This window comes from Pteronotus mesoamericanus, unplaced genomic scaffold, assembly GCF_021234165.1.
Source record: "Pteronotus mesoamericanus isolate MK-2021 breed Mesoamerican mustached bat unplaced genomic scaffold, CSHL_Meso_final contig_100, whole genome shotgun sequence".
Lineage (NCBI taxonomy): Eukaryota > Metazoa > Chordata > Mammalia > Chiroptera > Mormoopidae > Pteronotus > Pteronotus mesoamericanus.
The window spans coordinates 16,803,680-17,008,734 of record NW_026554999.1 but is presented as its reverse complement, the minus strand read 5'-3'; the positions used below and the strand labels follow the sequence as shown (position 1 = coordinate 17,008,734).

The 205,055-nt window shown below is 37.6% G+C and overlaps 1 protein-coding gene and 3 pseudogenes across 1 annotated transcript; 1 reads left to right on the top strand and 3 right to left on the bottom strand.

Moving 5' to 3' along the window:
* Positions 1 to 10,982: 10,982 nt before the first annotated feature.
* On the bottom strand, positions 10,983 to 140,235 carry ARIH1 (ariadne RBR E3 ubiquitin protein ligase 1). The gene is made up of 14 exons (XM_054563530.1): positions 139,712 to 140,235; positions 86,489 to 86,556; positions 48,458 to 48,602; positions 40,578 to 40,670; positions 40,021 to 40,076; positions 31,428 to 31,494; positions 29,184 to 29,290; positions 27,227 to 27,269; positions 26,663 to 26,734; positions 23,580 to 23,710; positions 19,631 to 19,688; positions 16,196 to 16,456; positions 15,039 to 15,151; positions 10,983 to 13,265 (listed from the first exon to the last, which is right to left on the bottom strand). Exons 1-14 carry the CDS (start codon positions 140,075 to 140,077, stop codon positions 13,181 to 13,183), a joined length of 1,665 nt encoding a protein of 554 aa, XP_054419505.1. The 5' UTR covers positions 140,078 to 140,235; the 3' UTR covers positions 10,983 to 13,180.
* LOC129062600 (40S ribosomal protein S29-like) lies at positions 35,425 to 35,615 on the top strand (annotated as a pseudogene).
* Positions 140,236 to 184,839: 44,604 nt separating the features above from the next.
* On the bottom strand, positions 184,840 to 197,015 carry LOC129074365 (monoglyceride lipase-like; annotated as a pseudogene).
* Positions 197,016 to 200,800: 3,785 nt separating this feature from the next.
* On the bottom strand, positions 200,801 to 202,613 carry LOC129078904 (PDZ and LIM domain protein 5-like; annotated as a pseudogene).
* Positions 202,614 to 205,055: the final 2,442 nt, after the last annotated feature.

The following is a 205,055-nucleotide window of genomic DNA, read 5'->3' as shown; positions in this document are numbered from 1 at the left end:
AAATCTCTCCTTTGACCCCAGATTTTAAGCAAAAGATAGAGCACTTTCTGTGCAAGGGCCTTTTTCATAAGAAAGTATGCTGGTTTCTCAAACTGCAATAGATAATTAGAAAAATCCCCTCAAAAAACACAACATCTTCACAGAAAATCCCAGAATCACTTAGATAATGTTTCTTGTGTGACACATGAGTCTTCATTTCCCTTAGAAATCCTTGCTTATCAGGATCATTCAAGTCATACAGCTGGGTAAGGCATTCCAAATAATATGGTATTTATCTTTTCCCCCATGGGAGGAGCTGAGAAAGCATAAGAAGAATTAGGCACTAGTAACTTTTTAACACCCTCAATGTATATAAAGAAGTTTTAATTAATTGAGTTTCTATGTTTTAACTATTTTACTATGTCGTTCCTACTTGATCAGGCCTACAGCCAGCTCTGTCCTGATAACCCTGCCAGGCAACTCTCTAGCACCTTATGCCTCTTTGTGGTGTACAGCCCCCCACCCCCAAAACCCAGACCACCAACTCCTGAGAGCCCAGCCAACACCTTGGGAAACACTTTAGAAATAATATGAAGCTCTAAGGGCCCTCATGAAGCACTTAAAATACAACTATTTCCAATACTATAGCTATATTCAACAGTGAATGTGGACAAAGACATATCTACTGCATTGTTTGTGAGAAAAAAAAATACAGGAAACAATCCAAATGTTCATCACCAGGGATTGTTTAAATAAACCAAAGTAGTTCCATCCTAAGTCATATTTTGTAGTCTTCAAAAAACTTTAAATTTTTATTTACTGATTTATTTTTTTGAAGGAGAGGAAGGGGGTGGGGAGAGGACAGAGAGAGGGAGAGGAAGAGAGGGGGAGAGAGAGAAAGAGGAAGAGGAGGAGAAAGAGAAAGAAACATCAACCACCGTTCCACCCATCCATGCATTCACTGCATGTGCCCTGATCAGGGATCAAACCCACAACCCTGTGGTACTGGGACAATGCTTCCAAATGAGCAACCCAGCCAAGGCTAAAAAAACTTTTCAAGATGATGAAATAGTTATATGAGAAAAGCGAAGTTTAGAAAATATATTTGTGTTAAAAAAAAATTAGGATAAAGACAGTCACGTGTTTTACAAATAAAATTTTGAGAAGAAATTGCAAGAAACTGGTAATGATGTTTGTCACTATAAAGAAAGTAGAAAGGACTGGGGGACCTAGAATGAGAAAGTGACTTGCTTTTCACAGTTTAATATATTGTCAAATTTAACTTTTTATTATCCTTATATTTGTAATTTTAAAAACTAGTAACATAAATGAAACTATTTTTAAACTCCTATTCTGAGAATTCACTTCTGATTTGGATATAGAAAACAACATAGCTCCCACTCTAGCAAACAAAGAAAAAGCCAGATTAGCTAGAAAATAAAAAAATGTTTAACTCATTAGAAAGCTGAGGACATAAAGAAACCTAAATAGAACAATCTCCAGAAGTACTAAGTAGTCCTTCATAGGATAAAAGAGACCGATGGCTGCTCAAAGTTCTAGCTGAAAAGAGGAATCCAATGTAGGGGAGTAAAGAGAAATCAGTTGAAATTTAACAAAACCTTAACAGCCTCATCAGGCTAGCATGACTTTATAATCTAGAGGACCCAAATCCACAGAAAAAGCTTGCACCTACCCACCAATCTTACCTTCTGGATTGTAATCAAATACAGTGAGGTAATACATCAAAAGCGGAAAGGGGGTGCATAATATAAGAAGAGTTGAGCCAGGTTACCCCTGCCCATGAGGAGATAACCCTTCCAAAATAAGTGGTCAAGGCAGGAATGCTGAGAAATTCGTCAGAGGCACTCTCGAAGGCCAGGAATGGGACAGGAGAGCTGAGAGGCCCATCCCCCAGGCATTGTGGGCCTTCATCCTCAAAAGACTAAGGGTAGGGCACACATGAGAACTGAGAGAAATACCTCCTCACTCCTCTATCCCACTGACAAAAAGACAACCCTCTCCCCCTCCACTCCCCGCCCCCCCCCGCCAAAAAAAACCCGCTTGGGAGCTAGGCTGTAAAGCAGAGATCTCCCACATTTCCAAAGATGACAGCTTGGCTATGAAGCAAAGTCATAACTCTTGATATCTTGCCAATACCCCAAACCCAGGCTCCACTGAACGGAAAGTTCTGATTCTGCCTTCAAAATATTTGAAGCTAGTGGTTAACGGAATCACACTAAAGCTGCAACAGGACCCACAGATAGGTCAAATATACAGCATTGACTGAGACACTACTCAAGTGGCTGAAAGAAAAATGGGTATGCCCCATTTTGAAGGTAATATTTACATTAGTCAGTCTCTCCTGTTTTTTTTAAATACAAAATATCCAGTATACAAATATATAAGACATGTGCAAAAGCAAGAAAATGAGATCCATGTTCACAGAGGAAGGGTTCAATAGAAGCAGAAATAGAGATTCTCCAGATATTGACTGAATTATCAGTTGGGATTGTTAAAATAACTTTGCTAAAAAATCTTGTGGAAAATGTGGATAATATGCATAAAGAAATGGGAAATCTTAGCAGAAATATAGTAACTATACAAACATAATGACATGCTAGAAATGAAAAATACAGTATCAGAAAAAAAGAATTCATTAGATGGGTTTAACAGAAAAGCATCAGGTAACTGAGCACAGCTAAATGGAAAGTATCCAAATTTAAAACAAAAAGAGAAAAGAATGGGAGAAAATTATCTGAGGTCTGTAGGATAATATCAAATCATCTAATCTTTCTGCAACTGGGGAGTCCCAAAAAGAGAGGAGAGGTGACAGAGTATGGAACAAAGAAATACTTGAAGAGATAATGGCCAGGAAATGTCCAATATTAATGAAAGACATCAACATAGATCCCAAAGTTTCAGTAAACTCCACACAAATTAAAATATACCTATACATATCATACTCAATCAGCTTGAAACCAAACATAAAGAGTAGATGTAACCTGGGGGAAGAAGAAAATCAATAACATTACAGACAAGTAAACAAGTAAAAATAATGGATGACTTTTCATGAGGAACAAATGAGATCTGAGGGCAAATAAATAGGTTCTTTAAAGTACTGAAAGAAGAAATAAAAGGTCAATATAGAATTCTATATCCAACTAAAATGTCCTCAAAAATAAAAGTAAAACATATTTTTCTGACAGGATAGAGCTAAGAAAATTTCTCTTGAGACACTGCAAATGGAAGAAATGCTAAAATAATTTCTTTAAAGTTGAATTTATACCAGATGGAACCTTAGATTTGCTGAAAAATATGAAGAGCAATAATAATGAAGTATTGTGGGGACCACAACAGAGAGTCTAAAAATAACTATACATAGTCAACTGATTTTCAACCAAACTGCTAGTCAATCTAATGGACGAAGGAAACTCTCTTTAAACAACTGTTGCTGAAACAACAGGATATTCATGTTCAAATAAACCTCACTCTGTACACAAAAATTAATTTGAGCTGTATCACATACCTAAAACTCCAAACCATAGATGTCAAACCTAAAAGCACTAAGATAAATCATAGGCCACCTATGATCCAGTCATAAAATTTCAAAACACAAAATTCCTAGAATATGTCCTTTGTGATCTTGGGGTCATAAAATCATGAAAAAAATAATTGGTAAGGTGGATTTTATCAAAATAAAAATTCCTGCTTGTCAAAAGATCCTCATAAAAAAGTGAACAGAGGCCCTGGCCAGGTCGCTCACTTCATTGGAGTGTCGTCCCAATGTGCTGGAGTTGCCAGTCAACCCTACAAGTCCCTAGGTGGGGTACATGCGGGAGTCAACCAGTGGGACCATGAATGGGTGGAACAAGTTAATGTTTCTAAAAATCTGTTAAAAATAATTTTAAAAAGTGAACTATAGGCTACCAATAGAAAAAAGAAATCACAGCATTTATACTTGTCAAAGGAATTGTATCCAGAATTCACAGAATAACCACCATAAAAAAGAATTCAATTTTTTAAATGGGAAAAGATGTGAAAGACACTTCATGAAAGATATACAAACATAAAATAAGCATATGAAAAGTGCTCAACATCATTAATCATCAGGGAAATGTAATTAAAATCACAGTGTTATTTCATACCTACCAAAATGACTAATATAAAAGGCACTGACAACAGTAAATGCTGACAAGAACATGGAAAAACTGAAACTCTCATACCTCATTGGTGAGATCACAAAATGGTAAAACCACTTTGGAGAATAGGAAGGCAGTTACTTAAAAAGTTAAATGTACACTTACCATATGACTCAGCAATTTTCTACACTTTAGGTTTCCAAGAGAAATGAAAACATGTATCCACAAAACAAGAAAACAAAATCATATAAAAGAATTTTATAGTAGTCTTATTCATAATTGCCCCAAACTGGAAACAGCCTAAAAGTCCATCCATAGGGGAATGTATAGACAAATTGTGCTACATTTATAAAATGACGTGCTACTCAGCAATGAGGATTTTACCAATACATACAACATGGGTGTCTTTAAAGCATTATATGGAAGCAGCCAGATGCAAAAGACTACTTATTATTAGATTCCATTTACATGAAGTCCAAGAGCAAAATAAATCTTTAGTAATAAAAATTAGTAAATGATCACTGGAGTAGGAAGGGGAGCAGGAATGATTTGAAAGATGCACAAGGTAACTTGGTATGTAACGGTAATATTCTGGATCTTCTTTTGGGTGGTTATCAACAAGGTGTATACAATTATCAAAACATCAAACTGAACACTTAAGATGTGTGCATTGTACAATATATGTATTGATTTCTATAATCAACCTAAAGATGAGTGGAGGACTTCTATTTCAGGAGCATCTTTACCCAAACCTTTACTGATCTGTTCTCAGCGTGACCTTTGGGCTCTAATCTGTTCAAGGCTAGGACCTTGATTATGGAATTTATCTTAAAAAGCACACTATCCATTGTCCCATTAAAACAGTATTTAGAAATCTGTGATGCAATTTCATTTCCATTGGTTAGTGAGCAACATATTTGACCACTGTGTAAGGCACTGACTTGTACTAACGTTGGATTTAACATGAATAGATTGAACACTTATTCTATTGCAAGCTAGTCAAAATAATGGAGTATATATCAGTTCTTCAAAGGTATGTAGAACACGTATCATTTTTCACCATTCTCTGGTATTTACTGCTATGACCTTTACAGTGCTCCAAACCAGTCGGAGGATTTCTGGATACAAAAATTGTTTCTTATGCACAGGCATCTTTTCCAAAGTGGGGGGGGGACACTCAGGTCTTACCACCTCCTTTGTTAGGTAACACTTTAGTATTTGTCCTAATTATGCAGAAATGGACCACAACTCAGGATCATACGGTAGGAATTTATTAACAAGCAAACAACTTTGTTCATACCAGGAAGACCAGCAATTAGGTTATAAATGAGAGCAGGTGCAAGAACTTACAATTTTAGAGCATTCCATTAGAATGGCTACTGCCCAAGTAGGCCCACAAGCAGTGCTCCATAATGCTGGTTATCATTTTATGCTGCACTCCCTCTGAGAAAACGATGTGACCTGCAGAGGTGGGAATGCACACAAGGAGCCTTGCAAGAGGAAGCTGGTAAATTCAATCCTGCTGTGTGTATGTTTGTTCACTCCTCAGGAATCCCGGCTTGGCCATTTGATTCGAGAGAGCCAGATCCTCACTGCACAAGCCTGATTCCCAATAAGAAACAGCCATTTAATGTGCACAGAAGTGGCTTCAAGGACACTGCTTTGTTACTATGCATACAGAAACCAATTTTAGCCATCAAAAGGAAATCTAAAATCTATACAAGCAAGTTTTCAGAACTTCCTGGAGAACTGACTACTATAGATAATATTTTGTATTTTTATAATCACCTTCCAAATTCCCACCCTGAATACCCCATGGCAAAAGGCAGGCAACTTGAAAAGACCAAGCTTTTACACAGATGTAGTCGGTGAGGAGAGATATACAGGTGCCAAACAAAACACCAAGTCAGGAACTGTTACTTTGTGCATAAGAAGCCAAGTCATTAGCTCAAAATAGGCAAGATTGGCCTTTTGAAGAGGCTTGGAAACATGGGACTTGCTTCTTAACTCTCATTACATTGTTAGGGTTGCTCTCAAATGTGAAGGAGAAAAAGGCATAGGTTGGGTCCTTCGTAGTATAGTATCTCAAGTCTACAAAAAAGAGAGATGTGTGTTCAACAGCTAAGAGCCAAAAACAAAAATTGGTGAGTTCCAAGGCAATCTAAGGTTTAGGCCCCCACCCTGCAATCAAGCTACCTAATTTTAGCAGGTACTGTTGGAGGGGCTGTTTGAAAATCGGCAGTGTCATGAAAATATAGCGTAGTGGTCAAAATGTGCCTCCAGCTCTGCGTGCGATTAACAGGCAGACATCGGTCAATTCACGCATCTCAACGTAGAATGAGGGTTGTTAAGAACTTCAAACCAACAGACCCTTTTCATTCCTGTACCTCCAGTGTCCAGAACAGTGCCTGACACTTTTGAGTGTTGACTGAAGGAATCTAGGTTTGAATCTTCATTCTGTCACTTAGAAAAGGATGACCTCAGGGAACTTCCATGAGATGAAGATGGTAACTGTCTCATAGGATTGTTTTAAAAAGATGGACATGAAGCATTTAGTAAGACTAAGTTAGCTCATAATTATTATATAGTATTCCTTACATTTATTTCATTTCAGGACATTTCAGTTCTGTTGAAGACATCAAATTTTGTAGTGTTCAGTCAGCAAACGGTGGTCTCCAAGATCTAACCCCCAACCTCCAGGGGTCAGCCCCCAAGAGCCACATTTCTACCAATGGGCTGGTCCCATGGCTCTGTTTGGTTCTGTCTGCACGTGTCTGGAACAGTTAATGTGTAATGCGTGAAATTATGGGGTAGCTACAGGAAAAGAAAAAGCTGTTACAACGATGTGATGGCAAACAATGTTCTATCAGGAGTTCAAAATGGCTTTCTAGTTCCTGGATCCAATCTCATGCTGCCTTTAGGAGTCTGTGAGAACTCTCTGTATCCTTATTTTTTGCCCAAGTTAGTACTAGTATGCATATTATTTGTAAGGCTTTGTTTTCACATTTTGGATCCTCACAATATTCCTATAAAACAAATTAGCAGGACAGAATGAACACAGGAAATCAGGCATGACCCTGCCATATTTTTCCTGTAACTTTTGAGTTAATAGCCTATGAACCTGTTTTCTCATTTATAAATTAGGAGAGCAATGCCTTTGTTTTAGGGCTGCTTAGAAGATACAAATAATATAAGTAAGGCATCTAACAAAAAGTACTCGACAAAATATAGCTATTAGTTTTCCTATTTTACAAAAAGGAAAACCATGGCTGAGAAATGACATCTTTTCCAGTATACCACATAGGAATAAAAACAGGAAAGTTCACTATCTTAACATAGATCAAAAGAATGAAGTGAGAAATTTGGGACTCGTCAGTGCTCTGAACTTTTAGTAATTAAGTGGAACTGTGCATTGACCTGATGCAAATTACTTAATGACAGCTTTGCTTATAACCATTCAAGTACCTAGGCTCAGACTCTACTAAATTTCCTTTCCCAGGTAGATTTCTCTCTCTTGAGCAAATATATCGCCACTTCATGTGAACATTCTACTCTGCTTGTCAGTTTTACCGTTCTGGTTTTGTGAATTTAACTTTCTCCAAGGTGAACCAGGTACTGGGCATTTCACACTAGACCCTTAGGAGGCACCACTCCACAAACCCCACTCAGCTAGGGCCTACAGTGTGGCCTTTCCTGAGCTTGTGAATTTGTCTCTAGTCCTACTGTCCCTTATGTCCTAGAGTGCGCACCTTTAACTCTGAAACTATAGAATTGTCTAGATCAATGGCCTAAACTGTGTCTGCAGGTCTCAAACTGCATTGTACAATCATTGGGGATGCAGGTGGGCATAAGGCTTTAAAAAGTTAATGCCCAGGACACAACCCCAAAGCAATTAAGTCATAATCTCTGTGGGGTGGGAACTGGGTATTAGTTCTTTTGTTTTCTCTTGAAACCTCTCAGTGATTCCAATGTATGTCAAATGGACAGAGGCATAAAGTTGCAAGCTAAGACTGCCAACATTTTAAACTTGAAAGAATTCACAAAAAAAAGTGTTATTTCACAGGCTCCTCTCAGAACCCACTTGGCCAAGGAGAGCCTATTAAAATATTTACCTGACTCTTGCAGACATCTGAGTTTGAGACTCCTGAATTCCTGTGGTAATAAAGTTGTGCTTTTGATATTGTTATAGCTGCTACATATCACTGTGTAGTTGATTTATTTACTAATTGGCCCCTACTCTAAAAACAGCCCTAAAAATGCCTATCTATGGTTTAATCATATTCTGAAAAATGCTTTTCAAAAAAAAATTAACTTTCCCCAGCCTAAATGCTATTGACTAGAGAAAGATCAACAGTTGCCTTGAAAACTGGATTTAATTCCACAAAAAAGAAAACTCAGTTGTCTTACTGTTTACTCCTACAGTAGGCGCAATTTCATTGTTTCCAGTTGAGCACTTCCAAGTTAGCTATTTCATCTTGGGTAATTAAGTGGAAAAGCAAATTCCCTAAAATAAACCAGAAACACACCAGCTTTATCCCCAAGGAGATGTGAAGGGACCATATTTTTTCCTGTTGCTGAAGGAGCCAAGATTTCCCCAAAATGCTCACTGTTTCTGTTCTTAGAGCCCCATAGGAGAATGCTGAGAACAAATGGGTACCAGCAGTTCTAAAATAATCCTGTAACGAGTTCTAGACAACTATGCAAAATTCTTTACATTGGAAATTTGAATAACTAGATCAACAATCACAAATTCTTGGCCAATATTTATCAAATCAAATGATGTTGAACAATCTACTCTCAACTATCACATGCAATAGTTTTCTAACGAGGACTGTCCCAACTGGCAAAATGGGAAGGGCTTGTATCCATCCTGCATGCCTGGTTTCTTTTGACTAGGCAAAACAGAGCCACATCAACTGCAAACTCTGAACCAAATTAAAGATTAGAGATAGTATATAGCATTCCTCTAACATTAGCAGCAATAGGCATATGTGTATATACAGATATATAGTCTTTGATGTAGTTTAATAGTACAACACCATAGCCAAGAACCACCTTTCCTGGTACTGAATGCTAGGTCATTCTGAGACCAGATTAAGAAAATATGATACAAAGAGGTAGTACAATGTTGACTGAATCTCAGAAAGAAGAAATTGTGAAATCTTGGGCCATTTAACCTCATTGAGCCGTATTTTCTTCTTTTGTAAAAAAAACAATTCCTACCCCACTTGCTTAAACTGGTAATACAAGTTAAAGTGCTCTGAAGTTAAAAGTGATAAATGAACTCTCATAATTATAGATCCAAATAAGACCAAATTAAATTGTCCTACCATCTGGACTTGGCTAGCATATCAGTGACAAAGATCTCCAACCTGGGACCTTCTTTAAGACAATTCTCTCCATACCTTTAGGAGATACAGCTTCTAAAAGTGTGCTAAATGGAAGTAATCAGAATTTTGAGGTTGAGAATGACTCAAAACATTCTATCTTTAAAAAATTGACAAAGATCTACTAAGCATCTAATATGTATCACTGTTAAAACACAAACAGCAATTTAAATTCAATGGTCAAGTCACAGAAATTGGAAAGCTTTCAGAAAATGCTCTGAAGGCTACACTGACCAAGTTAACAATTAATTGTTGGGGATGGTCTCATTCACAGTTCCCCGCAAAGAAACTGAACCAAATCTTAACATTTTATATTAAGTAGGAACAGTGAATAAGGCACATAATACAGGTGATTGTTAGGTCACCAGTATGTTTTTTTTTTTAACTATAAAAATAAACATAAGTAACTAATGGAATAACAAAATAAAAGTTTATTTTATTAGAATTAGGAATGTTCTTTCCCTCTGGGCAACCTGAACAGTCCAGTTACAATGAAAATCTAAGAACAGTTATTTCCACAGCACAGGGTGCTCTATGCACAAAATTACAGGGTTAGGAGCATTTAATAAATTTATCGATCTGATTGTCTCACCAACCCACCCCCTCCCATCCCCCAAGTGCTCTATACCCAGGATTTGCAACTAAAAGAGTTTGTTACATCAAGTCCTTTTCTCTCTTGTACTAAATTTCAGTTCCTAATTATGGCTGAATCATATTGTACATTGCAGATTCAACCATTTCAAATCAAGTCAGTCAGTCTTGGATCTGTTATATGTGTTTATGTATACACATGTGTATTTAATGTATTTATTTAAACACACATAAAACACATACAATCTGGGTTGCAGCGAATTACACAGAATTTAGTCTGATAATATTATATGCTACTCAGTCTTACCACTGTGGTTTGTGTCCTGAGCTTTGGATCAAAATTTTACTATAAATCATTTAAAGTCCACCTACTGCTCAATTAATTGTTCAAATGAAGCATGCACTTTTCAAAAAACAATGTAACTGCCCTCAAGAAGACAGGGAGACCCTGGTGCTTACCATGAACAGAGCCCTCTTGACAGACTTAGATAAGTGATATGGGGAAGCTGTCATACGATATGGCTTGCCTATATTCCAGCTGGGGCCACTGAAGCTACTAACAATGAAAGCAATGAACTCAGGGAATACTGTCAAATATGGAGATAGTTGTTAAAAGATTGGAATTTAAAAAGGTCAGTTCACCTTGATCCATCCATACAAGTTAGGGAATGCACCCACCACTGTAATATCCTCAGATCATATGCCAAGACAAACTAGAAAGCATCTCTAAAAAGCACTGTTTGTCCATGGGTAGGGGCTGATACTATTAAGTGCACATACTGTGTTTGGATACTTGTTAAAAGGGGAGTGTGTAGTGACACTTAAACCTAGATACCGCAGTTAACTGGTTAGAATTTTTTAAAAAACACCACACATACACAAAACATTTTGATTAAGGGAGCCACATATATCTAGATAGCAACTCTGGCTGCATTTCAAAGTTACCAGGGAAAGGAACTTATTCAAGCTTTCTTTTTAAAAAAAATCCTTAGTTTGATAAATGCCTTTTAAGATTGATACAGTCATTTAAAATAAAGTGAAATGGATGTAAGGGGAGAAGAGGACACAGAAGAAGCAGACATTGAGTTCTGATCTACACCTGAGGTGGCAAGGGAGAAAGGATTAAAGGTACAGGTAAAGTTGATCCTAAAGCGACAAGAGGTTTAAGGAAGCAGCATAATATACTCAGCAAACATTCACTAATTTTTGATGGGAAAAGAACAGTTGCAAGTACATCTCATGTAACCTTTTCTAAAAGGAAAAGTGGGTTGATTCAGCAAAGCCTAACTTAGGCAAAAGGCCAGAGGAAAGTGAACCTACTTCCCAATGGAGTAATACGATGTACAATGCAAGAGCAGACGAAGCTGCCTCACAAAAGGTAAACCCTCCCTAGGCGCAAGACATTTAAAGGAAGACAAAGAGGTCCTCAACCCAAACTGGTATTTAATATTAAGACCTCTTAATCTAGTTAACAATTCACCCTGCACTCCTGTATAAAACTGACATATTTAGGGATGTTGACCTGTTGAAAAATACCACAGCCAGAATGGCCTAAACAGGTATATAATTAATAAAACCACCACCATCCTTTACTTTTAACATAGCTCTTAGTAGAAATTTCATAAAAATGGACATGACAGCTATAATGGGTTATTAATTTTCCTATCTGCTGACAATGAAAAAGAAGCAAAGTCAGTGATTTCTGTTTAAATGCACTAGATGGGAACATGTTCTAGGGATGTTTGCCTTCAAACTGAACCCACAGCAACACACACAAGCAATTTTAATATCTGCCATTTTAAATTCACAATCTGAAACTAAGTCAATGGCTATTTATTTTTATTTATATTTATATTTAAAGCAAAAACATTCTATTTGATACCCTAATGTAAAGAAAGGGTGAGAGAAGAGCCATAACCAAAATCTTAAAAGGCTCAAAGCAGCAATTAAAGGAAAAAAACTGAAATGTTTCCTCTGGATGGCTAGGAGCCTAGGAAAACCTTCACCTGTGCATAACATAGGCACATGAAGGCTTCAGTAGATGCACGAGGCCATGAAAGGGAAAGGGAGGCTGGGGACTAGGTTATTCTTGAACTGTAGCAACTAAGCTCCCTGTTGCAGTCCTTACCAGGCCATAGTGTTGTCAGGGCTTGATCTCCCTGGCCCTGATCAAGCCACTGGGTATGAGACCCATGGCCAGCAACAGACATATGAAAACCAGAAAGGGCAAGTAATCTCAGGAAAGGGAAATCAAAGAGTTCTCATGTCTTCCAGAGGTGCTAAACCAAGAGGTTTTTTTTTTTTTTTTATCCCAACCTTCAACTGTGGAAAGTTCAAGAAAATTGAAAGAAAATGCACAGCAAATAGACATAATGTTGAAGATTTTTAAAGAATAAATATTTTTTGTAATTAAACATTATGCAAACACGTGCCACGCTTGCTTTGTCCATGCATATGTGCTATATACAATTTTGAAAAATACTGTGTTGTCCTCTTGTTTTAAAAGTCATATACAAAGTTTTTTTTTTTTTTTTGTCGTTTTTTAATTCTTTTTGCTGCCTACCCACTTCCCGCCCCAAGAATTTTCTTTACAAGGAACTAAACATCATTCACTCATTACCTTGGGGTATGAGAGAAAGAGAGTCAGTCTCTGTGTGTGGGTGCATTTGTATGTGTAGGGGAGGAAGAGGTCCTTTACCAAAGTACAACAAAATGACTGGTTTGGGCATGAAAAGCAGTGTCAAGGACCTGTTTCAAATTTTAACTGTACTACACTCAGGAAAAAGAAAAAAAAAAAAAAAGAAGTCAGCTTTGAGAATGAAGCTACGTTACAAGTTAAAGTTGGAGGGCTTTTAGTGTGTCTGTCACACTTTGGCGGCCTAGAATACTGTTGTACAATGGTTTATCTACCTTTTTTTTATTACAATATAATTTACTTAAACTTTCTGTTAACAAAACAGAATTCTGGTACTACAGACCAGCAGTATCAGAATGGGCTTAGTGCCTCCTTGTTTGTGTTTGTTTTCATTGCATGAGCACTCTAGATGGTGAAGTTTTCGGAGTTCATTTTATGCAGGGTCATTCTCAGTCCTCAATGTACTCCCACAGATCTTTTTCATAGCCTTCATGAACATGCTGTAACAAAACCCTTCGTCGACTCTCACAGTATCTGTAATCAAAGAGAAAAAGAAAATGTTAGCCTCCAGTTAAAAAAAAGAAAAAAGCATTTACTTATTTTTAGGGCCCCCCTACATTTTATCAAGACTTGGAACTAAGCACCTGTTTTTAATAACACATTTGCATGTCTACTGTTTCTAATTTTAAAAAGGTGTTTTTTAAAAGCCATGATTCCCAGTTTTGGCAATTTTAAAGCAATAAAATGTTAGAAATTCCTAAAGGCCTTAGAAATTACCTGATTCAAGCCTGTCATTATTCTATCATAAGTAAACAGTTTCAGGAAAAAGTAACTTCAGGGGTTACATATTCACATTCATAAAATCTTTATTAACTGTAAAAGTATCATAAACACAATGTACTTGTTAAGGGATGTAAAACTACTACTTAGGAATAAATCTTCAATTCTTCCAAATTCCCAACGGTTTCTACCACTATTAAAAAGGTATTAGTATTTGCTGGGAAACAACTTTGCTTTCTGAACATGGAAGTCTTTCCGCCAAAGTTCCCCCAAACATTTTGCATTCTTAGCTTAAGAAGTAGCATATGCTGCTTGTGTATCTCTCAAAATAATGCCCCTTTCCTTTCTTGGAGGGTGAGTAAAAATATTATTCTTTATACTTTCTTCTCTTTGTGAATTCTTTCACAGTTCACCTCAGTGACCACCCTAACATTCTGGTGTCCCGTATGGGGACATTCTCTATTTCTCCCTCTCCTCCAGCCTCCTGAGACTTGCAACTCTGGGAGCAGTGGCAGTGGAAGATTGACCCGGGCTAACCCCCTAACCCTGTCTCTGCGAGGTTCAGAGAGAGAGGATTCTAATCCTTCTCCATCTCTCTGGACTCTGCAGACAGCCTCCTCCTCCCTCATCCATATTCACAGACGGTGATCGATGTAAGAAAAATTTGTTTTTTCCCTAGAACAATTTGTAAATTATACCCTCATAAGCAATACTGAAACATTTATATTTTTCTCTCTACCTCATCACTCCAGAATTCGGCAACTCTTACTAAAAGACCGGAAATTACTGGAAAGCAACAACAGAACGAACCACTCCCTATAGCTACAAGCAGAAGAGAACATTGGAACAAACTACAGCCTCCCAATAGCCCAGGGGCCTTACAACAACCCCTCCACCATTTTTTTTAATCCAATTATAATCCCATAAAAGCTCAAAGCCCCTACCCGTACATGCTGGTGCATCTCCCCACATCATGCCCCTCACCTTTCTTGGAATAACTTTATTTTCTACCAAAAAACCCCCAGAAAACAAAAAACATAGTAGTAGTAGTAGTAGTAGAGAATCTTGAAGTACCATCTACCTCTAGAGTAAGGTAAATATCTCCTTGCCGGGGGGGGGGGGGGGGGGGGGGATCTAATAAAAACTCTAAAATAAGTAGTTCACTTGTCAACAGCCACGATTGCAGGATCCCCAAGCTGTGTCCAGCATCCTAATCTCACTCCTCATCCTAATGGTCACTTGACCCTTTTAGGCTCTTACTTGCAGAGCAGCAAGTAACTAGATAAAGTTGAAAGGGAGAAACAATCAGCTGGTGGGATACATGGCTGATTTCCTCCACTATGTTTAAATAGCATTACTATGCAAACTGTGGCCCAAAGGACAGAAGTCATGTATGAAAAACATGGCAGCAGCTCAGCTACTGGATATGCTAAACCCAAGTTTCACTATTACCTGACTTCACCACTAAGGCATACCGGACTACAATGGCAGAATCTTTTGCTCAGAAACTATTTTTTAAAATCTCACCTGTACTTATCTTGTACTTTCTGCTTTATATCCTGTAGAGAATCTTGGGAAATATCTCGTTCAAGGTAGCCCGAAAGCACCTCTGTGGCATTCTCTAGATCTGCTTGGTTATTCTGCAACAGGAGGAAGATATATAGTAAATTTTGGCTTCAAAAGAAAGCTGAAAGATAAACCATCGTAGCTGCTTCCTTACCTAGACTGCTTTCAACACAGATTCCATAATTTTCACAGGTGGTTTTAACTGTATCTGTAAAGCTCTTTATTGCTTTCTCCTCTAACCACTTGTTCTCTCTTTTCAAGGACAATTCATTAAATGTTAAAAGAACTAAAGGTTCATCCGTTACTTCTGAAAGAATATGAAGGACAACTTGAAAGGACTTAAAAAAGTCTTTAGGAATCTTTTAGTTCTGAGAACTGCTATTTGCTAAAACTAAAAGGGACACTTGAGAAATAAATAGAAACCCGTTTTTGCTTACATCTGGTTTGTACCCACTTCAACACTGTGTGGAAGATTAAAATTTTATCATCATTCATTGCTATGGCTAGTTCTGTACATTTATCCATCTAAATTCCCATCTGCTGATCAATGTTACCGTCTATTCATTTATTGACGCCAATGTTTCATGCATCAATTTTAAATGGACATACCTACCTGAAAAACTTTTACTGCTTAATGCCTATTTTAGTCATTATATAACCACATATTAACTTCTAACACCATATAGTAGCTTTGCCTGAAAAAGGCTTTTATTAAAAACTATGTTGTGCCAGGTTCTATGTGTATAGGCAAAGTACATGGGCTGTCTCACTTAAACCTCATAACATCCTAGAAAAGTATTATTGCCATTTTAAAACAGATATAGAAGAAGTTAAGTAATTTGCTCTCAGTCAACAGAGCTAACAACAAGTGATGAAGTCAGGATTTCAATCCAGGGCTGCCTCCAGAGCCTGCACACTTAATCGCTAGCTGGTTAACTCACATCAATTTGAATGTAGCTTAGGACAAGAAATCTAAACTTATTTTCCCAATAAATACATTTCTGATCCACATTTTCTGAGCAAATAGGAATGTTTAAACCTATATATCTTCTCTATGAAAGACCAAGTAGTCCTATGACACAAGGTGGGCCTTTTTCCCACTCAGTAACTATTCCTACCTCAAAGATAATGGACTGGTTATTCTTTTTGAGGTAGAAAGCGAAGACATAAGTGTACATGAGTGTGGCACGACACTGGCAGAGGACATCAACTGCTTTCTTCAGGAATTGCACCTCAATCCAGGACATGTTGTGCTGTTGCATCTCCTCCATTTTCTGCTTCACCTGAGCATACAGTTTGTGCTCAAAGCGTAGACTTTGCATGTGGTTCATATAGCGATTACAGTAGAACAGGTACCTCTGCAGGGCTGCCCTAGATCGCTGTTCCATTAAGAAAAATTAAGGTTACATAATTATGACAAATGTAATATATAAACAAAACTGATATCATATTTACTGATGAAACAGTATAAGAATTTGGCTAAAATCATGAACAAACAGACATCTACTTGCTAGCTTTATCATTTAACACTGCTTTGAATGTCCTATAGCTGTACTTTCCAAAATAACTAAAGAGCCACTAAAATCATGTAGCTATTTAAAATTAAAAATTCAGTTCCTCAGTATTCAATATGTGGTCAACAGCTACCAAGTTGGACAGCTGAAATAAAGCACATTTTCATCATTACAGAAAGTTCAATCGGATATCACTGTTCTACAGTATGCAATAAAGTGTAAAACTAGCAAGAAGCATCAATATTTTGAAGCAGAAAATAGAGCAGCAACCAGACATCATATAACTCCTAATATACTGCAGTACCATTTCACAAGCTAAGAGTTTTGTGCCCTTTTCATATCCCGCCCACCCCTCATCTCCCACCAACTGAGTCTCAATTTAGGTATCTAAATTAACCATTAAGTTTCAGGAAATACTGGGATAGAAGAACCATTAAATGACACCAGAAGTTGCAATCAGCAAAATGTAGAATATGGAAGATTCTGTATGGCAAAATAATTTAGTTTCCTCAACAAACAAATGGCAAGGAAAAAAAAAGGAAAGGAAGGACTTAAAAGATTAGAGGAGACTCAAGAGACATCAATCAAACCCATTTTGTAGACCTGTATGAATCCTGATTAAAAGCAATGATTAAAGAAAACTTGAGGTAAGTGGGAACATTTGAACCCTGGAGAGTTGATGATATTAACAAAGTACTGATGTCAAAAAAAGTATACAGTATACTTATAAAATAATATTATATTATATAATAAATATATACACAAACATAATGTTGGTATTGTAGTTATAATAGAAAAAATTTAAAGATATATGAGGTATTACCAAAGAAGTATTATAGTATCTAGTCTAGAATTGTTTTATATTATTTATCACACTGCAAAAGTAATTTATATAGGTCTTTCCCATTACACTGTAAATCTCCAGAGGAGACAAGACTTTTTAAAAGCAACCTTATTATGTTTACTTAATATGTAGAAAATGACTAATAAATGCTGTTAAATGCAACCGCTATGAAAGGATTTCTTATCACATACATATTTTTCTTTCACTATCATCTTCTCTTTCTCATGTCTTAAAGCCAACAAACAGCTCAGTTACTACTAGGCCCTATGGTTGGTCTCTTGGTTAGAAATACTCTGAACCACAGAATTAGCCAATTACATGATCCAGTATCATACAACATTGAAACATTTTAAAAAACCTATACAAGCCATGATGCTTCAAGAGTCAGGTAGATATCAAACCAATGCTCCTACACTGGAAAACTATGCCAGTTATATACATGTGGAAAATAATCTGCTTGGAATTTTATTCTCCCCAAAAAGCACTAGTATTTTTAAGCCCATTGTATTCCCAAAACGAAACAGATAATATAAATCACCATATTAAAATGTATATTAGGGGACTTAATTTAATATGACCAACAATTCGAAAAAGCTTCTTATTAAAAAAGCTCTAAAAGTCAATATGAAAGAAAACCCTGGTGGGAAAATGGAGACAAGTGTACTTGAATAACAATTTAAAAAAATAAATAAATAAAAATAAAAAACCCATACCATCACGGCAAGTAAGACCAACTTTTATATCAAACACCAGACTCTGGGTTAAGAAATGCAATCAGTGACAAACAAACAAACAAACAAACAAAAAAACAACAACAATTTGGAAAACAAACACTTGTCTGCTTAGAACAGGGGTAGGCAAACTCTAGCCTGCATCGTAAATCTAGCTGCTGCCTGTTTTTGTAAAGTCAAGTCTGTGTTCCTAAGACAATTTAAGTTTTTTCCACAAAAAATCCTGTTTTCTCTATCTTCTTCCTGTACTATTTTATTTTGGAACCTGAGAATAATAATCAGCTTAAGTAATGAGCTCTGTTCATTAACTTTTGCTTTACTGAGTCATAATACACTTACTGAAATGCAATAAACTATTCATAACCTTGAAAAAAACAAAAGCCCAGCCACACATAGCAGTCTACCAACAACAATTTTATTTTAGGAAACAACATCTGTCAAATTAATTTGAACTTGAGTTTCACAGGTTTTGTAGTTCTCTAAGTTTGGCTCTATAGTTGTATAAAAGCACAGGGGTTTATAGCTGGTTTTATGTTTAAACATATTTAAGTAAATTATAATGAATATAATCTAAATATTGGAATTTGTGGGGCTTCCTTCTTTTTAAAAGGACCACAAATATTGTGAAGTCTTGAAATGCCATGCATCATTTATAAATACAAAATATAATTTCCCAGTCTTTAAAAAGCAGACACAGAACTTTCACTTCTAACAATATGACATTCTAGGTTAAGTATATTCTTCTGTATTTATGGTATTTTTAATAAAAAAATAAATTTCAAGGGGATGTTTAAAAAGTGAAACAAGATGAAACAGATCATGTTTTAGATTATATCAGGCAAGGAAAACCACTTGGAAATATTTTTGGGATGACTGGGGAATTTCAATATAGGATAGATGGTATGTAAGGAATTCCAAGAGTCTACAATTATGATAGAATCACTGGCTGAAAGGAACTTAAAGTGCTGTTGAATCTCAATATACACCTAGTGTCTGAATCCCTTCTACAACAGTGGTTGTGTTCCCCATCGGGTGAAAGGAAATTTCCCACCGCCTGAAGCAGCTTACAATCAAGCATAAGAGCTTCTTGATGAACAATGAGGTTTAAAAAAATAATACAGAATTAAAAATAAGTGAGACTGAACACAAACAGCAACAGTGTTGTTTAACAGTTACTGTTCTCTAGTCTCCTTGCTGGAAAGGGAAAATCTTGACACAACTTCTGAAACCTGGAATTGTACTACATGTCTAGATTAATTAAAAGAAAACAAACCAACCTATAAATAGGAATGCTCCTGATACATATTTTGGATGAGATTCTCTCTTTAAATTTACAGATACCCAGTATTACTGGAGTATATTTCCACAAATCTTTCAAAATTGAAAACTCCTGCTAGTTTATTCCCTAATAAACACACAATGCCACATCCTGTTCAGCTGTTACCGCTAAATAAAAGCACTCACCTCCTGTGCGTCTCTTGCTGCCTTTGCATCATCCTCATTATAGCGGTTACAGTTGTACCTTAAAGTAAAGAGGATTCCATAAAGCCATAAATCAATGAAAAAGAGAACCAATCACAGAATTTGAGCCTGGATTTAGATATTATCTAGAACCAATATTCTGCTTTATACACATAAAATGAGGTTAAAATAAGCAGGATTCTATCATTATAACGATAGTTACCATACTGAAAGGCACTCAAGTGTTCTACCTAATCCACACCTAGTGCTTGAGTCCTCTCTGTAACAGTGTCAGTCCTCTATCTAGTAACAGGGAATTTCCCACTTCCTGAGGTAGTCCACTGATGTTTTCCTAAGTTTACTGTTGTCCTAGCTTGACTGTTACTTAGGCCAAATATTCCCAATAATTTCCAGAGTTACTCACCTTCTTTTCTTTTATAAACCCAACAACTGATGAACTACACTATAATATTGGGTTGACCAAAAAGTCTATTTAGGTTTTCTTGTAAAATAAAAGACATATTTTTCACTTTCAGAAATAACTATATTGATTTGGATATTTTGAGGCTGTGGTATAACATTGATTGTCCTCAATTAATGTCTCAATTTGATCACTATCAATTTCAACAGGTCTACCCGACCACGGAGCATTGTCCAGCAAGAAATCTCCAGCATGAAACTTTTTCACACGTTTGGTCAGTCACAGCACCTTCTCTATACACTGCACAAATATTTCTTTTTTGCGTTTTAGTTGTGTTTTCACCTTTTTTGAAATAATAAAGCATAATATGCCAAAAATGTTTATTTTCTTTCATCTTCAGTATTAAAATGGCTACACAAAAATCCACCAATTTTGGTTAAGTTTTTTTTAAATGCACACTGATTGTGACAGCTGTCACAATACAATCTAACAAAACTGTTTCAAATGAAGTTAAAGACTAAAACTAAGTGCTGTTAGAGACATCTTATAAAAACCAAACAACCTTTTTGGCCAACCCAATAGATGCTATGCTACATCCTCAACATGCTATTACAGTTTACAAGAGTCACTCAAAATTGAATGACATACTAACTGAGGAGCTGGGAGAAAAATCTGCCCGAAGAAGTCAGCTCAGAGCAGACATGAATGAGACTGGCACGTCCCTTGTCCTGCTTATTTTCTACTTCTTTTGTGGGAGCCTAATTATGGAAGTGGCTGATATTTATTGAGTACTTACTATATACTCACTTACTGAGTACTTTAAATGTATTATCATATTTAATCCCCTCTATCATCTTATGAAATGTGTATTATTATTATCCTCATTGAGCAGATGAAGAACTAGGTTTCAAAATTAAAAACTAGGGTTTCAGAGCTGGGGATTAAACTCATGCATATCTGACAAATGAGGTCCGTACTCTTAACCAGTGAATATATTGTTCACAAGCTGCTGTCTCCAGAATCTCTTAATAGCGATCTCTGTAAAACTAAAGAAAGAATTTTCAATTTAAATCTTGTTAAACTGGACCCATTGTTTTAGCTTCTCAAGTTCTTTAGGATTTTAATGATCTACATATTCAGTATTTCTCTTTGATGTTACCCCCAAATGCATGTCAGATTCTCCTATCAGTTTGAGAACATCGTCAATAAAACTGACCAGAAAAGCAGTCAGTATACACTGTGTGGCAGGAGGGGAGGCTGGGGCAGAGGATGAGGACAAAACCTTTCAGCAAACCAATAAAGCATTCCATTAGTGTTAGACACAAACCCATTATCTGTACTCCAACAAATCATTCAATTAATCGCAAATATCCCTCCCTCTCTGTAGTCACAGCCTAGGCCACAAACTTCTCAGTCCACATTGAAGTATTTTGCTGAGATCTATAAAACATTCCCTAATCCATCTTCCTAACAATACCATTGGATTGTGGGGTTTCACATAAGAGAAATAAGTTATGTGGATCATATACAGTTTGTGGAATTATAAAATTTGGAAATATATTTTGTCTGTTTCCAGGCACTGGTACCTCTCTACTTTCCAACATTACTCAGAAATAACCAACAATGACTCACTGATCTCATCTTCAAGTTTTTAAAAATAACCCAGACTATAATTTATCCAGGTCAGGAGATTAATTGATTTTCCCCCAGTTTAGGTTACAATCCTCTCTTCCCAATAGTTACACTACTCAATTTAACCCAAATATGACCCCTCCTTGCCTTCTACTGATCAAATATTAACACCTCTTCCTATTTGATTTTTTTAAACATATTTATAAGCCTCGATTCATTCTATGCTTTATTCTAGTATTATTAAGAATTTTAAAGCAGGAAGGCAACCAGGATTCATCTATACTTCTAACTCAGGTAACTGACAGTGCTACTTGGAATACTATTTTGAAGATGCTGAGGCATTTTCAGGTTTAAACAAGAAAGCGGAGCATGATTCAACGTTTCTGGCATCCCTGAACCAGGCCATTCTTTATTCTTTTGTATCCACTATTTGTTTTGTAACCTTTTCAGTTTTCAATACAGCTCCTTTAAAATTTAAGTTGTGATCAGAGATTACTTTACACATAAATATCTAACTCTTCTTCTACATTCCCCATCCCCTTCACTAGGCTTGTTTAAATATATTAGAGTGAATTCAGTTTCTGGGAACATTCTGATCATCCAGTTTGCCTTCATAAAATCCAGAGGACCTGTCCAGCTAAAACCCAAAACACCCCTTCTTGGCTCTGACTGTGGCAAAATAATTTTCTTTACTTCCATCTAGTTTTTACCTATCTCAAAATTAATTTCAGACAGGCAATCCCTCATACTATTCCTCTAACTAATGAAACTAATAAAAGTTCCAACAAAACTAAAAAGGAAGACTTGCCACTTTTTAAGTTCGCATCTTCCTTATCTTGTCCTAAAACCTGGAATTTATTCCCCCCCCCTTCCCAGTCTCTACAAAGCAGCCACAATTATGAGACAATGTATATAAAGAGCAAATCAGACAGCCTTCTTCTCATCTAAGTAACAGATCTGATCATGTCACTCCTTTAAAATTCTTCTGATAATGTCCAAACTACTTAAGGTCTCCATCTATGTTCTCTTTTTCTATTATCCACAACTTACAAGGTGCCACAAACTCAAAGGCCAATAGGGCACAGGCAAGGAACTCATGTCAGTGAAACAGGCCATTTGCAAATAACAGCAGTCAGAAAAATTTTTACTTTTACTAAGAGATATGCTAGCTCCCATTTTTCTCAATATTCAAGGTATCCTCAGTCTAACTTGCATTTTCCCAAATAGATAAGACATATGCATTGAGCAAAGGTATATATTTCTATTAAATGGGATTAGTGCCATCATGATACATGCAAATACCATTAAGCTTCAGTCTTTGGAGAAACATAACAAACTGGAAAGAAAGAGTTAGTAATCAGTTCCAGGTGACTGCTACCAAGCAGAAATACAGGCCCGTTCCTATGACTCAAAGAGAAACTAAAAATCTGGACTGCTTTGGGCAATTTTCCAGTTTTTAAAGTTTGGGACAAATTTTTTTTTTTGGTCAAATGATGGGCAGGGTAAATAAAACACAACTTCATTCTGGGTTTTATCAGTAGTCTCTTATTTTTCAACTACTGCCTAGAGACATATTAGACAATGCAACTCTTCTCTGAGTAAGTCATGTACATTCACATCATTCTACCTTGGTTCATGCTGCTCCTTTTGCCCTGTATATTTTTCCTAACACTTCTTCAATCAATGAATTCCTAGCCCTCCTCTGTGAAATACGCCTAATTAATCCCTCTTTCTGGATATCCTGCATATACCTCTAACACTAATCACACACACTTATTTAGCAAGCTCCCAAGTTAGAGGGTGATTTCCATGAGGCAGAAACCTTATTCAAAATATGTGGCATATATCACATACTTTTGTGAACATACTCTACCCTTCATTTCCATTTCCCCAACCTACCAGGCAGATCCATGTGGTTCCCAAGGGCCAAGACACACCCAGCAAAACTCTGCTTTACAGTTCTGGTTACGACAGACCATGTGATTACAACCGCCATCCTTCTCAATTGTAACATGGCATTTGGGACATTCCTATGAAGAGAAACTATAAAGTTGGTGTCAATGCTACACTGGGTTGTATTACTACCACTGAGGAGGAGCCAATTCTAAATTTGGTTTATTTTTAAATACCACATTCACTATGATTAACACATGTAAAGCACTTAGAACAGCGTCAAACTCTTAATAAGTACTACTGAAAATGAGCTGTTGTGATTACTAATTGGCTTTTGAAAAGTATGACAATTTAAGAATTTGTTTTAGTGGAGTTGGGGGACAAAAATATTTTAAGTATTTTAGCCATACATGTAGTAGTAATAGTTTTATGGAAGGTAAAATATTTTGTTTATTTAAATATAATAATCTAAGTCATTGAAAAATAATTGAGTACTTCCTGTATCTCACACTTTTCTCAGTATTTTATATGCATTATTTATAATCTTTATAGTACAGCTATTCTTATTTCCATTTTTCAGATGAATAAACTAAAGGAGAGAAAATTAAAAAAAAAACCCAACACCACACTAGTCCATGGTCACAAAGGTAGTAAAGGGCAGAGTCAGGATTCAAACACAAGCAATTTGGCCTAAAAATTCAGGAAAGTGAGATCGGTAAAATCTTTTTGTGGATTCTGAGTTTCCCAACTTACTTCTGCCAAATATCCTTGTTTTTATTTTTATTTTTTTACTTATTGAATTTAGAGGGAGAGAAAAACAGAGATGGGGTAGGGGTGGGAGCAAGAGAAACATCAATCTGTTGTTCCACTTATTTATGCATTCGTTGGTTGATTCTTGTATGCACCCTGACTGGGGATTATACAAGGGATGCAGCTTTGGTGTATCCGGGATGATGCTCTAACCAACTAAGTCACCTGGCCAGGGCCAAATGCCCTTGTTTTAAATTCTTCTTGTTATGGTTCATTTCTGTCTGTGCTACAGAGATCATGATTCCCATCTCCCCCGTCTGCATCATTTTCTTGGTTGCTAGTGAGCCAAAGTTACTACCCTGCAGGTCTATTGTTTTTCTCTTTTGAAAAACCTTGAAAACGCAAACTTATTCATTATTTTTAATATAATAAATAAGATAGAAAGCTTGTATTTTTGCTGTATTTGTGTTTGATGTCTGTAACTACCACAAGGGAGAAGTAGTACCATTATTATTTGCACAATTAAGCCTCTACTACAATGCCCATAAACCACAGTAATTTTAAATAGGTCAATATGATAATTTTTAATTATACATTTTAAGTCAAATTTGTGAAATGACATGCATAAGAAATTTTGCATTTTCTCAAAGAAGCAAGTTCCAGGCCTAAAATATCTGCTTTACTCTACATTTCTTGATAATTAACCGAACAGTATTAGGCTCTCAAAATGTTAAGATACCATCAACGATCTGCAAATCTGCTTAAGGAGCTGATAACAATAATAAAGTTTCTGAAACCTCTCAAGAGAAAAACTCTTCAGTCTCACCTCACAACTACCAAGTACATAACTTTGTTATTACAAATTGCCATTTTTCCTCAATAATCTACTTTCTAAACAAAGTCAAAGATATTCAAGATTGTATTCCCTATTTTAAACAACTTGGAGGTTTAGAATATTTGTGATTTCTCTAGATGAAGAAAGAGGATGAAAGTTTACTCAAACTACCTAGTGAAAATACAGCTGCACTATTTTAAATGCTTAGTTTATAGAGCATATTTAAGGATTCTGGTGGAGAAGTCAATTTTCAAAATAGGCTAGGCTAGGAAATTATTTTTTTAACAAAAATAAACATAAGTTTTTATTAGTGACATGCCTTATGTATATTATGATGGTTTTAGAGAGCACAAAAATATTTCAACCATACGTTTCTTAAAGATGTGGGCATCATACAATGTGACAAGACTTGCTGTTTCCCTGATAATGATTTCTGAGAAACAGAAATAAATATGTATTTTTTAATCATTTTGGGTAGAACAGGGCACTAACAGTACAAAACTATGTGTTAGCCTTTATCATTTAGGAATTCCATATTCTTACTGTCTTGTGATTGAGTGACGACAGCACACAAAGCTACAACACTAGTCAAATAACTCTATTATTTAAAGCATGATCTTCATATGTGAAATACTGAAAATGAATGGCCCATTAATAACCCTATCATCCATCACCCAAGTCATGTCTTATTTGGATGGGATATAAGATTAAATTGAATAAAAACTGGATATTTATACAATTTTCAATTAAGAGATTGGGTGGTACATAGTTGGGATTCAAAAGCTTCCTTATTAGTGAAAGACCACAAGGGTGTTCAAGATTACTTTCATCGGTAAAATTTTGTCTAGCGTTAAAGAAGTGGTTCAAGACTGTAAAGAGACTGAATTTTGGAAATAGTATTCTGAGCAATGCACTTCAAAAACAACAACAACAACAAAAACCCCACAGGATACCCATATTACCCCCAAACTTCTATTTCTCAAGAGTCAAGTCTTTTAATAAATCATATTATAGAAGTTTGACATGTTAAAGACATTACATAATAAAAAGTTACTCATTTACTCTGACTGAATGCTACTCTAAAACCCCTTGGAAGTTAGAAGCAGAAATGCCAATTGGCCTAATAAAAAAAAGAGAGGTGGAATAAACTCTATATTTGTATACTAAAAGGCAGCCAAGGACAATACAAGCATTATAGCAAACATCAAAGTAGAAAAATTATCAGCTTTGTTTTCTATAGAAAAGTAATGCTTTCCAATAAAAGAAAATTTCTAAAATAGAGCACTGTGCCTATTACAGTATAGTCCTCAGTAAAACAAACTCAAACACTAAAATAAAGAAGAATTAATAGGCAATCATTCTGGATAAAACAAAAACAAACCTTAAAATTGAGTAAAAGGTAAAACAAGGCCTTAACCAAGGTAAACTTACTGCTTTTGCTAATGATGATGTGTGCCTGTCCTTATCAGTTCATTACCACAGTTTATTGAAGAAAAATACCAACCTTTGTGTTGGCTGCAATCCAATTAGAGGTTTCACTGTCATCATCACACTTTTTAATCCATTTCTTCAACCACTGTTTGGGGAAAAAGAAAAACCACACAACCGTTAAGGTACAACGAAAGACTTAAGAATAAGAATAGCAAAAATTACTTCAATACTTAAATTCAGTCAAGCTTAAATATAAAAGCCAGAGACAAGATTATCATTAGATATACTTCCTTTTAAATCAAGGAAATCCTGTAATTCTTATATCTAGTAAATACAAAAATCAACCAAAGGAGAACTTTCTCTGGCTCACAGTGGGAAATCTACTGCCTGACTGAATAACAACTCCAAGGCGTGCCATTCTAGGGTGCCTTAACCAAAATTATCCTGATAGTATCAGGAGCTGACTTATTCCTAAGGAATGCTCTCTAAATAATGGCAATGATCATCTGAAATAAAGGCAAAATAAGATCTTTTATCTACTAAAAGATAAATAACAAAATTGTGGGCTGTAATTTTCAGTTACCAAGTCTTAGAAGTGCTCTACATTATTTAAAAATAAAAAACAAGACCAACTTACCTTACATTTAACTGGATCATGCCAATTTTCTCCACAGTTAAAGCTGTTAGGTGAAACAAGAGTTAAAAGAATTAAGTCCCATCTACTATTAAGTATGCAAACATTTGTAGTTCCTCAGTATTATCATCAGTTTCTAGAGACTGGCAAATATAAAGATAGGAACCATGTCTATTTTATTCTTCAGTGAATTGTTTAGAATTTAGTATTATGATCAGCATGTAATGGGTGTGTATGTATGAATGAATAATGACTATTAGCATGAAAACATGCTTAGATGACAATTTCATAATAAATGGCTATCTAAACAGTTATTAAACTCTTAAAATAAAAAATCAGTTTAGTTAGATCTGTATTTTTCTGATAGTTTTAAGACGGTTCCTTGTTACAACCACTCTCTAATTGAAGCCAAATTGAAATCATTTTCATTAATTTCAACTTAAATTTCAATCATGATTCATTAGGATATATTAAATCTTTTACTTGACACCCCAAATAAAGAATAAAAGTGTAGCTTTGTAGGGTACTATATAATTTAGTACTAATGTGCAGTAAGCAATGCACAGAAAGCAAACAGGCCACAAATGAACCTCAGTCCAGCAGAGATAAACTATACCAAACAAGGTGTAAAATCAAAGTGTGACTAAATATTCTCTAAGAATATAGTAACTAATGTCTTTTCTGTTTTCTAGGCAAATGGTACATACTTTTGTGGAAAAAAAGTATAAATTAAGGACAAACACAAATTTCATGAACAGGTAACCATGGAATGGCTAATCAATTAACTAATAATGTAATCTAGGAATGCAAAAAATCCTTTACAAATGGGAGGAACAAAGTGCTATTAATTTAAATTAAGTCAGGATAACAGTTACTTCTGAAAAAGATGATAAGGAATGGGATGGAGAAGAAAACCAAGGGGTTTCAAATGTGTCTGTCATGTTTTATTTCTTAATAAGAACAAACAAAATACTGATTTTGATTTAGCTGGGTTGCAGCTTGTTAAGTATTCATTGATGTTATTCCCTATAGTTTGTATTCAAAATATTTCATACTAAAAATATATTTGAAAGTAGGTATGCAATGAGAATCCACTCTCTGTCTACCTGGTAAACTGAAACAGTAACATATTTACTAATTACCAAAATAGCATGCTTTTTACACATAACTTAATGTCTGCAAGTTTACCTGCTCTTTTTGAAATATCTAATATTAATGATGTTTAAGGCTAATTTATGTAACTCTAATACTAATGATGTGTAAGGCTTGACTGGTTTCTTGTTCCTAACAAATCCACAAAGGAATGGAAGATCATTTCCACTCCCTAATATGTGGTATTACTGGAAATTCCCTGGTACGTTGAATCTAGAATACAAAGGCTGAAGAGAATGCAATAGAACTCCAAGAACCCACATTACCAGGAAAACTGGAGCCAGCAGAGCCAAATATAAATCAACCATATTTTGCCTTTCCAAATTTACCTGTACAATTTTTTCCTAGGGTTAAGATTAAACTTGTCAGAGCAAAGGAAACATTTTAAAAAGTCCTAACTGTGTATTTTAATCCTAAGGAATAACTTCAAAACACAGCAAGAGTCATAAAGGAACCAAACATAATTTTACAAAACAAGCAGTCAATTAGAAATGAGAGGAATTAAGTTCTTATCCAGATCTGTAAGTTTGCTCCCATTTAAGTTGTATCAGAGCACACAAGACAATGTGGTTATAATGGCACTTTTTCCCATAAAACATATCTATCTACAGGTTAGAAAAACAGGAAAGAGAGGAGAGTTATTTAAGATGTGACTTTTAAAACTACTTCTTATCTAAAACAAATAATTTTAATCAATATCACGCACCCCCCTCCCTACTTAAGGTAAAAACATTTTTTCCCATTTAACTGTTAAGAATAAATAAAAAAGCTATGTGCACTATTCCAATTTAAGAAATTACTTGCTTACCAAAACTGACGCCCACACTTGCAGCGAACAGGTTTAGCATCAGGATATTGTACTTTAACAACATGGTGGCAATCTGGGGCAGGACACCACTTTAATAGTCGATTGCACTGAAACACAAGTTAGGAAATATAAAACAATAAAGTAAATCACGATGCAAGATTTCCTAGCACACCAACCAATTATCTGTATTGCTTCCCTAGCATAAGAGGCAAAGGGGGATTAGTGACATAAGCATATAAAAACCTGCCACCAAGAGTTAAAGTCTTCTATAACAATGCTTATGGGTGCACTGCTTTGCTCTGATTATAGATCCCTCGAAGAGCTGGTTTTAGAAGACATAAGGTTTGTCCAGGAAGTATCCAGCCATGTACTATGAAAAATAGAAATGTTTATTGACGATATAAGATACAAGAATCATGTACAGAACGATGGCACCTCAGTCCTCTTCAAAGTAGGCACCTAGAGACCTCACAGTTTTCCTAATCGCTATCAGCTGTCGCATTATATTTTCCTGTATCTCACCAATGCATTCAAATCTCCTCCCTTTTGAAGGTGATTTTAAGTTTTGGGAAGAGCCAGAATGGCAGGGTACCAAATCTGGGCTGCAGGGGGCTGAGTCACCTGGACGATTTGATGCTTTGCCAAAAATTCTATGTGAAATGTGATGCATGAGCGGGCATGTTGTCGTGATGAGGCTGCCAGTCACCAGTTGCCCATAGCTGCAGCCTCCTGAATCACATGAACAGTTTTCGCAGAGGAATATTCAAGCTTACTGCAAAATTGGATGCAGATTCCTCACTCTACTCTCTTGGTCATTTTGAATGGGATGGCCACACAGTACACATTCTCACTCAATGGCATCTACCTACCCCTGCCACTGACTAGTACAGTGGAGTCATCATTGTTCACACATGCACATTCCAGTCCACTCCCCTCGACTGGCAGGTTACATCAGTGTTGTGCAAACCATTCTCATTATATTAACAATGGTTGGACCTCTTCTGGACAAACCCCTTATATGAAGTACTGCTTGTTCTGTCTTCAAAATACCACTGAGAAACTTTAAAATAATTACCTATTATGGTGTTTAGATGACACAGAATAGATTGAAACTAGCTATGGGATATATATGAAATTTCTCCTTTTGACCATTGAAGGTGCTAAGAACAAAAGGCAGTTTCTAAACTATGGCACAGATCACATCTTAGTTCTTCAAAAGGAATTAGAACTTTTTGAAACATTGTTACAGAACAAAACATGGCAAAACACCCTACACTAGAATTGAAGTTCACTGAACATTAAAAAAGAAATAAGTATACCTAAAATATGCTGTTTTCTATAAGAGCTGACCTTCAGTTTAACCACTAATAGAGACAAAAATTACTAGAAAATAATTTAACTCTAGAACAAGTTAAAATATCTAGTTACACTAATGCTCTTATATAGGGGCTGGCAAACTTCTTCCATGAAGAGCCAGAAAGTAAAGACTTTTGGCTTTGTGGGCCACAATGGCCTCTTTAGCAACTACTCAACTCTGTCACTGTAGCACAAAAGTGGTAGAGAACAAATGAGTATGTTTAAATATATTTTCTTTTAGAAAAACAGGCACACTATAGTTTGCAAACCTCTTTTCTAATAGAAGAAAGACATTTGATAAAAATATATAACCACTTCGTTCTTTAACAAAGCTTACTGGTAATGGAAGCTAAAACAAGAAGAAATATATAGCAGAGTTAGAGTACCAAACATAATTAAACACGACATCATTAATAATCAGTTACAATTTCCTAGTAGAGATCAAGAGGTATAAAGGAAGAATACTATAAAAATAATTTTATTATCAACCTCAAGATCTAGCCCTGGCCAGTGTAGCTCATTTGGAAAGCCATTCCATATCAAATGGGAGAACTGACATCTCTCTCTGTGTCTGTCTGTCTCCCCTGCCTCCCTACCTCTCTGAAAGCAATGAAAAAGTGTCCTTGGGTGAGGATTAAAACAAACAAACAAACAAACAAACAAACAATCCCCCAAAACCACTCAAAATCTATAAAGAGACTTATGGGTCTGTCACATTCCTTTGAGAAAAAAAGGTGTTTCAGGATGCTTCATAAATAAAGTCCGTAACTCATGTGATGGTAAAGATGTCTCTTATTGTCCAGAGTATTTAAATAAAAAAATTAGTATTTCTATTAATGAACAGATTTACTTTTATTAAAAAAGGAAAACTTAAGAGAAATCACTTACCTCTACAAAGCTATTTGTTATTAGATGCTGATACTTTAATTTAACTTTTGAATCTGTGATCAGGCGCCTGAAAGCAAGAATAAAAATAGTTTACTAGGTTGTTTCAGTCAAGAGTACTTTCCACATTTATAAAATAAAACTTCAATGCTCTGGCTATAAAATTGCCTTAAATTGAGAATACTAAAATGCACACAGGCTATCAAAAAATGTAACAGTAGTAATCAAAACAATAATTTCAAAGTTGCTGTAGTTTTATTTTGGGAAACATTTCCCCCACATTTCTTACATTCTAAGTATTCTGTTTTTACCCAGATTGTATTACGATCTAGCGATTTACCAACCACTGCCAAATTTAGGCCCCTTGCAGTCTTTTGACTCTGACATTGTGCCTTCAAACTGTTAATTCTCTGCCATATTCCCTCAGACCCACAACCAAAAATCAGTGTGAGAAATAAGAGATATTGATAGAAATGGTAACAAGTGGATCCAAACATTACTATAAATAGTTTTAAGGGCCTTCTTCTTTGGAGAGCTTTTGTTAATTTGTAACCATAAATACTTACTGGTTGCAACCTGGCTTCTCTTGTCCACCTAAAATACTCTATAATTCATAACAATTTCTAGAAAACACAGGAACCCATGAAAGTGAAGAACCTTGAAGCTTAAGTTTCATTAGTTTTAAGGGTAAAAATTTTTCTGTGTGTTATAAGGAAATGTCTCAAGTAGAAAAACATAAAGCACTCACAAAGCCATTAAGAACTGTATCAAACAGGAATATAAATCCAACCTCATTAAAATCTTTTAAATGAACACATTTTTGTACAATCTGGCCTCATCTAATATTTGAGCTTCTTATTCCACTGCTCTCTCCCCCTGTCCTGTGCCATTTTCAGTGTACACCTGTCACATACGTGTTCTTTCAAAACAGTAAGCACCACCCTTCCTCAGAGGCTTCTGCTAGGATAGGAGAGGAAAAAATATGATGGTAGGACCACCTAGATTTGAATACTGGCTTAAAAATTTACCAGCTATGAACTAAGGGTAAGTTCTTTGCCCTTTATATTTTTCAGCTCATTCATCTGTAATATGGATAGCAAAAACAGACTTGTGAGACTACAACAGTACCTGGCAAATAGTAAGCACTCAATAAATATTAAATGCCATCATCATCATCATTATTATTTTTCTTCAAGGAGGCCTTTTCTAACAATTCCTTACCCCACTCTAGATGTAGAGCCACCCTCAGTTCTCATGGCACCTTATGGATACATCTCTCCTTTACAGAATTTGTCGTTATCTGTACAATAATGTGTTTAGTATCTGCATTCCTGCTCCCCTGTCCCCAACTAGACAGTAAGTTCCATGAAAGGATCCCTTGTGTCCAGCATCAGTGCTGGGCCTAAAAAAAGCATTCAATAAATTTTTTTTAAGTGAGTAAACTTCCATATTTCACAGATGTTGAAACTGAGGTCTAAATATTTTTGGTAAAAAATATATATACATTTGGTAATTCCTCAAAAGTTAAACACAGAATTACCATATGATCTAGCAAGTTCACTCCTAGTCTATATATCCAAAGAGAATTAAAACCAGGTGGTCAATAAAAAACCTGCCTACAAATGTTCATATAATAATACAAATATTTTCACAAAAAGCATAAATAACTGAAATATCCAAGAAGTGATGAATGGAAAAAATATGAAATATCCCTATAATGGAGTATTATATAGCCATAAAAAGGAATAAAGCACTGATACATGCCACAACATGGATGAACATTCAACACATTTTGATAGGTGACAGAAGCCAGAAACCAAAGATCACACATTGTATGACTCATTTAAATAAAATGCCAAGAGTAAGTAAATCCATATAGACAGAAAACAGTTGAGTGGCTGTCAGGGCCTAGGTGGAGCAGAGAGTGGGGAATGACTATTCAATGGATATGGAATTTCTTCTGGGGGTGGTGAAAATGTTCTGGAATTTTATAGTAGTGATGGTTGCACATTATGAATGTATTAAAACCTTTTGAACTGTATACTTTAAACAGCTAAAATGTAAATATTATGTGAAATCGACATCATTTTTAAAAAGTTAAGAACCAGACCCACAGTCAAATGCTTTGATTCCGAAATGCATCTTATACTTCTGTTACCCGTTAATAATTCTCTGATATGACAAACCCTAATGATTTCTTACAGTTGACGCAAGCCGAAGCAGCTATCTAAGCCTTGCTTGGCCCACCAGAACTGGCAAGAACACATCAGCCATAGTTCTGAGGTCAAGGTTATTAGGTTTTAGTCATTAAGCCATAGTTTATCTGGTGAAAGGGGCTGAAAAAAGTGAACTCTCATCCTTGAGAATAGCATTCAAAAAAAGCAAATGCCATCCTGACCATATTAATAAGTTAATTCTCTTGACAAAGACCTGCTGCCATCACTTATGATGAAAATAGTTATTATGTCAACTCTCATAGGGAAGGCATCTCTTTGTAGACGTGGACAAAATGACTTCTACTGAAGCCTACTATACATTCTGAATACAGTGTTAGATGCATTTAACCATCACAAAAAACCTTGTATTTTGGGATAATTCTCCATATTTACAACTGAGGTGACTGGAGAGCTATAATTTGAAACAAAGTGATTTTAAATACAAGGATTTTAAAATTTTTATCGAATTTATTAGGGTGACATTGGTTAATAAAATTATATAGGTTTCAGGTATACAATTCTCTAATACATAATCTGTATATTGTGTTCTCCATTCACTACCCCAAGTCAAGTGTCCTTAAGGATTTTTTTTAGAATGCCAGGTACTAAACTGTTAAGAAATGCCCTGCCTGGTTTCAGGGACTGTCGCCCCTCCGACGAGAAAGGGCCCCAAGGCTGGAAATAATCAAGCAGGCCTTGGGAAAATAGGCCACTGAGCAGGAGAGAAAACCTGTCCCCCTGGCAGGGGTGCAGACCCTGCCTCCCTCACATCACCCTGCTTGGTCCTGTGATGGTCGGTTAGTCAAAGATGGGTAAGATCTCTCACAAGGAGGGGCAACCTAAGCTAGACACGGCCCGTATGGGCAGCAGACAAGGACTTGGGGGACATGGAAAAAGGGCAAAAAGGCCCATACCCCTCGGCCTGGACATGGCCAGAGTTCTCATTCTATCTGAAAAAAGTCTCCCTATCTCTTGGGGGCTCTGCCCTGCCTGTTGTAGCTCAGGTTTGAAACAATACTAAAGGCAGGTACAGCCCTAAACTGGATAGGGCGGTTCCGGGGGCAATCAGGCCTAGAAGTAAGTTCCTGGAAGTACACTTTGTTCTTCCCTCAAAAGCTGTGAAAACCAGTTCATAGGAAAGGAGATTTACATTATTCGTAGACCCTGACCTGAGGCAGTTCTCTTGTGTGCCTTCAATTGTTATCTATGATCTCTATTTGTTTTCTGTAAACATAGCCTTTTGACATTGATTGATGAGCTTTGCATCCATACCCCTGTGCTTAGGGTTCTCAATAAAAGCCTTCTCCACCAGGAGGAAGAGCCCTGTTCCCTCTCCTGGCAAACAGAGAAGTGTTTGCCACGACTTGTGTTTATTCCCCGCATCTGTGACAACCCCAGGACAGGCTCTGCAGGATTCAGAGCCCCACTCCGTCCTCAGCTGGCTCTGGACAGTAGCCCTCAGATCAAGGAGCAACCCACGCAGTCCTCCCCACGACACTAAACCATGCTTTCTGCTCATATAGCACCTTGAATAAATCAACATTATGCTTCAATTTAGGAATAATGATAAAATATCTTTCTTAAAAAGAATTTCCCCTGACATACCAATTATAAACAAGCATAAAGAAGGAAATAAAAATCACGTGTAACTCTGTCACTCAGGAGGAGTAACACTACTCAACATTTTTATGAATCTGGACCACTTCTCTCTCTTTTGTAAATGTATGGTATTTAAATATTTGCTCAAATTTCTGGTCATTAAAAATAAATATAGCTTTTTGCCTCATTGCATCTGAGAAAGCAAGATGGATCAACAGCAGCTCTCCTAGAGCCATCTGAGAAAATTCAGCCAGGGTTTCTGGTCTTGCCACATTTGCTCAAACCGGTCAAGTATAATCAGGAAATACAGCCTCAATGTGTGCTGCCAGTATTTTCATCAGTACACCAAGGATAGGGCTTCATTAAGTTGGACTAAGCAGACTGCCTTGAATGGGATATTCAAGACATCTACCTTGCCACAGAAATAATGCTAGCTCTTTGCACATTAAAAAATATATTTACCATCATCTGAATTAATCTGATCACAAAGAAAGGTCAAAGTGATCTTACAGTCATGTCGTTCTCTGATACCCTGTTATCTAACTCTGACTCTACCCACCACCATCATCTCTCACCAGGATTCCTAACAGTCTCACAATCTCCCTGCTTCTACTTATAGCAATAGTATCCACACCAGCAGTTAGAGCAATCCTCTCTTGATCATGTTACTCCTTTGCTAAAAATCCTCTCATGGCTCCAAGAGTAAAAGCCAAAAACCTAAAAATGGCCTGTAAGGCCCTACACAATCAACTTCATGCATCCTTCCCACACCCTTCTCTGCCTCCCTTCAATCTATGTTTGCATTTATAGTTCGACAACATTTTTAAATTTTGAACTAATAATTATCAGTAATTTATTCTCTACTGTATACTTTGTCTTATTAACTAATAAAACTTGATAAATCATTTTTCATTTCATTGACACTAGGAAATTATTTCAGTATACAATGAGCTCTGATCCCTTAAGCATGTATAAGTATTCTACAGCTTCTGTACCAAATTTTCTCCCTAGAATACTAAAACAGTGCTCTTCTCTTTCAATGTAGAGGAAGGATCGGACAATTCAATTTATTCCACTATAAGACACAGAACTCTAAAGTCACATTGTTGAAGAATTCTCCACAAAATCTCAGTGGTTGCCTTAAAAATACGACCTTGGGATAAGCAAAGATTTCTTAAGTAGCAATAATCGTACATGGGGAAAACTGATAAATTAGATGTCATTTAAAGGAGAACATTTATTTATCAAAAATCTTTGAGAAAAAGGAAGCCACATATTGGGGAAAACAGTTGTGATACATATACCTAACAAAAGACTCATTATCAGAATATTTAAAGAATTCTTACAAAGTTAATTAACAAACAAAGGTACAAAATTTTAAGGATGGGCAAGCATCTTGAATGAGCCCTTCATAAAAAGAAATACCCAAATAGCAATGGGAAGGTGTTTGACACAATTATCCATCAAGGAACTGCAAATTAAAACCACAGTAAGATATTCCTACACATCCACCAGAATGGCTAAAATTGGGAGGGAAAAAAAGGTGATACAGGTGTAGGTAAGGCCTACAGAGAGCAGTCATTCATAACTAGAAGTGAAGGCTCAATGACTTTGGAAAGCCATTTGGCTATACCTAATAAATCTAAAAATCTTACTTATGAGTATACACCCAAAAGAAATCAGTGCATCCCCATCTCAAGACACATATAGGAATATTCTTTGTAGCTTTTTCACAGAAGCCAAAACCAAACAAATCAAAAACTCCAAATGTCTATTATCAGGAAAATGAAGTAACTATATAACAGCAACAAATAAACATATAAACATAGAGTTATTTGGCAACATGCACATATCTCAAGACATTAGTTAATTAATTGAAGCAGATACTCATAAAAAAAATTTTAAAAAAAGAACACACGCTTCATGGTTCCATTCAAATGAGATTCAAGAACCAGAAAAACTAATTGACAGTGATAGAGGTCAGGACAGGTAGCAGAGGTGAGATGGATACTACCCGGGAAGGGACCAAAAATGAACATCCTGGTACTTAAAGTTTTATACCTTAATCTGGGTCGTTAGTAAAACCACCCAGCCTATTATAATTAAATAGAGCCTATTTATAAATAAGTAGACGCTATAAATATAAAGAGCCGATTATAATTAAGAATGATGTTTTTCCACTGTAAAAAATGAGATGCTCTACTATACTGTGATTAGCAGCACATTTATCGAAGTTTATTCTATCTCTTGCCTCAGATGGTTAGTACAAACCATATGATTTCATATAAGGGTCTAGGCAGCTTCACAACCCTATTCATGATTTTTATGATACCAACAATGTTAAAAATAATTATCTGACTTGAATGTTTGGAGTATCTTTCTTGGAGCAACATAGACTTAAACCTCTCTGTAGATCAATTTAACTACTTGATTTTTATGAAATATTAACATAGTTATATTATTAAAGTACTAGCTTACAATTTTATGAACAGACCTAATGCCAAAACATGAAAGAAACTATTTCAGAATAAAAAATAATAAATTGAGTTGGCCAAAAAGTCCATGTATTATCTGTTACTAAGGAATAAAATGGCGAATCCACTGACTCACTAATCTTAAGAATTTGAGTCTAAGAAGCACTGAGAGTGAACAAAGACTTTCAGTGGTATTTCCAAGGTTAGAGCCACATATCCTAAATCAAAGTAAAAAAAGGATTCAGTCAACACAAATAGAGTACCTGGGGTCATACAGCTTATACCCTAAGAAAGTATACAGACAAGAATATGGGAAATCACAAAAATATACGGTAAGGTAATATGGGGGCGGTAAGGAGCACATAGTATGTCTGCCCAAACCAAAATGAAAATCTAAATTTAGGCCTGAAGAATGACTAAGATGAGTAGGTTAAGATAACTTACAAAAATAAAAGAGTACTGCATGTAAGAAAGTCAGGAGACAGTAGAGAAAAAAGTAACAAAATCCAATCAAACCAAATGCAAATGAAATGCAAAGTACTTTTAATCAACCATGTTCTACATGGCTAGAATAGAGAACATGAGAAAAGGTAAGGTGAAAGATGAAGCTGCACTGGTGAGCAATATAAAAAAATGGGAGTCATTTCTGGAAAGCGATAAAAGTGGGTATATAAAGAAATCACTTAGGGGCCACTTGCAGGTTCTCACCTAAAACATGGTATGACCTGGATCAGGTTCATAGAAAGAACAAAGAAATGGATGGGTTTAAGGGTAATTAGGATCTGGAATTAACAGAATTTGGTCGTGCAAGAATGACACTGGGAAATGCAAGAAAAAAAAAAAGAATGAGGGGTATCATCAAAGTTTCCAGTTTAGGCAAGTCTTTAATACCCAGTGGTTCCCTGGCCAGTAGCTCAGTGGTTTGGATGTCATCCCACAAAGCAGAAGGCACCACTTTGATTCCTGGTCAGAGCACATGCCTGGGTTGCAAGCCAGGTTTCCAGATGAAGGAGTATGAAAGACAACTGATCGAAGTTTCTCTCACATCGACGTTTCTCTCCCTCTCTTCCCCTCTTGCTAAAAATAAATAAAATCTTTTAAAAAACCTAAAAACTCAAAACATTCAGTGGTGCCATTCTTTGATACTGAAAAGCAAGAGTGATTTTGGTGGTGGTGGAAGTAATAAGAGCGTTAGCCAAATAAAGCCTGAGGAATATACAAAGATGCCTGAAAGACAGGCAGATATATGGATCTGAAGCTCAAAAGAGAGTTGATCTAACAATATAAATCTGGGAATTTCCAATGTATGCCTAGGAACAGTGTATAAAGTGAGAAGAAATAGTGGGCTGAACAGAACCCCAAGGAACAATATTTTCAGAAGAGGCAGATGGATTTTGCAAAGATTTCCATTAGAGCAGACCTGGAGTCAGCCTAGGATGGTGGGTTGGGGTAGGTGGCTGGATAAAGGGGATTTCACTGGAAATAAGTAGATCATAGTAATTAAAGGCTATGGCAGTGATTCTCTAACTTAAGTATGCATCAGAAACATACTAGGAGAGATTACTGGGCCCCATCCCAGATGTTCTGATTCAGTTAAATTTGGAGTTAGACCTGAGAGCATAGATGATTTCTCTTTTTTTTGTGAGGTTGGTGGATGGGGACGGGGTAGAGAGAAGTGTAGCCAATGGAGGGTAACACACAAGAGAGATAAAGACACAATTTGGAAATAATCTGCGCCTCCCATTCCCTGCTTGCAGGAAACAGGTGGACACTGAGGAGGGAGGGCAGGCTTGCTTTAAAAGGAGAGAAAGGATGAGGATCTGGGGAATCTTTAGATGAACAAGGCCTAGAATGATGAAGGGGACCCATGATTCAGGTACCAGCCTGCTCACCAAAGCGCTCCTGTCAGTTTGCAGGATTCTTGGTCTTTTGTGTGTGACACAAATTGAGTGAAGGAAGGAGAAAAATCCCTTCAATCACTGGCAGGTCAGTGTAAGGATATAACTGCCTCAGGTCTCTTGAGGGTGGGGATGGGAGTGTGTACAACACCAAAGCTTATATTAGGGTTCCAAAGCAGCCTCACCCCAGAGAATGTGCATTCTTAACAAGTTCCTAGGTGATGCTGATGCTGTTGGTTGCAGGACTCTATTTTGAGAACTGGTAGGCCTTTCTACTATAAAGGAATGTAGATTTGAAAATTTCTTCAAACTTTAAAAATCCCACCTCCTTAGAGGTGCTCAACAAAAATTAATTTGGTTGAATCAATTAATCAATATTTAACATGCAGAATCTATCATAAATACTTACATAACTGTGTTGTCATCCACTAAGATATCACAACCATGAGCAGGACACGAAATAGTCTGAAAAAGATTGAAATTTAAACTGTCTTCATTCAACAAATATTTACTGAATGCTTACCATTGCCAGGCACTTTGCAAGGGTTCTGAGATACCTCAACATTTATAGGATCTTAATTGTCCCCTTTCTATTAAAGGAAATGTATGTACATGAATGTGTTTTACCAACATAAAGTAACTAAAACTGTTGACCTAAATTGATTTTTCAATATAAAACTTGAAAAGCAAAAGCAAGAGATCTGACAATATTGCTCAACAAGTTTAGTGTGATATACACAAATGTTAGTGCCCACTGAGAAAACATTACCTGAATGAGACTCCAACTGGAAAGTTACGTTATAAGTAGGAAAAAAGCCTCAATTTTCTTTTAGTTGTTTTAATCTATAAAAAAGTTCTCATGCAATTTGTAACACAGAACGCTTCACCTGTTTACATTTGTACGTGGGTCTAAACACTGTAGGAAATGCAACAAAAAACTAAAATTTAAAAAAATGGCATCTTTACCTGTCCCATGCCTTCCTCCATTATCTTGGTAGTTAAATATTCACTCCAACACTGCATACAAAACTTATGTCCACATTCAAGGCCAGTGAAATACTGCAACAAAAATAATACATTGACTTTTAAAAGATATTATAAAAAAAAAAAATCACTGTATTACATAATGACTTAAAATAAGGCTCTATTAGGTCACACTTCTCACAGTGGCTGAAATGTGTAATTTGACAGGACTAGATAGGCTCCTAAACGAAATTCTAGGTTGTGAATCTAGACAAGCAAATAAATTGAACATAAAACAATGAGAAATATATCTGTAGTGCATATTTATAAATTAAGAATTTTTGGAAAGACAATTTTGTATTAAATATAAGAATATGCCATATACCAATAAGTGTATGAAAAGATGCTCAATATCCTTAGCCGCTAGCAAAAATATAAAGCAAAACCACCAATGAAGCACCTCTTCATACTTACTGGACAGCTATAATAAAAAAGACAAGATAGTAACAAGTGTTAACAAGTACATGGGAAAACTGAACCCTCACACACTGAGGTGGGAATGTGAAATGGTGCAGGAAATTTGGAAAACACTTTCTCAAACTGAACACAGAATTACCATATGACCGAGCAATTCCACTCCTAAATCATAACCAAAAGAATCGAAAATGTGTCCACACAAAAACCTATACACAAATGTTCATAGCAACATTACCCATAATAGCTCCAAAGTCGAACCAACCCAAATGTCAATCAACTGACAAATAAACAAAATGTGGAATATCCATATAATGGAAGGTTATTCAGTCATCAAAAAGAAATAAAGTAATGATACACATTATATAAACAAACCTTGAAAGCATTATGGTAAGTGAAAAAAGCCAGTAATAAAAGATCACATATTGTTTGATCTCATGTATATGAAAGATCCAGAATGGGTAAATTCGTAAAGAAAAAAAAAAAAAAAAAAAAAAAAGGATTAATGGTGCCTAGGATTGGGAAGTAGGGAGAAAATGGGAAGTAACTGTAAAAGAATGCATGAGTTTCTTTTGGGGATTAAGAAAAGTTTCTAAAATTAACTGTAGCAATGGCCTCACAACTGTAACTGTACTTTAAATAGGTAAATTGTATGGTGTATGATTTATCTCAACAAAACTGTTATAAAAAAAAATATGCCACCCTGGTCAGTGTGGCTCAGTTGGAACATCGTCCCCTACACTGAAAGGTTATGGGTTTGATCTCAGGCCGAGCCTATGGGAGGCAACCAATTGATGTTTCTCCCCACCTCCCCACCTTCCTCTCCCTCTAAAAGCAATGAAAAACATGCCCTCAGGTGAGGACAAAAATAAACAAATAAATAAATAAAATGCCACACAAATATACAATTTAATGTAGTTGCATAGAATAAAGCTAACTTAGAAAATAAATAAAACAGTACAGAAACCAAAAGATTTATTCACATAGCTAAGAAAAATAGTAACATTTTGGTCTAATGTTACATGATTTTAAAAACTATTATTTGAAGGCTGGCTAAATAAAGCATACTATATTCTATAATGAGGTATGAAACAAATACATTAATGAGTCTACAAGACTATATTTTAAGAAGATAAATAACGGTTACCATATTATAGTTTAAAAATATTTTATAATATTCACTACTAAATTATTTTTAAATGAGTAAGTAATATAGACTCATGGTTAAAACAATTATTTAGGAGTATGAGTTTATTTTGAAAAATAAGTCTCTCTCATCACTACCCTTGTCGTCTCCTTCTCTACACAGAAGTAATCACTATTTCTAGTATTTTACAAATTCTTCCAGAGATGTTCTAATGTATACAGGTACACACAGTAAAGTACCACACACTCTACTCTGTATCATAGTTGTTTTTTTAAAAAATATTATTTAATAGATTTAATAGGCTATTTTTTGCCTACTATACTGCATTGACTATATACACATCTTTGTGACCATATGACTCTAGCTTAGCACAAATTTGTATTAATAAAATAACAGGTACACATTTACAATTTGATAGATTATCATCAGGCTTTGTTCAAAGAGGTTGTAGCAGTTTTAAGACAACTTGGTTTCTCATACCCATGTCAACAAAGTATACTACTTAAGTCCTTAATCTCTGCCAGTGGAACAGATAAAAATGAATAAACTTTATTAGTTTTGGTTTTAATTTCTTTAATTATGGGTAAGTTTAAACATTTGAGAAGATATTTAAATCTATTTTTTTTTTGTGTACTCTCTTTACCTATTTTGCCCATTGTTCTATGAGGTTTTTCTTAACGATTTAGTGGGGATCGTAACTGATTAAAAAAATTGGCCATTTATAAACATGGAAAAGTTATTTTCTTCCAGTTTCAATTTTGAATGTTCACATTTTGTTGCCATGCAGAAGCTCTGTATTTTGTAGCAAAATGCATTAGTTTTAAAGTTTATGGTTTCTAAATTAACTAACTGGTATAAGGAGTTAGGTAGAAATCTAAGTTTCCACCCCAGATGGTTATCGAATTGTTCCAACACGCCATTTACTGAATAATCCACAGGATCTGAAATGCCGTCTCTATAATACACTAAATTCTCTCCATTAATCAATGAGTATTTGACTCTATCCTGTTCCAGCACACTTTCTATTCCTGCACTGGGTAAGGCAAATTCTCCCCCATCCCCAACAATCTATTCTTCCTTTCCAATATTTTATTATTATTCATCTTTCCAAATTCTCAAGTCATCCTTTACTTTTCTTTAGCATTTAGTTTTCTTCATACAGAGTTTTCACATTTCTTGCCATCTTTATTTCTAGCTTTTATTCTTTCTGTGGCTCTTATAACTGATATTTCTTATTCTATTACATTTTCTAATTAGCTGTCATTTGAAATATGATTATGAAACTTCTGATGTTTATATTAGATGCAAACAGAATACAAAATTCTGTATTATAGCACATCAACTACATAAAAAATGCCTAGAAGCAACTATGGAAAAAAACGTATACAACTCCTAAGACAGGTTTTACAGACCAAATTAAATGGAAAATATTTATCAAGTTTCAAATACAGTGCTATTCAGATCGAAAAATGGTTCTAACTCATTCACAAAACAAGTGAAGGTAGTTATTTCCGTCATTTATTTTTGTGTCACCACAATGTCCTGGCTGATGCTCCGAAGAGCATCAAAAAAGCCAAAAATGCCCCACCCCCGCCCCGCAAAAGCAAACACCAGGTTCTTATGAGATTGTGCTCCAAAGTTATCTTCTGGTTTCTAACTGTGATGATGAAGCAAGGTTACATAAGCAAATTTGAAATTATTGATGATCACAGAGCTGGGAAAACTGTTGTAAACCTCATGAGCAGACTAAACAAGTATAGCGATCAGCTCCTGTTTTGATGTGTAACTCGAAGACCTAGAAAAATAGCAGAACAAACTGCTCCCATCTAATCAGCTTTGTTTCACTGTACTAAGAACCTCAGCAGACATCATGGATCATGAAGAAGCAAGAGGAAAAGACAGGAGAGAAAATTATGGGATTCTTTTTCTAGAGATGTAATGCATACATGAAAATAAAATACTTCAAAGCATTAAAAAGAAAAAACAACCAAGAGAAGGTATATACTTGGGAAATCAGTGCTCTTATCCACCAAAAAAAAAAAAAAGAAAAACAGTGTGTGTGGGGGGGGGGGGAGTCTGGGAAACGAAAGAATCTATTCTCATTACTCCCCATCAGTGAAGGAGATCTGGCACTAACTTGTTAACAGACCATATAAAGAGTATTTGATTTTCAAACTAGAATGAGACAGGGTATTCTGTAAAGGAAAAAATACAGTAGAGTAATAGATCAACAATTTTAAAATGTTTTATTCATAATTTAAAAACACACACATTCTCATGTGCTATACTGTTTTTTTTCAAGTAAGAATCCTTAAGACTGAGAGATTAAAGGTCACAGTGTTTACTAAGTGATGACTACAAGCAGCATCTCTACCTTTGGGACTTCATACCAGGGTCCATATAAGATTTAAAGATAAGAAAGCTTTTTATTCTTTAAAGACATTGTTTCAATAACTTTCTAATTAAATTGATAAGACTAAGATAAACATGAAAAATAAATCACACACACATCTAAAGATAAAACAAAAGCTAACCTGTGGTATAAAGACATATTCATTGTGCTCAAGAGTTGTGTCATTATTAGATTGGATATATCTGAGTAGCTTCCTGTCTGTCTCTTCCTTTTCCGTCCTTATCTTTTGACACTCTTGTCCCTTAGTAACTTATGCTTACTTACTTGGTTCCCTGGGTCTTTCTCTGACTCTGGGGATCAGACTATTTTTTCATCAAACTTATCCCTGTTTACTTCTTGAATAAATATATCCACTAACAGTAAAAATATACGAAATATTGCCTACAACAAAAATTAATGGTCCTGAAGAAAAAGAACTGAAGAAACAATACACCCTCTTAAAGGTTTCATTTCTCTCCACCATTTCATATACAGCAACTAATATCAAACAGCATTAAGAACATTAAGAATTCTCTTCATCAGAAGCTGCCACGAAAGCTGAAGCAGTTTTGTTTCTAAAAACAGAGCAAATAATCGTAATATCACTTCCCTTATCTGTAAAATGTAAAGAGTTAAAAGGAAGACAGGGTTGGACTGTCATGTTTTCAGTACTCAGGAAAAAAAGAATCAGAAATGCTCAGGTTGGGGGCAGAGGATAGATTACCCCGACAATCTTCAACTTTGCTTCTATCAATTTAACAAATCTTATTCTTAGAAAATACAAATTCTTTATAAAAATGAGATATTGTGGCCCAACCTATCTATTGAATATATTTTCTAGTAGAATGAGGGGTTAGTACAGCTAGATTTTACTGAATTGATTTACTATAAAGTTGCCATGGGAGGTGGGGGAATTGGGGGGTGTGAAGAGAGAATCCATCAACTTACAAGGTGCTCCACAGTCTCAGGTAATTCTTTTGATCACCCAAAACAGTTAACTCCAAAGTATTATATAAACCAAGCTATCAGAATCATTTAGTAAAAAAAATTTAAAAATCCTGTTTTCAGGCGGCACTACATATAAAGGTGAAGTTGCTTTCTAGATAGATAAAGGTATTGAAGATATAAATTAATAACATACAAATATCAGTGTTTGAAGAGAGTAGTGGAAATGGAAACATGAAGAGCTATAATACAAGTAAAGAAATCACCCACCAATAATAAAGCTTGAATGAAGAATCTCAGGTGACATTTCATGACAAAACTGAAGAGGTTAAAATTATCCTTCTATATAGTCTAAAAACTATGAGAAAAGAAGTCCTAGTTTTATCATGATTATATTTTTATAATGCTGGCAGTTTCCATAACTCTTTCCAACCCATGTTGCTGTTTGCTTTCTTGTCCTGCCACTTACAGAGCCATACTTTCTTCTTTTTTTTCAAATTTTCTTTAAAAGAATAACCTGTTTATATTTACTGCCTCTACTTCCTTTTCCATCTTCATGTCAATGACCATTCAGCCAATGCAGAATAGGTTTTTACATCTCACCACACTACTAAAAACAACTTCCCAAAATCATCAACAAGCTTCATGTTAATTCCAAATTCACTTTTCAGCTATTTTCACTGAAGCTTTAGCACTGTTTACTATTCTTGGAAGTATATTCTCTTCTTTGGCTTCTGTATTGCTTGCTGCCTTTTCCCTAACTACCAGCAGCATTGGTGGTATAGTGATGAGCATAGCTGCCTTCCTAACTAACCATACCTTCAGAGCTTAGTTCAAATGTCAATCCCTGTGTGAAATCTTCTCTGATCCAAAATGAGTTTAGGGGATCTCTCCAACTTGTTCCCACAGTATCATGCCCTATTAAAGTGCTTACCATTCTTTCTAATACAGCATTTTACTTATCTACCCAACTAAACTGTTTATCATCTGAAGCAGGCATTATACCTGTATTCTCCACTGTGTTTATTAACACTTAGAATAGATCTGTTGTGTGGAAGGAAGAAAGGAGGGAGGGAGGGAGGGAGGGAGGGAGGGAGGGAGGGAGGGAAGGAAGGAAGGGAGGGAGGAAGGAAGGAAGGAAGGAAGGAAGGAAGGAAGGAAGGAAGGAAGGAAGGAAGGAAGGAAGGAAGGGTTCTCTGTCATCAGCTATAAAAGTACAAACAAAATTTACACTGCAAATCTCCAGTCACGATTTTCAGTCCTAATTGTCTGAGAGTGTTAGACAATACCAAAGGCATTGAGAAAGTTAGAAGGGATATTTGTAAGCAGGTACCTTCAGTACTCAAATTCTATTTAAGATTTAAACTAAGGAGAAGCTGGCTATAATAGAGCAAAAGGAGAAATGCCAAAGAGTAAGGAAACTTTGTATAACCTGGGGCAAATTATTTCAGTCTAAGTATTATCTCAGACATTTTTAAATTGTAAACAGTACATAAATGTCAGCTGGCAAAGAGAATCTGTTAAGGATAATAAAATGGTCAAAACATGAATTTAATGTTATTTTTAATAATAATGCTAATTGTTCTTTTTATACTCAAGGCAGGATTGCGATTTAAGAAGAGGGAATATATACAATTCTCGGGCTGAAAGATCTGAAAGAGCATCTTATTCAACCCATTTGAAAGATAAAACTGAAACTCAAGAGATTAAATGACTTACTATCCAAAGTCAAATACCTATTGTTAGAGCTATGAACAAAACTTGAATTTGGAAATTCAATTCAGCACTTTATCAACTAAATTATTTTAACACATGGTTTTTCTATTTTTCTAAGAGTTCTCAATTTTCTTTTAAAATCTCTTTTCTAACACTTGCACATGTGGACAAATTAGCTCCCTGCAAATGAACCTCCTTAGAGATACACATATAAAATTCCATATAGTAAATGTTAGAAAGAGATGCTTATCTATTAAAGCAGAGAATATAAACAAGATAGTTATAATTATTGTAGAATTATGTGATTTTTTTTTAGATATCTTCAAACACCTTAACAGGTTATTAATAAAGTATGACCTTCATAGGAAGATTGCTTACTGAAGCTTAAAGCTTTTTTTCTATACACTCTAAAGTAAATCATCTAAATTCAACAGGTTTTAAGAGGGATACTTTTACTTAAGAGGAACATCAATTAATTAGTTCTAGTATCTGCTCCAACTCTGTCAGCGCTTGCTGTAATTAAGAATCTCCATTAGAATGGGTCTGTGTAAGTGAAAATCTTTTGTTGTGAAAACCTTGTTATTAAAGCTCCGTAACAGAACGACATTAAAGACATTTGATAAGTGTTCTAGACATATATTTTATTTCTTTCTTTTTTTTTTATTGATTGATTCTGGAGAAGGGAAGCGAGGGAGGGAGGGAGGGAGAAGGAGAAGGAGAGAGAAACATCAATTTGTTGTTCCACTTATTTATGCTATTCATTGGTTGATTCTTGTATGTTCTCTGACTGGGGAGCAAACCTGCAACCTTGGCGTAACAGAAAGATGCTCTAACCAACTGAGCTACTCAGCTAAGGCTGGATATATATTTCTAAAAACTTAGTTTTAAATCTGTTTTAATTCGGAAGAAAAATAATTCCACTCACTGCCTGTCTATTATACAATTCTTCCAAGGTGGTAAAATAAGCTCAGAAAAGATTTAGATGTGCAACGACAACTTAGATAAATTATTGTTTTAAAAAACAAAGAAGGAGAAGAGGGCTAGAACAGGATCTATTCTTTCTCTTTCTTTCCTCATCCCTAATAATGTAATACTAGGTTACTGTTTTATACAATCCCAGACTCCCAGATCTTCCTTTGTTTAAGTTATGAAAGGTGATTTACCCTTTGAAATACAGTCAGTGCTGGCCTTAAACTACCAGATACTCACCGAGTTAGGGTAGTTCAAGTAGCAGATCTGACAAGGCATATCCTGTGCTGATGACCTTGTATTCATCTGGCGTGTTCGAGACTTTTTACTTGGATTAATTACATGACACTCAGCAAAGAGCTTCTCCAGGTTTCCATCAAAGTACCTGCATTATTTAAACAGAAAGGATGAGAGCCCAGCAATAGCACACTGTTAGAGCTCTCCAAAAACCTGATTTTCTATAGGGAAAACCAATGAACTAAATTAAAATAAACCAAGATCATAACCTTTTATGCTCAGAGGAAATGAGCTGTGTGGCTACAAGTTGTAGCAAATGGACTTATATAAGTATGAAAGCAGACTGAGTTTTTGTTGCTATTTTGATATTTCTTATTTTGCTTTTATCCTGGGAAGTCAGGCTATTAGTATTTTAACAGTACTACAACTAAAACTTAAGCATGAATGTTGTACTATCTCTAGTGGTACCTTATGAGGAGTAATGCTATTTTATTTTAAAAGGCTAGGCTATATTTTTTACAAATCATTTTATTAATAATCTTAATTATACCAGTTTAAATACATTAGCAAATAAACCACCAAGCACACCTCCCCCCACAAATTTAAAAAATGAAATTATTTACAGGATTCTCATTTTGCAAAACAGACTTGCTTTCTAAATACTTTTTGAAATACCTTTTAATTCATTAGAAAAAGGGAGAAAAGAGAAAATAAGTATATTTTAAAATATTTCTATATCAAATAGTCTCTATGTCAACTTTTCATAAAACATCTATCTATATACACAGAAGCAGTCACTACTTAAGATATCAAGAAGCATGACATGCCAAGTACTACCTACAGAGTTTCAAGTAAACTGCAACTGGCTTGACAGAAGATAGTGGTAAATACTTAGCACAGTATGTCCCATTATGTCAGCCAAGAAATAGTCTCTGTTCTCCTTAGTATCTTAATATTCTAAAGGGAATGCAATAGGTTAAAAAACAACCACCACCACCTTTCAATATTTAAATCAATATAACCAGCATAACTATTAATACAGAATCTGGTCATATTTTTTAACTTGTAAAGATTAGGTTTCAACAACTACCATGTTCTTTACAAACAACAAATGCTCAGGTTTAAAAAAAAAAAAATCAATACTTATGAGATTTCCAGTATTTTTAATAAAGATCTCGTTCAGGCTTTGTGTCAAAGCACTTACTGTATCTCCAGAAAAGAAATCATTCAAATGGGAACACTCTCCTAAAACTAATACATATCTTTTTATAAATATGTATTTTGATTACAGTCTGTTTCAATAAAATGATAAATTTATCAATCTAGATGTCAACATTATAAAAGGGGAACTCATATAAAGTTAAAGTTGTCCCTGATGATTCAGCTAATCAAAATATAAGGAGCAGCACTGACTGGTGTGGCTCAATTGGCTGGGCGTCATCCCACAAAGCAAAAGGCTGCCAATTCAATTCCCAGTCAGGGCACGTGTCTGGGTTGCAGGTTTAGTCCCTGGTTAGGGAAAAGCAACCAATCGATGTTTCTCACATGGATATTCTCTTCCTCTCTTTCACTCTTCCCCCATCTCCAAAAAGAAATAATCTTAAAAAAATATATATGGAGCAAAATGTGGAGTCCTTTCCTACAAATTTTATCTCTGAGAAAGCCTAAGATATTAGGTTTTATCTAAACAGAAAGCATATGAAGCTAACACTAAATATAAATAAACAAATTAAACACCTGTAAAAAAATACTCATACAAGTCATGCAAAACTTGACTATACAAAATCAGTGACTCCTAATACTTTGGTAAAATTTCTAGGCAGCAATCTATGCATACACAGCAAAACAGACATGTGCCTATAATTTCCTAAAAAGTGTTGCATTCCAGATTTATAGCTTGCTTTCTTCACTAAACAATATTAACAAGCATCTTTGTCAATGAACACTGGTCTACATTGTTTTTTCATTGTTGCATAATATTCCATAGTAATATACTATGGACTATAATTCCATGTACTATAATTAACTTTATACTGAGGGACAATCAGCTGTTCCACATATAAACAATCCTAGATTAAAATCTTGGCTCATCTAATAGGGGAAAACATATCTCGACTTAACGTTCATCTCTTTACTAGTGAGGCTGAACCTATCTTTTTATGAAGATCATACTATTATTTTATGAGTTCAGCATTTAAACAGGAAGGGTAACCTTTGTTTAATGGATTGCTTTCACCCCCAGTTTCTAACTTGTCTGGCCTTCTTTTTTAAAGGTGTTTAATAGCCACTTAAAATTTTTATGTAGGCAAATTATCTTGAAACTTGTTATGATTTCTGGATTTTATATCAATCTTTAAAAGATTTCTATATCTAAAGATTATAAAAACTCATCCATGATGTAGGCCTTTCCTTTAAACTGTTTCTATCAAGACTGTTGATTTGCATGGAAATTTTTTTGTGTAATAAGGAGTACAGCAATGGTTATATTTCATTTTAATCTAAATGGCTAACCATTTTACTGAAAGGTGTTTCTTCTACCTTTAGTTCTCAGCTTAAACCTCACTTTCTCAAATAAGTCTTCTTTGACAGTTCCTCCTAATCCCCCACCCCTCAATTAGGTAACGTTCCCTAGTGTTACATTTTCTTTGTACTTCTGCCAACACCACACTACTAGCCCTGTAATCACTATTTGTTCTATGTTTTCTCTGCTAGAATGTAAACCTCATGGAGCTCTTTTATTTTTGTTGTAGCCCTAGTGTCTAGAAGAATATTATACAAGCTTTCAATTTTTTTAGAAAGTAATGACAGTACCTTCTCAAAGATAAATGCCAGCAAAAAATCTGAATTCCTCTGCTTTAGGCATATTTCTTAAAGATAGTATATATTGGAGTTTATAGCTTTTTGATTCTGGAAACTACCAAAGAATTTTCAAGTACTGCCCTGATAAACAGAATGGGGAGTTTAAGAATCCACTCTTATTACTGGGCATAGTAGGCCTACAAATCTTTTTTATTAGATTAAGTCCCATTTTACAAGAAATGTAACATTTAAAATTTTGTTTTGCTTTTATTTTTACTACACGATCTGTCCATCAGTGACTGTGTAATGGTTATATGGAAGATAATGAAATCTAATGTACTTTTATTAAATGTAACAAAATCAATACTTAAACCTATTTCTTGATTTGTCAACTTTAAGTAATACATTGATTGCCCTTGTATTAAATGACCATACCCTTAACTCTTGAATTGTGAATGAAACTACCTGGACCTTTCCCCAGTTGATTATAATTTTATATATATGTGTAAAAAATATATATACATATAAAATTACATGTGTAAAATTTATATGTATATTTATTAATCACATTATTTTTTACGTTATATTTTTTCAATAACTATTTCATAAACTTGATTATCCCAATTACTTAAGACATAATTCAAACATTTAAATGTTATCAAATGCTCATTTTGGCCAACCATGCCTCCCCACCCCCGCCCCCACGTTCTCCCATCAATACTCTCTGTATTGACAGCATCTGCTTTCTTTTGGTACCTGCTGTTACTTAAGTTTATGGTCAAAGTAATTTCCATTTTATAATTCAAATCCTTTTACAGCTATCACATACAAAGGTTTGTTTCTTCATTCTAGAAGTTTTAAGTAGTTCCATAGGGTTTATCTTAGCATTTAACTTTCTCTTTTGAAATGACATTCAGATCTTAATTACTTCAAGATCCTTTAGTTTTTAAGACTGTATCCTGCTTGATTTGTACCCACCCCAGTGTTTTTTAATTTGTCCTCTGTGTCTATCATCTGCTAATTCTTTGTCCTGTTCTTGTCTTACATGTCTGTTCTTCCTAGTATCTGCTCTATTTCTTGCTGTTGCCACTGTGGTTTTAGGTTCTTCACACTTTTTTTTTAAAGTTCTGTGAACTTACCTTTTCATGGCACTATACTGTTTTATCAGTTTATCTTTAATCTCTCATTTCTTATTGTCTCTGTTTAATTGCCTTAAGAGAACAAAGAAGTGCCCCTCCCCTCAATTATGATAGTTTTATTAAGGACTGCTATGCTCAAGAACACAAGCAGATTCTTAACTTCCCATACACTGTTTACCGCATCACTATTTTAAAGTTCTTTCAGCTTGCTGGCTTTAATGTACACCCTTGCTTGTGAAAAACAGACCAAAGTGAAAAGGGACTGGACTGATTCAGTGTGAAACACTGCAGTTCAAGAACCTCTCTGCCTCACTGACTTTGGTACACAGTGGCAAAGCATATCCTGGGATATTGCTTCCCTCATTTCCCGCAACCTTTTCCCGTCCTTCTGAGAAAACCATACTGGTGAAAATTAAAGATTAACACTGTGGTTTTTCCTTCAATCCAGCCATTAATCAATGGAGGAAGGGCACAATTAGAGTCTTGTCACCCCAGGTCTGAGATGACCTACATTTGACAGCAGAGATTAAATAAATCCTCTTCTAATATTCTTTCTGTTCAGTTAGTATGTTTACAGAAATATAAACAAACTAGCACTTAATTAGCCAACTCTGAAGAATATCTAGAACTTAACTTTTCATTTTTGTGACTGTTAGATATATACAAGTAATATAAATTAAATTTCAAGGCAGGAACAGTTACGGCCTAGAAACTATGTTTGTGGGAAGGGAAGATTGGCTGAAATGTTACATCCTTAGCCAGCGTTTCTTTTTTTGAATTCTGAATGATTACAGAATCATTGTTTGCATGGAAATCAGTATTTAATTTTTTGCCATTAGGAATTTTTTTGCAGGAGGGGAGTGAAGGGAGGAAGAAAGAGGGAGAGAAACATCAATCAGTTGCCTCTCACGCACACCACAACTGGGGACCAGGCCACAACTCAGGCATGTGCCCTGACTGCCAACTGAATCGGTGACCTTTTGCTTTGTGGTAGGATGCCCAACCAACTGAGCCACATTGGTCAGCGCAGGAATTTATCTTAAAAGCCACTAGGTCTTCACCCTTCATAAAAAGACCACTGTTGAAGTACTTATTTTCACAACAGAATCAGTAAAGCAAAAACATTAAGCTAATTTAAAGTTATATAGTAGGCTTTTCTACTGGGTATCCTTCGGTATCAGAGTTCAATCCTCTTTATAGGTCTTTAATGCTCACATATATTTATAACAAGTCAATAGTCTATTGCTCTAAGCCTGATAGGGAGCGAAAACACACACATACATGAAAAAATTAAAACTCTATTTTACACTAGGTAGCTATCTCCATGTGTAAACATGCAGGTATACATACCTTTACTTCTAAATGACCAAATATTTTTTATTTTACCATTCTCATGTGGCATTTTATAGGTATCAGCCTTCAATTTCGAAAGACTACAAAACAGTCACAATTATTCTACACCTTAATTATCATTCTGGCAAAGTGCTAAAAGAGGTCTGTGACACCAACATCTGTTCTAGAAACTGCCATTTCGACTATCCTTCAGCCCCATTAACCTGCTTCTAATGATGTACTTTTTTCCTCTTTTAGAAAAGGTTTATTTAAGGAAAAATGCCAGAGGAGCAAAGGAACAGATTAAGTGATTTAAATAATATGAATGAATAAGAACTGTCATCATATTGATAAGAACAAAATAACAGGTAAGGTGTGAAAATGACCATCTTAAAACAGCACAAAATAGAATGAGGGGAAGACACACAAGGAGAGGGAGCTTTCCCCAGTTTTTACATGTAGATATTAGTTTCACAGCTTAATCCTTATTTTATAGAAAGAAATTAGTAGTTGTAGTATAGATGGCAGTATAAGCAAGTTATTATGAAAAGCAGTTCTTTCTGTTGTGGAGAAAGACTGAAACTCAGGGCTTAAAGCACTATTTTTCATTTATAATCCTTGTAAAATTGTTAGACTGTAAAAATAAAAACTATAAATGCATTACTTTGATAAAAATTTTAAAAGGGCTCCTGAAATAGAATGTAAATTTTCATACAAATTGAAAAATTCACTGAATCCTTTCTGGTTTTTAAAGCTATTCTTTCAAAAGAAGGACTGAAATTATTATTTAAGATGACTGGCACACATACAAAGTCGACAGAATTCCACAAAGCTAAAAATAAGGACTTAGGGATAGAAAATTCATTCTATCCCTTTGGCATTCATTAAAAAAAAAGAAATCTAATGAGGACTTATACAAGGCTATAAGAACTTGCTTTTTGGGTTTTTCTCAAAATGGGTCAAAGACTTAAAACTCCTAGAAGAGAACAGGTAGTAAAATTTCTGAACTTTCTCTTAACATTTTTTTCTGATATCTCCTCTAGCAACAAAAACAAAGGAATAAACTAATGGGACTACATCAAGTTAAAAAGGTTTTGTAGAGCAAAGGAAACCATCAACAAAACAAAAAGATAACCTACTGAATGGGAGATAGTATTTGCCAATGACTTATCTGATAAGGGTTACTATTCAAAATTTATAAAAAACTCTTACAACTCAACACACCCTCCACCAAACAGTCTAATTAAAAAATGGGCAGAGGACACTTCTCCAAAAACATACAAACTGGTCAATAAACAGATAGATGAATAGTTGCTCAAAGTCACTGATCACTAGAGAAATGCAAATTAAAACCACAATGAGATATCATTTCACACCTGTCAGAATGGCCATCATCAATAAATCCACAAACAAGTGTCAGAGAGGATGTGGAGGAAAGGAAAAGTTCATGCACTGTTGGTGGGATGCAGACTAGTGCAGCCACTATGAAAAACAATATGGAGGGTACTCAAAAAATTAAAAATGGAACTGCCTTTTGACTCAGTGATTCTGCTTCTCAGAATGTATCTGGAGAAACTTAAAACACTAAGAATTTAAAAGAATATATGTACCCCTATGTTTATTCAATGCAACTTCACTTACAATAGCCAAAATATGGAAGCAACTCAAGTGTCCATCAATGGACAAGTGAGTAAAAAAGCTGTGGTGCATATATACAGTGGAATATAGCTCAGTCAAAAAAAGAATAAAATCTTACTATTTGCACCGGCATGAATGGACCTAGATGATATTCAGCTAAGTAAAGTAAGTCAATCAGGGAAAGACAAATAAATACCATATGATTTCACTTACATGTAGAACCTTAAGAATGATACAAATGAAAAACAAAACAGAAACACACTCATAAATACAGAAAACACGACTGACTGTTGCCAGAGAGGAGGGGGATTGAGGGACTGTGTGAAAAAGGTAAAGGGATTGAGAAGTGTCGATTAATAATTACAAAACAGTCATGGGAATGTTAGGTATGGGAACAGGAAATAGCAGTAATATTGTAGTAACTATGTATGATGCCAGGTGTTTACTTGAAATATTGAGGGGATAGCTTTGTAAAGTATGTGATTGTCTAACCACTCACTATGCTGTACACCTGAAACTAATATAATAATAAATGTAAACTTTAATTGAAAAACAAAAATATAAATTGCCTTTTATAGAGATAAAAACAGCAGAATATCAACAATTTATTGTGGTTTATTATGGTTCAACCAAAAATAAATTAAGTCATCTTTTTATCATCACTAAAAAAATTTTTGGGTTTTTTAATGCTAATCTAAAAAATAAATTTATTTCATATTTTAGTATTAATGTATACATGTGGTTTACAGCTAAGGAAACATACTGATCATGTGTTTTTAAGAAAATGTAGAATACTTTTTGAAATGGATATAAAAATTTTCCCTCATTGGTGAAAACTCAACCTAGTTTAAAAAATAAAAAAAGCAGCATGATAATAAAATCGCCTGAAGTTGCTAAAGCAAGAGACTTGGACAAAGAAGCTACTAAATACTACTACTTTCAAGTTGCAGTACAAAAATCTTATTGCATAATTTGAGAAACTTTCTGCCATTTGTTTGCTCCTCCATACTTTATCCTTTTTGATTCTGACTCATGATGAAAGCAAATATATAAAAGAAACCACAGTGAAACAGAGGTATGATAACCCCTTCTAGGCTTGAATTAGCAAAATTATACCATCTTCCAAAAAGGCTGTCACATGCACTTAGTATAGAAAAATTTATTTATTTATTTATTTGAAAAATTTAAATACAGTCATCCTTCACTATGTGTGTGTGTGTGGGCAGTAGGGGGGGAGAATGATTCCAGGACCTTCCATGGATACCAAATTCTGCAGATGCTGATGCCCCCCATATAAAGTGGTGTATTTGCACATAACCTACACATACCCTCCTGTGTACTTTAAATCCTTTATAACACCTAATACAATATAAATGCAATGGAGAGTTGTTATATTGTTTAAGAAATAATGACAAGAAAAATAGTCGCTACAGATGCAGCCATCATAGGCCTAACTAGGCAGCACACGTGAGCAACAACATAACATATTTTTTCTAAATATTTTCAATCCACATGTGGTTGCATCGTGGATGCACAACTCATGAATACGTAGGACCAGCAGTACATATACTGTTCTTCTGACCCTCTCAAGAACAGTATATTGAACTCCTACATGGCTACCCACAATCCAGCTTTAACCGTTATCAACATTTTGCTAATCAAAAGGCTTTTCTGAACTAAGATTTTATTTCATATGAACATTCAATGTAAATTGGAAATTATGCTAGACATTTTAAGAAGCTAATGACTATTCCCTTCATAACAGAGAAGAAACTCCATACTAGAGTCTTCAGAAGACACAAATACTGGTTTCACAGGTGTTTCATCCACACTTAAAGACACATGTCTCACTTTCACTGGTAGGTGTCCATGTTCTCTGGCTTGATTACGATTACTTCAATTTACCAAATTCTTCTAACCTGAAGTCCCTGGAACTTCAGCAAGTGTACAATGTTCAAACTTGTAACTTATTTACAAATGTTCATCCCCCCACTCCTCGGAGAGGCTCCAGCTTTTATTTCAAGAGACTATAGCCCCCAAAATGACAAGAACCACTATTATTTTTTACTTCAAAGAAAATTAATAGAGTGCCTTCTATACCCCCTGTCCAAATATGTGCATGCAAAGGAAGTCTCCATCCTCTGCTCAATGGTCTTGTCTTTTCGCTACACATGAGCAGCACAGCTTAGCAAATAAAACTATACAAACTACTTGTTTGTTGGACTCATGTAATAGTGGATCTCATCACAATTAAAGAGAAAAATGGTTTCTTCAAGTACATGAAAGCATCCTTTTAGTCTTTTGATAATGGTGTTTCAATATATTTAGTGGATGTTAAACGCTGAGAGCCTTCAAGTACGTTTAATCTAGCCACGCTAAAACTAAGAATGAACAATCAAAATACAAGCCAGTTATAATTAAGATCCATTTGTACATAGTTCCCTCACAGAGTAAGCAACTATGTGGGAATTATGCTAGTTAGTGGCAATATTAATTGCTTTCAAGGAAAGAGAGGGACAGCTACTTACAATATGATATGCTAAGCATGCAACAGGTGGGAGGGAAGTAATAGAAAATGCAACTACACTAAGTCAAAATGACAACAGTAAATGTGGTAAGAAATGAGAGAATAAAGAGATCCAGAGGGCATCACACAAGCTGAATATGATGTACAGAACAGTACATAATGTCTGTGAGCACAACCCCAAAGTGAAATAGTATTGATGCTCTCTGAATCTGTGGAAAAGATACTGCTCTTGAGGAGACTGGCGCCTGAAAAGCTATGGGAATCTCCACGAAGTGTAAAGGAATATGTACAGACATACAAAATGAAGTAAAAAGTACATTAGGATTTCAAAAGTCAGACAGTATACCTTTGAAATGGTAGGAATAACCACGAAGGTAGTAATGGTTGATAAAATGAACTGACATGATCAAAGTTAAGTTTAGGACAGATGTAATACTAGGACCTAGAAAACAGTAAAGAAACTGTCTTGGCAAAATGCTATGATTTACTTGTAATACACCAAAGTCACTATTAATTCTACATGTCAAAAAAAAAAAAAAAAAAAAAAGCTGAACCTTACCTTTTAAGATTGTTCCTTTTCCTATGTCTGTGTGTCTTAAAATTATTTTTATTGTGAAATAACACAATCCTAGAAAAGTTCATAAACATAAATAAGCAGCTTACAAATTGTTATTAAGCAAACACGTGTGTGTAACCGCAACCCAGGACGAGAACACTGCTAGTACATCCCTTCTCAGTAACAAGTTACTCTTTCTCTGAGAGATAATCATCATTCTATTTTTATTTATAGTTTTACCACCTAAATATGCACCCTTAAAGCAATAAAGCTCAGTTTTGTTTTATGAAATTCATATTAACAGAACCATATATTAGACAGGTGGTTGTTTTTCTGATCTTTCAGTATGATGGTTTTGAAGATTCATTTTCTAAATATGATTTGTAATTACTTATAGCTCTAGTTAACTTTTTTTTTGTTGCTGAATGGTTACTATATAAATATACTGTAACTATCTATCTATAGATATTTTGGTTATTAGTAGGTTGAAGCTATTATGAACAATGCTGCTGTGCACATACTTATGGTAGGTATATGACTCTTTCAAGTTAGACAAGCTTATTTCTTTTGGGTATATACCTGGGAGTAGAATTACTGGGTCAAAATAGATATGTAAATGATGAGAAAAAAAGATTTTCATATCTCTTCCTAATATCATTTATGTTAACAACTTATCTACAGACTCCTTTAGGTTTTCTATGTACACAATTCATATCATCAGAGAGTATTTACTGATTAACATCTCTCTCCCACAGTTGCACTTCATTTTTCCTTCTTGGTATACTACTGGCTAGGATCATCCTCAGTACAATGTTGAACAGAAGTAAACATATTCATGTCTTGGACTCCCTCAAAAAGGGAAATCTTCAACATTTTAGCATAAACTATATCTCCTACAGATGTTTTTTAGATTTATTACATTACAAAAAGCCCCTTTTGTGTCTCATTTGTTAAGAGTTGCTTTTTAAAATCATGAATGGCCACTGATTTTTAGTAACTTACTCTCCTCTGAATCTACTGAAATGTTTTTTCATTAATTTGTTTAAGTGACCAATAATATTGAACTGTTTCAGGTTAAATCAATCTAGCATTTCTGGGATAAATCTGAGTTGGCCATATTGGTATATATTTTTACTATACATAACAATATACATAATTATTTTTATTGTGAAATAACACAATCCTACATAAAATGTAAAAATACATTTTTATGTATTGCAGAATTCAACCTGCCAGTATTTTAGGTTTTCTTCTTCATTTGCATCTATGTAATTTTTCTTTGGGTTTTGGTATCAAGGTTGTAGTAAGATTCATAAAGGTGAGGGATCCTCTTTTACTATGTTCTAAAAGAATACCAAGACTAAAGACTGTAAGGCTGGAGTTACTGTCTAATTAAATGTTGGCAGAACTTACCAGTAAACCAATCTGGACTTAAGACTTTAATAGAAAAATTTCACTTTATAGTTATAGCACCACACAGATTTTTCTATTTCTGTATCAATTTTGGTAAATTGCAAATTTCAAAGAATTTACCCATTTCATTTAAAACTTTAAATCTGGACACAGTTATCCACAATATCTCATGAGTTTTAAAAAAATATCTGCAGGATTCAAAATGACTTTCCCCCCCCAGTTCCCGATATTGGTTATTTATGCTTTCTGATCTCACCAGTGTGTCAATGTTATCAGTATAAAAAAACATTTTGGCTTCTTGATAGCCCTCTCTACTATAAGCTTATTTTTTTATTTTATTAAATTCTGCTGTGTTATTTCTTCTTGTATTGTCTCTGTGTTTACTTTGTAGCTCTTTTTCTATCTGGACACGTGCTCATTACTTGAGACTTCTAAAATAAATTCTTAGCTCATGACTTTCCACATATTTAAGGTTATAAACTCCACCCTTAAGCACAACTTATTCTGCATTCCACACTCACCCCGCCCTTCCCAATAACGTCCAAATACTTGCTTAAATAATTCTGAACATTTGAAACTTCAATTAACACTGATAGTACCAAGGCCAGGTATAACATAAAGCCATATAATAATTAAAAGATAGCACTGTTTGTGAATACATTTCCCCGAACACAGTATTCTAGGTTTGTATTTATTTTCCCACCATTTACTGAGGTATCATCTAGCTATCATGTCCATGGTTGCTGTTCAGAAATCAGCCATTCTCTAGAAGAATGTAAGTATAACGTATACTCTATATTTTTTCTCTACATACATTATATATATGACATATACTTTCACTCTTTGAAAGTAATCTCTTGTATCCTATTGGCTCTAAGGTTTTCTATATTTTTGTTTTTGTAGTTTTACTATGATTTAAAATGTGGGGTTTTTTTATACCATATTTCATAAAATTTTGAATTGGTATTGAAATTTCACGATCTTATCAAAGTGAAATGGGAAAATTTTTGCTTAAGTTAAAATTTCAATTTTGTTGGACTATGAGGTGTCAATATAACTGAAACGTATTCAGATTTCAGACAAAATTTCAAATGTCAAAATGTGAAAAGTCACAACTTAGGATCAATGAAATTGTATTTATTATAATGCATGGGAACTGTTTGGCTTCTTGAATCTGTGGCACTTTTGTCTTTTAGCAATCTGGAAAATTACCAGCCATTATACTCTTCAAATATTGCCTCTGCCTCATTCTCTCCTCTCTTAGACTCAATGAAATCTTCTTGTGGGTCCTCTTTATTTTTTAACTTCTCCTGTGTATTTTAGCCAATGCACTTAATTCTGGATGGTGTTTGCTCTTCTAATACACTAAACCTCTCTTAGCTGTCCAATATGCTGTAAAATTCATTGACTTTGCTTATTTTGTTTAGTTATAGAAACCATCCCCCTCCCCAAATCTATATGACAGCTCATACTTTCAAGTTTCCTGCTAGCATTCCCATTTTAGACTAGGTCTGGTAATTCTAATAGCTGGACTCTGAAGTTATTATGTTTTAATTAGAAAACTAATTTGAGAAAGTAGTTTGAGGCCTTAATGTTCTTTCTTATAAAAGATACACATTTGCTTCGGTCAAGTGCCTGGACACTTCATTAAAGTATGTGACCATCTTAATCCAAGTTCAAGTCTTGAGGTTTTCTGGGCCATCCGATTAACAAGAATGCTATCTCCAGTCTTTTTAAGAGCTAGCTGATTTACCTAATTCTTACTCTTGGTGGGCCCAGGACTCCAACTTTTCTTCCCACTAACCAAAGGACCTACAAAAAAAAATCAGCTTAGTCTCTTCTTGATAAAAATATATTCCAGGACACAGCAGGGTGGAATGCTTGGCTCATTACTTTAGATTTCCATATTCTCTTAGGCCTTAATCCTCTAATTTCTATTTAACTAATTCTTTCATGTCTTGTTTTTTAAAAAAGATGTTTCAATATTCCATCTTTAGTGCATGGAACAGTCCAAATTATCAAAAGGTTCCCACAGTTTCCTGTAATTTCTGTCTTCATTAAATCTCTCCCTTTACACCTCTTCCATCTACACTCTGCTTTTAATTAGCTGTCACCATCCTAAGCCAGGCTAATGTGTGTTTTTTTTAAACCTGACTATTAAAATGGTTTTTCAATTAGTCTTACTGCTTCCAATCAGCTCATATTGTTACTAGATTCCGCCCCCCCCCCCGCAACAATAATGCTCTTACAGCACATTTCTCCATAAAGCAACCTTTAAGGGCTTTCCACTTAACAAAAACAAAATCCAAATTCATTTGCTTAGAATTCAAGATCTTCCATAATGTGCTTCCTATTAAACATGTTCAATCATTTCCCTTCTATTCTTCATGTATTTCAGCCACTCTAGTGTCATTGCCATTCAATGTATGTTCCTTAAACTTCCACGCATCATTTGTTTTCTAAACCTGAAATGTTCAGTTTCCACATCCCCCTGCTCTTTTGCATCCAATCAAATGCCATGTTATCAATAAATCCTTTCCCGTCTAGGTCAGAAATAACATTTAATATATTCCCATAAGCTTTATTTTTAAGTACCTTGGGGCGGAGGCAGAAATTTTGTATGATACATTGTTGTGTGTATCTCATCATCAAAAGTCTGCTCAATGTCTTACAGCTGATATTTAAAAAAATTCTTGAAATTTATGAAGTATTGAAATAGCAGGGAGATTAGAAACAACAGAATAGATAAAATAAAAATAACTTCACATGAGGTAACTAAGAGGGCATATTACTCTATGTTCAAACAGCAAGTAAGTATTGGAGCAGAGATCCCATGTTTTAACTACTTTAGTATAGTAAGATGCATTTGCCACTTTCCATACACTGCTCCCCAGTAATACCTGAATTTTTTAAACAGGAAAAAAACCCAACTACACTAGAAAAGAATAGTGGTAAGTGCCATCACAAAAGCCAAGTTTCTGTCAATCAAATTTACTTTCACATCTTAGAAGTTAATCTGTAAAACAATATATTACTAATGTGACAACAAAAGTCCCATACTATTTTAATAACACACAAGTCCTAACTCCACTACCTATTCACTAAATGGGTATTAACACTTCAGAATGAAAAGTCAAAAGCTATTTGCAACATAGCCTGTGATAGATTGAAATCAATTTTCAACATTCTTTGATTACACCTATTAAAAGCAGCTGAGTCATTGACCAACTATATTAACATGCCAGTTAAGTCATTAACACTCACCTTATATATTATCAACTAAAAATGAGTTTTAAAAATTCATTGAAATAAGTCCACACAAAAAGAACTTGGAGTTGCAGGCAAAAAGATACTGACTTTTTAGTTGTTTCCAACACGAATCAAAAGCTAGATTTGGAGGTGTTTGTCTCCTACTCTTGACACAAGGAAATCTAATTTACATTCCTGTTATAATTACAATAAAAGTTCTATTACAGAAAAGAAAACCTGTAAGTTGCAGAACTTAGTAGAAGTGGTGAAACAGTAAATCAAATAGTACATATTAAGATGCAAAGGAGAGAGTGATTAACTTTCTTGAAAACTAGAAAAGCCATAGAAGTAACCTTAAATTTGGTCTTGAAGGACAACTGGAAAAAAGGACCTTAATAAGGTAGGTATGACAGGCATGGGCCAATGACAGTACAATTCCAAAGGTGCCCCCTACACTGATGACCACAGAAGCCCTGTATCAGACAAAGGAAACATTTCCAAAGTTGAGGTGACACAAAAATGAGTCTGGGGATCACCCTGAAAGTTTTCTGCTACTAAAGTGTAATATGAGAACAGAAATAAAGATATAGAAATAGAGATAAAATGCTAGAAAGGCAGACAAAGCTAGATTTTTAAGGGCCTTATAGAAAATAAAGGGAAGAGGGACAACTCACTTTCTCTGGTGGGAAAATTCATGCCTAGCAGGCAGGGTGACCTACAGTTTATGAAAAGCAGAGTCTTAAAGAAGGTTCAGTGAGGAATTCACTCTATCAAAGTGGTAAGGAGGTATTCAGTTTTCAGGGGGTGCAACAGCAGAATTACTAGTTGTGGTGTCATGTGCCCAAAGGCAGCAGCAACAGCGCTTCCTCTAAAATAATTTTGACACTGTCATTTTGGCATTTACCTGACTGCAAAGTCAACACGGTTGATTCTCAATTTTTAATGTCTTTTTCACTCAACCCCATAAAATTTGTTTACAACTAAAAATCTTGACTGATATATGAGGAAAGGAAAGGGTTCAAGATATGACAGATGAAATAGTAGAAACAACATCCCACTAAAATTATGATAGGATCAAAGCTCAAATGGAAAGTAGAAGGCCAGATATTCATTGCTGCAGTTCTGATTCTCTTATTTGCTCTGTTTTGCTTAACCTGAAGGAAGATGAGAAGAATCTAATAAGTAGAGAAAATTTTAATTCATTTGTAAAACAGAGGAGAAATTAATCTACAGAGTAAAAAAGCAGAAGGCTGGTTAAGAACGAAAATGGCAAAATCCTAGAAAGTTGCTATGAAAGATAAGAGACCAAAAAGTTCAAATGGTCCCTTCTCCACCAGCCCCTTATCTCCCTACCTCCCCAAAAATTTATTTTTAAAAATAACCAAACATATTTAGAATCAGAACAATCTTGTGTAAACTGTGGACTAGAAGTTTGGGGGCACATAAAAGGAATTATTGGCAGGAATTTATTTACCCCTCTATTGTCCTCACTGGATCATGAACTCCTCCAGGGGAGGGCCAATGGCTCCCTAATGAGTAAAATTTAAAAAACATGTACTGATATGTCTGACATATGGAAATTAATAAAAAATACAGAGAGGACAAAATTTAAAATACCTCACAGTTGTGACTAGATAAGATTTATCTTTTATGTATGTCAAAATAAATAGAAGTGATACTTGAATACAATTCTGTATTACCAAGTGGGTGGTAAGATTATTTTTCTTTGCATGCTATGTAATAAAAACTATGGCCATACTGTCTACCTTTTCTGGTAATTCCTGCTATTCTAAGTATTTACAAGATTTTTTTATGCTTCATTTTCTTTTTATACATTAATTATCCTTCATTTCTTCACTCAATAACTGGAATATAGACAGTGTCACTGGAACTTAGCCTCCTTTGTTTGTTTGTTTTTCGAATCCTCACCCAAGGACATATTTATTGATTTTGAAGGGCGATTTTGAAACATGGATCAGTTGCCTCCCATATACATGTCACCTGGGGATGGAACCTGCAACCCAGATATGTGCCCTGACTGGGATTGAACCTGCAGCCTTTTGGTGCATGGGACTATGCTCTAACCAACTGAGCCACCCAGCCAGGGCAAGCCTTTCATTCCATGTTTCTTTTAATTTTCTGAGGGTAGTAATGGGGGGTAAGGGAGTAGCAATGGAGAAGGGCCTGTGCACTGGTTATTTTCCTAAAGTTCTCACTTTTAATAGTTTACCAACTGCTTCTCTTGGGTTCCCAAGGTATATGATTACACTATCCACATAAAATTTTTCCTCCTTTTTGATTTTACGGGTATGCCTCTAATGTTTCAACATTAAGTATACTTTTGCTATAGAATATAATTGATACCTTTTATTCAGCTGAGAAATTACCTTCTTGGTTTACTAAGAGTTGATTTTTTCTAAATCATGCAGAATGTTATAAAATGAATTACTGACACTTAGTATGATTACCTTTCAGTTTCTCTTTATTAATGTGTTAAAGTAGTACATGTGCTAGGTGAGTTTTCCCTCCAGTGGTGACCTCTTCTTCCATTCTTAGGAGAAATCCTACTAGGTTTTCAACTCAAGTATTGCGTTGGAAAAAAGTCCATTTAGTTTTTTCCATAAAATAAGACACATTTTCTACCTTTTCACCAATAGCTTTATTGACTTGGATATTTTGAGTATGTTAGCTTTCTCTTGCTGGTGGCTTCTAGTGGGCAGAGGCCAGGGGGACTGCTAAACATCTTCCAAGGCATAGCAGAGCCCAACAGCAAAGAATTATTTGGCCAAAACGTCAATAATACCAAGAAACCTGACAAACCACTTTTGACAAATTCGATCAGTCACAGCACCTATCTTTTTTTTTTTTTTTTGGCCTTTTGGTTGAATTTTTACCTTTCTTGAAATAATAGAGACTAATACACCAAAAATGTTGCATATTTTCTATCTTCAATATTAAAATGGGTACACAAAAATTAACCCATTTCAATTAAGTTTTTTCAATACACACTGATGAGAGCTGTCATAATACAATCTAAGAAAACTGTTTTTAAAATTATATTTTATTGGTTATGCTATTACAGTTGTCTCAATTTTTCCCTTTCCCCCCTTCTACAAACCAATCTCCCACTCCCGCCGACAATCCTCCCACCACCGTTGATGTCCATGGGTCATACGTATAGGATCCTTAGCTACTCCATTTCCTATACCGCACTTTACATCACCATAGCTATTCTGTAATTACCAACGTGTACTTCTTAATCCCCTATCTTCATCCGTTCCCCTATAGTACCCCCATCCCATATGGCAACCATCAAACCCCTCTCTGTATCCACGATTCTATCTCTGTTCCTCTTGTTTGCTTACTTTGTTTTTTAGATTCAATTGTTAATAAATGTGTATTTTTACCATTTTACTGCTCATAGTTTTTATCTTTTTCTTAAATGAAAAAGTCCCTTTAACATTTCATATAATAATGGTTTGGTGATGATGAACTCCTTTAGCTTTTTCTTGTCTGGGAAGCTCTTTATCTGCCCTTTGAGTCTAAATAATAGCTTTGCTGGGTAGAGCACTCTTGGATGTGGGTCTCTCCATTTCATGACTTTGAATATTTCTTTCCAATCCCTTCTAGCTTGCAAAATTTCTTTTGAGAAATCTGACAGTCTTACGGGAACTTCCCTGTAGGTAACTAACTTCTTTTCTCTTGCTGCTTTTATGATTCTTTCTCTTTAACTTTTGGCATTTTAATTACGATATATCTTGCTTGGAGTGGGCCTGTTTCCATCTTGTTTGGGACTCTGTGCTTCCTATACTTGCATGTCTATTTCTTCACCAAATTAGAGAAGTTTTCCTGTATTACTTTTTCAAAAAGATTTCCAATTTCTTGCTCTTCCTCTTCTCCTTCTGGCACCCCTAAGATGCAAATGTTGAATTGTGCAAAGTTGTCTCAGAGGCTCCCTACACTATCCTCATTTTTTTGGATTCAATTTTCCTGCTGTTCTGAATGGTTGTTTTTTTTGCTTCCTTGTATTACAAATCATTGATCTCATTCTCAGTTTCATCCACCCTACTATTATTTCCCTGTAAATTGTTCTTTATTTCAATTAGTGTATCCTTCTTTATGACTGGATCTCTTTTATGCTGTTGAGGTCTTCACTAAGTTCCCTGAGCATACTTACAACCAATGTTTTGAACTCTGCATAGGATAAATTGCTTGTCTCCATTTTGTTTAGTTTTCAGGAATTTTGATTTATTCTTTTATTTGGGCCATGTTTCTTTGTCTCCTCATTTTGGCATCCCCTCAGTGTTTGTTTCTATGTATGAGGCAGACCGGCTATGACTCCCTGTCTTGGTAGCATGGCCTAATGTAGTAGGTGTCCTGTTGGGTTCAGTAGCAAAACCTCCCCTATCACCTAAGCTGGTTACTTGAGGTACACCTTTCGTGTGGGCCAAGTACACCCCACCTCTTTGTAATTGAGCCTCGGCTGCTATTAGCAGGTCAGTGGGAGGGATTTATCCAGGCCAGTCAGCTGCAAGGGCTGGCTGTGACCGCTGACCACCAACCTCCACCTCCTGTGGAGGATCAGCCATGCAGGGACAGGGTGGTGGTGCTCTGACATGGTCTGTGGCTGTCCACTGGGTACACCAGCTCTGGGGATTCCCAGGTGGTGCAAGCTAAGGTCAGCCCCCTACCTGTGTTTTTCCCAGGGCCACCCTGCCTGAGCTATAAAGCAATCTGAGATGACTGTTATCCATGCTGGGCTTTAGATCGCCAAGCAAAACCAAGCTGTGAATCCAGGCTGGCTGTTGCTAGTGCCAGACTTGGTGCTCACTGAGGCTTGCTCTTGCTTGTTTGAGAGGATTTAGGAAGTTGTGAAGCATGAACCAAGACCAGCCATTCATATGGAAAAGCGGCTTGGGTGGGCCTGTAAGTTGGCTGGTACTGAGTCTCTAGGGATCTCCATTGCAGGGCAAATAGTGTTAGCCAGGTTGATGGAGTCTGAGATATGGCACCTGCTTGACAGCTCTGTGGTTCTGTGGGTGGGAGGGTTCAGAAAAGGGACAATGGACTCTCACAGACTCTGCCTTCCTTTCTATCTAGGAAAGAGCTGTGCCCCTGCTCTGTCCCTGATGCCGGACATTTCAGTTTCTCCTTACGTGTCTCTGGTGCCTTTCAAGCTGCTACACCAATGCTGGAGCTCAGAGGCAGTATGTCTCAGTAAGTTCGTTGTGGGTTTTTTAAGAGGAACTGCCAGAGACTCCAGTAGTTTCTTCCCCTGACTCGATCCTCACTGGTTTTTACAGCCAGTAGTTATGAGGGCTTACTTTCCTGGCACTGGAATGCTGGGCTTGGGGGCCTGGTGTGAAGCTGGTTCCTGATTCCTGAGATATCCCTCCCAAATTTTTATCCACCACATGTGAATGTGGGGCCAGCCCATTCCACATCTCCAACCCTACTACCAGTCTGGATGGATGTGGTTTCTTTAATTCTGTAGATGTCACACTTCCATTCAACTTGAATTCTGATGGTTCTGAGTGATGCTTGTTCTTTATTTTAGCTGTAATTTTTATATGGTTGTGTGAGGAGGCAAGCCATATTTACCTGTGTCACCATCTTGAGAAGCCCCTCCCAATCAAACAAAATTGTTTCAAATTAAGTTAAAGTCAATTAAGCATTAATAGAGTCATTGTACATAAAAAAACTAAAACTTGTTGGACAACACAATTACTATTTATGAATTCAACAGCTATGTTCATAACAATAGTTTCCTTATGCTTTCATCTTAGTCAAATTTTGTAACCCGGGCTATTTTGATTTGACTAACATGAATATAGGTATTTCTATATTTGAAAATAACTTTCAATAGCACTGGCAATCCCTTGAAGGTTTATTAGACAGAACCTGCCCTTAAAATCACCTAGTGCTTTTTGGAGGAGAGGTATGTACATTTACTACATTTTTCCATGGTTATTTTTCTTCTTGTGAGAGGGTAAACGGTTTAGGTAATTTACATTTTTAAGCTTTCAAATATATTTGTAAAATACTGTGTGAATACACAGTATTCATTTATAATTTTGAAATATTTTTCCCATGAATAGTTTGCACTATTTCCAATATTGTTTATTTGCCCCCTTTTCCCCATCACATTTGCCAACAGTTTATTTTCTGCTTTTTAAAATAAAATTAACTTTTCTTTAGAACACTTTTAAGTTCACAGCAAAACAGCAGAAGTGGAGGGTTCCCATATTTCCCTGGCTCCCACATACATACAACTTCCTCCACAGCCACATCTTCCAATAGAGTGGGACATTTGATACAATCAATAAACCTATGTTGACACATTACTCCTACCCAGAGGCCATTATTTACATTAGGGTTCACTCTTGGTATTATACATTCTATGGGATTGGACAAATGCATACCGGTATTTTTCCACCGTAACAATTTTACACAGGATAGTTTCACTGCCCTAAAAGTCTTTTTGGCTTCACATATTCACCTCTAACACCACCACCAACCCCTGGTGACCACTGATATTTTTTTTTCTGTCTCCATAGTTTTGCATGTTCCAGAATGTCAAACAGAATAATACAATATGCAGCCTTTTCAGGTTGGCTTTTTTTCACTTAGTGATATGCATTTAAGGTTCCTCCATGTCTTTTCATGGCTTGATAACTGTTTTCTTCTTAGTGCTGAGTAATATATTCCTTTGTCTAGATGCACCAAATTTTTTTCATCCATTCGCCTACTGAAGGATATCCTGATTGCTTCCAAGTTTTGGCAATTATAAATAAAAGCTGCTATGAATATCTGTGTGCAGGTTTTTGTGTGGATTTAAGTTTTTAACTCATTTGGGAAAAAACCAAGAAGGCTGACTGCTGGATTATATGGTAAAAGTAAAGTATGTTTAGTTTTCTAAGAAATTGCACAATTGGAAGCAAAATGGCTGTACAATTTTACATTCCCTAACAGCAATGAATGAGAGCTCCAGCTGTTCCACATCCTCATCAGTGTTTGGTGGTACCATTGGATATTGGTCATTCTTATAGATATGTAGTGGTATATCATTTTAATTAGTAATGCCCAAATGACATATGATATTGAGTAACTCTGCATATACTTGACAGGTGTATATTTCCTTTGATGAGACATCTATTCAGATTTTTGGCCATTTAAAAAATTAGACTGTTTTCCTATTACTGAGTTTTAAAAGTTCTGTATCTATTTATCAGATGTCTTGTGCAAGTATTTTATCCCAGTCTCTGTAACTTGTTTCACATTCCCTTGTTAATTCCTTTTAAAAATCTATTTTTAAGAGCTATCTTTTGCTTTAATTTTGTTCTCCATTCCATTAATATTGCTTTATCATAAATACCTACACTACTTACTGCCTCGGCCAGTATGGCTCAGTGGACTGAGCACCAACTACTGCCCTGGCTGGTATGGCTCAGTGGATTCAGCACTGGCCTGTGAACCAAAAGGGTCACCTGTTGGAGTCCTGATCAGGGCACATGCCCGGGTTGCAGGCCAAATCCCCAGTAGGGGGCACTCAAGAGACAACCACACATTGATGTTTCTCTCCCTTTCTTCCTCCCTTCCCTTTTCTAAAAAAATACATTTAAAAAATTTTTTTAAAAATTTAAAAAGTATTACCTATATTACTCTATTTGGGTTTATTCTGCATTTTTCTAATTTCCTTTTTCAAAGGCTTAGTTTATTTCCTACCTTTGCCTTTTTTAAATAACACTAAGATGATAAATTTCCCTATACCTCTTAGCCACATTCCTATTGTATGCACTCTGATTATTCAGTTCTAATTATTTCAGTAATTTCATTCTTGATTTATAAGAGTTATTTGGAAGTGTGAAAACAGAACACACATGAACTTTCCTTGAAATTTATTATAGCCTAGAATGTGACCAATCTGAAAATAATACCAGTACATAATTTAAATTTTCTGTTCATTTACTGATAAACAATCTAAAAGAAAACAGTGTAAGAACAGTTACATGCAAAGAGGGATAAGAGAGAGCTAGCACTGAGAAAACAAGGATAAAGTTATTAAAATGAATAAAGTTGGATACTATTGAAATGAAAAACTCAAGAAGGCTAAATAGACAAATGGATGCAGAAAGAAAAGCAAGTTAGTAATAAAAATAATTCAGCCTAAGTTTTAAAATTTTCTCTATAAAATGGTATATTCCTATCAGAATAAAATTCAAAATAAGTTAAAAAGAATGTTAGTAAACTAAAGGTAAGCCAGAGTAGAAAAACAAAGGTGACAAGGACAAAGAAGAATTCTCAAAAAAAAAAAAAAGTGACATCAGAGGAATGGCAGTGTGAGAGATGCCCTTGGTCTCTCCCACTGATCTTTCAACAATTTGAACAGCTATAATTCAACAAAGGATTCCCTGCTCAATGCACAAACACACCTGAGAGATCCGCACACACTGAAACATCCAAAGACGACCAAGTGTTAGCAAACCAGGGAGGCAAGTAGTGAGAAGAGCTCAAAGGAGCCAGGGACACAGCCCTGCAGCCTGCAGCAAAGAGTAATCCAACTGAGGATGGCACTCCCTTTAACTGGAAGAAGGAAAGAGATTTAGAGAGCATTCTTGCAGGAGTGGGCAGTAAGAGCTGCAGCTGAGCCCACTGACAAAGGCAGGGACAAAGCACAGAGGTACACCCATGGTTGTCTGCCAATCAACATTGCATACAGAGAAACAAAGCCATGAAGCCTGGCTAACTTCCCTTAACCTCCCAGACCTCACCGCCCATCACCCTTCCCATCAGGTCACAGAGAGTATTACCTACAAACCTGAGAACTGGTACTACAGAAACATGACATCAGGGAAGTCCAAGGTTGCCACTGTTGGAGTGCAGAGCAACAGAAAAAGATGGCTGGGTTCCCACAGCTCACCCTACCTCCACATAACAATGTCTGGCTGCAGATGACAGCACTGGGATGTCAATGAATTTGATACACCATTGTTCACTTCGTTCCTTGACAGGGTTGGTCCCCCAACACTGGAACAACCACTTCACAAGGGAAGTTCCCACCTCCCCAGGGAACACAGTCCATTTTCCACTACCCCATGGAGATGTGAAAAGCCAGAGAAGTACGAGAGAGCAAAACAACTTGTGATTCAGCACCACCTACTGGAAAATAACAGAAAGGCTTCTTATCAATCTACTAGAGAAGTGCCACTCATACATAACTGTCTAGACAGAGAAGAATCCATAAATTAACCAAATTAATAAGGCAACTCATAAGGAAATAAAAAATTTCCAGAAATAAACCTAAAGACATGGAAATATATAACTGAAATGAAAGAATTCAAGATTGTAGTTCTGGGAAAACCTCAACGAGATGCAAGAAAACACATACACATTTTAATGAACCCAGAAACCAAAATCAACAAACAAAAATGAGTGCTTTAACAAAGAGATTAAACCTTTAAAAAAGAACCAAATAAAAACTTGGGAGATAAAGAACTCAATAAAGGAGATCAAGAATGAACTAGCAAGTATCAGAAATAGAACTGATCAGATGAAGGGAAGAATTAGTGGTATCAAATACAGAAATACAGAAATGACAAAGAGGGAAGAAGAGAGACATGAGCATTAATAAAACAAACAAACAAACAAACAAACAAAGACTTCTACAAGAACAGACCAAGAACTGACTCTATCAGAAAGAGCAATATAATAGACATACCAGCAGAAGAGACAAAGGGAACGAAGAGCCTGTTCAAACTAATAGTTGACGAGAACTTCCCAACCCTAAATCCTTGAATCCAAGAAGCAAACAGAACACCTGATCACCTCAAACCGAAAAGGCACTCTACAAGGCACACTGCATTACAACTGTCAAAATTAATGAAAAAGAAAGAATTCTCAAGGCAGCAAAGGAAAAGAAGAAAGTAACCTATAAAGGAAACACATTAGGTTATCATAAGACTTCTCAGCAGAAACTCTGTAAGCTAGGAGACAGTGGAACCAAACAGTCAAGCTACAGAAGAGGGAAATTACCAGCCAAGAATAATATAGCCAACAAAGTTATCCTGAAATGAAGGAGAAATAAAGGTTTTTCCAGATGTACATAAGCTGAGAAAACTTAAAACTAGACTACTCAGAGGGATTATTCTACCTAAAACGAAGAGCAAATGGTCACAAAGCTATGAGTAAGATAACCAACAAACTTACAGCATAAATTGGGATAATTTGTGACAGTAAAAACATGAATGAAGAACGGGTAAAAGTCTGAATTTGCAAAGAAGGATGGAGATCAGATGCAGTCAAAAGAAAAAGGGCTACTGTTTATGTATGAAATTTTCCTTTTCATAAACCTAATGGTAACCACACACACACACACACACACACACACACACAAACCCCAAAACTGAGACATGTAACTTAAAAAAAAAAAAAGGAAGAAAGTACAGAATACTACCAAACAAAAAATGAAAGAAAGACTACAGGAAAAGAACCAATGGAGGGACAGAGCTACCAGAAAACAAAAGATAAAGTGGCTAGAGAAAATCTGCATACTGCATGTATTTTGAACATGTATAATGCGCATCTTTCCCCGAATTTTTGAGGGAAAATTAAGGATGCACATTATACATGGGTAGTGGAAAAACCTAGGTATGTAATATACACAGCAAAATATTGCCTCATTTTATATTATTACATCAATAATTACCCTAAATGTAAATGGACTGAATTTACCATAAAAAAGCAGAGTAGGAGACTGGATCAAAAAAAATCACCCACAGGCTGCTTTCAGGAGACATATCTAACTGCAAAAACAAAATCAACGTACACAAATCCACTACATTCGTATATACTAACAATGAAATTCAGAAAAAGAAATTAAAAAAAACACCCAACCAATTCCTTTTGCAATTGCAACAAAAGAATAAGATACCTAGGAATAAACTTAAGAAAGGATGTGAAAGACCTATAGATTAAAAACTAAAAAGCATTATTAAAAGAGACTGAAAAAGACACAATAAAATAGAAAGATAGTCCATGGTCATGGATTGGAAGAATCCATGTAGTTAAAATATCTATTACCAAAAGCAATATGCAGATTTAGCATAATCCCTATTAAAATCCCAGTGACATTTTTGTAAAGAAATAGAGCAAAAAATGATCAAATTTGTGTGGAACCACAAAATACAATCCTTTTTTTTTAAATACAAAGCTGGAGGTATCACACTAGCAGACTCAGAATGATGATAATCAAAACAGCATGGTACTGGCAGAAAAACAGACACACAGTCCAAAAGAACAAAATTCAGAGCCCAGAAATAAAACCACATGTATATGGGCAAATAATTTTTGACAGAGGAGCCAAAAACACACTGGAGAAAAGAAACCTCTTCAACAAATGGTGCTGGAAGAACTGGAAAACCACATGCAAAAGAATGAAACTACAATAGTTTGTGCCCATGTATAAAAATTAATTCAAAACTTATCAAAGACCTAAATATAAGAGCAAAAATTAAATAACATAGAAGAAAACAAAGGTACTAAACTTATGGACCTTGGTCTTAGAGATTTTTATGAATTTTACCCCAAAGGAAGTAGAGCAAAAATAAATGAATGGGACTGTATCAAACTAAAAACCTTCTAAAAAGCAAAAGAAACCACCAACAAAAGAAAAAGTCAACCAACTGAAAGGGAAAAGACATTTGCAAACAACAGCTACGGCAAGGCATTAACATCCAAAATATACAAAGAACTCATTAAACACAACACCAAAAAAAACCAAACAATCTAATTAAAAAACTGGCAGAGGCTAAAAGCCCCACTTCCAAATACCATCACAGTGGGGACTGACTTTAAAAAAACTGGGGGGTTAGAAAGTAGAAGCTGAACTAACCTGCATGGACAAATCTGAAATTACCATTAAACTGAAGAGAAATCACACTAACTGAACACTAGCTAGAAGGAAGCCTTATAACCAAGGACAGACAGCGGAAACCACAGCACCACAATGAGACTGGTACAGAGTATGGAGGAGGCGTGAGAGGGCTGGCTGGGCTCCCACGGGCAGCAGCTGACGCAGCAGCCGGGGGTTCCTCCTGAGAAGTATGAGGTCTAAAACCCAAGTGGGTCTCCCCAGCCTACAGAACCAGAGTCAGAAAGGAACCCAGAAAACATCCAACAGTGAAAAGCAGCAGGGTTTCTGTCGGCCAGGTAGAAATGGCAGGAGACAGAGAGAGCCCCTAAAGAGCCAATTCACAAAATTTAGTTTGCAGCCACTTACCATAGGCTCTGTCAGAGGGAGGGCAGAGTGAACTAGAGATGCTTGAGGACAGTCTAGGGTAGATGACTCTGGGGAGAGAACTGAAGGGAGCAGCTGCCAGGATCCCTATGCTAAGTCACTCCCCATACTGCAGAAGCCATCTTTCTCAGTCAGAGCACTCCTCTCCTTGTGGCATCAGCCTGAGGGGGAAGTAATAACCCTGCCTACAAGAATAACTCTGCAGCATCCTGTAGTGCCTTAGGCCTGTCTGCTAATTACAGCTTGAGGCTATATCAGTGATTAAGGTGGAAAAAGCAGCAGCCAAAATGGGAAGACAATGAAACACACCCCAAAAGAAAGAACAAGAGAATTCTCCTAAGAACCAGATGAAATGGAGGCAAGCAATTTATCAGATAGAGTTTGTAGTAATGATTATAAAAATATTCAACATTACGAAAAACAGAGAAACCATAAAAAAGGACCAGTCAGAAACAAAGAATGCAATATGTGAAATGAATAATACATTGGAACGAATAAACAGTAGGTTACATGAAGCAGAGGATCAAATCAGCAATATGGAAGACAAGGTAGAAAAAAACACTCAAGCATAACAGCAAAAAGAAAAAATAATTTTAAAAAATGAGGAGAGCTTTAAGAAATATTTTGGACAACACAATGAGTAACAACATCCACATCATGGGAATACCAGAAGAAGAGAATGAGCAAGCGACAGACAATCTATGTGAAGAAACAATGACCAAAAACTTCCGTAGTATAGTGAAGGAAAAAAGACACCCAAGTCCAGGAAGCTGGTAGAGTACCAATCAATTTGGACCCAAAGAGGCCTATACCAGGACATGTCATAATTAAAATGACAAGGCTTAAATAAAAGGAGAGAATCCTGAAAGTCACAATAGAAAAACAGGTAGTTACATACAAGGGTGCATCAATTTATACAGTCATCTGATGACTCAACAGAAACACAGCAGAGGCCAGAAGGGAATGGCGTGAAATATTCAAGGCGATGAAAAGCAGGGACCTACAACCAAGCCTACTTTACCCAGCAAGGTTATCATTCAAAATTGAAGGAAAACTAAGGAGTTTCCCAGACAAGAAAAAGCTAAAGAAGTTCGTTAACACAAAACCAATACTGCAACAAATCTTAAAGGGAGAAGGTAAGGAGGAAAGAAGAAAGTAAGATGAAGAAAGGAGAGAGGAGGGAGGAGGAGAAGAGGAAAGAAGGGAGGAAGGAAGAGGAGGAGGAAGGGGGGAAAAGAGGAAAATAGAAAAATGGCACTACATTTGTATCTATCAATAATCATCTTAAATGGAAATAGCTTAAATGCTCCAACCAAAACACAGAGGGGTAGCTGAATGGATAAGAAAACAAGATTCATATATGCTGCTTCCAAGAGGCCCATCTTTGATCTAAAGATACAGACAGACTAAAAGTAAGCAGATGGAAAAAGTTATTTCATGCAAACAGAAAGGAAAAAAAAGTTGGGGTACCAGTACTTATATCTAACAAAATAGACTTTAAAACCAAGGCTATACTAGAAACAAAGACACTACATTATGACTAAGGGAACAATCCAATAAGAGGATATAAGCCTAGTATAAACATTCATGCACCCAGCCAAGAACACCTAAATATGTGAAGCAAATCTTGATGGACATAAAGGGAGAGAGTGACAGAAATACAGTCATGGGGACTTTAACACCTGATTGACTTCAATGGATAGATCTTTTAGACAGAAAATCAACAATGAGACAGCGGCCTTAAACAACATAGTAGATCAAATGGATTTTATTGATATCCTCAGAGCATTTCACCCCAAAGCTGCAGAATATACATACTTTTCAAGTGCACAGGAAATGTTATCTAGGATAGACCACATGCTAGGACACAAAACAAGTCCCAATAAATTTAAGATCAAAATCCTATCAAGCATATTCTCTGACCACAATGCTACGAAATTAGAAATCAATCACAAGAAGAACACTGAAAAACAGGTAAAGACCTGGAAGCTAAACAACATGATATTAAACAATGAATGGGTCTACAATGAGATCAAGGAAGAAATCAAAAGATACCCTGAAACAAATGAAAATGAGGACACAGCAATCCAAAATCTGTGGGTCACAGGGAAAGCATTCGAGAGAGGGAAATTTATAGCATTAAAGGCCTATATACAATCTAACTTAACAAACACAACCCAAAGTGAGTATAAGGAAGGATATAATAAGGATCAGAGCAGAAATAAACAAAATAAAGTCTAAAAAAAAAAAGACACAAAAGTTCAATGAATCCAAGATTGACAAAATTTTAACCAAACTCATCAGATAAAAAAAGAGAAAGGACCGATAACTAAAATCAAAAATACAATAGAAAAAATAATAACTGACACTAAAGAAATTCAAGAGTTTTAAGAAAATATTATGAACAACTATATGTCAACAAACTGGACAACCTCGATAAAAGGGGTATATTCCTAGAAACATAAAATCTTCCAAAACTAAATGAGGAAGAATCGGAGAACCTGAATAGACAGATTACACCTAGTGAAACTGAAGCAGTAATCAAAAAACTCCCAACAAACAAAAGCCCTGGACCAGATAGCTTCACAGATAAATTTTACCAAATATTCTGAGAAGAACTGACACCTCTCCTTCTCAAACTATTTCATAAAATTCAATAGAAGGGAAGACTCCCAAACACATTTTTTGAGGCCAGCATTATCCTAATTCCAAAACCAGATAAAGACACTACAAAGACAGAAAATTATAGGTCACTATCTCCAATGAACATAGATGCTAAAATCCTGAAAAAATATTAGCAAACCGAATACAGCAATGCATCACAAAGATCACACATGAGAATCAAGTGGGATTTACTCTGGGAACGCAAGGTTGGAACAACATTCACAAATCAATAAATATGACTCACCACATAAACAAAATGAAGGGTAAAAACCACACAATCATTTCAAGAGATGCAGAAAAGCTTTTGATAAAAGCCAGCCATGACTTATGATAAAAACTCTCAGCAAAGTGGGATAGAGGGAATATACTTAAACATAATAAAGACCATTATATGACAAACCCACCGCCAGCATCATTCTCAATGGGCGAAAGCTACAAGCGTTCCCCTTATCATCAGAAACAACAGAGGGATGTCCGCTTTCACCTCCCCTGTTCAACATAGTACTGGAAATTCTAGCCACAGCAATCAGACAAGAAGAAACTGAAGGCATTTAAATTGGAAAGGAAGAAGTAAAACTCACTCACTGTGAAGAACTTCCAGCCAAGATGGAGGTATAGGTAGATACACTTTGCTTGCTAAAACAACCAAAAGAAGCGCAACAACAGATTAAAAAACAAAAAACAGCCCTGGCTGGTGTGGTTCAGTGGACTGAGTGCCAGCCTACAAACCAAAGGGTCACTGGTTTGATTCACAGTTGGGGCACATGCCTGGGTTGCAGGCCAGGTCCCCAGTAGGGGTAGGGGGTGCAAAAGGTAATCACAGAGTGACATTTCTTTCCCTCTCTTTCCCCCTACCTTACCATCTCTCTAAAAATAAGTAAATACAATCTTTTTAAAATAAAACAAAAAACAACCAGAACTGCCAGAAAATCAAAGTGTATGGAAGTCCAACCACCAAGAAGTTAAATAAGAAACATTCATCCACATTGGTAGGATGGGAAGACACAGGACAGCAGGGTAGAGAGGGTGCGCAACAAGGCAGTGGTTGGTAGACTGAGACATCCCACATTCACGTGCGGATAAGCCAGGAGGAACAATTGGGGAGTGTGACAAGCTGCACAACACAGGGTTCAGAATGAGGATATAAAGCCTCAAAACCTCTGGCTGTAAAAACCTCTGGGGGTTGCAGCAGCAGGAGAAACTCCCAGCCTCACAGGAGAGTTTGTAGGAGAGACCCACAGGGTCCTAGAACACACATAAACCCAGCCACCTGGAAATCAGCACCAGCGTGGCCCAGCTTCCTTGTGGGTAGCAGAGGAAGTGACTGTAAGCAGAGTAAGAGCTTAGGAAGTGGCACTGTTCTCACCTGACTTCTCCCGCCCATAAGGCACCACAATGCAGTGAGTGGACTGCCCTTTCCTGGTGAATACCTAAGCCTCTGCCCCTACAATGTAACAGGTGAGCCAAGACAAAGAAATATGGAATCAATGAATAGTTCAAAACTCCAAAAAAGAACTAAATAATGAGCCAATAGACAACATATCAGATGCAGAGTTCAAAACACTGGTAATCAGGATGCTGATAGAAATGACTGAGTATGAACACAAAATAAAGGAAGAAGTGAAGGTTATGAAAAGTGAAATAAAAAAGATATATGGGGAACCAAACAGTGAAGGGAAGGAAACCAGACCTCCAACCAAAGATTAGGAACAGAAGTAAGAAATAAACATTCAATTGGATCAGAGTGAAAAACATGAATTCAAAAAAATGAGGAGAGGCTTAGGAACTTCTGGAACAACTTTAAACATTCCAACATCTGAATCACAGGGGTGCCAGAAGGAGAAGAGGAAAAGCAAGAAATTGAAAACTTATTTCAAAAAATAATGAAGGAGAACTTCCCCAATCCAGCGAAGGAAACAGACTGCCAGGAAGTTCAGGAAGCTCGGAGAGTCCCAAAGAAGTGGGACCCAAGGAGGAACAAACTAAGACACAACACAGTTACATTACCCAAATTAAAGATAAGGAGAGAACCTTAAAAGCAGCAAGAGAAAAGGAGACAGTTATCTACAAAGGAGTTCCCATAAAGCTATCAGCTGATTCCTCAAAAGAAATCTTATAAGCAAGAAGGGGCTGGAAAGAAGTATTCAAAGTCATGAAAGGCAAGGACCTACATCCAAGATTACGCTATTCAGAAAAACTATCATTTAGAGTGGGAGGGCAGATAAAGTGCTTCCCAGATAAGGTCAAGTTAAAGGAGTTCATCATCACCAAGCCCTTATTATATGAAATGTTAAAAGGACTTATCTAAGAAAAAGAAGGTGATGAGAACTATGAAGAGTAAATGAAAAAACTCACAACTATCAACAACTAAACCTAAAAAACAAAACAAACAAACAAAAAAAACTAAGCAAGCAACTAGAACAGAACAGAATCACAGAAACGGAGATCCCATAGAGGGTTGTCATTGGGGAGGGGTAGGGAGGAGGATGGGGGAAAAGGTACAAGGAGTAAGGAGTGTATTTGGTAGGTACAAAATAGACAGGGGGAAATTAAGAACAGTATAAGAAATGGAGAAGCTGAAGAACTCATATGTATTACCCATGGACATGAATTAAGCGGGGGAGGTGGGGTGGCGTGCAGGGTAGAGGGGGAGGAAGGGGGAGAAAAAAAATAGACAGCTGTAACAGCATAATCAATAAAGTATAATCTAAAAAATGCAAGAAATAAAAATAAAAAAGTAAAACTGTCTTTACTGGCAGATGACATGATGCTGTACAGAGGGAACCCAAAAGATTTCTCCAAGAAACTACTAGAACTGATAAATGAATTCTTCAAAGTAGCAGGATACAAAATTAATGTCCAGAAATCAGTTGCATTTTTATACGCCAATAGTGAACTAACAGAAAGGGAAATTAAGAAAACAATCCCATTCAAAATTGCTTCAAAAAGAAATAAATACCTAGGAACAAACCTAACCAATGATGTAAACAACCTGTACTCTGAAAATTTTAAGATACTGAAGAAAGAAAACAGAAGATACCAGTGAGTGGAAGCACAGTCTGTGTTCATGGATAGGATGAATTCAGATCATTAAAATGTCCATACTACTCAAAGCAAGCTCTAGATTCAATGCAATTCCTATCAAGATTCCAAGGATGTGTTTGACAGACCCAGAACAAATATTTGAAAAATTTGTATGTAACCACAAAAGGCCCCACATAGCAACAGCATTCTTGAGAGAGAACAAAGTCGAAAGGAATCATGCTGCCTAATATCAAACTATACTATAAAGGCCGCAGTAATCAAAACAGCATGGCACTGGAATAAAAACACACACACATCAATGGAAAAGAATAGAGAGCCCAGAGACAAACCCACATCTTTATAGTCAATTACTACTCAACAGAGGAAGCAAGCACATACAATGGTCTAAAGATAGTTTACTCAATCAACCGCGTTCGGAAAACTGGGCAGATACGTGCAGGAAAATGAAACTAGACCTCCTTCTTACACCACACACTAGAATAAATTCAAAATGGATCAAAGACTTAAATGTTTGGCCCAAAACGATAAAAATAGTAGAAGAAAACACAGGCAGCAAAATATCGGACATAGCTCGTAGCAATATTTTATTGGTATACCTCCCTAGGCGAGGGAAACAAAAGGAAAAAATAAACTAATGGGACTTCATGAAACTAAAAAGTTTTGCACAGCAAAGGAAATCATCAACAAAATAAAAAGACAACCCACAGAATGGAAGAACATATTCGCCGATACGTCTGATAAGAGGTTAATATCCAAAATTTATGAAGTACTGACAAAACTCAACACCAAAAAAACAAACAACCCAATTAAAAAAACAGGCAAAGGACATGAATAGATACTTCTCTGAGGAGGACATACAGATGGACAACAGACACAGGAAAATGATGCTCAACGTCACTAACCATCGGAGAAATGCAGACGAAAACCACGTTGAGATACCCCTCACACTGGTGAGAATACCTATCGTCAATAAATCAACAAACAGCAAGTGCTGGTGGGGGTGTGGAGAAAGGGGAACCCCTCTGCACTGCTGGTGGGAATAAGGTTGGTGCAGCCACTGTGGAAAACAGTATGGAGATACCTCAAAAAATTAAAAACGGACCTGCCTTTTGACCCAGCAATCCCACTGCTGGGACTATATCCAAAGGAACCCAAAACACTAATTCGAAAGATCATAAGCACCCCTATATTCACTGCAGCATTACTTACAATCGCCAAGATATGGAAGCAGTCCAAGTATCCATCAGTAGATGAGTGGATAAAACAACTATGGGACTTTTACACAATGGAATACTACTCAGCTGTAAAAAAAGAAGAAAATTTTACCCTTTGCAACAGAATGGATGGACCTGGAGAACATTATGCTAAGTGAAATAAGGCAGTCAGTGAAAGACAAATACCGTATGACTTCACTCACATGTGGAATCCAATGAACAAAATGAACTGACAAGGAAAATGGGGACTGACTCACAGATGGAGAGTAGGATGATGGCTAGTGGAGAGAGGAGAGGCGAGGAAATGGAGGGTCTGAGAAAAAAGGAAAAAGACTCCTAGGGATGGACAACAGTGTGGTGATTGCTGGGGGAGGTGAGTGTAAGAGGACTAAATGGTAATCAGAAAAAAAAAATACAATAAAGATTAGATTTTCAAATGGGCAAAGGGCCTGAATAGACACTGCTCCCAAGAATACATACAAATGGCCAATAGGTATGTGAAAAATGCTCAACTTCACTAGCTATTATAGAAATTCAATTCAAAATCACATTGAGATACCACCTCACACCTGTCAGAATGAGTATCAACAACAAGACAGGTAATAACAAGTGTTGGAGAGGGTGTGGAGAAAAAAAAAACCTTCATTCACTGCTGGTGGGAATGTAAACTGGTACAGCTACTACAGAAATCAGTATGGCGGCTCCAGAAACAATGAAGAATAGAGTTACTATAGGATACAGCAAACCCTCTTCTGGGTAAGTACCCAAAAAATTTGAAAACCTTTATTTGCAAAGATATACCCCTATTTTCATTGCAGCATTATTCACGGTGGCCAAGACATGGAAACAACCAAATTGCCCTCTGATAGATGACTGGCTAAAGAAGATGTGGGGGGTGTGTGTACACACACACACACACACACACACACACACACACGAATATTATTCAGCCATAAGAAACGGTGAAGTATTGCCATGTGTGATAACTTGGATGGACCTTGAGAATACTATGCTAAGCAAAATAAGTCAGTCAGATTTCACTCATATGTGGGACTTAAAACTGAAATTCAGACACAGACAACAGTATGGTATTTACCAGAGGGAAAGAGGGAGGGATAGTAAACGGTAAAGCGGGCCAAATACATAGTGATAGAAGATGGTTTGACTTTGGGGGATGGGCACGCAATGCAATATACAGATCATGTATCATGGAAATGTACACTTGAAACCTATATAATCTTATTAACCAATATAACCCAATTAATTTTTTTAAGAAGAAAAAGTATTAGAAGACTTGGAAAAGAGATCCAGAAGAGATTCAACATGTGAACAACGGTAATTCCTGAAAGCATTAAGAGAATAGAGGGAAGGTACTGTAATATTGAAGAAATAACAGGTAAGAATTTCACTGATCTAAAAAACATGGGTCCACAGACTTTAAGGGCTCAAAGTTGCTTTCAAAACTCACTCCCGTATCTCAAAATGTTAAGGATTTCTCTTTGAGAATGCAAAAATTTATCACATATAAGACTTGACTTAAATGACTAAGAAATATATTCTAGAGGATAAAAGGTATAAATTTGAAGAGTGGGATGCAAGAAACACATTAAAAAAAAGAAATTAGAACATACTGAGTAAAAATCCTTATATGAAAAATTCAAGTACTTATTTATGAAGCTGAGAGGAGAAAAAGATAGGATACAGAAGTATTTCACAATCTTTGTCTTGTGCAAGGCATAGATATAAATATTGTAATTACACATTGTTACAAACATACTTTGAAGTATGCACCTACAAATTTTAAGGGTGGTCACTAAAAACACTAAAATATGTAACTCTGGAGTTACTGGGTAGGGGAGAGAAGAAAACTTGATGAAGGCAACAAAATAAAGAAATGATATGATAAATATAGAGCATAACTTACAAAATGGCAGTAGTTTCACCTAAGCATATCAGTAATCAAAATAAAATGTGGCAGTGATAGTATTAGACAACATAGGACATAATGTGAAACTCACTAAATGAGACAAAAACAATGCATATTGATTTTTAAAACAATGCTTAAAGATTTACAGATACCCAATAACATATTTTCAGAATATATAAAACAAAAATTGAAATTAACAAGGAAAAACTGAGAAGTTAACACACTCAGAAGTTTCTCAAAAGTCGCCTACTTTTTAATTCATACTTACCACACTTAATCACAAAATCTATCTGAAATGTCTTTAAAGAAATACTGGTTGGCCAAAAAGTCCGTTTAGTTTTTTTCTGTAAAATAAAAGATACATTTTTCATTTTTGCCAATAACTTTATTGATTTGGATATTTTTATTATGTAGGCTATCTCCAGCATGGTATAAAGTTGACTGTCCTCAGTTTATTGTCTCAATAAATCAGATCAGATTGTCGCAACTTGATCACTATCAACTTCAACTGGTCTACCCAACCACCTATCATTGTCTAGCAAGAAATCTCCAATACTAAGTTTCAAAAACCACTTTGACATGTTCAATCAGTCACAGCACCTTCTCCATACACTGAATAAATCTCTTTTTGCGTTTCAGTTGCGTCTTCACCTTTCTTGAAATAAGAAAGAATAATATGCTGAAAATGTTGCGTATTTTCTTCCATCTTCAACGTTAAAATGGCTACACAAAAATTCATCAATTTTGATTAAGTCTTTTTTTAAAAAATGCAGGCTGATATGACAGCTGTCACAATATAATCTAACAAATTCTTTCGAATCAAGTTAAAGACAATTAAACACTACTGGAACCATCTTACGGAAAAAACCAAACAAACCTTTTGGCCAACCGAATCCATTAGTAAGAAATCAGCTGTCTAGTTCACTAGAATTGGTCTAGTTCACTAGAAAGGTACCAGAGATAGACAATGAAAACTCTTTTCCTAACAGAGGCACCATAAAATAAACTTGAAAATAAATGTTACAATTTAAGAAATATTACTGGCTTCAAAAAAAGTGAGATCCATGAAGGAAAGGAACAAACAAATCACATTAGTCAAGGAACATTTTATGCTTCACATATCATGGGAAAGATGTAGAGTATGGGATTTAGTACATAAGCTTTGGAGTCCAACAAACCTGAAGGAGTACTAACTCATTCTGTTACAAAATTGAGGTAAATATATTATTAAGCTCCAAGTCTTAGCTTCCACATTAATTAAGTGGGTAGAATAGTTTCTAGCCCCATAAATCAAAATGATAAAATGAAATAATAACTGGCACAGAGGGCTCAAAACTGATAGTTACTACTGTCATTATTAAATTATACTTGGGATACAAGGTGTGAGAAATTGGGTAATATCCTTGGTATTGTCTAGTATCTGTATTACAAGTGCTTTTAAAATCAAATGGGCAATATTTTTCATTTACTTTTCACAATTCTGGTTTTCGGTTCTCAATAACTAGTTGTCATTTTTTTAATTAAAATAAGGATTGCTAATTTTGGAATGATTAATTTTAGGCTGAGAGAACAGAGGTTGTTACCCTACACCACCTTAACAAGTGCTCCAAATTTCCAATCTAATGAAGAGAAAAAGATTAAGAATGGCATCAGTATTGTCATTCTCCAGTCCCAGTAATTTCTTCCCTTTTATAACTAGAAACGTTTTCTGAGAGAAAATAGTTTAAAAATCTCCAATGGAATATAATCTTGCAGTGAAATCAGAGAAGCAGTTCATACAGCTGTATCCTGGTGGCCAGGATACCCTAAGCAACCCCTTTATTATTTTATAGCTTTTACTGAATAAATGTCTTCAATATGCCTAAAAAGGTTTACTGGCAAGAAATTTTAAGTAATTAAAAGATCTTATTCATATGTTCCAAAAATATAAAGCATTTTCAAAACTACTTTTAGTTCCCAGTACTCAAAAGGATATATATGTAGAAGATACTGAAGCAGAGCCCCCCTCCATCTTACCTCCAAAATAAAAGAAGAAACATTAAGCCTGAGTTCCCTTAACACTGAATTTATTGCAATATTTACAGATGGGGAATATGAGATTAAAGCAAACACTATTTGCACATTTGTTTGTTCAAATACTGGTATAAAAATCAACTCCTTACTTGCTTCTTGTAAATTCTGTTCAACAGGCTTTCTGTGGTATTTTTAAATACAAGCTGACATGGTATTTCCTTACCTTTCCATTAGCTTCTCTTTATCCCAATTGAAGTGGCTAAGGAGTATTCTTGTGATAGTTGCTGGATTCTAAAGAAGGGGGGGGAAAAAAGTCATTTTAGGGTAACAGCACTTCATTGACATTTAGTGAATGTTCAGGTTTAATTTATAACATCCCACTTAAATCTCCTTTCCTAAGACATTTCTTTTTCCCCCTAAAAAAAAAAATACAAATTTTTAATTGTAAGATCAAGACAATAGTAAGCCACACAAACAAGGCAGGTCTCTATAGGATTCTAAAGCAGAATTCAAAATAAGACAGAAAGGGATTAAATGAAAAATTACTGCATTAAATGAAGCACTAATTAAAATTAACTTTTTTGCAATTTTAACATCTGCCAATCAGCACACTATTAATCAATAAAATTTCTAACACCTTATATATTGAACAGTTCAAATAATCCCAAACCATTTTCAAGTCAGAAATTCCTTCGAAGACATTTAATGAAAAATGACCAAAAAATCTGTTCCATGTAATAATTTATGGAATATAATTTTAAATTGGTATTTCATTTCTAGAAGAAAAGGCTAATGCCATGAAATAAAAACTTACTGCCCTATCATTCAATGCTGTCACAAATTTTTCCATTTCCCATGAAACTAGTGAGGTTACTATCTGGGTACAGAATTTTAACTTAAAATGTAATGGTGCCTGAAAGATAAGCCAAGCCTGACTGGCTCAAAGATACTATTGCTAGTTACAATATCAGAGTCTACTTATTTGTATTTCACGTATAACTGTATTACATCAAATAACATTTCAAAACAGGTCTCTGTGCATAACACTACTTTTATTTCACCATAGTTAGCCTAAAATATTAGTTAACTACTAATTTAGTTTAAAAAGTAATCCTGTATAAAAAAGATGTCATAAAAGATCTCTACCTGTTCTTCTCAACAATACTATCTGTCACAGGAAAATACACACATATTCACACCCCACAAAAAGCCAAATATGCAGACCTGGTCATCCCCATCCACACACTACTCCAGGCATGTTTTACATTATAATCCATCTAATACTCTTTACTTCTGCGATGCAGACTTCCCAAAGAATCCTCATTTAGCTCTGGCTGGCTGGTGCGGTTGATTAGATTGTTGTCCCGTACATGGAAAGGTTGTGGGTTTGATTCCTGGTCAGGACACCTGCCTAGCTTGCGAGTTTGGACACATACCTTAGTTTGTGTGTTGGATCCCCAGTCAGGTTCTGTGTGGGAGGCAACCAACTGATGCCTGCCTGCCTGCCTGCCTGTCTCTCTCCCTCTCCCCCAACCAAAATCAATAAACACAATCTCAGGTGAGGATTTGAAAGAAAAAACAAAGAATCCTCCTTTAACACAGCACTCCAGATAAACACCACCAATCTACAATAGTTATTTAATATGTGAAAAAAAAATGTATTAACTGACCCTCAATTATGATGTGTTTATTTGTATGGAATATAGACATTGTCATGTACCCAACTTTTTCTTAGAAATGTGATTCAACACTATAAAAAAAAAAAAAAAAAAAACCTGTCAGAGTTCGGCAACAGGTTTTCACAGTAGCATTTGCCTACAATTTAAATAAAGTTATTTATTTAGATTTAGTCAATGTAAAACAAGGGCAATAATCCTATCAATTGGCAGAATTAAGTCCAGTAGTATTCACTGGAATTGTGTGACTAACTTTGTGGTACCCAATACTCTGTAAGTCTCTCCTACTAGGCAGAGTGCCTGGGGGAAAATGTTTCAGGAATTACACCTCAACTTACAAAGAGAAATATGGGAGGAGGGCAGATGCCTTCTCTGACTTTATGTTGCTGCTGTTTTTATCGTTTGTTTGAGTGCCAGTATCAAAAATCAACCCCAGCCAGGTGGAAGTTATTATGCAAAGTTGTTAAAACACAGATTCCTAGGTTCCATCCCTATATATTTATTTATTAGGTTTGGGGCAAGGCCTCCCCATCGCCAAAAGAATTCATAAAATAAGATCAGTGGTCCCCTTTCCTATTTTTAGCTCATCCTTTAAAAAACTGTGTTTGCTTAAGAATGTACATCCTATATTAGAGGTACATGCTCAAAAGTTTTCCCAGCAAGATGTTACTGAAAAAAATGTGTCTAAACCACATTGGCATGGAAATGGCAAAATATATTCTGCCAGGGCTCTGAGCTATAGAGCATGGGAAATTTCACAATAATAATTAAATATATTTGGGCCACTATTTCAGTGCAGCAGGTCATTTATGTGCATTGCTAGAAGGAAAGGTGATGGGAGAATAATTTATTGTGCATCTACTATACACCAGACCCTGTACAAAGTACTCTATACATGTCATTTAATTCTCAAAACAGTAAGGTATATATGCTACCTCCCATTTTTAAATAAGAAAACTATGACTAGGCTTCAAAAGGTTACAAAAATTTCCCAATACCGTGCAACTAATTAAGTAAAAACAGTTGTGAAATCTAGCCTAGGACACTCTGGATTTAATATTCCTTTCAATTATTCCAGGCAGTAGAACCTAAAGGAATATTAAATGTCTCATTTAACGACTAGTCACACGTCTAAATATTCTTTACATCCTCCACCAAAGGGTAATTCAGGGTAGGATGAAAAGGGAATGGCAGAATGCTAAGAGGCAAATAGAAGCTTCTAAGGGACTGAAAATGTTCTACTTTTTTAATGTGAAGGTTGATTAGATTAGGGAAAACATTTATCAAAATTCAAACTGTACACTTAAAATGGGTATACATTTAGTCATATAAAAATTATACATCAATAATGCTAACTTATTTAAAAACAAAACAATCTGACTTCTGATCCTAGCCAAGATAGAGTAATAAGTGTCTCTCTCCTCCACTGATAGCCAAAAACTCTGGACAAAATACAACTAATGAAGTACTCTGAAAATTAACTAATGGCAAGCAGATTGGGGAGGGAACTGAAGAACTACCAGTAAGGTAACAATGAGTATCCTGGGTTTTTTATCCCTTCTCCTTTATTTCCTGGTTTGACCCAAGGGTTCACCAAACAGGGAAACCAACTGTAGCAGGCATGATCAGCAAAAACTGAGACCATTATATATCGTTTTGGCCAATGGACTAAGGCAAAAGGCTCCTGGAGAATGTGGGGCAGAATAGTTTTCTCTTCTTTCTCTTGTTTCTCCCCACCCTGTGCTGAAGTCAGTCCCAGCCATGAAACTACCCTGCTGCAGACTGACCACTGAAAACCACAAGAGAAAAAACATTGCTCTCAACAGAGGAATCAGGAAGAGCAGCCCTGTTCTGAAAAGAAGCATGTGGAGAAGTCCCCTATTATTTCCTTTTTCTTTTTCTTGCCTCTTCACCTAAAGATATGACAGGCAGGAAACTATAACTGAAAGAACTCCATGCTTCTGGCTCTAGAAATGAAGAAAGGGGCCTCTGGAAGCCAGAGAGTGCAAGGAAATCACTGAGAGAGATCTGGAGCAGTAGATCCCTAATTCTGTACGTGAACCACGTCCTGGGCTCTCTTGTAAGCTGTGCATGGGTCAAACACAGCCAAAGGAGTACAAGCGAGGCTTTCAGAAGAGAACTATGATATAAATCATGGCCTAGTCCTAGACAACCTAAATGGGACTGGAAGGGGCAAAATCAACATAGTAAAGGCTTTGAAAACTGAACAGATAATGAAACCACTGCCTATATAAGTGAGAAAGAACTTGAGCTTAAAACCTCACTGGGTTGGCTTGTTTACTAAAACAAATAAAAAACCCTCATGATTCTCAAAAGGATATTGATAGGATGGAGAATCTTACAACGTAATATTCAAAATGTCCAAGACAGAATCCAAAATTATCAGACACAACAAAAACTACAACTCCGATCAATTCTCAAGGGAGAAGACAATAGATGTTGACCTCTAGATGACCCAGATGTTAGAGTTATCAAAGACTTTAAAACCTTAAAATGAATTTTAAATATTTAGGAAAGAAGAAAATTCAAATTAAAAAAACCCAGAAACTTTAGAACTAAAAAACACACAAGGTCATTGGATGGGCTCAATAGCAAAAATGAGAGGAGAAGAAAAGAGTCAACAGAAATTATCCAATCCTAACAACAGAAAAAATTTATTTAAAGAACAATTTCTCAGGGCTCTGCGAGCATAGAATTCTGTATCCAGTGCAAGTACAGTTCAGGAATGAAGGCAAAGATATTCCCAGACAAAAGAAAACTAGGAGAGCTCACTGCCAGCAGACCTGCTCTAAAGGAAATGCTACAAGAAGTTCTTTAGAAGAGAAATGATAAGAGAGGGAAACTTGGATGCTCAGGAAAGGAGAAACAACAGCAAAATCGATAAAGGGGTAAATATTAATACTATTCCTCTCCTCTTAAGTTCTTGAAAACATACATAAAACTGCTGAAACCAAAAGTTACAACATGTCATGGTGGGTAAAGGGTTAAATATCTACAGATATAACACATATGACACATATAAAGGGACTAGGGGAAAAAAAATCATCTATATAGTTGTAAGGCTTTTATGCTTTACTTGGAGAGGTAAAATACTAACTTTAAGTAGAATGTGAAGACAAATACTGTATATTATAATCCCTAGAGCAATCACTAAGACCAAGAGATATGGCTTTAAAAGCTGATATAGGAAGTGAAATATTTAAAATATTTCAATCTAAAAGAAGAAAGGAAAGGAGAAACAAAGAGAAATAATTAAGAGTTCTAAATCCAGGTACATCAACAATTACCTAAAATGTAAATAGTAAAAAAATTTAAAAGATACACTGATACATAAATATTGAAGCACTATGTTGTACACCGGAAGCTTGTCAATTATACCTCATTTTTCAAAAAGAAATGAAATGCTGCTAAATAAAATACAGAGATAACTTAAGTGTTTTTCAAAACGGCAAAACTATATGTTGTCCATAACAACCCATTTTACAACATAATAATATAGATTAAAAAGGTCAATTCACCAAGAAAATATAACAATCTTAAGTGTATGCACCTAACAAACAAAGCCTAATAAATAAAGTGAAAACTGGCAGAAATGAAAGAAAAATAGACAAACTCATACTTACGCTTGGAGATTAACACTATTCTCTTAGTAATGCAATGAACAAGAAGACAGACTATCTGGAAATTAAATAATCTAATAACCCAAGGGGATCAAGGAGAAAGTCTTGATGGGAATTAGCATCTTGAACTGCAAAAAATAATACAACACATCAAAATTTGGGGGATGTAGCTATCATTGTTTAGGGGGAAATTTATTGCATTAAATTGTTACAGTTTTAAAAAGTTACAAAAGCTTTCAAACGACCTACAGCAAGCAGAAGAAAAATAATAAAAAGCAGAAGTCAATGAAACTGAAAACAGAAAACATGAGAAAATCAGTAAAACCAAAAGCCAGTACTGAAATCAATAGAACTCTAGCAAAGAATAATCAAGATAAAAAAAGAAAACACAAGTGACCAATATCAGTACAGATCCTATAGACATTGAAAGGATAATAAGCCCTGGCTGGTATGGCTCTGGATTGAGCGCCGGCATGTGGTCCTGCAAATTGAAAGGTAGCTGGTTTGATTACAGGTTAGGTTACACACCTGGGTTGCAGGCAAGGTTCCTGGATTGGGGGCATGTGAGAGGCAACCGATGCATGTATCTCTTGCACACTGCACATCAAAGTTTCTCTCCCTCCCTTTGTCCCTCCCTTCCCCTCTCTCTTAATAATAATAATAATAATAATAATAATAGTAGTAGTAATAGAATACTACATAAAACTCTTTGCTGGTTAATTCACAACTTAGATAAAAACGGACTGATTTCCTTAAGAGACACTATTAAAACTCACTGAAGAGGAAACAGGCAACATGAATAGTCCTACATCTATAAAACAAACCAAATGTGTAGATAAAAACCTTTTCACAAAGAAAACTCAAGACCCAAATGGTCGCACTGGTAAAATCAATTAATGAACCAAAATATCAATTCTACCAAAAGCTCTTTTGGGCCAAGGGGCACCCATGGCCAGAAGAAAGAAACACTTCCCAACTAACAAAACCCACATCAGCCATGGCTGCTGAGGCTCAGTGGACTAAGCACCAGCCTGCAAACTGAAGGTTGCTGGCTGGTCAGGGCACATGCCTGGGTAGGACAGGTCCCTAGTTGGGGTGTGTGCTCTCACCTGCTGATGTTTTTCTCTCTCTTTCTCCCTCCATTCCTCTCTCTAAAAATAAATTTTTTTTAAAAACCTTCATCATCCTAATATAAAAATCAGATAAATAACTATATGAACAAAAATGTAACATTGCTCAATAAAATATTAGGAAATCTAATCTAGCAATATATTAAAAAGGGTGATATACCACAACAAAGTGTGGGGTTTATTCCAGCATGAAAGGCTGGTTAAATACTGAAAAACAAAAACAAAAACAAAAAATCATTGTTAATTGCCCGTACTAACAGTCTTAAGCAGAAAAACCACAAGATCTTATCAATAGGATGCAGAAAAGCATTTGACAGAATTCAACATCCAGTACTCATAAAACCTCTGAGCAAATTAGGAAGAGAAAGGAACTTCCTCAACTTGTTAACCTAAAAGTTACAGCTAATACTGTGGTTTCTTTTCACATTGAGTAAAAGTTACAGCTAATATACTTAATGATAAGAGACTATTCTCTTCCCTTAAGATAGGAACAAGGCAGGGGTGTCCATCTTCACCACTTCTATACAACATTGCACTGAAAGTCTTACAAATGCAATAAGGCAAGAAAAAGAAAGAAAAAGCATAGAGGTTAAGAAAAGAAAAAATAAAGCTGTCTCTAAACAGAGATAACATGATTGTCTACACAGACTATTCCATGAACGTACAAAACGTTACTAAAACTAATAAATGAGTTTAGCAAAACCAATAATATACATTTTTAAAAACTCAGCTGTATATTTATATAGTAGCAATTAATAACTGGAAATTTCAAAAATTTGAAGTACCACTTACAATAGCTCCAAAATATTAAATATTCAGGTATAAATTTATAAATTTAACAAAATATGTTAAGTATCTGTATGCTCTAAAATATTAATGAAAGAAATTTTTAAAAACCTAAAATAAAAGGAGGAATGGATATACCATCTTTATGGATTTGAAGACTCAATATACAATGGTCCCTCTTCAGCATCCATTAGGAATCTGTTCCAGGACCACCCACAAAATCTGATGGTGCTTGCTTAAGCACCCTGGTGTAGAACAATACATATAATCTGCTCTCTGCATCCACAAATCCCCAAACATGGACCAAAAATACTGTTCCAAACCTTGGTTGATTGAATCTGCAGATGAAAAACCCATGGATCCAAATAGACAACTGAAGTTAAAATAGTAATTCTTCCCAAATTGATTTATATATACAACTGAATACCAATCAAAACCCGAGACAGATTTTTTGGTAAATTTTAATAAAATGATTCTAAAACTTACAGGAAATAGCAAGGAAACTAGAATTGCCAAAATAATTTTGAAAAGACTGCCTGATTTCAAAAAATACTAAAAAGGACAGATACATACGTCAAAGTAATAGAATAAATGCTGGAAATAGAGCCACATAAATATTCCAAGGTGATTTATTACAAAGGTGCTAAAACAATTCACTGGGTTAATTCAAACTGTGCTGGAATAATTAAGACTTCTATGTTAAAAAAAAAAAAATCAACTTTAACCTATTTACCAGATGTCATACAAAATTCATAATAAATCAGATCTAAATGTAAAACCCAAGAGTATAAAACTTATAGGAGAAAATCTTTGTGACCTTACGTTAGGCACATAGCTCTTAGGTTGAAAAAACATGCCACGGACTGGTAGAAAATATTTGTGGCCCTGGCCAGGTAGCTCAGTTGTTTGCAGTGCCATCCCGATATGCCAAGCTTGAGAGTTTAATACCCGGTAAGAAGACAGAAGGAATCAACCAATGAATGCATAAATAAGTGGAGCAACAAAGAGATCTCTCCCCGCACCTTCCCTTCTCCTTCCCGCCTTCAAATAAATTAAAATTTTTTTAAAAAGAAAATATTTGCAAATCACATATTTGACAAATATTTCTAGAACTTGTACTAGGAATATATATTTCAAAAACCTTTTGAAACGTTACAAGAAAGCAAAAACCAATTTAAAAAAATAAGTAAATGGCCCTGACCAGTGTGGCTTAGTTGGTTGAACGCTGTCCTGCAAAGTGAAAGGTCAGTACTTCAATTCCTGGTCAGGACACATGCCTGGGTTGCCGGCCCAATCCCCGGTTGGGGTGTGTGTTCTCACCTGTTGATATTTCTCTTTCCCTCCATTCCCTTCTCTCTAAAATAAATAAAACCTTTAAAAAACTAAGTAATTTCAAAAGATACTTCACAAAAGATAATTTATGTAGAGGCATAAAAAATACATGAAAAGATGCTCAACATCATTAGTTATTCAAGATACAAAAAATGAAGCCACAATACCACTACATGCCTATTAGAATGTGTGTGTGTGGTGGGGGGACAATCTGACAATCCCAAGTGCTACAGAACATGTGGTGTAACTGGAACTCTCTCATACAGTGCTGGTGGGAATGCAAGAGCAGAACCAGTAATAAACAGTTTAGCAGTTTCTTACAGTTAAACATACACTTACTCCAGCCCCAATATCTCACTATTAGAAAATAATGACCCAAGTGAAATGAAAACTTACGTTCACCCAAAAAACTATATAAGAAAGTTTGTTAACAATTTTATACGTACCTGGCAAAAATTGGAAACAACCCAAATGTTCCACAACTGGGATATGTAAAAACTGTGGTACATGTCCCTACAATGGAACTCTATTCAGCAAGAGAAGCAACTTCTGATACATACAACAATATGAATGATTTCAAATGCAAATCTGCAGTGAAAGAAGCCAGACTCAAAAGGCTACATACAAAAGGCAAACTATAGGGATAGTGTACAAATCCCTGGATGGCAGGTACTAAAGGCTGGGGGATGGTTTGAACAAACCAGATAGAAAGAAGGAATTCTATAGAGGGTGAGGATGGAACTGTTCCAGTTGTGGTGGTGGTGGTGGTGGTGGTGGTGGTGGTTATACTACTATAGACATTTGTCAAAATTCATGGAATTATTAACCCCAAAGTAAATGTTTTATTGAATGTACATTAAAATATAAATCTAAAACAATCTAAATTATAAAAGAAATCTACCTGCACTGGAACACCTATAATGGAGTTCCAACTGTTAAAAGTACAATGAGGATAGACGTGAAGTTATTTAGTGCCAGGCAATTTACATATATTTCATTCAATGCTCACGACAATACCTAATACAAGCTAGGCGTTATTCACATTTTGGAGGAGGTCAGAGAGGTTAAGTGACTTGACCCAAGATAAAACAGACTAGTAGGACTTGGATATTAGAGGATGTTTATAAAAATGTATACTGTAGCACCACCTCAAAAATTCTGATTTAACTCCATTAGGTCGGTGCCTGGTAAAAGGAGAGAAATCTACCTGTGTGTGCTACAAAAATTTGTAATTCGTTTACTGGAAAGCCAATTCATACCCTCGGTTGAAAAATAAACCTCTTCATCCTGTTCTTATTGGCATTCCTCATTTTTTAAAGATATAAACAATCTAAACAAAAACAGTTAATGAGCAAAATAACTGTAATTAGGAAACTAACACTAGCAACAGTGCATTTAACTTTTAGGACAACAAAACAACCTGTAATTTCAACCCTTCTTTAGTTACTAGCTCTAAAACAATGGTTCCCTATTCTGGCTACATATTAGTATCTCCTGAGGAACTTAAAAAATACCAGTATTCCACCACCAGCAATTTTGATTCAATTGTTTAGGTTAGAACATGAGTATCTATATTTTTCACCCAAAGTTTTTACCTACAACTCCCACACTGAGAGGGCTTTTAAAAAGCAAATATATATATATGTGTGTGTGTGTGTGTGTGTGTGTGTATACACATATGCATATATACATATATGTATATATATAAAAAATACATATATATATGTGTGTGAAATCCCATGTGAATATAGAAGTATAATGTTTTAATAATTTGAAGAATATAACTTTCTAAGATTATAGAAACACTGCTTTAAAATTTCTGGTTCTGCATTTTTTAAAAAGTGGGTCTGGCACTATATCAAATGGATTTTATTGATATCTTCAGAGCATTGCACTCCAAAGCTGCAGAATATACATACTTTTCAAGTGCATAGGAAATGTTATCTAGGATAGACCACATGCTAGGACACAAAACAAATCTCAATAAATTTAAAATCAAAATCCTATCAAGCATATTCTCTGACCACAATGCTATGAAATTGAAATCATCATAAGAACACTGAAAAATACACAAAGGCATGGAAGCTAAGTAACATGTTATTAAACAATGAATGGGTTAACAACGAGATTAAGGATGGAATCAGAAGATACCTTGAAACAAATGAAAATGAGGACACAACCACCCAAAATCTGTGGGGCACTGGGAAAGCAATCCTAAGAAGGAAATTCTTAGCATTACAGGCCTACCTCAAAAAGCAAGGAAAAGCTCAAAGGAACAATCTAACTTCACACTTAAATCAGCTTGAAAAGGAACAAACAACAAAGCCCAATTTGAGTAGAATGAAGGAAATAATAAAGATCAAAACAAAAGTAAATGAAATAGAGACTCAAAAAATGATACAAAAGATCAATGAGTCCAAGAGCTGGTTCCTTGAAAAGATAAAGAAGATTGACAGGACTTTAACCAGATTCATCCGAGAGAGTGAGAGAGAGAGAGAGAGAGAGAAAGAAAGGACCCAAATAAATAAGAAAAGAAAGAGGAGAAATAAGAGCTGACACCAAAGAAATACAAAGGATTGTAAGAAAATATTATGAACAATTATATGCCAATAAACAGGACAACCTGGACAAAATGGATAAATTTCTAGAAACGATCTTCCAATACTAAATCAGGAAGAATCAGAAAACCTGAATAGACAGATTACACCTAATAAAATTGAAGCAGTAATGAAAAAACTTCCAAAAAACAAAAGCTCTGGACCATATTGCTTCACAGATGAGTTTAACCAAATATTTCACAAAAAATTAACACCTCTCCACAAACTATTTCATAAAATTCAATAGGAGGGAAGACTCCCAAACTCATTTTACAAGGTCAGCATTATCCTAATTCCAAAACCAGATAAAGGCGCTACAAGATTAGAAAAGTATAGGTCAATATCCCTGAAGAACCAAGATGCTAAAATCCTTAATGAAATATTAGCAAACCAAATACAGCAATGCATCAAAAAGATCATATATCATGATCAAGGACTTATTCCAGGGATGCAAGCCTGGTACAATATTTGCAAATCAATAAACATGATACACCACATAAACAAAAGGAAGGATAAATATCACATGATCATATCAAGAGATACAAAAAAGGCATTTGATAAAATTCAGTACCCATTTATGATAAAACTCTCAGCAAAGTGAAAATACAGAGAACACAGCCTAAATGTCCTAAAGGCCATATATGACAAACCCACTGCCATCATTATACTCAATGGGCAAATACTACAAGTGTTGCTAAGATTGGGACCAAGACAAGGATGGCTGCTTTAACTTCTCGTATTCAACATACATAGTCCTGGAGGTCCTAGCCACAGCACTCAGACAAAAAGAAGAAATAAAAAGCATCCAAATTGGAAAGGAAGATGTAAAACTGTCTTTACTGGCAGATGACATGATGCTGTACAGAGGGAACCCAAAAGATTTCTCCAAGAAACTACTAGAACTGATAAATGAATTCTTCAAAGTAGCAGGATACAAAATTAATGTCCAGAAATCAGTTGCATTTTTATACGCCAATAGTGAACTAACAGAAAGGGAAATTAAGAAAACAATCCCATTCAAAATTGCTTCAAAAAGAAATAAATACCTAGGAACAAACCTAACCAATGATGTAAACAACCTGTACTCTGAAAATTTTAAGATACTGAAGAAAGAAAACAGAAGATACCAGTGAGTGGAAGCACAGTCTGTGTTCATGGATAGGATGAATTCAGATCATTAAAATGTCCATACTACTCAAAGCAAGCTCTAGATTCAATGCAATTCCTATCAAGATTCCAAGGATGTGTTTGACAGACCCAGAACAAATATTTGAAAAATTTGTATGTAACCACAAAAGGCCCCACATAGCAACAGCATTCTTGAGAGAGAACAAAGTCGAAAGGAATCATGCTGCCTAATATCAAACTATACTATAAAGGCCACAGTAATCAAAACAGCATGGCACTGGAATAAAAACACACACACATCAATGGAAAAGAATAGAGAGCCCAGAGACAAACCCACATCTTTATAGTCAATTACTACTCAACAGAGGAAGCAAGCACATACAATGGTCTAAAGATAGTTTACTCAATCAACCGCGTTCGGAAAACTGGGCAGATACGTGCAGGAAAATGAAACTAGACCTCCTTCTTACACCACACACTAGAATAAATTCAAAATGGATCAAAGACTTAAATGTTTGGCCCAAAACGATAAAAATAGTAGAAGAAAACACAGGCAGCAAAATATCGGACATAGCTCGTAGCAATATTTTATTGGTATACCTCCCTAGGCGAGGGAAACAAAAGGAAAAAATAAACTAATGGGACTTCATGAAACTAAAAAGTTTTGCACAGCAAAGGAAATCATCAACAAAATAAAAAGACAACCCACAGAATGGAAGAACATATTCGCCGATACGTCTGATAAGAGGTTAATATCCAAAATTTATGAAGTACTGACAAAACTCAACACCAAAAAAACAAACAACCCAATTAAAAAAACAGGCAAAGGACATGAATAGATACTTCTCTGAGGAGGACATACAGATGGACAACAGACACAGGAAAATGATGCTCAACGTCACTAACCATCGGAGAAATGCAGACGAAAACCACGTTGAGATACCCCTCACACTGGTGAGAATACCTATCGTCAATAAATCAACAAACAGCAAGTGCTGGTGGGGGTGTGGAGAAAGGGGAACCCCTCTGCACTGCTGGTGGGAATAAGGTTGGTGCAGCCACTGTGGAAAACAGTATGGAGATACCTCAAAAAATTAAAAACGGACCTGCCTTTTGACCCAGCAATCCCACTGCTGGGACTATATCCAAAGGAACCCAAAACACTAATTCGAAAGATCATAAGCACCCCTATATTCACTGCAGCATTACTTACAATCGCCAAGATATGGAAGCAGTCCAAGTATCCATCAGTAGATGAGTGGATAAAACAACTATGGGACTTTTACACAATGGAATACTACTCAGCTGTAAAAAAAGAAGAAAATTTTACCCTTTGCAACAGAATGGATGGACCTGGAGAACATTATGCTAAGTGAAATAAGGCAGTCAGTGAAAGACAAATACCGTATGACTTCACTCACATGTGGAATCCAATGAACAAAATGAACTGACAAGGAAAATGGGGACTGACTCACAGATGGAGAGCAGGATGATGGCTAGCGGTGGTTGAGGAAGGCTAGGAAATGAAGGAATTGAGGAAAAAAATTAAAATTTTTTTTTAGAAAAAGGACTCATGGACACAAACAGGGTGATGACTGCTAAGGGAAGGGAGTTTAAGGGGACTAAATGATAATAGAAAAAGTATAATAAAGATTATATATTAAAAAAAAAAAAGTGGGCCTGCATATGCCCTATTCTTTGATCAACTAGCTCTTAACTTTGGTAGCACATTAAAATCACCTGCATAAGCTTTTAAAAATCTGATGTGCAGGACACACTCCAAGCCACATCAGAATACTAGGGAGGGGAGGTGGATTTTTTAAACCCCAATTACCTACCACACAGAGAAAAGCCCCCAAAGCCTAGGTTTTTATTCATTTCAGAATTTGACCTGAAATAGAATTAAATAAGTTACAGACTCCATCTAAAAACTCAGTTTGACAATTTTTCTACATAAGAATGAACTTGTTTCTACATTATGTTTCTACCTAGCCTAATCCCTGAGCTCTGTTACAGAAGTGCTGATGGCCCAAAATTTATAGACTATTTTTTGGTAATGCCTTCTTAAAAAATATTAGAAATCCAAAAGCCATAAAGTACAAAACTTCTCTATAGAAGTATCTGCAACACCTACAATAAAAGCAGATCTTTTTTGGTCTGTTTACCTTTTATTGTACCTATAAAAGACAATCCAACAAAAATGAACAGTTTATGAATTCACACAATTACAATTGGCTAAAAACAAGAAAATAGTCATCCTCCTTAAAAACTGAAAATACCCATGGACAAAGGTGTAGGGAAGTGGCCCATAACATGGTGAGATAGTTGGCACCTTTGATAAAAACTTTTGTGAGAAACTTGGCAGAAATGATCAAAATTTAAAATGTATATGACTTAAAACCCAGAGATTCTGCTTCTAGGAACCTACCTAGCAAAAATATGCAAGTGTAGGAAGGTAAGAATAAGAAATTGCACACACAAGTTACTTGGAAACACAATAAAGCAAAAATATACATTATCTAAGAGGAGACTGCCTGTAAATTAATCTATACTCATAACTTGGTATAATACAGGCACATTGCTTTATTGAGCTTTGCAGACACAGCGTTTTCTTACCAACTGAAGGTTTGTGGCAAGCCTGTGTCAAACTGGTTGATTGGTGCCATTTTCCCAATAGTGTTTGTTCACTTTGTGTCTCTATGTCACATTTTGGTAATTCTTACAGTATTTCAAACTTTTTCACTATTAGTTTTGGTGAACTGTGACCAGTGATCCTTGATATAACTATTGTTAATTGTTTTGAGATAACATGAACGGTTCCCATATAAGATGATGAACTTATTAATAAACGTGTGTGTTCTGACTGCCCGCCAATAGGCCTTTTTTCCCCCCTCTGTCCCCCACCTCCCTAGGTTTTCTCCTTCTCCCTGTTACCTGGTACACAACAATAATAAAATTAGGCCAGCCCTAGTCAGGTGGCTCTGTTGGCTGGAGTGCCATCCTGTACACCAAAATGTTGCAGGTTCGGTGCCATCAGGGCGCATATGGAAGGCAACCGTTCCATGTTTCTTTTTCACATTGATTTTTTTTCTCCCTCCCTCCCTCTCTTTTCAAAAAGCAATTTTAAAAAGTCTATATATAGATACATATCTCAAGTGAGGATTAAATAAATCAAAATCCAAAACAATCCCCTTGACAGTTGCATCAAAATTGTTTTAAAAATAAAAATTAGGCCAACTAATAACCCTGCTGTGGCCTCTAAGTATTCAGTTGAGTGACTGGTCTTTCACTTTAAATCAAAAGCTAGAAATAATAAAGTTTAGTGAGGAAGACACGTCAAAAGATGAGACAGCCAAAAGCTAAGACTCTTGTGTTGAAAAGCCAAGTTGCAAATGCAAAGAAAAAGTTCTTAAAGAAAATTAATCAAGAGAACCTATGCACCCCAATGTTCATAGCAGCACAATTTACAATAGCCACATGCTGGAAGCAGCCAAAATGCCCATTAGTAAATGAGTGGATCAAAAATCTATGGTAAATTTATACAATGGAATACTACACAGCAAAAAGAAAGAAAGAGCTACAACCCTTCACGATAGCATCGATGGAACTGGAGAGCATTATGATAAGTGAAATAAGCCAGGGCGTGAAAGACAAATACCATATGATCTCATCTGTAAGTGGAACCTAATCAACAAAACAAATAAGCAAGAAAAATATAACCAGCAACATTGAAAGAAAAAAAGAAACTGACAGTAACTAGAGGAAAAGAGGGAGGGGGGTAACGGGAAAAGAAGAGGAAGGGTCAAACTAAGGAACATGTATAAAGGACCAATGGACAAAGCCAAAGTGGGGAAGGATTGAGGGGGGGGGGAAGTGGGGGTGGGTGGGGCAGGGGAAAGTGGTGGCGGGAAAACGGAGAAAAATGTATTTTAACAATAAAAGAATTTTTTTTAAAAATTAAATATGCTACTAAAGTTTTACCATCTAGATAGAAGCTGCAACATTCGCTTAAGCCAAAGTTTTATCCAGAGCAAGGCCCTAACTCTCATCAATTCTATGAAAGCTGAGAGAGGTGAGGACTTTGCAGAAGAAAAGTTGGAAGCAGCTGGTGGTGTTCATTAAGTTTAAGAAAAACAATACCATGCCCTAGCTGGTGTGACTCTGTGGATTGAGCGCTGGCCTGCAAACCAAAGGGTCACCAGTTCGATTCCCAGTGTAGGGCACATGCCTAGGTTGCAGGCCAGGTCCCCAGTAGGGGGACACAAGAGATGCAACCACACATTGATGTTTCTCTCCCTTTCTTCCTCCCTTCCCTTCTCTAAAAATAAATAAAATCTTTAAAAACAAACAAAAAACCACCTCCATAACATAAAAGTGCAAGGTGAAGCAGAAAGCGATGTAGAATCTGCAGCAAATTAATGACGGTGGCTATCCTAAATAACAGATTTTCAATGTAAACAGGACAGCCATACATTAGAAGATTCCATCTAGGGTTTCCTAGCTAGAAAGAAATCAATACCTGCCTTCAAGACTCCAAAGGACAGGCTGATTCTCTTGTTAAGGGCTAATGTAGCTCATGAAGTCAATGTTCATTTACCATTCAAAAAATCCTAGAGCCCTTAATTATACTAAATTTACTCTGCCTGTGCTCTATAAATGGAACAAAGCTGGATGATAACTAACATGGTTTACTGAATATTTTAAGCCCACTGTTGAGACCTACTGCTCAAAAATAGATTCCTTTCAAAATATCACTGCTTAATGACAGTGCACCTGGTCACCCAAGAACTCTGATGGAGATGTACAATAAGATTAACGTTATTGTTTTCATGCTTGCTAACACAACATCTATTCTACAGCCCATGGATAAAGGAGTAATTCTGAGTTTCAAGTCTTACTATTTAGGTTATACATTCTGTAAGGCTGTCATAGACAGTGATTGCTTTGATGGATCTAGCAAAGTAAATTAAAAGCCTTCTGGAAAGGATTCACTATGCTAGATGCTATTAAGGACATTCATGATTCACAGAAAGAGGTAAAAATATCAACATTAGCAGGAATTTGGAAGATAATTCCAGCCCTCATGAATGACTCTGAGGAGTTCAAGACTTCAGTAGAGGAAGTAACTACAGATGTGGTGGGAATAGCAAGAGAATGAAAAATACAAGTGGAGCCTGAAGAGGTGACTGAATTACTGCAATCTCATGTTAACTTTAACAGATAAAAGGTTGATTCTTACTGATGAGCAAACAAAGTGGTTTCATGAAATGGAATGTACTTCTTGTGAAAACGCTGTAAAGACTGTTGAAATGACAACAAAGGATTTAGAACATTATGTAAATTCAGTTCATGCAGCAGCAAGGTTTGAGGACTGCAATTTTGAAAAAAGTTCTACTCTGGATAAAATGCCATCAAACAGTACTGCATGCTATGGAGAAATCATTCATGAAAGGAAGAGCTGATTCGTGTAGCAAACTTCACTGTTGTCTTATTTAAAGCAACTGCCTCAGACACCCAACTTCAGCAACTACCACCCAGATCAGACAGCAGCCATCAACGAGGCAAGAACCACCACCAGCAAAAAGATTACAACTTGCTCAAGGCTTAAATAATGATCAGCATTCTTTAGCAACAAAGTAATTTTTAATTATTTAATTTGTTACCATTTATCCCCCTTATACCTTGCTCCCACAATCACCACAGTTGTCCATATCTTTAAGTCCTTTTTTCTTTTAGCTAAATCCCTCCATCTACTGTCTCCCACAATAACTGTCAACCTGCTCACCATCTATGAGTCTGTTTTGCCTGTTAACTGTTTCTTCATGAGATTCCACATATGAGTGAAACCATGTGGTATTTGTCTTTCTCTGACTGGCTTACTTCACTTAGCATAATATTTTCCAGGTCCATCCATACTGCCATAAAGGGTAAAATTTTTCTTCTCTTTATGGCCAAGAAGTATTCCATTGCATAAATGTCCCATAATTGTTTTTTCCAGTCATCTACTAATGCGACACTTCTGTTGCTTCCAACAATCCAATTAAAAAATGGGCAAAGGACATGAATAGACACTTCACTAAAGAGAACATACAGGTGGCCAACAGACATATGAAAAGATGCACAATGTCACTTATCGTGAGAAATACACATTAAAACCACAATGAGATACCACCTCACACTGGTCAGAACAGCCATCATCAATGAATCAACAAAAAAACAAGTGCTGGTGAAGATGTGGAGAAAGGGGAACCCTTTTGCACTGCTGGTGGGAATGCAGACTGGTGTAGCCACTGTGGAAAGCAGAATCGAGATACCTCAAAAAAAAAAAAAAAAAAAAAAAAAAAAAGGAACTGCCTTTTGACCTAGTGATCCCACTTTTGGAAATATATCTGAATAAACTCAAAGCACTGTTTCAAAAGAACTTAAGCACCCCTATGTTCACTATGTTATTTACAAAAGTATTTTTTAATTAAGGTATGTATTTTGGGGGTTTTTTTTTAGACATATGCTTTTGCATGCTTAATGAACTACAGCATAGTACAAGAGGGGACTGAAAAATAGCTAAATTTATTTATAAAAAACTGTGTATTTGTTCTTGTATGTTTAAAATTCAGTCACCGTCCAAGTACTCTCCATTTGAGGCAATACACCTAACAAGATGTAGGTGTATTCAGTTTTCAAACTTGTTGATTTTGATGTCTTTTAGTACTTCTGCTGTTTTTGTTTCATCTCTTTCATAGCATTGGCAAAATGCTTCCCTTTAAGGACTTTCTTAATCCACAGAAACAAACAAAAAAAAAAAGTTGCTTAGGGAGAGATCTGGTGATTAAGGGGGGGTGAGACATGGGGATCATGCCATTTTTGGTCAAAAACTGCTGATTACTCAGCTGGCGGTGTTGCCAGGTGCACTCACAAATGACCAATAACAAAATGAGCAAATATGTTTAAAGAGTCTTCCAAAAAATTTCACTGAAGCCAAACGCAGCCTCTCACAATGCCAGCTGGTACACTGATAAAGATGGGTTCCTAGAACAGTCACCTAGCAAGGGAAGCCTGTATTACAAGGGACCCAGAAGATAATTCTGGGGTTTTTTTGGGGGGTCCCCCTTTGTATAAATATAACTTTTATATAGTCCAGAAAAATAAAAATTGGTCTTGCTTTCCTGCAATATTCATTGCAGTAACCAAATACACAGTATCTCTGAGGTGCCTTGTATTATGCAGTAATTATATTATGCAGTAAAAAACCAGGAAGAAAATTAATCTGTATGCACTCTCATGGAAAGGTATGCATCAATTATGACTTAGTTAAGGAATGGGAAAAAAAAGAAGGCAAGCTACCAAGCAGTGTACAGTATTCCATTTATGTGTAAAATATTTTTGGAAGTAAATGCTTATAGAATGTGCAAAAAAAAAAGTTTAGAAGGATTTAGAACTTGTTAAGAAATATCCCTAGGGACTGGATTGGGTGTGGGATAAAAAGACATATGTTTCTTTTCCTACATTATAAATATATAAATAGAAATTTAAAACACTACTTGTATAATAATTTACTATAAAACAGTACTGGCCTTGCTAATCAAAGTATGGTCCATAAAATCACAATCAACTGAGTTTGTTAGAAATGCAAAGTCCTAGGTCTCAGCACAAATCCACTGAATCTTCACTTCTGCCATCAAGTTCATGAGATGATTTGTATCCACATTCAAATTTGAGAAGCACAGAATGCATGAAATGGCATTCTGAGTTGATTACACTAACTGTAGAACATTTCATTTCTAAATTCTCCTCAGATTTTTTAAAAATCATAGTTTATTGATTATGCTATTACAGTTGTCCCATTTTTTCCCCCTTTGTTGCCCTCCACCCAGACACTCCACTCCCTCAGGCAAGCCCCACACCGCTGTCCCTGTCCATGGGTCATGCACATAAATGTTCCCTAGCTACTTCATTTCCTATACTGTACTTTACACCCCCATGACTATTCTGTAACTACCTATTTGTACTTCTTAATTCTTTCATCTTTTCCGCCCATCCCCCCCCAATCTGGTAACCATCAAAACATTCTCCGTAATTGTTTGTTCCGTTTGTTTGCTGTTTTTTAGATTCAATTATTGATAGATACGTAGTTGTTGCCATTTTATTGTTCATGTTTGGTTTTTGTTTTTTTTTTTGTCTTAAGAAGACCTTTAACATTTCATATAATGCTGGTTTGGTTGTGGTGAACTTTATTTTTTTCTTGGGAGAGAAGCTCTTTATCTTTCCTTCAATTCTGAATGATAGCTTTGGTGGGTAGAGGAATGTTGGTTGTATGCCTTGCTCTTCATCACTTTGAATATTTCTTCCCAATCCCTTCAAGCCTTCAAAGTTTCTTTTGAGAAATCAGCTCACAGTCTTAAGGAGGCACTATTGTAGGCAACTAACTGCTTTCCTCTTGCTGTTTTTAAGAGTCTTCCTCTCTCTAACCTTTGGCATTTTACTTACGATGTGTCTTGGTTCGAGTCTCTTTGAGTTCATCTTGTTTGGGACTTTCTGTGCCTCCTGGACTTGTAGATCTTTTTCCTTTACTAAATTAGGGAAGTTTTCTTTCAATATTTTATCAAATAAGTTTTCAGTTCCTTGCTCTTCCTCCTGGTACCCGTTATTTGAATATTGGTATGTTTGAAGTTGTCCCTGAGGCTCTATACTCCATCCTCACTGTTTTTTGTTCTTTTTTCTTCTTGTAGTTCTGATTGAATGTTCCCCCCCCACCTTAGGTTCCAGATCATTGACTTGATTCTTGGCTCCATCCACCTTACTGCTGATTCCCTTTAAACTTTTCTTTATTTCACTTAGTGTAACCTTCATTTCTGCCTCAGTCCCAATGAGTTCCTTGAACATCCTAATAACCTGTGTTTTCAACTCTGCATCTGATAGATTGTTTATCTCCATATTATATAGTTCTTTCTCTGGGGTTTTGTTCTGTTCTTTCATTTGGGCCATGTTTTTTGTCTCCTCTTTTTGACAACCTCTGTGTTTGTCTCTATGAATAAGGTAGAGCTACCTGACTCCCTATTAGTAGCATGGCCTAATATTAAAAGCACATCCGTAAGTTGGATGGAGAGGAGCCTTAGGTAATAACCAAAGTGGGGGAGATGGATTCTCAGTATGGTGTCACTGCTCTGGGCTCTGTGAGTGGGAGAGGGCTCAGAAAAGGAGTAATCATTGCTGTATGGCCTTTAGAGTTCTGTCCAGGAAACTGTCCCCCAGCACTTGCTGTGATGCCAGACACTTGGGTTTCTCCCCGTATGCTACCGGTGCCCTTCCAGCTGCTGCCCCAGTGCTGGAGCTGCGAAGGAGTTTGAATAAGCTTTAAGTTTGCTGTGGGCCCTTTAAGAGGAGATGCCTGAGAATCCCACTGTTTCTCCCACCACTCCAATCCCCACTGATTTTTACAGACAGAAGTTATGGGGGCTTATCGTCCTGGCACTGGAATCATGGGCTGGGTGGTCTGGTATGGTGCTGGGACCCCTCAACTCCTGAGATATCCCTCCCAATTTTTATCCACCAAATAAATGGGGGTGTGGGACTGACCCATTCCACCTCTCCATGTCTCTGCCCCTCCTATCCATGTGAATGAAAGTGACTTCTTTAAATCCTTGGTTGTCGGATTTCCCTACAGCTAGATTTTCTGACGGTTCTGGGTGATAGCTCTCTCATAGTTTAGTTGTAATTTTTGCTATGGTTGTGTTAGGAGGTGAGTCGTGTTTACCTACATCTCCTCATCTTTAATTCTTTACCGTGCCTGTAAGAACTGAGTCTCCCACAACATCTCTGGGCCCTGACTCGGATTGTACTATTCCTCTCCAGCCATTTGGAACTCAGTGAGTACAGCCTCACCAGCAATGTTGCCTTTCTCACCATGAGGGTAAAAGAGATGCAGGAGGGGTATTCAAACATGGTAGGCCTGTGTTTGGAGGCTGAAAAGAAGTCTAAAATGAGTGCTCAGTTTTGCCCAGTATTCAAAGACCTAAGAGACATTTCCTCTCTCCAGTCCAAGTTCTCAGGTGTCCCTATATAACTGGGGGCCTGGCATAGGTGTCTAGGGTCAATTCCTAAGATATGCAGGGGCCTCATAGGTAACTACATAGGGAACTCCCATCACTGTAATGTAAATCTGGCTTTGCCTGGGGATGTGTAAAATAAGGGGTTGTCACTCAGTACTCTGGTTCTCCCTGGCTGATTTAGAGAGCAAGGGGAGAAATCAAGACAGGAGAGAGAGTTGGGAATGACTAAAGGGGAACCATCTTTGGGAGCCCCACTCACAAGCAGTACACTTGGACCCACTACACGAATTCTTTATAGTCTTTTTTGCCTCTAAACATGCCCAAGAGAGAAATAAGTTTAAATCAGGTTTATAGAAGACAAGCATTTAACCCTCATCGGAGATTCTGTCTTTTCAGGCCTCTTTCTTTTAACTATGCCTTTTTGTTCCATTTACCACACTCAAAACACTTTGACCCTCCTTTCCTGGCTACTCTATTTACATCTCTACCACTACCCCGCTACACAGTAACTGCTGTGTTCGTTTTCAAGGGGATGCTCTTTTTGATCACTATTGCCTAGCAGGAGGTGGAGGAACAAAATAGGTCTTGCGTAAGGCTTGTCCACATTAGCCCTCTATAACTTCCCACCCCTGGCCAAGCCTTTTTCAGCTCCCAAAACAGCAGGGGAACTACCAAGACTTTTTCAACTGCCAGAAATCCAGAAAAGGGGTGAGACAGGCTTGCCACTGCTTTGTGGGGAGTCTTGCCACTGTACATCCTCCCACAGCAACTCCCCTCACCCCAGTGCTCAGTGATTTTGAGATGCCGAGAACTAGCAAATTAGACCTCAGAGTGCTGGGCTCCCTAATCTTACCTGTTCTAGATGGGGAATCAAGAGCCCATTCCCGCTGGTACCCGCACCCTGAAACGTATCCTTTCTAAATGGCTGCAGTTTGGTTCCCAAAATTTAAACAAAAGCCAACTAATCTTTTTTCATAACACACTTGGCCCCGATACCAACTAGGGGACGGGGAGGTTTGCCCCCTTAATGAGACCCTGAACAATAACACAATTCTACAACTCAGCCTCTTTTGTAAATATCTTGGAAAATGGTCAGAGATTGCTTATGCACAAGCATTTTTCTATTTGAGGGTCCATAAAGATTTATGTAAAAAGAGTAAACTCAGCCCTTCAATTTCAGCGCTTACTGATCCCCAAATGCTCACTGAACCAATCTCGGCCCCAGAAGCCCCAGAGGTCCCAGAGGCCCCATTTGCTGCCTTCTTCACTACCCCTGTACCTGGAATCCACAGCACAACCTATGGCCCCTGCTTCTCCTGACCCTAAAGCTGCTCTAACAACTGATACAACAAACCCTTCTTCCTCATTGGGCTCAGGCAAATCAAAACTGACCTCTGGGACTATTTGGATGATCCAGACAAATAATACAGATGCTTTCTAGCACCTTACTTTAGCATATGAACTGCCCTGGAAAGATGCAATGGTAGTTCTGGGACAATCTTTGTCAAGATATTAACAGGAAAAAGTAATTAAGGAGGCCAGAAAATTGGATAACAATTTACATCTGTCTGACAACAAATACCCTACAGGAGAAACAGCAGTCCCACCCATGGCCCCTGAGTGGGATTATAAAAGTTAATTCTCAAAAGTGGGAAAAGAACCACATCTTACTCTGTGTAAAGTGGGACTCAAAACAGGCTGCCGAAAGGCCATTAGTTATTCTAAGGTGTCTGCCTAAATTAGCCACGGCCTGGATGAAAACCCTATTACCACCTTGCAAAGGCTGAGGGAAGCTCTCATCAAACATACCAATCTAGATCTAGAGTCTTACAAGGGACAAGTCATATTAAAGTACAAATTTTGAACCCAATCTGCTTCTGACATCAGGAGAAAGACACAGGAGCTTTCTGAAGAACCTGGAATTTCCCTGGATGATATGCTGACTACTGCCAAGGCAGTCTTTTACAGCTGTGACCAGGAAAGGGAGGCCAGGGCTCAGGAGGAGGAGAAACAGGAGAGTAGGCATGCCTAGGAGCTTGTGGGACATTCACAGTCACATCTTGCAGGCCCTGCACGATTTGTTCCAAAAGACACTACCTGTCACATGTTGTGAAAGGGAGGGCACTGGGCAAAGGAGTATCTTAATTAAGCTTCCTCAAACGCCTGCAACAAAATGCGGGACTGCAGACCGTGGGGCAGCCCTCTGTTCCTTCCGCCAAAGGGCCCCTGGGCCTGAGACCATGACTGCTTTGCAGGTGGTAACTCAGGACTGAAGCTGTCCTCTCCAGTCAGCCCCACCTCAAGAAGTCACCATTACTGAACTGGAGCCCGGCGCATGGATACGGCAGGTAGGACAATAACCTCTTCACTGGATACTGGGGCTCCCTACTCTGTCCTTAGTGCCTTCTCCAGATCCTTTTCCTCCCAAACTTGCACTGTCCTGGGTGCGGCAGGAAAGCCCACCACTAAGAATTTCATTCCTCCTTGGACTGTCTCTGGGACGGATATTATTTCATTCATCCCTTCCTTATAGTCCCTGAATGTTCAACTCATCTCCTTGGTAAGGATCTTCTTCTCTAACTGCTAGGAACCAAAATTGTCATAGGGGAAAATCCTGTCCTAAGACCACCCCTACAAATGTTAGTTACGCAAACTGAAGACCATCTGAATACTCTCACCCCTACATGGGAGAGTCAAATTAACCCAGCAGTCTGGGAACTGGGGTTTCTGGCTGGGCTAAAAAACGCTATCCCAGTTCTCATTAGTCTTAAAGATCCCTCACAATCTCCCCACCAGAAGTAAACCCTAAGGCCTGAGGCAAGGGCTGGGCTTCAGCCTATAATTTCTAAATTTCTTTCTCATGGGCTTCTTAAACCCACTAGTTCCCCCTGTAACACCCCTGTAATTAGCAGTCAGGAAAAAGGACAACTCCTATAGACTAGTCCAAGATTTAAGATTATTAACGAAGCAGTAGTTCCATTGCACCCTGTTACCTCCAATCTTTATACCTTTTGGAAATTCCTGTGGATGTTGTGTGCTTTACTGTGTTAGCTTTAAAGGATGCATTCTTTGGTATCCTACTGGACATAAAGTCCCAATTTCTTAATGGACATTCTCTGAACGTTGGTCCCAACAACTAACTTGGACTGTCCTATGCCAGGGATTCAGAGACAGCCCCCATTTATTAGGTCAGGCCCTGGCTGAGGACTTGAATTAGAGCTAGAAGACGGGGCACTGCTTCAGTATGTAGACAATTTACTTACTTGTTCCCCAAAATGGAAACTATCTGTCTTGCATACTACTCATATTAAATTTCTTAGCTACATGGGGATGTAAGGTTTCCAAGGCTAAGGCGAAGCTACTCTAACAGAAAGTACATTATTTGGGCTTGGTCCTTACTCCTGGGAACTGGAGCCTTTCCCCAGAGTCCAGACCATCACTCAGCTCCCTGAACCTAGTACCCAAAAACAACTGAGGGTCTTTCTTGGCCTAACTGGGTATAGCAAAATCTGGATACCTAATGATGGCCTCAACGCACAACCCCTTGAAGATAGCCTCAAAGGCCGGGAAGATCAGTCCCTTTAAAATGGGAACAAAGTCAACAAAAGGCTTTCAATTAATTTAAGATTCTACTCACTCAGGCCCCGGCCCTAGGGCTCCCTAATCCCTTCAGACCTTTTCAACTATACCAGAATGAGACGGAGGGAACAGCTCTTGGGGTCCTCACCAGAGCCTACAGAGCTAAGAGGCTAGACCCCAGAGCCTACAGGTAGGTGGCCATCCTGTTTTCAAGCTAAAAGGCTTGAAGCCTTTAAACTGACCCTTGGGGCTCTACTGGAGCCCATCAGATCCCAGAACTCCTACAAACTAAGAGTTCCTACTGGCTTTCTGATAACCACCTTTTGAGATACCAGGCCCTACTTTTAGAAAATCCTGATGTTACTATTTTTTGTCTGTGGGACCTTCAATCCTGCCACCCTGCTTCCCATTTTGGCAGAGGACTTGACATTCCATTCCTGTTCTAAATTTCAATCCATCTCCTCTAATCCTCGCCCCAATCTCTCCAATCAGCCTCTAGACAATCCAGATATGACTGGTTCACAGATGGCAGCATTTTTGTCCTAGAGGGAAAAGGCAAGGCAGGGTACGCAAGTAGTCTCTCTTCACCAGACAAAAGAGGCATGAGCACCACTTACCACTTCCTTGGCTTAATTACCGGAATTAATAGCTCTTACCCAAGCACTTACACTAGCGAAGGCAAAAAGGGAAAATATTTTTATAGATTCTAAATATGCCTTCCTAAATATGCCTTCACACAGCAATCTGCAAAGAAAGGGGCTGCTTCACCACCAAAGACAGTCTTATCAAATACAGGCCCCAAATCGTAGACATCCTTGAGGCTCTTCAGAGGCCTCAGCAAGTAGTAGTCATTCATTTTAAGGGACATCAAAAGGGGATTCTAAGGTCAACAAAGTTAATCACCTGGAAAACACTGTCGCCAGGCAAGCAGCCCTTCTGGATATACAAACTCCCAGTAGCCCAGTTTACTATAGGAGCCCTCATCCCTGAGGCATCCCTACCCACTCCATCCTCAGCTTAACTGAGGAACTATTTTAATCCTCCCCCAAAATATGCAATGGAAAATCATTAATCCTTCCACAAACTGCCTCACTTGGGAAGGGAATATCTAACCACCCTTATTAAACAGGGTATTTCAGGGAAAGGGGCTATCCAAGACCACTGATCAAGTAGTGTCCTCCTGTCCCACCTGTCTTCTTGATAACCCCCAGGAAGCAATTCATCTATTGCTGGCCCAGCCTGCCGAATGTAAGGGATCTTACCAAGGAGAGAATTATAAATAGATTTCACCCAAATACCTGCTGGACAAAGACACAAATACCTGTTAGTCTTTGCAGATGCCTTTACCGGATGGATAGAGGCCTTTTCCAACCTCAACCTAGAAGGCCCAGAAAGTAGCTAAAAAGCTTCTACATGAAATTATTTCTAGATTCGGGTTACCCTGTTCACTTCAAAGTAGTTAACATGGCAGCCTTTACTTCTTGTAGGCCAAACAATCTCCACCTGGGAATAGACTACCAACTCCACAGTGCCTAGGGCCCCCAGTCATCAGGATACGTAGAGAGGGCCAATCAATTCTTAAAAACTGCTATGAGAAATATCACACAAGAAACCCGTCTTAACTGAAAAGAAGCCTTGCCAATTGCTTTGCTCCAGACCAGGATGGCCCCTAAGCCCACTTAACATTCAGTCCCTTCCAGACACTACATGGCTGACCTTTTCTATATTCAGAACTCTTGCTAGGGCGCTTCCTCCCTAGAAGCCTATTTAAAGACAAGGCTGTTTCAGCGAATCCTCAGGGAATTTGATCTACAGCAAAAACAGAGAGTCAGGATGCAACTGCCCCTTAGCATCCTCCAGAAGCCCACGTTTTAAAAGCTGGAGAATGGTTCCCTTGGTTCTCAAATACAACCCTCGTGGAAAGGAACCCTCTCTGTTCTTATGCCTTCTCCAACAGCCATCAGGGTGTGGCATCTCCAGCTGGATACAGCACTCTAGAGTCAACTATGGAAGAAATTAACTAAACTTTCAGGACTTTCGAAACAGCAGGACAGTGCTACCTACTCCTGTGAACTCGTGGAGGACCTCAAAGTTCCTTTTTCAGAGAACTACTTTTGAGTCTGATAAGTAGCCTACTACTTACACCTTTTAGAATATGCTATGTCTCCATCTGAAACTGCCTATAAATTGGCCAATTACAGTGTCCAATCTTCAAAATTAAATTCTTGTTGGCTTTGACTTTCCACCCATAGCTGGCGCTATGTTCGGCCATTAGGCGCTGGAATAGTGTGGAAATGTCTCTGCTACAGTAGATGAAAAGATTCTACATTCCAGCCCATGAGGCACCACACCTATTCAAAACCTTCCTAAACTGTTACCCAAGACTTTTTCCACTAGCAGTCAACACTCCCTTAGAGGGGCTCTATTCTCTTGCCTAATAAACAATCTTCAGGTCAGTTATCTCCCTTCTGCATTGTCAGTACCGTTCTACGGGGAACATCTGTAGGAAGACCAGCTAACAGCCACTGCCAACAGAATTTTCTAATACCAGATCCTTACTTGTGGAATTTCCCTTAGTGCAATACCCTGTATCTCTGGAGAAATTCCTAACCTGGAGGATGAAACAAATTTCATACTTACCTGTTTTTGAAAGCTGCCTATTCCTAGCCAACCTCTAAACAAAAGCTTACCAAAAACAGCTTACTGCCAAGGTAGACAGTCCTATCAAGTTAATTAATTCCTCTCACAAAAAAGGGATTACTGTATCACTCTTTACTACAGCTCTCAAGTTGCCATACATTTTGGACTAAAGAGGGGTTTTATCTTCACTGAATTCAAAAATAGCACAAGGTCCCGCAATCCCTTAATAGACCCCCTGGTTGCAGCCTCACTGGCAGCATAAGGATTATAATGGTAGGGTACTAAATACTCAAAAACCAAACAATTAGTCAATGGCATATGCACCTCTGTAGAAAGTCAGCAAGTTAAACTTGTAGATAATGCTTTACTGGCAGAAATCCCCTCCCCACCTCAGCAGGAGTCTACTGGATTTGTGGATCCCAGGCATAGTGGATTCTCCCTCCACAATGGAGGGGAACTGTTCTCTTGGGTATATTCTTTCTAACATCTCCACAGTAGGAAAAATGCCACCCGCCGTTCCTGACAAAGACATCTTTTCAAAAGGGCCGGTTCTCTTGTTCCTCTAATATCACTTATTGGTACTCTCTCTGCCATGGCAACAATGGTAGGGGGTTCTTCTTTAGGAATACACCAACGTCATCACACAAAACAGCTCAATCATTAACTAGAAAAGAGAAAACACTTGGGATGCTCCAAGAACAACTGGACTCATTAGATGGGGTTGCTCTCCAAAACTGAAAGACAGCAGGCCTTGCTATAGCCTCCTTACATGCCTATACCTTAAGAAACAGTGTTGCTTTTGTTAACAAATCAGTACATGTCCAGCAAAACATTCAAAGCATCCTTGAATCCACGTCTAGGAACAAAACTTTGACCTCTTTCTGGGACTCAACCTCCCAGAAAGGGAAAGACATGGTTCATGTCTTTACTTCTCCTTGCAAACCCATTACTAATCATATTAATGTTATTACTATTAGGACCAATGATAATTAACTTACTAACTAAACTTTTTCTCTTCTAGAATAGAGGCTATAAAGCTACAAATGATCGTCATAAACAACTATCGACTCCAGGAACTCCAGGCTCCAAACACCTGTCATGGGATGATGGATGAACACTTCCCTCTGCCTTCCTCCAACAGTTGGCAAGCAGAGAGAACACAAGTAAGTCTCAACATCCTTCTACAACAGGAAGTAGCCAGACTAGCCAAAGATTTGGGTTCCTAATGATTAAGGGGGGGAAATATTAAGTAGGTGTTAGAAAACAAAGGAGGAGGAGGAAGGATCCAAGAGGGCCCATGGTGCTTACAGAAAAAGCTCATAAATGACAGATTAACTGCCTCCGGCCATATATTTGTTTTTACAGCAAATGAACATGTTTTCCTGTCAAATTGCTATCTAGCTCCCTCACTCCACCCTGCAAATTATATATGTAAGTCCTTAGGACAAAGGGACTGAGCACCTATGCTGCCTCTCTTGCCCACCCTGGCTAGGCCTGTTCTCTCCCTTGAGAACATATTACTAATAAACTCAGGTTTTACACTAATCAGCTTGCTGATCTTTAATTCTTTACTGCATCAGCAGGAAGAACTAAGCCTCCCACAACATATTCATTTCTGACTGGTTCTTTTTTATGATTTCCGTGCCCTTTTTTAATGCTGTTGAAGTTCTCAGTAAGTTCACTGAGCATCCTTATTAGCCATGGTTTGAACCCTGCATCAAGTAGCTTGTCTCCATTTTGTTTAGTCCTTTTTCTGGAGCTTCATTCTGGTGTTTCATTTGGGCCATGCTTCTTTTGTCTCTTCATTTTGGCAGCTTTCCTGTATTTGCTTCTACGTGTTAGGTATAGCAGAGCTGCTTTGACTCAGGTAGTGTGGCCTAATGTAGTAGGTGTCCTGTAGGGTCCAGTGGCACAGCATCCTCCATCACCCAAGCTGGGTACTCGAGATGTGCCAACAGTGTGGGCTGTGTACATACACCCTCCCGTTGTAGTTAAGCCTTGAATGCTATTTGCACATCCAAGGTCAGCCACCACCTGTGTCCTATCCAGGGTCACAGAGCATAAACTACAAAGCAATCTGCAGACGACTGCTACTTGTGCTGGGCTTGGAGGTGCCCTGGCAAGGCCAAGCTGTGAACCAAGGCCAGCTGCTGCTTGTTTAAAACAATTTGGAAAAATCTAGCATGAGCCAAGACAAGCCACTTGTATGGAAAAGCCACTAGAAATAGCTTGGATGGGCCTGAATGCTGGGTGGGGCAGAGCCTCAGGGAATCACCAGAGTGGGGCAGAGTGTGAGCCAGGCTGATGGAGTCTCAGATATGATGTACACCTGCGGGTTCTGTGGCTCTGTAGAGAAAGGACTCAGAAGAGAAAAGAGTGGCCTCTGCCAGCACTTCTGTCTGGGAGAAAGCTGCCTTTCAGCTCTCACCCTGATGCTATACAATTCAGTTCCTTCCCATATGTCTCTGATGCCTTTCAATCTGCTGCCACTGCACTGGAGCTTAGAGGAAGTGAATCAAAGTCTGTGTACAGGGTCTTTAAGAGGAACCCAGCATTTATTAAGAATTTAATAAAATGTTTCCATAAATGTAAAGGATGCCATCACTGTGCATATTAACTCGATTTATCCAAGTGCAAACCAACAGGAGCTGGTGATGGAAGGGATATATTTATATAAACAATAGAAATGATAAGTAAGGTAAAACTTCTATTTTACATCAGAAAAACAAAGTCAAGACTAAACAGCACTATATGCTTTAGCATCTACGTGATCAAGAGCCAAGTCACCTCCCACAAATATAACCCTCATTTTAAATCATTACCATTACACAATGCCCTGTTCAAGCAAGATTTTCTTGGGTTTTAAGTCTTCTAACTAGCTATTCCTTAAAGGGAGGGAGGGGCGGGCACAGATCCTATTGATAAAAAGTTAAGAACTACAAGGATTAGGGCAAGGACCAACTTCATTTCCAAAGTACCTTGGCATAATGGAGCTAGTCTAAACCACAGATGAAGATTCTACTGTTAAACAGGTCACCTCATGCCATTTTCCAGTAGTTCAGAATTGTGAGAGATAGCTAAGGTTATTGTGTAACCATCTCAGGTATCTGTTCACATTCTCACCTCTGAGTTCCAATTGTCAAGCCCAAAGCATTAGTATTCTACACAGCTACTGTGGCACATGTTGAAGATATTCCAGCAATCACACAACCATAACATTTGGGTGACTTCAATGTAATGCCACTTCACTTAACCACCAGCCACCTCCAACCTCCTAGAGATGGCATACACAAATCAGTTCTGTAAAGTGAACCTAATACTGTTAAGAAGTCTTGTATGTAGTTAGCTACCTCTTCTTCTGGAGGCACTTAGGGAAAAAAAAAAAAAAGATACATATACATTCTCAACTACTTCTTAGTAATAAATTTTAGCAAGAATTTAACTAAGCGTACCACTTCAAACTATACCTTTTTAACTAAATTCTGTACCTTCCCATCATAGCAAATCAAAATACCTATCAGTAAGAGGTAGGATTCTGATTAGCAGTTCACTGACTATTATCTGTGTGTTTATATGGTATACAGAATTTTGACTCTCAGATAGATTATTTGAAAAGCATAGTGTTTATTTAAAAAGAGCATCAAGGTTTTAACTAAATTTGCACCTTATAAACTATTTTCTAAGAAAAACCCTATAAGAAAGCTACTGTAAATTATTTAAAGCTTAATAAGTATTTATAAATCCAAATTATCTTGAAATAGACACAAATATACTCCTGTACCATTTAAAGAAAGTTTTATAACCAAGCTGTAACAGACCGCGTATATTTCCAGTACATTCATTGCCAATTATTCTTAAAATACACAACTCAATGATTAACAGTTATGAAAAAGGAACATGTGTCATGTACAACTGGAATCTTCCTTAATGAAGGCTTTTAATGAATTCCTGGCTAAGACCAGTTCTACATATATTTGCTGAGGGAACTGAATCACTTTTAATTTTTTTAATTTAATGTATTTACATAGTTTTAGAAATTAATAGTAACCCCCAGATTTAACAATCTTCTTTGCCACATCTCAGTCACTTCTAATTTCCAATCCTTTGAGGCAAATATTTTAAATTCTCGTTTCTTTTGCATTTACTTTTATCATAAATATTTATACTCAGATAATGATTATCTTCCCATTTGAGGTATTATCTATCACCTTTCCAATGTGAAAGTCAAAATTTAGTACTCCTACATGCAAACTCATCCCAATCTTTCTTGTATAATTTTATTATTTTTATTTAAGCCACTATCCCTTTTTCACAATCAACTAGCAAGAATTCCACAAAGAGAGGAGACAAAAGAAAATTACCAACACAGTATTAAAAGTTAATTTCCCAAAGCTTTAAAAGGACACAAGTTTTTCAATTGAAAGGATCCACTAAGGGCCCAACAACAATCAGAAAATTCACATATCTCTCCAGAATACCAAGGATAAAGAGAAAAGGCTAAAACTTTTTTAAAAGCATTAAAAAAGAGAATTAGACTGGCAATATACTAACAATGAGTACGAAAACCAGTATCTTTCATAAAATTTCAATCTAGAGTGTCCCAGCTAGCCAATCTAAATCAAATGTAAAGGCAATGTGTAAATCCTAAGAAAAATAATATGCAAAAATATGCAAGTTAAAGTAAGGATGTAGTCCAGCAAAATGAGATTTAAAAAAAAAGGGGGGGGGGGACATGTTTAAGAAACAGGTTCTGACCCAGGAGTAATGGTTAATAGCTAGCTATATAAGAAGCTTTGTGGGAAGAGCATCCTGATTAGACAAGCATAGGAAACAGGGCTCCAGGTCTAGGAGTGTAAACACACTCTTCTTAGAAAGGCCTAGAGCTTTTGACATTAGGCTCACTTAAAAAAAAAAAAATGGTGCTAATAATTCTAATATAGTACTTCAACTCTTGAACTGTCACTGAATACTATAACCCTAAACACATTGTTCAATAATGTCACTTTCAAATATAACCATATTCTGCCATGAATAATGCACTCCTATGTATAATGTACATAGGAGTGCATTATGTAACCCACATTTTTGGCCCAAACTTTCAGGAAAAAAATCTTTCATTTTATGGTTTATAGATACAGAATCAGCACTACCCATGTATAATGTGCATCCTATTTTTCCCTCAAAAATTTGGGGAAAAAGGTGTGCATTATACACAGCAAAACACAGCAGGCTATTAGCAAATTAAGACTTGGCTATGATCACAAGACAAAAGGACTTTGATAACAAAAACATAGCTGGCATAAAGCTGGAATCTCAAAGGTGATTTAAAAAAGTATATTAAAGCAATAACTGTAATCATCTGAAGACATGATAGCTCTTGTTAATTTGTTACCTACGACATCCAAGTATTACTCTAAAATAAAAAAGTAAGAACTCATTAAGTACAAAGAGCCTGGTGTGGCTCAGTGGGTTGAGAGCAGGCCTGTGAACTGAAGGGTCAACAGTTCAATTCCCGGTCAGGGCACAGACCTGGGTTGCAGGCCAGGCCCCCAGTTGGGGGCATTCAAGAGGCAACCACACATTCATGTTTCTCTCCCTCTCTTTCTCTCTCCTTTTCCCTGTCTCTAAAAGTAAATAAATAAAACCTTTAAAAAAAAAAAGTACAAACTATTTGAAAAGGCAATTCAGAAAAATGTTAACCAAATAATATTTTATTTTTCAGACTAATGAAAAATTTAAGATTCATAACAGTATCAGCAAGGGTGTGGAGAAAATGATAGTTCAAACACTGCTGGTGTAAAAATAAACTCAAAAATCGTTTTTTAAAAACATTAAGTCTCATTTATAAAAACTATAAATGTCTGTACCCACAACCCAACACAAGCCCACTTCTGAGTGGCTTAGATTAGTTCTAGAAAGGAAAAGGAAGGGAAAGGAGACACAATACAGAGTGAACAAAATGCCTAACAGGGAATATAACAAACTTATATGGCTGCATAAGAAAATACTGTACCATTGTTAAATCAACAGTAAACTGTTAAAGGAAAAAATAGCAACTTGCAGAATAAAGTGGAATCGAAGCAGGAAATGGGAAGGAGCACAAATACAACTCATTCTTCTTCTAAAATAAGTCATTTCAGTTGTAATTATTTATTGACATGAGAAAGCATTCTTGGAAAAAAATCAAATCTTAGCAATGATTTAGGACCCACTTAAATAGTTCCCATATTAACCAATTTTGTAAAGGTACCACCAACATGCACTGTAAAAAGGAGAAACGGAAAAGTACAAGTTACTTTCAAAATGTCAATAGTGGCAGTCAGGATTAGAATAATCACAGGTCTGAAAATTCAGAACTATTTTGCTTTACATTGAGTTGGAGCACTAGATCTGACAATTTTGAATAAATTATAGATTCAGGACATTTATTCATTTTAATATTCACACTATGAAAGGTAAAAAATGACTTATGATCTATTTAGAACTATGAAGTACCTAAAATACATTTGGAGGAAGGTGCTAAATATAAAATAAGAAAGTAAAAAATGTTAACCAAAGATTTCCCAGACAAAAGAGGGAAGGGGGGAGTACTGAATCTTAAAACACCTAAGTATCTTGTTTTAACACTACTGAATCAAAATACCTCTACTATAGTATACCCTGAAACTTCACTTCAAAATGTTTCCACATTCAAGAGATAGAAGGCTAGATCACCCCAATATAGATTATAGTAATTATTAAAGTGTTAACTACTAACATCAGACTTTTGAGCCATAATTTAGGCTGTGAGTACTTAATATCTCAGGTTTTACATTCATTTTGAAAACCCGGCCATCTTCAATGAAAACCAAATACCAACTTCCTGTCTTTTCAGTTGGGAAGTCTCAGAAGCACTGTATTAACTTATTTAGAAAAGTGTAGCTCCTTCCTTTTGAAAGACTAACAACATAGAAAATGATGCAAATATCTGTATGATTCAGCTATCCCTATAATCCCTTGCTTTACAACCAATACTAGTGTGATATAAATAAGCAACCTAGCACTTCACACCTTAAATGTAAGTCTTTCCATTTCAATTTCTTCAAAAATGTACATTGTATCGCCTAAATTCTTATAAACTGCCTATGACTGGGATCTTAGGATGCTGCATAAAATGCTGCTGCTCTCATTTTAACCCAGTATTAAAAAAAAAAAAAAGACAGACAGAGAAAGAGAAAGAAGAAGGGAGGAAGGGAAGAAGGAGGAAGCGGTGGGGAGAGAGAAGCCAGAAATTGCTACTGTAATTGCTATCAGCAAGTAAATGGATATAAATATCTAAGTAAATGGTACAAATATTTAAATAGAAATCCTTAAGCTTCCTTATAAATTAAAGGACAACCTTGAAGTTTTAGATTATATCCATCAAAATATTACAGAATTGGATATATAAAAATATTAATATATAAATATACACACATGGGCATATCAAGCTGTCTTTCCTGCTTTTTCTCCTCCCAGTTTCCGAAATCAACCAAGTCTATGAATCACGCAAATACCATTAATATTCTACATTTAAGCATTTCTTCTATTATCCATTATGAAAAAAAAAAAGTGGTGTTGCCTAAGTGCCAAGTAAGCTTCTAGTTTAAAAAATAGAACTGTGTCCTTTATAAATACATATCAGAACAGACTTTCCATAAAGATTTACAAGATACACAGTGTGATTTTAAATAATTAGATACTTGCTGCCAATATATGCACGTGCATATGTATTTAATGGTTCTTTAGTGACTTGTCTTTGGAATGATTCTGTCCTACCTTTGCTGCTGCAGCCCGCCTGTCCTTTGCATCACTGAATTCATACTTCTGGAAGTACCCAATATGCACTGTAACAGACAGATGGACAGATCAATGGGCCACAGCGGCAAAGGCCAGACAGACAGACTTGATAAAAATTTAAATTAAGGTATATATGGGGGAGGGGGAAATCAGAAGTAAACATATCTACCTATAGTCTATAGTAAAATACCTGAACTTCACATCTGCAACATTCCCATACATATACCCAAATAAACAATTCTTGATTTCCATATTATTCCCTTCTTTCAAATAGAAATAATACCACTGCAACAGGCAAAATAACCAGTATTTTTAATACCATCAACAGTTACGGATATAGGAGGCACATCTGTAACCATGCCACACAATTTCTTCAAATAGATGTTGCCCTTTTCATATGCAAGAAACTATCACATCCAAAGACTTTCTACACCAAAACTAAAATGGCAATTATTACATGCAGAAATTTTCTACTGTATTGTCAAGGTCTATGTGACTAGAGTACACTTGAAATCATTGAATAAAAGTCTTATTTCAGCATTTTGCCATTCTACACTTTTCTATGTAAAAATGGCTGCTAGCACTACATCTAGGTAACTTTGGAATGTTAGAAGAATATATAATAGTGCCATTCAGACCAATTGCTAAGATATAGTAAAAGGTATACAAAGTTACCTCTTTAAAAGCTACGTAAAGTCCTATTACCTCAAATCCATTCCAATGAATACTGAAGTAGCTTCTAAAAGTTATTTTTTTAAAAAGCACCTTAATATCTCAAAATGCTGGCTTGGCTTAAGGTTCATCAAGGACTTACATCCATGTAAAAGCCATTTTAATTTACACAAATATTTTAGTTTGCATACATCTAAATATAGATCCACGCATTCATATTTAAGAAAGAAAGATTGAGGGAAAATGTTTCCCCTTTTGTTTCCAGGGGATATAGCCATTTATACACTTCTTATTGTAACCCCTCGAAAACATGAGCAAGTAATGAGACATGATAATCAAATGTCATGCATGATCCTTGACTGAATTCTAGACTGAAAGAAGAAAAACTCTAAAATATACAGGGTCTGGCACAAATAATGCCCCTTTTTTACTACAAAATCTTTTATTACAAAACCATAAGCATGTAATTCTGTAACACAACAATACCACACACAAGCACACCATATGACATTTTAGGTGAAATGTTCAAATTAAAACTATAAATTATTACATCCATATTTTTACCCTACCAACCACACTCAAGCAAGCATTACTTCTGTAGGACTATGTATTACTGGACAAAACTGGGGAAGAAATTTGAATGCGGTGTGTATATTACATGTTTTCCCTACAACAAATTTGTTCAGACGTAATTCATATATTAAATTGTGATACACAGTTGTGTCAACCATTAATTTTAGAACATTTATCACCCCAAAAAGAAACCCCATACCTATTAGCAGCCACTCCCCATAATCCCCTTACCCAGTCAACCCAGCCTCTGACAACGAATGATGCACTTTTTGTTCCTATGGATTTGCCTATTCTGGACCTTTCATATAAATGGTATCATAGAGTATGATACCCACTGTGATAGCTAATTTCATCATTTAGTTTTACTTATCAAGGAAGGCCAACAAGCTGAGAGTTTGCCATGGGCATCACATAGGTTCTGTTTTATTGAGGAAATGAAGAAGAGGAACTTTTAATCCAGGAAATCAGTTAAATGAAGGCTGCTTAAAACTTCAACTACACTATTATAGTATTTATTTTGCATGTGGAGAAAAAGAATTTATTAAAATTAAAAAACTGATACAAAGACAGAACTGATAAAAGGCAAAGCTGAAAGTGAACTTACTTCTGTAAAATGCCAAAGACTTAACCACTAAGCTATTTTTATCTCTTAATAATTCACCAATTCTTACTGATTCTACAACCTAACATCTACAACACCACGCCTTCCTCTTCATTCCAGCCTTGCTAACCTCATCATATACTGGGTTGGCCAAAAAAAAAAAATCTGTTTAGTTTTTTCCACAAAGTAAAAGACGTATTTTTCTTTTTCACAAATAACTTTGTTGATATGAATATTTTGAGTGTGTTGGCTACTTCCCACTATTGGCTTCTAGTGGGTGGAGATCAAGGGGCTGCTAAACATCTTCCAATGCGTAAGACAGCCTCACAGCAAAGAATTATTTGGCCAGAATGTCAGTAGTACCAAGAAGCTTTGCAAACCACTTTTCACATGTCCAATCAGTCACAGCACCTTCTCCATACACTACACAACCTTTCTTTGCCTTTCACACGCATTTTTTCCTTTCTTGAAATAATAAAGAATATGCCAAAAATCTTGCATATTTTCTTCCATCTTCAATATTAAAATGGCTGCACAAAAATTCACCAATTTTGATGAGCTTTTTAAAAAACTCACGCTCATCTGACAGAGTTTCCACAATACAATCTAACAAAATTGTTTCCAATGAAATTAGAGATGACTAAGCACTACTAGAGCCATCATACAGAAAAAACTACACAACCCAATATTAATAGAATAGTAATATCAAGGTAAGTTACTGCCCTGACTGGTATCGTTGGCTGGGTTGGGCATTAGCTCACGAACCAAAAGGTTGCTATTTTGATTCCCAGTCAGGGCACATGCTTGAGTTGTGGGCCAGGTCCCCAACTAGAGGTGTGCAAGATGCAACGGATGGATGTTTCTCTTGCACATCAATGTTTCTCTCCCTCTTCCTCCCTCCCTTCCCCTCTCTCTGAAAATAAATAAAATCTTTAAAAAAATAAAAATAAATAAAACCTGCCAGTGTCTGCAATGAGTTTTTAAAAACTAAACATGGCCTGTATTATACTTCTAACTCTATTCCACTCATTATTTATTTGGATTCATAGGTCATAGCAATGAAGTCACAAGTCAAAGCCCACTGACTCAGCCTGGACAAGTCAATCTCCAGTTGGGGGTATGCAAACGGCAACCAACTGATGTTTTTCTCCCTATCTTTGTACCTCCCTTCCCCTCTTTCTAAAAGTAAATAAATAAAATCTTTAAAAAATAATTGATTAATAATAAAACACGAAGTGTATATTAGAGAATGAGAGAAAAGTGAATTCAGTGAAGTAAGTCAACACAGAGGAAAATGAACAATACACAAATGGTAAAAACAGGCATAGTACTAAGATTTATTCTCATCAATAACAACATCAATAAGAAAATTCACTCATATCTGATTTCCGGCCAAGATGGAGGCATAGATAGATACACTTTGCTTCCTCACACAACCAAAAGGAGGACAACAAATTTAAAAACAAACAAACAAAAAAAAACCAACCAGAACTGCCAGAAAATCGAACTGTATGGAAGTCCTACAACCAAGGAGTTAAAGAAACATTCATCCAGACCGGTAGGACAGAGAGAGATGGGCAGAAGAGGCACACCAAGGCAGTGGCAGGAGGACCGGGTGGGCCAGGGAGCGGGTGGCGGACTGGGTGGTCCCACATTTGCGTGCAGATAAACTGGGAGGAACAACTGGTGAGCGAGACAGACGCATAACTCTGGGTTCCAGCACGAGGAACAGAAACCCTCAAAACCTCTGGCTGTAAAAACCTGTGGAGGTTGCAGCAGCAGGAGAAAAGCCCAGCCTCACAGGAGAGTTCACTGGAGACACCCACAAGGTCCTAGAATGCACACAAACCCACACACCTGCGAATAAGCACCAGCAGGGCCCAATTTGCTTGTGGGTAGCAGGGGGAAGTGACTAAAAGCCGGCCAAGAGCCAGGCAAGAGGCATTGTTCCCTCTCTGACCCCTCCCCCACGTGCCGTGCCACAAGGCAGCAACCTGGGTTGCCATGTCCTAGTGAATACCTAAGGTTCCGCCTCTTACAACTTAACGGGTGTGCCAAGACAAAGAAATATGGCCCAAATGAACGAAGAGATCAAAACTCCAGAAAAAATACAACAAAGTGATGAAGAGACTGCCAACCTATCAGACGCAAAGTTCAAAACAGTGGTAATTAGGGTACTCACAGAAATGGTTGAGTATGGTCCCAAAATAGAAGAAAAAGTGAAGGCTATGCAAAGTGAAATAAAGAAAAATATACAGAGAACCAACAGTGAAGGGAAGGAAACTGGGACTCAAATCAATGATTGGAACGGAAGGAAGAAATGAACAGTCAACCAGAACACTGAAGAAAAGAATTCAAAAAAAAATGAGGAGAGGTTGAGGAACCTCCGGGACAACTTTAAATGTTCCAACATCAAATCATAGGGATGCCAGAAGGAGGAGAGGAAGAGCAAGAAACAGAAAACTTATTTGAAAAAATAATGAACAAGAACTTCCCCAATCTGGCAAAGGAAATTGACTTTCAGGAAGTCCAAGAAACCCAGAGTCCCCCCCAAAGAAGTTGGACCCAAGGAAACACACACCAAGGCACATCATAATTACATTATCCAAGATTAAAGATAAGGAGAGAATCTTTAAAAGCAGTAAGAGGAGACAGTTTCCTACAAAGGAGTTCCCACAAGACTATAAGCTAATTTCTCAAAAGAAACTTTGTAGTCAAGAAGGGACTGGCAAAAAGTATTCAAAGTGATGAAAAGCAAGGACCTACAACCAAGAATACCCTATCTAGCAAAGCTATCATTTAGAATAGAAGGGCAGATAAGGTGCCTCCCAGACAAGGTAAAGCTAAAGGAGTTCATCATCACCAAGCCCCTGTTATATGAAATGACAAAAAAGATCAAAACTATGAACAATAAAACTATGGACAACAAACTCACAACTATCAACAACTGAATCTAAAAAAAGAACAGAAACTAAGCAAACAACTAGAACAGGAAAAGAATCATAGACATGGAGATCACATAGAGGGTTACAGTTGGGAGGGGCAAGGGAGAGAGTGGGGTTAAGGGTAAAGGAATTATGAAGCATAGTTGGTAGGTACAAAACAGACAGAGGAAGGTTAATAATGGAATAGAAAATGGAGAAGCCAAAAAACTTATATGCACAACCCACGGACATGAACTAAAGGGGGGGATTACTGGAGGGAAGGTGGGCACCGGGCAGACGTGGGCAAAGGAGAAAAATAACTGGGAAAACTGTAATAGCATAATCAATAAATACACTTAAAAAAAAAAAAAAAAACCCTGAATCTTCTGTGTCAGAAAGCAAGAATATGGTTGTCTAAAGCAACAGGTTTTAGTTTTGATTTGCTCTTGTTTGATTTGTTTTGGCAACTGCATCTTGTGTCAGGCACTCCTGGACTAAAATTCAAATTGCCTTAAGCATCACCACATAATAATGATGCTGCTGAATCTGAACGTTAACCAAAACTCTTACACCAACCTTAAATCAAGGTTATTTACATCCAAATTGATCACTGGCTCTGCATTTTTAGCTGCAGTAATTTTTTGTATGAGGTACCAAGCCCTTAGACTTACAGCTAAACTAAGAAGCCAGTCACTTGCTTCATGCAGATATTGAATCGTGAAAAGACATACTTTTCAAAGAACTTGGTCCATTCACTGTTGTGAATGTTTCTTAAATTATGTCTTCAAGCTTGTAATGTCTAATTTTCTGGCCTTCAAGCCAAGCAACAACGTTTCTAAACTGATCTTTGTAGTTGAAGCTGGCAGGGTCCAGGGCTGTCAGCCTGGAAACATGGTCCAGACTTCTCACTCTGGTCCCTCAGGATTTGACCAGGAGAGGTGGGGCAAGGAGATAAAAGGAGCAAAAGCACCAGTGACAACTCATTCTCTTGTTATATTAAAATTCAGTGGCTTATCTAGTATTTTAAAAGGATCATTTACCAAAGCATGATTCTGAAATATCACAACTGGTCACTAGAAAATTGGTCATTTGGAAAATACTGGTTCATTTTGTCACACAGATCTTCTGAATGTTGATATAGTTTATTATACAGTATTTCATCAAAAGTTTTTAAATACTAGGAAGCTGTCGGTCTCACACTGGCACATACAAGATTCCCAAAATTCTAAGTTTCACTTTAAAACTTCAACTACTGAGAGGAGTTTTGCTTGAAATGACATATTGCATCCATTTGAAGAAACATTTACCATGTGTTTATTTGCCATTTGTCTAAATAGTTTGTCAATCATTTTTTCAGGTAAAAATGGTGTTCCAAAACACAAACAGCTTGTTCAGGTCACAAATCAAACAAATGTCTTTAAAGACCACCATTATACTTTAAAATGCAGCAGTGCTCCTTGCACACTTCCAATTTTGCCACATAAGCTGTTAAAATGTGTACTTAAGGGATAGATATAAAACTAGTAATTATTACTGCTTCATCCAGGACAGTAAGTAAAACTAGTACTTCCAGCTATGCAGCAGTGAAGAATACAATTAATACTAGGATAGTTTGGTGTCACTGATTTGATCTGTGCTAAAATTCCTGTGGTTTTATCATCCATTGCTTCTCTGTAGCATCAGTACAAATGTTGGCACATTTAAAAAGATATATAATTTCTTAGTATTATCATAAAATACTTTTTCTTCCATGGACCACACTTTGGAAACTACTGTACTAGAGTGACTCAAGTGTTTTTAACAGCACTGTCAGTTTATATAAAATATCAGGCAACTATATGCAAATAATAAAGTTTATTAAAGGGTCACCATAAGTTCAGAGGCCTTAAAAAGCTTGTCCTCTTGGAATATAAACACTTTATTCTTGACATTTTCTTACATTGTTACTATAACATTATCTAGAAATCATAAAATAAATTACTAGTGCCAGAAGAACACCATGTCGACCTCCCTTTCATTTACAGGTAAGGAAATCAAGGCAGCAAGCATTTACTACTAGACAAGGGCAAACTTCAAGTATTTACTGAATTTCCATGTTAGAGACTGTGTCAGTGTGCTGCATGCTACGGATGAAGAGGACTCATCTCTCACTTCTCACAACTCTCTTATCTAGCTAGCTAGAGACACTTAGGTACTAGAATGACTACAACACAACCCCATGTAGGCTACATCAAACTTCCTATGAAGTGCCATGCAAACATAGATAAGGAAGCATTGGAAAGGTAGAGGAGAGGGACCCAGGAAAAGATACAGTAATATCTGAGCAGGGTCTGAATAGGAGTGCATAAGGCAATTAGGAAGAGAAAGACTATCACAAAGAAGAACCTGCTTGCACAAAAATAGAAAAACACAAAGGCATATTATAGTAGTATACAATCAGAAGTAGTGCAATGGAGGGGGCAGGAGAATCAGGAACAATAGCATATGAGATTGAAAAAAATTAGCTGAAATTAAGATGTGGAAGCCATGAATGTCCAGACTAGACTTATAATAGGGTCTGGGGGTTAGAAGGAGGAATGAAATCTTTTTAGCAGGAAAATGACAACAATATTTGTATTTGGTAGTATGACTAGAAGCCCAGAGGCAAGGAGGTCAAATAAAAAGAAGCCATAGATTAGGATTAGTTAACAGAAAGGTTTGGGATAACTAAAAATGTATTTCAGAGGTAACTTTATCAGGGCTAACTGAATGCAGGAAATTCAGGGGGGGTAAAAAAAAAAAAATTTTTTTTAATTCCAAGAATGTTTAGTTGGTAAGTTAATCAAAGGTAGAAGAGCCTTGAGAAAAGAAGGCAGTAAATTGGGGTTTCAAATGGGTCTCAGAGAAATACCTGTCCAAATGTTTCAAATTTCAATGTGTCCACATAAGAGATTTTCACTTATAAGTACTTGCTAAGAATCAGAAAATACTTCACAGTCCCTCGTTTACTTAACCCCTAAAAAAATGTACAATTCTGATTAAGAGAAAGAGTGCATTATCAAGAAACTGGAGTCAGTTAATATTTGAATTATAACTATTTCAAAGGAGACAGCACAAGCAAGCTTGAGAAGTGACTGAGATTATAGCTATTCTTAGTATTGTCTAAACAAATGTCTTAGTACTAAGGAAATGTTACCTAATACTTCATTATCTGCTCTACTTCCTGCCAAAATGTATTAAGTGTTAGGTCAATTGTGACACTTCTTTTAAATGGAACACAGCAAAAAGAAAAAAATGCTACTGGACATTGTTTACATTTTTTAGAAAAATTACATGGGAAAACTCCTAGCACAGTTATTTGGCAATTCTCATTTATATCCTCACAACCTCTTGGCCTTAATACCAGCATTCTCATTTTTAAAAATGAAAAACGAAGTCGAGCTCTAAAATGTAATCTGCCAGAGCAGCTGCTACCTCAGTAAGAATTTTGTAAACTGCCTTCTGCTATACCAGACTATCAATCAGGCATCTACCGTATACCGAGACACATCAGGAAATAAGACATATCCAAGATCAAGCCAGGTGGTCACTGGGTGAATGAGAATTCAAGAAGAAACCAAAGATTTAGGAAGAAATTTAAATTGTATATGATTGTAGAAATATACTGACTGAAAAATGTGCTGTTCTTTTGGAATTGAAAATTCAACACTGGCCCATATTTTAATTAGCTAGGGCAGTTTTCTTTTGTTTTGTTATTCAGCTTTTGAAAACACTGAAAATAAGGCAAGGACTTCCACTATTACTTCTATGGGCCCCAAAGGATCCTGTCACCCCAGGTTAAAAGTCTGATCATTCTCTCACCTAGTAATAAGTGATCATCAATTGCCAGCCTAAATAAATTCTCATCCTTCTATTTTTACCATTTAAAGAGAATAATTAAGCTATTTATAAACTTACATAGTAACAGTGTCAAGATCAAAGGCTGACCTGTATTCGAGGTCTTTCCAGAAGGTATCCAGCCATATAATACGAAAAATAAAGACATCTATTGAAGATATAAGATACAAGAAAAAAAAAAAAACACTGTATATAGGACAATGATGCCTCAGTCCCCCTCAAGGTAGGCACCTTGGGACCTCGCACAGTTCTTGCAATCGCCATCAGTTGCCCCATCGTATATTCCTGAATCTCATTACTGGTCTGCAATCTCTTCCTTTCAAAGGTGATTTTAGTTTTGGGAAAAGCCAGAAGTCGCAGGGCACCAAATCTGGGCTGTAGAGGGGCTGAGTCACCTGGGTGATTTCTGTTTCATCAAAAAACTCTGTACAAGACATGGTGCATGAGCAGCTCCTTGTTGTGATGAATCTGCCAATCAAAAGCTCCCATAGCTGTGGCCTTCTGAATCATCTGAATAGTTTCCACAGAGGAATGTTCAAGCTTAACAAAATTTGATGTAGATTCTTTGCTCTACTCTGTCATTTTGAATGTGACGGCCACACAGTACACATGCTTACTCAGCGGTGCCTACTGCCCCCACTGGCTAGTACAGTGAAGCTGTCATTGTTCACACATGTGCATTCCAGTCCACTCTCCTTGGCTGCCAGGTTACATCTATGCTGGGCAAACCCAAACCCTTCTTGTTATATATTAACAATGGCTGCACTTTTTCTGGACAGAAGACCTCTTATATACTGTCAAGGTCTTAGCAAAGTTACGGCCTGTGATATGGTGCCCAGTAGAAGAAAAATAGTAGGTACCTAATGTTAAATAAAGTAGGCAACATGTATAATTATAGGTTCACTGTCATAAAAGAAATGAAGGTAGACTGATTAACTTGCAGGAAAAAAAATTTTTCCTTCAAGCTTCCAAAACAATAGTTATCTTTTTTTTATTAAAAAAAAGGTTTCTTTTTTTCATCCAAAGGGCCACCCTAGGAACAATGCATGCATACACATAAAAGCAGATTTTAATTCCTTTTTTTTTTTTAAATCAAGAGTTAAACATTGGAAGGAGCCACATCACAAAACAGCTCATTTATTTGTACTTAAGCAGAGACTGGAATGTTTGTTACACTGAGAATTCTTTAGAGACATTAAGTAAGAACAGGGACTCTCAACTCTGGATGTGCATTAAAATAATAGAGGGAAGGAAACTGTTTAATGACAATGCCTACTCCAAAGTCCCAGAGACCCATTTTTAGTCTGGGATGGGACCTAAGTGTCTTTATTTTAAAAATCACCAGGTAAAAAATATCATAGTAAGATAAGCAGATTGTATCATTGTCAACATATAAATTGTGATATTATACTATAGTTTTGCAAGATGTTACCACTGCAGTAAAGGGTATGTGGGATCTACATTACATCTTGCAAGTGCATGTGAATCTATAATTATTTCAAAATAAAAAGTTGATTTAAAAAATGCCCAGATGATTCTGCTATGTAGCTAGTTAAAAAAAAAAAAAAAAAAAAAATCAGTGGACTGGAGGACCTAAATTCCTACCAAATCTAAGAGACTGCAAATAATTCTTTTAACCTTAACCACTGAAAGGTAATTAGGAATGCTTAGCATTTTAAGGTATAATAATGCTCTGCAAAGCCAAATACAAATATTTAAGGCTAATCAAAACTAAAGAATCCAAAAACTACTGTGCCCTCCCACTGATATATAAATTGAATGGATAAACATTATACATAGTTGTCATTCCCGCTCTGACTGAGCCAGATTTACACACACACACACACACACACACACACACACACACACACACACGAATAAATGAATGAATGAATGATAGGCGCCTCTAAGGTGGCCCCAAGGATCCCCGCCCTCCAGACCTTCACACTTATGTATAATCCCCTCCTCTTGATTATGGTCTGGATTTAGTTACTCACTTACAAGTAGAATATGACAAAGTGATAGGATGTCACTTCTGAGGTGAAGTTATAAAAAGACTGTAGCTTCCATCTTGGGACTCTGTCTCAGACACCGTGCTCTGAAGGAAAGAGCTACTGTGTTGTAAGCTATACTTTATGGAGAGCCCACATGGCAAGGAACTAATGTATCTGGCCAAAAACCAGACCATGAAAATCTGAGGCCTGCCAACAGCCACATAAGTGACCTTGGAAGGGGATCCTCCCCCAATCAAGCCTTGAGACCTACACCCCTGCTTCACACCTTGGTTGCAGCCTTACAAGAAGAGATCCTGAGGGGATAGAGAGAGAGGAGGAAGGGGGATGAATGGTAATGGAAAAAAATGCAATTAAAAAAAAACAACAAAAAACAGAAGAGACCCTGAGTCAGAGCACCCAGCTAAGCTAAATCCGTAATCGTAACCTATAGAAAACTCTAAGATAATAAATGTTTTTTGTTTTTAAGCCACTAAGTTTTAGAGTAACATAGAGCTAAGGAGCAATAATTCACCTAACCACCAGAGGTAAAACCTCCAAAAAGAAATCTACTGTGGTGACTTGTGCCTACCTTTCTGCATAGTATCAAATCTCCAAGCTTCTACAACACTACCACCATCAATTTATAACCCTCTCTCTTTTTTTAAAGATTTTATTTATTTATTTTTAGATAGAGGGGAAAGGAGGGAGAAAGAGAAAGACACATTAATGGGTGGTTGCCTCTCATGCACCCCCTACTAAAGACCTGGCCTGCAACCCAGGCATGTGTCCTGACTGGGAATCGAACTGGCAACTCTTTGGTTCGCAGGCCAGCGCTTAATCCACTGGGCCACACCAGCTGGGCAATTTATAAAATCTTTTGTTTTTAACTTCACCTTCCTAATTCTCCTTTCATTCAATTTCTCAGTATAGCGTCCCATTCCTCTTTTCTCCCATCCAAGTACTAACCAGGCCTGACTCTGCTTAGCTTCTGAGATCAGACAAGATCAGGCCTATTCAGGGTGGTAGGGCCATAGACCTATTCCTCTTTTCTAACCATCCAAATCCTAGCCATCTTCCAGACTGGAATTCCTATTACTATTCACTTAACATTTGACTAAACTACTTAACTGACTTAATAGCTCTGAGAGTCTAAATTCAAAGAGATCATGAACCCCTTCAAAAGAAGTCTTCTCGGAGTCTCTTCAACACATAGTACAGTACTGAGCAGCCTTTACAGTACCCAGGACCTTATATCACTTCCAGTGTTTTAAATAAAGACACTCAACTATTTTAGTTTAAAAAAACAAAAAGCAAAAACAACCAAAAATCTCATACATTGGGAAAGGGTGGAAAACCAAGTACTCCAACCTAGAATGTGAATTGTCACTAGTGTGGTTTGCATATTTGAAAGAACTGAGTAAAGACCACTATTTGAAGGATAGCCTAGTAATTGTTGTTCAGGATCTTGAAATTTTCCATTTGTTACTTAAACAACTTGCCTCCCATCATTAACCCAACTCTGTAGTAATTTGCAACTAGTTATAACAACAAGGGGAAACACTACTGTTAAATTTCAACTATACAATTTTGCAGAAAAAAATAAAGACTTTTTGACCAACTCAATATTCTCAAACTTTAACTTGCATTAGCATCACCTGGACTGTTTGTTAAAACAGACTGCTGGACCCCATCCCTAAAGAGTTTCTTATTCAACAATAATTAGTGTAATTTAAAGCTTCTAGCTCAAGGAGATCAGTTGGGAGATTTAAAAGTTCAAGAAGTGTGAAGGTCACAACTCCTTGTGACCTTCAAACCATACATCCACACTCTTACACACTTTCTCCCCTTCCTCTCTCTCTTACACCCTACTCTCCATCCAAATAGGTTAACTAATTTAAGTACATTTGATATGCACACTAGAGTTCAACTTCTTGGAAACAATGTGCATCTCCAATTAAGGATGTTAAACAAAACAGTAATGTAAAAAAGATCAATCTAGTATTCAACTCTATTGTTTTGACTTCCTAGATTTAAAAAAAAAAAAAAAAGCTAAAAAAAACTGAAGGTTAATATATATAATTCCCTTGCCAGGGCTAGAACTAACTCCCAGTCAATGCAAAATGTGCTAGAATAAAGTTCCTCTCAATTTATGCTTGAAACCTCACCTTATAAGTTCTTTAAATTAAATCTTTTAATTAAACAAAAGGGATGAAATATCAACAGCCAACCGAAAATTCTCCCACCAAGGGTTAGGTTATTACTCTGGCCTTTTTAAAACAAGTTATTTAGCATAATAAATCTTATAGTAGCAAGATGCCCACACATCTCTCTGTACCTCTCTCTGACCACTCACATCCAAATAGCCCATGCCCCTCTTCCTCAGTACACTCTTTAAATGTGGTATTCCTAAGAGTTACTGCCCTTCTCACTCTACTCATTCTCCTTGAGAGTCAGAATCATGACAGTGCATGAACTGTGACTATTCTAGTGGTTCACAACTATCACTAGAGTGAATAAAAATATATGTTCAGGCTCCAAGTCAGGCTAAACTAATGAATAACAATCTCTGGCAATGGAGCCTAAGGACCTCTACATGCTCCTAAGGCAAAAACTGTAACATGGTAACTGGAACCCAGGCACAACCAACATTTGCTGAACATTGTTGTAGAAACACAAATGGCAGAATTGTGTAGTCTTTAATAAGTTACCTAGCTAATTAGGCAATTACATTTAAAAAACCTTACTTTCTAATATTAGCAATACTAGTTAGTTAATATAGTTGGGTAAGGTAAGGGCTGTAAGCATTTCTCTGTCATTGGTACTGGTTAAAGCTAAAGAAAATCCCTGATCTTTTCCGAAGAGTTCCAAAGGTAAGCTACCGTATTTTGCCATGCATAATGAGCTCCCATGTATAATGTGTGCCCAAGTCTTTGGCCCAAACTTTCAGGAAAAATAGCTTTTGTTTTAATTGTTTAATTAATTTATTTATTTATATTTAGGTACTTGTTTTTTGTATTATAAAGAAGTTTAAGCATTTATTTCTGAACATATTATGGTACAAGAAATTTTATATAACAATTAACTACAAAAAACAGATATACGGTATTTCAGGACTACCCACGTACAACATGGCATCCTTATTTTTCCCTCAAAAATTTGGGCAAGAAAGTGCACATTATACATGGCAAAACACAGTAGGTAGCCACAAAGAATTTAAACTAGACCAAAGTGAACTATAACAAGAGAGTTATAGAAAGCCAGAAAACTAAGAGTTTGCTCAAAGAAAAAGTGTTGACTTATTTGACTGAAGACTGGAACCAACCAGCATATATCAACAAATCACAGCCTTTATCTGTTGCTGCCCAGAACTACTCTCCCAGAAAAAGTAATCAAATTCCCAAGGGAAGACCAACTTGGCAACTTTTTTACATTTCAATCTTTTTCTTCTGCAAATGTATTTTCAAATTCACTAATAAAATACCTAAATTTCATATCAAAATGTAGCACGGGGGTAAGGGGGTGATGGGCAGGGTATTTTAATTTTTTAGAATTCGAGCAAGCAAAGTTGAACTAAGGAAACACAATGGTTTTTAACTTGATAAAATTTACTGTCTCACTAAACCAATATTAGTTTTTTAAACTGAAAAACCTGAACTGATATTTAAGGCCTCTAATGTCTATAAAATCTTATAAATCGATAAAATTTAATATCCCAAAAGGGGGTAAAGTGAGTAAATGCAAAGGACAATTTACAAAAAACAAACTGATGCTCAATAAATGTGTTAAAAGTTCAACCTTACCAGTTTTTTTAAAAAAGTAAATTTTGTAAATAATGATCATTTTATCCCAAACAAGCACCAACTGATGGGGGGAAACTAGCATAACCTTTTCTGAAAGCAATATGGTAATGTTTCAGATGCCTTGAAAACAAGCAAATCCTTTGACTCAGCAATTTAATTTATCCTAATACAAAACCATTCAAAGATTCATCTATGAGGGTATTCCCAATGAGGTTTATAAAAGCCAGAAAGTAAACAAAAAGGAAAGTCAATAATAACAGACTCATTAAATACATTAGTTTAGATCTGTGATCACGTAAACACTTGAAAAATATTTACTGACAGTAAAGAGTTGAGATGTCTTCTGTTTTCCTACTGAACAGTATCATTCTGTTGATATTAGAAAATATGTATAGCTTACCTGGAGGGTCTGGAAAGAACTACAGTTACAATTTTGGTGTATCTATTGGTGGCAGCTTATTTTGTCTTTTTCCCCTTGCCCAGTTTTTTCTTACAGTGTGCATATATTACTTGTGTAACTTTTAGTGTTTAAATTTATTAACATAAATAACCTATAACATAATCAGAGCATAGTTTACATCTAGTAAGTATATCATTTGGAGAAAAGATGGTCTGGGATAAAAATCCTATCCTTTGATTTACTGATGTTTTCAGCAAGGGATATGAACTTTCCCTTCATATGAATATGAACTTTCAGCAAGGGAAAAATATTTTATATTTAGGAGTTCTATTTAAAAGCATCCTGAACATAAAGTAGACTAGAAAAAAGTTTCTGAAAACTCAAGCATGGAAACATGGTAAAAGTAGGACACCTTAAAAATCCTGAGTATTTTGTGGGTCTTTTTAGTTCCATTCATTCATGTTCATTCTCTCCCCACCTCCCCCCAAAATAACAAAGAATGAATGATGTGGAAAGCATTAACTATATTGTCTGTTCCAGAAGTGCCATAAAAAAACTTGTTTGACCTCAGTGATTAAGACACATCTAAGAGCTGAGAAAGTTGGATGAGATTTAACTACATCAAAACAGACCATCAGTTAAAAAATTAAGTAATAAAATATTCACTTCTTTTAAGCTAATTGAAATGCCAATAAGCTAGATAATATGAAAACATCAGATTTTATATAGTCGCACAAAATTAAGAGTATTCAACATTTTCTGTGAATTCTTTTGATAAAGTTTCCTCAAAAAAAGAAGAAAAAATCCTCAATTTAGTGGCCTAAGTCAACTGTCATATTCTGAGAATTAGAAAAGCGAGTAAAACTTATCTTTCTTCTACAACCCTTCAATTTCCTCCTCAGATCATATTATCTACATGAAAGTTGAGATTTCCACTCTTTAGTAATAGCACCAGATATCACAGATTTTTTTTTTTACCATTATTCAAAAACACTGCCTTCTAATGGGCCTAAATAGATGGTATAATTTTCAAAAGACAGTGTTGCTTACTAGACAATATAGTAAAAATCTGTTAATCATGCAAACTCAACAAGTAGGCAGTCACATACTGCTAATTTGCCAGTGAATATTAGCCAATCGATTTTAAGGGGGGAAAATAATGTAATGACTGACCTTGTACAAGAAGGCATAGTAATTTGCTGCTCATGTACATAGTTTCCTTCCATGGAACTTGTGTTTTCTAAAAGTTGCACTAAATCAAGATTCCTTTTTATTCTTCAATCGTATACCTGACCCTTCATCAAAACTTTTTCTCAAACAAATGGAAATTTCTTATTTCCTAAAGCTCAAATATGCAAAATCTGACCCTCTAGAATGTTAAATAAAATGGGGTTATCGATCTAAACCAAGCCTAACATACTGACCACGAAACAGAAATTACAAGAGAGACCAAAAGCAAAATGCCTCTACTTTCTAAACCACAATAGACTTTTGTCCAACATCAAACAATAACACTGCATTTTGCTGTTGTTTTAGCTGCAAATCTGGGTATGTAATCTGCAATAACTCTTCCAACAGCTTCAAGAAAGTAATATGCTACAACTGGGAAAAGCAGGAGTTAGTCCCCAAACAACAAAAGACGTAAAAAGATGCAAGCAGAAACCTCAACATCGGAAAAGGCCCATCAGCACCTCTTCCGAGAAATCGTTCCCTTCCCCCACCTTTAAGTAGGCACTTAAGACTGCCAAGCAGATCCATTTCTTTATTAACTGATGCCCACTTGAGGCAAGCGTACACCAAGCTGCTCTTAGGCCTCCTCTAACCCCTTCCAAAAGTGCTCAAGTGAGACTGAAGGCCGGGTACCCCTCTTAGAAGCCCAGTTTTTCCTGTTCTTCTCCACCCCGCCCCTGTGGTCGCTCCTCGTGCCAGAGGAAGGACACCGAACCCAGAGACAGCCAGGAATTGCCCGCAAAAGAAGTCTCAGGCGGCCGGAGGCCTCCGCCATAGCAGGACCTGGAAAGCGCCGCCCCCAACGCACCTCCCTACACCCGGCAAACCGGCGAATGTCTGCTTTCGACACTCCGTCCCCAGCAGAGGCAGCGGAGGAGACAAGGGCGGGGAGGCAGCGGGTTGGGCTACGCACCAGGCCCAGGCCTGCCCCTCGGGGCCGCGCGGGACCCCGAATCTACTCCCTAGTCCAGCCCGGTAAAGCCAGCGCGGCGGCCACCCTCACCTGGATGACCTCGTTGACCTCCCGGATACATTCCACCATGTGTTGCAGTATCTGCTCGGCCGTGAGCACCTCGTAGCGATAATCCTCCTCTTGCTCGTGCCCCGGCCCGCCGCCGCCGCCGCCACCGCTGCTGCCACCGCCGGGTCCCAGAGCACTGCCACCGCCGCCGCCCGTCACCCCGCACAGCAATCCGTCCCGCTCCCCGCCGACGCCCAGCCCTGGCTCCACCAGCTCCACCTCGCCCAGATCCAGGTTATCATCGTCCGGCTCGTCCTCGTCCTCCTCCTCCTCCTCGGCACCGCTGTCCTCCTCGCTGCACTCTTCGTCCTCGTCGAACTCGTAGTTGTAGCCCTCGTCCGAGTCCATGGCGCGACGCGCGGGGGCCCAGCGGACGCTGTCCCTGAGGGGGGGAGAGGGCGGGGACGCCCAGGCTCCGGCTCTCGCTCCGGCTCCGGCTAATGTCCGGACGCAGGCCTGGCTCCGGCCCCGCGGGCCGCAGCTCCTCCCCAGGCGCGGCGGTTGGCAGTTGCCGGCTGAAGGCGGCAGCGACGGCGGCGGCGGGGAGGGCGCGGAGGAGGGAGGGAGGGAGGGAGTGAGGGGGCCGCTTGCCGCCCGCCTCAGTCAGACGCGGTTCCGCTCCGGCCTCCGACAGAAAAGAGTCCCCAGCGCCACCTCCACGGCCGCTGCTACCGCTACTGAGCCAACAAAGGGGCGAGCGTCACGGCGTCGCGCTGCGTAGTCGCGTCACTATTCTTGGCGTCACCGCGCCCCGCCCCGTTGCCCCTGCGAGGAGTCTGGGGAGACCCCATGGCCCTTCCCGACACTGAGAGCGCGCCACAGTGAGAATGGTCTCTGTTCCGGCTGCGGTCGCAACCGAGGCGGAGACCATTAGACCCTGCACTTAAGGAGGCAGTGGCCTCGCCGTCACTGCGAGAAGGCCTTCTGCCCCACCCCACCCCCGGACCGCCCAGGGTGTTTTTTTTAGCCACCGGGTTTAGGGATCCATACCCCTCCCGCAAGCTGGTGGGGGAGCGGCCTTCTTGCCCACCGTAGAGTTATTCTGGGAGAATCTCAGAAGTTGAGCCAAAATCCCTGTCCAGGCTAGTAAATTGAAATCTGTTTTATACAGAACTTCTAAACGTGTGACTAATGAACCTCATTTTAAGTAGTTTGCTTCTGCACACTGGCACAAACGAGCAGTGGTTTTAAAGTCGCCTATAGTGACGTCATTTTAAAGAAGCTTTTCCTGAGCTCAGCTCAACCAGCACCGATTTAATTGGGCACTGTAGAAGGGCTATTATTTCTCATATTCACGAAGCCACAGTCCTCTTAGAAAAGGAGTTTAACCAAGGCAACAAAATACTTGCCCTGTTAGCCTCTGTGTGACCTACAATATCAATCATAAAAAAATGCTTTATAATACATAATATGTATTACATATTTCAGAGTATATAAAATGCGTTTCAATACAACAATTCAATAATAGAAATAGCTACAAGGACCAAATACAGCAAAGAGATAGTATTTGTTGGTTATCTGGAAATGTGTGAACTGAGTGTTAACAGGTGCTGGTAGGTAGGGGAAGATGGTCTAGCCTCAGGAAATGACAGAACCAAAAGCACAGTAGGTATATAGTAGTTTAGTTTGGGGAGCTTAAAGTTGAAGGGGGAGTAATATTAAGCAATTTAAGAGCCAGGACAGAAAGGTATTTTATGTCATTTTTCTTTTATTGTTGACACTACTATGGATGTCCCCATTTTCCCCACCTCCACCCATCCTCAGTCCTCCCTTCCGGCTATCACCAGTCTGTGTCTGTGGGGTATGAATATATGTTCTTTAGCTAACCCCTTCACCTTCATCTACTTTAAGAGTAGACTTAAGTCTTTGTAAGTAGGACAGGAGAGCCAAACAAGTGTTCTGAAGGAGGATTGGTCAAACTGAAAATCTTTTCAAATCTGAATTCCTAGCTTATTGATAAATCTTACTGTTCATCAAACAGGTTCCCTTTGGAAATTGATTTTGAAAAGTTAGAAAATATAGAATGTAAATAAGCCTCTACTAAGTTGTCCTTTTTTTTTTTTTTTGAAGTTTTTAAATAATCAGATTTCCTAAACAGGATTTGCACATTAAAGCTTTTAACATCAATGCTAGTACTGCAGATCTTGGTCCTTTCATTCTGTTTCTATTCAGCAACTCCATGTTGTTTCCACAACTGGGACAAGCTAAGGACACAAGCAACCCTTCTCTCTACCCCATCCCCATTGCAAGATACTTACAGGGGGGAAAAAAAACAGTAGCACTTAATCAGTGCCCTAAACTCCTTTGCCTTTTCTTTTTTTCATCAAACCACTACTTTAAATGAACCCTACCATTCATATCTTCCCCTTTGGGACTGGAACAGCTGACCACTACTGCAGAAATGTGTATAACAACATGCATTCTGTTACTAAGTTCCAATGAACAAGCACAAGAGAATCCTCAACACCAGCCAGCAATCCTGTTAAATTTTTCTGAATTGTGCTTCCACTTTAGACAACTCAAACCTTCACCAGTTTTCTCAAACCCCCAACCTTGCTTATCCAAATCCTCTCAAAGAAGACATTCGCAGAGAAATTTGAAATCATAAGGACCAATGTGACAGAAGCATGCTAAGCAAGAAAGAAATTGTTAAGGGTTATAGCGAGAGAAGGCAGATCAAGGCAGGAGGGCAGCAGGGCCTTGTGGACCATCTTAAGTTTTACATCATTGCAATGGGAAGCATTGAAGTGTTTTAAGCAGAAGAATAAAACAACATGATCTGTGATCATAGTTGAAATATAACTATGGCTGCTTTATGGAATATGGACTATGAAAGCAGAGATCAATAATGAGGCTGTCTCAGTAGTCCAGGTGAGCAATGATAATGGCTTGGGCTGGGGCTGTGATAAAGGCAATGATAATAAGTGGTCAGATTCAGGCATAGTTTGAAAGTAGAGCCAATAGATTTGCTGATGGGATTGTTAGAAGAATCAAGGATGCCTACTAGATTTGGGTCTTAAACAAGTGGGTGAATGGTGATTCCATTTACTGAAACATTAAATTTAAGAAGATTTTTAGACAACAAGGTAGAGGTGTTGAATAGGAAGTTCTAAATGCTAGCATACAAAAGAAGTCAGGGCTGGAGATAGAATTTCTCTAGAGTTTATGTCAACAATGTTGAGAAGCAGCATAGGCTAAAGGTTAAAAGCTTAGGCTTTGAAAAAAACAGTTGAATTTGCTTCTGCTCTTCCAGTTGCCATCTATAACTTTGAGCAAATTATTGAACCTCTCTGAGCTTTACTTTATAGGATTATAATTCCTATTCTCATATAATTCTTTGTGAGAAATAAGTGAAATAATCTAAAGTAGATGATACAGTGCTTGGCACCATAGTTAACTGCCAAAAAAAACTAGAACTTTAAAAAATGTCATATATCACCTTGCATCTTGTGGAGAAAACTATAGCCTATTGGGTTTATAGCCTTTTAATTGACCTTATTTTAATTATATATGTATGTACAAGGCCTGTGCTATTCCCATATTCAGGAAAGAAAATGGGTCTGCTTTTTTCTCAGAAAACTTTTCCATCGTCCCATGACTCTTTTTTTGGTCAATGTCATGGGAAATATTGTAGTGCTTCTGAATTTTGGGGTCTCCTCCTCATGGATAAACCTTCATAATTTTTTCAGCAACACTCACTCCATTGATATTTTAGAGATTATCCTGGAATCAGGTTAGGCTATAGTGCTATTTAAGGAAACCTGTGTAACAACTTCTCTCTGGCCCCAACTTGTCTCTATTGGCCTAGGACTGACCCACATACAATGTTTTTCTAAATGACTTGATTGTAAAGGTACTGACTGTGTTATTACTTTCTCAGCTATGGTGATTACTGGGTAGAAGTACAGTAGTCTGTAAACAACAACAGGTTAAGGTCCTTGAAAAACAGAATAAGCAAGTTAATATTTCCATGGTGCCAAAAGAATCACTGTTGGTAATTAGTTACTCCCATTGTCCCCCATATTCTAATAAGGTAAAAAAAATTAGATTCTGTTTATTAAATATCTACTCATGGAGCTAAATTTCATAAGTATTTATATGTTCACCAAATGGTTAGGAACAAAATTCCAACGCGAAGAATATGAAAGTGCTTTTCAGGTAAATAGAAATTAGAATATTAGCACTGGAATTTTTCTAAGGACAGATAATAGAATTGTAAGCTATGGAAAAGCCTGTAGCAATGACAGGATACAGAGTGACCAACCATCCCAGGTGACACAGAACAGGGATTTCTGGGGATGTGGAATTCAGTACTAAAAACAGGAAATTAAAGGCAAACTGGAATGGTTGGTCACCTTATAGGGCACCGCACCAAAAATTCATCTATGAGGCAATTAACACACTGTTTCCAAAACTAAGTGGAAAGAGATTGCTTTTTGTCATTTTGTGCATAAATTTGTTTTAATGCAACTTTTTTGGTTTTGGTTTTGTTTTTTTAAATGTCTCCATTGTTTTACTAGGCATAAAATAAGAAAATTTAATTTTAGTTTTAGTATAAATTTAAAGTTAAATTTTAGCAAAAGTACAAAGAGAGATACTAATAAGCTAATCGACTCTTTTGCATTTCTTTAAAAACATCTGCCTGTGTACCTCAAATGTTGTTACAAACAACAATTAAGTGTTACACCATTGTTGAGAAGCAGATCTTATGACACCAGTTCTGTGTAGTAAATAATAATAAAGCTTAGAAAAACCGAGGTTTTATGTCTCATTAGAAGTCTGATAGGAAAAAGAAAAAAGAAGTCTAGTAATGATAGTGAAAACCAAAAATAAAACCCAAGATTCCTGACTGCAGCTCCTTCTCTAAACTATCCTCTACTATCCTTCTTGTAGCATACAGGACCTGTAGACTCTATTATTGAGCCAGAGATTCTATATAAGGAATTATCTATATTATGTGGTAAATTAATTTTGAGACTAGAACTAGAGCACATGCCCTCATATAATTAGACAAATGCACAAAACTGTAGTGTGTCTGTTCTCCATAAATTGCAAGGCATGTTTGGCTTAAAAGTGTGCTTATGCCCCAAGCAAAAACTAGCAACTGATCCCCAAAAGTGACCATATGTTTGTCCTAACAACTTGGCCACTTGCAGAAAAAAAGTATTTTTTTCAACAAACATTTGCAAAACAGATACTTCTCTGTATTTCACAGTATCACTAGTTAATCCTGTTGCCTTGTGGATGTATTTGAATGAGCGGACAAAAATGAGCAAATGTGTTACTAAGTCCTCTATGTCAGAGTAGGTGCATGTACATTTAATTTACTTCTTAGGATCTTGTGAAGTTGGAATTCTTAACCTCATTTTATAGCTGAGGAAAAAAACTCAAAGGTGAATAGTAATTTGTCAAAGTCCACAAGAGGTGGCAGAGTTTTGATTCAAATCCAAGGTTTTAGAGTTCAACTCTGCTGTTTGTAGCATACAATTTAGGAATTATAATAAAACTTTATTCCTACTCTAATATGTGTCTTTCTTATTTGTTACAATGGAGTAATTGCTACCCAGCCAGCCTACTATTGCATAAACATTGACTGTATGCAATATTTTTTTTCTTCCTGGAAATAGGTAATAAAATAGAATAGTGAATAGATGTTTTCTCCTTTATTCACTCCATCCTGCTTTATTCTTATAGATACATTCTTAGCGTTTTAATGAAGACTTAAAATACATAAATCACGATTTTTGTTGGTCAACCAATCAATAGTTATTTGTTAGTTTCTACTCAGTGGAAAGCACCTTTCTGGGCATTTTGGAGAGACAGATAAGAAGAACCCTGTCATCTAAGCAATCATTATTTATTTAAGAGGAAAAGACTTAAATTTTTTAAAAAGATTAACTATAAAAATGGTAACTGTGCATTGAAGACATGTCACAAGTCAAGAAGAGTGGCACAGATGGTAAGCGCTGAAAGAGTTTAAAGGAGGCAGAAGTCACTAGACTAGAGTGTTCTAGGAAATCATATGCTGGACTTGCTCATACCTCCAAGCCTTTGCATCAGCTGCTTCCTCTGCCTGACATCCTTCTCAACCTCTCTACTCCCCTCAAATAATCCATATGCCTCAAGACTACTTTTTTCAAGACATTCCAGACATGACACTTGATACCTGGAAAATGAGTCATTTCTGTATGTCCCATTCCTAACAAACTTCCAAGATTTGGTAATGTTGGAATGAATTAGTATAAACTTAAAGCTGTAAACCAATAGACATTTATTGTCTTCTAACCTCAAAGTGTGTCAAATCTTGCCAACGGTAGATCAACATTGGTGTTCTTACCCATTAATTCTTCTCGGTCTCCATGAAAACTTGAAGGCTGTGTGGAGAGGGGCGAAGGGGCCTAATGTGCGTGCCCTCCATGTGCCCTTACCTAGCGTTTCTGTGGGACAGATGCTCCTATCACCCCTCACATCCCCAGTGGTGCCTCAGCCTTTAACACTTCCTGGCAAGAGTGGATTTATGCTGGAATTCAACAAGTTGGACACAACTTATATAGTGCAGTGTGGCTATGAATGAACAAAGGTCTGCAGCAGGGAGCCAAAAAGAAATTCCTTAAGGACCTGAAGGTGAGAGTAACCAAGGGGAACCAGAAACAGCAGCACCTGACAGGTCCACCTAGCCCCAAAGTTTTCAGAAATGAAAAAGGTTTTCATTTTTTAAATTTTTCTTTTTTCTTTTGTTACTCTCTTGGGTTTTTTCCCATTTGTTTTGTTTGAGACAATACCATGATTTAAAAGACATAGTCACCTCTTCCAGCTCCAGGAACCAGATGCCACTCCTTACAGTTATTTTGCAATATAGCAAGAACCGGTTTTTCAATTGTGTCTTTCCTACCGTATCTTCAAAGACATCACCAGTAAAGTAAAAATGAATGAATTGTGATACATGGCTTCTTGTCCAGAATTGTTTATGATCTGCTTCACATTTTGCTTTTATGAAAAGATAATTTAAAATGTTGGATGTGTGGTTTGACACATTTAACTGCTAAAGTACTGAACAGAGTTCTCATTTTAAGGAGTTTCAAAGGTAAATAAAATAACTAAAATCATTACATTTTAGCTAAATGTTATAAAAATGGAATAGTTCCAAAGGGTTATATCATATTGATTAGTTTTGCTTTTTTTTTACATAAAGCATAGCCAGGTTTATGCCGCCACATTTTTTTGCATGTGAACCATAACAAACCACAATATGAGCTATGAGCCTTTGTTTTCTTCTTGGTGAGTGTATGTGGGGGGCTGCAGTTCAGACAGGGATGTTGTGCACAAGTGAATATTCTTACTCAGCTCACTTTGAGAGGAAGTACGGTGTGTTAGCATCATAGGCTCCAGAGTTAAAAGCCCCACTTATTAAGTATAATATTATATGAACTTAAGCAAGTTACTTAACCTCTTAAGAGCATATTTGCCATCTAAAAAATAGGAATAAAAATAGGATTTTCCTCATTGGATTGTAACAATTAACTGACTCAATGTAAAGTACTCATTACATTATTATTAGACACATAAAATGTACAATATTTAGTTTTAGACCTGAAAATGTACGAAGATTATTATTCAGTCACGTTTAGAGCAGTGGCCTTTGAAGAGTACAAACCATTACTGATTTGTCAAATTGCTGAAAATGTTGCTGTGCTCTTGTTTGCCTGATGTTTTATTAGTTAACTCAATAAGTCAATTATTCACCAAAAATATGTCAGGCATTGTGCTAGATGTTGAGAATGAGAAGAGAAATAAAAACATTTCATCTCTCAAGAGGTTCAGAGACTGATGAGGGAAACAGACATCTAAACCATTCATTACGTTATAATATAAATACTATAATAAGTATGATATGAATGTTTGGGGAGCAGAAAGATAGGCATCTCAGTGTGGGAGGCAGACAAGGGTGTCATGGAAGGCTTCCTGGGAGAGGAGTGGCCTGAGCTGAGTAGTGGAAGAAAAACAAATGGCGTTCTGGAAAGAGGTAGCATATGCATAGAAGTGTGAAAGGATATGGCATATTTGAAGCATGACCTGTTTGGGGAATTGCCACTCAGTCAACATGCATGAACTTAGGGTGTACATAAGACTATTATAAATGCCCTTGTCCCTTCTCTCTGTTCTTCTTATATTCCTTTCCTGGTTCTTTTTTATATTCTCTTCCCCTCCTCTTTAGATAACTTGGCTAAAGTTTCCGTAGCTTACAAATGATAGAGCTAGAAATCAAAGCCCTGCTTCATCTCTCTGTCTCCAGACTCTATGCTTCTGCTATGCTACTTTGAAGATTTTTCACTTTTTCAATAAAGTTTGGCACTATTTTCCTAAACTTTTTGTGAGAGAGACTATGTCAGGTTACTTGCTTTACTAAACTAATTTTAATTACCGCATTTGGTTTATATGGGACAATAAGATAGGTGCAAGGAGAAGAAGATGTGTCCCACCTTAATTCAATTGAATGTACGTTTACTGATTACTGATTTACTGATTATGAATGCAAATGCAATCGGACATAAACCATTGCACTGGGTATTACTGAAAATACAAAACAACTTACATTTTCTATCCTTAAGAAGCTTATAATCTGATATAGGAAATGATACAGGAAAAAATTTAATGCAAAACAGCTCATCTAACAGCTGTCTATCAGACTTCACACTAGGGTGGCGGTCCTCAGCGTTTTGTTTTTGTTTTTCTTTATTAACTTCTAATGAACCTTTTTAGAACTTTTATTCCTAATCACTTCTCCCTCCTATGAAAATTTAATACCATAGATACCCTGTATACCTACTTATGTACTATATGTAGATCTGTGCTTTATCCATAAAAAAACTTTTTTTCACACCCCCCCAAGAAAGACTTTTTGTCTCCCCAGGGGCAATCATGCCCGTGTTGAGAATGTTCGCACCAGGCTAAGCTATCACTGTCAAAGTCTAAGACTGGCAATTGAATTCTAGTTTCAGAATTTTGGTAGGTATGTACCAAAGGTTAAATATGATTTAAAAACTAAATTTCCTGAGTTTAAAAAGAACATGACATTAGATCAAAAAATAAAATAGTTGTGTTTATTCATTACTGTGTGGCTGATCTTAGGGTTGCCACACTATGAAACTCCGGGGGAGTATATTCACAATATAGTCTGTAATGGGAAGGGGAGAATGAAAAATATTTTGAAACTATAACCATGATGTGGATGAAGGAGTAACTCAAGTTTATAAATTATTTCACCTTCAGCCCACTCTAATCACCTTAAACTTTTCCCAACATTCCTATCCTGTACAGAATTATGTGTTTATCCTCCGCAATATGTAATTAATTATCTGTGAGTGAATGCCTTATTCACTCACATGTTAATTTATATAAAGGTCAGAAGTATATACCTACCAGAAAATTCACAAGGTATATACATTCATTTCAGTCCTATGGCGTGTTAGCACCATAGGCTCCCGAGCTAGAAACCCCACTTTTCAAGTATATAATATTATATGAATTTAAGATTAGTTCAATCTAGAACTAAGATTACAAGAGCTATGCTACTTGTACTAGTAGAGCTAATGTTTATATGGAATGTTTACTCCATATAAACATTCCTTACAAATCAGTTTATCAGAGCTAAAAGTATCCTCACCAGGACAAAAATTCTCCTGGCCTGTATGCCAAGGAATTGAGGGAAGTCTCCAGCCAACAGCCTTTGAAGAAGTAAATCCTTAGCAAGAAACTGAAACCTTTGGTTCAAAAACCTGTGATAAGCCAAATCCTGCGCAAAACCATGTGAGCAGGCATGAAGTAACTCTTTCAGCAGTCAACTGCTCAGATGAGATTGTAGCCCCAGCTAACACCTTGTTTGCATCCTTGTGAAAGACCTAGAGATGCAGAGGATGCAGCTAAACCACACCTAGATTCTGACCCACAGATTATCTGAGATAATGTTTGTTGTTATTTTTTTAAAGATTTTATTTATTTATTTTTAGATAGAGAGGAAGGGAGGGAGAAAGAGGAGAGAAACTTCAATGTGTGCACCCCCACTGGGGGCCTGGCCCACAACCCAGGCATGTGCCCTGACGATCCTGGCAATCCTTTGGTTTGTAGGCCAGCACCCAATCCACTGAGCCACACCAGCCAAGTCTATTTTTTAAAGTTGAACTCTCCTTCACTCTATCAAAAATATCTCCCTTTAAATGAACATAAACATAAACTGAGATACAAATGTCCAATAAATGACTAAAAAAGGTCAACTGAGATACAAATGTCCAATAAATGACCAAAAGAGGTCAACATAATTTCCATAATTGAAATGGAAATTAATAAGATTCAATTTTTACCTGTCAAAATGGTAGGGGTTTTATAAAGTGCTAATACTAATTTTGATGGGAAAGAAACAGGGACAGAAGGACAACTTGTATGAGTACAAATTGGTACAGCTTTTCTAGAGGGCAATTTGTAAGTAAGAAAATCTTAAAATGAGCATACCCTTTGATCCAAAATTAATTCTTCACTAGTAACTTAACCTAAGGAAATGTGCACCAAGATCTAGCTGCAAAATGTTCAAGGAATGAGTTGGTTAAACAAATTATAATATACAAATAAAAACTATGTTACCATTTAAAATCACATTATAGAAAAATATAAATGAGTCTGAAAAGATGGTCATGATATGTGGTTAAATGGGAAAAAAGAGGCAGTTCAAAACAGTGTTAGAGGGCAGTCCAATGGTTTATATGTGCATCTGTATGAACGAGTTAAGGGGATATCAAAACTTTTCTAAGTTTTAATTTATATATCATAAGACACACACATTTAAATTGTACAATCCTATGATTTTAAATAAGCTTACAGAGTTGTGCAATTGTCGTATTTCAGTTACAGGGATTTTTTTTTCCTCATTTACCTATATTTTCTTATGCTTCTGCAGTAAGTGTATATAACCGGTAATTTTTAGTTAAATTCTTTCTTTACTACTGACTTCTTCACAAAAAACCAAAAGAGGCAAAATCTGAAGTGACAAAATAATTATAACGGCAGTTGAAACATTTTTACAAAGAACAAAAAGAGTTAGCAAGCTAATACATGTTAATTCTCATAGAGGGATCGAAGACTCACAGAGATTGAAGGACCTGCTTTCAGTTTGTATGTGTGCCTATTTGCAAAAGGGCTTTACTCTTCTTTCCTCACCTGCCCCCTTTTTCTCTGACCTTGCTGATCCTCTCAACATACTTCAGCTTAAAGGAAAAAGGAATTTTTGTTCTGGGGCCACTGAAATTTCTATTTCAACTATAATTCTTAAAAGTAAATGGAATTAGCCTTGATAAACATAAGGAAAATGAGTTCAAGAAATAAATAGAAACATTGAATCAGAAAAAAATAATGGAATGGATTGCTTTTTGAAAGATCAGCATGGAATTAACAAGTTGTTATAACCATGGAAACTGTAAGGTCTACATCAAGTAAACACTGATTTGTTGGGCAAAACCACAATTTTCCACCTTTAAAAATTTTATGCCATCATTGAGAAATCAGACCTAAAAATGCCCTAAAAATAGGGATGAGATTTGAAATTTCCTAAAATTTTATCCTACCCAAACACATTTTGCTTTACAGAAATAGAAATAGAACATATACCTCTGCTTCACTGCTAATATGTAAGTTAGTGCTGGAATAAACAAGAAAATATTTGAGAGGAGGATGCAATGTCAAAGCCCTTCCACATCAGGAAAAAATAAAATCCAGAGATACATTTTTCACACAGTAGGATCACAGAATATTGTGAAATGAGATACTGGTTTTCTCTACTTCAATCTCTTTATTTTATGAATGAAAACATTAGAAAGATTATGGTTTGCCTATGGTGGTTTTATTAGCTAGTTAGTGTCAAAATGCTTAAATCAAATCCCTCATTCTTTCTTCTTAATCTATTGTTTTGTTTTGTTTTTCTTTTAATCCTTGCTCATATTCAGGGCACTCTAACAGCCTTCTGGTACCAAAGTGTTTGGTTTCTAATCCTGGGTCACCATCTAACCAGCTATGTAACCTTGGTTAAGTCAGTTATTAATCTTTCTGGTTCTCAGTGGAAGAACTAACAGAATTTACTTCTTCAGAGTTTGCAAAAGTTGAGATATTAATATGCAAACTTCTTCATAAAATGCCTTGCACATAGTAAGCATTTGATAAACAGTATACATAAAGTTTTTAAGTGGTAACATGATAGGCAGGAGTGTGACTAAAAAAATATGGAACAAGGGGTCAAAGAAGTTGAATTTGCACGTGGAAGCTGGGAAGAGAGAAAGGGAGCATGGACTGGATATGGCGGGATTGGTAGTCTTAGGGTCTTAGTAGTAATAGGCTTCAAAACCCATGATCCCTGAGCCAAAGTGAGAAGGAGAAAGAGAGCCAGCTTTATAGACTTGTCTGCCCAGGACAACTGAAGAAAAGAGCTGATACCTGAAGTATAGCTAGAAATAGCAAGGGATTAAGAAGACGTTTGGCTCCTTCGGGGAAACTTAGGTAGACAAGAGACTGGCAGGTGCACAGAAGGGATGAGGCAAAGACTTTGTTAAATGGAGAACTAAAAAAATACTCGAAGACAAATATTCCTGTAAATTTTTTTAAAAACCCCAATTCTTTATATACTTAAAAAGCTGGCCTAGCCCTGGCTGCTATGGCTCAGTGGATTGAGCGTTGGTGTTTGAAACAAAAGGTCACTGGTTTGATTCCCTGTCAGGGCACATGTCTGGGTTGTGGGCCAGGTTTCCAGTCGGGAGCGTGCAAGAGACAACTAACCAATCAATGTTTCTCTCTTCTTTCGCCCTCCATTCCCCTCTCTCTAAAAATAAATAAAATCTTTTTTAGAAAAGAAAAGCTGGCCTAAGTATGATGGGGTTTATAACTCCCTATTAAACAGTTGAAGACCAGAATGTGTGATCCTGGACTCAGAGCCAAAACAGTTTCAGGTGGTAGCTGCAGGCATACCTATTTACAGTTGGTAAATAAAGAGGTTTTATCCAAGTGTTTATGGCATTTTGTCACCTTTTTTTCAGAGAGCTTTGTTCAAAGTTAACATAACCACTAAAAACCCCATGTGAAACTGTTCTTATGAGAGGACTGTGTTTAATCTCTTTTAAGCAGCAGAGAATATTGGAAATTAGAATTTTTTATTCTATGCTCTTGGTTCCTCAAGATGTCTAAACAAGTAGAATTGACTGGATTTAGAGCTGGAAAAGAAATATAAAAGTTCCTCATTTTAGAGAAGCAAAAACTGAAACTCAAAAGAGTAAACTGATCTGCCTATGGCATAGCATTTACATTAGTATATACTTAACAATAGGTAATGGATCTGCATAGAAGATTCATTTATTTAGCACTTACTATGCAAGTACTGAAAGGTGAGGCCTTTGAGGTACAAGAGAAACTTCCAGGAAGCAGGAGGAAAAACTGTTTTTAATCAGCCATTTGAGTGTTGTTAAAAGCTCTCTTGGAATATAGCAAGATATTTACACTATAAAACAAAGGCATATTATAACATTAAGTTGCATATAGGAAATGTCACGTGAACTCCAAGTCTGTACATTACAGCTCTTGGCTATTCAATCTGTGGTCCATGGGACAGCAACAAAAGCAACACCCAGAAGCTGTTAAAATCACAGAAACTCCAATATCCAAAATTTATAAAGAAACACAACTTAATACAAACAATCCAATTAAAATATGAGCAGAGGACCTGAATAGGCATCTTCTCAAAGAAGACATATAAAAAAATTCTTAGCATCACTAATATCAGAAAAATGCAAATTAAACCCCCGTGAAATACCATCTGACAACTGGCAGAATAGCTATCCTGAATAAATCAACAAACAAAAGTGAAATAAGTCAGACAGAGAAATACAAATACTGTATGAATTCATTTATATGTGGAATCTAAAGAATATGTCAACAAAACAAACAAAACAGAACTAGACTTATAGATACAGAAAACAAACTGATGGTTGCCAGAGGGGAGGGAGGTTTAGGGAACTTGGATGAAAAAGGAAAAGGATTAAGAAGTACAAATTTGTAGTTACAAAATAACCACAGGTATATAAAGTACAGCATAGGGAATATGGTCAATAATATTGTAATAATTATATGCAGTGCCAGGTAGATACTTGGTAAATTATATAAATGTCTAATCATTATGCTGTACTCCTGAAACTAATAAAAAATAATATTGGATGTTAACTATAATTGAAAAATAAAAAATAAGAATCCTTTACCTACACATAAATCATGCAGAATCTCATATCCCCGAAATCTATTGAATCAGAATTTTTCATTTTAACAAACTGATGAAGGCTAGCATTTAGGATTTTGACGTAGCAGTATGCAGTATGAATTAGAGAAAACAGAGTCTGAAGTAAGAAAATAGGTTTGATTTTTTACTACTTTTCCTTTTATTTCCAGCTCTTTTCATATTTATTTACTTATTATTTATTTTTTTAAATACATTTGTCTCCGCCTACCCCTCACACCTTTCCCCTGCCCCCCTCCCCACTCTCCCTCCCTCAATCCTTCCCCACATGTTCCTTGACTTGCCCCTTCCCTTCCTTTTCCTTGCCCACCCCTCCCTCCTTCCCTCTTGTCTCTGTTGGTTTCTTTTCTTTTAATTGAAAATTTTTATGTATATATAATTTGTTTTATATTTACAATATATTTTTCATCTCTAAATGCTTGCATATGTATAGAAAGTATATATGTACAATTCTTTATACCTTTAAAATTTTTCTTATGTTCTCTGAACAATTTGATTCCTTTTTTAAGAAGTATATATTATTGATTATGCTATTAGAATTGTCTCATTTTTTTCATTCCTTTATCTCCACTCCGCCTACACCCCACCTCCTGCCAGCATTCCCCACTCTTAGTTCATGTCCATGAGTAGTACATATAACTTCTTTGGCTTCCCTATTTCCTACACTATTCTTAACCTACCCCTGTCTATTATGTACCTACTATTTATGCTTCTTATTCCCTGTACCTTTTCCCCTATTCTCCCCCTTGTCCCTCCCTGCAGATAACCCTCCACGTGATCTCTATTTCTGTGATTCTGCTCTTGCTCTGTTTGTTTGTTTACTTTGTTTTTGTTCATGTTTTTGTTTTAGGTTCACTTATTGATAGTTGTGAGTTTGTTGTCACTTTACTGTTCATAGCTTTGCTCTCCTTCTTTTTCTTAGATAAGACCCTTTAATATTTTATATAATAAGAGCTTGGTGATGATGAACTCCTTTTGCTTTACCTTGTCTGGGAAGCACTTTATCTGCCCTTTGGTTCTAAATAATAACTTTGCTGGATAGAGTAATCTTGGATGTAGGTCCTTGACTTTCATGATTTTGAATACTTCTTTCCAGCCCCTTCTTGCCTGTAAAGTTTCTTTTGAGGAATCAGCTGATAGTCCTGTGGGAAGTCCATTGAAGGTAACTGTCTCTTTTTCTCTTGCTACTTTTAGGATCCTCTCCTTATCTTTAGCAATTTAATTATGATGTGTCTTGGTGTGTTCCTCATTGCATCCAAGTTCTTCAGAACTCTCTGAGCCTCCTGGACTTATATGTTTATTTCCTTCACCAAATTAAGGAGGTTTTCTTTCATTATTTTTTCAAATGAGTTTTCAATTTCTTGCCCTTCCTCTTCTTTTTCTTGTACCCCTATAATTCAGATGTTGGAACATTTAGAGTTGGCCCAGAGGTTCCTAAGCCTCTCCTCATTTTTTTGAATTCATATTTCTCCACTCTGACCCAGTTGAATGTTTATTTCTTCCTTTTGTTCCAAATCATTGATCTGAGTTCCAGTTTCCTTCCTTTCACTGTTGTTTCTCTGTATATTTTTTTATTTCACTTTGTTTTTTTATTTTATTTTTTTATTTTTTTAATTTTATTTTAATTTATTTTTTTCAAATACATTTGTCTCTGCCTCCCCCCCACCACTTTCCCTTTCCCCCTCCCTCCTTCTCTCCCTCAGCTCTTCCCCTTTGGTTTTATCCATGAGTCCTTGCTATATGTTCCTTGACTTTCTCCTTCCCTTCCTTTTCCCCACCCCCCCCTCCTTCTCTCTTGTCTCTGTTGATTTCTTTTCACTTTGAATAGCCTTCACTTCTTCCTTTATTTGGCATCTGTACTCAATCATTTTTGTGAGCATCCTGATTACCAGTGTTTTGTACTCTGCATCTGATAGGTTGGCTATCTCTTCATTGCTTAGTTGTACATTTTCTGGAGTTTTGATGTGTTCTTTAATTTGGGCCATATTTCCTCATCTTGGCGCACCTGTTACATTGTAAGGGGCAGAGACTTGGGTATTTGCCAGAGTGGGGCAACTCACTTTGCTATGTTGTGGCACTATACATGAGGCAGGGGGTCAGAGAGGGGAAAAATGCTGCATGCTCAGCTCTTCCACCACGTTTAGTCACTTCCTCCACTTCCCATATGTGAATTGCGCCCTTTCAGGTGTTTCCCTGGTGCTGATTCCCTGTTGGGTGGGCTTGTGTACATTCTAGCCCACAGGCCCCTCCAACTGACTCTCCTGTGAGACTGGCAATTTCTCCCACTACCACAACCCCTACAGATTTTTACAGCCAGAGGTTTTGAGGCTTTATTACCTGGCACTGGAAACCTGGGTTGTGTGGTCTGTCTCACTCCCAGTTGTTTCTCCCTTTTTATCTGCATGTGAATGTGGGACTGCACTGTCCACCAGCTGCCACCTCACCTGCCCAGTCTGCCATGGCAGCTGCCACCTTGCTACACATCCTCTCTGCCACAGCTGCCCATCTCCACCCCTCCTACCCATCTGGATGAATGTTTCTTCTTTAACTCCTTGGTTGTCAGACTGCCGTACAGTTCAATTTTCTGGCAGTTCTGATTGTTTTTTGTCTTTAAATTGGTTTTTATCCTTCTTTTGGTTGTGCAAAGAAGTGAAGTGTATCTGCCTATGTCTCCATCTTGGCCAGAAGACTGTGCCTTTAAAATTTATATATATTATGACTTGTATGTGTATATAAATATATAATATAATTCTACATATGTAATAATATGTATAGTTCTTTTTTCATCTTAATAAATTTTTATCTTCCACACTATTTCCCACTGACTCATAAGGAGGTTCCTTTTTTAATAGCTAAATTGTATTCCATCGACTGAATAAATGATCATTTGTTTTTCAGTATCTATGATAGACATTTAAGTTGTTTACAGATTTACTTTTACTAATACGTAATCCTGCAATGAATGACTGCATATATAAATTACTTCTCTTACATATGTATGTAGGATTAAATTCCTAGAAATTGAGTTGCTGGGTCAGAAAGAATAAGTATATTTTAAACATTTAACTGTTACATCCACATTGTCCTGCATAGAGGTAGTAAAAGTCTACACTCCCCACACTAAGAGTGTGATATCAAAAAATTTTTAATTAGCCTGAGATTGATAGATGAAAAATAGTAGCACTTTTTTTGAAGAGGTTGAGCATCTTTCTAGAAATATATTCAGGAACCATCTGGATTTCATTCTCTGTTAGCCATCTATAATCATATGAATCGTTTTTTCATTTTCTTGATGGTATTGTTTGTACAAAAGCAAAAACATTGTTAATTTTGATGTAGTACAATTTATTATTTCTTATGTCACTTGTGCTTTTGGTCTTATATCTAAGAAGTCATTGCCTAACTCAAGATCACAAAGATTTACTCCTATGTTTTCTTTTTTTTAAATTATATTTTATTGATTATGCTATTACAGTTGTCCTGATTTTTCCCCCTTTGTGCCCTACCACCCAGCACCCCCACTTCCTCAGGCAATCACCACATCTTTGTTCATGTACATTGTTCATGCATATAAGTTCCTTGTCTACTCTATTTCCTATATTGTACTTTACATCAGCATGGCTATTCTGTAACTACCAGTTTGTACTTAGTCTCCTTACCACATCAACCATTCCTCTATACCTCCCTCTCATCTGGCAACCATCAAAAACCTCTCTGTACCCATGATTCTGTCTCTGTTCTATTTGTTTGCTTCATTTGTTTTGTAGATTCAATTTTTGATAGATATTGCCATTTTATTGTTCATAGTTTTGATCTTTTGCTTATATAAGTCCCTTTAACATTTCTTATTAAAATGGTTTGTGATGATGAATTCTTTTAGTGTTTTTCTTGTCTGGGAAGCTCTTTATCTGCCCTTTGATTCTAAATGATATCTTTGCTAGGTACAGTAATGTTGGCTGTAGGTCCCTGCTTTTCATGACTGAAGATTTCTTGCCAATCCCTTTTAGCCTGCAAAATTTCTTTTGAGAAATCAGCTGGAAGTCTTATGGGAACTCCCCTATAGGTAACTAATTGCTTTTCTCTTGCTACTTTTAAGATTCTCTTTTTATTTTTAAACAGTAGTATTTTAATTATGCTGTATCTTGGTTTGGGCCTCTTTGCATCCATCTTGTTTTTGACTCTATGCTTCCTGGATTTGCATGTCTATTTCCTTCACCAAATTAGGGAAGATTCCTTTCATTATTTTTTCAAATAGATTTCAATTTCTTGCTCTTTCTCTTCTCCTTCTGGCACCTGTATGGTACAAAAATGGATTGCTTGAAGTTGTCCCAGAGGCTACTTATACTATCCTCAGGTTTTTGGACTCTTTTTTCTTTCTGTTGTTCTGATTGGTTGTTTTTTGCTTCCTTATTTTCTAAATCATTGGTTTGATTCTTGGCTTCATCCACTGCACTGTGGTTTCCCTGTAACTTTTTCTTTATTGCAATTAGCGTATATTGATTGGGTATTTTTTATACTGCTAAGGTCCTCACTAAGTTCCTTGAGTATCCTTATAGCTCATGTATTGAACTCTGAATCTGGTAGATTCCTTATCTCCATTTTGCTTAGTTGTGTTTCTGGAGTTTTGATCTGTTAATTTATTTGGGCCATATTTCATTATCTCCTCATTTTGGCAGCCTCTCTGTATTTGTTTCTATATTTTAGGTAGAGCTGCTATAATTCCCTGTCTTGGTAGCATGGAGTAATATATTAGATGTCCTGTAGGTTCCAGTGGTCAGCCTCACCTATTACTTAAGCTTGGTACTCAAGGGGTGCCGTCAGTGTGGGCTGAGTACACCCTCCTCTTGTAGTGGAACCTGGCTGTTGGCAGGTCAGTGGGAGGGATTTACACAAACCAGTTAGCTGCCAAGACTGGCTGTGACAACTGACCACCAACCTCTACCCGCTGTAGAGGATCAGCTGTGCAGGGGCAGCATGATGGTGCTATGACATAGTCTGTAGATGTCTACTAGGTACACAGGCTCTGGGGTTTCCCAGGTGGTTCAGGCCAAGGTCATCCCTGACCTGTGTTTCTGTCTAGGGCCACCCTGCATGAGCTACAGAGCAATTTGAGATGGCTGCTACTTGTGCTGGGCTTGGGTGTTCCTAGGCAAAGCCTGTCTGCGGACCTAGGCTGGCTGCTGATAGTGCTGGGCTTGTGGCCACTTAGCAAAAAATACTGAGGTTAGGCGCTTGCTGAGACCAGCTGTTGATTGAGAGGACTTAGGAAGGTGTGAAGATTGAGCCAAGACCAACCATTCATATGGAAAAGCCACTTGGATAACAACATACAGCTTGGATAAGCCTGTAAGTTGGGTAGGGCAGAGCCTCAGGGAATACCCAGGGTGGGGCAAACAGTGTTAACCAGGTTGGGTCTCAGATATGGCACCTGCCTGCTGGCTCTTTGGCTCTGTGAGAGAAACGTTCAGAATAGGAACATAGCCTCTGCCTGCCTTTCTGTCTGGGAGAAAACTGTCCCCTAGGTCTTGCTTTGATGCCAGACACTTCAGTTCCTATCTGTATGCCGCTGGTGCCTTTCAAAGTGCTACTTTGGTGCTGGAGCTCAGAGGGAGTGAGTATGAGTAAGTCCATCTGTTGGTTCTTCAAAAGGAACTGCTTGTAACTCCAGAAGTTTCTTCCATTGACTCAATCCCTGATGGGTTTTGCAGCCAGAAGCTATAGGGGTTTATCTTCCTGGCAGTGGAACCCTGGGCTGAGAGGCATTGGTGTGGGGTTGGGACTCCTCACTCCCAAGATATCCCTCCTGAATTTTTATCCACCACATGTGGTTGTGGAACCACCCCTTTCCCTGCCTCTATGTCTTTGCCCCTCCTACTAGTGTGGATGGATATGGTTTCTTTAATTCCATAGTTGTCTGATTTCCATTCAACTTGAAATTTCACAGTTATGTGGGATGGTTCTTCTGTAGTTTAGTCATAAATTTGATGTGGTTGTGCAAGGAGGCAAATCATGTTTACCTAAACTTTCATCTTGACCAGAAGTCCACCCTGTATTTTCTACTAAGAATTTTATAGTTTTACCTCTTACATTATTTTGTATGCTTTTTTTGTGTGGGTTTACTTCTGGACTCAGTTTCATTTTATTGATCTACTTCTTGATTACTGTAGCTGTAGTGAGATTTGAAATTAGGAACTGGGAGCCCTCTGATTTTGTTATTCTTCTTGTTGTTTTTTGGCTGCTCTAGGTACCATGCATTTCCATATGAATTTTCAAATCACCTTTTAAATTTCTGCAAAGAAAGCAACTGGTGTTTTGATAAGGATTGCGCTGAAACTATAGATCATTGGGCAAAGATTGCCATCCAAACAACATTAAATTTTTCAATCCATGAACATGGGGTGTTTCCCCATTTATTTATATCTTTAGTTTCTTCTAACAATGTTTTGTAGTTTTCAGCATATAAGTACTGCACTTAAAAAAATTTATAGCTGATTATTTTATTCTTTTTGATGCTGTTGTAAAGGAATTGCCTTTTTAATTTTATTTTTATAATGTTAATTGCTAGCATATAAAAACACAATCGCTTTCTTTAGTATTTTTAATATTTTATTTATTTTCAGAGAGAGGGGAAGGAAGGGAGAAAGATAGGGAGAGAAACATCAATGTGTGGTTGCCTCTCGTGCACCCCCCACTGGGGACCTGGCCTGCAGCCCAGGCATGTGTCCTGACTGAGAATCAAACCAATGACCCTTTGGTTCACAAGCCGGCACACAACCCCCTGAGCCACACCAGCCATGGTCAATTGATTTTTTTTTTATGTTAATCTCACATCCTGCAACCTTTCAGAATTCATTTATTATTTTGGTGAATTTTACATACGAATACACACATGTAATCACCAGCAACAAAGCAATACAGTACATTTCCAAGGACCCCATTACTACTGTACCTCCCCAAAGGTAACCACTATTCTTACTTTTATCATTGGCGATTCATTTTGCTTGTTCATTAACTTCATATAATGCAATCATATCTAGGTAATCTTTTGTGTCTATCTTCTTTGCCCAACAACATAATGTCTGTGAGATTCATCCATGTTGAGTATATCAGTGGTTTTCACTTTTTAATTGCTTTGTAGTGTTTCATCTTTATGAATAAACATAATATATTGATCTATTTTTTTTTTGGTGGACATTAGGGTTGTTTCTGGTTTGTGGCTATTACAAATAAAACTGTTACAAACATTCTTGTGTATGAATTTTGGTGAACACATGTATTTCCACTGGAAATCTAGGAACAGACCTGTTCAGTTAGAGAATGACACATACAGAAAAAAGAAAACTACAGACCAATGTCCACAATAGTTCAAACCATTTGTAAGACATTTTATCCTAGCTGTGGCTTTTCATCTTCATAATGTTTTTTTACACAAACTAGAGCTATAAACCATTATTTTAAAACTATGTTATACTTAATTTTTTAATAAGACATGTACTGGGGACATAGTTTAAAATACTTGGAAAGCCCAGTGCTGGGTGTCTTCCAGGCAGGAGCAAATATGTGGTCACCCCAGAGGCATTGTATTCCTGGGACTTTCAGGCAGTATGAACCAGATGCACTTAAGGGTATTTTTTGATGAATGGAAGATCTTAATTTTAATAAATCTAGAGGTGCCCAGATTGCTGCAGAGTAGCTGAAAGGAAGCTCTGTCCACTTGCTCCCAGCCCTGGACTGGCCTTGCAGCTAAACTACAGAGCAAGCAACTAAAAAATCCCCCTGAGTGAGTGAGTTCATTTGCAGACCAGTGTACAGGTGTGTGTGCGAGTGCCCAAGTGCCAGTCTGCCTGCAAGGGCACTCAGGGTTAGGTGGCCTAGACTTTCCTGGCAGGGCCATTGCCATTGCCACTGCTGAGCCCAGCACTTCTGGCTGCACAGATTTGGAGTGGGAGCCATTTTGTGGGATTCACAATATTTGCCTTGGCGCCTGGACTTGTCTCTGTGCCCCTGCCCCAGGCAGGACCAGGCACCCCGCTGCCATTTGGAACCAGGGTCTGGGGACTGTGGCGCTTGCCAGGGAGGGAGCTGTTGCCACCTCAGCCTTGGGGCACCACTGGAACCTTGAATGGAAGAGAGTCTGACTGAGGAGGCTGTTGATCAGCCGAGAGTTGGGAGCATCAAGAGCCGAGAGAGGCTGTCAGGGCTACGTTAGCTACAGAGACCATGGCTGGAGTGCAGTGGTGGGAGTACGAGGCTGAGACTCACGGGAGGGAGCGACACAAGTGCCCTGCCGCCATTTTGTGTTATAGTTTTGCTGCTAGGCTCTTCCCTTCCTTCTCTCACCCCATCGGGATGTTATAAGACTTGAAAGATCGTGATGTACACAGGATATAACCTATTGATTTGGGAGAGAGGTGGAGAGGCATCAGTGTGACAGAGAAGTGTGAATAAGTGGGCTTCTGTACATGCCCCAAATGGCGATCCAACCCACACCTGGAAGCCCTCTCAAGGCAGAAGCGGTCATGGTAAGGGTTGAACCCTCTAGTCAGCCAGATGGGAGAAAGTTCCCACCAACGAATGGGCAAATAAAAATCAGGACCCAAATACAACAAGAGACTCCACATAACCCACACAAGGGACATTCCTAGAGCATCAAGATCAGGAGATCAAGGAGTCTGTACCATGAGGGCTCTGCTCTGGGAAGAGACGAATCTACTGGAGACAAACTTACCATCTTTTTTTTTTTTTCTTTAAAGGGGCAAAGCATAGGTTTTGTGTTTGCAGAGTCCCACCTTGGGCCCCAGCAAAGAGAGGGTGGCACAGACTGGAGTCGTGTGAGCAGAGTCTGGAGTGGGAGGCACAGGAGAGAGACTTGGGGAAGTAGCTGTGGGGTTTTAGGGGCCCACATAAACCTGGACTCCACAGTAGCCATCTTTCTTGAGAAGAGCTAGCCCCTCTCAGCAGAAAATCAATTACTTTACCCTGTGGGATATCACTCCCCCCACCTGCTGGAAATCCCCTGGCCAAAACCTCTGAAATACCATTCACTTCACTCAGCAACCTTTTTTGCTCTTTTTTCAGTTTTCCTCTGTCTTGGCCTTCTGATTTGTTTGTTTGTTTTTTCTTTTTTTCTCTCCTACCCGGCATCTTAACCCTTGCTGAGGAGATAGAAACATAAACAGACTCAGGGGTCTTCGAAGAGTGGCAGTAAGATGCAGCAAATTCATACACTATCCTAGGAAACAGACTGGTGCTTCTCCCTCATGGGAGAGCCATAGAAACACCCTCCTGGTATCCAGCAAACCCAAAATCTGGGCCTTGGAAGCCTACAGGGGGTCTGCCCTGCCCAGCACAGGGAAATAATCCCAGAAAGACTCAGACTAGTGTCTCAGAACAAATCCACCATCTCCCCTGAAGTCTGGAAGGCACCTGCCATAGGAGATCCAGGAATCATAGCTCCCTGTTTCCTCCAGAAACTCTCTCAGAACTCGTCAGGTCTGTGACTAGTCTGAGATTGACAGCAGGTCAGCAGGCAGAGGCAAGCAGAGGCAGATCCTGTGGAGACTTAGGACACTTGCTGACATACCCTTGGACCTAGTGCTGAAAAAAGCCAGCTTTGCAGAGCAGTTTGACCCACCCTAGGAGCAGCCAAGCCTGGAGGAATCAGCCACAAACTGGATTGGCTGTAGCTTTGAAAAGGCAGCAGAGGGCCAGACATGGAAGGCACTAGATATTGGCTTACACCAAGCTCAGCCACCAGAGTGCTATTCAAATGGAGAGGCCAGGAGGCAAGATCTAAACTGTGCTGAGACAAATCCACTTGGTTCTTTTTCCATTACCTTAACTATTTTTTCTTTTCATAGCATTTTATTTATTTTAATCTGTTTTTCCTTTTATTTTTGGTGCTCCAATTTTTCTTTCACATTTCCTATTCTACTCATCTTTGATTACTCTTCTGTTCCCTTCTTCTATCCTTTTATTATTTTTCTTTCCTTTTCTGTGTTCTTTTTCCATGTTTTCCTTTATACTTCTTTATGAGTAGTAGTTCTCTTTCATTTCTCCTCTCATAATCACCTTTTCTTCTTTTGGTCTTATCGTATTCTTTTTCCTTTTCTCTTTTCTCTACTATTCTATTTATTTTTTTAGCTCTTATTATTCTTTGCTCTCTTGTTATTGATATTGCTATGTTGTTCAGGGGGGTGGCTTGTTTTGGTGTTATTTTTGTATTGTCTTGCCTTTTCTGCCAGCACCTGCACAACAGCATGCAGCATATGGTAGAGGTTGAGCCCATTAGCCAGCCAGATAGAGGGAACTTTTCACCAATGAATGGGCCAGTAATAATCAGGACCCAAATACAACAAGAGAGTCCACATAACCCACGCAGGGATCATTTGTAGAGCATCCGGATCAGGCAATCAAGGAGTATGCACCACTGGACTCCGCAGGACTCCTAACATACGAGGCCACTCCACAAGACAGAGAGTCAAAGAAAATCAACCTAACACACAGAAACAAACACAAAGAAACAACTAAAATGCAGAGACAAATATACAACCCCCAAACAAAAGAAAAGGAGGAATCTCCAGATAAAGAGTTAAGTGAAATCAGGGCAAGCAATTTATCAGACATAAAGTTCAAAACAATGGTTATAAGGTTGCTCAAAGAACTTAGTGAGAACTACAAGGAACTTAGTGGGACCTATATTGGCATGAAAAAGGACATGGAAACTTTGAATAAGAACCAGTTGGAAATGCAGAATGCAATATCTGAAATGAAGAATACACTAGAATAAACTAAAAGCATGCCAGAGAAAGCAGAGAATTGAATCAGCGAGTTAAAAGACAAGGTAGAAAAAAACACCCAATCAGAGCAACATAATGAAAAGAGACTAAAAAAGAATGAGGATTGTTTAAGGGAGCTGTGGGACAACATGAAAGATAACGATATTCTCATCATAGGAATACCAGAAGGAGAAGAAAAGGAACAAGGGATAGAAAATATGTTTGAAAAAACAATGACAGAAAACTTCTTTAACTTGATGAGGGAAAAAGTCATGCAAGTCCAGAAAGCACAGAGGGTCCCAATCAAGATGAACCAAACGAGGGCCACTCCAAGACAAATTACAATCAAAGTGGTAAAACTTAAGGACAAAGAATCCTAAAGGCAGCAAGGGAGAAACAGCTAATAGCATTTAAGAGAGTTCCCATAAGGCTTTCGGCTGATTTCTCAACAGAAATACTACAAGCCAGCAGGGATTGGCACAAAACAATCCAAGTAAAGAAAAGCAAAGACCTGCAACCAAGACTACTCTATCCAGCATGGCTCTAATTTAAAAATGGAAGGTAAAATAAAGAGCTTCCCAGACAAAAGAAGACTAAAAGAGTACATCTCCACCAAGCCAGCACTGAATGAAATACCAAAGGGACTGCTGTGAGAGGAAGAAAGAGAGAGAGTGAGAGAGTGAGAGAGAGAGGAACACAGGTACAAACGGAAAAAAATGGCAATAAAAAAGTACCTATCAATAATAACTTTAAATGTAAATGGATTAAATACCCCAATCAAAAGACATAGGGTAGCTGAATGGATAAGAAAACATGACCCGCATGTATGCTGTCTACTAAAGACCCACCTTAGAACAAAAGATATACACAGGCTGAAAAAGAAGGGATAGAGATGGAAAAAAATATTCTGTGCAAGTGGACATGAAAAAAAAAGCTGGGGTGGCAATACTTATATCATATTTCAAAACAAAGTCCATAACAAGAGACAAAGAAGGAGAAGAGACATAATACTTAAGGGAGTAGCCCAGCAAGAGGATATAACTCTTATAAACATATATCCCCTCAATATAGGTGCACCAAAATATATAAAGATAATATTGAAGGACTTTAAGAAAGAGATAGATAGTAATACAGACATTGTAGGGACTTTAACATCTCACTATCAACAATGGATAGGTCTTCCAAACAAAAAAATCAACAAAAATATTCAGCATTGAATGACACTCTAGATTAAGGGTGCCCAAAATTTTGGTGTCTTTCGACTGCACCAGAAGAAGAAGTGTTGTCTTAGGCCACACATTAAATACACAAGCACTAATGAAAAATGATGAGCAAAAAAAAAGTCCATACATAATTTTCATGATAACTGCCACTGCAGATAAGCAAAAAAGTCTTCACGTAATAACCTAAATTATGCACTGGCCCTTTTGATAATCTTTTATTTTTTTTATTTTTTAAATTTTTCTTTTTTAAGAGAGGAAGGGAGGAAGAGAGGGAGAGAAACATCAATGTGTGGGTGACTCTTGCACACTCCTACTGGAGACCTGACCCGCAGCCCTGGCATGTGACCTGACTGAAAATCGAACCAGCGACCCCTTGCTTTGCAGGCCGGCACTCAATCCACTGAACCATGCCAAGCAGGGCTTGATAATCTTCAAAAATTGTCTAGCATGTCCCAAGATTGTGATCACTAATACAGAAAATATACATATCTAAATAACAAAACTAAGTAATGTTTCAAGTAAATTTACAATTTTGTGTCAGGCTGCATTCACATGCAGCCCACGGGCTTGAAACTAGAAACCAACCTCAAGGAAAAATTTTTTAAAATGTTCAAATACCCAGAGTCTGAATAACATGTTATTAAATAATGAATGGGTGGGGGTCCCAGCTAAGATGGAGGTGTAAGTAGAAATGCTTCACTTGCTTGCACATCCAAAAGAAGGATAACAACCAATTAAAAAATAAAAACAATGAGAATTGCCAGAAAATCAAACTGCATGGAAGTCCAACAACCAAGGAGTTAAAGAAACATTCATCCAGACTGGTAGGAGGGGCAGGGATGGGCAGCCAGGGCAGAGAGGATGCGCAGCAACGTGGTGAACCGTGTGGGCAAGGCAAGGGCTGGCTGAACAGGCAGCCCCACATTCACGCATGGTTAAGACAGGAGGAACAATTGGGGAGCTAGACAGATGGTGAAACCCAGGGTTCAGTGAGGAACTAAAGACTCAAAACCTCTGGCTGTAAAAACCTGTGGGGTTGTGGCAGTGGGAGAAACTCCCAGTCTCACAGAAGAGTCTGTTGGAGAGGCCCATGGGGGTCCTAGAACATACACAAACCCACCCACCTGTGAATAAGCACCTAAAAGGGTACAATCTGCTTGTGGGAAGTAAGGGAAGTGACAGAAAGTGGGGCAAGAGCCAAGCAAGCAGCATTGTTTCCTCTCTGACCCCTGTCCTGCAAACAGCCCCACCCTGGTGAATACCTAAGGCTCTGCCTCTTTCAACGTAACAGGGACACAGAGACAAAGAAATACGGCCCAAATGAAAAAAACAGATCAAAATTCCAGAAAAAGAACTAAGCAAGGAGGAAATAGACAACCTACCAGATACAGAGTTCAAAACACAGGTAATCAAGATGCTCACAGAAATGACTGAGTTCCATCACAAAATGAAGGAAGAAATGAAGGCTACTCAAAGTGAAATAAAGGAAAATATACACGGAAACAACAGTGAAAGGAAGGAGACCGGGACCCAGATCAGATTTGGAACAAAAGAAAGAAATAAACATCCAACTGGAACAGAATGAAGAAACATGAATTCAAAAAAATAAGGAGAGGCTAAGGAACCGCCAGAACAATTTTAAACGATCCAACATCCGAATCATAGGGGTGCAAGAAGGTGAAGAGGAAAGACAAGAGATTGAAAACTTACTTAAAAAAATAATGGAGAACTTCCCCAGTCTGGCAAAGGAAATAGACTTTTAGGAAGTCCAGAAAGCCTAGAGAGTCCCAAAGAAGTTGGACTCAAGGAAGCACACACCAAGGCACATCATAATTACATTACCCAAGATTGAAGATATGGAGAGAATCTTCAAAGCAGCAAGAGGAGAGAGTTACTTACAAATGAGTGCTCATAAGATTATCAGCTCATTTCTCAAAAGAAATCTTACAGGCAAGAAGGGGCTGGAAAGAAGTATTCAAAGTCATAGAAGGAAAGGACCTACATCCAATGTTACTCTACCCAGCAAAGCTATCATTTAGAGTGGAAGGACAGATTAAGTGCTTTCCAGATAAAGTCAAGTTAAAGGAGTTCATCATCACCAAGCCCTTATTATATGAAATGTTAAGGGTACTTACCTAACAAAAAGAAGATCAAAAACTATGAACAACAAAATGACAACAAAATCACAGCCATCAACAACTGAACCTAAAAAAAAAACCAAACAAAGCAAACAACTAAAACAGGAACAGAATCACAGAAATGGAGACCACATGGAGGGTCATCAGTGGGAAAGAGGAGTGGGAGAATAAAGGAAAAGGTACAGGGAATAAGACATATAATTGGTAGGCACATAATAGGCAGGGGGAGGTTAAGAACAGTATAGGAGATAGAGAAGCCAAAGAACTTATACGTACGAACCATGGACATGAACTAAGGGGGTAATGCTGGATAGTGGGGAGGTATGGGTCAGAGGGGGATAAAGGGATGAAAAAATGGGACAACTTAATAGAATAATCAATAAAATATACTTTAAAAAGAAGAAAACAAAAACAGATATCTGTTCATTCATATTTACTGGGGGGAATATATTTTAATACTTTCTGTTCTGTGCATCTTCTACTATTTCTTTTTCCTTACCCAATGTTCTATAAGGTAAAATATGTGCAATGCAGATACTATTTGTTAAAGCCATTTTTCTTTTTTTTAAATTGAATTTATAAAAGTGATATTTGTTAGTATAATAGTGTAGATTTAAGGTGTACAGTTCTATAACACGTGACCTGTATTTTGTATTGCATGTTCACGAACCCAAGTCAAGTTTTCTTCCATAAATTTACCCCACCTTCTACCTCTTCCCCAGACCCCTTTTCCTCTGGTAATCACCATATTATTGTGTATGTGAATGGTTTGTTGTTGTTGTTTTTATTGTTGTTGTTTTGCTTAATCCTTTCCCCTTTTTTACACAAACTCCCCCCCGCCCGATAGCTATGAGTCTGTATATACGAGTCTGTTTCCATTTGTTAATTTTGTTCATTATATTCCACATGTAAGTGAAATTATATGGTATTTGTCTTTCTCTGACTAGCTTATTTCACTTAGAATAATATTCTCTAGGTTCATCTATGCTGTTGCAAAAGGTAAGATTTCCTTCTTTTTTACGTGATAGTCAGTTATAGAAATGTACCACAGCTTTTTTATCCACTTATCTGCTGATGGGCACTTGGACTGCTTCCAAAGCTTTGTTTTTATAAATAGTTCTGCAATGAACATAGGGGTATATGTATTCTTTCAAATTAGTTTTCAGGTTTCTCCGGATATATTCTCAAAAGTGGAATTGCTAAGTCATAAAGCAGTTCCATTTTTAGTTTTTTGAGATAACTCTGTACTATTTTGCACAGTGGCTTCACCAATCTGCATTACCCCCAGCAATGCACAAAGGTTTCCTTTTCTTGTCATCCATGCCAACACTTGTTGTTTGTTGATTTATTGATGGTGGCCATTCTGGCAGGTGTGAGGTGATATTTCATTGCAGTTTTAACTTGCATTTCCCTGATTATTAGTGATATTGAGCATCTTTATTTTTTTAATCTTCACTCAAGGACATATTTTCATTGTTTCTAGAGAGAGGAAGAGACAGGGAGAAACATCAATGAGAGAGAGAAGCACCAATCAGTTGCTTTCCATTTGTGCCTGGACTGGGATTGAACCCCCAACCTTTCAGTTATGGGATGACACTCCAACCAACACAGCCATACCAGCCAGGGAGTGATGTTGAGCATCTTTTCATATGTCTATGGGCCATCTTTATGTCCTCTTTGGAGAAGGTCTACTCAGGTCCTTCATCTATTTTTTTAACTAGATTGTTTGGGTTTTTCTTGGTGTTGAGTTGTATAAGTTTTTTTAAAAATAAATTTTGGATATTAACCCCTTATCAGGTGTATCGTTGATGAATATGTTCTCCCATTCAGTGGGTTGTCTTTTCATTTGTTAAAGCCCCTTTTAAAGATGATCAAATTAAAGGCCAAAGAATGTGACTAACTTGTAAGAGGTGCAGGCAGGCAGCAATAGTAAGATAATGACTGTTTAAGGAGTTAAGAGTGGGTTTTCATGGTGAACTACTCATATTGCCAATAAAAAACTAGCTTCTGGTTTCAAAGACCATAGTCCCTTTTGCAAAACCATGTTAAGGTCTCGCTGAAATTCCCTGACTTTAAATAGTACACATTCTTTCAGAGAGTCTGGGTTCTTTTGCTTTTACGTTTTCCTATCCTTTACAGTTCATGAAAATAGTTGAAAACAGTGGAAATCACTTCTTTGATGAGATATATAAATAAAAAATAAGAAGTAACTTGCCAAAAATAGTCTGTAAGTAGAGAAATGAATTTAATTACTCTGACTAGACTAAGTTGCCTATTAAAATAACATGGGGTTGTATGGACCAATAGGAATAACTTCTCTATTGTTTATCATTTATGGCCATAAAGAACTCGGATATCTCAGAGTCTAGTTGGTCCATAAAGAATCTTAGGTGCAAAAAAGTTAAATGTATGCCAAAATCAGCCTTAATTAATTAGGGGAGTGAGGATCAAAAATGAGAGTTTGAACTTCCAAACTCAATGCTTTTCCCATTCTGCTGAGATGGTTCATTGGGTGGTCATGGAAACCCAGGAAGGCATGGTAGCCTGGGCCAAACTTCCCCAGTTACAGCACACAACTCTAAGGAGGAAACTTCTTTGCATAACTTTTACCACAGAAGCATGATGCTAGAGTTGTTGGTCCCTTTGACCCAACTATGCAAATTACTTCATTTTATGACTCCTTACTAAGGGGAGAAAAGAAAAGGCAGCCTTGTGGGAAGAAAAGTGGAGAGTGGCCAGGTGTCAGGTATCTGAGCAGATCTGCTGTACCAAAGGAGGGGGCTCGAGGATTTGGAAAGCACTCACAGGGTGCCTTTGATGTGTGGCTCCAGCAGAGACTACTGTGGCAAAGTTCTGGAGCCCCACTGAGAGCCTCTTCTGTTTTTGAGCACAGGGACCTGCACCCAGTGGAAAAGGAACAAGTGGAGCAGCAGGACCAAAATGAAGCTCAAGAACATGCAAATAGAGATTCAGGTCTTCTTCAGGAGCTGTCTCTGGGAAAATCGGTGGGTGAGCTTGGGGAGAATTGTCTGTGGTTGGATAAGGGAGGAGGACATCATGAGAGAAATCTCATCTCAGGTGTCTCCGCCTCCACTCCAAGAAAAGACAAAAGCCTTGGGTCCTCTACTGGGGGAACTCCTCCTACCTCCACACTTAGGGTCCTTTTCTTCTCTGACTCCAGAGCCTCCCACAGGTTTTTACTTTTTAATATCAGCTTTTTCTTATATATTCCCTTTTTGGTTAAAGAAAAGGCAGTGACCCTTGCCTCTCCCCTCTTCACATTTTTCCTCCATGCAAAATACAAGCTGATCCTTCCAAAAGGACCTTGACCCCTCTGCAGCCTACAAAAGGCTTTCTCACTCTGGATGTTGGGTAGCAAAGTATACTGGCATATAAACACTGTTGCAGGTCACCACATTTCTTTCCCTTTTTTCCATCCAGGCTCCGGGCTCCCTCTTCTCAACTGCCATAGACCCTAACCCTCTCCGCCTTAACACCCTTTCCTGCCCTCCCCCCACTGCAGGGGAACATAACCAACAGGAGTCAGAACACACAATGTGGGTACAGTGGCACTGGCACATTTGCTAGATCTGGTCCAATCCCTTTTTCCTGACTAGCTCTCTGCTGAACTCCCAGATGCTTAGAGCAACCTGCCTGCCAAACCAGGATTTCTCACATTCATCATGCCCAAGAGGTCTTTAAGAAATATAGTCATTCTCGTCTTTTCCATCCTGTGCCCTTTTCTTATCTCCCACCGGTCAATCAAATACGTCCTGCCAATTTCATTTCTTTAATGTTCTCAAGTCAATGTTGTATTTCTGTGTCCGCCTCCTTAGAACATTGCTTTGTCATTTCTGCCCTGGATTTCTGCAACAGATTTTTACCCAGTCTCTCTGTTACAAGGCTTGCTCTTCTTCAGTTTGTTCTCCACAAAGTTACCAAGATTGATGACTATAAAATGCAAATCTGATTGTGTGGTTCTTTTGTTTAAAAGTGTATGATTTCATCCCAGTGAGGTAAAGTGCTAACTTGTTAGCATGAATTTGTTTCTGCTTGTCATTTAATATCTCCTCTGTGCCAGATGTAGTGTTAGGTACTAAGGGTGCAGTGATGTGTTGGATATCTTCCATGTGTCCCTCTGGATTCACTTTCCACACTTGCTCAAAGAGGCTGACTATTATGGGCTACATCAATGGGATCCCTTGTCATCGAGCTTCTAATTAGATTTGACCAATGGCACACAGATGGGCAGAAATTCAGAGATCGAGAAATCAGTGTGTTTATTCACTGATTCTATCCTTATCAGCTTACTGAATATTGTCTGTGTTCCTTTACCTAAGATGGAGCTCCTAACAGGCAGCCCTCTCCTTTGAGCCACCCTATTCTGTTCTGGTAACTGCTCCATTTGCTTAGTGATCAAACTTAAGAGTGGTAATAACTTCCCACTGATGGTTTTCCCCAATTCTTTTCAGTGCAAAGAGACTTTATAAATAGTCCCTTAACTCTTTCAGATTGAACAGTTTGAGCAAGCCATCTGTTCCTTGCTGCTACATATGGTCTTTATTGTAATGGAGTAGAAAGCCTAGTGACATCTAGGCTCATTCTCTCCCTCCTTCTCTCCTAGTGGTCCAAACAATTTCATTTTGCAGTTTCTTAAACCTACCTTGGTCTTTCCTTTGCACATGGTGAAAATGGTATCTACTTTGTGCATGGTATCTATCACACTTCCCACTTCATCTTTGTCTGGGTTAATATCAGTCAAGATTCATTTTAGTCTAACTTTTCCTGGGAAGCATTCATTGAATCTAACCTTCAACTTCAGACTTTGTGCTCATAGAATGTTGTGCTTACATCCTTCATAATGATTTTTTCTTCTTTTTTAAATTGAATTTATTGGGGTGACATTGATTCACAAAACCATATAGTTTTCAAGTGTACAACATAAAACTCAACAAAACATCATCTGCACACTGCGTCTTTCCATCCCCATTTATTCCCCCTTTGCCCACCTCCAACTACCTTGACCCCCTTTCCCTCTGGCTATCACCACACTGTTGTCTGTGCCTATGTATATATGTGTGTGTATTGTAGTCTCAACAACTCAACAGCTGTAAGAGTAGAGAGTGGTTGAGGGGCTGAATGAAAGAAGATGGAAAGAAGATGAAGGGATTAGGCAAAAAAGAATGTGTGTGTGTGTGTACACACACACATAAACACACACACATATACACGTATATATACAAACACACATATACACACCCATACATATTCTTTCTAGGCTAATCCATTCACCTTCTTTCTTTCCTTCTTTAAAAAATTTATTATTTTATTATTCAAATACAGTTGTCTTCATTTTCCCACCACCACTTTCCCCTGCCCCACCCACCCCCACCTCCCACCCTCAATCCTTCCCCACTTTGGGCTTTGTCCATCATCCTTTATACATGTTCCTTGACCTGACCCTTCCCCTTCCTTTCCCTGTTACCCCTTCCCCACCTCCCCTCTGGCCACTGTCAGCTTGTTTTTCCTTTCAATGTTGCTGGTTATATTTTTCATGCTTGTTTGTTTTGTCGATTAGTTTCCACTTATAGGTGAGATCATATGGTATTTGTCTTTCACTGCCTGACTTATTTTGCTTAGCATAATGCTCTCCAGATCCATCCATGCTGTCGTGAAAGGTAGGAGCTCCTTCTTTTTTTCTGCTGTGTAGTATTCCATTGTGTAAATGTACCATAGTTTTTTGATCCACTCATTTACTGATGGGCACTTAGGCTGCTTCCAATACTTGGATACTGTAAATTGTGCTGCTATGAACATTGGGTTGCATAGGTCATTTTGAACTGGTGTTTCAGGATTCTTAAGGTATAATCCCAGCAGTGGAATTGCTGGGTCAGAAAGCAATGCCATTTTTAGCTTTTTGAAGAAATTCCAAACTGTTTTCCACAGTGGCCACACCAGTCTGCATTCCCACCAACAGTGTACTAGGGTTCCCTTTTCTCCACAACCTCACCAGCACTTGTTTGTTGATTTGTTTATGATGGCCATTCTGATCAGTTCCTTCGCCTTCTTTTATTCAGCCCCAATCACCCTCCACTCTTACAGCTGTTGAATTGTTGGTGTGTTTCATGTATCCACGTCTCTGTTCCCATTTTCTTTGTCAGTTTATTTTATTCATTAAATTCCACATATCAGTGAGATCCTATGGTACTTCTCTTTCTCTGACTGGCTTATTTCACTTAGCATAGTAATCTCCAGGTCCATTCATGCTGCCACAGAGGTAAGATTTCTTTTTTTTATGACCAAGTAGTATTCCATTGAGTAAATGTACAACAGTGTTTTTATTCATTCATCTCTTGATGGGCACTTGGGCTGTTTCCAGATCTTGGCTATTTTAAATAACTCTGCAATGAACATAGGGGTACATATATTCTTTCCAATTAGTTTTTGGGATTCTTAGGATATACTAGTTTTAGGATTCTTAGGATATACTAGTTTTAGGATTCTTAGGATATACTAGTTTTAGGATTCTTAGGATATATTAGTTTTGGGGATTCCCAGAAGTTGGATAGCTGGGCCAAAGAGTAGTTTAATTTTTATTTTTTGAGGTAACACCATACTGTTTTCTACAGTGGCTGCACCAACCTGCATTCCTGCCAGCAGTGCATGAGGGTTCCATTTTCTTCACATCCATACCAGCACATTGTTTGTTGATTTATTGATGGTAGCCATTCTGGTCGGTGTGAGGTGATATCTCATTGTGGTTTAATTTGCATTTCTCTGATGATTAGTGATGTTGAGTATATTTTCATATGTCTATTGGCCATTTGTATGTCCTCTTTAGAGAAGTGTCTATTCAGGTCCTGTGCCCATTTCTTAATTGGGTTGTTTGTTTGTTTTTGTGTTGAGTTGCATAAGTTCTTTATATATTTTGGAAATTAACTTCCTGTCAGATGTATCATTGGCAAATATGTTCTCCCATTCAGTGAGTTGTCTTTTCATTTTGTTGATGGTTTCTTTTGCTTTGTAAAAGCTTTTTAATTTGATGTAGTCCCGTTTGTTTATTTTTTTTTTGTTTCCCTTGTCAGAGGAAATATATCAGCAAAAATATTGCTTCAAGAAATATCTGGCACTTCCAGCCAACATGGAGACATAGGTATATATACTTCACTTCCTCGCACAAACAAAAGAAGGACAACAATAAATTTAAAAACAAAGGACAACCAGAACTGCCAGAAAATTGAACTGTATGAAAGTTCAACAACAAAGGAGTTAAAGAAGAAACATTCATCCAGACTAGTAGGAGGGGAGGAGATGGGCAGCTGGGGCAGAGTGGATGCACAGTAAGGTAGCGGCTGGAGGACCAAGTGAGGTGGCAGCTTGCAGACCAGGCAGTCCTACATTTGTGTGAAGATAAACTGGGAGGAACAATTGGAGAGTGAGGCAGACTACACAACCCAGGGTTCCAGTGTGGGAAAAGAAAGCCTCAAAACCTCTGGCAATAAAAACCTGTCAGGATTGCGGCAGTGGGAGAAACTCCCAGCCTCACAGGAGCGTTCGTTAGAGAGACCCGCAGGGTCCTAGAATTTGCATTAACCCACCCACCGGGGAATCAGTACCAGAAGGGCCCAGTTTGCTTGTGAGTAGTGGCAGAAGTGACTGAAAGCCAATATCCAAGCAAGTGCCATTGTCCCATCTCTGATCCCTCACCCACATATGGTGCCAAAACACAGCCGTGAAGGTTTCCCTGGTGAATACCTAAGGCTCTGCCCCTTATAACCTAACAGGAGCACTGAGACAAAGAAATATGGTCCAAATGAAAGAATAAATCAAAACTTCACCAAAAAAAGCAACTAAGCAATGAAGAGATAGCCAACCTATCAGATTGCAGAGTTCAAAACACTGGTAATCAAGATACTCACAGAAATGATTGAATACAGACACAACATAAAGGAAGAAATGAAGGCTATTCATAGTGAAATAAAGGAAAATATATAGGGAAACAACAGAAAGGGAAGGAAATGGGGACTTAAATCAGATTTGGAACAAAAGGAATAAATAAACATCCAACTGAAACAGAATGAAGAAACATGAATTCAAAAAAATGAGGAGAGGCTGAGGAACCTCCGGGACAACTTTAAACAATCCAACATCCAGAACATAGGGGTGCCAGAAAGAGAAGAGGAAGAGCAAGAAATTGAAAACTTACTTGAAAAAATAATGAATGAAAACTTCCCCAATCTAGCAAAGGAAATAGACCTTTAGGAAGCCCAGAGAGTCTCAAAGAAGTTGAACCCAAGGAAGCACACACCAAGACACATCATAATTACATTACCCAAGATTAAAGATAGGGAGAGAATCTTCAAAGCAGCAAGAGAAAAAGAGACAGTTACCTACAAAGAGTTCCCATTAGACTACTAGCTGATTTCTCAAAAGAAATCTTACAGGCAAGAAGGGGCTGGCAAGAAGTATTCCAAGTCATAGAAGGCAAGGATCTACATCCAAATTACTCTACCCAGCAAAGTTATCATTTAGAATGGAAGGGCAGATAAAGTGCTTCCCAGATAAAGTCAAGTTAAAGGAGTTCATCATCACCAAGCCCTTATATGAAATGTTAAGGGGACTTATCTAAGAAAAAGAAGAAAATCAAAAACTATGAATTGCAAAATGACAACAAACTCACAACTATCAACAACTGAACCTAAACCTACCCTACCCCCAAAAAAACTATGAACAACTAGAACAGGAACAGAATCACAGAAATGGAGATCTCATGGAAGGTCAGCAGCAGGGAGGAAAAAGAGGGAGAATGAGGGAATATTTACAGGGAATAAGAAACATAAATGGTAGGTACAAAATAAAGGGAGGTTAAGAATAGCATAGGAAATGGAGAAGCTAAAGAACTTATATGTACGACCCATGGATATGAGCTAAGGGGGTGATGCTGGTGGTAAGTGGGTTCAGGGCAGAGGGGTATAGAGGGGCAAAAAAAATGGGACAACTGTAATAGCATAATGAATAAAATGTACTAAAAAAATCTGAAGTTTTATTGCCTATGTTTTCTGAAACTTCCATTTAAAACTGTAATCCAATTTTAGTTTATTCTTGTGTAAGTTGGGGGTCTAGTTTCATTTTTTTGCATGTCTCTGTTCAATTTTCACAACACCGTTTATTGAAGAGACTATCTTTACCCCATTGTATGTTCTTGCCTCTTTTGTCAAGTATTATTTGAAAATAAAGGTGTGGGTTTATTTCTGTACTTACTGTTTTGATCCTTTGATCTATGTGCCTGTTCTTCTGCCAATACCATGCTGTTTTGATTACCATGACCTTGTAGTATAATTTGATGTCAAGTAGTGTGATACCTCCAACTTTGTGCTCTTTTCTCAAGGTCACTGAGGCTATTCGGGGTCACCTGTGGTTCCACATAAACTTTTGGAATATTTGTTCTAGATCTGTGAGATATGTCATTGGTATTTTAATAGGAATTGTATTGAATCTGTGGATTTCCTTGGGTGTTGGGAAACATCTTGTCTGGTTTCAGGGACTGTAGCCCCGCCAATAGGCGAGAGGGCCTCAAGGCTGGAAGTAATCAAGGAGGCCTTGGGAAAACAGGCCACTGAGGAGATGAAACCCCTGCCTTCCTCACATCACCCTGCTTGACCCTGGGAGATGGCTGGTAGTCAATGACAGATAAGATCCTTCAATGGAAGGGACAACCTAAGCCAGGCACAGCCAAAATGGTCATCAGGGGAGAACTTGGGGGACATGGAGAAGGGGCAAAAGACCCTCACCCCTGGCTTTGATATGGCAGGAATCTTCATTCTATCTGAAAGAAGTCTCCTTATCTCTTGGTGGCTCTGCCCCACCTGCTGGCTCAGGCCTGAAATAATTCTAGAGGCAGGTACAGCCCTAAACTGGATCAGGCAGCTCCTGGGGGGAAATTAGGCCTGGAAGTAAGCTCCTTGAAGAATGCTTTGTTGTTTCATCAAAAGCTATGGTAACTGGCTCATACTGGGAAGGAGATTTACATTATTCATAGACCCTGGCCTGAGGCAGATCTCATGTGTTCCTTCAATTGTATTCTATGATCTCTATCTGTTTTCTGTAAACATAGCCTTTTGACATTGACTGATGAGCTTTATTGTATACCTGTGTGCATATGGTTCTCAGTAAAAGCCTTTGGACACAGGGGCTTGGGGCCTTCTCCACTACAAGGAAGTGTCACCCCTCTCCTGGCACACCAAGAGAAAAGTGTCTGGAAGGACTCATTTTGTTTGCCCCAGTCCGTGACAACCCTGGGATAGGCTCTGCAGGATCGAAGCTCTGTACAGGCTCTGCACACTCCCACCTCAGCTGGCCCCCCACAGTAACCCTTAGATCTAGGAGCCCCGTGCTCTCTGCAATATTTGGGTAATATAAACATTCTATTGATATTATTTTTCTTATCCATAAACACAGTATAGGTTTCCACTTACTTGTATCTTCCTCGATTTCTTTCTTCAGTGTCATAATTTTCCAGGTACATGTTTTTACCTTCTTGGTTAAATTTATTTCTAGGTAGCTTATTTTTGTTGTTGTTGTAATAGTAAATGAGATTGTTTTATTAATTTCTCTTTCTAATAGTTCATTATTGATGTATCAAATGCATATTAATTTGTATCCTGCTACTTTGCCAAATTCAGTTATAAGATCTAGTAGTTTTTTGGTGGAGTCTTCAGGGTCTTCTATATAAAAATACATCATCTGCAAATAATGACACTTTTACTTCCTCCTTTCCAATTTGGGTGCTTTTCTTTTCTTCTTGTCTGATTGCTGTTGTTAGTACTTCCAGTACTATGTTGAATAAGAGTGGTGAAAGAGGACATCCCTTTATTGTTCCTGCTCCTAAGGGAAACAATTTTAGTTTTTGCCCACTGATTATGATGTTGGCTGTGGGTTTGTTATAAATGGCCTTTATTATGATGATGTATGGTAACCTCTATTCCCAAATTGCTGAGAGATTTTATCATAAATGGGTGCTGGATTTTATCAAATGCTTTTCTGCATCTATTGATATTATGTGATTTTGATCCTTCATTTTTTAAATTATTTTAAAGATTTTTTAAAAGATTTTTAAAATTTATTTTTAGAGAGAGATGAAGGAAGAGAAGGAAAGAAACATCAATGTGTGGTTGCCTCTCGCACACCCCCTACTGGGGACTTGGCCTGCAACCCAGGTAAGTTCCTTGTCTGGGAATCCAACTGGTGATCCTTTGGTTTGCAGGCCAGCGCTCAAACCATTGAGCCACACAAGGCAGGGCTTGATCCTTCATTTTTATGTGATGTATCACATTTATTGATTTTCAAATATTATACCAACCTTGCATCTCCTGAATAAATCTCACTTGATCATGGTGTATGACCTTTTGGAGGTATTGCTGGATCTAGTTTGATAATATTTTGTTGAGGATTTTAGCATCTGTGTTCATCAGGGATATTGGCCTATAATTTTTTTTCTTTGTCGTGTCTTATCTGGTTTTAGAATTAAAATAACTCTGGCTTTGTAAAAAAGCTTGGACGTCTTCACTCCTCTTAAATTTTTTGGAATAGTTTGAGAGGAATAAGTATTAGGTCTTTGAATGTTTGGTAAAATTCACTTGTGAAGCCATCCAGTCCAGGACTTTAGTTAATTGGTAATTTTTTACATTTCTGTTTTAATACCTTGAGTCTGATAATCTTTTCTGTTTCTTCTTCAATCAATCTTGGAAAATTGTATGTTACTAGGAATTTACCCATTTCTTCCAGGTTGTCCAGTTTGTTGGCATGAAGGTTGTTCATAGCAACTTTTACAGTCATTTTTATTTTGGTGCCCGTTGTTACTTCTCTCCCTTTTTTTTTTTAATCATCACCCAAGTACATGCTTATTGATTATTGATAGAGGGGAAGAAAGAAAGAGATATAGGGAGAGAAACACTGATTTGAGAGAATCATTAGTAGGTTGCCTCTCCTATATGCCCCGACTGGGGACCAAACCTGCATCCTAGGCTTGTGCCCTGACTGGGAATTGAACCTGAGACCTTTTAGTTTATAGAATGACATTCTAACCAACTGAGCCACAATGACCAGCACTCCTCTTTCATTTCTGATTTTATTTATTTGGGTTCTCTCTCTGTCTCTTATCTGGTTAAATATTTATCAAACTTGTTTATCTTTTCAAAGAACCAGCTCTTGCTTTCATTAATCTTTTATATATATATATATATAATTCTCTATGTCTTTTATTTCCACTTTAATCTTTATTATTCCCTTCCTTTTACTTACTCTGGGCTTTGTTTGTTCTTTTTCTAGTTCTTTTAAGTGTAGTGTTAGATACAGTTTTTCTTGCTTCTTGAGGTAAGCCTGTAATGCTATGAACTTCCCTCTCAGTATAGCTTTTGCTGTGTTTCATAGATTTGGGATTTTTTTGTGTTCATTTTCATTTGTCTCTAGGTAACTTTTGATTTCTTCTTGATCTCATTGTTAACCCATCATTATTTAGTAACATGTTATTTAACCTCCATATGTTTGAATGTTTTTCAGTTTTTTTATTGTAACTGATTTCCAGTTTCATACCATTGTGTTCAGAAAAGATGCTTGATATAATTTCAACCCTCTTGAATTTAAGACTTATTTTGCATTCTAACATGTGGTTTATCTTTGACAATGTTCTATGTGCACTTGAGAAGAATGTATATTCTGCTGCTTTGGGATGAAATGTTCTGTAAATATAAATTAAATCCATCCATTCCAATGAATTATTTAAGGTCACTGTTGCATTGGTGATACTTTGCCTGGAAGATCTATCTATGGATGTCGGTGGGGTGTTAAAATCCCCCACTATGACTATACTCCTGTTGATCTCTCCTTTTCTTCCCTGAAGAAAAGTCCACCAACCTTTTCTTCGTATATTTAGGTCCTCCTGGATTGGGTGCATATATGTTTACAAGGATTATATGCTCTTGTTGGATCAATCCCTTTAGTATTATGTAGTGACCTTCTTTTTCTCTAATTATGACCTTTGTTTTGAAGTCTATTTTGCGTTACATAAGTATTGACACCCCAGCATTTGTTTCCATTTGCATGGAATATTTTTTACATCCCTTCACTTTCAGTCTGTGCATGTCTTTTGTTCTGAGGTGGATCTCTTTTACACAGCACATGTTTATTTTTATCCATTCAGCTACCCTATGTCTTCTGATTGGAATATTTAACCTACTTACATTTAAGTTTATTATTGACAGATTCTCATTTATTACCATCTTATTCTTTTTTTAGCCTTTTTGTGAATGATGTTTCTTTTTCTTTCTTTAATTTTTTTATTGTTGTTCAGGTACAGTGTTCTCCATTTTCCCCCCACCATTCCCCATCACCCCACCCATCCCCACCTCCCACCCTTGATCCTACCCCCCTTTGGCTTTGTCCATGTGTCCTTTATAAATGTTCCTTGATAACCATTCTGCTTTTATGCCCAGTTATCCCCTGCCTCTACCCCTCTGGTTACTGTCAGTTTGTTTTTTCTTTCAAAGTCTTTGGTTATATTAGGCTTGCTTGTTTGTTTTATTGATTAGTTTCCACTTATAGGTGGAATCATATGGTATTTGTCTTTCACTGCCTGGCTGATTTTGCTTAGCATAATGCTCTCCAGATCCATCCATGCTGTCGTGAAAGGTAGGAGCTCCTTCTTTTTTTCTGCTGTGTAGTATTCCATTGTGTAAATGTACCATAGTTTTTTGATCCACTCATTTACTGATGGGCACTTAGGCTGCTTCCAATACTTGGATACTGTAAATTGTGCTGCTATGAACATTGGGTTGCATAGGTCATTTTGAACTGGTGTTTCAGGATTCTTAAGGTATAATCCCAGCAGCGGAATGGCTGGGTCAAAAGGCAGTTCCATTTTTTAGTTTTTTGAGGACATTCCACACTGTTTTCCGCAGTGGCTGCACCAGTTTACATCCCTACTAACAATGTACTAGAGTTCCCTTTTCTCTGCGATTTTGCCAGCACCTATTTTTTGTTGACTTGGTTATGATGGCCATTCTGACCAGAGTGAAGTGGCATCTTGTGGTTTTTATTTGCATCTCTCTGATGGCTAGTGACGATGAGCATCCTTTCATATGTCTCTGGGCCCTGTGTATGTCCTTCCTGGAGAAGTATCTGTACAGGTCCTTTGCTCATTTTTTAATTGGATCGTTTGTCTTCCTGGAGTGTAATCATGTGAGTTCTTTATATATTTTGAAGATCAAACCCTTGTCCGAGGTATCATTTGCAAATGTATTTTCCCATACAGTTGGTTCCCTTTTCAATTTGCTGATATTTTCTTAACCATGTGGAATCTTTTTGTTTTGGTGAAGTCCCATTTGTTTATTCTTTCCTTTATGTCCCTTGCTCTAGGGGACATATCAGTGAAAATACTGCTGCATAGAATGTCTGAGAGTTTCCTGCCTATGTTCTCCTTTAGGACTTTTATGGTGACCTATATTTAAGTATTTCAACCATCTTGAGTTTATCTTTTTGTATGGTATAAGTTGGTGGTTGAATTTCATTTTTTTGCATGTAGCTGTCCAGATCTCCCAATGCCATATTTTGAAGAGGCTATTCTTACTCCATTTTATCCTTGTGCCTCCTTTATCAAATATTAATTGATCATAGAGACTTGGGTGTATCTCTGGGCTTTCTATTCTGTTCCATTGATCTATGTGTCTGTTCTTATGCCAGTATAAACTGTTTTATCATGGCCTTGTAATATAGTTTGATGCAAAGTATTGTGTTCCCCCTTACTTTGTTCTTTTTTTTTTTTAAATTACTGCAGCTATTCAGGGTTGTTTGTGGTTCCATATAAATTTTTGAAATGTTTGTTCTATACTGAGGGAGGCACTGTCCTGCAGAGTCTCTCCGGTCACCATGGATGATGAAATAAACTGTACCAGACACAGTTTGCCTGTCAGGAGAGGGGGTGGCAATTGCCTCTAGTGGAGAACGCCCTGAGCCCTTCTCTTGAAGTGGCTTTTATAGAGAATGAAATGTGCAGGGGTGTACAGCATGCATGCAAAGCCTATCAATCTACATCAAAAAGGTTATAGATAATAAGTTGAAGAAATACAGAGGTCTGTCTTAAATCAAGGTCTGTCAGACAAGTTGGCACCAGGTGCTCATTAAGGCACAGTTTTCAGGGCTCAGAAGTTATCTCCTTTTGGTGAAGTAAAACACCTGTTTTTTTTCCTTATCGGGGCAGTGCAAAGCAGAGCAAGCTTCGGTAATTATGTTGTATTTTTTAAGGCCAGATTTCCCAGGGGACTCTTCGTGTTAGTATTGGTTCCTGCACTTCCCAGCATTCCTGGCTTTCCAGTTGAGGCTTACAGGAAGGGGGCCTAGTTCACGGGGGGCTAAAACTCCCGATACCACACAAAGTGGTCCCCACCATCTCCTCCTTTTTTGTTTGTTAAGGCGGACATGGTATTAAGTCTAGCAAAGCTTGCTACCTGCTTCTACCCTGGAGAACAATTTGAAAATGCATCTCAAGGCACAAAACATGACAATAATCTGGAGGCATCCCACAGCCCCCATGACCCAAACACATTAATTCAGTCTCTCAAACCAAGTTTTTGGATTGAGTCAGTGGAGGTTGTTATGCAGTGTCTGAAAGACCTCCTGCTCAATGAGCCATTTAATATCCTGGAGCTGTTGGTGCAATTCAAGCTGGAGTTGATCAATTTGTCCTTTAAGATTAGCACAAAATGCCCCCCGAAGGCGATGTTGTATCTCCCCGTAAGAGTGTTGGGAGAAGTTCTATTTCAGGGGGATAACACACTACTTAGAGAAAGCCAGGTCACACGTAAGCTGTTGATGAATGCCAAGAGCATCCTGCCATTCTCCCAGCCATATTACGGCTGATTCTATGCCTGAGAGCCTGGAAAGGATCTCCTGATCAATATGGGTCTGCTGGATTATTTCCTGAGTGGTGTTGGTAAGAAGGACATCAACAGAGTGAGAGGTTTGGACAGACTCTGTCAGGGCAGTGTCAGCTGCTGCCGCAGAGGCAGCAATGATGATAGCAGAGACCATGCAGGCAATGAGAGTTCCTAGGAAGCACCGCACCCACACCTGGAAAAGGGCACGGTTGAGAGCAGCCAGGCCTCTCAGGCCCTCCCATTCCCAGGTGACATTGACTGGAACCGAAATTTTGGTTTGTCTGCGAAAGACAAAAATTGTAGTAAGATTAAGTTGAGTGACAGTAGTGCGAATAAGGTAACTAGCATAAATAGATTCAGGGAAAGTATGAAGAGTTTATAACTTGGAATTATTATTATAGGTTAAATGAGGCATTCTTGGGATGGCAAGAAAAAGAAAAGGGTGTGAAGTACACACCATAACCCAGGAAGCATTGGTAACTAAACTAAGAGAACTTCGTTAAGGAGTCACCCCACCCCGAAATAATATACATGTCTAAGGAGGCATTCAATGAATAGAAGTCCCATTCCCCAAGTAGTGTGTGTGTGTGTGTGTGTGTGTGTGTGTGTGATTTTTTTTTTTTGCAAGCCACATCTGAGAGGTCAGCTTCTTCCCTTCCTCTGCCCATTTTCCCAACTGTGGGATTGCCTAGTTGGACAGTGTGCTCAGGGTAGGGACCCTGTTCTCATTGCCCCGTCCTTTGAGAGACCCACATGTTTATTTCACGGAAGATGGAGTTGGTTACTTCAGGTAGCTTTGTGGAGAATGTGGTAGGCACATTCATAAATCTTGAGTGTCTTGTCCTGGCTCTTGGCAGACTCCATAAACAGGTAGGGCCCTTTGTTGTCACGCAGGCATTCAGCAGAGCCCTGGAGCAGCAGGAAGGGCAAGGTCAGTTTGGGGAAGGCCCACTCCACTCTCAAGACAGCATTGAGCAGCTGGATGCCAAAGCACACTTTTAGTCCTGCTCAGCAGATGAGGGGATCCATGTTATAAAGGTCAACCTCTGCCTTATTCTGAGAGAGCACGCTGGCATCGATTGGGCCCAGGGACATGTCTGGCAGGACAAGGTTGAGAACCTTCACTGCAAGGACCTTAAAAGTTTTTGTGGACTCAGGATTGTTCAGAACCAAAGGTGAAATGAGAACCATGTCGGAGAAGTAGCCTGGCTTCTCTGCAGCAGTGAGATGGTGATGGCACCTCCCATGGAGTGGCCCAGAAGGAAGTCTGAAGCCCTGGGTAGTCTTTCTGCATGATATCCACATGCTGTAACACATCCCTGATGAAAATGTGGAAGTCAGACACTACCATCCTCTCACCTTTGCTCTGTCCATACCCAACACGGTCATGGGTGAACAACAGCAGCTCCAGGCTCACCAGCATCTGAGCCAGCTCATCATAGCAGCCACAGTGCTCCCCAGCTCCATGGGACACCAAGACAAGGGCTCCTGGGCTCCAGCAAAGGTCGGGGAAGAGTGGGCTAGATACACCTGAGGAGAGACCGGGGACAGAGGCCTGGGGGAGAGAACTGAGAGAGCAGCCGGCAGGATCCTGGCTCTGTCCTGTCTCCCATACAGCAGCAGCCATCCCGCTCAGGCAGACCACTCCCCTGAGCTGCAGCTCTGAGAGGAAACAATAGCCCCATCCCCCATTCTCCAAGTATTGACATGCCAAGGGCTAGTGCGACTCTGGGAAACAACTCTGATGACAGGGTCTCTAGTTCCCCCACCACACCATCCCATTTTCACTTGTATGGCGCCTGGTATTTTCCACTTGACACCCCATTTATCAACTGTAAATGGGGTGTTAGGAGTATTAATGAGTGAGGCCTGTTGGTCTCTGCATATTGACCAAGTGACTGGTTCAGTGGTCCTGGCTTTGATTTTACAAAGCGGTACATTCAGGGGGTGGTTTTCTCTCCCACTCTCTCCCTCTTGAAACCTACAGCTCCTATTAGGGAGAGATTAGTCTGAGATTTCTCACTGTCAATGGCATACGCATACCACTTGAAAACTATGGGAAGGCACAAAGTGTCAGACAAAGTAGAGAAACAAGCAGGTAATGTTCTGACACATGGTATTTTCAGGGATAGATAACCAATGCCATTTTTCTTCTAAAGGCCCATCTGGAGGAGTCAGGTTCCCCCCATCCATTTGGCGTCATTACTAGAGAAACAGGTTCCAGATTCTACCAAGTGTGAAGCTTAAACGTGGGTGGATCAAGGATGTGACCCCAGTAAACATGTTGAACATCAGCGGCAAGGCCAAATCCCCCAAAACAAACAGGACAAGCATTAGTATAATTTTGGTGGAGTTAGAAGACACCACTGATAGGTAGACTAAAAATAGATTTTCAGGGGTGTCTCGGACCCCTACATCTTTCATAAGTCTTTCAGCCCTATGATTGAGATTTTTTAGGTCTCCCCAAGTCACTCCTTTTGGATCAGGTGGTGGGGGAGTCCCGGTTGCCAGTGTCTCCAGCTTCTGACGTTGTGCCTGCATCCTTCGCTGTCAATCAGTTATGACCATCTGGGATAGCTGATCGGTCAGGTCCTCCAGATGGCGGGTCCTTTCCAATTGGTTGAAGCACATCAGGTAAGGGAGCCAGTCTCCTATGGTATGGCTTTATCCTCTTGGCAGGCAGCCACAAAGGACCTGTGGGTACTAAAACAGAAGCATACCCTCTTCCCCACATTAACAATTCAACCGGCCCCTCCCATTTCCCTTCTCCTAAGGGATCTCTATATAATACTAAAGGATGGGGTCCCTTATTATCTTCCTTTTGGCGATTGAAATGTTTTTCAGTTGGTGCATTAAGAGAATTTTCACAGTTAAGAAAATTGTAAGTGTCCATGGCCAGCATTATCAAATTTTTAGGAGAGATTTCCTGGCTTCCCCTTTTTTGTTTGTTAAGTAAAATTTTAAAAGTATGGTGAGCGCATTCAACAATTGCTTGGCCTGTGGGATTATAAGGGGTACCTGTTTTATTCCCCACCTTTGTAGGAAATCCTGAGTGGATCAGGCCATATATCCCGGTCCACTTTCAGTTTTAATTTGCTGTGGGTAGCCTAAATGGCTAAAAGCCTCAAGCCATTGGGCTTTTACGCTCTTGGCCGATTCACCTCTAAGGGCAGAGGCATGTAATGCCCCAGAGAAGGTATCAATAGAGACATGAATAAATTTAAACTTCCCAAAAGAGGGGTAATGGGTGACATCAGTCTGCCAAATTGCTTGTGGTTCCAGGCCCCTAGGATTAATTCTAACAGAGGGCAATGCCTTATCTAAGGCCTGGCAATCTGGACATTGTTTGATAATTCATTTAGCCTAAGAATGAGGGAGTTTAAACTTGTGAAATGCATGACTATTTTGATGAAAAAATAGATGAGAGGCAACAGCTTTTTGAAAGGCATCTATTATACTCTCTAGAACTTCAGCTTGAGCATTGTCTTCAGGCATAGGACCAGGGAGACCTGTCTGGGAATGCATGTGAGTGACAAACAGAATATGTTCCCTTTTATCTAATAAAGTTTTCAAGGTTAAAAATAGGCTGAGCAGAGAAGGGTCAATAGACTCCTTAAGGAGAGCTTGATCTATATGAAGGAGAGTATATACAGTATAACCAGAGTCACAAACTAAATTCAAGGGGTCTTGAGGCCCTTGCTGGAGAGCCACAATGGCTCCTGAGAGCTCAGCTTCTTGGGTAGAAGCATGACCATGGGAAATATAATGCTTCCATTCTCATCTTCCTGTCAGACAGCTTTTTCTGTTTTTCCTGAACCATCAATAAAAACAGTCCAGGCTTTGGAGATAGGGTCTTACTAATTTTTTTCTTTCAGGCAAATATTAAGGATTTGGGGTGTTTTGTAATAATTTATCTGAGGGCAGACTAATTTCTATTTTGCCTGTAAAATCTGTGATAGCACATTGAAATTCTAGAGACTGACTGGATCACTGTTGTAAGTAAATTTGAGTAAGAGGGACATGAATAACAGCCAGATTATGGCCAAAAAGTTGTTGAGTCCTCTCGCATCCTTTAATAGTATGGAGGCATAAGGCTGTAATATAAGTAGTAATGGTACATTGAGGTTGATGGGAGAGAAACAGCCATTCTATCATGCCTAGCTGAGGTAGTAATTGACCAATTAACACCATGGGGGTGCCTAGAGTTGGAAAACAGAACAGCCTAACTGGGGATTCACGGTCTAGTCTCATGAGCTGCCTCTCACTGATATGTTGATTGACAAAGTCTAAATTTATCCTGGAGGGATGAAATTCTAGGAGAATTTAAATCAGAGTCACCTTTTAAGGTGCTGAATAAATGAGTAAGCTGGTAAGTAGTAATTCCTAGGCTAGGTTGAATCCAGTTAATAACGCCTAACAGTTGTTGGAGGTTAATAAGAGCTAGTGGTTCAGATGGACTGATTTGGAGAGTTTGAGGCCGAACTGTCTGGTGAAAAAGAATGTGCCCTAGGTACCTCCAAGGCTCAGATTGCTGGACCTTTTCATGGGCAATAATTAACCCGGCATGAGAGACTGCCTCCTTTAAGTAAACATAGGTTTTGGCTAGTGTTTCAGAGCATGGAACAGCAATTAAAGTGTTGTCCATAACAATGATATATTATTGAATTAGAAAACTTTTCTCGGATAGGTAGTAAAGTTTGATGAACAAAATGTTGGCAAATAGTCGGGCTATTTAACATGCTTTGAGGCAGAGCTTTCCATTGAAATCTCTGTAATGACTGAGAAGTGTTAAGAACTGGAACAGAGAAAGCAAATTGTTCCCTGTCCTTTTCAGCTAAAGGAAATGTAAAAAAGCAATCTTTAAAATCAATGACTAAGAGCAGCCATTCCTTAGGTAGGCAAGCTGGATTGGGAACTCCAGGTTGAAGAGCACCCATAGGCTGGAGTACCTCATTAATTTTTCTAAGATCATGTATAAGTCTCCATTTCCCTGATTTTTTAGGAGTATTCCATGGACTGCTAGAGGGCTCAATATGTCCTGCTTCTAATTGCTGTTGCACTAATTTGTGTTTTTTTTCCTAACTTCTCCCGTTTCAATGGCCACTGATCAGGTGTATCTGAAAGCCATGTGAGGGGTAGAGGAGCTATTTGAAGAGTGGCTAATTAGTGAAAAGGTAGAAGGGTGATTTTCATTCCCGATAATTTGGGCTGGGGTAAAAACAGTTTTAGGTACAGCAATCCAGTCACAAGGGGCTATTGGATAGTCATCAGTGATGGCAGAGATAAGCCCTCAAGTGCAGGGTGGCTGAAGCCCATTGTCTTTGATGCTCTTCTTTAAATCTTTCTATATTGTAAAAGGCAACAGCTCGTGGACAGGCTGTCCACATTGCTTAATGACAATGGGAAAAGCTGACAAAGTTTTCCAATCTCCTGCTTCTGCAGCTTCTCTAAGACACTGTTGTATCACAGTGGTTGTCTGAGTAAATGCCGGAGGAGAATCTGAGGGAGAAGGAGGCAGAGGTTGTAAATCGTCTCAAAGTGGGGCGGGAGGAGGGTTAAGAGAGGAGCTATCCTTCTCTGTTTGCAGTGGTGGGTCCCTGCAATTAGACTCAGTATTCATGCCTGCATCTGTCCTACGGGCCCCTTCCTCTAAGTCTGAGCTTTCCTGATTACAAGCATTTCTAGTGTGAACAGGGATGAGAGCTGTTCTAACTAGGCTCCAAGTTAATAAATTCCAATGTCCTATAGAGGTCCTGTTTTCCTGAAGCCATTTCAGTTTCTGCCCAACCTTTTCCCATACTTCTAAATCCAGAGAACCTTTCTTTAACTGGTAACCACAGACAGTATTTCTTTACTGTCTGCAATAAATTGGTTAAATTTTTCTCTTTAATAGGATATCCTGCAGCCTTAAGAAGCTGCTGGAGCAGGTGAGAGTACATCTGCTCCCTAGAGAGTCTCAAGCCCATTTTTGTGGCTGAGATGCTTTTGTTTTTGTTTTCACTATCGCCTTCTCTCGTCTCCACTCTGCCTTATCTAATATTTTAAGCCTTTTCTGATTAATTGCTAGGGAATGAGATAAGTGTGGTAGGTCAATGTGCGCTGCTTAGAAGAAGAGCTTCCAAGGGTTGAACCCCTTGGTTAACCCTAACTCTCTTACATGTCTCGGTTACTCCCCTGTCTAAAACAGCTAGGGGGGCTCAGAGTGCTGGGTGACCAATCCTTATATCACATGTCCCCAGACGAGCTGAAAGTTAATTACCATGATTGGAATTCCCTGTGAGGCCCCTGCACCGCTTAGGAATTGATCTCAGACACCCCTGCGAAGCCTGTACTCACGTAGGGACACCGGAGGAGAACCCGAGCCGGGGGAGGATGTGCCTCTCATCTTTGGAGCCCGGCCAGGACTAGAGCACTCATTCAAGTCCTGACTATTTAAATATTTAATTGCTGGAAACTTCCTAATTACATTTGAAAGCAGAGGGAGAGGAGAGAAAAGGTCAGAAAAAACCAGCCCTTTTTGCTCCAAGCTAGATTCTTGCTTTCTCGTCTCGAGAACTAAACCTGGGTGGGAAATGTGCCACAGGGATGGGACTGTGAATGCTTTTACAGTGTGCCTCTAGTTGCATGGACTTTTGCTTGCAGCTGGCAGGAAACCTAGTGTAGTGTTCTGTTCTGGTCCACATCCAGCTTATCCTTTCACCGGAGTCTTTATTGCACGGAGAGCCCTTGTGGCCTTCAAAAGTTCAATCCGTGCCCACAGAATGCAGCAAACTCTCAAGGGAGAGAAAGCAAGATCCTGTAAGGACTGTTTGAATTCAAATTGAACTGTCAGATGTTATCTGAGGTGGAGAAAAAGGGCAGAAAAAGTGAAAATGAATGGGCACAAGAGATGGCCCTGGAAGAAATCACCCTGCTCCTTTATCTTACACACACCCGCAGCATAACCAACATGTGGTGGTGCTGCTAGCTCCCTTACCAGGGATGAAAGTCATGCTGAAACTCCCGTCCAGTAGGTGTGTGGTCTACGACCACGGCTTGTAGCCTCTTAGACTGATCTGGGTCCCAAGGGTCCCTGTTTGGGTGCCAGATGAGGGAGACTCTGTCCTGCAGAGTCTCTCCGGTCACTGCGGATGAGGAAATGAACTGTACCAGACACAGTTTGCCTGTCAGGAGAGGGTGGCAATTGCCTCTAGTGGAAAACGCCCTGAGCCCTTCTCTTGAAGGGGCTCTTATAGAGAATGAAATGTACAGGAGTGTACAGCATGCATGCAAAGCCTATCAATCTACATCAAAAAGGCTATAGATAATAAGTTGAAGAAATACAGAGGTCTGTCTTAAATCAAGGTCTGTCAGACAAGTTGGCACCAGGTGCTCATTAAGGCACAGTTTTCAAGGCTCAGAAGTTATCTCCTTTTGGTGAAGTAAAACACCTGTTTTTTTTCCCTTATCAGGACAGTGCAAAGCAGAGCAAGCTTCGGTAATTATGTTGTATTTTTTAAGGCCAGATTTCCCAGGCAACCCTCAGTGTTAGTATCTGTCCATACACCTTCCAGCATTCCTGGCTTTCCAGTCCAGGCTTGCAGGCAGGGGGCCATTAAGGTATCTCGTGCAGGGCTACAATTTCCTATACCACACAAAGTGGTCCCCAACATATATCTGTGAAATATGTCATTGGTATTTTAGTAAGGATTGCGTTGAATGTACAAATTGCTTTGGGTAGCATGGACATTTTGATGATGCTAATTCTTCCAATCCATGAACATGATATATGATTCCATTTATTTATGTCTTCCTTAATTTCTTTCTTCAGTGTTACGTAGTTTTCTGAGGAGATGTCTTTTATTTCCTTGGTAAGGTTTATTCCTAGGTACCTTATTTTTCTTGTTGCTAAAGCAACTGGGTTCCCCCGCCCCCCCCCCGATTCCTGATTCTGGTATTTCGTTGTTGGTGTATAAAAATGCCTTGGATTTCTGAATTTTGACTTTGTATCCCATTGTTTTGCCAAATTCACTTACTAGGTTGAGTAGTTTTTTGGTGGAGTCTATAGGGTTTTCTGTGTACATTATCATATCATCTGCAAACAGTGACAAGTTTTACTTCTTCCTTTCCAGTTTGGATGCCTTCTGTTTCTTTTTCTTGTCTGATCATTGTGGCTAGGACTTCCAATACTGTGTTGAATAGAACTGATGAAAGGGGGCAACCTTGTCTTGTTCCTGATCTTAATGGGAAAGCTTTTAGTTTTTGCCCATTGAATATGATGTTGGCTGTAAGTTTCTTGTATACAGCCTTTATTATGTTGAGGGATGCTCCCTCTATTCCCACTTTGCTGAATATTTTTATCATAAATGGATGCTGTACCTTATCAAATGCTTTTTGTGCATCTATTGATATTATGTGATTTTTGCCTTTTCTTTTGTTTATGTGATGTATTACGTTTATTGATTTGTGAATACTGAACCATCCTTGCATCCCTGGGATGAATCCCACTTGATCATGGTGGATGATCTTTTTAATGTATTGCTGGATGTGGTTTGCCAATATTTTGTTGAGGATTTTATCATCTATGTTCATCAGCAATATTGGACTGTAGTTTTCTTTCTTTGTTGTGCCTTTATCTGATTTTTGGATCAGGATGATGCCGGCCTCATAAAAAGAGTTTGGGAGTCTTCCCTCTTCTTGGATTTTTTGGAATAGTTTGAGAAGGATAGGGGTTAGCTCTTCCTTAAATGTTTTGTAAAATTCTCCTGTGAAACCATCTGGTCCAGGGCTTTTGTGTGCCGGGAGTTTTTTGATTACTGCTTCAATTTCACCAGCTGTTCTGTTCAGTCTGTTCAGGCTTTCTGCTTCTTCATTCAGTTTTGGAAGATTATATTTTTCTAGGAATTTGTCTATTTCATCCAGGTTTTCAAGTTGTTTGGCTCATAGTTCATAGTAATTTCTTACAATCCTTTGTATTTCTGTAGTATCAGTTGTACTCTCTCCTTTTTCATTTATCATTTTATTTATTTGGATCCTCTCCCATTTTTTCTTGATGAGACTGCTTAAATGCCTTTCAATTTTGTTTATGTTCAAAGAACCAGCTCCTGAATTTATTGATTCTTTGAATTCTTCTTTTAGTCTCTGTCTAAAGAATATATGTCTATTTGTTTAATTCTGCTCTGATCTTGGTTAGTTATTTCCTTCTACTTGCTCTGGGCTTTGTTTGTTTTCGTTCCTCCAGTACTTGTAGATGTAGTGTTAGGTTGTTTATTTGAAATGTTTCTATCTGTGGTAGGCCTGTATCACAACGAACTTTCCTAATCAGAACTGCCTTTGCTGTGTCCCATGAGTTTTGGACTCCTGTGTGTTGATTTTCATTTGTTTCCAGAAACTTTTTGATTTTTTCTTTGAGCTCACTATTAACCCATTCATTTTTTAATAGCATGCTGTTCAGTCTCTATGAATTCGAGTGTTTTTGAGTTTATTTCCTGAGGTTGGTTTCTAGTTTCAGGCCTTTGTGGTCTGAGAAAATGTTAGTTATGATTTCAATTTTCTTGAATTTGTTGAGGCTTGTTTTTTGTCCTATCATGTGGTCTGTCTTTGAAAATGCTCCATGTGCATTTGAAAAGAATGTGTATTTTGCTTCTTTGGGATGTAAGGTTCTATATATGTCAGTTAAGTCCATTTGAGTTAATGCATCATTCAGCCCCACAATATCCTTGTTGATTATTTGTTTGGAAGATCTATCCATTTTTGACAGTGGGGTGTTAAAATCCCCTACTATCAGTGTGTTGCTGTCTATATCTTTCTTGAAATCGTCCAAGATTTTCCTTATATATTTGGGTGCTCCTATGTTGGGTGCTTGTGTGATTACAATGTTTATGTCTTCTTAATTGATTCTTCACTTGAGTATTGTGAAGTGCCTTTCACTGTCTCTTTTTTTTAAAGGTGTATTTTGTCTGATATAAGTATTGCTACCCCAGCTTTTTTTTTTCCCCTATACATTTGCTTGGAATATGTTTTTCCAACCTTTCACTTTCAGTCCGCGTAGATCTTTTTTTCTGAGGTGGGTGTCTTGTAGGCAGCATATGTGTGGGTCATGTTTTCTTATCCATTCAGCTACTCTATGTCTTTTGATGGGAGGATTTATTCCATTAACATTTAAGGTTATTATTGGTAAGTACTTATTCACTTTTCCCCGCTTTATACTTGTGTTCCTCACTCTCTCTCTCACTCTTTTTCTTCCTCTTTATAGCAGCCCCTTTAGCATATCTTGCAGTGCTCGTTTGGTGGAGGTGTACTCATTCAGCCTTCTTTTGTCCTGGGAAACTCCTTATTTCACCTTCCATTTTAACTGAGAGCCTTGCTGGGTAGAATAGTCTTGGTTGCAGGCCTTTGTTTTTCAATACTTGGGCTATTTCTTGCCATTCCCTTCTGGATTGAGTGTTTCTGCTGGGAAATCAGCTGCAAGCCTTATCGGAGCTCCCTTGTATGTTACTTCTTGTTTCTGCCTTGCTGCTTTTAAGAGTCTCTCTTTGTCTTTAAAACTTGGCATTTTAATTATGATGTGTCTTGGAGTAGGCCTCTTTGGGTTCATCCTGATTGGGTCCCTCTGTGCTTCCTGAACTTGCATGGGTTTTCCCCTCTCCAGGTTATAGAAGTTTTCTGTCATTTTTTGAAACGGAGTTTCTATCCCTTGATCTTTTTTGTCTCTTTCTGTTAGTCCTATGGTTCACATGTTGTTGCATTTCATGTTGTTTTGCAGTTCCCTTTAAGCTATCTTCATATTTTTTTAGTCTTTTTTTGTGCAGCTGCTCTACCTGGGTATTTCTTTTTACCTTGTTTTCCAGATCACTAGTTATATCCTCTGTTTCATCTGCTTGTTATTCATTCTAATGTGTTTTTATTTCAGAAATTGTATTCTTCATTTCTTCCTGCTTCTTGTTTATAGTTTCTATTTCCTTTTTCGTACTGTTGTAGTTCTCACTCAGTTCCTTGTAGTTGTCTAGGAATTTCTTGAGCATCCTTATAACCATCTTTTTGAATTCTATATTTGATAGTCTGCTTGCCTCCATTTCATTTAGCTCTTTTAGTGAAGAGTCAGCCTTCCATTCCTTTCGACTGCAGGCTCTTCCTTTGTGTCCCCATTTTAGGTGACTCTTTTTATTTGTTTCTGTGATTCTCGATGTTCTGCTTTGCCAGCTCTCTTTGTATGGTGAACTTCCGTTGTAGGACTTCTGCTGGACTCAGTGGTGTGGTCTATTTGATTTCCTTGTCTGGATGCTCTAGAGTGCCCTTTCTTCTGTTTGTGTGGGCTCTCTTGTTATACTTGGGTTTTACTTGTTCGTGGATCCTTTGTTGGTAGGTTGTCTCTTCCAGTGGGTTTAGTGGTATTCACAACTCCCACCTTATCTTGTATGTGATCAGGGGAAGGGCAAAGGCGAAATGGATTAAGACAACGGGAGAGTATTCTATGGTATTTAAAGTATGAACAAGTAGAGAACAGATAGGAGATCCTTTGGAGAAGTACAGCAATAACCATGATGATTCACCTAACTAGCCACTTTTTATAAAAGGTGAAAAAAAGATAAGACTTTTATTAGAGGGGAAAAAATGTGAGCTGACTCCCTTATGCAAGGTTATATGGTGAGATATAGTGAGAGTAAGGGATAGAAGCTTGGGGTAGTGTGCAAGAGAATAAAGTTAACCACAGCAGTAATGAAGCTCAGGAAGATAATGAAATGGACCAAGACCAGGGAAGGGTGCTGTGTGGGATTTGGACCAAAAATAATATGGCAAGAAATATATAATCTGAATAAAAAGAATAAAAAGTAAAAGACCAAGAGTAGTGTGTTATTGGAATATGATTGTGGTGACAAAAGAAAAGTTAAAATGCAATATGAAAGGGAGAACAAAGAAAACCAAACAATGAAATCAAACAAGCAAACCAAACAGGAAAACTAAATGGAAGGAAGGGAATATATATATTTATTTATTTTATTTATATATTTGTTTTATATATATAACAAAAAAATGCAAGTTCTGAAGGATAGGAAAGTGAAATTTGTCTCAGGTGTTGGTGTTAGCCTTCTGATCCCTCTTCGGATCAGTCTTTGGTCCTTTCACAGACCTAGGTCTTATTGTCTTATACTTGCAAGAAAAAAAAAGGAAGCCTCCTGCTGACTTTAAACCCGCCAAGTGGGTTCTTCTGGTATTCCTGGATGCTGTAGGCAGAGGGGTTCTGGACTCTGTTTTTTTTCTTTCATGTGTATCTGTGAGGATGGGGACTGGGTTTGGGCTACAGTATTCACAGGTGTCCACCCTTTACCTCAAGCCCTCAGAGTGCTGCGCAGCCCACAGTGTCCATGTGTGCCAGGCCAGGCCTTTAATCCACCTCGTTGTGCAACCCTTTGATTAGTCCGTGAGGTGCACCAAATGGGAGCAACTCACACCCCTCTTCCTCATGCTTTGCTGGCCTAGACGCTGTGTGCACACAAAGTCCCTTCAGGGCAGTTTAGTTCCCCTATTAAATTAAGTCTCTCTGGTGACTGCTACCTCTCTGAACCTCTGCTGCCCCTCTTTGATCAATCAGTGGGGCACCCTGATTTGGAGCAAATCACCCCCTCCTCCTCCCTCTTTGCTGGCCCAGCCACTGCACGAGTGGTTCTTGCACAGTGGCTGAGAGCCTTTTTTTGAGTGAATTCCACTTGGTTGCGGACGGGCATTCCTAACAAGCACCTGGCTTTTCACATAGCCCAAGTCTCTGACCAGACCCGGGACTCTCTGGCTCATGGTCAGTCACAGCCCAACTCTTCTTCCATCTTCAGGTGTCACCTGGTTCCCCAATTTCTCTGGTACTGTTCCAGCCAGTGACCACAGTCCCAGCCAGGGAAGACCGCTTGCTGTGTGTCTCCCATTGCATCTTTATCCCCCTAGAGACTTCAAGCACCCAGGTCTCTCCTGGCGTGGGTCTGTGACTTCCTTGCTCTGAGAGGGGAGGGAGCTGTCCAATTACAATCACTGATCCAGCTCTCCTCCAAAACTCCTGCAGCAGCCACGGTCCCAGTGGCACAGGGCCTGAGACCTTCCTGTCAGCCTACGAATTCTCCCTACCATTCGTTTTTAAATGTCCTCTGCAATCTTTGGCTCACAAACTTCATGTAAGCTGGGATTCCGTTGGCTCTTCACTTTGTTCTTCAGATGATCAGCTAGGTGTCCCAAATGGGTGCACCAGCAAGTGGGTTCAGCTCCCACCTACCTCGCCGCCATTTTATACCACCATTTTTTCTTTATACCTATGTTCCTCTTTATTTCTTTTTCTTCTTCTTCTTTTAAAGCAGGTTCTTTACTATTTCTTGCAACACTGGTTTGGTGGTAATGTACTACCTAGGTTTTTTTTTTGTTTGTGTATTGTTTTTTACATCACTGCAGCCATTTATTTATTATGTGGTCATTAAGGTATTACTATACTGATTGTACTTCTCATGTGTTTTTTTAATTAGAAAATACATCCAGAAGGAGGGAGGGGGCAAGGGAAAGTGGTGGGGGGTAGGCAGAGACAAATGTATTTGAAAAAATAAATTAAAATTAAATAAAAAAAAATAAAATACATCCAAAAGCAAAACAGCACAGGAATTAATACAAACTTAAAAATGTAAAGAAACAGAAAATAGAGACTAATAGAATAGATAAGGCAAATGATACATTGAGAATCCCAACCTAATACCTTAAAATATTTGGGGGATGCAGAGTGACAAACCAAAGCCACATCTGGGTAAAGGCCAGATTTGTGTATTTTCCCTTCCCTGTCTGAAAAGTCTCTCCTTTCAATAGGGATGACTACACTGCAAACATCACAAAAATGTTAATAACATACCACTGCTAGATCCACACTTGAACAGGGAGAGGAAGTAATTCCTTTCTATAAAAGTGATCCTAGTATAGTGCTCCTTGAAAATGGTATACCATAAATACATTTTTGTTGTTGATAATTTTTAAATATAATGCTGCACTAATATTTTGAAGATTTAAACCCTCATTTCTGTTTGTCTTAATACAGATCAAATGATTAGGTTTTAGTTTTAGACTCTAAATGAATCAAGAGGAAACATGTAAGCTACTATAAGCATAAGCACAGGGGATTACTTTTAGGATGCTACTTCAGTGGGCAACACTCTGTCCTTGTAAGTCCAGAGAAATGCTAAAGTCTGAACCTATTACTAACATTCTGAAACTTGAAAGTCCAAATAGGGGATGTTTTACAGTCACGTACTATGATTTCAAACTGTATTCTATCTGTATTCTACTAAGTACAGCATTCCAAAATATACATCTAGAGAGATTAAGAGTAAATGCTCTACAGTAAAGATGTAATAATTTTAAAAAGGCTACTGATATAGAACTTTTATAATCAGAAAAATAAATATTGAGGGAGCCCACCAGAAGAATAAAGTGCTCAGTTTGAGTTATTAAAAAAGATTAATGTTGGTGTATTAAATATGGCATTATTCACTGGAAAATACAGAGATTCTTCTGGGTTATAATCAATATTTATTTCATAGGATTAACTGTTTTACAGAGAAGAGCAAAACAAAGCACAATGACAATGATAAATTAGGAAGTAATGTTACCCTCTTAGGGATAAAATTTAGAGAAATACAACATTATGCTCTATGAATAATATGTAAAAAGAAAAGTCTAGTAGAATGATATATTAATGTAAGATAACTTTATTAGAAATCCAGGTCAAATATAATTCTTTGAAGGAAATACCCAAATGCCATTGACTTATCAAAAACTATCTTGGCATATAATCTATGAAAGCAAACCTAAATAACAAAAAAAATGTTCTACCACACTGAAAGAAAATCACCAACTAATTTTATGCTGTGTAAAGCAAAAGGCTGACATTAAGAGATGACAATGCATGTCAGCCAGTATGTCTTTTATAGGTTGTTTCAGCAGCAATGAGAAATAATACACAATTCAGTTCCAGCACTTAGAAAAAAAGAACAAAAACAAGACAATTTCCTGCCTCCCTACAAGATACAGGGCGAGGAGGTGGCTTGGGGTTGCTACTGGTGAAGCATTCAGTTTGCCACTTTGTGCCACCCTTCTCATTCCTTATCCCCAGTTAATTATTATCTGCATATAATTTAAATCTGCTAGATCATAAATTAACAGCTTTCAGGACAGATGTCTTGAAAAGTTCTTAGGGAGATTAAACAAATATGGTAGCCTAAAATTCTTCTTTATAAGAAGCATGTACACAATGGAAGTGAAGTCATTAGTAAGTGATTGGGAGAGGAAGGAGTTGGAGCTCAACCTCAAATTTAAGAGCATCTAGCTCCAAACAGATTTAAACTATAACTTAGTGGGATCATGAACTTTCATCCATTCTGAAAACAACGAGAAAAATTATCAAATGTTATAATTTCTTTTCTCATTGGGCAAATGTCAATAGGATGTATTACAATTTTACCACAGTTGTTTCTCTGCGTTCATGTTGTATCTATGTATTTTTCCCCCAAATGAAGAAACAAACAATGGGCCAGCCTGCATAATTAGGCATGTTCTCTTCCTCTACTACCAAACCTCTGTGCATGAAAGTTTTCCAGACTTCGTGATCACATCTGGAAGTGGTTTGTTTGTTAAAAGAGAACTATCAAAAGGAAAACACAATCTAGATTTTATCACATCCACAAACCAATTTTAAATTTTTCTAATGAAGAATTAAAAAATATTATTCTGCAAGGAGAGCTCTCAAATGTCCATCAGTCAGTAGGATAACTGTGAAACTAATTCACTGTCAAAAAGGGGAAATCTGGGGAGGAGAATATTTTGTATCTAGTACTCTAATTTACCATAATTCCCAACCATGTTCTTTCCTATTCATTCTCTTTAAAGAGAGAGAAAACAATCACAGTCCAAAGATGTTCAATTAGCTCTTTATCAGAGCATGAAGGAAGAGAGAAAAAAGGGAGTTTGACCACTGTAGGTGATAAAACATACTCAATGAGTAAAAATGGTCATATTTTAATAAAAGGTGAAAATTTGAGATTTATGGTGACTTTCAAAGGGTATAAAAAATATAGCATCTCTTATTGGCATGACACATTTTGACACAAAAATCTCATTGACCTTTCCTATTGGAATGATCAGCTGTAAAATTTTTAAAAATGCACACAGTTTTTAAAAATGGACACATAGTACTATTAATAAAATTCTCTGTTTAAACTCCTATTTAATGTTTTAAAGAAAAACACTAATTTTTAAAAAATATAAACTTTCACTTATTGATAAAGTACAAGGCATTTTCATTGCCTTTTACAGACTTACTCATAACTACCTATTAAGGAAAGAAAGCATAGTTATTTCAGCACAGAGGTTGGAATTTTTATTCTAAATTTAATTCTTCACTAATTTATTCTAAGATGAATTTAATAGTCAACCAGGAAATTGGTTTTTATAAAAGTTATTTTATGAGCATAACATACTGGGAAAAAGTAATAACAAATGTCAGACAGTCTCTTTATGTTATGAAGCCAAATATTTCTTCACAGATTTTTATTTTTAAATCTGGAATTTATCCCTTCAGGGCTACTATTATTTTTCAAATGTCCATATATATATTAAATCTAAATTTCAATTGGTAATTTTAATTCTCCTCTTTCTCTTCAACTTTCTTTTCTTCTGAAATGTTGACTTTCAAAAGTTCACAGAATGAGCATGTTTCTTACAAAGTGGCTTATCCTCCTTGGAGAAAAAGGTCTGACCTTCCAAACTTTCACAACATAACAAGCACACAAAGCAAGTGTTGTGCCAGGTGTAGCTCAATGCTTCCAGGAACATGTCACCAGCTTCTATGAGAAATTCACACCCATGGCATATAGTACCAAAGAGCGCATAGTAATCAGTCTCACAGTAAGGTTCACCATCCTCCAGGTGAAAAACATTATTACGAATGGGTTTTCCACAGGCCACACACACAAAACAGGAAACATGTCAAGTTTGTTTCAAAGCATTGATGACTTCTCCAAGAATCTTCCTTTGGAATCAACCACATTCAGGAGCAAAGAACTTCTCATAGCACAGCTCACAATAGAGGGCTCCCTTTTCCTCTACAAATCCAATGTAGGCCATTGTATTTTTGCAGTGAACACAGTTAAATTCTTCTGGGTGCCAAGATTTTCCCAGTGCCACTAGGAATGGTCCCCTGATAACCTGGTTACAGTGGGCGCACACTGGAGTGCGCTTCCCTGCTGCAATGTGCTCAGCTCTTTGCACTAAAATGTCCTGGTCACTCAGTTGGGGCTGCCCTGAAGCTGAGGTGGCCAGTGCTGCTTCTCCTGAGATTCTTCCAGTGGAAGGTGCTGTTTGGTTTGGCCATTGCCAGCTCGGTAACTTGATAATGCTGGTGGATCCTACAGGTTTGAAGGCAGCAGCAGTTGTGAGACTGGCCACCCCTGGTCTGGCAAAGGCTGGGCTTTCCGGCCTCTCAGGCATGCTCTGTGCTGAAGCTACTGGTGAAGCCAAGGCTGAGAAAGCTCCTGGGTATTGTTTGCCTTCTTTTTATAATCAGTTTTCAGTTTCAGATTCTTTCAAATGCTCAGTCCCAGTGATCTGGGCCAGGATTCGGAAAGAACGAAACTGAATTGTGCCAGTCCTTCGACGCCAGTCTTCAGTATCCTCAGTCAGTCTCTTCTTGCTGGCATCACTGCGAGTAGGTATGTGATAAAACTCTGTATTGCGCTCCACAATGTGTTTCCTCGGTGGGCGATTTTGCTGTTTACTGTCACCCTGGGATCCTCTTCTCTGTCCCTCTCGTAGCTCCTGAGCAGTGTTGGAACACATGCTGGTGACTGTGGGCTGCCGTGGGACATTAACTGCAGGTCTACCAGCGCTCAGTGCAGGTGAATGCTGGTCAGCACTAAGATTGGCATTAGCGTGCAGTCCAGGTGCAGCAAATAGGGGAGGAGTGACAACAGCCACAGGTGGAGGGGAAGCATGTGATGAAGTGGTTGCATGGGCTGGGGTGAAGGCAGACGATGGTGAGGGGATGGATGTGACTTTTGGTGAAGACACAGAACCAAAGGGTCATGGTGCCTTATTGCAGGCCAGGTTGGTTGTGGAAGTGACTTTGGACACAGCAGGAGATGTAATAGGCACAGATTCAACTACTTCTTTAGGTTTTCTGTTTTGAACAGGAACTGGTTCAGCCTTGGATGTAGCAGATGCTCTTTGCAGAGTCATATTCAAGGAGCCTGTAGAACCTTTAATCTTGTTCTGGACTTTAAGATGAGTCATTCCATGGGCACTTACTCCATCAATGCTGAGAAGCACATCGCCTATTCTCACATTTGGCTGGGATACTTTGCTACCATCTTTTAGACTAGAGATTGCGAAAGGCATGTTGAAATCCTTGCCACCTTGCAGCCGGAAACCCCAAGGAGGTGGGCCAACCAAGAACACACTGTAGTTGCTCATGATTCTAATGGATCAAAGTCCAATCCCAGAAAGTGAAACTTGGGTCCAGCGCAGCATTGCCTCTACCTCAGAGGAGCGCTGACAAGTGAAGTTGGTTGATTTTTTTAAAGTATATTTTATTGACTATGCTATTACAGTTGTCCCATTTTTTTTCTCCTCTTTATCCCCCTCCTCCCTGTACCCTCTCCTCCACCATTCCAAACCACCTCCCCCTTAGTTCCATGGGTTGTATGTATAAGTTCTTTGGCTTCTCCATTTCCTATACTATTCTTAACCTCCCCCTGTCTATTTTGTGCCTACCTATTATGCTTCTTATTCTCTGCACATTTTCCCACCATTCTGTCCCTCCCCGTCCCTGCTGATAACCCTCCGTATGATCTCCATTTCTGTGATTCTGTTCTTGTTCTAGTTGTTTGCTTAGTTTTTGTTTTTGTTTTTTAGGTTCAGTTGTTGATAGTTGTGAGTTTGTTGTCATTTTACTGTTCATATTTCTGATCTTCTTTTTCTTAGATACGTCCCTTTCACATTTCATATAATAAGGGCTGGGTGATGATGAACTCCTTTAACTTGACCTTATCTGGGAAGCACTTTACCTGCCCTTCCATTCTAAATGTTAGCTTTGCTGGGTAGAGTAATCTTGGATGTAGGTCCTTGCTTTTCATGACTTGGAATACTTCTTTCCAGCCCCTTCTTGCTTGCAAAGTTTCTTTTGAGAAATCAGCTGATGGTCTTATGGGAACTCCATTGTAGGTAACTCTCTTCTCTTGCTGCTTTAAGATTCTCTCCTTATCTTTAATCCTGGGTAACTTAATTATGATGTGCCTTGGTGTGGTCCTCCTTGGGTCCAATTTCTTTGGGACTCTCTGGGTTTCCTGGATTTCCTTTGCCAGATTGAGGAAGTTCTTGTTCATTATTTTTTCAAGTAAGTTTTCAATTTCTTGTTCTTCCTCTTCTTCTGGCACCACTATGATTCAGATGTTGGAGCATTTGAAGTTGTCCCAGGGGTTCCTAAACCTGCCTTCATTTTTTTTGAATTTTTGTTTCTTCATTCTGTTCCAGTTGGATGTTTATTTCTTCCTTTTTTACATATCATTGATTTGAGTCCCAGTTCCCTCCCATTTGCTGTTGGTTCCCTGTATATTTTCCTTTATTTCGCTTTGTGTAGACTTCATTTCATGACCAAGCTCAGTCATTTCTGTGAGCACCCTGATTACCAGTGTTTTGAACTCTGCATCAGATAGGTTGTCTATCTCCTTGCTGCTTAGTTCTTTTTCTGGAGTTTTGATCTATTCTTTCATTTGGGCCATATTTCTTTGTTTTGATGCACCTGCTATGTGTGGTAAGGCATGGAACCTTAGGTATTCACCAGGGCAGGGTAACCCTCTTTGCTGTGTTGTGGCACTGTCTGTGAGATAGGTGTCAGAGAGGGAACAATGCCACTTGCTCAGCTCTCATCCCACTTTCCATCACTTCCCTCACTTCCCACAAGTGGACTATGCCCTTTCAGATGCTGATTCACAGGTGGGTGGGTTTGCGTACATTTTAGGACTCTGTGGCCCTCTCCAATGGATTCTTGTGTGAGTTTGGGAGTTTCCCTCTCCAGCCATAACCACCACAGATTTTTTAACAGCCAGGGGTTTTGAATCTTTAGTTTCCTGAACTGAAACCCAGGATTTCATGGTCTTTCTAGTGCCTCCATTGTTCTTCCTTGCTTATCTGTGCGTGAATGTGGGATCACCCACGGGGTCTGCCACTTTGCCTTGCTGCACATCCTCTCTGCCTTGGCTCCCTATCCCCACCCCTCCTACCTGTCTGGATGAATATTTTTTAACTCCTTGGTTGTTGGACTTCCATGCAGTTAGATTTTCTGGCAGTACCAGTTGTTCTTTGTTTCTTAATTGGTTGTTATCCTGCTTTTGGTTGTGCGAGGAAGCCAAGTGTTTCTGCATATGCTTCCATCTTGGCCAGAATCTAGGACTGGTTTTTTGTTTGTTTGTTGTGGGGTTTTTTGGTTTTTTTTGTTTTTGTTTTTGTTTTTTCCTGGGGAGCTCTTTTATTTTGCCTTCAATTTTAAATGATAGCCTTATTAGATAGAGTAGTCTTGGTTGTAGACCCTTGCTTTTCATCACTTTGAATATTTCATGCCAATACCTTCTGGCCTGAACTGTTTCTGTTGAGAAATCAGCTGACAGCCTTATGGGAGCTCCCTTGTTGGTAACTAACTGATTCTTTCTTGCTGTTTTTAAGATTCTTTCTTTGTGTTTATCCTTTGCCATTTTAATTATGGTGTCTTGGTGTGAGTTTCTTTGGATTCATCTTGATGGGGAATCTGTATTTCCTGAACTTGTTGACTTTTTCCTTCACCAAGTTAAAGTTTTCATCCATTATTTCTTCAAAAAGGTCCTTGTTCTCTTGCTCACTCTCTTTTTTTTATGGTACTTCTATGATGCAAATGTTGTTATTCTTGATGTTGTTT

Coding starts and splice junctions, on each gene's coding strand:
- ARIH1 (XM_054563530.1), bottom strand. CDS start 140,077: ATGGACTCGGACGAGGGCTACAACTACGAGTTCGACGAGGACGAAGAG. Junction 16,457..19,630: donor CAGCAAGAGACGCACAGGAG/GTGAGTGCTTTT, acceptor TTAATGGAACAG/CGATCTAGGGCAGCCCTGCA. Junction 15,152..16,195: donor ACCAGTCCATTATCTTTGAG/GTAGGAATAGTT, acceptor CTCCTGTTGCAG/AATAACCAAGCAGATCTAGA.